The sequence below is a fragment of the Pimephales promelas genome, chromosome 18, assembly GCF_988280905.1.
Source record: "Pimephales promelas chromosome 18, fPimPro1.hap1.1, whole genome shotgun sequence".
Classification (NCBI taxonomy): Eukaryota; Metazoa; Chordata; class Actinopteri; order Cypriniformes; family Leuciscidae; genus Pimephales; species Pimephales promelas.
This window is the reverse complement of record NC_142786.1, coordinates 3982345-4218841: the sequence shown is the minus strand read 5'-3', so window position 1 is coordinate 4218841 and position 236497 is coordinate 3982345. Positions and strand designations below refer to the sequence as shown.

The window sequence follows — 236497 nt, the reverse complement described above, 5'->3', positions numbered from 1 at the left end:
GCTGCACAATACATTTCAAGAGGAAACAGATATAATCACACCGTCAATGGCTTGATCATTCAGGTCTTTCCACATTTTTTGAGTTTTTGGAGGAGCAAAGACAAACATGGTGTCATATCTGATTAAAGTGCGTCAAAATTTGAATTTTTTTGTTTGCATGTAATGGAAAGAGGTGTGGAGCCCCTGAGCAGATCGTTGGTGCAGCAATACAGGTTGGGTTGGTTTAATTTCTGCTAGTGGGAGAGCAGGGCACAACCTAACGCATTTTGGTTTTGGCTCAATTAATTAAAAAATAATTAGGTTAGATAAAAAATTTTTTACCTCAAGCAACATACACATCTCTGCTACAAATGAACACTTAAAGTTTTTTTCTAGGACCTACCATTTTCGTACAGTTGGACTGAAAGTGACAGAAGTGCAAATGTTACAACTTATATGCGGGGTTAATTGTAACAGAGAGAGGGGTTAGTTGTAACACTTGTGTGTAACACACATAATTCAGGACTATTTTATTTGTATAGTTTGATATTGTTTGTGTATCTGTATAGACAGATATCCACACATCCATCCCTCATCCAATCATCCTTCTATTGTGGATCAATTTCATGGATAGAGACATAGAAAAGAGCTGCACAGTTTTGCAATAAATAATAATAAATACAATTATAAAATATTGTAATTGCAATTAAATTAGATTTGTGTGAGGCAGCTGCATGTACAATTATTATTATTATTATTATTAATAATAATAACAGTAATAATAATACAAATGAGCTTAGAATAAAAATTTAAAGGGTTTATTGCATTAAAAACATGCCATATTTTGAATAAATAAACAAGTTATCATTCATAGTACACTAAATTTTAAACTAAATTCCAACATTGTTTGTGAAAGTCCAACAAAGTTAAATGTATAATCAAACCTGAAACGTTGTGTGGCTCCTTTTTCATTTGATTTGATTTTCATTGTACACTTGGCGGCTTTTTTAAGCCTAGCTAACAGTCGTTATGGGAATTGCTGACATGTTTCAAAACGGTGCTATGTTTGAACCAACAAGACGGTGATTAAGGCAATATAAAGTTAGATTTGGAAACGTATACACCCAACTCAGAAACCGGAAAAAATATATGATGAAAAAATGTACTTTTAGGGTGTCAAAACACCCTTTGTCCAGTATCTTCACAAAATATAATCAAAACTTTCCGCAAATTCGCGGGAGACTGGTAATTAATCACTTAAAGCTCTTTATCTAAACCTCTCAACACAGCCGCGGGACTCGCACGTCCTCCATGTCTGTAGTTTAACACTTTTTACTTGTGTTTGTAGTTCTAACCGAATCCTCATCCACAGCGCAATGGTTTGTGGGCAATATCAGCCGTTAGAGTGTGCATCGATCTACACTTCGGATTCTGACCGGATTTAGTAGACCATCCGGGTATCTTTGAAACACTCATTTCAACATACTACGATTTGGGACGTACTAATTCTATTTTCGAATACTGTACTATTTAGGACGGGTAGTATGCGAATTGGGACGCAGCATAGGTCTGTTATTGCCAATCATGGGCCTCTTCCTTGCTCAGGTCAGGGGGCTTCTGCCCCATCTAGCCTTACGTCAATTTGGCCCTGATGTCTATCTATTCTCTGAGGCTCTCCCACTCAGCTGCTTTTATTGTAACTGGATTTTGTTTTGTAAACCTAAAAGTTTTAAGCAAAACAATTTCTACTCTACAGTTCTATCTGACCTTCATTTGATGGTGTTATGACACTTGAGGTTTAGTCTTCAAGGTCAAGGTCAAGGTAAACTTTATTATCCCACAGGGGGAAATTCATGTGGTCATTCATTACGCGCTGTTGTCACAACATATTTTTTACGCATTACTGTTGTCACAACATATTTTCTAAAAAAATTTAAAAAACCCATAAAAAACAACACAAACACAAAAAGGAATGACAATACGGCGGAATTGACATTCACAATCCAACATTTAACGCTAAAAAAAGTATATTATCAAAAGACTAAAACTATAACAACTTGTGATGTACTTGGTCATTATACAATCTGATCGCTGTAGGTACAAATGATTTATTGTACCTTTCTGTTCTAATTCTCTGTTGTATAATTCTACCAGTTGAAGGGGTAAGGGGTAAGTTAAATAAGGGGTGAGTCGTAGCTAAGTGACTCGAAAGTGGCGTGTATGTTTACGCAAAAGTCATGATATCATGTTAGCCTATGAGCGTGTCTGATGCTCAAATGTGCTGGCTGTGCAGCTGCAAATGCGTTTTACAAAAGGCTTCAGTAAATCGAGGAAAAGAAGTTATTCGAGAAAAAGATATAAATATATTTTGTTAGTTCATTTTTGTAAGTTTGTGAGAGCTATTTTTGTTCAATTTGGAGGTATTTCTTTTAGCTATTTATTATTTACATATTTATTTTTATAATACAGTAGAGACATTATTTCTATCATTATTTCATTCATTATTTTTGAAACTGTCATAATAAAACTTGTTGAGAATCCTATCTGAATTTATGTCTTGTAAGTTGTAATATAACAATTTTCTAACCATACAGTACAGAGGAGGCATGGCCTGTTTTAAATGTATTGAAATTAATAAGGTATCATTCAGTAAACTTCTAGTATCATTTGAGTATCTATCTGTTTATCGGGCCAAGTGTCCTGTTTTTTTTTGGTAATCAAAATATGGTCACCCTAATCAATACGTGCTGTGTCATAAAAATGGAGTTTAGATGTTTTCAAGTGCAAGGTTGGACTTTTATACTAACTTACATCAAGTTGTAGTATAAAAATTTTCTGCCAGGTCCTAGTTCTGTCAGTTGAGTTAAATGTGTTATTTACGATGATTGATAAAATGAAGAGTGTGTGTTTGTTAACCTGTGAACTCTGAATCTGTTTATTTCAGACGTCTGAGCAACGTTGATGCACTGTAGGCTACACTTAACAACTTTTGGTCGTGTTTGTCTCAGGTATATGTTTTATTCGGATTTGTCATGTAACATGTTCTTTGTAAAATATATTAGCTGAATTAAGTGTTACCATTAACACAAGCTACATGCTCGCACATGCTGAAATGTACTGCGCGATAGGCCTACGTTCTTCACTTTATGCATTTCAATTTTACAAAAATATGTAAAATGATGTTTCATAGTTTCTCTGTTTTCTTGAAATTTCTTTAATGTAGATTGCACTGACTGTACACTATCAGGTTTTGGTCGTGTTTTTCGTCCCAGTTTTGTCTGTGATAGGCCCGGTAAAGTGCATTCTTGAGTGACCACCATCCACATACTCTCAGTGTGATTCCACCCACACACAGTCACGTGTGTAAATATTGATTTCCGATTGATTGGGGCCTAATCTTTTCCTCTTTTACTGGTTTCTGCCTTTCTCTTATGCCAGTAGCCTAGGCTACTAACTATCAGAAAACATGTCAGTGTAAGTCCACTAGATGTCAGCAGCCGCTTTCTTTTTTTTAATTACAGCATGACACCTAACAGTGTGTTTAGTTAGTGCATAGACTGTTCGTCTCATAAAAAAATAAAAACAACATCTCTTTAGTCTGGCCTTGTTTTTAATTTAATGGTTTTCTTTATTTTAATAAACCTTTACATGTTGTTTTTATTCTTGTATTTTACTTGTACTAGTTGCCTATTTTGTGCTATATAAATAATATTTGCTTGCTGCTTGCTCAGGACTCAGGAAAGGAAAAAGGAAAAAGTTCAATCCTGCTTGCGTTTCCCAAAAGCATCCCAAACAGCTGTTATTAGAAGAACAATCGCCGTTGCCACCACGATCAATTAAGCTTACGATGCGTTTTGGATACGCAGCCCAGAACAGTCGAAGTAGCCAACAAATTCTAGAATAGGTAGGCCTAATGGTCTTCTTCGGTAAAGAATAGTTAAAAATATATATATATTTGCATATTAATTGTAATTCTCCCAAATGACCGAATGCAGCATGTAGTTCTTGAGCGAGTGACAGAAGTCTAAAACTGATTAACATTTTGTATTAACCACCCCAGTGAAGGTTTGCACATGGAGAAAATACCATTCAGTGCCTATAGAGAGCAGCATCAGCCCGTGGACTCGTGTCACCTTCGCTGCGATTTTCTTTCTTATCCGAAACTTTTCCTCAGAAAACTCAAAGCAAACATCAAGTGTATTAATGCTTGTGTAATAACGTATTTTTGTTGTCTAGAATTTAAAATGATTGATCATTTGAAAAACATTGTGGCAGAACAGTCAGTTGGCTCAATTGTCGAATGAGATTTTTTTTCTTCTTCTTAAAAGTTTATATCTTTGAACAGTTTCTTGTTCGCATCATATTTGAATGTCTTATTGTTTTAAACAAATTGCATGCGTACAAAAGAGTCTACAATTTGCACAATAACTAAATGCAAATCAATTGTTGATCAAAACTGATGAGTTGATGATTCTCAGTGAAACGTCAAACTCGTAACGTCAACAAAATAGAAAAGAAAAACATTACATTTGTAGCTATATAACTATGCACGGTGAAAAGACATTTAAACATTTTGACCAGTGTGGATCACACGATGACAAAACATTTTTTATGTCATTGGCCAATTTATTGAACAATAACCAGGTCATGAATGATTTATGTGAGTCACTACATTTTTGAGTTCTGATGTTCATTCAACCAGCTGTGATATAGTTCACAGTTAGAGAATGTTAAGACGGCAAAGTGTGAAATGTGGCAAAGCGATTGAGGAAAAAACCTATAATGTAATCTTACACTCACTTGCATGAATATTAATTATTTGTTGTATTATTAAGCGAAATGCCAAAATTGGCATTTAAAGGTATTTTACCAATCCCAGAATGCATTGGAATGTAAAAAATAAATCCAATATGGCTGATGAGAGGAATATTGATTTTAAATACATATATTTTATTTATGCATTTTCAGCAAAGAAACATTATTGATGTAAAGTGACAATAAAGATGTTTATAATGTTACACAAGCTTTCTATTTTAAACTACACGCTATTATTCTGAGCTTTCTATTCATCAAATAATCCTAGGAAAATGTAGGCTATCATGATTTCCACAAGAATATCAATCAGCTCCACTGTTTTGAACATTGATGATAATATGAAACGTTTCTTGAGCAGCAAATCAGCATATGAGAATGATTTCTGAAGGATCATGTGACACTGAAGACTAGTGCTGAAAATATATTTTAAAAAATAAAATAGAATTAAATAGAAATTAAAATAGAAAACAGGTATTTTGATTTGTAATAATAATTTACAGTGTTGCTGTTTTTACTTTTATTTGACCAAATAAGCATAAGTGACTTCTTAGTTCTTTCCAAACCTTTTATTCAATACTGAAATGTATTGCATAATTATTTGGTGTAAAAATGATTATTGCACATACATCAAACTGTTTTGAAATCATTTTTGAGTATAGAGCACTATTTTTGTTTCACACATGGAGTTTCTTCCTACATATAGAGTGTTCTAAATGGATTACTTACAAGGTTTTATGATGTTTAGGATGCCGACAGATGTAGGCCTACTTTCTACAGCAACCTTGAAGGGACAAATGGACATCACACACATTTACAAGGTAAAGTTTCAGCATGAAATGCACTTTAATTCAGCCTGCAACAACAGTTTATGTTCATGTGTTTGTGCTGCTGTTCTTATTTCGATGAGCTAATGAGAATGTGAGAAAAAATGTGTTTATGACAGTATGTCACTTATTCAGACCGACAGAGCTCTGTAGTGGGCAAGAGTTTTCCAAAAACAGTCAGTATAGGCTTGGCATCCCCAACTAAAATCTGAGTTGGCTAGTGGAATACGCATGGAAGGATTTTTATTGTGATATTTGACTTGAGAATTTTTAACATCACTTAATAAAGATGACATGAAACAACAGCTGTTATCTTTGTCCCACATGGAAATGCAAAGTGAAAATACATGCGTTTTGATTTAATGCTCATGTAGGCCTACACTTATCCATAACTGCCAACAGCTGTATATAATTGCTATGTAAATCGCACTCTTTATCGGTTTGCTGTCTTGTTGTTTGGATGCAGGTGTTCACACTCTTCTTGAGATGATGAGAACATACATTATGGAGATTTGTGTCTTCATCTCAGCAGGGGTCACTCATGTCACTTGGCAGCATCTCACAGAAACTTTAAAGTTGCCCTTCTTGTTCTGGTATCAGTTTAAAGTTAGTAAAATGGTGTTGTGTTTTTCCTCTCTATCTAAGTTAAATTGTCTGTTTGATGCTGATCTGCCTGGATATACTGATTTTCATGGTTTTTAAATTAAAACAAAGTTTTCCCTGGATTTTACATTCATTCTTTGAGAGCCTTTAAAGGGATAGTTTACTTTGAAATTGATTTTTGGTATGTTTCAGCTTACCTCAAGAGCATCCAAGATGTAGGTATCTTTGTTTCCGCAGTAGTTTCAATTTTGATATTTTTAGGTCAAACCGTTCATTTCTATCAGTCATATAATGGAGGTCTATGGTCACCACCTCAAAGAGCATGCACAGAGAAGTCCAGATTAAACATGATTTAATGACTCGTAAATGGAAGTACACATTGATGGCTTAAGACACGAAACAAGCGTTTTTTGTGTGAAATCAAACAGTATTCATATTGTTTTTACCTCTTGTAAACACAGCCACGTCCAAGTGATCTGAGGGCGCCGGCACTTTGGTCTACTCAAGTGGCGGAAAGCGCCGAAAGTGATCTCTTGCGTGGTTGCGAAAAAAAAAATTCAATGTTGTCTTTTGATATATCAAACTCCCTTTTGATACATCAAATTTCCTGTATATCTAAATATGTTTAGATCTTCACAGTGAAAGGTTATACTTCCGAAAACAATGAGTAACATATACAGTACACGTGCAAGAGATCTCTTTCCGGTGCTTTCGTCCGCTCCCTCAGATCACTTGGACGTGGCTGTGTTTACAAGAGGTAAAACAATAAAAATACTGTTTGTTTTCTCACACAAACCACTCATTTCGTGTCTTGGGCCATCAATGTGTACTTACATTTACGAGTCATTAAATCATGTTTATTTTGGACTTCTCTGTGCATGCTCTTTGGGGTGGTGACCATAGACCTCCATTATATGACTGAGGGAGACAAGAGCGGTTTGACCAAAAAATATCAAAATTGAAAATACTGTGGAAACAAAGACACCTACATCTTGGATGTCCTTGAGGTAAGCTAAAACATACCAAAAATTAATTTCAAAGTGAACTATCCCTTTAAGATATGATTCATCTCTGGTTGCTTTGCTTCATGGCTTAGATTTGTTTATTGATTTTATTTATTTATTTATTTTTTTGAAAATGAATGAGAAAAAAAAAAATTGGAACCAAAGAGACCAAGTGGGTGTTCTCTTTATTTGAATTATTTGAACTTGATTTGAATTTCAACTTGATTGTTTAGTTGATAATTTGTATGAGCTCATTATTATTTTGAGCTAAAATTGTGAATTGCAAATGCAGTTACAGCTTAAACAAAGGGTAACAAACAAATGAAGAAGACTGTCTCTTCTTAGCAAAGCACAAGGCAATGTGGTGCCAAAACAAGACATGAATCCTGCGCTCACCAAAACCGCTCACATAATGTTTCTCTTCTTTGATTACTGCAGACAGACGCTATTGGAGGAAGAATACAATGACAGCAAAAAGATGACCCCGATATCTACCAGCGCACAATCCGATGACATCTCTGTGGGGTAACGCGTGCATTATTGAAAAGGAAACGTTCAACATGGATTTGAGTTTCTATCTAGTTGACAGTTTCCGATAATACAATCCATCTGCCTCCACATGTGTAACCGAATAAGTCTCCTTTGATAAAAACACTATAGACATTTTTGTGAAGTCTAAAACTGCCACATAAATTGACGGTTATCACATGCTTTCTAATCTGTGCTCGTTCATATGTCCCGTCCCCTAAATTAAGGGGTGTTATTTTGAAATAACAATAGCTTCCATATGGAAACGTGGCCAATTATGCAGCTCTCCCAGTAACAGGTTTTTCATTTCTATTTTTTTTTTTTTTTTTTTACAAACAGGCATGTGTGAAGCTTGTCAAGGTAAGATAAAAAAAAAAATTAAATGATATTAATATTGAAAACATTAGTACAATATTTATTTAAAAATTAATTACGAAGAGAATAGTGTGAAGAATAGTGTGAAAATAATTGTAAAAATCAATCATTTTTACTTTCCCCTGGTTATTTCTCAATCTGGTATGATATGTCATTATATCCTGTATCACAAGACGTGAAGGAGAAAAAAGAGAGGGAGGGAAGGGAAGGTGAGGAGAGAGAAAATATCTGAAGAGAGATCAATTTGAAATGTAATGGAGTGAAACCTCGAGATTGATTTTATTGCCGTTTTGTGGTGGTCAGTAATTTTCCTGGCCGCTGAGAGCAGTTGTGTGTGTGTGTGTGTGTGTGACGCCCCCTTTATTCTCAGTAAAAGCTGGTCTTGTCACTACAGGTGAGATATGAGCCAATCAACATGGCTTCAGCAAATAATCAGTATGAACACATACAGTATCAGCTTCCTCCTTGTTCAGCAGGATGAAAGACTGGAACAGTAGCTCTAAGCTGAGGCTATTATTATATTTCAGGCTTTTGTAAGAGTTAGTCCAAACGTTGCAATCTGTGTTTTGTAAAAGTATACCAAGAACATACTAGAAGATTATATAATGGAATAACAGATGCGAAAGTGTTTACAGGAACAGATCACTCATAAATGAATTGGTAACACTTTACAATAAGGTTCATTAGTTAACATTAGTTAATGTATTAACTAACATGAACTAACCATGAGCAATACATTTGTTACTGTATTTGTTCATCTTTGTTAACGTTAGTTAATAAAAATACATCTGTTCATTGTTTGTTCATGTTAGTTCACGGTGCATTAACTAATGTTAACAAGATTTAAATAAAATATTAGTAAATGTTGAAATTAACATTAACAAAGATCAATAAATGCTGTATATGTGCAGTTCATATTAACTAATGTAGTTAACTAATGTTAACTAACGGACCTTATTGTAAAGTGTTACCATGAATATTTTAACATTATTTTGTGAATTATAGTGCATGTGTGCATTTTATCAGCACTTATGCAGGGATTTAAACTTGTGACCTTGGCATTATGAATGCCATGCTCTAGCGGTTGAGCTACAGGAACACAAAATCAATTCTTTGTCATATTCTGTTGTCATTCAAGTACACTCAATGGGCCCTCTTATAAACCTGGTGCAATGCAGCGCAAGTGTTTTCACGTCCAGCTCACGTCTTTTTCACGTTGTTTTAATAGCGAATGCATTTGCCTGTTTGTCTTAATGGGTGTGCTGGTATGAAAACGAGGTGTGTTCGGGCACATTGTTGGCACGTTGCTGTTTTGAGGCAAATAGCAATAGTTAAAGGAGTAGTTCACTTTTGAGAAAACTTTTGCTGATAATTTACTCACCCCCATGTCATCCAAGATGTCCATGTCTTTCTTTCTTCAGTCGAAAAGAAATTAAGGTTTTTGATGAAAACATTCCAGGATTTTTCTTCATATAATGCACTTCAATGGGATCCAAATGGTTCAAGGTCAAAGACAGTTTCAGTGCAAACTGTTCAAAGGGCTTTAAGTTTCAGATGGTGAATAAGGGTCTTATCAAGCGAAACGATCGCTCATTTAAAAAAAAATAACCAAGTTTAAGTTTTATAAGCTCAAATGGTCGCCTTGCTCTGTTCTGTGATGCGTGTTCGTGACTCTCCTGTTCGATCTCGTTTATCAAAATGAACAAATCTTTTTTTGTGTCATTTGGTTTATTCAACGAACGAAATGAACGAGTTGACCCTGGAAAAGTTTCGTTTCTTTCCCCTATCAAATTTCATCATGTAAATATCTAATTTGCCATGGTGCGAGCGAAACTAGCTTTTGTCTTTTGACACTCTGATTGGTTTATTGCATGTCCCGCCCAAAAAACACCCCTTTAGACCATAAGCCGAGTATGCCGACCATTTTTCACATCATTAAATCAGCAAAAGTGAGTTCGGACACTCCATAAGTGCACTTGCGCCGTGCGCTTTAGACCATGTGCTAAGACCGTTAAAATAGTGCCCAATGTCTTTGAAAATTTTTATGGGCTTTTTGGCAAGAAAATAAGTCATAAACAAGTGTCCAACCACACAAAGCTCAGCTTTATGTGCAACATTACAACATCATGAGCCTTAAGGCCAATTTATACTTCTGCGTAGGGTGCGCGCAGTAGGTACGGCATGGCATACGCAGAGACGCGTCCCATACCGCATACCCTTCGCCGTACCCTGACGCGCACCTCCTCAAAAATGTAACCACACGTCGCGACGATGCGGACCGCAAGATTTGGTATGGTAGCATCGTATTTCCTCCTACACATTTCCACAAGTACCATCTCGCCTTTCAGTTTTAGTAATTTCACTAAAATTAACTGTTTTTCCACCTCAATAAGCTACAAATCCAACATGATCCGCTCTCTTTCAGGCTTGTAGTAACCTAGCCGCAACTCGAGAAATCGAAACAGTGGAACATTAAAACCCTCCGCCGCCAACTAGCGTTTCGGAGCAGTATTGCAGAGCAACCAAGACCTGAACGCATAAGTATAAATGCTCACAAAGGCATCGCCAACGCCGTACACTCCCGCGTACCCTCGACGCAGGAGTATAAATTGGCCTTTAGAAGTATAATGTTAAAGTATTTTTTGGATCACCTAAAAGAAAGCTGCTACAATCTAGCGATGTTTCCCGAGATATCCCGCCCTCTGTCTGAGCTCCTTGGCACTGTCCTGTCAGATTTATGTTTTGTATTAAGTAAAGGCGAAGCTACTCATGTTGTCTCACTCTATCAATAGCAAATGCATTAGTGATATCTACTACGTGCGAGAACACTATTCATTTACCTCGACCTGTCCCTGCAGGGGCGCATGCAAGCTTGTAGGAGGTAAAGAGCTGTATCCGCTTACTCCTCGATGGGACCCGGGCGTCAGGCCCTGGGTAATCGATGCCCATCGAAAGGAGGGAGGGCATAGAGAGGAGGTACAGAGATGGCAGATGAGGAAGATTTTGTGAAGTCTGGCCAACACATCTGCCTGGGGTGGAGGGGATAGAGTTGTGGGTAGTGTTAATTTCGTTAACGAAAACTAAACGAAAATATTTTCGTCAACGCACATTTTTCACCGAACGAAAACTAGACGAGACGAGACTAAAATCCCCACTAAGAAACAATAACTGGGACTAAATCAGAAATAATTTTCGTAGACTAATAAAGACGAGACGAAAATGCAGTTCGGTAAATAAAGACTGGGCTAAAATCTATGGACATTTTAGTTCACGAACAAAGACGAGACGAAAATTACATATTATTATATGATATGGTTTTGTCAAATCCTGTCTCCTCCTCCGCCTCCTCCTCGTCAGCTCTTCCGCCACACACACCCACGTTCAAACCTGGAGCGGGCGGGCACAGTCAGAGTAGCCTACACAACACGGAGCAGACAGGAGCTGGATTCACGGTGAGGCGGCGGCGACAGGTTAAAAGTAAAACATGCTTTGCACGGGGCTCGGGAGAAAGAAGAGACGTGATATATGGACACATTTTGTTACAATGATAAACTAACTAATGATGGCTAACTTTCATAGCATTTAGTATCCAGGCTGGCTATGTTGCGTTAGCTTCTTAGCACGTAGCGACCGTAGCCACTTGTTGATAGAATTGTATGTGAAGTTAAATTTATGCTAACTTAGATATGTTATACTGGCCGGCAGTGGCGGCTGGTGAAAAATATTGGAGGGGGGGCTGAATAAGAGGGGGGTCTGGGGGTCCCCCCCCAGAAAATTTTGAATTTAGTAGATGTGATTTCCTGCATTCTGGTGCATTTTAGGCCTAAGGCCCACTAGGGGGCCTTAGCAAACTTACATGGGTCAATAAGTCTTAAAATAATTTAGATTTAGTTATATTAACATAATCTTAACTTAACTGTGTTCATTATACCATCAATTACCATTCACTAGTTTTCAACAATATAAATGAAGAAAAAAATACTGTTTTGCCCTTACCTATAGCCTACCAATAAAATAACTTAAACCAGTCAATACCAATGGTCAAATAATAGAATAATAATAATAACAGTTTGACAGTTAATGATAATGAACAAGTTGCATGTTTATTATGCTCTGTGTGCTGACAGAAAAAGTGAAAACGCATAATATTGATAAATTATAATATAGTTAATACAAAAAATAATAGGTAATACAACAATCTAGTTTAATCAATCCCCAGCTGTAGACTACATATTTTTGACAAATTGACAATTGGATAATGGATAACAATGTGTTGATACTAGAGAAAGAGAGAGAGAAAAGGCTCTGAAAGAGAGGGTGGGACAACATTCTTGATTGTAACACCCAAGTATGAGAAGAAAGTTGATTTTAACTAGTATGAAACACAGTAATCTAGCTCAGAACTAAAAAACATAAAAAAACAAAGCAAACACACAGGTATTAATATTCCTATAACTATTTTAATATCAAATGTGTGTGAAACAGTGTTTATGTGTGTGTGAGTGAGTGAGTGACAGAGACAGACAGGTCAATTCCCACGACTTACTTTACATTATTTCCACTCGACGTCACTGGCGCTGCCATTCTGCTCTCATCTGAGGTAAAAAATGTCCCGTGATGCGCGTGCACGGTGCACTCCCCTAATCTGATACTGTGGGCGATATTTTCAGCGCCCCTAAACCATAAAATTTGACGACGCTGATTGGCGAAATATAAACTTTTTTGCATAGCAACCGGGGAACCATTGGCTTAAATTCCAGCACTGTGGGGCTGAGCGAACTGGCGCCCTGAGAAGACAGCCTATTGGCTATACTACTACACCAACATGATAAAAGTAACGAAAGTGAATGCAAATATCATTCTGGTGAGTTCAAAACACTTTTCAAAGTAAAACCATTATTAGCATATAATTAACACAGATTATTTTTCGAAATGATAAATTTTAATATATATTAAAAAAACAGACAGACAGGTCGGAGGGAGGGCGGCGCCCCAGCGCCCTCTATGGGCGAGCCGCCCCTGCTGGCCGGGCAACTATAGTTTCAGTTACATTTGATTAAAGCAGACAGACGCTTTAAAAAGATTAGTTAAAAAGATTTCATACGTTCTAGCAATCTATGCCTTGTTTCACCTTAAATACTGTACCTTTATATACCATGTGAACTAGCTGGCAGGAAAGCACTTTTGTTGTATCAGTTGGAGTTTTTTTTTTTTTTTTCACAACATTGACCTCAAATCTATTTATTTTATTATTCTATGTGAACTAGCTTTAAACAGCCAGCACTTTTGTTAAGTTCATAATACACTTTATTTTATTTATTTGTTTCCTTTGTCAGGTGTATTTTATTTGTTTTAATGCAAGCATTTGTGTTTGTGTCTTTGAACCTTAACAATGTTCAAAATAAATATGCAAATATTGTCAGAACATCTTCCATGTCTGCATGTGTTCCTTAAAATTGTGTTTTTTTATCAAAAAGATGAGAGAAAATGTTGAAATGTGAAATAATTTTAGGAAATGTTAAATATTATCTGCTGACAAAAAAAGTAAAAGGTTAAAATGATGTCCTGACTAAAACTAGACTAAAATGTTGACAGTTTTTTTTTTGACTAAAACTAAACGAATAAAATTATGTTTTCTTGGACTAAAATAAAGACTAAAATGCTCGACTTATAGTCGACTAAAACTAGACTAAATAAAAATGGGATGATGTCGACTAAATGTGATAAAAACTAACAAGCGATGCTGAAACTGGACTAAAACTGAAACTAAATTTAAAAATGGCTGGTAAAATGAACACTAGTTGTGGGTAGGGTTAGGGTGTGCTTGGATATTCTAGCTCCACTCATTAGGCCCAAATTACATTCGATCCTCCACTCTGGATGTCTAGTGAGGAGGAGCTAGACCTAAGCTCCACCCATTAGCTCTGTAGTGAGCGGCCTCTTCGGAAAGTTGCTATGGAGTTTAAGGTTTGGCTACACGAGACTAGGGGGATAGAAAAGACACGGGGGGCAAATGAGCAGGTTAGTGTTCTCTGCCTTTTCACACTCAGTCTTGCACAGCGTGGCCGTGATGAAAGGCCTCAATAATAATGGAGTTTGCAGGTTTCTGGCAGCACCAAAGTGAAGCCACGACCTCTATTAGGGTTGTCGCTAACGTCCAGTAAAGTCTTCAGCGACTGGGAGTGCTGTTCTAACATCCAAACCGCCTCTGTGTATGTGTGTGGTTGTGTATACATGAGGAATAACAGGCTCTGGAGTTGTTGTGTAAGTCTGGCTAAAGGTCATTGTGTGGGATCTGTCAGTGAGGGAAGCCTTGGCATTTATAACCTGCAACTTCAAGCCGCGGCGTGCAGAATACACACACATCATTGCAATGATGAAGTTGATGCTTCCGAAACATATTGCCGTACAATGTCGAAACAGTTTGAAATATGTTCATATAGAATATGAGATGATTGGTTTAGTGATTAGCACACATGCTCCAGATATGTTAAACCATCATACAGGGGGATATGCACGTCAAAAAAATATTGTTGGTTTAACTTAAAAAATTAAGTAACCTGGTTGCCTTAAAATTTTAAGTTGATTGAAATGGAAAAGGTGAGCTAATACAACGAAGGAGATTGATTTAATCATCAGAAACCCCCCAAAAAATAAGTTATCTGAACTAAATAAATGATTTAAGTTGATTTGACAAAAGCAAAAATGTTGTGATAACAAATCTTGAAAATATTTTTTTTTACAGTGAATTTGGTTATTGTTTTTTTTTTAAAACATAAGTTTCCCTCCATTGGATATTCAAGTAAAAAAAAATGTAATTAAGCATAGACCATCGATTCTATTGGATGCTTGGAAAGTAAAATATTGTATGGTAAATACAACACTGTAAAAAAATATTTTCATAATTTGTAATCATAACATTTTTTTCTTTTGTCAAATCAACTTAAATATTTTATGTAGTTCAGATAACATAATATTTTGAGTTTCTGATGATTAAATTAATCTCCTTTATTGTATGAACTCACTTTTTCCATTTCAATGAACTTTAAATTTTAAGGCTAAAGTTAAACCAACATTATTTTTTTACAGTGAAAAAAAAACAAAAAAAAAACAGTCTAATTATGAAATTCAAATTCTGTATTTAAAACGCAGAACATTCCCAGAATGCACTGTGGCAAAATAAGTTTTGATTATAATATAATTTAATATAGCTTTACATTAATTTTACTGAATAAAAAAGTTTTTTTAATAGTATTTTAGTTTATTTTACTCAATATTTGTGTGTGCTGTGTGATTTTATGTTTAATGACTATAATAAGCATACAAATACACAAATTTTGAGTAAGTTCATTTTTAATTGCATTGAATTATTTTAGGACATCATGAAAATTTGTGCCTGACAGGCTTAAGGCACTTTGACGCGATGATGCTCTTGAATTGAAACAATAGATCCCTATAAATGAAGATATTCCCACCCGGCACGATCAATCGCGGTGCGACAAAACAAGAATTTTCTTTTTCGACCAGTGTGTCGAGCATTGTGATCTATTTGAGTTTCTGCAAACATATGAAGACAGAGCATCCAAATCAGATGGTACTTATATAATCTCAAAATAATCGTTCCACACAACGTTGCTTCTAAAGTTGTCTTGTTTTAAGAATGCTTCGATTTTTGTTGTATTGGGTTAATAAAATAATATTTTACTGTGTGCTCGATTCAGGGAGGTCCCGAGCGAAAGGAGGGCTTCTGTTTGAATAACCTCTGCACGCACAGGGAGTCATTGGCTGACAGAAAGCAACATTCTGATGGAGACATTCTGAGTTATGATAGACTGAGTGGTAGAAAGAGAGCAGGAGTCACACAGGAGTGCAGAGAGATGATCCATATCACCAATCAATATCTACTGCACTCCTTCTCAGCAACCTACACTCGCAGTGAGTGTGTGCGTGACAGGAACAGTTGTAGAGATCCCTTTAACCTTGCGTATGGACAGGTTGTTGGAGCCCTGCGGTCTGATTTTAATCACATCCTCTGGTTATTCACCATTACAAGAATGAGATGTCTGCAAGAACCTCTGTCCCATTTTCATGTCTACTTTTTTTGGACACAAACTTCCCGTACAAAGAAACACTATAATTTCTAGCCAAGAATAAGCACGTGTGTGCATTTGAATGTCTTTCAGCTAGATCGTGTGGTTGCACGTGCGGTGTTTATCGCGTTCAGACCATCACAAGTAATGATTTTTCTATTGCTGTCATAACATGACATTGATTTGACAGATTCCATTTCAGATGCACACGTTTAATGAGATATTTTCAGCCTGGAGCCAAACTATGGGATCACCTTTTTCCCGATGGAATTTCACCGCACACTGATGAAATAATCACGCTAAAAGGCAGTTAATTGCAATTTGTATGACGTGTCATATTACCAGTTGTTTGATTTACCAACACTTTAAGTTAATTGGTTTGTCTGCTAAAGGACAACATATCAAGACCTATAAAGATAAACATGTTTTGTTTGTCATATTTCACAAACTTTACTTTTTACTTTGTTTCTTTAGTTTGTCTTTGATCAGTTTAATTTCTTCTAAAAAAGAATTCACTCAAAGGTTCATTACAGGTTCCAAGAAGAACCTTTATCAGCCGTGGAACATTTTCATCGCGCAAAAGACTTACGCCGCCTTCACACTGGCAGTTGAAATCAGCTCCGATGCGGCTGCGAAACGACCGGAAGTCATTCATTTCCTATGGAGATTCGCAGACCGCATGCGAATGGGTCCGAAACGGGTCCGACCGAGTGCGGTGCGAAGAAAATCGTGTCCGTTGGTCATCCGGATGCGTTCAAAAATTTGAACTCGTGCGAAAAGCTACGGACTGTTCCTATCCGACAATTCCAGCGGAAGTTGAGCGTTGCTATGGTACTGATAAACAAACCTGAATTATTAACTTTTAATAAAATAAATAATGATTTTATAACGATACGTTGTCATGTCATTTTATATTTTCATGACTTTCTAACGTTTATAAGGGCAGTTAATACAATTAAATTGAAGGTAGACATTGAACTATTGACCACTAGTGGTCAATAGTTCAATGTCTACCTTCATTTTTATTCGACCTGACATGTCAACGTCCTGAGCAACTTACCTCACGCAGCATAACCCTCATCAGAGAGATCATACAGAATTGACAGAATCAAACTTCAATCTCTCCGCAATTTTTGTTCTACCCAACGCTTTTCACTGTGTAGTACGACGTCCGTTGGGAACGTATTGCGTATTACGGAGCTGATTTCAACTGCCAGTGTGAAGGCAGCGTTACAGTGGAATGTTGGGACCAAGAAGTCAGGAACAAGGAACACAAGTTTTTTATGAAAAATGGGTCTTTATTTTAACAAAAGGAAAGGATGAGCCCATTACAAATTTAGGCCCTGTTTACACGAGAACGCTCGCGGGTGAAAACGTAAAAATATTTTATCGGATGTACCATTCGTTTACACGGCGACCGCATTTTTGAGCCTTAAAAACGCAAAAAAGAGAAACCACCCTCCAGAGTGGAAAGCTTAAAAACGCTCCACCGCCGCGTTCCCGTGTAAACGGTAAAAACGCAAAAGTCTGCTTGACAGTGAAGGTTGTACGCAGGTGCATGGACTTGGTGTTGTTGTAGTATGCACTCCTAGCCGCCTGGAGTGCATACTACATTGAATTTCACACACTTTTGCGTCACCATTGGCACGCGGATTTCCCACACAAAACCCTCGTCTAAACGCAGAATACAAAAGACACTTTTGCGTTTTCTCTTCAGAATCGTTTCCGTGTAAACATAGCCTAAGAGGGAAACCAATTTAACTACACATTCAACATACCAAAAAATCAAGTCAAATAGAGATGTATAGCAAATAAAGATAAGGAAAGAAAAATGTAAATGTACAACTAAAGTGATTTTGCTAGTAGAGCGGGAGAGATTGTCAGCAGTAGTGTTGACTTTACCAGAAACGTGTTGTCTCTTGAATCTGAAGGGCTGCAAGATACCATCTTGTAATCCTTCCATTAGAATCCTTCATTTTCTCCAACCACTGCAACGCTTTGTGATCAGTCTCCATTGTAAACTCATGGCCTAGAAGATAAGCTGTGTCCCAATGTGAATACTGCATCCTCCGAAGGTCGCATTTGAAGGCTAATTGTGTCATCGCGGTGGGATGAAGGCTGTCCCAATTCAGTTATGCATCCTTCGAAAGCCGGTTGCGTCATTGCAGCGTGACAAAGGCTTCCCTGATTCAAAAGCGATGCTTCGTTTCCTCGTGAAAGAGAGGATGCACAAAATGGATCCTAAGCGGCCTATCCTTCCCCATAAGTCATTGCACGGGTGCGTATTCTCTAGTCGTAGACCTCATGGTAGTATGGGATTTTATTTTTGACTGGAATGAAAACTAGGCTGTACATGTGTTCAATGGGTACTGTTGTATAACAGTATCTCAGTTCAGCAGACTTTCCAAATAGCTGAATTCAGTATGGAAACTACCCCGACTATGGTCTAATTGTGTACCTATTATTGCTGTGCATTATGGGATTAAATGAATGCGTTATATATTCTGCTCTATATTTTCGGACACACCTACAAAATGGCTGAAAGTAGAATATATATAGTGTAAGTGGGTGATTTCAGAGATTGCTCCCATTATAATCAATGATGCTGAGGTACACTTGCAGTGTAGACAGTTTCGTTGATTGTAATGGGAAAAATCTAGTTTTGTCACGTTGTGTCGCTCCCTCTCAGTGTATATTAGGGGGCTGTATAGAGAGAATGGGAGAGATAAAAAAAAAACATGTAACATCACACAGAATACAGATAAGCATGTTCCATTTATTAGGTCTTTCAGGATGCGGGTTTAACGTAAACCTGTTTTATCTGCTTTGAAGAGCTGAAGCGCTGTCTCTACAGATAGGACGCTTTAGAAGAACACAAGATTGTGTTATCAGGTGCCACCTCCCGGGACAAGGTGCGTACACAATGTTTCAGGTTTTTAACAGATAAATATGACATCAGGTTTAAGAAAAGTTTGACAAAGTAAAGGTGGCTCTGAATGAAAACTGAGAGAGATAGGAGAGGATGTAATGATTGGGAATAGCCTGATAATTTGTGGTCAATGAATGTTGTCAGCATTGCTTTGTTTCGCATTGCATCTCTCCCTCAAACTCTTTGCCCCCCTCATCTTTAAATGTACTTTTTTACTTGACTTTGAGAGATGAATAACCTTTTGTTTGTTTGAATATGTACACTCTAAAAAATGCTGGGTTGTTTTAACCCAACTTTGGGTCAAATATGGACTAACCCAGCCGTTGGGTTAAATTTTAACATTACATTTTTAACCCAACATTTCGGGTTTGTCCATATTTGACCCAAAATTGGGTTAAAACAACCCAGCATTTTTTAGAGTGTAGTCAATTCTAAAGTTACAACAGCAAGTATGTCAGACTCTATTTGAAGGGATGGTTTGTTGGCCCATTCCAATATCTCCATCATGTCTTAATTTTCTTTTAATCCTATATGTAGAGAGTATTGGTTTAAAGTCCCCCCATGTAACATCAATGGGTGGATGAAGAAGATGAAGGTAGGCATAGATACAAAATAGCAAAGGTTTTATTCCAATAAGTAAATACCCAAACAAATAGAACATTGTGCTAGTGCACAAACAATAACCATCCTGGAGTCCGTGACGGGCAGTGGGACCGGGTGCAGCTGGATGAACTCCAGGATGGTTCAGGCGGAAATGGTGGTGAGGACCCTTCGGGTGGCCCAGGTGGCGAGGACTTATTGCTTATTATTTTCTTGCCATTGTGTAATAAAGATGTAGGCCTATACTTTTATAGAAATACATAATTTGCTTGATTTAATAAAGCACTGCCCTCAGAGAGAGGCAAAAACAGAAGCCAGATTAAAAACGCATGCATTTTTTTCTTACTCTCTGCATCTACAGTATCAATACACCCCCATACTCAAGCTGGAAGACTCCTTGGAGAGAAGAAGCAGCGAGAGATAGAAAGAGGAAGGAGCTGAGGCAGAGGAGCAGGTCCTCCCTCCTACCTGCTTCCCACACAGTGAGCGGTTCCTGAAGATCTGGAGGAGGAAGCACTCCAACCTGAATTCTCCTTCTTTCTAAAGTCTGCTAATAACCCTCTCAAGCAGACCATCATGACTATTTTAAGTTTGTATACATCCCACTCCTGGCCACCTCATACAGTTATTCAATATGCTTCTTGAGAAATTGTAGAATGTAAAGAAAAAATCCACGAGCTGATGTTTTCTTAAGGAAAACTTCTTGTGCTTTTGTACGAAAAGCATCTTTGACTATATGTTCGGTGTATGTATAATTGCTTCAAGCTTTATAGCAGAGTTTTCAACAAATTTTGAACCACTCTGATCCAATCAATGATTTTGAAGTTGAATTATTTCAGTCATTTTCTGCTATTTTTGTTTCTTTGCTGAAACTGATGTGATCTATTAGTGTAGATTCGAGTCAAAATGCTGAGACGGATTCTCATTTCTGACGGCAAAAAAGATAATTGCTTGCATCGCAAGTGGTCCGTAATCACTAATATTAGTTCAGTCAAATTTGGCTGGAGTTTGTAACCAGTTGTCACACCGCTGACAACCTAAAATCACGGCTGAAATGCCTCGAAATTAAGCCACCAAAAGTTCCTAACGTCATGTCTGCAAGTAGCTTACTACAAACATTAATTCCGTGAGGTATTTTTACATGCGTGCATTACAGCAGCCACGTTCAGTCGTTACCAGTGGCTGCATGTTCCTCACAGATTTCTTTCCATAATCACAGGAATTTATGGGAAAGAGCCATCTCACCTTCTGCTGCCTGACAGGGATTTTTGACAGCCACCATTCGCTCTCGAAATCTCACTCTCCTTCCACTTTTTCTCAATCTCCACTTCTCTCTTCACACTCTTCTCTCACTTTTCTTTCCCTTATGCCCCCCGCCTGGGGTTTGATGGACGTGTGGATTTCACAGACTTTATTCCATTGCGCTAAAATCCTGACAGGCCAAGACATGCAGGTGTCCCCTCTAGCTTCCTTTCAATGCTTACAATGAAAAAAATATGTTAATTGCGTTTTGAGTCAGCTCTAGTTAGGCTGACTTATGAAAGGTTGAGTTTTTGACATTTATGCTCCAGGAAGAGACCTCAGTTTGTGTAATTTAATTAAAGAGTCGAATGTTTCTCAGCTCATCTGAATCTATGAGGAGAGTTTTTTTTCTTTCTTTCTTTCTTTTTCGCACTTAATTACACAGCACAAGTTGTTAAAAATGTCATGTCCTCTTTTTAAATAGGCTGGTATTATGGTATTAAATTTTTATAGCGAGAGAGCCAAAGCCTGATCTGATTTTGATCTTGTGGCATCTAAAAAAAAGTGCATTTGCCATCTAAAAAAAAAAGTGCATCAAAATGTTTGCCTTCATTATCATTTATAAAATAGTAGTAACTTGGTCAGTCTGTGAAACAATACTCTTTTTGGTTGAAATCTCCAGGCCCTCCATACTTTCTAACCAATTCAGAGCTCAAGAACAATTCAGAAGCCGATAAAAAATATTGAATAAAATAAAAACCCATGCAGAGGATCATTTTTCTTGTGACGCCCTGACATCTAAAGTTTTTTGTCCAGTCCATCTAAATAATATTAAATTATGTAGAGTTTCGATATGGGCCTTCAAGGCAAAATGGTCATTTCAAATGCATATGAAGTTATCAAATGCAATGGCAAATGGAGACGTTATTTAACAAACAACTGACAGGTCTGAGATGCAGAGAAGAGGAGAGGTCAGGTTAAGTCCCTGATGTGCAACCACAAACTCAGTCAGGGCTATGAAAGGGGAAAAGGAAAGGTAGAGAGAACGTGTGAAAAGAAATAGATCATAAACACAGAAGAAGGGTGAGAGACAGTTGACCTTGTGAGCGCTTCCAGTCTAGGTGCCATTGATTTGTTTACCTGGATTGAGCTGACAGCTCCTCATTACGATTTCCTTTAGAGAATGAGAGAGAGAAAGAGAGTAAAAGGGGGAATGAGAGGAAGGGAGATCAATTCCTGTGAAGGATCAGGGCTTGCAAGATCACTCTGAATGGTCATTTAACGGATGGGTTGTGTGTGTGTCACGAGTGGGTCACACAGGTCTACTAGAGCTTTGAGTTTGTGAAATTAGTCAGTTTGGTCACTGGTAACTAACAGTGTACTTAAACAGGCAAAAGGGTATAGCAATCGTTATTAATAAGACATTTTAAGAATTCACTTTATAGGCTACTAATTATTATTTACTCGCTGACTTTTATATTCAACTAACTATACCCAAGTAGCCTACTTTGCATGTCAACTTTGCATGACTCTCATTAGAGTAGACTGACTAGTAGACTGTTATACTGTAGGTTGTTATGATTTGGTTTAGAGGAATAAGTTGACATGTAGTTGCATGTTAGCCTATAGCCAGATAGAATGTCAAAAGTGTACCATCGAAACGTGTATTACTTAAATCATCAATAAATAACCATATCTGACTCAATCTGTTTCGCTTTTGGGATTGTTTCTCTGTCAGAAAATGATCAAATCTATTCAACATATCTTGTTTTCCTCACAGAAAATAATAGCATATAGGCCTATGGAACCCGGACAGCAGAAAACGATGTGAACTCCTACACAAGTCAGAGTTGCATCATAAATTAGCATTTTCTTGAAGGTTATTCTTCATTAACAGTACAACGAATTCACAATTCAAACCGTCAGAAGTCAACATTCACACTAATCAACACGTTTATATTTTTTTTCTGTCATGACTGACACGTCCTCAAAAACGGAAATTATTTTTTTTTGTGGCTTGTATTGCTCAAAGGCAGCTTGGATAACAAATAGTTACCCAATGTGGTTACGATTAGGTTTAATCTAAGCTTTAACTGAGCTTCATTCCAAAACAAGCGGAACTACTTGTTATGGCCACACGGAGCCAGTGTTGCCACTTCAAATTCATGCGCGCGCTTCTCTCATCAGAACTCGCGCCTTTTTCATGCACTGTACAACAATACGTGCTCGACGCGCGTGTTATATTTTAGCAAGCGTTGTGTGATTTCTTCTCGAAAGCGACAGGATGCTTGTGAAAGTCACGCTGGCTATAAGATCCTCCCAGTGACAGGCGTGAAACTTACAAATGAACCGCTAAATGCCTATATGTCAGCACTCTTCATTCCTGAGGTGAGACGGAAGGTTGTCATGAGAGGAATTCATTTAAGTTAGTCGTTAAGGCATGTATAGGTTATAATAACTTTTTTATTCATTAAATGTACATGTATTTCTTAACATCATTACTAAAAACATAGGCTTAAAATGTGAGAAAGTTGAAATGACTACACCACAAAATTGTGCTCTAATGGTTTTATAGTGAAAACAAATGCCTGCAGATGTTTAGCTTCTTGTGAGGACAAAAAGAATCACAACACCCAAAGGAGTCAGACATTTCCCCTTGGCCGTGTAATTAAAGTGGTATTTATGAGACAAATATTAAATGGAGAGTCTCCCGGCTGCGCTGTCAAGCAGGTAACCTCCCTTCGCTATGATTAAAACCACTCTCTGTCACAATAACGACCACTGGGATGCAATTGTTTGGCTGCGCGTCGAGAAACAACCAGCGTATCATAACCAACAAAACCACTCAGCAAAGTTTATTTATCATTTTATGGTGTGATATATTGCAATTAGGAACAGGATGCTAAGACAAGAGCCCATTAATGGAGCAGATTTATCTTGTGCTGAAACGTTGGAGAAGAACAGCACCAGATGGCAACCATATCTATAAATAAGTCATGTTTCAGAAAAGGAGATTAGTGCTTTTGAGCTTGTTTTTAATGGTTTCTTGCAGAGATTAAAACATTGACTCCTAACTAAGCTTTGCAATAACCCTTTTTATTTTTAGAGGCAAGCATGTGTAAACAGGTTCCATAACTCAAGATTGCCATGATCATGTATGCTGGGGGAAAGTCGTACATGTTACTGTTTTTTCTATCTTAAAGGTGCAGGCACACTATACTTTCACTCCAACACATGTGAGCACTAGACCAGAAACACAAGCACAGGTGAATAAGTTTTGTCTTTGAAAGCAGTCCAAAGTGTAAGTCGTGTGACTTGTTTATTTGACCAGTAGGGGATGTACATACAACTGGCTGTCATATATAAAAGCTGCATGGTTTGTAGTGTTATGGCGTTTGAAGTGATTTTGTAAAACTTTGATCGCAGCCTAAGGTCTATTTAAGGTAAGGATGCCTAACCTTCTTGCATCCCTGAGTTTGCATTGTGTATACAGTAGCAGCTAACTGTCTCCTATCTCTAACTTTAGCTGTTCTCAGAGCTAACCTCTCCATATTCTCAACCCACTAGTACCTATAAATAAACATTTCATCGATTGCTTGAAGCTTCCCGTCCACACAGTAAACATACAGAGTGTCACCTCAAAGTTTAATGTGGACGAACATAAAAGTGCTGATATACATAGAAGTTTTTTTCTTCCGGTTTCAGAACCATGGATCAGGGTTTGCGAAGATAGAGTGGGTTTGGCTTATCAGAACTCTGACATTCTGAGTTATGCAACTTGTTTCCGCTGCCTACAGTCCAATACGCCCACCTAAGCCTCCACCTCTTTTTATTTTTCAATATCTGACAACTGAAGAGTTGAGAACTAACCTTGACTGGTATAATGAGACAGCCCGCTTCACCACTGGACGATTTTGTCTCATTTGGCTCATCAGCCTCTCATTGGGGGGGTGTCCGATGACAAACGTATATTGCGTATAAATCATCACAGATGGAAACAGACCATAGCCTTAAACAAAACTGTGACCTGAATTCTCTTCCGTGGGTTTCCTTTGTGGTGACTCTTGAGTTCGGTCATTAGCAGTGAGGTGAAAGAACCTGCTGACACTGTGAGCCATTAACGGAGAATGAGATCTGATTAATCACACACACACACCACATGGTGCAAGAAGATCGGACACTTTCATTTGCATAAGGAGTCTAGCGGAGACCCGGCTCAAACATCATATGCCCAGTGATTTGTTATTCCGTTTTTTTTTGTAATGAAAGTGAGGTGTATTTATTTTCTCTAGATAGATAGAATGTGCTTAATCTAATGTAATCTAATGCAATGCAAATCAGTCAAGACAGCATAACATTACTGCATTACTTAAGAAACATGTCCAGATGTGCCGTAATACATTTCTACAAAAATATTCAGGACTGCTGATGGGATGAGATGCAGGATTTGAAAAAAGGTACGAAAATTTTCTACTTAATTAAGTGTGGATTTTTTTATTAATTGTGTATGCCAATGCTATGACAGTGACCTTTAACCTCTTCTCTTCTCCTCCAAAGGAAAAAAGGTACAGCGGGAAATGGATTTTTGCTCTTCATTTGGCTGTGTCTCTATAGAGAAAGTTATCTGAGAGCGCTTTTGCCAAAATAATCAATTTTTCAATGACAATGAACGGAGCAAACATGGTTAACTACCACATACATGGTGCTACCAAACACAATAACTCAATAAGCGGGCCGATAGCTCCCCTGTGAATCACTGGCAGCTTCTCTTTCCTGTGTTCAATCTCTAGTATTACACATGCATGACCTCATCAGGAAGATCTGAGCTGGTATTTTACAGACACATGACTCACTCTCGAGTTAAGTTTAGCCTTCCCCAGGCTATCTGTAGAGTTTTACAGTAAAACAGCTCACATTCCTAGTTTTGACATTTTAGCTATTCATTTGAAAAATCTTAATTTGGCCATGTCTCTTGCAGCTACTGACCACGCATGTGTCATGTCCCTCCTGGCATCACACATGAGTTTTGACTGGCATCTAATGCTGCTGTATATTGACATGGAGGCAGAGCAACACTGCGGTTGGTAAGCCTGCAGCCTTGAGACCACTTTGACCTTACTTGGGTGTGAATGTTGTGGGTTACACAAATGTATGGGTTTTTTCTGAATATATGGATTCTGTTATATTTTATAAGGTGTATATTTGTTGCCTTTTGGCTTATGAGTTCTCTCCGACTGTTTATCCGCAGGGACGGATACGCAAATCCTGTTTTGCACTTATAGTTCCAGAGTAAAGTCTGCCTTGAACAGCTCTGATTCAACAACTCTTTTCTGAACTGTCTCACAATTTAAGGGCTTAGGGTAAGTAAAAAACAATACAAACTCATGATACACATCATGTTAAAATCTGCCAAATCAGCCCAAGGTCTTTTATAAAGGTCTATTCGCCCCACTTTGCAAAGATCACCACTTATTCAGAATATTAGTTATTTATTTTTTTATATACATTTTTATTCAGAACCAATTACATTTAAAAGATAATAAAATGATTTAAGAATGTTCAATTGCTTCAGAACACTGTGCTAAAATGACTCTTGTGGTTCAGTTATTTTAGTGAAGCAAACCCATACAGTGCTAGAGTCCGATTTCCTGAATCCATCACTGATTAGCCGGTTGAGTGAATTAAAACCACACAGCATGGCCATCTATTGTCCGAATTTTGAACATGACACGAAAGAATAGTGATGAAACGGTGCTTTTTAGTCCATTGAAAATTGAGCCTTTAAAAGTTAAAAACCCAGAACTTATGTTGCTCTTAAAGCAACACTAAGTAAGATTTTTTACCTTAAAATAATGTTTCCAAAATCGTTTCAGTGGTTCATCAAGTCCTAACAGGCACTTATGCCTCCGCTTTGTGGTCCTATATCTGCTATAACCACGCTATGTGAGACTGCCAGATCGGGTCGAGTTTCTGTAGTTCTAATGAGACATAAGAAAACTACAAATTTGACTTGCTTTACGTCAAGCGTTACAATAGTCATTTTGGTTTTCTTCATTTCTGATGTCGCAATACATCATACTTTCATGAAATCATGCAACATATACTCTACCTTGTCTGTGGACATCGTTCATTCCAAAGCCGGTGCTCGACAGACAACGAGTGTGTGTGCAACATAGGCTAAATTATTTACCACAGCGGTAATGGACAATTCCGCTTCCGACCTGTAGGAAAAGTTACTTGATGTTGCTTTAAGGACCATGAAGCTATTGTATCTTGTTGTGTTGACTGTGATTATCATATAGAAGTTATGGTTAAAGATTGAATGGACACATTAGTGGTTTGTGGGAATCTCTAGTATACCTATTCTATAAAATAAATCAAATAAGCTATTCATTTTAGAAAATGTATAGGCTACTGAAGAAGACCAATCATTAGATTGTGTTTACCTCTAAAATGGTTATATATAGCCTAATGTAAACACACCTTTTGGAAGAATTCTGTTAAATGTATTTACTGGCAGCAGACTGGGGAGATTAAATGCAACAACACCTTTTTTCCCCCCGTCAAATTTTTCAAAACAAATAGCAAATGAAACCGTTAAGTAAGTCCATGCAATGTTAAAGATGATTGATCCACCCAAAGTCACAAACGTCCTTTCGATTCCCATCTCTCAACACATTTCGCGAGGAACTGCAGCACCTCGGACAATTCCTCACCCGCCCCGCCCTCAGGGAATGATTGACATTTGGGCATCCGATATCTACCGAGCGGCACCAGCTACATCCAATCAACGGAAGATCTGGGACTTGCAGTCGTTGCCCGTGGATACAACAGGGGGAGCTTCAAAGCGGTTGTTTACAGTTGCGAGCGGCAGTCTGACCGGACGGAGGCATCGGCACATTCCCGCAGATGGGCTAAAGACGAACCATCTGGGAAGCGCATGGACAGTTGTCTTCAGCACAACTAAAGGAAAAAAATCCAACTCCAGGTTATGTTGCAGATGCTTACCGACAGCTAATTTAATCACTGGGTTCTTTTGCTGGTACGACTGGTGCGCATTTTGCCTGGGTTGCTTTAGGACAACAGCAGGATCTAACGTTCTCTTACAACAAGCTTTTTTTGTCGGACCAAACTCACTGGACAAGATGGATAACGAAAAGTACTTGCCAGAACTGATGGCGGAGAAGGATTCTCTGGACCCATCCTTCCAGCACTCATTGCGTCTTCTTGATCAAGGTAAGTCCCGCTGTCTCCTGTCAAACTATTCGTGTCACACCTCTTAAATTCCTCTCACGTTACGCGATGTTCTGTGCGTTTTGCGCGATCACTGATTGAAGTACTAAAGAGATGACGATTATGATGAACCCTTTATTTGCTTGTCCTATATTCGCTTATTGTGACATATTCAAACATAGCCAATATGCATTTGTACATTGTGGCAAGCCGTTTTAACGCGACTCATTTTAATTCATTTAAATTAGGATAATTGCGGCTTTTACTAGGCTATCAATTCCTATACGCACTAGTTATTCTGGCTATCAATCTGTTGAATTTGTCATTGTTGAACCACTACTTTTCCATTGCATACTTGTGCTTGTCTCTTTGTTTTAGTCACAAATAGTGACAAACAACTTGCTCATTTGTTGGTGGTAATAATTTGCATTTTTTTCCAAATATTTGCTAGTAGTAGCCTACTAATCTCATAGAAATGAATACCCTTTAGGTAAAAGTGTGTTCACATTGTCACTATAGTAATATATTTAATCTTCCTTTACATTTTTTTTATTAAAATTGAACTGCAAAGTATCCATTCTGACTAGCCATTATATGACAAGTGAAATCAAATGTAAATAGAAAAGTTACTAGTGACATTTGGGTTTGAGTCTCTAATGAGTCAATGTACAGTATGCAGTAACCTAAAGAGGCAGCATACTGGTTTTAATTTTTTCATGTGTATTTTTCTATTCTCTGTAAAGAATTAAGCATGTTCATTCCTCAAGAGCATGAGCTCATTTGCGCTTCAAGGAAGCAGAGCATATTCGAGTCTAGACTCTAGAGAGAGCGCAGACTCATTAATTAATCAGTTTTAAGAGCACTGCACAGAACCAATATCATTGATAACGAATGTAGCATGTGTTCTTATTCACGTTTCTGGATTGGATGCAAGACTTTTGGGGCTCTCAGGCAAATAATGAAATGGGAAATTCAAATGGAAAAACATAAAAATCCGTTCAACTTATCTTTATGAGCAGATTAAAGAAAATGTTTAAAGGGATGGTTTGCCAGTTGTTGGGAACATTCACTCGCACGACCGTGAACATGTTCAGAATGTTGGTGTTGCATGGAGGCTGTTTCATGAAAGTAAGTCTGGCAATATCGGCAAAATGTCATTGTTTTATTCCTATACCTTTCTTTAGTTTGGCATAGCATAGCGCGCTCCCTTGCAATGCACACAGCTGTCATAGATGCGCGCTCCATCTCTTTCTCACATCCCAGCAGTGTTGCACAAGTAATATGTCAAAGTTATTTACTCATGAAAACATTTTATGCTGTTGCTTGAGATGTGTTCCTCGTCGTGCGATCCAATGAAAAATTCCGCTCGATTCACCGAAGTGTCTCCAACTAAAACCATAGAGCTTTAAATCTGGTGAACCAGTGCGTAAGAGAGTCCGTTTGCAGCTTTAAGCATGATGCAGCCATTCTTCTATTAAAGCTGCACTAATGTCATAGAATGTGTTCCCTGGCTGTTACTCTTGGTTGCACTTTCCCCAAGGGGGTGACTGAAGGTTTCGGAGCTCTAACACTAAGGCATATGAGGTTTGAAAAGCTGCAGAATCAGCATAATGTGGAACATGTGCTTTCCATGCAACTGTCATGGTATGGCATTGAGACTCTTGTTTGAGTAAAAGTAATACACTCTTAGAAGAAATGGTTCTATTTAGAACCAGAAATGGTTCCATCCCCTGCTTCATATATGGAACTCCAAAATGGTTCTATATGGAACCCCAAAATGGTTTTATATGGAACCCCAAAATGGTTCTATATGGAACCATTTTTTTTTTGGTAAAAGGTTCTATTGGCCAAGTATGTAACCCCAGGGTTCTATATGGAACCCTTTTTTTTAAGAGTGTATAGAACCTTTTAGGGCTTCCAAATACGTAGCGCTGATAGAACCTTTTAAGGTTCTATATAGAACCTTTTCTTCTAAGAGTGTAGTACAACCAAAATAAGTCATTATTTACTCACCTCCATGTTGTTCCAAACCTGCATGGTATTTTTTAAACCAGAAATATAGAAGTTTTTATTTTATTTGTATGCTGTTTCCTTCAACACGTATTGCGAACACGTCAAGCGGCAAAAACAATAAATAAGTATAGATCACTATAACTCGTCCGCTTTGTTGCACAGAAAAAAGAATTGTGTAACTGAGTGGTAAATTTTGGGGGAGCAATTTCTTTAAGAGCACAGGTTTGAGGAGTATATGTGCAGGGAATAGTGTAAAATCAAATAAAAATTTTTTCCTGTATTCAGTATCCCAAAAATATCTCTAACAAGGGTCATTCTAGTCTAGCTTTGTCATTAGACATCAAACCTGTCTCATTTTTCAGCAAAAACGGTGTGGTCTCTCTATCTCTTTCTCAAAGCCACATCAATATGCCAGGCCAGGGTGGAAGATATTCATATGAGTTCTGTCGACAGTATCTAAGGTTTCTGCAGAGACCGCTTGGGTTTGCCGTGAGAAGGACGGTGCTTCTGTCAGAGCGATAACATTTTTCACACTTTCGCACTCAGCACTTTTCTTACTTATCACTCCATCTTGCTTCCTTTCACTTTAAATTGCAAGGCCTTTTTGCAGGATATTTTGAAGTGAGAGGCATGATGACAGAAGGACAGAGCTTTAACCTCTTTTCAGTTCTTGAAATGTTGCGCTTACAGAAATGAAAACGAGAGAGGGAGAGAAATTGTCAAGCCAGGGAGAAAGAGACTGCTTCATAAGTGTATTTGCTCGTTTATTAAGAAAGATGCAATTTGCAAGTAATTAGCTAACATCTCTCAATGTTTTATTGGCAGAAATCAGCATAGGCGTCCTGGGGTTTGGAGATGTTTGCGTGGCTGCCAAATCTTGAGAAAAACTTGCGCTCTTATCTCCAGTATAGTACAGATGGCTCATGATGTCATGTCGAGTAGCTCTTAGAATCCTTAACTTAATTATGTAATTGGCAGGAGAAAAGGAACACAAAGAGAAGCAACTTACAAAATACACATTCGCACATGCATTTACACTGTTCACAGGCCGCTAAACAATTCTTGACTGGCGAGAAACAGATGCAGTGGGAGTTTTATTAAACCAGCGCAAACCAACAGTCACCAAACCCCCAAATCCCACTCAATCTTTTGACTTAATTGCTTTAGAAAGGCCTTTCTTAAGAGAATGTGAGTCGGTAATTAGGTATTTAGTGTAATTACACTCCATTAAATTAACAACGGATCCATAATTGGGTTTCAGAAAAGTAAAATTTAATGTACCAGTAAAGACTTACATTTAGTGGCAATGTGTATTTGAATTTAGTACGCATTTGTATTTCTGAGTGAAGATGGTTGTGTACAGTATTGCAAGTCAGGGTGTCTTGATATACATCATGATTAAATGTATAGTAATTTATAAATTGCAAAAGACATCACCAAATGCATGAGGAAGATCAATGTTGCACGCTTTCTTCGCTTTTGTACTTTACACTACTTGAGTGCAACACTTTCTAGTGGCAGTTTAAAAAAGGTTAGCTTTCTATGGAAGCTTGTTTCCGCCACTGAATAAAAAATAAATAAATTAATAAATAATTGTGACTTTTTATCTCACAATTGCGAGATATGAAGTCAGAATTGTGAGAAATAAAGTTGCAATTGCGAGATATAAAGTCACAATTGCGAGATATAAAGTCAGAATTGCGTGATATAAAGTCAGAATTGCGTGATAGGAAGTCGCAATTGCGCGTTATAAAGTCAGAATTGTGAGATATAAAGTCAGAATTGCGTGATAGGAAGTCGCAATTGCGTGATATAAAGTCAGAATTGCGTGATAGGAAGTCGCAATTGCGTGTTATAAAGTCAGAATTGCGTGATAGGAAGTCGCAATTGCGTGATATAAAGTCAGAATTGCGTGATAGGAAGTCGCAATTGCGTGTTATAAAGTCAGAATTGCGTGATAGGAAGTCGCAATTGCGTGTTATAAAGTCAGAATTGCGAGATATAAAGTCAGAATTGCGTGATATAAAGTCGCAATTCTGAGAAAAAAAAATTATGATAAACTTTTTATCTCACAATTCTGACTTTTTTCTCACAATTACATATTACATATCAATTACAGAAAAAATTACATAACACACAATTGCGACTTTATATCTCGCAATTCTGACTTTATAACATCTGCGACTTTATAACATGGAACTTTGACTTTATATCTCGCAATTCTGACTTTATATCTCGCAATTCTGACTTTATATCTTGCAATTCTGATTTTATCACGCAATTCTGACTTTATATCTCGCAATTTTGACTTTATAACACGCAATTGCGACTTCCTATCACCCAATTCTGACTTCATATCTCGCAATTCTGAGAAATAAAGTCAGAATTGTGAGATGTAAAGTCGCAATTACCTTTTTTATTTTCCATTCTGTGGCGGAAACGAGCTTCCATAGTTTTCAGAGCTTCTACATTATTGAATTCAACGTATCAATGCGACGATTAATGCATGTTTGTGAGAAAAACAATCAATGGTAATTTGGCATGGGCAGATGTTTAGCTTTGCCACATCTTTAGCTGTTCAGTTCAATATTTAGCTGGTTAGCATAAATACACTTCTGGTTGATTCTGCAAGCATATAAATTGAAAGTATTTCATTATAAGATATAGTAGATGTCAGCTCAATGTACCAGCTGACATCATTGGCAATGGATCACTTTCTCCAGGTATTGTAGACCACCTTGATTTTGCCATGTTTAGATCATATCCAATCCACTATATACCCTAAGGAAGGAGAAGTGAGTGAGTAATGTGAAAAAGAGGAAATCCTTTAGCTCATGCATGCTGCATCCCTGGTTGTCGAATAAACAAATGCTTGTGCAAAATCCACAAAACTCCCAAAGCACAACATGTGCTGTTTAAGATGATCTATAAGATACATTTAAGATTCAGGAAGGGACATTGATGCCTGCTATGATAGAGAGATCTATAAAAAATGTGTTTTTCTCTCTCTCTTCTTTGCCCTCTGGTCTGTGGCTATATGCCGGCTTACAAAACCACCCACGAGCAAACAGAAACAGCGCCTGGCAGTGCATCAAAGGCCTTGTGAACGGAGATAGATGGAGACAGTTAGAGAGATAAATTGCAAGTAGAATGGCACTTGATTGAGATAATCATCACTGTCTCTCAGACACCCTTAACGCAATAATATCGTATCATGTGTGTATGTGGATTGCTGTCGATGTGAGTTTATGACCTGAGATCAGGTCGGTTTTTGCTAATATCACAGTATTGGAGAGAATATGGTTAGGATAACTGATCTAGGGTCTGTTCTCATGAGTGTAGACGCAGAGAACAGATCTTTACAAGCTGTTTTTTTCTCTTTTCCATTATTCGATATGAGCTATATCATTGATTTAAAAAAAATTAATAACAACATAACTTTAATATGGATGATGTATCTCTTGGATATGTACTGCTCTCCTTTATTGCAGTGACAGATGTGATGCTATCTTGAAATTAATGTTTTTTTTTTGTTTTGTTTTTTAGATTGGGAGTGATTTTTTATTTTTGAAGTAAAAAAAAAAAGTTTTATCTGCGTTTGCATGCATCAGAGGAATACAACAATAGTGTTTGCTCTTCAAATGAATGTAAACCAAATGCAGTGCTGTGGTGTTTTCTGTGCATGACTGTTTTTTTAAAATGATTAATATCCTTGTAATGAATTGCCCTTGAAGTTGGCATTAAAAATATCATCTTCTTTTTTATAATCTCATGCTTTGCTCTGTCACTTCTTGATCCTGCTTAGTAAGCTAATGGCAAGTTATTATTGCAGGATGTCTTTTACCGAGAGGATTTTAGACACGCAGAAATGCACTCTGTGTGAAGTGAGAACTGTTTCCTGAGAGACTTGAATTGTTACACATAAAATCTAATGACTGCTCGTTAACTGCAGTCAACACATATTGATTTTACCCTTAACATCTGATTAAAGTTCCAAGTTATGTCAAATAAATGACTAGCCAGTGTAATTTACTGGTTTATGTCTCCACGTTGTGCTGGGTGATCATCTCCAAGGGTAGAATAATATTTAAAGGTGAAGTATGACATTTCTTATTAGCACCAAACAGGTTTACACAAATATTGACAAGCTTGTTTTCTTTTGTTTAGTCGCATCTTTAAACTCTTTAAGCCGATGTTACTATTTCCTCAAACAAACAGATTGCAGGTGCTGCTAGTCACGCGGAAACGGCGGGGTTTCACCTTTAACGATCAAATAAATCAATTCAAGTATCACGAATCAGGTTTACAGGACTTTTATGAGAGGGAGTAGTCCGTGCGTGTCAGGTGTGACATTGTTTTCAGAATCTATTTTTACGTTCGTATTTACTAAAATGCAATAGATGTTTGTGCGTCACCTCGGATTACTCCTTCCCGGTCTCAAGCCGCAGTCGTTTCGCGGCTCGTCTACAGGTATAATCATCTTCAGCGGCCCTTGCGTGATGGGACGGGTGATTTTAAAGCATTCTCATCCCCCATAAAACGCAGCCATGTGGAAAACGTGCCGCGCATCTCATTTTCTGTTCGACGGTACAGAAAAAAGCGGCGGTTTTGTGTCTGCGTTTGTCAGTCTCAGCAGTTTCTGTGTGGGGTGCTTTCTCAGGTCAGCTTGAAAAACAAATGAGCCTGGATTCTCAGACGCCGAGCTCTGATTCGACACGACGGGTCAGGGATAATGAGCCGGAGCATGTAGCTGTGAAATACTGTCTCTGTGAGTTTGAGGAGGAGAAGCACTCTGTTCCCCCTCCCTTCCCCATCCACCTTGCCCTTGAGAACTGGAAATTTGTAATGTGATATGTAGCGGTCTTACCGAACAACCTGTGGTGACCAATAACCCCCCCCACTGCAATATTTCCATAGGCTGCTGAGAGAGTCATTGTACAATTCACCCAAAAATGACATTTTTGTCGTCATTTACAAACTCTCAGATTCGTCAATGTTTTGTCTATATATACGTCACTGTTAAAAAGGGGGTCAGTAAGATTTTTTAAGGCAGTAAAGACTTTTAGATGTGTCGAAACGATACATATCACGATACTGAACTCGCAATACGATATTATTGCGATACTCCAATGGTAAAAGGTTAACAAAAAATGTACTGTTGGTTAAAATGCTAAATTTGGTATTACATTGGTTTGTTTAAATTAATAGGCTTGGACTTGGTTTCGAAATCCCAATGCACAGGACAATGGTGACACCAGAATAACAATATTCGTGATTCTGAAGCTGAAAATACAGAAATAATTTAGACGAATATGCTTGCACTCGGTCACTTACTAGATATATTTAAAACAATATAGGCAACTTTTTACTGGTAACATAACACCGTGTCCGAACTACACGCGGCGCGATAAAATCAGAGTTAATCAGAGTTTTTGTCCTAACTAGACGCGACGGCGAAACGCAAAGTTTCTAATTTAGAAACGGTTCCTATTTCTGCGACGTTGCGGCTGACAGATCCGCCCACACAGAGATATTACACTGGTAATGAGTCCACATGATTTATTTTTAGTTAAAAAATAGGTCACTGGGCGGGCCACAAGCAATAATGGATAATTTACCTCAGATTACCAGAATTATTGTTTCGATACCGATACCAAGTCAAGTATTGCGATTTCGATACTTTTTCGATACCTTTTCTGAAAAGGAAAGTATTTCTTACAAGGCGTTTCACATGCACCTCCTTTAGCACCTCCTATTAGCACCAAACAGGTTTACACAAATATTGACAAGCTTGTTTTCTTTTGTTTAGTCACACCTTTAAACTCATGGCGTTGATTGAGCCGATGTTACTATTTCCTCAAATAAACAGATTGCAGGTGCTGCTTGTCGCGCAGAAATGGCGGCATTTCAACTTTTATGATCAAATAAATCAATTCAAGTATCACGAATCAGGTTTACAGGACTTTGCTTTCTCAGAATAAATTTTAAAATAGGCGTTATTACTTTAGAAAATAGTGATTTTAAATTGTAATTATATATTTCACAATATTAGTGTTTTTACTGTAAAAAAATCATACTGACCCCTATTGTTTTCTAGTAGAAGTATATCAGCATAATCGTTTTTTATTATATTACATTTAATTTATTGAACTCAATATTCATTAAAATGCTTTATTTCTCAAATTACATATCCAAGAGAGGAATTTAGCATGTCAATGTCAATTCTGAAATATGAGAAACAGTGACATTTGGTGATGTTGTACTTTCAGCTCTAATTTTACCAGGTTTAAATCCATTTTGCATATTTAACCAGTCTGTAGACTCCGTCTGGGTTGATTTACTGATCCAGAAGTCTTAATTCTGTCAAGTGATGATACAAATGTCTTTTTTTTTTTTTTTGGTGAACTGTTCCTTTAAATCACGTATGCTCAGTGGTGGAATGTAACGAAGTACAAATACTTTGCTACTTTACTTAAGTACATTTTTCACGTATCTTTACTTAAGTAGAATAAATAGTGCATACTTTTTACTTTTACTTCGTTACATTTTGCAGCAATTATTCTACTTTCTACTCCACTACATTTCTACAACTTCTGTTACATTTTCATTACATTTTCTGATGAGTTTTTCCCCTGCCAAAACGTAATCTGACCGTTGCACGTTTGTCTCACCGGTGACGTTTGGTTGCCATCATAGACTGTAAAGGTTGCCATAGATACAGTATATATCAACCCGGTCACACTAAATGCGTCTGGCACACAGTGCGTTTATCGTGCGATTTAGTTTGTACCGTGTGTAAAGTTTCAGAAATAGTGACAACAATTTTTTTTTCCCCATAATTATTGAACATCGTTATGTTGATCATGTTAATCATTAGAAAATAGACATTAAGAGAATAGCAGCAAGTACTTTTACTTTTAATACTTAAAGTACATTTAAAATCAGGTACTTTTTACTTTTTTACTTAAGTACGGTTGTCATTGTGTTACTTCTACTTTTACTAAAGTAAATATTTATCTGGTTATTTGTACTTTTACTTAAGTACTGAGATTCAGTACTTCCTCCACCACTGCGTATGCTTGCTTTGTCTCAGGATGAACATGACATGGGTTCGACGGAGCTAAACGATCCCAATCTGTGGTCGGGAGTGTTCGGTACTTACATTAGGGAGCTCGCGGTGAGACTGTCTGGCAAACCACGGCACTCTAATGTTAATCTAGGCCACCAATCCACCCCTGTGGTGCTCCCCTCCTCATTTATACAGTATTAATCTTTTACTGCTGCAGGATGTTAATGCATCGCTCAGAAGAGCAAGGGACAGTGCAACAGCAGCCCTGGATAACAGAGGATTAGCGAGAGAGCGAGAGACTCCGTTAATCAGTATGTCTTTGTGCTCCGGGCTACAGTTTGAATAAGGCCGCACTTCTCCGTAGGGACGAAGTTATTTATGAAGGACTGCCACCAAATTAAATTTCAAAAGGCAGGGAGAAGGCAATAGGAGAACGAAATGCAGGATGAATTTGGGTGAAAGAAATAGGAGGAGGGAAAACAAGCAGGAAACGAAATAAAGCTATATGAAAGTAAGATGAGAAATAGAATATGATAGAATGTAAATTAGAAGGCTCTTCTTGGTGCTTGTGATTGCTGTGTGACGGGAGATGGCTCTCGGAGACAGACAATGTGGCAGAGCTGGCAGACGGGTCCACATTCGTCGGACTCGCTGGGTATCACCGGAAGGCGGGACGCGCTTGAGTGTGATTTCAGAGAGTTCTGTGATCTTCACACATCCAAAAGGTGTTTTTGTCTCTTTTCACAACGCAGGGTGTTTCTCAAATGCACATCCACTAGGAAGCTAAAATCTCCGACAGTACTCAGTATGAGTGTGATTTGTTAGTGGATTTGTGTGTTGACACAAATAGTGTGTGCGTTACATTGACACCGGGGCTGACGTTGATTCCTGTTAAGAAGTTTTGTTTGTGTAGCTTTATTGTGAAGAAGAACAACAGAAGGAAGATCTTGAACCACGTCTGGAAGTTTGAGTTGTGATCAAAAATGCATTGGAAGTCTACTGAATGTGACAGGAATAGTTCACCTTTAAAATGTTTGAGTTGAGTTTGAATCTGGATCAGAACAAATGTCAAATTGCCATTTCCTTGCTCTTGTTTCCCATTATTTCCTGTCCTTCCTCCACTGTAGCTATTAATAAAAGTGGCAAAAGGGATCATAGAATAGATTTGCTGTATGTTTAATCTTTTGTAGCTGTAGTTTTTACAACAGTTAAACATGTCTACAAAATGCAGTCCAACAGCATTGGAATTTTTACTGGTTTTTAGTGGTTATATTGTTACATTAATAGGTTACTGTCTTTAGTGAGTCACTGAATCATTCAATCATTCGAAATTATTTGTTTAAATGCTGATTCATTCAAGAACAGTGACTTAAAAGACATTGATTCATTCATTCAATCAATCAATCAATCAATCAATCAATCAATCAATCAATCAATCATTCAATCAATCAATCAACTGATTTGTTCAAATGCAATTCATTCAAGGATGAATCATCACTAATGCAACCGCACACATCTTTATATAGCAAAAAATGTGAAAATCAGTGGTTGCATTAATAATGATTTAACCCTGAATATAGAGAATGTCTCCTCATGATACATATTAATTTAGAATTTAAAAGTAATTTGAACTAAAAGTGATAAAGTACAGATATAAAGTATATATATATATATATATATATATATTGAGTTTTTTTATTTTAATGCACAAATTTAACTAAATTCAAAGGTTGGATTTAATACAGAAAGGACAAACATTGATTTATAACTTAATCATGATATATTAAAGTAGATTGGCTTTTTAAAAGAAAATGTTTTATGTTTTTTTGTTTAAATTTTTTTTACAAACAAGTTTTACTGCTAAACAAGGCAAATACTGATGAATACCATTTTTTCTTCTGTCAGTGAAAGTGCAATATGATTTTTCTGCTCAAGGAATCTAATATATTTTAATAGCGAACTGTTTTTAAATAGTGTATGTGTAATCAGATGAAGACGGAGCATATGAGGATGAGATAATGCTTGTAGTGGTCAAGGAAGGGCCTTGAAAAGTCAAACCTCTCTCTCTGTCTATTTCCTACGCTACTCTCAGCACATTACCGTATAACTTCTTTCTACAAAAGCCTGAAAATCCACTTAAGTTTCATTTACTGATATCCTGTTTCTTCGCCTCTGCGCTATTAAAGATTTATGCCCCTCCATAACCCAGCGAGATCCTCACTTTTTCCCATTATACCCTATAACGGTGTGTGTGTGTGATTTCGTTCCTCTTGTGGATGAGAGTCTAAAAGCTCTGCAAGAGAAGCTTTATGCTGTTATTTATTTATTTATTTTTTATACAGGCTTGCAAAGAGAAGAGGAGTTTCCTCTGTCAATTTCAAATGGCTCCTGGGGGTCTGGTTTGCTCTGCTGTAAAAACATGATTACAGGGCATTTTTCCTCTTTATAACATGGTCAATAAAATCCAGAATAATTATTGCAACAATTATACACTTGAATTGTTGGGCTTGGTGCTGATACAACACTTTTGAATGCTAATGAATCATGGGTAATCCGGATACAGACCATCTTGTGTGTATGCATTTTCTCACAGTCCTTAACGGGGGCCATTATTCGGCTCCTGTTTTCCCCAGAAGTCCACATATAATGCTTTTTTTGCACCAAATTTTCTCATTTTAGTTTTTTTGTCACCATTCTCCACCAGCTTTCTGACCCTGTATATTAAACAAGCTATTTCTGATACTGTCCCTTTAAGAGTTTTGTTTTTATGCATAAACTCTGTGTATTTCACAAGGTTGTTCATCAAGACAGGTTAAATGGGTATACTGCAGGTATACATGTAGGCCTATACTGATATGAAACTGTCTTAATGAGCTCATGGTTGTGATTTCATAAATAGAAAGATTTTTGAACGAGTCAGTTTTGCAATTTAGCTTCCATGGTTTCAGTAGATCAGAAAGGGTGCTTTACATTGTGCAAACGGCTTTTTTTCGGGAAAGGGATGCCATTTGCCATTGGCAACTTGAGTTCAAGTCTCAGCTTGAGGTACAGGCTTATCTGTTCGTTAATAACATCGTAAACGACTAGTCGACGTCGACTTTAGTCACTTAAGCCGGGGTCACACTTGTAATGTAATGTAACTTGAAACTTACGACTGATCATGCCCAAACACGGCGAGTCAGAGACGTTCAGTCGGTGTTCACAGTCAGTGTTTACAATCTTGTCCAGTCGTTGGAAACAGTCTGTAAGTGTGTTCAGTTCAGTTAGTCGTTAAGTGTCCCAGGCATTAAATGTCGACTTATAAATATCTGTTCAACCTCTAGTCTCAATACATAGTATTAAAAAAAACAGTTGGCGAAGAGTCCCCAGATGACCGAATACTTCTGCCGAGATTATGAAATGTGCTTCCGATGGACCCTTTACCATCCCATGAGGCCACGGGAGAGGGTTTATGAAGGGAAGTGACGCGACGCAACTGACTTTGGCAGGTCACATGACAGTAACAACATGGCGAATGTGGTGTATCCGAATTGTATTCAAACTACCCTTTCCTACTGTATAGACTAGGGACGGAGAACGTTGGTCCACTCTCCTGCAGAGATTAGCTCCAACCCTGATAAAAACTCACCTGACTGTAGCCTAATGCCGAGTTCAGACTGCACGATTTTCAAAGTAGTCGGGTCGCTGTTCTTTTCACACTGCATGACTATCTTGGCCAGCATTCAGTCGCTGCTGTGTTCAAACTGCACGATGGATCGCCGTCAGAAGGTTTCACACTGCATGACTTTACAATAGTAAGAATCGCCGACAACTCTGTCTAGCACGCTGCGCGCAAACTACGTACGTTTCACAAAAAAACAAACAAAAAAAAAACACACGCGAGATGTGACAAGGAAACAACTTGACATCACACGTGCCAGACCGGAGTTCTCACGTGAGACTTGTGGTACAGCTCAGATGAAACGTCAAACAGACACTGGTGCTCCTGCCAAATTTCTACTAATTTTTCATCCATTTCTTGGGTCCAAATAGACCGAGAAGAAGCCTTATTCTGAGACAATGCCATGCTTGTTGATATGTGTTCTATAACTCCTCCCCGATGCTCTGAATCTTGCTCTCTCATTGGCTGGCGGTAATCGCCGATATAGTTTTCAGTCAGAACATTTTTCTCACAGCATGATTTTGAATCGCCGACAAGTCCAGATTAGCCTGGTTAAAACCAGACCATTCTCAGTTGTAACTGAGATATGGTCTGGCAAAGCGTCATAGACAAATCATTTCCAGAGGGGCGTCACCAGTGGACATCGCGGGTAAACCTAAAACCAATTAGAGCAATGAAGGGGATGAAGTATGCAGAGCGGCGGCCAGCGTAGAAACATCTCAGGCCCTGTCCACACTACTGCGTTTTCGTTAAAAAACGGAGAATTAAAACGAATACGATCTCCGTCCACACCAGTGTTTTATCTGCGTATTACAAATTATCTCCGTCCACATTAAAACGACTGAAAATGCGGATCACGTGACCATTCACCAACACTGGGCATGCGTGTGCCGGTGTAAACAGTGATTGACAAATCAGGGAAGGATACGTCATGACTGATAACACGCAATCATGGAGCCAAGCGTCAGCGTTTCTGAAGTCCTACGTTTTGTCTCGTCCACACTAAAACGCCCTCCGGAGTTTCAAAACGCAAAACGGAGCTGCAGCGTTTCTAAACTTCTCCGTTTTAGGTCTCCGTTTTTAAACGAAAACGCAGTAGTGTGGACGGGGCCTCAGAGTGTTGTTCCTTGCTCGTTTTTTAACAAAAAGGAAACGTTCAAAACGCTTAAAACAGACGCAATTGCTGATTCGAGCGAGCAGCATGTATCTTGGTAATGTAGGCTACAAAATCTGCTTCAAAATCCCAGCGCTGTCGCCATCGTGTAAAGCCCGCCCCAACGTTTCTGATTGGTGCCGCGATTTCTGCAGACTGGAAATGGGTTTGAATGAGCGCTTTGCCAGACGAACTTTCAAAGCAAATCTAAATTTACCGGAAGTTGTTTGGGTTTTCCCAGGCTAGGTCCAGATATTTAGCATGTGAAATATCTCACGGGCGTTGGCGATTCTCTCAGATCGCATCTTTGCCCATTCACACTGCGTGATTGTCACTCAAGCATCGATTTGCCTGTGATTTCGGGCATTTGTCGGCGATTTCTCCAAACCTGTCGGCAAGCCAAAATCGTGGCTAAAATCGTGCAGTCGGCATTAGTGATCCCAAATACATTGATTAGCTTGTTCAGGTGTGTTTGATTAGGGTTGGAACTAAACTCTGCAGGACAGAAGCCCTCTACGACCAAAGTTCCCCACCCCCTGGTAATAGAGCGTACTTTTTAAAGGTCACCAAGTAAATTCAAATTCAAATGTAGTAGCAACTCAGATTTCGGAGGCAGTGATTGTCTTTAATTGCTCCCTTTGTCAAGTGCGTTCCAAACGGCTACATTACGACACACAAGTGCTCCCTCTAAAGTCCACACTTCAAGGGCTCTGCCCTTCGTATTGAGTAGGGCAAAGGGATGCTCACTTCCGATTGGAATTCACACTATTTCTACATAATACATCAGACTCTTAGTCTTATTTCAGAAGAGTAAGAGAAATCCTGTTCTTTTTCCCCATAATTTTTTCAGGTTTTCCAACACTTTTTTCAATGAGTAGGTTTGTGTTGCAATATGTTTTTTTTTTTGTCACCTTTGTATTGTACACGATTGTATCGCACTATTGAATTACACACTAGTTTTAAAAAAATAAATACATTCACTGTTTTTAACACGGTTATACATATTAAGATGTTTCTAGAATGAAACGCCTCATTTATTCTGTTCATTCATGCTGGAATAGCTGGAAAGTGGAGCAGGCATAATGCTAAGCAGTTATATGAGATTTCATTCTTTTTATGAAATTGACAGTGTGTCTTTTTACCCACCCATTATTAGATTAATGTTAGATATATAAGCCTGCAAAAAAACCTTTTCAATTCAGATTTCCAGCATAAATATTGTTTTAAAGCAGCTGCCTCACAACCCCCCAGAGCAAGCTAAAGGCGACAGTGGTGAGGAAAACGATCACAAATAAAGGTATGGAAGGACATGAAAGTAAGTTTCGAGGAAGATAACTTAGAAATAGATAAGTTATTAATCCCCCCCCACCCCACCCCCCTCCACACACATTTGATATAATTTCTAGCTAGCAAAAATTGTCAATAGAATAAAATAATACCAATTATTTTTTAGGAACCAGCATACAATAGTGTCAATACCAAGGTATAGCAGAGGCTTGTATATCATACAGAATTTTTGCTATTGATCCAATCCTACTACTGTATTCGTCTGTACTCTTTGTCTGTAATACCACGTACAACTTGGCAGTGAAAGCTCACCAGTGTTTTTCGCAGTGGGAGAGACCGAGAGAAAGGTCTCTTATATCAGTTGACATGACCAGCAGACAGATGATCATTCTGTCTTAAAGGTCACAGAACATACTAAACAGCAGCTCCAGTATTATCGGAGCAGCCGATTGTATTTTATTCGTATTCGCCCACTGGGTCTTCAGCTGTATTTTATGGCGTTTATAGCCATCTTCCATTTCGTGAGGTTGACTCTCCAGGTTCATTTTCCCTTCCTTTCTCTCTTTTTAATGAAACTCTTCTTGTTCCTCATGCTGTTTACTATTGTTCTCCATTCAAGCCATTTGAGTCCTGACCTGCTGTTGGACTTGGTTCTCGTTAAGGTTGGCACACGCATAGGGTCTTTTGACTCGTTACATCTCTGACCCCTTAGCAGGTTTGGTCGGTGTAGCTCATTAAAGACAGCAGTAGGCGCTCACCCCTCTTCTCCTCGTCGGTTTGCTTTCCTTGTCTGGAAACTATTAACGGCAGGCAGTCTGTTCTTTTGCTCGCTCTTTCTCTCTTGCTTTTGTTTGAAAGCCCATTAGCTAAGATGTCTTGGTGGTGCTGAAGCCAGCGAGGGTTTCCGGACCAGTTGCTGAGTAAAGGGGAATTAGAACTACCTGAAAAATTGGCAGACATGCAATTATATTCAATGTGTCGGAAAAATATATATATCAAAATATGCCAGTTGATCACCATTTAGGGTTTTTCTGTTGGCGATACCAGATAGTTTACCAGATAGGGCTGTGAAACGATTAATCGCGATTAATCTCATCCAAAATAAAAGTTTGTGATTACATAGTATATGTTTGTGTAGTGTGTATAATTATTTTCTATATATAAATACACACACATGCATGTATAGATTTAAGAAAAATTTGCATGCATATACTTTATATATATTTATGCAAAATTAATATTATGCATAAATATAAATATTTGACATATTAATAACACATTTTTCTTAAATATATACATGCATATGTGTGTATTTATATATACAAAATAATTATACACACTACACACACATATATTATGTAAACAAACTTTTATTTTGGATGCGATTAATCACGATTAATCGTTTCACAGATGAAGTTTCTGACGTTTAATAGACCCGAGTACTAACAAAATGAATAAATACTGCATTTATGCATTAATTAATAAGTTAATAACTAATGGGACCTCACTGTAAAGAGTTATTGTTTTGTTTTTACTTTTATTTTTAGCTTTGTTTTTTTTTTAATTTCAGATTTAGCTTTACTAATTGTAGCTTCATCTTTTTTTTAACTTTTTATTTACACTTTTCACATTTTAAGTTTTACATCTATCATTTATTTTATTTCAGCTTAATTTGAATTAATAAAACCGATTTTTAACAAGTTTTAGTTAAAAACCGTCTCAAACTGTCATTTACTCAAGTAAATGAAGACATCATAGCTCAGCTGCAATGATCATTTTTTATGACATCCGTTGTGTTCGCACCAAGCTTTTGAAGCTTTGATTAGAAAAGAACTAACGATTTCCATTGATTTTGGCTTGAAGTGTCGCATCTCTTTCTCTGGAGACGTGATTATGATTATCCTGCAGACGCTGCAGTACATGCACGCAGCCCAAAGCTCCTGTGAGAGCGATGTAAGTGAGAGCTTGCTGAGATAAGGCAGATAAGATGCCGTCCTGGTTATAGATCTGCGGTTAAGAGGTGTTGAGACACTGGTTCTAATTGCAGCCGATGTGTGATTTTACTTTGCTGAGGTAGAGGAGAGAAGAGGATGTCTTTGAACAGTAGAAAAAAAGATGTTACGCTATTGTACTAACACATAAAAATGCAGGAAAAGTAAGTGACCATCATCCCACCCATTGTGAGGGCTACGTGTAAAATTAAGCATGAACATTGACGATTTTTGTTTCCTTGGAGCATTTCATTAGAGTAATTTCATGGTCCTTTTTTATCTCACAACTTGCAAATAATATGAGAATTTTTAGACATGTTTCAGCGTGTTGCTAGAATTAAAGTCCACCTGCAGTGATCACCAAAATGACATATTTAAACATTTTTTTTTCCCTGTAAAAAGAATTTGCCATGGCTTAACATATCTTGAATGTAACTCTACACCTTTGCTTAATTTAGTATACGCAGATTTATGAATATGCAAATTAGCCCCACCCAGATTTCACTCTGCCAATTTTACTTAAGTTACTGTAGTAAACGCTTGTAGCAAATTAGCTCTAATGAATTTTACTAATCAATAATAACTTGTTTATATTAGGGTTACACTCAATTAACCTATTTGTCCTGTGAACACTCATGGCCAGTATCAAGTAACTTTGTGGGCGGGTCTTGGGCGCTGTTGCTATTTTACCGGCAAGATAAATGATTATTGCGTCCGACGCAAGTTTAAAAAGGGTTGGTCTGAAGTAGCTTCATTATTCAGGTGTGGTTTTGGCGTAACGGGAACAAACCAATAAGAGCGTCATATCACATTCTCTTTAAGAGCGTGATGAACGAGGTGCGCTTATCCATGGCGTAATACTATTATAACGGCACTTTACCAGGCGCGCTTCACAATCGGTTCACAGCCGAGGAGATCGATGTTCTCGTCAGGGCCCTAAAAGAAAGAGAAGTGACATTGGGGATGGGACAAATCCACCCAAATTAGATTCAGTTAAACATGCTTATAATAACTTTGGTAAATGTGTTACCAAAGGTTTATGCCAATTTTTCCCATCGTCATGGACAGTGGACACAACAATGATTTCCGTCATGTTTAAATAGTTTTTTCTTATAGTTGGGGGCCTTAAGCACATTTTCGCGCAAATTCATCTAAAAGCGCCAAATTTGGCACAGTTGTAGCTCAGGTCATACTGAAATGATTTAGCTAGGGCGCCGGAGCCAGCGACCCTCGGGGCCAAGATGGCGGCCAAATCCAATATGGCCGCTGCCCAAAAAGGGTTCCGGCTATAACTTTTGAACCACATGAGTTACAAATACAAACTTGAAATGTTTTTCAGCTTAATTGATCATGGGAAACACATAGAAATGTTTATATTTATGACCCAGTATATCTGGACCCCTTGATCCTCCAATTCCAATATGGCCGCTGTCCAAAAAAGCAGTTTGGGCTGTAGAATGGGGCCTTACATCCCATTGTTCGCGCAAATTCATATACAAGCACCAAATTTGGCACAGATGTAGCTGAGGGCATACTGAAATAATTTAGCCAGGGCGCCCAAACCAATGGTCCCTGAGACCAAGATGGCGGCCAAATCCAATATGGCCGCCACCTGAAAGGGATTCGATTATAGCTTTAGAGCCAGATGAGATACAAATACAAACTTGATGTCTATTTTACCTTATCTGGCTATGGGAAACCCATATGAATACTTACATTTATGATTGGGTATATCAGGACAAAATTTTTTTTTTTCAAAAAAAAAATATCGCTATCAGGACCCCCCAAATTCCCTAAATCCAATATGGCCGCCACCTAAAATGAATTCGACTATAGCTTTTGAGCCAGATGAGATATAAATACAAACTTGATGTCTATTTTACCTTTTCTGGATATGGGAAACCCATATGAATACTTACATTTATGATTGGGTATATCAGGACTCCCCAATATGCCTGCTGTCCGAAAAAGGGTTTTGGCAACAAATTTTGAACCAAATGCGCTACAAATGAGGATGTGATGTCTATTTTATGTTTATTGATCACAGGAAGTCCACTGGCATATTTATATTTATGCTTGTGTAAGTCTGTAACCTGTATTCTTTTCAAGACTGTGGTTAAAAATCCTTTTTTTATCACAACTTTGAAGGTTATTCTCAATGTTGATTAATTTTCTTATAAGTGTACTACATGTGAATACATTTCAAAGTGTAATCATTTAAGAAAGAATAATACACATTATTATTGCAAGTAAATATTTATATTATCAAATTGTTAAAAGAATAATATAGTAAATTTCTCCTAAACTCTTAATGGTTTGCTTAGCATAACAAAAAAATAGCAATAACATGAAAAAACAACAGTGAATTCTCATGGTCTCACGCATTTTCAATTATTATCATTTATTATCATTATAATTATCATTATAATCACCGGATCTCTCATCGTCTCCACCATCATTGTTTGTACAACACCCTCACATGCACATATAGAAGTGCAACAAACTCCGGCTTTACAGCACTTGCAGTGCCCTCTACATGTTGCCTTGCAGCCACAGTGGAGGAGATATGGTGCAGGCTTTGACTCCAAGATTAGTCCAGTAAGGTTCCCAAGTCTTGCTCGTAGAGTCCAGATACCATCCCCATGCATTGAAATCTTGGATATCTTGCTAGACAGCGGCACTGCTGCAAGCCAGCTTCCAGCCACTTCTCATCCCAAGGCAGCATCTAACTGACAATTTTGACCATGCTTCAATATCTGACGCTTTAGGCACCCTTTAGGCGATCCTAGGGCGTCATGTAACTGACGCTAAAGGTAAAGCGTGAGGTAAATGACGCGGTTAGGTTTAGGTCTGGGGTAGGGTAAGGGTTAGACGAGATCCTAGGGCATCATCTAACTGACGCTAAAGGGTGCCTAAAGCGTCAGATATTGAATATATTGAAGCATGGTCAAAATGCTTCCCAAGGCGTCAGTTAGATGATGCCTTGGGATGAGAATGTGCTGGAAGCTGGCTTGTAGCAGTGCTCTTTTGATGTTCAGCTTGGGTGGGAGGCAGGTTCTCGAGAGACTTGGTACCATTCGAGAAAAGGTGATGTCTAGCTTCATCTACACGGCTGGAACCACAGCTCTTGCTGATGATGACCATACGCTCCAGTCTTTGGACATGGACGTCATTGTTGATCTCTTCAGGCTCTAAGGTAAGGGTAACCAGGGATTCTGTGAGATCTGGTGTTTCCTCCCAAGCCTAATGGCCATAAAAAGGCATTTGTCCGGACTGTCGACAGCGATGTTGTCATCCTTCCCATCCGCTTCTTCCACACACTCGGCATCACAGAGCTCTGGATTGGCTTTGCAAGTGTAAAAAACTATAGGGACATTCCTGCTCATGAAATCAGCAAGGATCTTGGTCCCCAGAAGTCACTGGCCTAACCACTCTTCCACGCTTTAACAGGCTGTGACACAACCTCAGCCTGGGCCATGGGAAAAAGAGTGCATGGGCAGCTTGGGAGGCAACACCAGATCTCACAGAATCCCTGGTTACCCTTACCTTAGAGCCTGAAGAGATCAACAATGATGTCCATGTCCAAAGACTGGAGCGAATGGTCATCATCATGTACAGCAAGAGCTGTGGTTCCAGCCGTGTAGATGAAGCTAGACATCACCTTTTCTCGAATGGTACTAAGACTCTCGAGAACCTGCCTCCCACCCAAGCTGCACTGATTCAGCACATCAAAAGAGCACTGCTGCAGGCCAGCTTCTACAGGAATCAGGCAACCGCTGTCCAGCAAGATATCCCAGATTTCAATGCATGGGGATGGTATCGGGACTCTACGAGCAAGACTTGGGAACCTTACTGGACTAATCTTGAAGTCAAAGCCTGCACCATATCTCCTCCACTGTGACTGCAAGACAGCATGTAGAGGGCACTGCAAGTGCTGTAAAGCCGGAGTTTGTTGCACTTCTCAGGCATGTGATTGGCTAAGGACAAAAAAGCAGGAATTCCGGATTAATCCGGAAAAATCACATCCCTGACTTCTATATGTGCATGTGAGGGTGTTGTAGCAATGATGGTGGAGACGATGAGAGATCCGGTGATTATAATGATAATTCATGTGAGAGACCATGAGAATTCACTGTTGTTTTTTCTTGTTATTGCTGTTTTTTTTGTTATGCTAAGTAAACTTTTAAGAGTTTTGGACAAATTGACTATATTATTCTTTTAACAATCTGACAATATACATTTTTCCTTCCAATAATAATGTGTATTATTCTTTATTATATGATTACACTTTGAAATGTATTCACCTGTGGTACACTGAAAAGCATTTCGCTTTTAAAAGGAAATTAATCAACATTGAGAATAACCTTCAAAGTTGTGATAAAAAAAGGATTTTCAACCATAGTCTTGAAAAGAATACAGGTTCCAGACTTACACAAGCATAAATATAAATATGCCAATGGACTTCCTGTGATCAATAAACATAAAATAGACACCACATCCTCATTTGTAGCGCATTTGGTTCAAAATTTGTTGCCAAAACCCTTTTTCGGACAGCGGCCATATTGTATTTAGGGAATTTTGGGGGTCCTGATATACCCAATCATAAATGTAAGTATTCATATGGGTTTCCCATAGCCAGGAAAGGTAAAATAGACATCAAGTTTGTATTTGTATCTCATCTGGCTCAAAAGCTATAGTCGAATCCATTTTAGGTGGCGGCCATATTGTATTTAGGGAATTTGGGGGGTCCTGGTATACCCAATCATAAATGTAAGTATTCATATGGGTTTCCCATAGCCAGAAAAGGTAAAATAGACATCAAGTTTGTATTTATATCTCATTTGGCTCAAAAGCTATAGTCGAATCCATTTTAGGTGGCGGCCATATTGGATTTAGGGAATTTGGGGGGTCCTGATAGCGATATTTTTTTTTGAAAAAAAAAATATTTTGTCCTGATATACCCAATCATAAATGTAAGTATTCATATGGGTTTCCCATAGCCAGAAAAGGTAAGATAGACATCAAGTTTGTATTTGTATCTCATCTGGCTCTAAAGCTATAATCGAATCCCTTTCAGGTGGCGGCCATATTGGATTTGGCCGCCATTTTGGTCTCAGGGACCATTGGCTTGGGCGCCCTAGCTAAATCATTTCAGTATGCCCTCAGCTACATCTGTGCCAAATTTGGTGCTTGTATATGAATTTGCGCGAACAATGGGATGTAAGGCCCCATTCTACAGCCCAAACTGCTTTTTTGGACAGCGGCCATATTGGAATTGGAGGATCAAGGGGTCCAGATATACTGGGTCATAAATATAAACATTTCTATGTGTTTCCCATGATAAATTAAGCTGAAAAACATTTCAAGTTTGTATTTGTAACTCATGTGGTTCAAAAGTTATAGCCGGAACCCTTTTCGGGCAGCGGCCATATTGGATTTGGCCGCCATCTTGGCCCCGAGGGTCGCTGGCTCCGGCGCCCTAGCTAAATCATTTCAGTATGACCTGAGCTACATCTGTGCCAAATTTGGCGCTTTTAGATGAATTTGCGTGAAATTACCTATTTATGTGCTTAAGGCCCCCAACTATTATAATAATGTATCATTTGCAAAAAGTAAAATGCTTCTGTGTAGATGAGAGAATCATGCGCGTTGTTCACACTCTGTATTATGGCCAAGTATGCGCTCTTAAAATAGCATCTCAATGTTCGCGCAACGCGCCACTGACTTTAGACTAGTTTTTTTCTGGTCATAATTGTTTTCTGGAACTGCAAAATAGCACCAGGGAATGTGATCTGATTCAAAGCACTGATTCAACGATTCAATTGATTCCCAGAAAAGTTCACAAACTCTCAGTCTGGCATTTTTCATGTGTTTAAGGTCTAAAATTATATAACTGCTGTCTATTTTTAGTTTTATTGTCATATTTATTTAAAGGGGTAGTTCACTTTAAAAAAAAACTTTTGCTGATAATTTACTCACCCCCTTGTCATCCAAGACATCCACGTCTTTCTTTCTTCAGTCGAAAATAAATTAAGGTTTTTGATGAAAACATTACAGCATTTTCTCCATATAATTGACTTCAATGGGAACCAAACGGTTCAAGGTCCAAATGAGAGTTTCAGTGCAGCTTCAAAGGACTTTAAACGACACCAGACGATGAATAAGGGTCTTATCTAGGACCCTTCGAGTCATGACTCGAAAAAAGGTTTGTTCATTTTGATGAACGAGCATCACAAACGCTCATCTCAGAACAGAGCAAGGCGAGCATTTGTGCTTATAAAACTTAAAATTGTTTATTTATTTTTTAAATGACTGATCGTTTCGCTAGATAAGACCCTTATTCAATCGTCTGGTGTCGTTTAAAGCCCTTTGAAGCGGCACTGAAACTCTCATTTGGACCTTGAACCGTTTGGTTCCCATTGAAGTCCATTATATGGAGAAAATCCTGGAATGTTTTCATCAAAAACCTTAATTTCTTTTCGACTGAAGAAAGAAAGACATGGACATCTTGGATGACATGGGGGTGAGTAAATTATCAGCAAAAGTTTTTTTTAAAAGTGAACTACTCCTTAAATATCGTAGGCGCAAACAGTGTGGAAAACGTGCCTTATTTTTAAATTCATTTTTTTTTTCATGGGTGTGTCTGATTCTAATTGGCATTGATATTGATGTGGCCAGAAAACGTATACATATTTCAATGTAACGCCAAGCGCTCTACAGCGACCCTGCTGTGGTGGGGAAAATATTGAGTGTTGGTTGAGTGTATAGTTACTTGTTTAGTTTGCAAGATGGTAGTTGTATCAAATGTTCTCTGTGTTAGTTGCTGATAGAAACAGGAGATGGCTGTGATAGGAAACGGAGAAAGTGTGTGTGTGTGTTGTCTTTGTTCTCCCTTCAGTAGAATCAGATAAGGGTTTCGGAGAGGCGATACAAAAGCCATTCGAGCTCATTTTACACATCCAGACACATGAGCCCAATCCGCAGCGAGACACAAACACTCAGGAAGATTGAGTGTCCAGCCTCAGCCGAAGAACGCATCAAAGAATCAGTCCCGCATCTCAGACAGAAGGAAAGAAACAAGGGCCAGACGGATGAGCATGAACGTTGTTTTGTAGCTGTGAGAGAATGAAGGAAAAGCAAGGACAAAAATGGGGGGGGAAATGACAAATCAGCTCCACGGGTGAACTCATTACGAGAAATCAACGAGGCACAGAAATGCACTTTCATCAAACTCTGATGCCTATAAACAGGACAACAACCCACTGGGATAATGCTGTAATGAGAGGTGTGTGCAAGTGAGAGAGTGTTTATGTTGCACCCTAATAGTCTGTTCTTTGAAAAATAACACTCAGAGTCCACCAAAGGTTGCCACAGTGCCTTCAAAACACAATGTAGGCTAATGCTTTAAAGAATGAATGCGGCTTGCGTGTTTTTAGTTGTATGGATTATTAGTCACTGTTTTCAATGCACAGCGTTGATGAAAAGCTCTTTTGAGACGGGGTCAGTCACTGATTCACTTCGGTTGTAAAGGCATTTCTGAGAAAAGTAATCTGTCTAATTGATTTAGCTTTATACAGACATGAATCCAAGCATATCGCGTAAAATTAGATTGCTAATTTGCTCTTAAAATTTGAATACTTGTGTAATGTAATGCATCAGGTCTGAAAACACATCATTGAGTGAATTTGTTGTATTGAAAGCTGTTTTACGTCATCAAGGAAACATTCCCGAGAATGCTTGAAATAAAGGGTCTGGTGTACAGTTTTTATGTATATGATTTGTCTTATTTGTTGTATTGCTAATATACACTACAATTCAAAAATGTGGGGTCAGTGAGACTATTATTATTTTAAACAGATTAAAGGTCCCGTTCTTCAAGATCCCATGTTTCAAACTTTAGTTTGTGTGTATTGTTGTTGTAAGAGTATAAATAATATCTGTAAAATTATAAAGCTCAAAGTTCAATGCCAAGTGAGATATTTTATTTAACAGAAGTAGCCTACATCGAACGGCCCGTTTGGACTACATCCCTCTACTTCCTTCTTTAATGACGTCAGTCGAACAGTTTTTTGACTAACGTCCGCCCACAGGAACGCTCCCTCAACTTGCGCACTTCTTATAACCTACTGTGTTTTCTCAGCTCTTACGGTGATTTTCTGAAGTAAAACTGCTTCATCTTTTGTGTGATACAATTAAACTCATCAGGATATGTTTTATCATCATTCGGACCTGGTTCGAAACAGCAGACTTGTAGGCTATTAATAATTAATGGATACATACAAGCAGATGACAAATATGTTATAATAAGCGTAATCAAACTACTAAACTATACCTGTTCCATCTCTATACAGCACTCTGACTCTGTAGGCATTATTGTCCGACTCGAAATGAACACCGTTACTGAGAGTTTCTGATATTATCATCATTCTGTGAGATGAAATTGTCCTGAGAGACTGAGCGCGAGCTCATGAAGCTCCGCCCCCTGTGCCGGCAGCAGCAGCTCATTTGCATTTAAAGGGCACACACTAAAACAGCGCGTTTTTCTAAACCCCAAAAAATGACAATTTAAACATGCTGTAAAAAATGATCTGTTGGGTATTTTGAGCTGAAACTTCACATACATATTCTGGGGACATCAGAGACTTATTTTACATCTTCTGAAAAGGGGCATAATATGGGACCTTTAAAGAGTTAGTGCACCCCAAAAAAATGATCCCATAATTTTCTCAAGCCATCCTGGTTGGATATGACTTTCTTCTTTCAGCCAAACACAATCTGAGTTATATTAAAAAAATATCCTGGCTCTTCTTATAATGGAAGTGAATGGTGCCATTTTTTTTGAAGACCGAAAAAGACAGAGTCGAGCTCCGGCGTATGGCGTAGGTGTGGTGTAAGGTCCATCCATACAAGTATGGATATTTTTTCTTACAAAAACACAATGCTTCACTTCACCTCAGAAGGCCTTTATTAACCCACTGGAGCCGTATGGATTGCTTTTATGGATGGATATGCTTTTTTTGGGCATCAAAAAAAAATAAATATGGCACCATTCACTCCCATTATAAAGCTGGGAAGAGCCAGGATATTTTTTTAATATAACTCTGATTGTGTTTGGCTGAAAGAAGAAAGTCATATAATCCTAGGATGGCTTGAGGGTGAGTAAATTATGGCATGATTTTCATTTCATTTAATACTTTTATTCAGCAAGGATGCATTGTTCAAAAATGATAGTATAGACATGTATAACGTTAGAAAACAATGAAAGAATTTTTAATAACCATTATTAATAATTGATCACCAAAACAGCATGTCAGAATGATTTCTGAAGGATCGTTTGATGATGTGGTTTAGACATTCTTTGTGGTTATATCAGTGGTTCAAAAGTACTGGGTTTTAAAGCACATTTTTTGGAATTCAAATCTGGTTGGGACCATGCAATCAAACTCAGTGTGAAATGTTTTCTTGATCTGCCGCACTGACTAAATATAGACTGACCGCATCCCAAATTCTAGATCGTCCGCAAAGCGTTTTCAGGCTGTTGACTTTCTTAAGATTTCCCACATTCATTTGTGCATTCGCAGCAGGGGAGTTCAGCCACCTCCAGAACGCACACAGCTGCAGCTCTAGCAGGAATCGCATATCCTCGCGTGTAGCAAGACGACGTTCAACCGGAATCCCAGCGGCGTCCATCAAACAAACCTCGCTGTCGTTCGGCAAATATTACCCAAGCTGTTTATCCAGGCTTTCCCCGCCTAGAATAAACAAGCACTGATTAATTAATGACAAACACACACTGAGATGAGATGCAAACAAACACAAACGCATATCCACAGAATGAACAGACGTGCACAGCCTCTTGCTCTTGTGTAGTTTAGATCATCGTGCTGCACTCCTGTCTCGGTCTAATTTAAATTGGCATACTTTGAAACAGCTGGGTACAGCTCTGTCAACCACACACAAATAACAAACAGCCATCCCCGTAGACGGATGAATTATCATATTTATGGTGTCTTGTGACCCCGTGAGCTCTCTAATAAAGAGCCCTGATTCTGATCGGATGGGTATTTGATGCACAGATGATGCGAGTCTAAGTGTGTGGAGATTTGAGAAGAAAAGAAAACACACGGGGGTTGTGAATTTGCATGCGTGTATGTGTTTGTATGCATTGCGCCGCTCAGAGAAAGAAGCATGCTGATGTTTATCTTGCACTTGTCTCTCTGATAGATTTGGGAAAGGTTCAGTGATCAGCTAGCTAACAGGGAATATTCTCAAAAATTTGGCTTATGTTCTGGCAAGGTCCTCCCATTTATGTGTATATAACAAACATCATTTATAATACACCATCGACAATTTTTCCGTAAATCCATGTTTTCACTGTTATACGGTAGGGGCGCTATTACACATGCAGCCCCTAAAGGGACATGTGGTGGGGGAAAAAAGAGATGGGAGGAAAAATAATAAGTCAATGCTTTTGCGCTTTCTCACAAATGTTTTCCGTTTTCTCGCTCAAAAAACATTTTGCTTTCCCCCGAGAAGCTGTCTTGCAAAACCTTTTGAGCTCTTTGCGAGCGAATGCCAAGTTTCTCAAGGGAAAGCAAAACATTTGCGAGAGAACGCAAAAGCATTGAAAAAAACTTTTTTCTTCCATCTCATATTTTTTTATGTCCCTTTAGGGGCTCCATACTATTACGCATCGTCTGAATGAGTACAGAATCTCTGGATCAAAACACAGATGAAAAAGAATCAGCTTGGATGAGCTTTTTTTTAATGAAGCTCTGTTATTTCTTTTGATATACTGCATGTTCAGATTCATACAAAAATTCTGGGGTCCATGAAAGTTTTGTGAAAAGGATCAAAAATGCTGGTGGTGGTTGTAAAAAGAAAGAAAGAAAAAAAAAATGGTGGGGAAAGTTAAAAATATTTAGCTTAAACACATACAGTAGGCTGCGTCCGAAATCGCGTACTTATGTGAGTAGGTACTATATTTAAATAAGAACGTACTTCACGACCATTAAAAAAGTACGTTCTATATAGTATGAATACAGGTAGTATGAATGAGTCCGGAAGTACTACATGTCGCGTGACATTTAAAAATTTAAAGAGCCCATTCCAGCGACTGTGAAACCATAGACATATACACTAGACCTCACCTGGGGGTTCTAAGCATGCGTCAAAACCGCCGCCATCTTGGAACAGGGGTCTTGTCATAGGAAGTAGCTAGGTAACGCTGCTATCTCTGCCTTTACTTCGAATTCATTGATGGTGGCGGACTTTTGTGCACCGTATGAAGTTCACGGATGAAATCTGAACTAGGAAGAAAAAAAAAAAAATTTCTTTCTGGAATCAATGATAAATACATGTCTGACCGTTGGAACAAACCAAAAAAAAACAAGAAAAATCGCATTCATGATGATTTATGGTGATTTTATTTGCGTTAGACCTGTGTCTACTACATTGACGCTGATGCATTAAAGTGGAGGGGCTCCCCTGTTTCAAGATGGCGGCTCTATTGACGCATTCGTTCCAATGAACTGCCGTAGCCAAGGTGAGGTCTAGTGTATATGTCAATGCTGTGTAACAAGGTTAAAACGGTTTTATTTCACAAAATTTTTCTGTTATTATATAGTTAAGGTTGTTCTATAATTGTTTACATTTCCTGGGCTAAAACTGTTCTAAATTGTTAAAAATTGTTGTTAAAAAGTAGGTGATGGTTCATTTATTTGCTTGTGATATAACTATCGATAAATAAACATGAATGAATCAATAGAGATACGCATGTGTGTCTGTGTTTATCTCCTAACGGTACAGCCGCGTCTCTGATTTCCGCCATTTTCAAATATAACAACAACAGCTCCTCTCCCGTGGCATCATGGGATAGTAAAGTGTCCATCGTATGCGCACTTCCGAATCTCGCCGGAAGTAGTAGGTCATCCGAGTACTTTTCGCCTACTCTTTTTCGAATTCTATGATTTCGTACATACTACTCTGCTCGCATACTTTTTTTTCGCATACTATATAGTAGTGAAGTATTCGATTTCGAACGCAGCTATACGTTATCGTTCATGGAACGTTTTTCTGAAACTGTTTCGGTTAAATTCATTTTGTTACTACTTGTTTTAGAATTCAGAGAACATTCAAAAGTAACATTCCCATGTTTGCAAAATGAAAAAATGGAATATTCGCATAACCAAGAAAGAATGTTTTGAAAACATTTAAATAATTAACGTAATGAACGTTTGGGAAATGTTCTTAAGGTCCTTGCACACTGTGTCCAAAATTCTCTTTCGAAATTTTTGCACGTTAGAAAATAAATATGGAGCTCATTCTCATTCCGTCATCTAACTGACGCTTTTGACCATACGTCAACATCCAACGTTTTAGGGTACCCTTTAATATCAGTTAGATGGCGCTATCTAATCCTAACCCTACCTAAACCTACCCGCGTCATCTAACTGACACTAAAGCTAAAGCGTCAGTTAGATGACGCCCTAGGATAGCGCCATCTAACTGACGTTAAAGGGTACCCTAAAACGTTGGATGTTGACTTATGGTCAAAAGCGTCAGTTAGATGACGTCTTGGGATGAGAATGTGTAGGAATATGATGTCACAATCATGTTTAAACACTGCCTCCGTAACTTTCGTCCATCATTAAAAAAAAGTTTTCCGTTTTTCGCATCCGTAGCAAGCATTTTGAGAGGTGTTTTGACAATTACGAAAAATATGAAAAACGCATACATTTCGGACTCAGTGTGGAAGGACCTCGTGACCATATTTTTTTTAGTTGGGTAGCATTAAAACATACTAGGACAGCCATAATCTCTCCAGTATTATTGTCATTAATACGTTAACCTGTAATGCTGATTGTTTTCCCAGTAGCAGGAAAGTAGCGCCGGGCTTTGAGCAAGACACATGCTATTAAACAGTGACATTTCCAACACAACTGACTGTGTGTCACTGTCCCATATGGCTGCCACCCAGCTGTGATAGGAAGGACGATCCATCAGCGCAAAAGCGTTCTGTCTTTGTGAGGCAGTATTGAGTGAAAGCACAGTTGGATGGGATTCTCTCCTTCCGCATCTGAGCTATTGATTCGCCTCAGGTGAATTTATGGTGACATTCCTGTAGTTTGCACAAAGGGAAAAGCATTGTTGTCTTTGTGGAAATCAATCACCAAAGTGAACAGCTTGTCAATAGGCAAGAGTGACCTGTTTGGCTTAGATTAAAGGATGTCAAAAGTTTGAAAGTGTACATGCTTTATAAAGAACCATACTCGGATCACTTTCAGTCGAAGTGAGTGAAAGGGAAAAAAGAAGTGAGTGAAAAAGTGTCTAAGTGGCCCTGTCCCAACGGTCTTGTGGACTTACAATGGGCACAGTGTGCGCATGATTGCACAGTCCATGAGACCGTGGGATGTCCCATTTGTCATTTTAGGTTTCAGAAGGGAGCTTGTGAGCACCCCCTTTATGACCTAGGAATGCACACTTTTGCTGAGCCTTCACGAGGGCGAGACTTCTACCTGACAGTCAAAGGGCCGTAATTTCACGAAAGTGTGGACTAAGAGGAAGACACTGAGGGGTTAGGGTTCTATTTGGGACAGGGCCCGTCTTTACGCTGGTACTGTCCCCGGCCTTGCAAGTAGGTAATATATATATATATATATATATATATATATATATATATATATATATATATATACTGTATATATATATATATATATATATATATATATATATTTATTGTAATTTATATTATTGTATTGTTACTATTTAAATGTAATTTTCATTGATTTATTTATATTTCTGTTTGTATTTATTTCCATGTAGGCCTATTCAGTTTTAAGTATTTAATCTATTTGCATGTATTAATTAATTAATTACTATTGTTTTTGTTTTTACTATTATTTATATTTAATTTACATTATGTCTTGTATTATTTGTTTTTAATCTTGTCTATTTCTCCATAGATATAAATGTCTAATCTCTTTCTGTGCATGTCATCATTACCTTTGATTTAACATTTGCCTTTATAGGGTAAAGTATAAAGTGAACTTGGAACGCTTTGTTGTAAGCGAACCCTGCGCAGATTTAAAATGAACTTTAGTGAAAGCATACCAAAGCGGTTTTAATCTGAATCACTTTTCATTTCAGTTCACTTCTAGTGTTCATGCATGTCATACTTGTCAAAATTCATTCAAACTGCTTTCAGACTCTCACACAACCGTTGTAGTCACTAGAACCAACATCTGTCGCAGGATTTTAAAGTGGATCAGACGCTGCAGCTTTGCTCATGTGCTGTATTCCACTAAAAGCATGATATTGATGAGTGGCTTGTATTACCCTCGTGTTTGAGCTTTTAGGTTAAAACTAATACATTGCTTCCAACAGTCTCTGGTACACATGTAATGAATAAAAGAGGATTTTTTTTTGTCTCCCCAGAACAATAAGAACATTCCGGGATTCAGTAAAAAAAAAAAAAGTACACAATGCAGAGATTGGCCAATCAGAGTAAAGTATTCCATACTAACCATATTAATTGACAGTAAAGTTATTGTTTAATGAAAGTAGTGCGACATGTGAATAGATGCATATTTTGATGCATCATTATTCAACCCCTAATCATGTTAATTCTCTTGAACAGATTTTGTCAGATGGTGTGTGGTTTGAGTTGTTGACGTCCCTGGGATGGGATGGTTTACTTTTGTAGAAGAGAGTGTGCCGTGTTTGGCATGACACATTTGTGCCGTCTGTAGTCGAGAAATTCCACTTCTTTTATTAGAACAGCAGCTATTATCAACTCTTGAGTTTCCATCGCCACCTGAACCTTTTGACATTCCTTTATCAGAGAAACGCTCTATTTTGATTTACAAGAATGCCAAGGCTTGTTTACCAAGGCTTCATTTGTTGCAAAAAACAATATTATCCGGAAGCATTATTATTATTTAAATGGGTCGTAACATGAAAAATAAAATTTGCCTCGATCTTTTGACATATGGCGCAAATAACTTTGTACACTGACGCGTTTATCATTCCTATTTTGCACCCGCGCAAAGCGGGCTATTTTTTTAAAGTCAGTTTCATGATTACTTCTGTCATTGTGTGATTGGTAGTCTGATGGTAATAACTGGTGGTTATTTATTTATTTATTTATTTAAATCAGTGTTTCCATCATTGGTACTGGGATTGTAAAACAAATATTCGGGAATCATTTTTATATGATTGTTCGAAGCACAAAAGATGTTTTTCCAATTTCATATCCCTAGAGTTTGGTGATTCTCAACTGGTTTTGCTTCAGGGTCCAGTTTTTACATTAAAAAAAAAAGTAATCTGACAAGGCACCAAAATTTCTTGCTCAAAAAGGATAAAACAAATCCTTAAAACCAGGCGAGGAAGTGTTGTTTTATAATAATAAGCCATGAGCATGAGAAACAAAATAGAAATTTTTGTTTCTAAAAGTTAATTGGCCCATATGCTTTTTCTGACCTTACTTTGCATGCTTATATTTAATTTTTTGCGGTTAGCATCCCTTTCCACCGTTGTCAACGCCCCTATCAGAACCCGGGAACTACTTTTGGGCCACAACCCAACAGTTGTGAACCACATGGCTTATGTTTTACAGATACTGTGTGTTAAAATAAGAGGATATAAAACAGAGGGCCAGAGAGATAAATGGGACATAAAACCTGCGATGTTCCAGTGCTGTTCTTTAAACACATTACTCACTAGGCAGGAGCTTTGCCTCACAGTTAGAAAGCTGAGGCCTGTGGGTTTAACTCCCAAGATTGGCAGAAAAAATGACGAGAGGGATTTGCCATCCTACTATGATTGAGCCATGTGTACTGTTACTTAAAACCTGACCATTCACACCTCAAAAGTATGATTTATGTGTCTAAACATGCAATATGAAAGGATAAAAGATATGAATGGGATTGTTCTGCTGCTATATAAGGATTTTCTCTCATCATGACTGCACAACATTCCAATCGACCAATCAGATTTGAGGGACACCTTTATGTTGATGTCAAATTTAGGCTTACAAGCAGGGTTAGGTGCTTCTACGTCAGTGTTACTCACCATAATTTACCTGTGATAGTTGGAAAAAGTTATGGGTTGAGTTAGGTTTAGGCGTAGGGATATGGTTACACTCTAAAAAATGCTGGGTTGTTTTAACTCAATTTTGCAAAGATACTAACTCGTGGCCTCAAGATAGTAACTCGTGGCCGAGTTACTATCTTGAGGCCACGAGTTACTATCTTGAGGCCACGAGTTAGTATCTTGAGGCCACGAGTTAGTATCTTGAGGCCACGAGTTACTATCTTGAGGCCACGAGTTAGTATCTTGAGGCCACGAGTTACTATCTTGAGGCCACGAGTTAGTATCTTGAGGCCACGAGTTACTATCTTGAGGCCACGAGTTAGTATCTTGAGGCCACGAGTTACTATCTTGAGGCCACAAGTTAGTATCTTGAGGCCACGAGTTAGTATCTTGAGGCCACGAGTTACTATCTTGAGGCCACAAGTTAGTATCTTGAGGCCACGAGTTAGTATCTTGAGGCCACGAGTTACTATCTTGAGGCCACGAGTTAGTATCTTGAGGCCACGAGTTAGTATCTTGAGGCCACGAGTTAGTATCTTGAGGCCACGAGTTACTATCTTGAGGCCACGAGTTAGTATCTTGAGGCCACGAGTTAGTATCTTGAGGCCACAAGTTACTATCTTGAGGCCACGAGTTACTATCTTGAGGCCACGAGTTACTATCTTGAGGCCACGAGTTACTATCTTGAGGCCACGAGTTACTATCTTGAGGCCACGAGTTACTATCTTGAGGCCACAAGTTACTATCTTGAGGCCACGAGTTAGTATCTTGAGGCCACGAGTTACTATCTTGAGGCCTCGAGTTACTATCTTGAGGCCACGAGTTACTATCTTGAGGCCACGAGTTAGTATCTTGAGGCCACGAGTTACTATCTTGAGGCCACGAGTTAGTATCTTGAGGCCACGAGTTACTATCTTGAGGCCTCGAGTTACTATCTTGAGGCCACGAGTTACTATCTTGAGGCCACGAGTTAGTATCTTGAGGCCACGAGTTACTATCTTGAGGCCACGAGTTAGTATCTTGAGGCCACGAGTTACTATCTTGAGGCCTCGAGTTACTATCTTGAGGCCACGAGTTACTATCTTGAGGCCACGAGTTAGTATCTTGAGGCCACGAGTTACTATCTTGAGGCCACGAGTTAGTATCTTGAGGCCACGAGTTACTATCTTGAGGCCTCGAGTTACTATCTTGAGGCCACGAGTTAGTATCTTGAGGCCACGAGTTAGTATCTTGAGGCCACGAGTTAGTATCTTGAGGCCACGAGTTACTATCTTGAGGCCACGAGTTAGTATCTTGAGGCCACGAGTTAGTATCTTGAGGCCACAAGTTACTATCTTGAGGCCACGAGTTACTATCTTGAGGCCACGAGTTACTATCTTGAGGCCACGAGTTACTATCTTGAGGCCACGAGTTACTATCTTGAGGCCACAAGTTACTATCTTGAGGCCACGAGTTAGTATCTTGAGGCCACGAGTTACTATCTTGAGGCCTCGAGTTACTATCTTGAGGCCACGAGTTAGTATCTTGAGGCCACGAGTTACTATCTTGAGGCCACGAGTTACTATCTTGAGGCCACAAGATAGTTATAATTAATTTTTTGCCAAAGTGGGACTAGGGGGGCTCTGTAGGTACATGTCCAAAGACACATTGGTTTACTATGGTAACATCTAAAATAAAAATAGTCTAAAATATAGTAATGAAATATACAGTTAATTTGTTGTTGTGCTAGTTAAAGTATTAGGCAACTGGCTAATGCAATGTGCATGTGTGTATCGTATTAGCCACACACTCTCTTTTCAAATAAATCAGTGACTGTAGAGCTTTCATCATGACTCATTCACAAATATGTTTAGACAGATTGACTAAATGAATGCAGCGATTGAAGGCTTTATTGCGTTGTGTCCAAAGTGAGAGACTTGTATCAACAGTGTTAACATGGCTTAGCTTGACAACTTCCCCTCATTGATCTAATTCATGTCAACGCTACTATAGACCTGTGTAATGAAATTGAAAGATTGAGAATCTCTTTTTGTGTGTGTTCTTTGTCAGAATTAAATCCAGCCGATTTCACTGGAAGATTAGTGCCAGTTTGATGGTTCAGATTAGCAGTGACAGCTTGTGTCGGCTAGTTTCTTCAACAGACTCCGGTAATAACAGGATCGGGGCACATCTGAGCCAAATAAAACACTTACCTCAAGGTTTGGAGACTGAGTGAGTCTACAGTTTTCTGTCGGTAATACAAATAAAGATTTTTAGCATTCATTTTATACTAGCTTTTGGGTAGAATAGAGATGTTAAGAGAACTTTCTAAAACACTTTACTTGAAGGGGTGTGCATAAGACTGACATGACACCTTCATAATCATGACATGACACACGTTATGAATATGAAGTAAATTTTATTCATGTTTGTGACAACTGTCATTAAGTGTCATTTTTTATGCAAATATGACATTGTTTGACATGTCTTTGTTATGACACCTTGACATAAACCAATACATCATAACCTGTCAGTGTTTTTGTCATGACAACTTGACATTACTAAGACAACACAACCTGTCATAAACATGACACAGCAGATTAATGATCAAACTTAAGAAAGCTCCTAGCTTTATTGGTTAACATTACATTAAACTGTCAGGAGGTTGGTTTTGACATTGGCTGTCATGAAGCCATTATATCTTTTTAATGTCAAATTCAATTATTACCACTGTAGTTGAGGTCACGAAAAATATTCATGACAGTTATAATGGCCTCATGACAGCCAATGTCAAAGCCAACCACATGACAGTTTAACTTCATTTTGTCATGAAAAAGACACTGACAGGTTATCATGTATTTGTTTATGTCAATCAATATGTCATAACAACATTTTAAACAATGTCATTATTGAGTGAAAGACACTTAATGACAGTTGTCATAAACATGCATAAACCCTATTTCATATTCAAGACATGTCATGGTTATGAAGGTGTCATGCCAGTCTTATGAACACCCCTTCAAGTAAAGTGTTACCGAACTTTCTTGTGTTTTCTCAGGCTGTCACTGTTTTTGGTACCTTGAATTTGGCTTTTCGCAGATTACGCAGTGTATTGTTTTCAGTGGGTATTAACCACACGTCTGTTTATAGCAGTTTTGGGTGATTTTCTCTTTGATTGCCAGTTTCTCACAGGAGACATGTCCGGAAACCCAGCAGGAGAAATAACTGTCAGCTCATGGATATTGACTGTGGATCTGATGATAAAAGATATTAAAAAGTCTTATTTTGGATCCAATCTCCTGAAGACATAATCTCAGTGGGCTTCCTAATATCATGCAGAATAAATATTTCAGTTTGTTTGTTTGAGAATATTGTTAGAGTACAATTGTTTTGCTCTTTTCTGAAACCTAGGTGCTACAGTACCTTGCTGGCTATACTTCACAACATTTGGGTCAAATAGGCCATTCTATATCATTCTAATGCTGATTTGCTGCTTATTTAAAACAGTTGTGCTTTTATTCTTTTATAAATACAAAGTTGAAAAGAACAACATTTGTTTTAAGTCTTGACTGTCACTTTTTACCGGTTATGCATATCATTTACCAAGTATTTAGGTTGCTCAGAAGTATACGTTTTAGAACAGCAGCAGGAGCAAATTTGTTGCCACAAAACGTTACCTTTGTCACAAGGATTTGGAACAATGCGCCCTAGGCTCATAGACAGCTTAAAACATCCCGCTGTGCATAAGCGACTGAGTTAAAGAGCAAACACTCCTAAATGACAGTGCAATGTCAAGATGGGATTACACCCTTATTATGACACTTCAATTTAATATCTGCCAGTCTGTGTGTATCATGACAATGACACAAACAAGCAATCACAGACTGGCTTTGAATTTCAAAGGTTATTTAACACTGCAGATGAAAACAGTTGGTGAGTGAAATAGGATATTAAAACGAGGAATAAAGTAGGAACGACTTTTTAGTAAGCATTAAATGAATGTAAGTTTGCCACAAACTACATCGGGCCCTCTCACACACCCGGTGGAATGTAGCGCCAAGTGTGACCGCGACGCAAGCTTGTTTCAGCCTGACACGATTATGATTTTCATGTCCTGCGTTACGTTGTTTAAATAGCAAATGAACTCGCGCTCATGAGTGTGCTGGACTGAAAACAAGATGTGTTCAGGCACATTGTTGGAGCGTTGCTATTTTGAGACTACCATTGATCAGTCAATGGCGCAATAATGTTTTTGTTATTTAAAAATTGTATTAATAATGTGTGCCAATAGGTGGGTGCACAGTGCGTGTACACTCTGTTTATTACACACACAGGGATGCTCAACCACACAAACATGACAAATATATAAAAAAGTATTACAATGTAAAAGATTGACATTGTTTACATAAAGATATAGCGGAATCCGGCTTGTCCCGTAGATGCTTTAACCTCGCGCACGAGCATGTTTCCCCTATCAAATTCCGTCATGTAAATATCAATCTGCCAGGACGCGAGTGCAACTGGCCTTTAACGGTAATGGGAGATGAGAGTCTGGTTGGTTTATTTCACGTTACGCCCAAAACATACCCATTACTCATTAAAAGAATAGGGACAACCCTTTAATGATGCGTTCTGACCGGACGCGAATAGCGTGTCAAGCCGCCTTTCCACTGCACACGACATTCGCATACGATTGACGCATTTCGCCCCCTAGTGTCATTCGCACAGAACTTTGAAATTGGTCGTGAAGCAATCGTTACCCTAGGATATTCACAATGGTAAAATTAATGATTTTAATAAATGTAATGCATGCATGAATATATCTACACAAAACAAATGACCCTCAATTCATCTCAAATAAAAATATAGTAGTATAAATATTGGTTTAATAATTATAAAATATATTTTCTGCTATAGTTAATTATAACCAACATTTTACAGAGCGAGCGTTTACAGAAAAACATTAAAAAAGTTAAAATATTGGTAATTCTAGCCTCGCGCTCATAGTTTTTATTAGAATACATCACTTCCGGTTGGCCGGTCGCATACGGTCTAGCCGCAGACGTTCAGATATTTCAACGGATCCAAAGCTCAAAACGGATCCGAATTTTCCGCATACGCATATGATCGGAACTCCCCGCAGCTCCCGTACGACTCTCCATTGGAAATGAATGACTTCCGGTCCGACGGCGGTCGTTTGTCGTGTGCAGTGGAAAGGCGGCTTCAGGCGCGAATGATTTCAATGTTAAGTCAATGCAAAGACGCGTTATGCGCGTAAAAAATTCCTGCGGCGCGAAAGACGCGAATACGCCTCATTCGTGCGTCAAGTTCGCGCGAATTGAGCGTCTGGCGCGTTAAGCGCAAATGATTTAGTTAGTGGCATTTTCACGCGTTTGACACGAATTCGCATCTGCCGCCCGAGTTGAAAAATCTGAACTTTGGCATGAATTCGCGCCGCGTTAACCAATCAGGAGCCTAGCTGCTTGCTCACGTGGTGAAGTGTCTGGATGCTTCAATAAATTATTTTGTAATATGCCTAAATGCATGGTGGGATTATGCACAACAAAGCAAATATTTTATCACTTAAAACATTATTTCTATATACGAGAGATGTTTATTTTGTATTGAATGTTATTCATTCCATATCTAGATTATATAAAATAGTATTATGATGTAAAGACAATCAACATATGTGCATAAGTTCGTGTCTGGACGTGAGAGAGAAAAAAAATCACAGGACAAGTTAATAACTTTTGGAAGCTGGCTCTATTTATCATCAAAACAAAAATAAATGACAGCTAGATTAGGTGGATGAGGGCGAGGGTGATCCTCGCTCCGATGCGGGACAACAGGTCATCAGACTGGAAGCGCGACAGGCGGAAGTATCCAGCGCAGCTCCTGGAGCGAGCAAATGGTGAAACTCGCCAAACGCTTCACCTCAGAAGGGTCCGGAGGACACAAATATACGGGGACGATGATCCCCACGCCACTCTCTCCAGAGTAAATACAGAGCGGTGACTCTCTCGATAAATGCTCGGTCAACATAAAAACAATGGCCGCCAACGGATTTCGATTCTGACGTAAATTTCGCTTCAAACTTTTGTTTTTACGCGCGTCAGTTTCACTCTTAACACGCGAATTAACACAAAGTGGTCAAGCGTCAAACTAGACGCGTCAGGCGCGAATTTGACGCGCTATTCACGTCCGGTGTGAACACAGCATAAGGCCATGCGCCGCGCACACCTACCATTTTTCCTGTCATTAAACTAGTAAAAGTGGATTCGGACACTCCCTAAGTGCACTTTACACCATGCGCTTAGATCGTTAAAATATTGTGTCTAAATAGCTATTTGATTGTGATTTAATGTAACGATAATCATTTACTGTAAGATCAGGAACATGCATTCAAGTAAATACGGTCAGTTTTGATTCAATGTTGGCTTTGTCTCCAGACTTAGGGGTTGTTGAGTACATCCGTGAGTGTTTGTGTGTGTGTGTGTTTCTGAACCTCTTCAGTCACCAGCATGTGGTCAATAAGGACGTCTCTACATCAGCCCAGCTGGCTGGATGATCCAGCTTTCATCTCAATATCCTGCTCTCCTCTGGCTCCTCTAGGGATCTCTGCACAATGCCTCATTATCCGGAGAGAGATCATCCGCTGCCTGGGTACATGTCGCCTCTCACCAGCTCCAGTCAGGGTTAGGAAAGGAGATCTCCCTCTCAAAATTAAACATGGCTCCCGTAATGTAAGATCTCCAATAAAAGATGCAGAGCTAAGCAGCTTGCACAGGATTTGGGCTGAAATCAGTTAATTACTATGTGATATGGCGAATCTTAAGCCTGTGTAATTGGAGGCCCCCGCAGCAGACAGAAAGAGAGACCGATAGAGCCTCAGGTTAGGCTTTTTACAGCGTGGCACAATGCCGGCACACAGAGGCATATTGTCCACGTCCGTCTTTGTTCCAGACAAACACACACACAGGCGCTGTTCCAAACTTTATATGGCTGTATAGAGGGCAGCTGTCTTCAAAGGCAGCATCCTAACTGAAATGCAACCTCATAAAACTAACTAATTTGGAATGCTCTAAATGGGCAGTAACTTCATCCTCAAGCAACGCCAGAGACAGTATAAAACACTCAATGATTTCAAGCTAAAGAACCCCAATTTATGATACAATGTTTTGCCTGATTTTGTTGTTAGAAAGCGAATTATTGACGGAAAATTGAGATTTTGGTATTTCACTTCTCAAGTAATTATCTGCTGTACGACATGCCTGTATCCTAGATAGAAAATCTGTCCTGATTGGGTTGTTATCGTGATGCCCGCCGAGTGAACTGACTTGCCTTAAAGGGATAGTTCACCCAAAAAAATTGAATTCTGTCAGTAATTACTCACCCTCATCCAAATCTGTAAGACTCTGGTTCATTTTCAGAACACAAATGAAGATCTTTTTGATGAAATCCGAGAGCTTTCTGTCCCTCCATTGATACTTTTGACGCTTCAATAAGTTCATAAAGAGTTCATAAAACTAATCCAAATGAATTTACAGTGTTGTAGTACTCAAGACTCGGACTCGTCTCGGACTCGGTCTCGAGACCATATTTTAATGGTTTTGGTCTTGTCATGGACTCGTGTCCATTTGGACTCGGAATTGACTCGTACTCGAACATTTTTTTTTTTAGGACTCGGAATTATTCCCGAGTCCACTCGAGTTCAATTAAAAATATTTTTCATGATTATTAATGTATGTTAATAAAATATTTCTTTAAATTGATTGACACGGCCAGTGAATGCTGATTTTCTAGTGCGCAACTGCGCATGGCAAATTGTAATAAAATTACTTTTAACACCACCTACTATGTGGCCTTTTTACCCTAAACTGATTTATTAAACTCTAAGTAAATTCAGTAAAAAAAAAAAAAAAAAAAAAGGATTTCTCTAAGTAAATAAAAGTAAATTAGGTAATCAACCCTCACTGGTCTCGGTCTCGACTCGGACTCGGCCGTCTCTGGTCTCGGACTCGACTCGGACTCGACTCTCTCTGGTCTCGGTGTCGACTCGGACTCGAGTGAGGTGGTCTCGACTACAACACCGTGAATTTAGAAGTTTTGTCCAAATATTCAAAAGAGGCATGATCTCTGAAAGTTTTATTCACATATCAACTATCAATTATTCATCAACTCACACATCAGTTGTGGTAAACGGAAGCTCAAGCATATTCGCTTGAGTGCAAAAACCAATGAGGTTCATTCTCGTGTCACGCAGCACGTTTGAGCTTTAGCAAGAACCAATGAGGTCCATTCTCGTGTTACACAGTACGTTTGAGCTTCAGCAAGAACCAATGAGGTTCATTCTCGCACATCAAGCAGGTTCGGTTGAGCTTCTGTTTGTTTATACTTGCTGATCAATGTTTAAATGTGAATAAAAGTCTAAATTCAATCTGTTCATCATAGAAAGTGATAGAGTCTCTTCAGAAAATTTGGACTAAACCGCTCAATTTTGTATGGATTTGTTTTATGATCTCTTTATGAACTTTTTGAAGCGTCAAAAGTGTCAGTTGCATAGCTTTCAATCGAGGGACAGAAATCTCTCAGATTTCATCAAAAAGATCTTCATTTGTGTTCCGAATATGAATAAAATGCTTATGGGTTTGAAACAAAATGAGGGTGAGTAATTTTTAGGTGAACTAAACCTTTGAAAGTACACGATGAAGACTTTGACTCATAACGGATATCAGCAGATTTTGGTGCCTAGATACAGTGCTGTGAAATTATATTAGATTATTTTATACTTTTCAGTATTGAATGAATTATAGTCCTATAGTCAAATCAACAGTTTTTTTTTTGCCAAATTATTTGACAAAAAATTATTATAATTTACTTTCCCATGTGCAAAAGGGAGCAGAAAGAAGATAAAATCTTATTTTACATGTTTATATTTATTTTTAATTGCAACTGAATATTAAAACAATCGATTGACAAAATAATTGCATTGTTGTATTTTTTTTTAATTTAGAGAATAAATGAGAGATGAGTCAATTTTACAGACATTTGATGCATCTTTTCATGCTACACTAATTTAATCCCAGATAATAACATACTTACTGTAAATGTTTTTTAAACAAAAATCATGCAATTTGTGTCTGTAATGCTGTAGAAACAAGTAATAAGACACTGAAGTGTACCATTTTCATGTAACAGGCCAGGCTTCTCACTAGGGTTTGGAACAGAGCTACAGTCGCTTTCCTTTTATCCCCGTTGATTTTGTCATTGGCAGGGTTCCTGCTCGTGTCTCACTGGTGTCCCTGGTTAGTGGTGGCTTCCAGGGAATTGAATGCACACTGTGTGTGTGTGTGTGTGTGTGTTCATGTTCCAATGCAGCAGTTTTGACAGTCTCCATGTCTCAGCACCTCTGTGCTAATTTAACCACTCACAGATGCAGAGCGGGGGAACAGTGACCCACATGTGAGCCCTGTTCATTTAAAAAAAAAAAAAAAAATCTGTAGTTTCTTTTCTCCCTCTAGATTAGACAAGATGAACCCAAGAGGAATTTGAGCGTTCTTGGAAAGGCACTGTGACTCTGGCTCGCTTTGGCGTATCGGATGTCCTTGCCTTTTCAAACCTTGTTTTTATGGGTAGTGCATTTTTACTAAAGATAAGCTATACACTAAAAGCCCTGTATACGGTCAGACGACTGTACGATTGGAAAGGATCCAATTTCTAAAACATTCTCTTTTGTTAATTTGTTTTTTGGCAGTGGCTTTCTGAACTAAACTCTTCGCTTTTCCAATGGCGCGGTTCACTTCTCTACCTTGTTTTATAGGCGGAGTGTCAGAATTCAAATGATTGTTGTAACTTTGTGTGTTCAAATGCATTGTATTTTATCATTAAAAGCTTTTTGTAAACCTAGTAAAGTCTGCAGCCAACATCCACAACTACTTTCTAAGGCAACATCCTAACCGGATGAAATCACTGACTTATCTAAAACGCCCTATTTAGGCTGCAAATCTGTGGCACACACATTTCTCATTGATGTTAACATGTTGTTAAGTTAATGAAATTATACTCTAATCGCACAAAAATACTGAGTAATATAGATATAATATAATAATATAGTACATTAGTTCAAACTGGTTTTGTCAATGTGCTCCAGTACTGAGTTAAATTGAAGAATAAATTGAAGACGTGGTCTGACACTGAGTTTTGGCAATACAAACACCATCCATCCTCACTGTGAGTGTGTAAACAGGACACACACCACCTGTACTTGTGAATCTCATTATTTGGTAAAGCATAGAAGGCCTAAAGATCTTTTCAGGTGCCAAGAGAAATCTAGAGTATATGGATGTACGCAGTTAGTTTGAGGTCTTCAGCCAAAACGATTCAGTGATTCGGCTTATTGATTATATAGATGTCACGACACCATGTCACGGACTAGTATTAGTTTGATACCCTCATTGATTTGATCCCCTGATCTCTAGCCACCCTTGCGTTGACCAGATGTCGAATCCCATCTTGACGAACGTCCCGTCCCCCTCGCTGCGGTTTCGCAGAGTAATGGCCCGTGTAGACGGGCCTGCAGAGGAGGAAACGAAAATAAAAATATATGAAAACAATACGGCCATCGCTCCTCATAATTAGTGTGCAGCCGATCAATGGCTGACGGGATGGTCTGGCCTACAAAATGATTTCTGCTCAATTTGTTAGTGAGATGCAGTAGAGATGGCCATCGTTGAGCTGGAAGATGCTTCTTTTCAAAAATATTCACTGCAAAACAGGATTTCGTACTTATGTACTGTTTTCTTTTTAAAATCTGATTTTTTTTATATATTGTAACATTATGTAACAAATACATAATATAAATAACAATATAACAAATCATTTTCGCCCCATTAGCAGATGACTTTTTTCTAGTTTTAAGCATGAATCGGACAGAAGTTTGTAATGTTTATGTGATGATGTGATAAGATGAAATACCTTCTTAACACGATTATAAGGCGTTTTGTGTATGTGTGTTTTCAGTTGTTCTTATTATTATTTTCTCTTAATTTTGGAATACATTTTAGTATGACATTTTTTGGTGAATCATTTGTGAATCAAAAATGTTTGTATGCAGATTTCATGCACTAAAGCTTGTTTCTGCTACGAATTTTCTTTTAAAAAGATATCTTGCGACTTTTTATCGCAAGTTTTTTTTTAACTCACATTTGCGAGATGTAAACTTGCAATTGCAAATTAAAATGTCATAATTGCGAGATATAAATGATTTTCTCTGAAATGTGAGATATAAACTCGCGAAGTCCAATTCTGAGGGGAAAAAACCCACAATTCTGACATTTTCTTAATATTTCAAGTTTATATCTCACAATTATAACTTTATATCTTGCAATTGCTTGTTATAAAGTCAGAATTGTGTGATATAAACTTGCTATTACGTTATATTTCGCAATTATGACATTTATATCACACAATTCGAATTGCAAGAAATACAAGTTGTGAGATAAATTAAATTAATTTATTAATTTATTTTTTAAAGTCAGTGGCAGAAACAAGCTTAAACTACCAATACAACCACACATATGTGTACGCAATTATTAGTGAATGAGTGCCATTGATTTTTTTAGAGCTGCTTTACAGCTTAAACTGTTAATTTCATTATTGGAGAAATTTGCGGTGTCAATACTTCTATTACTTTATCTTATTACTGTGAAGCTGCTTTGAAACAATCTGTATTTTGATCAAAGCACTATATGAATAAATATGAAATGACTTGACTATGAGACTGTAGGGCGTTCCATTTGTCATTTTAGGTTTAGGCTTATAGTGTGCGATTTAGGACACATCCTCTGTAGGCAGACAGCAAGGGATCTCAATAGGATTGGAGCAGAGCTCATATGATAAAAAAAAAAAAAAGATATCGCCATCCGTGGCTGCTACACGTATAAGAACATTTCATTAAGCCTTCTCTCAGATTTCACCTTCACTCTTTAACTCTCATCTTTCTGTCTCACATTTCCTCATTCTTCATCCATATCCATTCATTAGTCCTCTTTCTAATCCTCCCCGCTGGTGTCAGTAACCTTCATGTTTAGCTATTCATCAAAACCCCAGCAGAAGCAAAGGTGAGCTGAGACACTGGAGTGTCAGGTTCACTTTTATAACAGCTTGCATCCCTTATCTTTTCCTTTCCTTTGCTATGAACACTGCATTTAACAAGCTTTATGCTTTTTAAGTGCAATTGCATTCTTGGCTGAGTGGAAATGAAGCCTGCTCACATACTCGAGTCTAGTTGGTAAAACATGAGCAAAGAGAGTCCCTGAGATAAAATGATATAAATGAGTAATCACTGATGACTTCATTATTTCTTTTAATATGTCTATTAGGATTATCTGAAAAACTTTCTTACTAGTACAGCAAATCAGGCAGGATCTGGAATATCACTTGAACTATTTTCATTCTTTACTTTTCTTCTTGCAATATTTGCAATTTTACTGTCTTTTAGTTGATTTTTCACCAATGTGATTGTACTCTCGTCATCGAGTGTTCAGTTGAAGGATCAGCTTTGTGACAAAGTAAGATACAAAAAAGAGATATGACTTTTCTGTTCTTTTTTGCAGATGTTGGTGTCTCAATATGGATTGCGATCTGATGTAGAAAATACTGAGAAGTCTCAATTTAATCTCATTGTTCTTCTGGAGTAAGTTCAGATATAAACGAGATCCCATACGTATTTTTTCTTTTGTTTTATTTGGATGAGGCCAGAACTACATATGAGGGGTGGATCTGAGCGTAACTTAGATATTTTGGTCTTGAAAATAATTGTTGTGAAATATTTGAGTACAGACCACTTTCACACTGCAGCAGAATACGTTTTAGATCCAGTCTGTTCTCCACCAGAGCCTCTCCCATCAGTTTTGTGACTCGAATGCTCCGTTCTCCACCCGGATATAAAAGCTGCTGTCAGTTAATGAAGATTTGAATGGATCGGACTCTTGCGTCGTATCAAAAGTGATGACGTCGCCATCCTGGATATTACTTCGGTCACTGTCGCTATGTTAATGTTAAAGTCCCCCTGTGGTGAAAATCAAGCTTTTGATGTTGTCTATGTGGTGTATTTAATATGATTTAAGACAAACTAATTCATAAATTAACACCATTCCTGAGTAGGGCTGGGTATTGAGGTCAAATTTCACAATTCGATTCGATTTCGATTCACAAGCTTGCAATTCGATTCGATTTCGATTCAATATCGATTATTTTGGATATCAGTTACAATAAATGGCAATTTTTCTCAAGGGAATCAAATCTCTTAAATGCTGTAAACTATGGTCTATATATATAGTCTAGTTGTAGCCTACTAGGCTTCATTAGCCTAATATGAAGGTAATGATGAACTGTTTTGTAGCTACAAACACTTAAATTACACTTTTATTTATTTTTATAATAAGAAGATTATATGAAATATAAACATTTAAATGGTGGCTGTCATAAAAAAACTTGCCAGATTTATTCAAATATGCATTAAATATTGAAGAACACTAACGAGTGTGGACTAACGAGTTTATGTGCGTTTTCTGAGGTAAATATGACGATACATGACATTGATTACAAGCTGTTTAACTGACGTCTTTCCACGGTTGAAACGCAGATTGAGCGAATCAATGTGACATGATACGGATTTCGATAAGTTGTACTCGATCTTTTAACACACTTTCAGAAGCTCATTCATGTTTATTTCGCGCTGTGACCGGTATTATTAACCCGGAAGAGAGATCAGCGCTGCTGCTTCTCTGGAGCTGCGTCAGAGCGATCTCACGCCACAGCGCAAAAACGGCAAAACGCTATTTATGTTTTTGAATTTCTAAAGAAAATGGACGTAATTTGAAAATTGAGACTTTGTTTCATATCAATAGTAACAAAGGACAAAGATTATTGCGATTTGTTGGATGCGCGCAGCCGCGATACAATCCCAGATAGCAAACTGACATTGAATCAACGTGGAAACGACGTCTCTCATGACATTGAAACAACGTTGATTTTGCTCATCGAATTAACGTTGAACCAACGTCAGACGCGGCATTCTTCAAAGCTAAATGAAAATCGAAAATTGGTTTGCTTTCATAACGTTGAAACAACGCGTTGATTTCAAGTTGATTTTCCGTTAGTTTTGAAAGAATGACGCGTCTGACGTTGGTTCAACGTTAATTCGATGAGCAAAACAATGTCAGATCAACGTTGTTTCGATGTCATATTTCCACGTTGATTCAATGTCAGTTTGCTATCTGGGATGTCTCGTTCATTCAAATGAAACAGGATGACTAATCGATTCTTGAGATTTAAGAATCGATATCGGTTTGTAAAAATGAGAATCGATTAATATCGAGAAATCGATATTTATTACCCAGCCCTATTCCTGAGTATTTTCACCTTAAAACTTGACAAAATCGCTGGTGTTTCTGACATCACAAACTGCCTTGTAACCAATCACGTCAACTTGTGATCGTCAACGAGTGGATCTCTGAGCTGCTGTGAGTGAGTGGAGACGGGGCTAATTTGCATATTCATAGAACCACGTTTACTAAATGAGGCAAGAGTGTAGAGTTACATTCAAGCTATTTTAAGGCATGAAGACATTTTTTTTTCCGAGGAAAAAACATTTAAATATGTCATTTTGACAGTTTTATGGGATGAAATTATTGACTACAGGGGGACTTTAAGAGAATAAGGGCTTGACTCTTGTTGTATGCTCATACGGGACGCTAAGTTGATGACAGTTTGACACATTGTTGAGATTCTGAAACTCTATGTGAGATTAGCCCTCAATTATACTTTTGGTTGCACTTTATGTGCACAGTGTACTTATGTAAGGATGTACTGGGTATTTTAATGTAAGGTAACTAAATGGATTATGGTTAGATTTAGGTGAAGGTATTCAGACCTAGTTATTACCCAGTTACTATAATAAGTACATACAGTAGTATGTGGGGAATAGGACTATAAAGCAAAGTGCTAACAAACATTTTGCAGTTAATTTGTTCCTTCTCCTACAGGGTAACTTGTAGACTGAAAATACCAAATAAAGAAAAATCCTTGTAGATTGACGCTAGAATTATGTGGGAGAAAATGTTTTTGTGTTTCACCTGACAAACGGTTATTCAGGAGATAAATGAGCCACGTCCCGTGCTTGTGAATGCGTAATCAGCGTGAGTCAGTTTGGTAAATGTCTATATTGGATCAGTTTCCTGGACACGAGGGCATTTACAGTCTGTGCCTCATTAAACATGAGCTGTGTCCTGTTCCTCTATGCATTCGGCTCTATATTTAGAGTCATTTGTTCCGTTTCTCATTAGAGAGTGAAAAGAAAGAGAGAGTGAGTCAGATCGCTATTAGTGGATCTGATTCCTGAGACTGATCGGTTTTTGTAAGAGGATCTGCGGTTCGTGGCCCCTGAGCCGGCTTATCAGTGCCAGATCGGAACGGGGATCGAGGCGGATGAAATGTTCACCTCGTCAGTCTATTATTCATCATTCTGTTGGAGAACACCCACATCAGTCAAACGTTCAGCTGTAATGACATGAGTGAGGAATCCAGCTCTGTCTGAAGGGAAAAAAAACATGTTTGCTGAAACATTTCCGTCGGTTTAGATTTGTAAGTCTTTTCTGAGTTTCACTACATATGCTCTTTTGTATTTGTTCCTGTCACTGTCTTATGCTTATAGACTTTCATCCAAATCTGTTTGCAGTCATCTACAGTATTGTTCAAAAGTGTTTGTTTTTTTTTTATCTGCATTTATTTGATCAAAAAAACACCAAACACCATATTAACTGGTTTCAAATATATATAAAAATGCAATTTATTCATTTAATGTCAAAGCTGAATTTTCAGCATCAGTACTCCAGTCTTCACAAGATCCTTTAGAAATCATTCTAATATGCAAGAAATATTAGAAACATTTAAACTCAAGAAAAATGTCTTGCTATTATCAATGTTGATAATGGATTCTTTGATGAATGGAGCATTCAAGAGAGCATGCATTTACTTAAAATACAAAATTCTTCAATTCTTCAACTTTTGAACGGTAGTTTATTTAACCCTCCAACGTGATCTCATGAGAATACATATGCATTTGTATGTAAAGTGTCATTCTATCATACGTATATATAATTACGTTTTATATGCGAAGAATTGGGATTAGGGTTACGGGATCTTACATTTATCTATAAAATGGTAAAAATGGAAATTATACGGATATCTTTATGATATAGAATATACGTAAATAGATAAAGTTTTGTAGCTGTAAAAACGTAATAATGTTACGTTTAAATGTTGCAGATACGTCTATATTATACGTTTCAGCATTTATCCAAACGTACTTAAAAGTATATTTTCTATCTTTGCAAAAACGTAAAATACCTAAGTATTAACAATGAGAACAGTGGGCGGTACCGCCTAAAATAACATACTTTTAAAATATGTACTTATCTTAAAAACTATTCATGATAGAAAGGTGCGGTCTTTTTTGCCATCTTCCTCAGATTCCACTGAAAACAGTAATTACTTACCCTGCTTGTACACCGAAGTTGTGCTGGATTAAACTTTTTTTTTAAACAAGGACTTTTATTTTGATACTTATTTTTGAGTTTTCCTTAGTTTTCCTATGGTTTCCCGTTTAAAAGAGGAAGTAGGCCATATTTCTTCTATGCTTGAGTTGTGCAAGGTGCTCCATGTGGTCGCAGGCATTCAGCTTCATTTTGCCTACCAAAGCCCTTTGCAATGCAATATATGTAAGTGACTGTTTGAATTTGTTTATTAAGCGTTATGTGTACTTTATTGTTGTGCTGTAATGTAGCATTTAATTTAATTAATGTTTGTTACTTTTCTATTCAAGTTTACAAAGTATTAATTCTGTTGATATACAACTGTATTGTTGTTGGTTGTTTGCTTTGTGTGTTTGAGCGGGATTTATGTATTTTGTGAAATTCATGTTTGTGTATTTTCTCTTCCTTGTAGTTTCACACTTTTCATGATTTAACTTCATAAATTGCATCTTCGTGGAGTTGGAAGTGTTTAGCGACTGGATAGCTGGATTGATTAAAACAGTGAGGCCAGTGACAGAAATCGATGTTGTTTGGCAGATTCACGAGCAACAACCAATGGAAATATTGCAGATGGAGAAATATTTTTCTTACCCAATCAGGGGAAGGTTACCATGACGTATTCTAGCAAATCGGAGGACTCTGTACCCTTGCAAGGGCTGGTACTATAGTAAGGGATATGACGGAAACAGCGTTGAGTGGTGGAGGAGACGACAGAAACCGAACGGACGCGTCGAGTATAAACAACGCTATATATATATATATATATGCAATTGTAGCATTATTTATTATTTTAGCACTTTTATGATGGCAAGCAGTAAACAATTTACGGTGGAACAGGCTCTGGAACAATTACTGGAGAGTGACGAGGAGAAAGCATTGCTTAGAAAATTCTCCAGAAAAATGCCTGGGACTATTTGTAAATAAAGTTAGATTTTTTCATTGTTCTTTACACATTTTATTTAACAATTACACATGTCTGTCAAGCAAAGGCTTTGACAAATATATTGTTTGTTCAAAAACTGTTCACTATTGTTGTGTGATGTGTGATTTTCATAAACAAATGACAAAAATCAAATTTCCGTTTTTGAAATTCTCTAGTATATTGGACATTTTTCACTCATACTTCCTTTATAAACACATTGTATGCATGCTTATGTTAGCTTAGGGTCTTCTGAATCCATAGACACCAAACACATAGTGTAGTGTTCCATCTCCATTACATGTATTTTATAAGCCCAAATGTAAAAATAGACAAAAAAAAAACGCGCCAAAAAGGGCTTTGTCCCCAGAGGGTACATAGTTTTCTCTTTAAAAAGTTTTTCAGTAGATATACATATTTAAAAATTGCAGTATTAATACTGTTGACTTCCATAGTATGGGAAAAAAATCTATTGAAGTCAATGGGGACGAGAAACCTTTTGGTTACACACATTCTTCAAAACATCTCCTTTTGTGTTCAACAGTCGAAAGAAACTCATACAGGTTCGGAACAACTTTGAGGGTGAGTAAATGATGACATTATTTGTATTGTTGGCTCAACTACCCCTTTAAACTCAATTAAGCTTCTAAAAGATGAGTTGCTATTAGCGTTGCCATTGCCTACAAATGTTGTTGCCTATGAATGACTTAAGTCGATGTCTTATGTTATTGTCATCAAATAACATTTTTGCCAATACAATTAAACATTCTGAAGGGAAACTATGGTAGATAAATTGAATCAGTGCATAATATCAGAGAAACAACACGTGCTTTTTGTTATTCCGGCTCTATATACCCCTGAGCTATCCGGGTTCATGAGACCAATCAGACTTGTAGCGAGTATGGCAAGGGACACCGACTGGGATGAGGTCCGGTTCCAGCGGTACTTAATGCTCAAGAGAAAGGAGAATACAAACACAGAGCCGTATCTCTTTACAAACGGCTGACGGGTAGCCTTGATTTAATATAAAAGGCATATTTTTTACCGTTACCTGATTAATTTCCCCAACATGCCGACACCGCACTGCAATATCACACAGAGCATGTGCACTCATATCCAGTAGTCAATCCCCAAAGTTACTGCTCATTTGCATAAAGTTCAACTTTTCTCGACTTTCTCTTGTCGCTGTCATTTGTGTCACTGGATGTCACCAGCTCTCATTAAAAATGAATGAGACCGTGTCGCTGGCAGTGCGAAAAGAGCTTTAGTGATCTCTGACTTTAGATAGCAGCGAGACTTCATCGAGATGAAACCCTAGAGGAGACCTGCGAGATTACAAGCGTCGTAAACGTGGGCTCATAACTCTCAATCTCATTGGTGTTTTATTTGTGAAATATAATTGTCTCTTTGGGAAGATTGTATGCATTTCAAGTCTCATGTAGTTTTGGATGCCGGTACAGAATATCTTCAGGATATATGTGGCTTGTTCCTCGCTAGAATTGATCAAGGCTGCTGTCGAGAATGAAATTTATGATATTTTATATAATCCTAGACTTGATTTAATCACGAAAACAAATCTCTGACAGTGAACATATGAGCTCAATGCAGCTGCTCTCACTGAATAAGAGGATTCTTGGAGATTTCACAGTCTGTTCCACGCCGACCCCCCTCGTACATAGAAGAAATTCCTTTACCAAACCAAATGCTGCAGATATGATTGTTCTGCCTCTGCTGTTTTTGAAGAGCACTTGTTATTCTATCTCAACACAGACAGTATATCTTATAGAGAACATGGCGTCACGCACCCTCGATCTGATTTTGACCACTAATGAAAAGTGCTGCACTGGCAGCGAAACTGGATTTTAAAGGGGTCAAGTGTCTTTAGACGGGAGGAACCTGGGATGAATCTCCATGACAACCAAACTTTCAGAGAGACATGAAGCCTCTGAGATCTTCATCCTCCCATAAATATTTGATCATATTCATCTCGTATACTAATTACATTTCGGACAGATCATTAGAGACACCCTAGAATAGAAATCTGAAGATAGTCCATAGGTACTTTTAGCAAGTCTTTGGTTTTTCTGATTAACTTTTATTTTAATATAATCAGCGTCATACCGTTAGGTATATGCATTAGCTGTCCTGAATAATTTTCTGTACGATGAAAAGATGTCTTGTATAGAATCTGGGTTCTTGAAGTGGTTATTGATTCCTTTGAAACGTTTTGAAGTTGCTTGTCGAAAGTTTTTTGTTTTGAAAATATTGCAGCCGCTGTAAGTTGCACTACAGAATAAATTCAAAGTATGCACAAAACCCCATGGAGAATATGTTGTTTGTATTTTCTGAATTTTATGTTTAAAAAGTAAAGTGGAAGTCAGTACCGTATGACCTAGTTATATCAGAAAATCAGCACTCAGACTTTATAAAAAATTGATTTAAAACAGAATGTGCATTAACCAAACTTTAGAATAGACATTTCCATTAATCAGCCAATCTAAAACAGCCATATTAATTGGCCTGATTATTTTTAGGTCTATCATTACACATTGTTATGCATCAATTGACATTTAATTATATTTTGTGACTTATGTTTGGAAATTCCGCTTTCCTCATTTTACTCTTCTACCCAGATTGATAAAGATCCATTGAGTTTTTCTTGTCTATTTTGAATGTATTCCATAGTGCACTTCTAGTGGCTTTTATCTGTCAGACGAAGAACTTTTAAGAAGCCTCCAGGAAAAGCTTTTTGTTTTCTTTACCCTCCTATTATCTTTGGGGTCAATTTGACCCCATTCAATGTTTAATGTCTGTAAATACGTAATTATTATTTTTTTTTTTTTTGCTTCAGATTTAATGAATTTTCCTAATTTAATGGGGACAACAGTGTAAACATAAAATTAACCTGCTGATATTTTTTCAAAGTCCTGTACACATTTTGTAGCATCGGTATTCCTTGGGGTCAATTTGACCACAGGCTCTTTTAGTTGTATAATAAAACTAAATTTATAGTTTAATAGTTTATAAATAAATTTTAATTTAATTGTAATTTTACATATTTAATAATATATTCCCTCTGTTTTAGGGCTCTAACCAAACATAACCATGTCTGTAGTATTGTGAGAACCACTAGTAGTTCACATGACATGTGACATAATTCTCGAGAGAACTAATAATTCTTTCCCGTGCCATGGGGGAGGGGAAAACATCATTTTTGCAAGATTGACCCCAAACATAACTCGTGTTACTATCCTTGCTAAAATAAATAGTTTTTCTTTCCAAATGTTATAGATTACAAAAATATATACTTAGAAATATTATAAAACAAAAAAACCACCAAATATATTTATACTTTTCCAATTTTAGGTCAATCAGTAAGATTTTATGGTGATTTGTGATTTTGTCCATAAATTTGTCGTGCAATGGGTATTCTGGATGTATAAGGGGAGGGAGGGTGGTGGGTGCGTGGATTTCAACTTAAAAGGTTACTTAAGTAGTCACCAAAGACAAAATTGAGACAAACCTTTGTAAAAAAAAAAATATCATATTGTGGAGGTTAAAATTACTGGGGTCAAATTTACCCCTAGGTAAAAAATGTTATCAGATTTGAGGGTAACAGGAGGGTTAAATGAATAGTTATCCCCAAAAATGAAAATTTAGGAGGCTGAAACTGAAGAAAATTCATGTTGATCACTTTTATTCGATGGAAGTGAATGGTGACTTCCGGCTGCAAAGACCCAAAATATGACAAAAGACACTAAGTCGTAAGCTATATAAATAAAGTCAGAGAGTAGGTTTGTGTGAGGAACAGTGAATTTGCCAAAATCTCATTACAAGTAACGCGAGTTATGTAATCAGATTACTTTTTTGTAATCTGAGTATTACTTAAAATGTACAACAAAATGTCTTAGTTACTTTTTCAAACTAGTAACGCAAGTTACTTTGACTGACAGCCCTCCTGTCTTCATGTTGAGAGAAATCGTGAAAGGCGTTGTGTGTGAACATGATGGATATTGCAGATCTAAATGTGAGCATGCATTTACTCATCTCACTTGCACAAAAACAGATCCAGTATTCCTCAAAATAAATAAAAACACTGAAACAAAAACTTCCTATAGTAATAACAGTAAATTATGCATAATTAAAAGCAACTAACCCTAAACCAAACTCTAACCGTAACTCTAGTAAGTACATGTCGTTAATTCATATTACTCAGTACTGTGTAACTACGTCACCTGAAAATAAAGTCAAACCGAGAAATGTAATGTACTGTAGTAAAACATTACTTTTAAAAGTAACTTTGCCCAAGACTGATCCCCATTTACATTCAATCTATGGAAAAAGATAATTACACTAGACAAAAGAAAGTAAGTCATACAGAAATCACACGGGGGTTTGTAAATGCTGACAGTATTCATTTCGGATGAACTATTCCTTTAATTGGTGTTTTGAAGAAACCATTGTGACATTCAAGAGGTCTCATTTGTGATGTGTTCTAGCCTTTGATGCTGTATTACAAATCATATTTTTCATCTCTTGAATAAAAGCTGTGGGTTGAAGCAGCATCTGTTGAGCTAATTGCATTAGTGAGACTGTAGGAACAGAAGAAGAGCTCTCTTGCCTCTCGCTTCTATTTCTAACGCTGCACACGTCGTGTCGGTCGTGCTCCGCTCCCCAAGCAAAACGCCTGGATGTCTCTGGCTACATTTCACATGTCTGACCCCCACTTAATCAAGATGTCTTGTTGTAGCTCCCAATCAGTTCTCGTTTTCATTTCTCTCGTTCTCTTTTTGCTCTATTTGAACTTTCAGACAAGTCCTTGGTTTTTCCCAACACTTTTCTATATTCATTTCGTTAGATTATTTCAGATTAGGAGGAGTTTAACCAAAACCAACCCAAAGTTGATCTTCTGAATGCATCAGCATAGTGAGAATAATGTCAGTAGTTCATAATGGTCCAAGAAATATACTTTGTAGAGCCAGACCGATATATCGGCAGGCCGATATTTTCGGCCGATATTAGGCATTTTCCTAAACTATCGGTATCGGCAGTTATAATGGCCGATATAAATGAATAGTTCAAAAATAAAATAAAAACGGACGAAACACGCTTGAACCATGTCATGAGTGTTGGAGTTGCATAGTTGGTCCACCAGAGGGCACTCTACACCGTTCCTGTTGGCAACACTCGTTGAGTTGGTCTCGAGACATACATTGCTTGAATAACAATTAAAATCCCTATCCCTATCGCAAAATTTGTGACTATCATGTCCAGTTTTGTTGCTGTTAAATAAGCCGAGAGTGAAGCGGAATTAGCTAGTTATAGTTACGTTGTTACCGTGTAGTTGACTGACTGTCCTTTTAACTTAAGTATTTCTTTAATAGCGTTATATCAATGAGACGTATCATCTCTCCTTGGCCTGTTATATTGAAAATATATGTTTTACAATTTGCAGTATGACGTTATCCATTGCTAAATTATGGCTCATAATAGACTAGCTAACCACAAAGCTAGCTAATGCCACTATCAGTCTGTTCTGTTGTGACAATAAAAGAAACAAGTTTCTTTTTAAAATGCATTATCATATTATTTGAGTTAAAACTCATAAATAACTACAAACAACTAATGTAGGGAAATCTGTTAATGTTTTGTTGCGCGTTTCTGAAATAAAAAAATAAAATAAAATAAATATCGGCCGATATATCGGATTTTAAAACCAACAAATATTTGTATCGGTATCGGCCTTCAAAATCCTTTATCGGGCGGGCTCTAATACTTTGTTTTATTTATGTCTGCTTTTCTTTTTTTAAAGGTGCATTGTGCAACATTTCATGTTAAAATACCTGTTTTTCAAACCCATACATGCTTAAACAATTGCTCGATTACCTGTATAATCCTGTCCAGTAAAAATAAATAAGAGGGATTAGGGTTGATTGTACTTCAACATTTAAGGCAGCAACTTTGTTTCCAGTGTATTTGAAACAAAAAATTTTGTTTTTTGAGTTAAATGTTTTGAACCCTGTTTTCGCCCTAGAGTTAAACATTAAAAAAGGTAATTGTGACTTACAGTATAGTCGGCTAATTGTGACTTTATATTGCACAAAGGTAACTTTGTTTCTCATAATTGTGACTTTCTATCTCACAGTGTGACTCTTATTTCTTATTTGAGACTTTTTAATGTTTTGCTCCTTGTGAACATCATTTCTTTCAGCCTTCTAATTGTGGAATCAGTCGAGGCAGGAAATGATTACTCATAAATATAATACGCACATCCAGAAACAAAGAGCCAAGCTATAAATAAAACACATTTGCAGCAGCTTTACTTAGAGTTCAGTTCTTTCAAATGGAAACCACAGGCCGTAAAGGCACCGTACAGCTGTATCATCATTAACTTTTGATAATGACTCCTGTCGATATGGAGGACGTGCTGTCCTTAACAGCGATTCCTTTTGTTCATTAGCCTGGTTCAAGCCGGAAAGACCTAATGAGCTTTTCCTCATCAAAACTTCATCTGTTCGGCGTAGCAATCATCCGTATTGTAATATTTTCCCTGCCATCTCTCCTGCAATTGTCACATGGAGTCTCATTTAGGAAGATGGAAAAACCTTGCAGCGTTAGTTCAGTCCAGTCGCTCTAAATCAAATAACCCGCTACAGTATTTTACCGTTTTTCTCCGCAAGCCTTTACGATGGAAATCGACTAGAAGCCAATTGCTATGCTGGACCTTTATGTAGGCATGAGGGTATTTGAGAGAGAAAATGCTCTGAGAGTGCATATACACGAGGTATTTTCTGCCTCGCATCCCTGATCTGTGTCAGCATATAGTCAACAGAGCATCTTTACCGTAGTTTCACCTGAGACCAGCACATCTGAAGATCAAGACTGAGATGTCCGCTGTGAAAATCAGATTCCTCGTTTTACTTGTGTCTTTTAAAACCAGTCGTATGTGCTTCGGTAATTATGGGCAAATGCGCTTTAAAGTCAGTGTTGGATATTTATTTTGTTCTCTATTCCATGTGCGAGGCCTGTCGAAGGTGTAGTGTTCATTTTGAGTCGAGTTGTTTTCAGTGTAGAGAGAGATGAAAAAGATTAACCTTCACATACAGTATGTGGTTTTCGTTTACAGTTATGAGAGATACACATTGCCTGTTCATATACTCAAGGTCAAGCTGTTATTTTGCAGAATGATGCTCAGAAACGCTGCTGTTTTCAAAGGGGCCTTTTCATGAAAACAGGATTTTCCTTGCTCTTATGAAAAGAAAAGTAAAACCAACTAGGGGTTCAACGGGTTGTATTACATCTGTATTCACGGATTATATAAAGAAAATTTATATTGACACAAAGTTAGCATCAGCAATTCATTGTTAATTTAACTTTAACACACACATTCAAAGGTTTGGAGTCAGTAGGATTTAAAAACAATAAATTAATCTTTTTATTCAGTAAGGATGCATTAAATTGATTTAAAGGTACAATATGCAAGATTGTTTCGCCACCAGGGGTCGCTAACCTCTTACAATAACAAAGGTGTATATTAATGACGTATATTCCAACACTATCTCACGACCAATTCGTACGAATTCGACGCATGATTAAAAAGTGGCTAATTCGTACTAATTCGTACGATCTCACTCGTACTAATTCGTACGATTTGTCTAAACCCACGTGATGGTTAGGTTTAGGGGCGGGGTAAGGGGTAGGTCATTCGTACGAATTTTAGCAAAATCGTATTAATTCGTACGAGTGAGGTCGTATGAATTGTTACGAATTAGCCACTTTTTAATCATTCGTCGAATTCGTACAACTTGGTCGTGAGATCGGGTTGCGCATTAAGCGGAATTATGGATTTTGTCGTCAAGCTGATGTATCTTTTATGGATGAGTGAATACATTGATGTTTTTAACATGACTGTGGAATGAAGCAGGGCGCGATTGCTAGACGTATACCAACGCCACACGCAACGCGAGTCCCGCGGATATAAAGAAATAAGGACATTTAATTCTACCGAACTACACGCTGAATTACTCACACAGGTCAGTTTATTAGAGGAATTAAACTTGAGGTAAAGCAGCGCTGCTTCACTTGCTCTTACAGTTTCACTATCACACTAAACTGCATTTGAGTGTGTTGAATGTTAGTTGTTGGCTGTATGAGACTAAGCTAGATTAACATACAGATTGTATTCTAACTTTTCATCATGTTGAACTAACATTGATTAGTTTTATATACATTAATTTGCTCACCTGTTTGCTCAAGTAACATGCAACACTCGCGTCTCGAAGTCGAAGTTAGTCGCGGGACGTGGAGCTCTCGGCATCTGGAAAGATGTTGATCTTCGTTTTAGTCCTCTTTTTTCCATAATGTTTGAACCAAACCCTGCTAGGGACGCTCACACTGTTGAGCTCGCGTAACGGGCATAACCGACCCAGTTGTCCACGACTGTCGCCATGGTTACTATTGCAGTACGAGGTCAAACCTGGCGGAAACCGGGGGTAACGCGGATATGACGTCATTGACTGGCGACTGCTCACACGCCCCGTTTCCTCGGTTAAAAATCGCAATTTTCTCACGATTTACAAATAGTTGGAAACATTTGGGATATTGTAAGTAATCAACTAAACAAAATATATAACATTGGCCTAACAGTTTTGGGATATTTTACTGCAAAAATCCTGCATAGTGTACCTTTAAAGTCACAGTAAGGACATTTGTAATGGTACAAAAGATTTACATTTCAAATAAATGTTCTATGATCAAAGAGTCCTGAAAATAATTATAAAACATGTTTCTTGAGCAGTAAATCAGCATATTAGAATGATTTCTGAAGGATCATGTGACGCTGAAGACTGGAGTAATGATCCTGAAAGTTCAGTTTTGCATCAAAAATACATGTATTTACTATAGAAAAGAGTTATTTTAAATGGTATCGATTATATATTTCAAATACTGTAAATCAGCCTTGGTGAGCATAAGAGACTTTGTTCAAAGCTTTATGATATACATGTATACATCTAAAAGCTTGAATTCGGCCTACAGTACATTATAAAGCAGGGTTTTTTTTTGCATGACTCTTCATCATTTCTTCTCTTAAATGCATTTCTTTTTGAAGACCAGCAATAGTGATTTTGACCCACGGCGTTTCACAAACTTTTGGAGGGACTCAAAAAGGTGCCCGTTTTGTTGAAAGACCCCCTTTGAGATCCTCTGTCTCTCGCTCAAGTGTATCATCACCCAGCCAGCCACCACTCTTCCCTTCATTTAGACTATCGATCCTAGTTTTTTTTTCTCATTCTCAGCGCTTTGTGTAATGGAATGGATCCAACACCAGCTTACAGGACCAGCGTCGAGCAGTCGCAGTCTATTAGCCAATATGAATAATTAATCAGGTATAGCTAGATAGGAAAAGGATACGCGCTTACAGAATCCATATTAATTATGATGTATTGTGTCAGCGTATCGCAGCGGAGACGGCTAGGACGGCATTCCTATAATAAGTGCACTTTGAAGTTTAGCTGTCTATCCTCAGGTGAAATGCATCGATGGAATGATTTCTTGACACAAAGGGACAGGAGGAGTGAACCTCGGGGATTTCAACGGCAATGCAGCTGATTAAATACTTGTCATGAATGGGGTTCAAAATAGGGTCGATGTGCTAATGTTAATTATCAACCTTTTATTTTTTATAGAATAATACGATTGTCAAGTAAAATTGAATTGGCATTTGAAAATTTACAGTTCACATGTTTTTTGGAGCTGTTTAGCAATTATTGTGAATGAACAATGTATGCGATTAATGTGAACGGTTAAATCAATCTCCAGTTAGCAATTTATGCTATGCGTACTTACACAAATTTTGAGCAACATAAGACTCATTTGATGTTAAATCAAATATAACGACTTTAAGGGCTTTTAACACGAATCAATTCGATATGCATATGACGCAGTAAGCGTATGACACACTGTTTACGGCTATAGCATTGGGAATTTCATTCGCTGTGGGAATTTAACTATATGCCTGACTACACTTTTGAGTGTTCAGTCTAGACTTAAACAACAAGACTGAGTCTTAGGTGCCATGGATAAACATGTAGATGTTCTTGGCACTCAGATGAGATGTTTTAAAAGAACCTGAACTGGCATCAGAGATCTGCAGACCATTAAGTGCTTTATAAGTAGAAGCATTTTATAATTCATACGGACAGATAACCGGCAGAGTGATGATAATAGCCTAGGACTGGACAATCATATAGCATAATAGGATAGGATTGATACAATCATGTTTTCCGGTTGCTCTGATGGCTGTGTTTTGAACAAGTAGCAGCTTAATTATTGAGACATTGGGGAATCCACCGAGTGCATTGTTATAATGAAATCTTGACGTTATGAATGCATGTCTTGTTTGTTCTGACAATCATTTGCCATTAAAGGGATAGTTCACTTTTAAATTAGTTTTTGGTGTGTTTTAGCTTACCTCAAGGGCATCCAAGATGTAGGTGTCATTGTTTCCGCAGTATTTTCAATTTTGATATTTTTAGGTCAAACCGTTCTTGTCTATCAGTCATATAATGGAGGTCTATGGTCACCACCTCAGACACGAAACGAGCGGTTTGTGTGAGAAAACGAACAGTAGGTATTTATATCGTTTTTATCTCTTGTAACCACAGTCACGTCCAAGTGATCTGAGAGCTCCTGCGCTTTCGGTCTGCACAAGCGCCAGGAAGCGCCGGAAGTGATCTCTCGCGCGGTTGCGTAAAAAATTCAACGTTGTCTGTTGATGTTTTGAAATCTTCCATTTTTATTTCCTGTATATCTAAATATGTTTAGATCTTCACAGTGAAAGATAACACTTCAGAAAGCTCTGTGTAACGAGTGACGTACACACGCAAGAGATCGCTTCCGGCGCTTTCCGAAGACCGAAACGCCCACTTGGCTGTGGTTACAAGAATATAAAAACGATATACTGTTCGTTTTCTTACAAAAAACGCTCGTTTCATGTCTTAGGCCATCAATGTGTACTTACATTTATGAGTCATTAAATCATGTTTAATTTGGACTTCTCTGTGCATGCTCTTTGAGGTGGTGACCATAGACCTCCATTATATGACTGATAGACAAGAACGGTTTGACCTTAAAATATCAAAATTGAAACTACTGCGGAAACAAAGACACCTACATCTTGGATGCCCTTGAGGTAAACTAAAACATATCAAAAAACAATTTCAAAGTGAACTATCCTTTTAACTTTGACATAGTCGTGCTATTATTCCATGTATACTGAAATATGCTAATTCATTAAACTGTTAAAAATGTTTGTGTGAAATCCAGTAAATTCCAGGTTAATAATTACATGACTTTCACAATAATTCCACAGTAGGGCTCTTGTATCTAACTGCACTCTTGGAATATCATACTGTATTGCTACAGTATACTATAAAGGTACCCAGCATGCAGTGCTGCATGCATAGATTATGCTGTGGAGTTTCTTGATTCTTGTTGATTTTATGTGTGCTGCTTCACTTTTAGCAGTTTGTGATGTTTGATTATTTTGTAATGTTCGGAATTTATCTTTTCTATTATTATGATCTGTTTTGTGTTGCTGCTTGAATATCCATCTGCAAACAATTGCTTTTTTGTGTGTGTGTTCTTACAAAAACGGTTAAATGTCCATAGATTTTTTGTATTTATATACAGTATTATATATGTATCGCATGTATACATGTAGTAGACAGTTAAATGTTAATGGGCAAGGTTTTATTTGAAAAGAGCAAGAAAAATACAGAGATTTTTTTTTTTATAGCTAAGCTACTTTACACTTATAGATAATTCTTTAATTAATAAAGGGAAAGGAATTTCGGCACACATTTTGTGCATAAACACTTGTGCACAAAGACAGTGAATAAAAGGGCTCTGTGTTTGTGTGATTTAGTTTACACATGCCTCACTTCACCCTACAGCAGACCTTAAAATTGCCTCCTGTAATCACGACAACTGGCAGGCCATTACAGCATGTCAACAGCAAAGGCTTTTAATGAATAACAATGCTGTCGTATCCTTCATGTTGTCTCCAAACACAAGGTGATTTTGGAAGCTCTGATGCCAGTGCCTCAGCGATTCAGGATCCCAGAGGAAATTTTTATTGGCTTCACTTTCATCTTCACTCAGGAGACTTAGATTATGTTTTTATTGAAATATCAACTTTGTCATAAAAATAGGCATTGCAACATTCGATTTTCAAATATAGTCAAAGTCAGTTATTTAAATAGTGCTTTATACAATACAGCTTCTTCACAGTAATAAACAGGGAAACGATTGAAGCCATCATGCAAAGTTCATCAATTAAGACAATTCAGCTACATAAAACAATAGTGTATTTATTCAGCTCAAGTCAGTTTAGTGTTGTTTTAGTCCTGTTCAATAACTGTCGATGTTGCGAATTCAATCAATTGTAAAACAAAAGCGATTCATATTTCATCATCCTGCTGAATTCAGTTCAAGTTTTGTTCTTATCCGATCAAATTAATCATATTTTATATGGTGTGATATCGATAACATTCAGGGCCAGATTTACGAATAGCGTGCACCACCGCAAACCCTCTTTTTTGGGTTGAATAAAGACCTTATTGCATATGCATTTATAAGAGTTTCCCTTTCCGAGCCAACATTTACGGGAGGAGAGTGTTTAAATTAATTTACGCTAGGTTTACGCTAATCAATTTGATGCAAAGTTCTGGCATGAACTTCTCTCCCTCCTCTTTTTTTGGAATTGTTTGGCTAACCTATTTAGTAAATCTGGCCTTCAGTGTCTTTTTAACCCCAACTAAAGCCGCCTTTCCACTGCACACGACATTCGCACACGATTTTCGCATTTCGCCCCCTAGTGTCAGTCGCACGGAACTTTGAAATTGGTCGTGAAGTAACCGTTACCCTCGGATATTCACAACGGTAAAATTTACGATTTTATTGAATGTAATGCATGCATGAATATATCTACACAAAACAAATGACCGTAAATACATCTCAAATAAAAACATAGTAGATTTTATAGAGCTAATCAATATAAATATTGATTTGATAATTGCCATAGTTAATAATTAGCGACATTTTACAGAAAGAGTGTTTAAAGAAAAAACATTAAAGAGTTATAAAATGTTGGTAATTCTAGCCTCACGCTCATAGATTTGATTAGAAGAGTACATCACATCCGGTCGGCCCGTCGCATACGGTCTAGCCGCAGAAGTTCAGATATTTCAACGGATCCAAAGCTCAAATCGGATCCGAATTTTCCGCGCACGCATATGATCAGAACTCTCCGCAGCTCCCGTACGACTCTCCATTGGAAATGAATGACTTCCGGTTCGACGGCTGTCGTTTGTCGCGTGCAGTGGAAAGGCGGCTTAAGCAAGCCAATAGTAAGAGTATAGGGCGGTAAAATGTTTAACGTAAATGTAAAAAATTACATTTTCAACTTTTCTTCGGGTGTAATGTTGCTGTTTGACCATGAAAAAGGTCTGCAAAGTTACAAAGCACTAAGTCACTCCAAAGGGTGTTATTCTCTATATCTAGTAAGAACTGTTTCTGAACTCTCTAAAAAATGCCTCGATTGAAGTCTTGAATTTTCTTCCAGGAACGAACACGTCACAAAATTCATAATTTGAAGGATTCCAGCCCAAATGCGCATTCAAAAAAAAGGGACGAGGCCTGATTGAGTTGTGTTATAGTGTGTTGAAACACACGGTTATGGGAAGGGACGTGACATTTTCCGAAATGCGCTCAAAGCGGTCGACCAATCACAACACACTGGTCCAGCCGACCAATCAGAGCACATTGCACTTTTAGGAAGGAGGGGCTTCATAGAGACAGGAACTTAACAGAGCATTGGGAAAAAGTATGAAAACCCCAAAACCCCCTTTGAAAAAGGGCATAATATGGCCTCTTCAACATCAGATCGTTTAGGGCTCGTCCAAACGAAGACGCGTTTCGCTGTATACGTATACATTTTTTTATCGTTTTGTTATCGATCGTTTTTTTTATCGTTAACTTACAGTATATCTGTTTCCCGGGCTGTCTCAGCGCTTAGCGTTTTGTCCACACGGATCAGGCGTTTTGGGAGAGTGAAACCGCTATTTTTTGAAACCAGGTCCCAAAGTGGATAAATCTGAAATCTGTTTCGTGTGTACAGCCAATCTTTATATTTTGTGAAATGATGATGTCATCACATCACGTGTCGGCTGCGTCACATGCCATCTTCGTCCTCTTCTTGGTTCGTATACAGCGTGCAAGGTTATGCATGGTCAAAGTCTTCTTTTCCGTGTATAGTGTATCTCTGTGGCAGAATTACAGCGCCCCCTACTGGTCTGGCATATATACTACACCGTTTTCAGTCGGTTTCAGTGGTTTCGTGTGTACGCAGATATTTCTTGAGACGACGCCGTGTTTACGGATTTTTTTTTTTAGAACGAGAAAAAAAAATCGGATAGGGATTAGGTAACGCACCGGCTTCGTGTGGACGTGGCCTTAGTCTCAGAGGGAACGTTCGAGTGCTTATTGAGATCTCTGTGCTTAGTTTTTGGTTTCTTAGAAAGGTTTATAATGTTGTTGATTGCTTCTGAAACTAAAGGAGATGTTTGAGGTTGCTAAAGTCTTGTTCCCAGGAGAAACATCTCAGACTTTAGACAAATTGTGTTTGATTTTCATTTAAATTGGTTGTAAAGAAGGAATAGCTGAGCTATTAAAGAGATCCCCTTTGTAAATGGTATTTCTTATGGGCTTTACCTTTAATTATTCGTGAGGAGCCTGCTACAGCATTTCTCCATTGAGATCTGACCTTGAGGTGACAAGCCTCTTTCGTTGTGTCTGTCTCTCTGTCTAGAATGGCAGCTGTGCCCTGACAGGACGACACTACCTTGCTCACTTGACACGTACCTAGGAAGGGTACAGCACCTCTGTCCTCGTGTTTTCTCTCTTTCTCTCCGTGGTTTTCTCCCCTCAAAGGTCCCGTAGCACTAAATAATGGAGAGGTATAGGGGCAGGACGGTGTCCCTGAGAAACTCAACCCTACATAGTGAGCCTGGCTCCTCCATCCCGTTTAAAAAAAAAAACACAATCTCGGAGCATCGCTTTTAACTTTCATTCCAGTGCCCAAAAGATGAAGCGTGCACAAGCACTGAGATGTTTTAGATAGTCTTTATTGCTCAGGGTGTTTTCTGTGCCACGTTAGTTGACAGATTTCTGTCTTCACTCAGAACAGTAAGTGGGGAAGATCGGCTGTAGTGCTCGGAGTAAAGCGAGAAACACAGAGACGGCGAGAGGATGACAGATGTTTGGAGAACACAGCATCGTTTGACTGCGAGCTTCGGCCCACACAAACCATTAAGTCCTGAAAAACGAGTAAAAGGAATAGTGCATTCAAAAAGTAAAACTCTTTTAATCTCCCTCAACAACAGGTTGTTCCAAACCCATGTGAATTTATAATTAATGTATTAATATTTTAAAATTAGCTGTTAGTTTTATATTTTCCTTTTAATTTTAAAAACAAAATAATATTTTTATTTCAGTTTAACTTTAGTAGTACTTCAATTTTGATTATTTCAGTTAGTTGCCTTTTTTTCAGCTAATATTAAATATTTTTTTTCAGCCTTTCAGTCGCAATTAACAGTAACAACACTGGGAAATAACTAGTTTTATTTTTTGTACTTTTTTTTACCCCCCATTTGCTTTATAATTTTTTTTACTTTCACTTTTAAAAAAAATTCTAAATTTTTTTTCTGTTAATTTATTTATTTTTGGAGGAAATGTTTCCTTCCAATGCTTACAAAAATTACAATGATAACCTTTATTTTTGCCAAAATTCGATAGTTGTTGCAATAAAAGTTACTCCGATTAAACTGATAATTTGGTAGGCTATTAACCCCCACTTTAAATCAATCAATCAATCAATCAATCAAATATATTTTAAATGAATAAATAAATATCTCCTTACATCTGAGGAGAATGTTTTCATATTCATTTCAAATTAATTTATTATAACAACAACTGCATTAAGTGAGCATTTTGGGGTTAATATGCACATTTTTCGTATAATTAATTGGTATTAAATATTTGTTTCTCAGCATATTTCAGATTTTTAAAATATTGCAGATTTTCGTCTCACATAATTTCAAATTTCACATTTCCTTCTCCTTGCGCTTCTTCTTGTATTGTGAGTCAGAGCTCCAGGCTGGAGAGCTCAGTCCTGATGAAGTGGAGAGTATGAAATTTCATTCATAACAGATGATGATGAACATTCGGACTGCTGCCGCTCAGCCAGTGTTTTCTGCTGTTTCATTCTCCTCCTTCATTTCTCCTTCACACATCCTCACCGGATTAAAAGGGTTTTAAAAAGACACCCGCCATTTTGTAAACACACAGTTTACTACTCCTAAAATATGGAAAACAGCGATAGAAAGCATTTACCTGTTGCCTTTTTCTGTGGCATTGTGTTCGTTTCTCAGCCTCAATGACGTAGCACTGCTAGTCGTAGGATAATTAGTCTCTTAGCCCTCCTTTTTGATCTTTCAATCGCATAACTTATAGATCTACGTTCCATATCCGTCAGATATCCAACTGGCTGTGTGAATGCAACCAGGAAGATGGCCCTATGGGAACATTTCGTTCTCAGGGGCCGGCCCTGGTGGCGGGTTCCTATAACTACTCGGAGCGAAAGCTCTTTTATAAGCAGATTTTCGAGCCCGATCTCATGAAAGTTCTTATCTATAGCATGGATGTCATTTCTCGTGCCATTTATACGGCAAAAATAGTTTTTGCGTGTGTATACGCGTTTTTCGCGTGCACTTTATGTTTGAAAATGTGTTTGAAGATGCAATTTGGTTAAACATTTTCATTTCCAAATACTTTTAGGGGTCACTTGAGGCGATGAACTTTATATTCATGTAAAGACTTCCACGAGTTTGCAACACTTCGATTAGCATGAAATGGTGTTGGAAATTTTGTGCGCTCCAAAACCAGATAAACGATTTGAAAAGTAGGTAGATGCTTTCTCATAAGCTTCTCTTAACCATGACATGGTTTTCAATGCCTAATTGCCACTGACAATCTCATATGACAGACTTTTTGTAAGCTTACAAACGCAACTTTCAGAAACGGCGACCATAAATGTTTAATAATTGGCCCTGAAAAATTGTTGACAACTATATGAATATAAAAGGCACAATCTATGTCTAAGATGACTTCTCTTTTCACTGTTTTTCTCGTCTCTCCTCAGGATGTTTACTTTCTGTCAACTCAAACTGGGCCAGGCGCGCTGTAGGTCATGAATATTAATTGCGTAATGCGAGTTTTGCTCTAACTGATTTGCTGAAAGGCTGACGTTGGTTGGTGACAGGGGGTCAAGGTTTGACTGGTTAGATCTTGCTGACATACACAATAACTGTATCATAATCGGGTGGGGAAAAAGGATTTTTTCCCTCCCCCCCCCTTTGACGGTCATTCAGTGACATTCAAACTACATTATACAAAAGTCTTTCAATTTGATTGGGCCGTTTATTTGCTCAGATCTGTTATACACAATCCACCTCTAAAGATAATTAGAAAAAGAGACAGAGATGCTGATGCAAAATGTGTTTTTTTTTGCAAGCCTCCCAAAAGATAAGAGTTATGAAATATGATATGACAGACAGAAGAGGCCGACGTCTGGTGGAGAGCAGAACAGATGCCCCATCTCATCTGGATCTGTCTCTCTCTCTCTCTCTCAATCTCTCCGTCTGTCTCTCCACCTGCATTTTTAACAAGCGCGCACATAGACGGAGCAGGTCAATTGGAAATGAGAAGTAACCAGGATAGATGTTAAACCCCAGTTTAACATTTAAACACACATACTGTATATACAGTACATAAAGCCCAGATCAGTAATGAAGTACTAAAGTGTGCATACAGTGTGTACGCCTGTGGGATTGTGTGTCTGGCTTTGCTCATGTTATGTTTTGTTGCAGAAAAGGGAATATTTGACAAAGAGAAAGACTTTAATAATACATAGGGAATTCTCTTTTGCTTATATAACGTCTCATGTGTGTACACACACACACACTTGTGATAGGGATACCTTATTAAAGGCAATTTTAAATATGCAAATAATTCTTTGAAGATATTTTTATAAACTGCTGATTAAAAAGCACAGTAACATGTCTGTATTGTCTGTACAATTGTGTCTGTAAAGCTTGATTGGTGAACATCATGATGAAATGTGCAGCTTTTATTGCAGCCTAGGAACTTTAAGGTGTTTTTTTTTTTGTATTATGACGTGACTTTCATGATAATTATTGTAATGCAAACCAATGTCATTCTTTCAGCTCTTTTTTTTAAAGAAATGTAATGCTATTTAATTTCCTAGATTTTTAAAAAAAAGGAATAGTTATCCTAAAATGAAAACAAAGTCATCATTTACTCACCCTGGTGTTGTTCTAATGCCGTATGCCCGTCTTTCTTTATCGGAGAAAACTTGCTTGTGCTCATCCATATAATAGGGCTTGGGCCTTGTGACGTCATTACTTGCTGTGGCGGCCATCTTGACAGCTTATAGCGCATGTAAACAAACAGCAAGTCGAACGAGTAGAGACAACAGAGTTGGGATAAAGAAAAGAAAAAAGATGTTAAAATCCCTAAAACCATGTGGAATTTTATGTTGAATAGGGAAACCAGGGACCGGTATGTTGACAAACCGGCACTTTTAATGGTTTTGGATCCATTTGAAATTTCCAACAAAGAGTCGGCAAACAGTGGGAACACTGTAATCCGGACAATGGTAACTTTAAGATGCGCTCCACCTATCTGCTAGTTTGGGAACTGTTAGTGCTAACAATCATTCACACATTTACTGTTAACTAAGTTTCAAAAGTGTAGTTAGTAACGTTAGCTGTCAACCCTCCCGTTTTTTTTTTCGGGGTTTCTCACATATTTGAGCTCTTTTCCCGCTGTCTTCCCGTTTTCCTGTAAAATATCCCGTAATTTTAATATTCTCATAACATTAACATTAGCCCTTCCATCGGACCTGTCAGTCCTGTTGCTACCCTCTTGCTTTAATCATCGTTTTGCTTACTAACTTAAGTTTTGCTTAAAACAGCTACTAACTACACTTTTGAAATACATAGCTAAAAGTACGCTACATGTGTGAATAGTTGTCAGCACTGTAACTGTTACTTAAATAGCAGCTTGACCTTTGTCCGGATTAAGTTACTGTGCTCCCACTGTTTGTTGGAAATTTCAAATGGATCCAAACCGTTAAAAGTGCCGGTTTTGTCCACATACCGGTCCCTGTTTTCCCAACGCACTGTGTAAAAGGGGCTCAGTTGACCAGGGTGGTTTAGTATGGCTATTTTTAATTGTATGGCCACTGGTTTTCTTCTACTTCTTTAAAAATACATTTGTACAAAAATGTAGTGAGATTTAAAACAAGATTAAAAATGTGCAGTGGTGCATGACAAATAAAATGAATTCAACATATATTCTCTGAAAATTGTAAGTCTAGTAAACAAATGCAACTTGTTTTAGTTTAACGTGGGGTTAGGGTATTTTTTTTGGGCTAAATATATATTTATATACATATATTTACTGAAAAATAAGACAATATTTTTTGCAGTGTGTTTCTGTATTACACCGAATGCAATTACTGTGATTAAATGTGACTTTTCGCACATTCTTTTTGATTAACATTTCATGAATCACTTCAAAGAAGGGATAAAAGAATATTATTAGCCATAAAAGTTGGGGTCCCTTGTTGTTTTGTTGAGATTCATATTATATATTTCACCAGCCTTTGAAAGAACTTAAGCCCTTAATGATAAACCAGAAAGCATCACATAATAAGAGCTTTTTTTCCCCCACAGCATAAAGAAGCGAATGCTTCCCTTCTGAAAATCTATTATAATGCCGGATAATTTTTTTTTTTTGCAACTGAATGCCTATGGCATTATGATATTCATGAGCGAATGGCGTGTTAATGTTTGTGTTCCAAATAATTAGCATTTCTCATATTCCTACAGAGGACATTGTCTCACATTCAATCTTATTAGCACGTCAGATTCCTGTCATCTCTTAAGAGTCACGGGTGGAATTGTTTCGCAGATTCTTCTGTGGCGTAAATAACCTTCATAGAACAGACAAGCTTTTGGCCGACTGAGTTCTGTTCTGATCCGGGAAGCGGTGGGAAGGCGAGATTACGGCCCTTTTTTCGGGCTCTGAATGGGACGTCTGTCAGACGCTAAAGACGCGGGGCTTAATCTTTCCAAGGCTGAAGATCACACTAATGCAAGTTGCACAAGGTCAAAGCAAATATGTTGCACTCTAATCGTTCATGGAGAGAAGCTGGACAGGACGGCTCGATGAGAAATTAGATCTAAATAACTGGTTTAAAATGTACATGTTGTAAAATTTGTGTTTGTTGACAGGGACATACACCATTAGGAGTTCACATAGGTCAATCACGATGTCAAATGGGAAGATTTTCAATGGATAAAACTTTGGCTTTTTCAAATACATTTTTTCTTGGTTCTTTTGGTTAATGTGGCATACTCTCAACCTTTTGACACCTCAATGATTAGGATTATTAAATTGTAAAAATTAATACACTGGTGTATGGGTCATTGACAAGTAGGCTAAAGCGTCAAAAAATGATTTTTGTAAAATCTTTTCAAAACTAATGTATATTTTTACTTGTGAACAATGTGTTTAAACACGTTTATTTATTTATTTATTTATTTATTTATTTTACTCTTTTAATGTCAGGTGGGTACCACAACCAAAAAAAAAAAAAATCTAGCATTTCAAGATTAAAGTCTAAAAATTTTGAGATTAAAGTCGAAACAGTTCGACTTCACAAGTGCATTTCTTTACACACACGCCCACGCGCTCTGAGCCAGTGGACGCACACTGGTATGAATGCACACACTTCTATGGAAGACTGTCGTAATGTTTTGACTTTATTCTCGAAATGTTTCGACTTCTCGAAATATTTCGACTTTAATCTCGAAACGTTTCGACTTTAATCTTGAAATATTTCGACTTTAATCACGAAACATTTCAACTTTAATCACGAAACATTTCAACTTTAATCTCGAAACATTTTGACTTTAATCGCGAAACATTTCGACTTTAATCGCGAAACATTTCGACTTTACTCGCGAAAAATTTCGACTTTAATCTCGAAACATTTCGACTTTAATCGCGAAACATTTTGACTTTAATCGCGAAAGATTTCGACTTTAATCGCGAAACATTTCGACTTTAATCGCGAAACATTTCGACTTTAATCGCGAAACATTTCGACTTTAATCGCGAAACATTTCGACTTTAATCGCGAAACATTTCGACTTTAATCTCGAAACATTTCGACTTTAATCGCGAAACATTTCGACTTTAATCGCGAAACATTTTGACTTTAATCGCGAAAGATTTCGACTTTAATCGCGAAACATTTCGACTTTAATCGCGAAACATTTCGACTTTACTCACGAAACATTTCGACTTTAATCTCGAAACATTTCGACTTTAATCGCGAAACATTTCGACTTTAATCGCGAAACATTTCGACTTTAATCGCGAAACATTTCGACTTTAATCTCGAAACATTTCGACTTTAATCTCGAAACATTTCGACTTTAATCTCGAAACATTTCGACTTTAATCGCGAAACATTTCGACTTTAATCGCGAAACATTTTGACTTTAATCGCGAAAGATTTCGACTTTAATCGCGAAACATTTCGACTTTAATCGCGAAACATTTCGACTTTACTCACGAAACATTTCGACTTTAATCTCGAAACATTTCGACTTTAATCGCGAAACATTTCGACTTTAATCGCGAAACATTTCGACTTTAATCGCGAAACATTTCGACTTTAATCTCGAAACATTTCGACTTTAATCTCGAAACATTTCGACTTTAATCTCGAAACATTTCGACTTATCTCGAAATGCTAAATTTTTCATGTTGCGGTTCAGGGCTTCCCAGGTGAAAAAGACGTACAATTAAGTGCATTAAAAATGCATTACATTATATTTGTATTGTACTAAAAACATATTTAAGTACATTTTTAATACACTTAATTGTACGTCTTTTGCAGGTGGTGCAACCAAAGAGTTGTATGTGTATATATAGTGTAGTTTTACCACCTGACATGGAAAGTGTACCAACCTACCCATACATGAAAGGATCAGTTGGGCTCTTCTGGATGATGCATTATCATGTTTACGGTTAATAACTTTTCAATTCATAATAAAATAATCTTTTAAAAGCTTTTATTTATGTCATTTCGGTGATCAAAGATGAGTTTTAAGGAATACAATTTTTGAGAAAAAAGTGTTACTGAATATTATAATATTTACATATTGATTTATTAATATTACTAATATTGATTCTGCATGTGGTTTTTCGAAAACACAAGGCCTGTGTGAACAGATCCTAATTCTACATCGGACAGTTCGGTAGTCTGAATAAGTATGGAATGTGGGTCAGTGATGAGCATATGTTTAGTGAACATAAAGTCTACTCAGTGATTTTCTTGTCTGGTACGCTAATGATGTAATTAATTAACCCCCTGGGCATATAAGACAGTTCATTTAAAAAAATGAACAATTTTCGACATCCACATTTAATGTTAATGATGAAGAATTGTTGAACTCTTTGTCATTAAGATGCTAATGCTAAATAATTCTACAGTAGAAGCGTAAACATACAGAACAGCTGTTCACAGCTCCAGGATTTCCCTCATCATTCCTCAGTAATCTTTACAGCTGAGTTCATTTATCATGTAGAGTACACTACTGTACCAACCCATTAAGTGGTTAGTATAAAAGGGCAGCCTGACCCCACTTAATGACATCCCAGTGGTCCGCACGAGCTGGGAATTTTAATGTGGTTGCACAGCAAGCTAAAGGATTTTTGATTCCTGAAGAACTTTCACTAAGCAGAGATCTCAGGTTATTGAAGTTTCTTTCAATGCCTTTAAAGGGATAGTTCACTTTGAAATTATTTTTTGGTATGTTTTAGCTTACCTCAAGGGCATCCAAGATGTAGGTGTCTTTGTTTCCGCAGTAGTTTAAATTTAGCTATTTTTAGGCCAAACCTTTCAGTCATATAATGGAGGTCTATGGTCACCACCTCAAAGAGCATGCACAGGGAAGTCCAAATTAAACGTTTTAATGACTCGTAAATGTAAGTACACATTTATGAAACATATTTGGATACACAGGAAATTGCAACGGAAGAACTTTTGAATTGATTTTTTTTTTGCAACCGCGCTAGAGATTACTTCCGGTGCTTTCCGGCGCTTGCACAGACCGAAACGCCCTCAGATCACTTGGACGTGACTGTGATTACAAGAGGTAAAAACAATAAAAATACTGTTCGTTTTCTCACACGAACCGCTCGTTTCATGTCTTAGGCCATCAATGTGTACTTACTGTACATTTACGAGTCATTTATTTGCAGTGGTGGAATGTAACGAAGTACAAATACTTCGTTACTTTACTTAAGTACATTTTTCACGTATCTTTACTTTACTTAAGTACAATAAATAGTGCCTACTTTTTACTTTTACTTCGTTACATTTTGCAGCAATTATTATACTTTCTACTCCACTACATTTCTACAACTTCTGTTACATTTTCGTTACATTTTCTGATCAGTTTTTCCCCTGCCAAAACGTAATCTGACCGTCCGTTCGTTGCACGTTTGTCTCACCAGTGACGTTTGGTTGCCATAGATACAGTATATCAACCCGGTCACACTAAACGCGTCTCACACGCAGTGTGTTTATCGTGCAACTCATACGCGAAAATTTGTTTTTACGTGCATAGGAAACACACCGTGTGTAATATATGTTTGGTTTGGTTAGGATTATGGCAAGCCAAGAGGTTCAGAATTACACCATAAATGAATCGCGTTTACTGCCAAACATATTAACATATAGTAAGGATAAGCATGATATTGCCTAATTGCAAGCTTGTTTCAGAAATGGTGACATTTTTTTCCATCATTATTGAACCATCATTATAGGAGTAGGCTATTAGGTTGAATGAGTTAGAATTAAATGTTTTATTAATCATTAGAAAATAGACATTAAGATAATAAATTGTTATGCAAGTACTTTTACTTTTAATACTTAAAGTACATTTAAAATAAAGTACTTTTTACTTTTTACTTAAGTATGATTGTCATTGTGTTACTTCTACTTTTACTAAAGTAAATATTTATCTGGGTATTTGTACTTTTACTTAAGTACTGAGATTCAGTACTTCCTCCACCACTGTTTATTTGCCATTGTACTGATTTGCGTATGCATATATTTGATGGTACTGGTCTTATAGGGGCCATGTCTTTTTTTTTTTTTAAATATATTATCTTTCTTGAAGCCCAGTTATACACTGTAAAAAATATTTCAAGATTTGTTATCACAACATATTTTCTTTTGTCAAATCAACTTTATAATAATTTATTTAGTTGAGATAACTTATTATTTTGAGTTTCTGATGATTAAATGAATCTCCTTCATTGTATTAACTCACTTTTTCCAGTTCAATCAACTTAAAATTTTAAGGCAACCCGGTTACTTACTTTTTTAAGTTAAACCAACAATATTTTTTTACAGTGTAGTAATCACAACATTTTTTCTTTTGTCAAATCAACTTAAATAATTTATTTAGTTCAGATAACATATAATTTTGAGTTTTTGATGGTTAAATTAATCTACTTCATTATATTAACTCACTTTTTCCAGTTCAATCAACTTAAAATTTTAAGGCAACCCGGTTACTTACTTTTTTACGTTAAACAACAATGTTTTTTTTACAGTGTAATGTTAAACCCAAAACAGTTTCTTTAGTTTCTTGTGAGCATTAAAATATTTTTGTATTCCTACCCCTCAAAACATGTACTGTATGTTTAATGTAAAAGCTATTTCTTGGATTGATTTTCCAGCAAAAATAACCACGTTGTTATGTGCATTTAATGCAGTATCGCTGTAATAAAAGAATATGGTTGTGCCCATCCATCCATTGTCTTATTATTTAGGATGGATTGTTTTTGTGCAAAATGATTCATGATTTATTAGAAAGCAGAGCAGAAATATCTAAATTCATGTTAAGTTGATCAGGGTATATGCGCTGGCGAGTGAGACCCCCCGCCGCGCCGCCATCACCATCTCCCTGTGCCTTATCTGCTTTTCATTACAGCTTTGCCTGTAGACAGAATTGTTTCATAATGAAGAAATACATTTTCCCTCTGCCTCATGTTCATTTGCTTTACAATCCGAGCGCGTTGTGGGAATGCGATGCGGTGCGAGAGAGACACCAGAGATTGTGACACAAAAAAAAAAACGCCCTGAAGATTGCTCCGAGTTAGTTAAAAATGCAGACAGATAGATATTCATGTTCGTCGGGCCCCGCTGAAATAGTGGCACAGGAAAACCGCACTGAGAAAGCGTGTGTACGTGAGCCTCGGAGGGCACACTCTCTGTCACTCCAGTCTGCAGCTTTAACACATCACATCTCAACATGCTTTTCCCGTGGGGGGAAAAAAAAGAAATGTGTTGGTTGTCATGGAAATCTATAGCCATTTTTCTTTCTCTCTCAGCATTGAGCGGGTCTGAGTCCAGAGGGAGGGTTGCAGGAATGAGATGTGGGCAGGGTGACACGGGGCGATGACAGCGGGCAGCCGCTGGTATTGATCTGTGATCTGTCACGGCAGCCCACTCTTGAAAAAGCGCACTAAAGTGTTTCACAACACGTGTCTTATTTTTCATTTTCAGCTACTATTCTGTTACGCGGGCGCTCCGCGGGAATTTGAAGAATTTGACTGCATGCGACCGTAAAAACAGAGGAACTGAAGGCTCAGGTTCAGAATATGGAAATCAATAACGACACCAAACATTCTTTCAGCCGATAGATATCAACACGGTAGCTTTGTCTCTTTGATTTAGAGGTACATTTTGCCCTTTTAAAGGTGCCTTCCGCTCCTCTCAGAGCTGAGTTGTGGCTTGAATATGTTATCTTTTAGATAATGGTCACCGGCATTACTGGCATTCTCGCAAAATGCGCATAAAAAATGGATGGCGTTACTCGGCAGTTGGTTTTGACTCTTTCCCGGCCATTGCCGGAAATTTCTGTCATTTATGAGACAATGCTTTCCTTCCATTTACAGAAATGTATGGCTTTCCGCTTCTTCACTGTTATATATATATGGGGGCCGCTATTAGGCATCTTCTGAATCTCCTGATCAAAAGACAGATGAAGTAGAAGCAGAGACAAGTGATATGTAAGCATGCATGTGTAAAATAACTCGAACATCAACTTTAAACTGCATATAAATTGAAACTGCTTAATGTCACTGAATGAAATGTCGACTGTGCAAGCTTTTGCGTGTTGATCGATTCGATCTACTCCATCTGTGTTTTAATCATTGTTCTGAATGCGGTCTGGATGTAGTCTTTGACAAAAATGTGATTTTACTCAACTTCTTACTCAAAATGTTTGTTTTTATTTTATTTAATATTTTTATGAAACTTACCCACATTGAAGTGTTGATAAAAAAAGAATGCATGAAGCTGTTCTTTATTTTGATATACAGTAGTGCATGTTCAGAAACTCAAACTCAAAGTACAACAAAATACTCTGGGGGAAATTATTTGTATTTATTTTTTTAATTATCAAAAATGTTGGTGGTGGCTGGCAAATTGAAAAAAAAAGCTAAATATGAGTTAATAATTGCAACATAATACATGGCTAAATTTGTATTCTACCAATTTTCACCTCAGGGAACCTACCGTTTATCTTGGATGACTATGAGAACTCCATGTGGTGGCACCATGTACAATATTCTTGCCACCAAAATGAAGCAAATGTAAGCAAATTGTGTCCGTCTTTCTCTGTTTGACTGACTCATCTTGTACATGGTGCAGTTGATGTCAAAATTACTTCAACGTTTTACAAAAAAAAAAAAAAATAGTTGGTCCCACTTTATATTAAGTGGTTTTAAGTACAATGTATTTACACTGTAAAAAATATTGTTGGTTTAACTTTAAAAAAAAAAGTAACCTGGTTGCCTTAAAATTTTAAGTTCATTGAAATGGAAAAGTTGAGTTAATACAATGAAGGAGATTAATTTAAACTCAAGAAACTCAAAAGATTATGTTATCTGAACTACATAAATTATTTAAGTAGATTTGCCAAAAGAAAAAAATGTTGTGATTACAAATCATGAAAATATTTTTTTTACAGTCTACAGTGTAGCTACTTATTGTGCTCATTTTGTATTATAAAACAATTTTGCTGCTATTGAGATGTTGTACGGGTAAGGTTCAGGTGTGTATGGGTATAAGGGTGGGTTAAGGTGTAAGGGAAAGGTCAACAGTGTAATTATACATGTAATTACATAAATTAATTAAATCTGTAATTACATGCAGGTATTTACACAATAAGTTCATTGTATCAAATTAGTCATTTCAATGTAACATTGTACTTAAAGCCATGCACTTAATATAAAGTGGGACCAAACTTTTTACTTACATTGATCATATAAAAATATAGTAGGTTTTTTTTTTTTAATTAGATTTTTGCATATTTGACATTATTCTCATTTGTATATGTCTTTGAATAAAAACTTCTAAATTAATTAATATAATGATGTGAGTCTATAGCTTGCACCTTGCAGGGTTTTAATCTAAAGTTTTTTTTATTACAAGCCAAGCTCTTTAACCACCACTCTGTGCCAATTTTTAGATATGGGATTTGAGCTTACATCTCTATTTAGAAACCAGAATAGTCCCTCACCAGAGTAGGTGGAAGCACCTAATGGCTTATAATTCTTAAAGAAGCAGCCTTTTCTGGTTAAATCCAAAAGCACTCTGTGGTTGGTTTCAATTTCAAGAAGCACAAGACTTTGTTTGTGAGCTTTAATGCAACACGGGCTGAATTCACCAGCTGAATGCCACAGTTTGACACCAAATTCTATGCACTTTGACATTGTTTGCCATCACAAAGGTTCACATTTGGTTCGTGCTCGGTTTGGTTTTCTTCAGGGCAAGACTACAAAACCCCTAAATGAATGGAAAAGAAAACACAGAGAAGAGAGAAGGGTGGAGAAATGTCTGTACTTGAGCGTGTAATGTTCAACATTTGTCAGCTGTTCTGTCAAGTATGACCAGTATTAGTTTGGATGTTTGACACATCTTTCGTCATGAGAAGTATAGCTTTGCACTCCAAACCTCTGAGAATGTTTGTTCAAGCTTTTTTTCACAGTAACCATCAGTCCTTTTTTTAAAAGAAGCCTTTGTTTCAATAAGCAAAAGAACAGCAAATTAAAGGTACACTATGCAGGATTTTTTGCAGTAAAATATCTAAAAACCACTCGGCCAATGTTATATATTTTATTTAATTGATTACCTACAATATCCAAATTTTTTCCAACTATTTGTGAATCGTGAGAAAATTGTGATTTTTAACCAAGGAAACGGGGCAGTCGCCAGTCAATGAGGTCATATCCGCGTTACCCCCGGTTTCCACCAGGTTTGACCTCGTACTGCAATAGTAACCATGGCATCAGACATTTACAACTGGGTCGTTTATTCCTGTTATGCGAGCTCAACAGTGTGAGCGTCCCTATTAGGGTTTGGTTCAAACACTATGGAAAAAAGAGGACTAAAACGAAGATCAACATCTTTCCAGATGCAGAGAGCTCCACGTCCACGACTAACTTCGACTTCGAGACGCGAGTGTTGCATGTTACTTGAGCAAAAAGGTGAGCAAATGAATGTATATAAAACTAATCAATGTTAGTTCAACATGATGAAAAGTTAGAATACGATCTGTATGTTAATCTAGCTTAGTCTCATACAGCCAACAACTAACATTCAACACACTCAAATGCAGTTTAGTGTGATAGTGAAACTGTTAGAGCAAGTGAAGCAGCGCTGCGTTACCTCAAGTTTAATTCCTCTAATAAACTGACCTGTGTGAGTAATTCAGCATGTAGTTCGGTAGAATTAAATGTCCTTATTTCTTTATATCCGCGGGACTCGCGTTGCGTGTGGCGCTGGTATACGTCTAGCAATCGCGCCCTGCTTCATTCCACAGTCAAGTTAAAAACATCAATGTATTCACTCATCCATAAAAGATCCATCAGCTTGACGACAAGATCCATAATTCCGCTTAATGCGGAATATACGTCATTAATATACACCTTTGTTACTGTAAGAGGTTAGCGACCCCTGGTGGCGAAACAATCTTGCATATTGTACCTTTAATTTCCGCATGCTATATATTATGTGTAAAAAAAAACGTTTAACATATACATTTTTGTAATTTATATGCAACACATGCTACCTTTAGAAGAGTTTAATCATTGTCTGTATGTTCTTAATTCATCTTGCTTAGATTCATGGATAACTGAGCTTTTTCAAATCTCCAAGAGCTTCTCTTTGAAATCTTTTTGCCAGTCTCCTCTTTCTGCCCCTTCTTGTGTAATTTGAGGAGTTAATGGAGCGTTTTCTGGCTGTCCTCTGTTGGAGTCTTAAGAGGGAGTCCTCCATAATCCTACAAATCATACCAGTTTCTGAATTTTATATTGAAATGCCCAAATTTCTTTTCTTTGTACTATTGATTTTGCCCCACCTGAGCTCGGATTGACACTGCCCTACATGTATTTCAAAAGACTGGAAGCTTTGGATAGAAATTAGATTACGGTATCCTGACATGCTAAAGACAAAAGGTCTTCTCAAAACAATAAAAGTTTTGCCACTTCATAACTCTGGATTTCATCGCAATCCCCAGAATCTTATTCACCAACCACCCACAATCTAGTTTAAACAGGTGCACTAAACTTTTTTATTTATATATGAGTTCAATAATTTTCCAATATACTAATTTAAAGTGCTACAGTATGGTCTATGATCCTATGTTATTGTTCCAGAGCTTAGATTGGTTAGTAGGTCACACTCTTCTGAATGGAGATGATTCTGCTGTAAAGGCTGCTGGTTGTTTAAGGAGGGAAATTTATATTTTTCAAGTATTCTCTCGGGTGTGTTTTGTGCCCCACGACTACAGGAATAATGACATGAAACAATGAGATGAACCACAGATTCACTGAATCCTCTGTCTCTGTGGACCTGACTGAAGAAGGCAACATTTGTTCTCTTACCAGCTCTGGGCATAGCTATACTGTACATATACACTAATTTGATGTGTATAACAAGTTAAACATGTTATTAACAGCGTTAACGCAAACCCATTTTAACGGCGTCATTTTTTTTTATCGTGCGATTAACGCTTTTTGGCCTAGCAAATTTTGTATTTTTTTTTTCACATGCTTTTGTAACAGGACGTCAAAACATTGTCTGGTGTCCTTTAAATCCCTTTGAAGCTGCACTGAAACTCTCATTTGGACCTTGAACCGTTTGGTTCCCAATGAAGTCCAATATTATGGAGAAAATCCTGGAATGTTTTCATCAAAAACCTTAATTTCTTTCCAACTGAAGAAAGAAAGATGTAGACATCTTGGATGATATGGGAGTGAGTAAATTATCAGCAAAAGTTTTTTTTTTTTAAAGTAAAAAGTGATGACTCTCCATAACAGTTTGAATAGAAATCCTTTCCTGATTAGTCGAGGGATTGGAGGTTGTCTTAATTTTGCATAAACTATCCACACCAAAGCACAAATAATGGAAAAGAGGGTTGAATATTAAAGCGCAATAACCGTCACAAGATGACAGATTTTAGAAAAGAACATTAAAAATGCTTTTCATAATTTAAATGTTTTAAAGTGCTCTAAATATCATTAAGAGTTAATGGTCAGGGTTTACTGGATACATTTTGGGAAGAAACTAAATTTGACTCGATTCGGCAAGTCAATAAAAGTGACATAATAGACTACCTATATTTTTACTTGGAGTGTCTTTTTTTATCTTACACCCTTTTATCTAAATCAAAAAAAAAAATCAGGTAGGAAAAGGATAGCAAAATCTAGCCTAAAGAATACAATACTCACCCGGTAATATGGCGCCCAACGTGGGGTACCATATTCTTGGTGTGCCTCCTGTGAGACTTGACTTAAGACTTCTATACTAGATTTACTAACAGCTTGCGCCAGTGCAAACCCTCTTTTGGTGTTAATAAAAATACTGTCAGAATTTGCGCTGAAAATGTGTGGAGAGATATTTTTTGAAGCGGACCTTATTGCATATGCATTTATGCTAAATTTATGGGACAGTATTTAAATGAATTTACTAAGGTTTGCGCTAGAAAATTTACTGTATTTGCGGCATTATCTACCCCGTTATTTAAAAAAAAGCATGTCTTAAACAAGACGCAAATTTGGGCTGCTCTTGCTCATTATGGAAATGATCCAGCTGTTTCTGTGTTCTTTTATTTGTGTGTCGTCAGTAAATCACGTGCAGAACCTTCCACACCCATCCAAGTTTTTTTGGAATTGCACTCACGCACTATTTTGCTCTGTTTAGTAAATATGGTAAAAAAAGAATAACCACAAATCTTATACGTCATGCCTACGGGTATTACTTTTTGGTTTAGACTACATTTTCTGTAAATCAATAGTTTTGAAATTCTCCACTGTGTTTAATTTGATTATGTAATTCTGTAATGCTAATTCCGTTGAAATACTTCATTGTTTGTACACATGTCTTGTACCTTTGACTTTTGTAAAGTTTTCAAATACTTTTTTTGCTTCAAATCAAAGTTTATAACATACTGTAACAATTCACCATTTGGTTTAGTTAAAGGGATAGTTCACTTTGAAATTAATTGTTGATACGTTTTAGCTTACCTCAAGAGCTTCCAAGATGTAGGTGTCTTTGTTTCCACAGTTAGTTTCAATTTTGATGTTATTAGGTCAAACCGTTCTTGTCTGTCAGTCATATAATGGAGGTCTATGGTCACCACATCAAAGAGCATGCACAGAGAAGTCCAAATTAAACATGATTTAATGACTCGTAAATGTAAGTACACATTGATGGCCTAAGACACGAAACGAGTGGTTTGTGTGAGAAAACGAACAGTATTTATATTGTTTTCATCTCTTGTAACCACAGCCACGGCCAAGTGATCTGAAGGCACAGTCACTTTGGTCCGTTATTTCCAAGTAACTATCCCCTTTAATGGTTTATTTCCATGGAAAAGAAAAAAGAAAAAAAAACTTCCTGAACCAAGGCCGATGATACAGTGGATGGGCACTGTTGAATTCTTTTGATGACTTATCTAATTATTAATTAGTAATTGTTACAGAAACGTATTAATATTCATAAGCCAAGCTTTTGATATAGAAACATTGTTATATTGCAATGGGATGAGAATTGAGTTGTATTGTGCCAACTTGAGAGGACCTTTTTAAGGTTTGCTTAATTATTTTTTTTACTTTTTTGATTAATATTTGTGAACAATATGTTCTGATCCATAAATCAGGTCAGCCATAGAGTATTTCCACTTAAACATTAAAACTGTTCTGAGAATCATGGTTAAAAATAGGATGAGCAAGATTGTTTCTGGCTGTTTGTTTGCACAAGATAAATCTTGCAGTTGATTGAGCAATTTAATCATTGTGCTGTCCTGATCAAGTGAACTCAAATTTAAAGTTTGATGTTTTATGTTTGATGGACGTTTTGATTTTCCAATCTGCTTGTCTCAATGTCTCTATGCAATGTATTATGAGTACCCACAGTGATACAATGACCCACTGTCACGGGGTGTGGTGGCGGGAGTGCAGGAGTGCAGGTAGAAGGAGTGGAAGAAGTCCATTTTAACACAAAGATGACGTTTATTTACCAACAAATACCGGCAGGAAGACAGGGAAACCGGAGCAAATACAGGGTAACATTAAACATCGACCGACAACCATAGAGTAACACAGAGGGAACTAAATACACAAAATAATCAAACATAATGGGGTGAAAACAGGTGAAACAGATGATGATGACGAGGAACAGGTGGCTGATGAGGGAGTGAGTCCGGGAGTGGAAACAAAAGGATCCGGGGAGGTGTAGTGCAGATGACGAGACAAACAGGTGAAGACGAAGACTGTGACATCACTCCCCCCTCCCGGTAGGCGTGACCTCAAGCCGAAACATCAGCGGGGAGGGGGGGTGGGCGCCCTGGAGGCTGTGGAGGACGTGGTCAGGAGCAGGGAGTCCCCCAGGGCGGAGCAGGATGAGGGTGTGGCCAGGGCGGAGCAGGGTGAGGGCGTGGCCAGGGCGGGGCAGGATGAGGGCGTGGCCAGGGCGGAGCAGGATGAGGGCGTGGCCAGGGCGGAGCAGGGTGAGGGCGTGGCCAGGGCGGAGCAGGGTGAGGGCGTGGCCAGGGCGGAGCAGGGTGTGAGGACCTCTCGGGCGACCATGGCGGTGAGGTCTCTTCAGGCGGCCACGGCGGAGAAAGCCCTTCGGGCGGCCGTGGCTGGGACACTGGCCCCCCCCCCAAAAAATATTTGGGTTGAGTCCCCGGGAGAAGGGCAGATGGGAACTGGACGGTCTCGGGCTGGACGGTCTGGACGGTCTCGGGCTGGACGGTCTGGGCGGTCTCTGGCTGGACGGTCTGGACGGTCTCTGGCTGGACGGTCTGGACGGTCTCTGGCTGGACGGTCTGGACGGTCTCTCGCTGGACGGTCTGGACGGTCTCTCGCTGGACGGTCTGGACGGTCTCTGGCTGGACGGTCTGGACGGTCTCTGGCTGGATGGTCTGGACGGTCTCTGGCTGGACGGTCTGGACGGTCTCTGGCTGGACGGTCTGGACGGTCTCGGGCGATGGCTGGACGGGGCTGGTTGGAACCAGTGGTGAGGGGAGCTCAGGTTCGGGATGGCTGGACGGAACCAGCGGGGCTGAGAGTTCACGCTCGGGAAAGCTGGACGGAACCAGCGGGGCTGAGAGCTCGAGCTCGGGTAAGCTGGAAGGAACCAGCAGGGAGGAGCGTTCAGTTTCTGGAGAGCTGGACGGAACCAGCAGCGAAGAGCATTCAGTCTCTGGAGAGCTGGACGGAGCCAGCAGTGAAGAGCATTCAGTCTCTGGAGAGCTGGACGGAACCAGCAGTGAAGAGCATTCAGATTCTGGAGAGCTGGACGGAACCAGCGGTGAAGAGCATTCAGTCTCTGGAGAGCTGGACGGAACCAGCGGTGAAGAGCATTCAGTCTCTGGAGAGCTGGACGGAACCAGCGGTGAAGAGCATTCAGTCTCTGGAGAGCTGGACGGAACCAGCAGTGAAGAGCATTCAGTCTCTGGAGAGCTGGACGGAACCAGCAGTGAAGAGCATTCAGTCTCTGGAGAGCTGGACGGAACCAGCGGTGAAGAGCATTCAGTCTCTGGAGAGCTGGACGGAACCAGCAGTGAAGAGCATTCAGTCTCTGGAGAGCTGGACGGAACCAGCAGTGAAGAGCATTCAGTCTCTGGAGAGCTGGACGGAACCAGCAGTGAAGAGCATTCAGTCTCTGGAGAGCTGGACGGAACCAGCAGTGAAGAGCATTCAGTCTCTGGAGAGCTGGACGGAACCAGCAGTGAAGAGCATTCAGTCTCTGGAGAGCTGGACGGAACCAGCGGTGAAGAGCATTCAGTCTCTGGAGAGCTGGACGGAACCAGCAGTGAAGAGCATTCAGTCTCTGGAGAGCTGGACGGAACCAGCAGTGAAGAGCATTCAGTCTCTGGAGAGCTGGACGGAACCAGCAGTGAAGAGCATTCAGTCTCTGGAGAGCTGGACGGAACCAGCGGTGAAGAGCATTCAGTCTCTGGAGAGCTGGACGGAACCAGCGGTGAAGAGCATTCAGTCTCTGGAGAGCTGGACGGAACCAGCGGTGAAGAGCATTCAGTCTCTGGAGAGCTGGACGGAACCAGCGGTGAAGAGCATTCAGTCTCTGGAGAGCTGGACGGAACCAGCGGTGAAGAGCATTCAGTCTCTGGAGAGCTGGACGGAACCAGCGGTGAAGAGCATTCAGTCTCTGGAGAGCTGGACGGAACCAGCAGTGAAGAGCATTCAGTCTCTGAAGAACTGGACGGAACCAGCAGTGAAGAGCATTCAGACTCGGGAGAGCTGGACGGGACCAGCAGTGAAGGGCATTCAATCTCTGAAGAACTGGACGGAACCAGCAGTGAAGAGCATTCAGACTCTGGAGAGCTGGACGGGACCAGCAGTGAAGGGCATTCAATCTCTGAAGAACTGGACGGAACCAGCGGTGAAGAGCATTCAGTCTCTGGAGAGCTGGATGGGACCAGCGGTGAAGAGCATTCAGTCTCTGGAGAGCTGGACGGAACCAGCGGTGAAGAGCATTCAGTCTCTGGAGAGCTGGACGGAACCAGCGGTGAAGAGCATTCAGTCTCTGAAGAACTGGACGGAACCAGCAGTGAAGAGCATTCAGACTCGGGAGAGCTGGACGGGACCAGCAGTGAAGGGCATTCAATCTCTGAAGAACTGGACGGACCCAGCAGTGAAGAGCATTCAGACTCTGGAGAGCTGGACGGGACCAGCGGTGAAGAGCATTCAGACTCTGGAGAGCTGGACGGGACCAGCAGTGAAGGGCATTCAATCTCTGAAGAACTGGACGGAACCAGCAGTGAAGAGCATTCAGTCTCTGGAGAGCTGGACGGAACCAGCAGTGAAGAGCATTCAGACTCTGGAGAGCTGGACGGGACCAGCGGTGAAGGGCATTCAGTCTCTGAAGAACTGGACGGAACCAGCAGTGAAGAGCATTCAGACTCTGGAGAGCTGGCCGGACCCAGCGGTGAAGGGAGTTCCGGCTTGGGGGGGCTGACGGTGAGCGAGGGCTCGGCAGGGCTGACGGTGTGCGCGGGCTCGGCAGGGCTGACGGTGTGCGCGGGCTCGGCAGGGCTGACGGTGAGCGCGGGCTCGGCAGGGCTGACGGAGACCAGTGAAGGTGAGGGTTCAGATGTTGGAGTGGTGCGGGTGACTTCTTCCACGGAGAATGGGGGTTCACAGCACACCCGCACCCACTCCACACAAGCGAGGAAATCCTCTTCGGGACCGCTCCCTGGGAGGCGTGCCCGGGACCGCTCGCTGAGGCTGGCGATGTAGAAAACACACAGCGAGCGGTCCGGATAGTGAGTGAGGCACGCCAACTCCAGAAAGTCCCTGGTATGGGACTCCAGGGAGCGGTCTTCCTGGTCCAAACAGAGGAGGCTTACCGCTGGAAGGTCCATAATACTCCGTTTATTGCGGTCGGTCGATCTGTCACGGGGTGTGGTGGCGGGAGTGCAGGAGTGCAGGTAGAAGGAGTGGAAGAAGTCCATTTTAACACAAAGATGACGTTTATTTACCAACAAATACCGGCAGGAAGACAGGGAAACCGGAGCAAATACAGGGTAACATTAAACATCGACCGACAACCATAGAGTAACACAGAGGGAACTAAATACACAAAATAATCAAACATAATGGGGTGAAAACAGGTGAAACAGATGATGATGACGAGGAACAGGTGGCTGATGAGGGAGTGAGTCCGGGAGTGGAAACAAAAGGATCCGGGGAGGTGTAGTGCAGATGACGAGACAAACAGGTGAAGACGAAGACTGTGACACCCACACACACAATAACTCATTAATGTGACTAATATATTAGCACCCCACTGTGTCCCACAACAAAGACTTCTGTGCGTCCTCGAAGAGCTCATTTACACACTTTAATGTCTAATCAGATGTCACTTGCCACAAAGACAGAAATATCCTCCAATCACAGAGAAATTTCTATCAGATTATAAGCATATCCAATCGAATTACAGCATGGCCAATGGAAGCTATTTCACAGTCCACTGATCAGTCAAAATACGCTTGGTACAAATGACATCGGGCAAATGGCAAGACTTTTATCTGGGCTTATCTCTGAACCTGAGATTCACTCTGATAAACATTCATTTTACCTATATAACGATTTGACTAACTCTCCCTGTCTTTCTCTCTCAACAGAAATTGAAAAGATTCAGAAAGATGAAGACAAAGAGGATGAGAAGTTCATCGATGTGGTCATCAACAAGAACATGAAACTGGGACAGAAGATTTTGATTCCTGTAAAACAGTTTCCCAAAGTGAGTACAACTAAAAGTTTTTATTTTTTTAATTGTGTCGTATCATATAAGAGGTTACACCCAACACAAAAACTGGTCACAGATTTTTTGAAAGAAGTCTCTTCTGCTCACCGAGGCTGCATTTATGTGATAAAAAAATACTGTAAAAACAGTAATATTGTGAAAAAGTATTACAATTTAAAATAACTGGTTTGAATGTTATTATATTTTAAATGTAATTTATTTCCATGACGCAAAGCTGAATTTTCAGCATCATTACTCCAGTCTTCAGTGTCACGTGATCCTTCAGAAATCATTCTAATATGATGATTTGATGCTAAAGAAATATTTCTGATTATTATCAGTGTATAAAACAGTTTTGCTGTTTAAAGGAGTAGTTCACTTTTAAAAAAAACCTTTGCTGATAATTTACTCACCCCCATGTCATCCATGATGTCCATGTCTTTCTTTCTTCAGTCGAAAAAAAAAAATTAAGGTTTTTGATGAAAACATTCCAGGATTTTTCTCCATATAATGAACTTCAATGGGAACCAAACGGTTCAAGGTCCAAATGAGAGTTTCAGTGCCGCTTCAAAGGGCTTTAAACGACACCAGACCATGAATAAGGGTCTTATCAAGTCATTTAAAAAAAACAAAAACAAAAAAAAAAACAAAGTTTAAGTTTTATGAGCACAAATGCTCGCCTTGCTCTGTTCTGTGATGAGCGTCCGTGACTCTCCTGTTCAAACTCGTTTATCAAAATGAACAAATCTTTTCCCAAGTCAACTCATTCATTTCGTTCGTTGAATGAAACAAATGATGATGATTTTGATGAACGAGTTCGAATAGGATTGTCACAAACGTGCATCACAGAACAGAGCAAGGCGAGCATTTGAGCTTATAAAACTTAAACTTTGTTATTTTTTTTTTTTAAATGAGCGATCGTTTCGCTTGATAAAACCCTTATTCATCGTCTGGTGTCGTTTAAAGCCCTTTGAAGCTGCACTGAAACTCTCACTTGGACCTTAACCGTTTGGTTCCCATTGAAGTCCATTATATGGAGAAAAATCTTGGAATCTTCAACTTAGCCGCAAGATAAGTTTAGAGTCATTTTTGACTCATGTTTAATTTTCGAACCCTATGTACAGTGTTGTTAAGACATCCTACTTTCATCTCAGATCAGAAATATTACACGTTTATGTCCAGTATTGTTCTTTACTACCTATGAAAGATTAATTAACTTCCGTTGTTGACTTTTGTAATGCGCTACTAGTTGGTGTTTAGAAATCAGCTCTCAATAAATGACAGTATACGGTATGCAAAACTCGGCAGCTTGTTTCCTAAGTGGGGCTAAGGTACTGTAGGTGATCACATGGTCAGGTACCGAGTCGATTTTTAAAATCCTCATGTTAACCTATGAAGGACTGTACGATTTAGCTCCCTAGTATTTAGCGGACCTTTTAATTCCTTACATGCAGGCGTAATTTGCGTTCTTCACAAAATCCCATTTTTAAATCCCATCTTAACTTCACTTTTTCTTTCAGGATGGCTTTATGGACGCTTTATTTTATTTGTGGTTATTTTTAATGTTTTTCTGCACTTTGTAAATGCACTTTATAAAATAATGTTATAATTATATGCAGTGTTGTGGTGTAGAATAATTAGATGTGTTTAAATTCATTGGTTCGGCATGCGTTTTTTGCTGATAACCTTTCATTTGTTTAACATCTTATCTATCACACGGCATGGCAGCACTTCTATACAGACCACAGTCATTTCAAAGAATGAAAAGCACTTGTTAATATGAACATGAGTTTGATAATGAAGCATGGGGCGATTCCAGCAAATGCTCCCAATTTCCAGCAAACGTTGTTGCTGTTGAGTGTGTTATTTGAAGATTTTTTCCCTCCTTCGCAGAGATAGAGGTGAGCTTGACCTTGACTATCACATTATCATACTACTCAACGTGTGTGTGTGTTCATGTGATGTGTGCATATATTCCCGCTGTATTCCCAAAAGACTCTCACACGAGGACCAATCCTTTCTGTACGTCATTTAGTATGTGCTTTCGTAGTTCTCCAAACATAATTTAATGGGCTTCTTTGTTTGCCTGGTTTTTAATTCACACCGCTCCATCTTGAGAGGGTGAAAAGGTGACACACAGAAAGAGAGAGAACTAGAGAGATTGAAGCAGCAGGTGTAGATGTCTGACTGTCTCTTTTAGGGCATTGAAAGGGTTTTAAACAGATGATAATGAGAACAGCATGTTTATGTGAGGGTTTGAGGAGGCGTTTTAGGGAAGAAAGAGTCGAATCAATGAACAGGACATGTGGAAGGAGAATAGCATGTGCTCACATTTCTTTGACTATTATAGTCACCACTTTCCATTCACTTTTATTTTTAGACTGAGCTACTGATATTTTCTGAATAAGCAATACATATATTAGTTTGGAATAATTTTTTTTTTTTATAAAAGTACAGTATAAACAGTAATTATGTGAAATATTATTACAATTATAAAGATTTTTTTCTTGTGTGTGTATATATATATATATATATATATATATATATATATATATATACAGTATATATATATATATGAAGAGTTCAGATGCAAAAGCCTCTAAACGCCATTTGAAATTTTCCTCTTTAATGATGATTTTTATCAAGCTTGTATATTTAAAGTTCAGTAATTTCACTTAAATGGCAATGATGATTACCTATTAATTGTTATTTAAGTGAAATTACTGAACTTAAATATACAAGTTTGATAAAAATCATCATTCAAGAAGAAAATTTCAAATGGCATTTAGAGGCTTTTGCATCTGAACTCTTCATATATATATATATATATATATATAAAATGGTTTGAAATTAACTTTTTCACTCACCGGCCAATTTGGCTACTAAATTTTTAAGTTACCCTTTTTTTTTAAGTTCTACTAGACAAAAAAAGATAGAAACTGTGTGCATTGTGCTGTGTGATAAAACTGCACGTTTTAGAGTGGCCTTTTATTGTGGCCAGTAAAAGGCCACTCTAAATATCATGCTGTCTAGTCACTAATAATCATGCTGTCTAGTCAGCATCTTGATATGCCACACCTGTGAGGTAAATGGATTATCTCGGCAAAGGAGAAGTGCTCACTAACACAGATTTAGACAGATTTGTTAACAATATTTGAGAGAAATAGGCATTTTTGTGTATATATTAAAAGTCTTAGGTCTTTGAGTTCAGCTCATGAAAAATGGGGACAAAAAAAAGTGTTGCGTTTATAATATTGTTCAGTGTATATATATATATATATATATATATATATATATATATTACAATATAAATTATTCCTTTTATCAAAGCTTTTCAGCATAGTTACTCCAGTCTTCATTGTCACATGATCCTTCATCAGTCATTCTAATATGCTGATTTGCTGCTCAAGAAACATTTCTGATTATTATTAATGTTGAAAACAGTTGTGCTTAGTGTAATACATTTGTTATTCCTTTTGATGAATAGAAAGTTCAAACGAACAGCATTCAAATCTTTTGTAACACTATAATAAATGTCTTATTTACTGTCACTTTTGATCAACTAAATGCATCCTTGCAAAAAAAGAAAAAAGAAAAGCATTTTTAGAATGATTGGACTGGACTAGGATATGTGCTGGTTTTAAATGCAAGCAATCAAAACCTACTTCAACAAGTGAATTGGCATGACAAAATGACGAATTGGCCTCTTTTCATGACAAATGGACCCTGGACAGATGAACAACTCATGCTTCTTACATGAGAGCAGAGGGACTTTTGGCAGCTACATACATTTGTGCACATATTTAAACACATGGTACTCGAGCAGCCATGTGTGTGCACACACATTCAGAGAGTGATAATGTGTGTGTGTGAGCTATTTTTTGAAGAGGGTTTGTAAATGGGCTCTGGGATCCCAGAGGGAGTGTGCTGTGAAGGGTAACACATCACACACACACACACACACACACACACACACACACACACACACACACACACACACACACACACACACACACACACACACACACACACACACACACACACACACACACACACAGTAATAAAGTCTGCTAAAGGCAATTTGAAGATCCCAAGTGCAGTTTATTTAAATCCAAAAGTGAATTTAAACAAAAAACATGAAACAAACATGATTTGAAACATAACATGAACAAAAACATAAACTTGACTCATAGACAGCGGTCAGAACGTGACACTTAAAAAGGGAGAGCCCATGGCAAGAGCAAAACATGGAAACAGAAACCAAACTACAAAATAAAAGACATGAAAACACGAACACAAAACCACAAACACACACACATACTACTGTCTTTCTTTTTATTTATTTATTTATTTTTCTTCGTCTGGTGCCTAACCTTGAGCCAAAAAGATGTTACAATCATGACTGGATTTGTAATGGAAAAAAAAAATGTATTGGTTCATATTTTATATTTAAATTTCTGGAACTCATTTTGCTCATTAATGCACTAACAGACTTCTTTATATCTGAGACAGAGCTCAGTTTGTGTCTAAGCTTACTTTGTTTTTATATTTGTTTGAAGAAAATGGAATCAAAACTTATCGTGTGGTTGCTAGGGTGTTGCTAGTAGGGTTGGGTATCGTTTGAATTTGAACGATTCTAATTCCGATTGCGATTCCTTGTTTCGATTCCGGTTCCTAACGATTCTCGATTCCGATTCTTTTAAGAGTCAGGGTCAAAAAAGTTTAGCTAACCTTGCTAACCAACGGCCTTTCTGAAGGAAATAATCCTTCTGTAAAAATACTCCTTTTGTCACGAATTTTGCATTTTGCCAAGATTTCGTTATTTTTAGAAAAGTGAAGCCACACTTTGGATCACCGACGTGAGCTACTCATGTTCGACTCGCGTGGTTATGCCAACACTTCTGGTAGACGCTTCTTCTTTGGTGTTGTTCAGGTTTCTTCTTCCGCTCAGCGGACTGTGAATATCGAAACTAGGAATCGAAATTTTAACTTTTGAACGATTCCGGGAAAAACGAAAAGTTAGTCTTGGTTCCAATCGATACTCGATTCTCGATACCTAACCCTAGTTGCTAGGTGGTCTAATTGGTCCGAGGCAACAGACCTTCAAGTGTCAATTTACCTTGAAGTCTTGTTCAAATCACTTATCCTAAGCCTATTTTTTTAACTACATTTTTTATTATTATTTTAACGCACAAATTACGCACACTGTCATTTACAAGCCTGTATTAATTTTATTATTTTATTAAAAACTTTTTTTGTTTTTGTCAGGTCACAGGGTTTTATTTCCTGCAGCATTGTGCTTCAATTGAGTTCCCATCCAGACTTCCACACTGTCTAAATGTTAATCAAACACAAATGTCAGCTTGTGTTATTAAACACCACTCCAGCTTTTCTTGTGACTCCTCCACCCATCGGAGTCCCCAGTCGCCCAGAGATGTTTGTGGATCATGGAGCATGTTGTCTCTGTGGTTCCTTTAGAGCTGGACCTTATAATGAGATTATTATCTATTCAGTATGAAATTTGTCACAGTGCAGTGAGTCGAATGATCTAGTTGTATGATGCGTTTCCACGATGCAGTGTCATGAATATAATTGTCGTCGCTTTCACTGGATGATCAGCCGATTACTTTAATCACAGTCTATGAGTGTGAGTGCCTACCAAACTCAAACAAACTCTTCCCACTGTCCATCATGTCCACAGAAGCGGTTTGCTGCTTTAGATCGTGAGGGATTCGTTGGTATCTTTACTTCTAGTGTCTTGGTATCTTTATGTGCTCACATGGATGAGGCCGGTTTGAGTCCAGAACTCAACATTTCCATCCTGATCCCATTTAACACTTCATCTATTAGGGGAAAGAAGGGATAATTATGTTTGCATTCGTGCTAACAAGAACATTTACATTTGCATGCACCATGGTAAAATCATGTTATTCAAATATCCATAGCTCATAAATACAGTGGTATGTGAATGTGATTATCCGTAAAAAAAAAAAACCCATAACAACATGGAATCAGGTGGTAGGACCGTGGTACTTTGAATTATGCTATATACATGGTTTTATGTGGTACTACCATGATATATGTCCAAAATATCATGGTACCATCTCCGAAAAACTGTGGTAGTACCATACTCTTTGTTATTACCAAATGGTTTTTAGACATGTACCATGGTTTCTTAGGGTACCATATAAATACCATTTGAATATAATTATCCTTAAAAAAGTACTGTGGTAGTAGCATATTACTTACCATAGTATCAGATGGTATAACTGTGGTGCTTTGAAATATATTATGTGCCATAGTTTTGTATAGTGGTATGTCCAAAATACCTAATTTCAGTGTATTTCTGAAATTCATCTACCATGGTTTTTATATGCTACTACAATGGCACATGTCCAAACTACTGGTTGTTTTAACCCAATTTTGGGTGAAATATGTACAAACTCAAACATTGGGTTAACCCAATGGCTGGGTTTGTCCATATTTGACCCAAAATTGGGTTAAAGCAACCCAGCATTGTTTAGAGTGTATGGTACCCTCCCAAAATATCGTGGTACAATGTCCAAGAAACATGGTTGTTGTACCATACTTTTTGTAAGTGTAGTCGTTCAGTATATTTGCCGTGGTGTTTAGACGTGTGCCATATTAATACCATACTGAATGTGAATATGATTACCTTTTCAAAAAGTACACTGGCAGTAATACCGTGGTATCATATGTTAATATGTAGTCATTTTAGATACACTGTGGTACTGAAATTCACATGTCCAAAATATCATGGAAGTACCATACATTTTAAAACTAATTTAGTACATTTATCAAAAATTACTACTGTATACCACCATGGTTTTCAGACATTTAAAACTATGGTATTCTTGAAGTAACTTGGAGTAAAACCATAGTACATGGGCCAAACTTAATATTGAACTCCAGTTACTGCACTCTCAGAAAAAAGGTACAAAAGCTGTCACTGGCGCTGTACCTTTTCAAAAGGTAAACTTTTGTCCATTGTAGGTAAATAATAGTTACATTTTAGGTGCTAATATTTACCTTTTAAGTGTTAATATGTACATTTTAGGTGCTAATATGTCAATTTCTAAGTCCTAATATGTACATTTTAGGTGCTAATATGTCCATTTCATGATCTAATATGTACATTTTAGGTGTTAATATGTACATTTTAGGTGCTAATATGTCCATTTCAGGAGCTAATATGTCAATTTTAGGTCCTAATATGTACATTTTAGGTGCGAATATGTCCATTTCATGAGCTAATATGTACCACTAAGGTACCAAAATGCAGCCTTTGGGTACAAAAGTGTACCTTTTGAAAAGGTACAGCCCCAGTGACAGCTTTTGTACCTTTTTTTCTGAGAGTGTGTGGACTTCAGCTTTGTCATAGCGATGCATTATTGGACGACTGGTTGGGAAGAAAAAAAGATCTGGACGTCAGGTCCTGTAAATGAAACTTCATCTCACAGCTAAAAGGAATGTCTGGGGTACGTGAGCCCTCAGCGTTACAGCGGTAATGATCGGCCTCTTCAAATAAAGCAATTATCAGCGACGGAGCGAGAGCGCCAGTGTAATGTCACACGGCGCGGCTATTCACGTCGCCCGCGTCACACTAAACAGATTGCCTTTGACAGCTCTGATGACTGCAGACACTAATGCGCTGTTTAGAGCTTCAGAGAGCTACTGGAGGAAGACAAATTCAATTTGTCCAGTCTGACAGGTGGATGTAGAGAAAGAGAGAGCGCTTGAAGGGTGAGTGTGATGAATCTGATTGGAACGGTTTTCCTCCAGACGTCACCTCTAGCCTCGTTTATGCGGCACGTGTTTACAAGACGGGGACACTTTCTCGGCTAATTTCATCTCGTGAGGTCAGAGGAGCTGCTTATTGGGATTCAAGAAGAATCTTATATTAGAGAGCAAGAAATATGCATGTTAAGTGTTTGTTAAAGTGAAGCATGTCACCATTTTTCTCAAACTCTGCCATTGATGAGTCAAACAAATAGTCCCACCTATATAGTCTGAGCTGCAATGTATGTCTGGTTGGGATGTTTAAAGGGATAGTCACATATCTTCAGAACACAAATGAATCTGAAAGATTTCTGTCCCTCAATTGACATCTAAGCAACTACCAATTTGACGCTTCAAAACATTCATATAGAGATTGTAAAAGTAATCCATATGAATCGAAAGGTTTAGTACAAATATTCGGAAGAGGGATCCGGATCGCTTTATATGACAAACAGATTTAATTGAGTCTTTTCTTCACATATTCCAAGTCGTCTATTGCTATTTTTGTGAACAGCAGGTTAATTACTGACAATGCCATCTCTTTTGAGTCAGGATTGAGAGCTACAGCAAAAGGGAAGATTTTCAGTGGAAAAACACGCTAAATGTTGATTTATTTCTCACACAAATCTATGACTTTAGAAGACTTTATCATTTTAGTCATTTTATGTAGCTTTGTATAAAAAGACCTGCATGTTTTCTTCAGAAATCCTTTGAATATGGATAAAATAACACCGTACGGGTTCAGAAGGAAATGATTGTGAGTAAACAAGGATTTAGGTTAATTATTCCTTTAAATTAAAGTGTCAAATGGAACCTTGTTTTGCCTTTTCATGTCTCTGCTGCTTGTCTGTGAAGTCAGTCTCGTGTGTCGTCCAAACCCAAAGAAACAGAGAATGCAGCTTTCTTCTCAGCCACAAACATTGTGTTTTCCACACACACTGAGCAGAAATTTTCATAAAAAGTAAACCAAGCTTAATAAGTGACACATGGATCTCTGTATATGTGATTTAGCATCTGCGTCAGGACACTATCAGCTGAACGATCTGTAAATTGCCCTCATTACCTGATGTAATCTGCAATTAAAATGAGTTCATAATGAATGTCATGGTGGGATATCAAAATTTTGCCTGTGAGCTATTACCCCAATTTGCCTGTGACTTTCCTATAAGCCAACACACATTTTCCTATAAAGCCGCACACATTTTGTCCATCAGATAACAGTTATTATGCTCCCCTATTTTTTATTTTTTTTTTAAGGAAAAAAAACTTGTACTTTTTGCCTACTCTTTTATGAGTACTGTGAATTCTGACGTAATTATTTTGTCACGTACTGTTTTTCGCCTAGAGGGAAAACTAATAAAAAACCCTTGCATTTTGCTGCCAGGCCTCTAGATGGCGATGAAACACGATAGACGTATAGGTGATGAACACGTAATACACATGTGCGTTACGTCATAGTTTTCAGAGATTCAAAATTTTGCACTTTGAAACCCGTTTTCAAAACTTTGCGTTTTTTAGGCACCCAAAACGCAGTTGGCATGTAAACGAACGTCCAAAACGCATACAATTTTTTTACGTTTCTATTTGAAAACGGTGTCGAGTAAACATGCCCTCGTATGTCAGCAAATTTATAACCACTTGTTAAGTAATTGTCATATTCCCTATATTCTAAGCTTCTACGTTTTAAAACGACACTTATTTTATGTTGGTTAAGCAAGTGGTCATCGTAACTAGGGTTGGGTATCGTTTGAATTTGAACGATTCTGATTCCGATTGCGATTCCTTGTTTCGATTCCGGTTCCTAACGATTCTCGATTCCGATTCTTTTAAGAGGCAGGGTCAAAAAAGTTTAGCTAACCTTGCTAACCAACGGCCTTTCTGAAGGAAATACTCCTTCTGTAAAAATACTCCTTTTGTCACAAATTTTGCATTTTGCCAAGATTTCGTTATTTTTAGAAAAGTGAAGCCACACTTTGGATCGCCGACGTAAGGTACTCATGTTCGACTCGCGCGGTTATGCCAACACTTCTGGTAGACGCTTCTTCATTAGTGTTGTTCAGTGGTTTCTTCTTCCGCTCGGCGGACTGTGAATATCGAAACTAGGAATCGAAATTTTAACTTTTAAACGATTCCGGGAAAAACGAAAAGTTAGTATCGGTTCCAATCGATACTCGATTCTCGATACCCAACCCTAATCGTAACGTGATAACTTAATAACGACCCGTTTAGGATTTAAGAGGTTAAGGTCATATCGATCAATTGATCATTTAAACGATCGATTGAGGGAATTTATGGTACATTCGAGCCCGTTCTCATCTTTTGGTGTCATATAGGTGACGCCATATGACATTTCGTCGAAATATTACGCACATGGCACCCTTTAGCATCACTATAACACGCAGAACCCAAGGCGTCATACACTGTAGGTGACTGGCATCCTTTAGCGTCAATATGAGACGCAGACCTAAACATACCCATAACAGTGCGTGTTATATTGACGCTAAAGGGCGCCACGTGCGTAGTATTTCGACGAAATGTCATATGGCGTCACCTATATGATGAGAATGTGTTGTACATTCTCAGGGGCAAACACACACGACATGCCAATTTGAGCATTTCTATATTTGTGAATTTTGAAGAAAGGTGTGTGTGTGTGTGTTGGGGTGCGTTTAGGAGATTTAGAGCTTTCCGTAAATCCTCACGCAGCTCAGTGTTGTGTTTAATGTCCAGATTAAGGCCCACGCTGTCATTTACAAGCCTTAATATCATCAGATTACACCATTAAAGAGCTGCTAAACAAAAGCCTCAGTAAATAACAGGCATCTAATGAAAGCATCGACGCAGCAGAACAAACCGCGCTCTTAAAATCCCACACCCACTTACTGACACTAAATGGGAGCATAAAGCAGTAATATACGGTATATTTGATATACTGCTGGTTCCATTTAATGTTTCTTATAAAGTACATGGAAATGTGGCATATGCAAAAGATCGTGCTGTCATCATAGATTCAGTAGTGGTTTGAATCAAAGGTCATGACCTCTTTACAGTGTCCCTAGTGATATCGTCATCAGCTCTATCCTAATTTGCATACATACTATCAGAACTACAAAGTGTGTGAGATTATTATGTCCCAAAGTATGAGGATTAGTGCATCTCAAATCAAAGTGTGTTCCCAATGCAATGGAAAAAAGTCTTTTTAACAGAGAGAAATGTTATTATGTTTATAGAAAATGGATGCAAAGACTTATGTAAAGACTTGGCAAAATACCAAAGTCTACATTTATAGGACAGTGATAAACTCAAACATTTCTCATTAACAAAATGTTAATGTTATCTCATTGGACAAAAACGTACTGACTTTGACTCAAACTGGGTTATAACTATTTCCCAAAATTACGTTTTATCAGTTTAAAAAAATAAATACAAAACGTGTCCCAACTGTAAGAAAACAAGTTGACCAAAAGATTGAACCCAATATTAGGTGATAATATAGCATAATGAGAGATTTATAAGCTATTTTTTTTGTATAGGCTGTTCATTTTTGAGCATTTCGGGAACACCACAAGTGCGATATTTTGTACAAAATAGAAGCATTTAACATAACCACTTCCTAGTTAAACTTTAAAGGAGTAGTTCACTTTTTTTTAAAAAAAACTTTGCTGATAATTTACTGTCATCCAAGATATCCATGTCTTTCTTTCTTCAGTCGAAAAGAAATTAAGGTTTTTGATGAAAACATTCCAGGATTTTTCTCCATATAATGGACTTCAATGGGGACCAAACAGTTCAAGGTCCAAAAGACAGTTTCAGTGCAAACTGTAAACTGTTCAAATGACTTTAAATGATTTCAGACGATGAATAAGGGTCTTATCAAGGGAAACGATCGCACATTTAAAAAAAACAACACATTTTTATACGTTTTTATACGTTTTATAACTTCTGTGATGTGCGTTTGTGACTCTCCTGTTCGAACTCGTTCATCAAAATGGAATCTTTTTTCGTGTCATTTGGTTAATTCAACGAACGAAATGAATCGAAATGAGTCGACTCGTGAAAAGATTCGTTCATTTTGATGAGTCACGAATTCGCATCGCAGAACAGAGCAAGGCGACCATTTGAGCTTATAAAACTGAAACGTTTTTTTTTTTTTTAAATGAGCTATCGTTTCGCTTGATAAGACCCTTATTCATCGTCTGGAATCATTTAAAGCCCTTTGAACAGTTTGCAGTTTGCACTGAAACTGTCTTTTGGACCTTGAACCGTTTGGTTCCCACTGAAGTCCATTATATGGAGAAAAATCCTGGAATGTTTTCATCAAAAACCTTAATTTCTTTTCGACTGAAGAAAGAATGACATGGGAGTGAGTAAATTATCAGCAAAAGTTTTTTTCAAAAGTGAACTACTCCTTTAGATTTCTGTATATATTTATTGTATAGTTCTGTACTGCACAGTATGTCAACAATATCTCTTTAGATAAACTCTTCAAAGCAGTAAAAGCTGAATGTCGTATGCCAGAGATGCTCGGATACAAATAGTTTGTCTGTTGGAAATGTCAAAGTATGCATTCCATTCATTAATGCATGCTTACGTTCACATGCGTATGAACTCATAAGTGTTTAGTGAAGTGCATGCTTTTAGTATGTAGTCGAGTGCAGCCTCTCCGCTCTTTCTGCTAATTCTGGGAATCGCATTTAACCAGCAGATTCAGTCAAGCCTTTGTGTTGCTGTGGGTTGTCACTAGACTTTGTCTGAGGTCTTCATGGGTGGCAGGATTTGATCTCCCGCTCCAGGTTCAGCGCTGAGATCGCTAACAAGCCTAGACAGCAGGCGCAGATGAAGTGGTTTAACAAGAACATCCGCGAAACCGTCTCGCCTCCCCGGCCTATACGCTTCCTCTTTCTTTTGTCATCCTTTGGTCTCTCTGGGATGTTTCTTCTTCCTTTCTTTCTCTTTATTCTCTCGCTTGTTTCTTTGATCCTCGCCACCGGTATCCATCTGAAAGTGACACAACACTGGTGTGTGTTTTAGATCTCGAGTCTCTTTTGATTCAGTAGAGCATCTTTTACAGATGCAGTTCTGTCAAGAGAAACTTTGTGGTTTTGTCCCCTCACGGTAATTTAAAACTATTAATTATAAAAAAGAAATGTCAAAATCGATTATAACTTCTTAATTATTGCCCTGATGGTCAAAATGGGAATTTTTCAATTCTTTAGCTATTTTCTTACATCCACTTTCAATATTGTGAAGCTCAACAATCTTTTGATGCACATCACACTCTTAGAAGGAAATGTTCTATATAGAACCTTAAAAGGTTCTATCAGCATTACATATTTGGAACACTCTTAAAAAAAGGGTTCCTCTGGGTTCTATATAGAACCCTGGGGTTCCATACTTGGCCAATAGAACCTGTTACCAAAAAAATGGTTCTGTATAGAACCATTTTGGAGTTCCATATATGAAGCGGGGGGTGGAACCATTTCTGGTTCTAAATAGAACCATTTCTTCTAAGAGTGATGTTCTTTGGTTTTACTCATTGTGATGGATGATTCAGGAAATTTGGCCTTTGTGCTTCCTCGTATTTAAACTCATGTGAAACAAGAAGTCATAGCTGGACAATTTCATGTTCATAGTCACCCTGGTGTGCTAAAAAGGTAAATATTAATGGGAATATACTTCATATACATTTTATTCATAAAAAATTATAGGGGTATGAATAATTGTGGCCAACGTGTTTTGGAGAAAAACATTTAATTTATAATTTGATTTCTCACCCATTTTCAATTCTTTTACTTCACAGGAAGGTTAGATTTTTGCCAATTTTTTGAATGAAAGATCAAAAGGATAAACAACGCAGATTTATTTTTACAGCCATTTTTTATTGTATTTACCAGGGGTATGATTAATTCTGGGCACAACTGTATGTAATATATATATATATATATATATATTATGTATGTATATATATGTGTGTATATATGTGTGTATATATTGTATATATATATATATATATATATATATGAAGAGTTCAGATGCAAAAGCCTCTAAGTGCCATTTGAAATTTTCTTCCAGAATTATAATTTTTATCAAGCTTGTATATTTAAGTTTAAGTGATTTCACTTAAATGGCAATGATAATTACCTATTAATTGTTATTTAAGTGAAATTACTGAACTCAAATATACAAGTTTGATAAAAAATCATCATTAAAGAAGAAAATTTCAAATGGCATTTAGAGGCTTTTGCATCTGAACTCTTCATATATATATATATATATATATTTAGCAACTAGCTAATTATATATATAAAAAAAACATAATTTGTAAAATATTAATACGAATTTTGAACAAAGACATAAATATTTGATCATTGAAGCATACATAACCAGTAAAAAAAGGGGGGATCAATGGTAACGGAAAGGAAAGTGCTGCAGTTTAATTGGTTGATGTGGGCAAAAAAAAAAAAAATGCCAGTGTGTGGGTTTGATAAACATTTAACTACTTTTGCAGCGGAAATATTTATCATGTATTTCTGCATAACTGATATATATATAGTAATATTAGAAGACAGTACAAAGCAGTGTTAGTAAAACTCTCTGTTTTTTCCCTCTTTATTAGTTTAATTTTGTGGGTAAACTCCTGGGCCCTCGAGGGAACTCATTAAAGAGACTACAAGAGGACACGCTGACCAAGATGTCCATCCTCGGCAAGGGATCCATGAGAGACAAAGAAAAGGTATTCTCTTCTCCCTTATTATCAGTGTTTTTTCCCTTTTGGCCGTTAATCAGAGTGTACGAGGCAGAGTGTCCCGTCTTTCACCGCATCGTCTCATTGTCTCCGCTGTCACGGGTGAGGAGCGCTCTGAACGATCTCGACTACGCCTGTCGTTTTTCTACGTGCTGCGACGCTGATTGAATGGATCGATAGTTGCTGATGCCCCCCCACACACACACACACACCTCACCTGGAAAAAGGGATACAATGTCATAAAGAAATGCTGAGCTCAGCATCCTGTCCGAGAGAGAAAGAACACAAGAGACAAAGGGACAGAGATATATTGTCTGACAGGTTCGGGGTTATTGGCAAACAACAGATTAGTTCTTCAAGCGTTTCATTCAACTGACTTCGGCTGTTCAAGCAATTCAGAGGCATTTTTCTATTTAAAGTGGTCGTTTTGTTCGATTTAGTGGTTTTCCCCTGATCTCTTTTTATGCAAGCCAAGGTTTCTTGCACCAAAATCAGCCCAGTTCAGGTCTATAATTGTTTTCAAGCTCAATCTACCTGCGTAGATACAATTGGAAAATAGTATATATTTTAACCCTGTGGGGTTTGAGGTGTTTTCTGGGCACTGGTGGTGTTTTGACGTGGCCTAATATTTGTGCTTATTTCATTTACTTGTTACATTTGTATGGCTTAAAACACTTTAGGGTGTACAGTGCATTTGAAATCTGAATTAAATGAAATAATAATGATTTCAGTCCCAGAAACTGTTGGCCGATAATGAAAATCACTGCTTTCGCCCCACAGTGATTGGCTGCCGTACAGCATTTTTGCACTTCTCGTTTGCATGAAGGTTTTGCTGTAGTTTTGCTGATAAAACTTTTGCTGATAATTTACTCACCCCCATGTCATCCAAGATGTCCATGTCTTTCTTTCTTCAGTCGAAAAGAAATTAAGGTTTTTGATGAAAACATTCCAGGATTTTTCTCTCAATATAATGGACTTCAATGGGAACCAAACGGTTCAAGGTCCAAAAGACGCTTTCAGTACAAACTGAAAACTGTTCAAAGGGCTTTAAACGATTCCAGACGATGAATAAGGGTCTTATCAAGCGAAATGATCCCCCCCCCCCAAAGTTTAAGTTTTATAAGCTCAAATGGTCACCTTGCTCTGTTCTGTGTGACTCTCCTGTTCGAACTCGTTTATCAATGAACAAATCTTTTTTCATGTCATTTGGTTCATTTTAACGAACAAAATGAACGAGTTGACTCGGAAAGAGATTCGTTCATTTTGATGAACGATTTCGAACAGGAGTCACAAACGCGCATCACAGAACAGAGCAAGGTGAGCATTTGAGCTTATACAACTTAATTGTTATTTATTTATTAAATGAGCGATCGTTTCGCTTGATAAGACCCTTAATCATCGTCTGGAATCGTTTAAAGCCCTTTGAACAGTTTGCAGTTTACACTGAAACTGTCTTTTGGACCTTGAACCGTTTGGTTCCCATTGAAGTCCATTATATGGAGGAAAATCCTGGAATGTTTTCATCAAAAACCTTAATTTTTTTTCGACTGAAGAAAGAAAGAGATGGACATCTTGGATGACATGGGGGTGAGTAAATTATCAGCAAAAGTTTTTTTTAAAGTGAACTACTCCTTTAAAACATGGATGGTAAGATGTTTTTTTTAATGTCGTCATAAGTATAAGCACAAGACTTTTATGCTCACCACGGCTGCATTTATTAAAACAAAAATGCAATAAAACATTCATAACTATTTTCTATATTAATACACAAATGTGATTTAAAGCTGCATTTTCAGCATCATAACTCCAGTCTTCAGAGAAGAAAGTGTTATTTTTTGTAAGTCTTTCACTCCATAAACTTTTAGAACAGGCTGTACTTTGAAGACGGTTCTAAATGACCTACGCTATAATTGGTAAACTTTTTTTTTTGTGCAAAATGTATTCAAACGAGTCAGGAAATTCCATGATACGTATCCTCTAAGTGATTGACACTTCCCTCCAGCATATTTCTCACCGATTCGTGTGCGTGATGTTGATTTTGGGCCATTTCCGAATAGCTCGACTGCAGGTGATTTTGATGTGTGCATGTATAAGCGTGCTCGCAATTATATCCCCAGTTCACACAAGCAATCTTCTCCCTTCAGACAGCTGTTACAGAGCTCAGGGTGTTCTGGAAGGTTTTATCTACTAATTGGGCGTGTTGTTATTGACTGCTGCTCTCCTCCGGTCCTGTCAGATTTTGGTGAACAAGCTCTCCACGGAGAAAAGCGAGAGAGGGAGAATTGTAACGGCGCAAATTGGACGGTGTGGATCTGGAACGCTCACCTGCGCGGTTTTAAGCCGTTTGGAGATTCTCCTGCAGTGCCGTCCCACATTTGCTTGAAGCTCATAATTCTCTTTGATGTTCTAGAATTCGCAGAAACGAATTTCACAGAATTTACCAAACGATGTTGATAGTAAACATACATGCCCCAAACCCTGCAAGAGGTTGTTTTTTGGAAGCAGTTTAGAAAACTTGCTGTGTATGTGCGTGTTCACCGATAAATATGAAAAATATGCTCTTGCGAGCACTTTTCTCAGCGCTGTAGACCATACAAATATAACATAATTATTTTAACGTCCTTAAAGGTGCAGTAAGCGATTTCTGGAAAACCAACCCACACGAACACCCCCTCCCTTCGTTGCTCAGCCCACAAAATGCAAGAGTGGATGTCTCTTTTTAAAGTTTTTATCGTATTGCGGTTTTACACCCTTGCGGTTTTGTGTGTTCAGCCAATCCGTATATTTTGTGAAACGATGACGTCATCTGCGTCACACGCCATCTTCGTCTTCTTCTGCTTGGTTCGTATACAGCGCGCAAGGTCTTCTTCTGCACGTATAGTGTATCTCTGTGGCAGAATTACAGCGCCCCATACTGGTCTGGCATATATACTACACCGTTTTCACTCGTTTCAGTGGTTTCGTGTGTACGCAGATATTTCTTGAGACGACGCCGTCGGATTTTTGTTTAGAACGAGAAACTAAAGCGAAGATGTTGAATGAACCACAAGGAAGAACAAAAAAAGAGCATTTAGTACAGCAAGAGTTTGTTTTAGTCGTCGGAAACTCAAGACAAACAATGACACTCAAAATTGACCTGTTACTCTAGCTAACATTACAATAACAATACAATCTTGGTTCTGTGAAACAGAAAAAACAGTGTTCCATTCCTACTGCCATTGCACGCACACACACACACACACACTCTGTTACCTCACCATATCTGCACTAAACTCTTTCAGTAAACAGCAGATGAAATTAGCATCTCATTTGCATAAAAGCGACTGTCTTAAGATCAGATTAACTGCATTACATCAGAGGAAGCACAGGACACACACACACACACTTAACAGCACGTTTTTGCTCTCCATTGGAAAAAAAACCATTTTGGATGAAGGAATCTCACCTTGCTTCATCTGTGCATCTGACGGGTGGGCTGATGTAATTCTTTGCTTAGTTTTGTGTCCCTGTTAAATTGCTCTTTTACTTTGCAAAGTTCTGGATACACCCCCCCACCACCACGCACACACATACACACACACACACACACACACTCTCTTCCCAGTGTTAATGGATTTGCATATGGAATTTCCATTTTAATTGAATTTAATATGCATGGCATAATTACTGCAGTTTATTAATTTTGCTCGTTTATTTATTTGCATCCCTTAGTATCCAGAACGTGGAAATTCAAAGGCGGAAAAAGAGTCTTTCCTTCCTTTATCTTCTATTTAAAAAAATAAATGACATTTTTTGAAGGATTTTTGATTCATTTATTTGAAATATAAATATTTTGTAACATATTAAATCTACTTACTGTCACTTTTGATCAATTTAATACGTCCTTGCTGAAAAATATATATTTCTTTAAATACAAAAATGATACAAATTTTTATACAAAAACACAAAAAATTAAATAATTTCGAACATAAACTGTTTGAACAGGCTGTTTTTGCTACTGTACTTTAAAAATATATACATTTAATTTTTTTATTGAGTAAAAAATCAACAGGTAATTGACACAATTTTTAGCTCCCGAAGCAGAGCAAAAGTGGCAAAAGTGTACAAATGCAGAAATGTTTCTTTTTTTTCCGTACGCTTGCGTTAACAGGAAGAAGAACTGCGAAAGAGCGGAGAGGCAAAGTATAATCACCTTAACGAAGATCTCCACGTGCTAATCGAGGTGTTCGCTCCCCCAGCCGAAGCGTATGCGAGAATGGGTCACGCTCTGGAGGAGATCAAAAAATTCCTAATCCCGGTACGTTTGCACACAGATGAAAAGATAATTCACACTGCTAATTGCAGTGTGTATTATCTTGAGACCAAAAATACATATTCACTGGTTTCAAAATGTTTCATTTTTACACGGTACATTCTGTCTAAGGAGGCCTGGTGTCCACAGGACCATTTGTTTTTTGCTGAAAATCCTATTTTAGTATGCATACTATATGTACTAGGGATGGGCAACGATTAATCGCGATTAATCCCGATTAATCGCATCCAAAATAAAAGTTTGTGTTTACATGATATATGTGTGTGTGGTGTGTATAATTATTTTCTATATATAAATACTAACACATAAATGTGTTCTTAATATATCAAATATTTATATTTATACATAATATTAATTACGTATAAATATATATAAAGTATATACATGCAAATATTTCTTAAATATATACATGCATGTGTGTGTATTTATATATACAAAATCATCATACACACCACACACACATATATCACATAAACACAAACTTTTATTTTGGATGCGATTAATCACGATTAATCGTTGCCCATCCCTAGTGTGTGCGCAGTATTGACTTTATGTACATAACATCCCACAGTAGCATCTGTTATGCTAATGAAAAGCTATATTAAATGTTACTATTTATATGCAGAATTCTTCCTCTTGGGCAAAAACACATGTTGGTGCATGTTTGAGGTCGCAGGGGGCGTATATTTCCCCTTGAAAATCAAGTGGACCATTATTGCACGTTCCAGCTCATTAACTAGTGCCCATATGTGTGTGTGTCGTACAGGACTATAATGATGAGATCAGACAGGCTCAGCTACAGGAGCTGACATATCTGAACGGCGGCTCAGAGGACGCCAAAGTCCCGGCTGCGAGAGGCAAAACCAGCACACGAGCCAGAGGAACACCAGCGCCGGGGCCGCACAGGTACGATCAGATTTGATTATACGTGCTGTGATTGTGATTTTGGGTAAATGCATAAAAACACTGGATGGAATTGACCTATGGCTAAGCCACGCCCTCAAACGTGATGAGCCAACCAATCGCGGACGAGATATCTAGCCTTTATATAGATATCTATAGCCTGGACACCATGAACCAAATTTTCCCCTGAGATAGGGAACCAATCACAGAACGGGGAGGGGCAGCAAGACGGTGACGACGTATATGCGACACAGCGAAGCAGTTTGTTTATATCTATGGACTCATCATGGCAGCAGACGCGAAGTTACCTTTTGATACAGCCTAACGTTTGACATTAAAATATCGGCTTAGCTGATTTGCAGAGGGGGGATTTAAAGCTGTTCCCTTTTACTGGTTTAAATTTTTAGTTTATATAACGTTAGCCTTTTGTGTTGATCACATATTTTACCATTTTATGTGTTTTAACAGCTAGATCGTGTTGCTATGGACGCAGTTGTTCACTCTGGTAATATAATCGTTTTTTTTTTAATGAATAAACTTCTTTTTAAATACATATTTTGTGTAAAATTATTGATTTATTTGGTAAGTAGCCATGTTATAAGTGGGAAATGTATAGCGAGGCGGTTGTTACAGCAAATAAAACCCCTTCGGCTGATTCAAGACCGTGTTAAAGTTCGCAGGGTTGTATTCGCTATAACAACCGTCTCGCTATTTATTTATTTCTATGAGAGCTGATAAGACAAAATAAGGACTGTTTACTACCATTTTTGCTGTGCCGAAACGAAAGCAGACCTAGATATTTTGCGCCAATTTCCCATTCTGTTCTCTTGAACACATTGGATGGAAATGGTGCTTTATTTGAAAAAAATTTGATGCAATATTCCAATTCTGCACATAAGTTTGGATGAAAACATGGCCGCTGAGGACATTTACGCCATACACAACTGTGAAACGCCAGAAAAACATGTAAATAAGGCGAATTAACTCCTTAATATCACCTTCTCTGTTCATTCGAATTTTCTCTGCTGTTTATTGAGCAAATAATTTAAAACTCCACTGAGAGTTTAATGCGGCATAACTGGCAGATTTATTCTCACACGGACTGACACTAATGTCATTACCTCAAATCATTCTCATTTTCATCATAGTTGGAGAGGAAAATTCAATAAAACCATTAAAGCAATCTTCCATTAGAGCAGTGGTTTCCAAACTTTCCAAACCTCCTGAGGCGTTTAACAACCTTCTGCGCACCTCCTCTTTTCCTCTTACACTGCACTCACACCTTTTCATTAAGGGACCATATTTTCCCCTTTAAATTGATTTTCAGGTGTGTGTGTGTTTTTTTTTTTTTTTTTTTTTTTTTTTTTTACTATTTCTCCTCCAGTGTCTTTAAAAAAAGTTGCCAGCTGATGCCAGCATTTTTGATCCTTTTCACAAAAGTTTCATGGCCCACACAATATTTTGTTGCATGAATATCTGAACATGCTATACATCAATAGAAAGAACCGAGACACTGCTTTTAAACAAAAAAACCTGTTTTATTCTAGCTTCTTGCATTCTTTTATTTTATTAACACTTGAGTGTGGGTAAGTTTCATAAAAAAGCAACATTTTGAGCAAAACACATTTTTGACTACAACTGGATCAAACAAACAAAACACAGATGGAGTAGATCGAGTTCATCAACACCCCAGTCCTACAGCTCGTTCTGACATCATTCAGTAACGTTAAGCAGATTTGATTTGTTGTTCACGTTATTTTACATATGCATCTCTTTACATATGCTATCACTTGTTTCTGCTTCTTCTTCTTCGCCTGTGTTTTAATTCTGTGCTCTTTCAGAATATGCATAACAGCGCCCCCTACATTTTAACAGTGAAAACACGGAAAGCCAGAAATTTTCGTTCATGGCGGTCTCATAAACGAGTAAAATGTCCGTCAGTGGCGGGGAAAGAGTTAATAACTGTTCAATGCTGCTCAGAGGTGGTGTGAATGCAATTATAATGGCATAAATGATGTTATGAGATAATGTTTTAAATAAAAAAAAATGTTCAATAGAGACATTATGGGATGATCAAAACGCAGTGATACTTTTAAATATTAAACTAAAGCTGCAAGTGATTGGTGATAAGTCTTAATGTAATTCATTCAGTGATGAAGCAAGTGGCTGTATTTATGAATGGATCATTGAATCATTAACTCCTGATTAATTCAATTTATGTTAATGTGTTATTTGGAGATGCACAACAGTTCAGCTGTGGCTTTCGTTGGGATTATTACTTTATTGCAAAATAGAGCAAACATGAAATAAATACCTCATTCATTCATTTATTCCTTCATTCAATATTGACAAGACTGTGTTTAAATTGCACATCATTTAATATGATTTTTTTTGCTTGTTGAACTGCAAAGAATTTCATTCTTGCGCGTATAATATATTATCAACATTAAAAACAAAAACTTACACAAGGTATGTTTTATACCAAAGTCTAAAATCGATCTCTATGCACTAAATGTGTTCTTCATGCAAGTGCTAAATCCCCACAAATGTACATTGTCGAGAACAGAAATGTAGCAAAAAAGATATATTTTTTATTGTTTTATGCTCACCAAAGCTGCATTTATTTGATCAAAAATAAATATTTGATTAGTAAAAACAGCAATATTGGGAAATATTAATGCCATTTTAAAATAATTTTATATTATTTTAAATAAAATATTCTATATAATATTTTAATATTATTTTTAATTGTAATTTATTCCTTTAAATGTAATTTATTCCTGTGATGGTAAAGCTCTATTCTTCAGAGTCACAGAAAGATCAACTCAGCATTTATTTGAAATGTAATTTATTTTTTATTTTTGTAACACTGCCAAAGGCTTAACTGTCACATTTGATCAATTTAACACCTCCTTGCTGAATAAAAGTGTTAATTCCTTTTTAAAAACTTCAACAACTTTAAGTCCCCAAACTATTGAACGGTAGCGTGCACTATAGTCAAAAATTTAAACAGTCGTCAAAACTGTGGAATTATGGGAACTACAAATGGCTTGTACTTTAGCTTGTACTTAGGTTTGTCTATAAAACTAATTCAAACATTTAAGTACATATTGTTGTTTGATTAAGTCCATTTTTGTAAAAAATGTCAAATTTATGTGGCTTTTTTTTACACTATTTTGTTCATTATTGTTCCTGTTGTAACCTAATGTTGCACATAGACAAATGATTCTTGCAAAAAATTTGAATTGATTGAAATTTCATTGATGTATATTGAGCCGAGGTGTTTGTCCTGCAGGAGTAGAGGGGGTGTTCCTCCGCCTCAGGCTGCAGTTCCCCGGGGGGTGGCGCCCAGAGGAGCTCCGCCCAGCAGGGTCCCGTCCAGCAGAGGGAGGGGGGTTCCCTCACCGAGAGCACGAGGAGCTCCGCCCCCACCTGGGTACAGACCTCCTCCTCCAACCGTGCAGGAGACCTACGGTGAATACGTAAGTAACTGTACCATCCACGTCACTCTCCTCAGGGACTCTAACAAAGGGTATATAGTACGCACGAAATATTGGACTTTTGAAATATGCATTGATGTATGCTTATTTTAAAGCTACACGTTTTACCATGCAATTGAATTTCTGCACTGTAAAAAAAATATATATATTTTCATGATTTGTAACTTAGATCATTTATGTAGTTCATATAACATAATATTTGGAGTTTCTGATGATTAAATCAATCTCCTTTATTGTATTAACTCTATTTTTCCATTTCAATGAACTTAAAATTTTAAGGCAACCAGGTTACTTATTTTTTTAAGTTAAACCAACAATATTTTTTTACAGTGTGATTTTCATTACACTGTAAAAAAGTACAATCGACTTGGTTCTTTAAGTCATTTCAACTTAAATTAAATTAAACTGACTTAAACTTATAGTTGAACACTCTTGTACACTGTAAAAAAATATTGTTGGTTTAACTTAAAAAATGAAGTAACCTGGTTGCCTTAAAATTTTAAGTTCATTGAAATGGAAAAATTGAGTTAATACAATGAAGGAGATTGGTTTAATCATCAGAAACTTAAAATATTGTGTTATCTGAACTACATAAAGTATTTAAGTTGATTTGACAAAAGAAAAATGTTGTGATTACAAATCATGAAAATATTTTTTTTTACAGTGTATAACTTATGAAAAAGTAAAAACTTATTTTGATGAGTTTTGATAAGCAATATATATATATATATATATATATATATATATACACAGTATATAAAAGAAATGTAGCCTATATATAAGTTTAATTTATTTTTATTTCAGTTTACTTTTTGTAATTTTAGTACTTTTTATTTAACATTTTATTTAGGGTTAGTTGCCAATGTAACATTTACAGTTTTTAATTTTTAACTTTGTCATCTGGTATTTTATATTTTATTTTAATTCTGATTTATTCAAATCAAAAGTGATTTGTAATTGTTTTAGTTTTTATGAACAATAACTGCAATTTTTATATACTGGTATGTAAACTTGTACATGGAATTGTGTTTGTGAAAACAATTCTTACTCTATTTGTGCCTTCACAGTCATTTTAGTCCTCTGTCTAGACAAAAAGTGTTATCTATATGCCTACAACAGTGTGTGTTTTATTGTTGACATTTCTCATATGGATAAATTATATAGAACAAACTCAATAGCTCGCCAAAGCTCTCCGAGAAATGAATGTTTTCCGACACTGATCTAATTTGTCAGTCGTAATAGAACAGTTCATGATGCGGTCGTCTACCGGAGACATCCTAAATCATTTCATCTGCTTGATTTACTTGTTTTTGTTTGCGATTATGTGGGAAAAAATATGGTCATACGGTATTTGCCCGCCTGCTCCTGACACCATTGTAGATTTCCTCTGCTTCGAGTTTTAATTTATCAGAGAGATTTGCAAAATAACCAGTCCAAATACATCGGGGCTTTCACCAGCCTCTCTTGATGTTGCACGTCTCAGAGGTCTCCTGGCTCGCGTGTGGCATATTTAACAGATGGTGGGCCCGGAGAGGTGGGTGGATTTGGCACGCCGCCCCGCAGTGCCCGTATCTAACCGCATCTGACAGGTTTATTTAGGGGGCGCCGTTCGAATGCGCTGGGGTCAGAGGAAACGACTCAGTCGCCAGCTGTTCTCCATCGAAACGCGCGCCTGTGCAGGAGTCGGAAACACTGGGAACGATTCAAACATCTGTGGGATGATGAATCTGAAGCTGTCTCTCTGAATCAGTGTTTAGATGTTCCTTGTCAAGAGCGAACTGGAAAAAAAAGACCTTTTGACTGTCCTGAGAGTTTTGACGAGTCATGAGAATTTAACAAGACATCTTTGTAGAGGAATAGTGATGGATAAATGAAGAGGCTGTCATTGTTCTTTCACCTTCATGCCATTTCAAACAATTATGGTCCTAGATTTTTAGTGGAATAGAAAAGGAGACGTTGAAGGCGAGTATATTTTTACAAGTTGTATAGACTATTTTTATAGTGCGTGTTTGTCCTTTTTGTTGCTTGATAGACATGTTCAGGATGAACTGTCATTGTATGTAAAATAAATGCAAAGTGTGTTCCATGGGAATGGGGTTTGGATCAAAATAACTGTATTGAGAAGCCTCCATGTTTTTACGTAAGCCTAAGCTTTGGCTGTGTTGATCACATTGTGCTCATGGTGTTGTCATTGGTTTTCATGTATCTATTGTGACAGCTTTAGACTCAAAAGTGTCTTTTTGCACCCATATTGTTGGATATTACATCAGTGTTTCGGGGGTTGAACAGAAAAGCGTGTCTTGAAGATTTACAATATGATACGATTTTTGTTGGCTTTCAAAATGCCACTTTATACTATTTACTCTTCAGCATTCATTCTTCATCTCTTGCATTTCCAAATTCAGGCCTATTAATGCCAGTTAATAATAATTTGAGTTGGAAATTTATTAAGTTTTATATATTTAGCCACTGTTTGGATTTAAATAGGCAAATGCTTAAAGAGCCCCTATCATAGCATTTGAAATGCTCATATTTTTGTTTTGGGAGTTCCCAAAAACAGTTTAACGTGCATGCAAGGATAAAAAACACTTTATTTGTCTTATAATATGCATTTATTTTTACCCGATTTGCTCAACGACTCCCAAATGATTCGTTCGACGATTCATTTTCCCAAACACCTCCTTTGAGTGACGCGAATCTGCGGCGATTGGTCAAATGACCCAGTCAGCTGTTATTGGTAAACCGTAGGCAGAGATTGTCGGCAACGTAACGCCCATAACCAGGATTATAGCTTGTCAAGTGTTGAAAATTGTATATAGTGTTTGAACAAACGTGTCAGAAAAAGTGCACTTTCCACACGGCCCCTTACTCGCGTATCCATCAAGAGCAAGCTTTTCCGCGGCGGCTTTTGAAGGCCAGTGCTTATTATATAGAGCGAAGTCATATTTGGCTAAGTCGTTTAGGAGGTAATTGCCATTTTTTAATGAATGTCTGGTGAATATCAAAAACAAAACTAACTTTACTCGTTTAGAAGCTGCGCTATATTGTGCATGCTACAGAAAACATAGCAGCAAACATTATTAATAATACTTACAGATTGTGATTCGAAGGAGGACGAACCTGATCCATATACACTGGACACTGAGCCCTCCTTCGGGAACAACCGGCTTGCGAATCCACATTTGAATTCATTTATGTTCATTTATCTGTGTGAGTCATTAATATGAAGTAATTTCATCGGCCGGTTGTTTCCTCGCAAGGGCCGCTCTGATACCCGAGTCACTCTCTGCGGAGGGTTGCAATCATACCATTATGCAGTCTGTATCTCCGAACCTCTGTTTCCACAATCAAAACCGCTTGTCACTTTGGTTTAGCCTCATAATTACTGAGCCGGTTGCGATACCATCTCTGCTTTGGTCGAGTGCTGAAATTACTTCCATTGTCACCAGTGTTGTGTTATGAATGCCTGTGTCCAGCATGATGTTTCTCGAACCAACACAAATCATGGGTTTGCTTCATAACAACATGGCGGGACATATGCGTTCGCCTCTGGGCTCCTCGGATTTGAGCCGTTTAATTCTGTCCACGCCGTTTTTTTATCACGCTGTCGTACTTTAGTGACATGCAGACCGATGTGAGGGTTGCTACTGAGTAAGTGACGACACTTCCAAATCATATTCAACTTCAACTTTAAAAAGTCTCTGTTTTTAGTAGGTGTTTGACACTTTTTGTTGAAAGTGTGAAGAGAAAGTCAAAGGAAGTCAAGATTCGATTAGGTTTTGATTCAGAGTGACAATCTGATTCTTGATGCATCTATATTTTTTAAGCTGCAGTAAAAACACAAATCTTCTTTGACAAGGTGCTAGAGGAGAACTTGGGGTTAGAATTGTTGCGTTATTCCAAATAAATAGATTAAGATCCACAAATAAATGTGAGGAGTTTCAATAAAATTACGAAATTCGCAAATAAATTAAAATTAGATTTTCAAATAAAAAATATGCATACAAATTTGTTTTATGCCTGGTTTAGATTACACGTTGTTTTTTTGTCTGTTACGACGGTCAGATCTGTATCGAGACTCATTGACTAGAAAGTATATATATTTTTCCTACTATGGAAGTCAATGAGACCAGAAACGGTCTGATATTCTTCTAAATATCAGAAAATCGGCTGAATTGATTCAAAAACGGTAAAACTCAACTGTTTGACTCTGAGGGAGTTGTAAAATGAGCCTATTTCCAAAAAAAAAAAAAAAGTGGAGTATTCCTTTAAGGCTTCTTTATATGATATTTCCATCAGAAACTGTGAATTAGGAGAGTTGTGAATCACACAAGTCATTTTGTATCTTTTAACTGAGTGAGGAAAATAAATTCCAAATGGTTTGCTTTGAAATGATGTAAATTGTAAATGCCATGTTGCATGTCGATACTTTTGAGATGTGTAAATGGCTCACATTTATTTGTGAACTATTGTTCAGTTTAGTGTGATTGGCACTTTTACAAAAAAACTTCATAGTGAGTATTATATCTAATGAGAGCAACATTTCTTATCATATAACAAGCGCGAGACAGAGCATGAAATTCCATTAAACGGATAATGTCATGCATACTTCCACCTCATAGTTTCAGTCTGACTACCCGAATACCCATAAATCAGTTCTGTTTATGCAAATATGACCAGAGCCCCATGATAGCTCGCCGTTTATGGCTTCCATCCTCTCTCGGTTTGATCACCATGGCAGAAGCCTTGAGGTAATTGCAGTTGACAGTAGTGTAGTTTAGTTCTGTGTGACCAAAGCAAGTGTATTAGTCCAGCAGAAGATGTTCTTCATGAGCTGCTTTAAACCACCTGAATAGTTTGGGTTTTATGAATGGTTTTAAAAGTGAGACGGATAGAGTGAAAATCGCTCATCAATCTTTGAGTTCAGTAGTGCTGTTGTTGTTCCAATGTTGGTTTGGCCTGAATTCTCAGACGGGAATGTTGTTCCAGGATCAACAAAATATGTTGACCTTCAAACATGTCTTACTTTCTCATGTAGGCTGTGTAAGTTGAAATTCGGCTCATGTCACTTCCCTTTTTTTCTTCTCCCTGTGATTTACTTCTCTCTGTCAATACTATGGATAAAAATGGCAAGAATGCAAAAAAATATCCCTTCATAATGTTGATGCGCTGTAAATTGCATGCTCATATTTGTTAGGTGTTCATTATTCCGAGAGAGTGAAGCCGCTCTTGGCAGACGCGAAGCTCTTTTTCTGATCTGTGAAACTATGAAATATTCCAGAAAACCCAGCAACTGGAGCAGAGATGAGCAAGTGTGATGGAGTTAGCCAGATAAGCCGTCCGTGAGTGTCAAATTTTAGATCTTTATCAGGTAATGTGTGTTGTGTTATCATTTCGTCAATTTATTTTGTTAGTTTAGCTGTGTTTTAAGCAGTAAAGGTCTATAGTAGGTCCTCAAGTAGTTAACTTGTTAAAGTATGTGCTGAGGTCTTGTGGCCTCTAAGGGCAGGTCTTATCTTCTAACAACCTGTCTCTCAGCCGATTGTGTCTGTTCTACCAGAACACTCACCTAGGGAGCTTCCTGTCTCTCATTCAGGCTGGAGTGCATGTGTGTGTCGATGTTCTCGTTATGTCTGATGTAACGTGTGTGTTCTCGTGACCCACAAACACTGCTGCTGTTCTGTATGTTTGCCTACTGGACCAAGTCAAATGAGTCCATCCTGAAGTCTGTACTATATTCTGGCCTTTGGATATTTATTTTGTGTATATAGCCACTGCAGCTAGTGGTTTTCCAAAGTTACTAGCCACTCAGAATTTTGACATTGATACCATGGGGAAAACTGTCATTGAGATATTTTTAATATTATCGCATTTGGCAGTAGATATTTTAGGCTGCTGTCACTTTAAGACCCAAAGCACGGATACATTACTGCTACACATTCGTTTTCTTTCTCAACTGTTTACGTTCACCTAAAACATAAGTGTTACGTGAATTCTTACTGTGTGTTTGACTGTTTAAGTTCAATAATCAGCGAAAAAGACTGAGAGGCGGCTTTATGTACGCGCACTTTGGGTGTGAGCACACAATCTGAGAGAATGAGTCCTGTCCTTGAGCGAAATTCAATCCATGTAACACCAACAATATTCATCCGGAGCAAATGAAACCAGTGAGTGAGTGGAGCCGGGTTTGTGTCAACTCGCTGTCCGGAATGATCTCATGAAATGGCGTATGTATGACACGCCGATTCGTATTTCCATTTTTGGCATGCTATCAACACGCATAATCGCTTGTTTATAAACGCCGTCGACTTAACGTTACATTACTGTATATATAAATATATGACCAACCCCAACCCCGTCCCTAAATATCGCTCCCGAGATGTAGATCTACATTTTGCTTTGTTTCGCTCGGACATTTAACGGCATGTACATAAACGCGGAATCACTCGGACATTTAACGGTGTAAACATACACGCAAAATATGCGTGGACATGCGGATTGCTAAAAATGCGTATAGATAACACGCCACTTGACTTGAAAGTGACGTGTATGTTTACGCAAAGTCATGATGTTTCGAAACATCTCTACATTGCACTTAGTTTATTATTTCAGATGCCTTTTAAAAAGACTACAATTGAAAAATTGTTATTATATATAAAATTCAACCCGCCACAGTGGCTAACGGGAATGACTGCGTTAAATACTGAAATGTATGTATGCAAGTAAAAGTCACGCACAACTAACGATGTGATTTTTTTTCAACCCGATCTCACGGGAATTCATACGAATTTTACGAGGTGGCTAATTCGTAACAATTCGTACGACCTCACTCGTACGAATTAGTACGAATTTTGCTAAATTGTACATATTTTACGAATTGGCCAATACTTATGAATTCGTACGAATGACCTACCCCTGACCCCGCCCTTAAACCTACCCATCACGTGGGTTTAGACAAATCGTACGAATTCGTACAGGTGAGGTCGTATGAAGTAGTACGAATTAGCCACTTTTTAATCGAATTCGTACAAATTGGTCGTGAGATAGCGTTGTTTTTTTTATGTGTGGCGTCTCACAGTCGCGTCGCGTCTAATGTGGACAGACACACTTGCTGTCGCTGGAATTTTATCGCGTCGCGTGTAGTTTGGACACGGTGTTAGTCTATAGTTATAATAATTATCTTTAATATCTAAAAAAAAATAGAAGTCTTTACCCTCATTGAGATAAGTACAATCATGTCTGTGTGTGCGCAAGAGAGAGGCTAAACATGATTGAGTTTGTCTGGGTCTCTCCGTGTCTCTAATGTGGCTTTGCGTTTCTGGCACCGGGCTGAAGGAGGCAAATGTAATGTGATTACATGGCTTTACTCTGCTCTAATAGAGCTCTCTCCAGAACACCGCTTACCTGAGCTCCGGCCAACAGCGCTCTGATAGACTCACCACTGAGACCCCAGCTGGCAGCTTGAATAAAGATCCATACTCTCACGGGCCACGGATCGCGGCCGCAATGTCAATCGCGTACTCAAAATTAGAGCGTGCGCAGGTGAGATTGAAAACAGGTCATCCGCTGCCGTTACAGAAACCTTTGAAACCTCTTCTGCTGATGCAACAATGGGGTAAACGTATATCAACCAACTCAAGAGCTTCACTTTGTTCACAACTTTTCTGGGGTGGACAGGTATGGAGAGTTGTGATGCCACAGAAAAGCTTGTGAATATTAATGTACATCGGTATGCAGATGTTATAAGTCTGATTTTAAATGTCCTCTTGTTGTATGATGTTTGGTGTCCCCCGTTGACATTGCTATCCTTTTGATTTGATTATTATGTTTGATTATGATTCATTTAAATACGTTAGTCTTTGGATTGACCCTGAACTTAGTTTTAAGCCTTATATTGATTATATTATTAATAGAACATGTTGTTTGGGTTTAATTTATCGCTTAATGAATTGTCTTACATTTCAAGTCATGAAAATAATTGTTTCTCAGTTAATATTGCCAGTATTGTTTATCAGAATACCCTTGACATTTGTTTTAAGCCTCCTAATGTTGTTTACATTTAGTTGTGCAGATTTGTGTCCATAGCGTACTCATCGTTATCATAAATTGAAGTAAATATAGAAGACAATTTAATTAGTTTCTGTTTATTTTGATTGTCCTTTTTATTTGAAAAAGCTTTTGATTCCATATAGATCTTTTTATTCACTTAGACATATGCAGTATACTTTTTTCATTTGCTCATTTGCTTATATTTGCTAAATGACGTCACTTAAAGGAGTAGTTCCCTTTTGAAAAAACTTTTGCTGATAATTTACTCACCCCCATGTCATCCAAGATGTCCGTGTCTTTCTTTCCTCAGTCGAAAAGAAATTAAGGTTTTTGATGAAAACATTTCAGGATTTTTCTCCATATAATGGACTTCAATGGGAACCAGACGGTCCGAGGTCCAAACGACAGTTAATAACAGTTTCAGATGCAGCTTCAAATGTCTTTAAACGACACCAGACGATGAATAAGGGTCTTATCATGCGAAACGATCGGTTATTTCAAAGCTTATTCCAAAAATTTAACTTTTCTAAGGACAAATGCTAGCCTTGTAATATATTGTGAGGCGCGTTTGCAACGTCACGTAATACGTAATTACGTTCAAAAGGTTACGGGCGACGTAGCCGGAAGTACAGAATCAAAATCGTCCGACATCGTTGTTTTACCTTTTAATTCCTTTTTTGTAAACGGCGTTTGAGTTATTTTGCACGTTCAACCTATGCGTTCAACTTGTAAACACTGACTCTGTACTTCCGGCTACGTCACCCGTGACCTTTTGAACGTAATTACGTATTACGTGACGTTACAAACGCGCCTCACAGAATAGAGCAATGCTAGCATTTGTCCTTAGAAAAGTTACATTTTTGGAATGAGTTTTGAAATAACCGATCGTTTCGCATGATAAGATCGTCTGGTGTCGTTTAAAGACATTTGAAGCTGCATCTGAAACTGTTATTAACTGTCGTTTGGACCTCGGACCGTCTGGTTCCCATGTAAGTCCATTATATGGAGAAAAATCCTGGAATGTTTTCATCAAAAACCTTAATTTCTTTTCGACTGAGGAAAGAAAGACATGGACATCTTGGATGACATGGGGGTGAGTAAATTATCAGCAAAAGTTTTTTCAAAAGTGAACTAATCTTTTAAGTCACGTTAGTTAAGTTAAATGCATTGAAATTGTTGAATTGGTTACAATGTATAAATCAGCCATTCTTCACTGTCAATGACATTGTAAGGAGATTTTATTTTCTAATAAACCCCAAACCTGAAAGAATGCTCGCTTCACATGCGGCGTGAGCTTGATCCATCGTGAAAGAGATGCCACGCACGTCATCAAATGCTCGCGACTCTTTAACGACGGCTTCATCTTAGCGAGTTTACCAAACAATCTGCCATCAGTCTCCCGTCGCAAATGCAACAGAGATCTGCTCTCCTCTTTCATACAATTTGAGACATTGTAAGAACAACCCAATTTGAAAAGATCTGACATGCCGTGCGTCGTGCGAACAGAGTTTTCAGTTTCTCCCTGCTTGGCGTGTGATGTGTACACGTCTAATTCCAGCGGCTCGTGCGACGTAGACAGATTTGATCAAACGTGAGCCGATCAAAATGGCACAGGGACTGTCAGCAGCTTTCAACTTCTTTACAGCGACTTGGAAATGAGATTTTTCCGTTCTTCAAGGAAAGTCTAATGTCTCTCTTTCTCTCTCACACACATGACCTGGTTTTGTTTTCACGTTCAACGAGACTAATTTATTTGATCAGTGCGCAAAGCCATGCATAACTAATCTGCCAAGGTAACAAAGTTTCGCTCTCCAGAATATGATTTTTTTTTACCTTATGATATATTCATAGTACTGCAGATAGAGATCACTGTCAGCCGAGATGGCACAATGGAAATATCTTCAGTTATAAATAGCTGAGGGAGTCTAGTCTTGTTTCAGCTTGGAAGGAAGATGAGTTGCTCACCGTTGAGCGTTTTTATTTAAAGGTCCTAATGCTGAATAGCGCCGTTTTGCATTGATTTCGACCCTTTTCCTTTTGGATAAAGAAGGGAATTAAAGTGTTTGGCTTCTCATCAAATATCTGAGCTGCTGTTATTTGCCAGTAAGCGAGTAGTAGGTCTCTAGACATCAGCCTGGCAGAGGTGACCTATGGAGAGGCACTGAAATCCCTGTGAAACATCGTGGAGCTCCAGGTTTTCCAGGGGGATCAATTCTCATATCCTTTCATCAAATTCATTTTAAGAAGAGGCCGGTTGAGGCCGTTTTTATTGATGGACATGAAATGATTAGTGGAAGGGGAAGGGTGTGTCCGGGTTGTGTTTAGGCCCCGTTTACACGAGAACGATTCCGGGTGTAAACGTAAAAATATTTTATCGGATGTGCCTTTCGTTTACACGGCGACGGCGTTTTTGAGGCTTAAAGGGTTAGTTCACCCAAAAATTTAAATTCTGTCAGTATTTACTCACCCTCATGTTGTTCCAACCCCGTAAGACCTTTGTTCATCTTCGCAACACAAATTAAGATATTAAGATCACTCCTGCATACTAGTCCATAGGCTTCTTGAGGGAATGACACTTGCTGGCATCGAAAAGTCATTAAAGGACATCGTTCAACGCAGACTCTGATCAGTAACGTCTGCTCTGCCCTCCACTCAATTTTTTATTGTGCTCCCTTACTGAAACCGTATATGTCCTGGTTGCTCTTATTTATCAGTTGATCCCTTTTTATTAGTTTTTTTATTTATTTTTATTTTATTTTAATTTTTTTCTATTTTAATTCTATATTATTGTTATTAACGGTGGATGATATTAATAACTATTCATTCTGTTGTTTCTGCTGATATTATCATTCACTGAGTTGTATACATCTAAATGTATTTTTTTTTCTTTTGCTTTTTTGTAAAATTTAAAATAATATAAAAAAAAATAAAAATACTTATTAAAAAAAAAAAAAAATAGTCCAAGTGACTACAGTGGCTCAATCTTAAGTTTATCAAACGACGAGAACACTTTTGTGCGCAAAAAACCAAAAATAGCGACTTTATTTCAACTATTCGTTTATTTCTCCCTCTGTTTCGAGTCAGATTACTAGTTTAATAGCGTAAGCTTCTGTTATTGTACGTCACACGCATCACACACATGACCAGCGTCAGCCAATAGTGAGCCTTCGTGTGACGTAGCTTTACGCAATCACACTACGTTAACTGACTACAGGCCCATGGAGAAGGAAGTGAATATTTGAAATAAAGTCGTTATTTTTGTTTGTTTTTGCGCACAAAAAGTATTCTCGTCATTTGATAAAGTTAAAATTGAGCCACTGAAGTCACTTGGACTATTTTAACGATGTCTTTAATGACTTTTAGATGCCAGCAAGAGTCATTCCCTCAAGAAGCCTATAGACTAGTATGCAGGAGCGATCTTAATACCTTAAATATCTTAATTTGTGTTGCGAAGATGAACGAAGGTCTTACGGGGTTGGAACAACATGAGGGTGAGTAAATACTGACAGAATTTTCATTTTTGGGTGAACTAACCCTTTAAAAACGCAAAAAAGTGAAACCACCCTCCAGAGTGGAAATCAAACGCAAAAGTCTGCTTGGCAGTGAAGTTTGTACGCAGGCACATGGACTTGGTGTCGTTGTAGTATGCACTCCTAGTGTTAAAATGTGATTCCCGGTCAAACCAGTTGAGAACCCCCTTCTTAAATGTACTCTGCGTTAAATTAAAAAGTGTCTCCCTAAATAATAAATCTAAATTATTATGATAATGGAGTCTGTTTGCCAATGCTAATGCCATCAAAAGCAAAACTTCTCTCTTTATTTTGTGCAAGTAAACTTCATTATAAAAGTCTGTTTAAATGTCACTTTGCTTGTGGATTAAAGATGAAACTGTGAATAGTGTGCTTTGGCAGCGGCGGGCCTCTGATCGGACAGTAATGCCTCTCTAAGACTGCGGGGTGTGTGATGAGAGCGGTTTTGTCTTTGTTTTCGGAGTTGAGGAGGATTTTGCGAATGTGAATTGAGGGCAGATGGATTTGGAACTGAGCTGGGACCGGATGTGTTGGAGCAGTCACAAAGGGTCGGAGCCTTTTTGCCGAGGACGTTTATCCTAAATTAGCAGGAGAAGAGCAGGACTAGGCTTTGATGTTTAACTTCTGTGAGAATATTTTAGAGAATTTGACAATGTAGGTGCACTGAGTTGTGCTTGAAATCAACATTCGTAATCTGCCATGTGGCATATTTCTGAACGAAACGTAACACTCAAACGAAATTTAACGCGGATTTGATTTTAAACATCAGGAAGTTGATTGGATGGTGAAAACTGCAGGTAGTTAGAGGGGAGGGGCTTGATGACATCATCTGCAAAGCTAATAGGGCTGGGTATTGAGACACATTTCACAATTCGATTCGATTTCGATTCACAAGCTTGCAATTCGATTCGATTTCGATTCGATTCAATATCGATTATTTTGGATATCAGTTACAATAAATGGCCATTTTTCTCAAGGGAATCAAATCTCTAAAATGCTGTAAACTATGGTCTATATATATAGTCTAGTTGTAGCCTACTAGGCTTCATTAGCCTAATATGAAGGTAATTATGAACTGTTTTGTAGCTATACAAACACTTAAATTACACTTTTATTTATTTTTATAATAAGAAGATTATATGAAATATAAACATTTAAATGGTGGCTGTCATAAAAAAACTTGCCAGATTTATTCAAATATGCATTAAATATTGAAGAACACTAACGAGTGTGGACTAACGAGTTTATGTGCGTTTTCTGAGGTAAATATGACGATACATGACATTGATTACAAGCTGTTTCATTGACGTCTTTCCACGGTTGAAACGCAGATTGAGTGAATCAATGTGACAGGATACGAATTTCGATAAGTTATACTCGATCTTTTAACACACTTTCAGAAGCTCATTCATGTTTATTTCGCGCTGTGACCGGTATTATTAACCCGGAAGAGAGATCTCTGGAGCTGCGCCAGAGCGATCTCACACCACAGTGCCAAAACGGCAAAACGCTATTTATGTTTTTGAATTTCTAAAGAAAATGGACGTAATTTGAAAATTGAGACTTTGTTTCATATCAATAGTAACAAAGGACAAAGATTATTGCGATTTGTTGGATGCGCGCAGCCGCGATACAATCCCAGATAGCAAACTGACATTGAATCAACGTGGAAACGACGTCTCTCATGACATTGAAACAACGTTGATTTTGCTCATCGAATTAACGTTGAACCAACGTCAGACGCGGCATTCTTCAAAGCTAAATGAAAATCGAAAATTGGTTTGCTTTCATAACGTTGAAACAACGCGTTGATTTTCCGTTAGTTTTGAAAGAATGACGTTGGTTCAACATTAATTCGATGAGCAAAACAATGTCAGATCAACGTTGTTTCGATGTCATATTTCCACGTTGATTCAATGTCAGTTTGCTATCTGGGATGTCTCGTTCATTCAAATGAAACAGGATGACTAATCGATTCTTGAGATTTAAGAATCGATATCGGTTTGTAAAAATGAGAATCGATTAATATCGAGAAATCGATATGTATTACCCAGCCCTAAAAGCTAACTAGTTTCAGAGGCGGAAGTTAATCATGAAAAATTACGGAAAAATGCAAAATATTGTTTACAATTAGTTACATGTACACTACAATTCAGAAGTTTTTTAAAGAAATTAATACATTGAAATGTTTCCTGAGCAGCAAATCATCAAATTAGAATGATTTCCGAAGGATCATGTGACACTGAAGAGTGAAGACTGGAGTAATGATGCTGAAAATTCAGCTTTACCATCACAAAAAATTAATTACATTTTAAAATATAGTTAAACAGAAAACGGTTATTTTAAATTGTAATTATATTTCAGATTATTACTGCTTTTTAGAGAGACTAAAATCTAATTTCATGTTGATTTATCTGATCATTTTTGCATGCATTTACATGACTTTAAGCTTAATTGTGTATGATCGTCGACTGTATGTTAACATAATGGGGTTCTCTCAGCTCTCTTTAACATATTTTACGATATTTCAATCTATTTAGCAAGTTTTCCCCCACAATCGGCAATGGCAAAAAAGGTGCAAAGTCTGTGACACAACTCCATTTCCAGCTTGTTCGTATGACCTCTCCTGACACTTCATTCGTCTTCATAAACATTTCAAACAGGGCTTTGCCACATCTGACAACAGGCCACAAAGCAATCTGCGATATGTCACAATAATAGCTACATTAGATATTAACCCCCATGAAGTTTCATTATCAACTCTTAAATGGTTATTATGCGATGTTAATTACAGTGTCAAAACCATATCAGCCCCTCGACTTAATGAAGCACTTTCACAACCTTTCATTTTAAGTGAAGAGCTGCTTTTCAGTTTTCATGCGTGGCTCTCTGCTATTTCTGCTCTAGATATGGAGTATTAATGTCGACTGGGGTTCAGCAGAGTAGATTAACCTCTAAGCAGAGTTTGGGAGTGTGTGAGTGAGTGTGTGTGGATTCAGGACGGCTCGAAAGGCTTCATCATTAGAGCAGATCTCTTGACCCTCATGAAATGCAGCATGTCCTGTGGAGACTGTTCGCCGCTCCAGACTCGGGCCTGCAGTGCTGCATTATACATGCGTTTATCTCTTCAAGTGTTCATATCAAGCAAATCAGGATTTTCTTGCTCTTTTAAACACCATTTCTGAACTGAAACTCCACGGAAATTAAGTCTTAAAATTTGTTGAGAAATACTGACTGAAAACTATTGTGAAAAAGTCATTGAATCATTAATTCAACCAATTCGTTCAAAGCATAGAAACTATTTGCTGTCTTTATGAGTGAGTCATAAAATCTTTCAGTCAACCAATTTGTTCAAAACACTGATTCATTCACGAACTAAACAAGTGACTCTCTTTATGAGTGAGTCTTTGAATCTATCAGTTAAGTGATTGATTCAAAACACTGATTCGTTCAGAAAATGAACACATTTCTTTGTATTTTATGCAATTGTAACAAAAAGGAATGAAGCTATTTACTGTCTTAATGAGTGAGTCATGGAGTCTCTTAGTCAACCAGTTGCTTCGAAACATATTTATTCATCTTCAAAAAAGGTGACACTCTACATATAGATTATGAGTGAGACTTTGAATCTCACAGTCAACTGATTCATTCATGAACAAAACCAGTGACTCTCTTTATGGGTGAGTCATGTAATATTTTAATCGACCAATTAGTTCAAAACTCTGATTAATTAATAAACAAAGTCTTTGAATAATTCAGTCAACCATTTGACTCATTTAAAAAATCTGATTGATTCAAGATCAAAACAAGTTACTGTGTTTCTGAATGAATCGTTGAATAACTTATTCAACGAAAACAGAATTATTCACAACAAATGTTGTTGTTTTTTTCTAGAACAAAACACCTCAAATTTTCTTCTGTTGTTTTAAAAAAGCTTTATATTGCAAAAAAAAAAAATGATCTGGATATTTACAACATATATTTTCTTTCCGGTAGGAATACGATGATGGATATGGAACGGCCTACGATGACCAGGGATATGACTCGTATGACAACAACTACAGCAATCAGGCGCTGAAGTAAGTTTGTGTGTGTTTTGTCTTCAGAGTAAAGGGCATCTCAGAGTGCCTTTGTGTGTGTATCTGAACGCGAGAGCTTATTCACAATGTAGGTCAGTGCTCACCTCTCTGTATCGAACCAAAGAGTTTGTGTAGGTCCGCATGAGCTGGACTTGGAGATTTGCTGCATTGGAAATCGTTCAGGCTAATGTAGGGGGCAGCTTTGAAAGCCCAAAAGAGAGAAGCGGGCCTTCTCGCTAATGAATCACTCCTTGATCTCACAATATTCTCTGCAAGGAAACATTTAATGTAGTATGGCAGGGTCAGTTGTCACTGTGTAGCAGAGAAGGTCTTAAAAACACCGCAGTCTTGTGAAAGACATTTTAACTTAATGGGTGTTAACATACAACATGTTCATGTTTTTTGAAGCAGACAATTTAGAATGCAGTATAAGTATATACAATATAACTACAGTTGTTAATTTTAAAGGGATAGTTCACTTTGAAATTAATTTTTGATATGTTTTAGTGTTTTAGTTTCAATTTTGAAATTTTTAGGTCAAACCGTTCTTGTCTGCCAATCATATAATGGAGGTCTATGGTCACCACCTCAAAGAGCATGCACAGAGAAGTCCAAATAAAACATGATTTAATGACTCGTAAATGTAAGTACATGATGATGGCCTAAGACATGAAACGAGCGGTTTGTGTGAGAAAAAAAACAGTATTTATATATTTTTTTTACCTCATGTAAACACTGCCACGTCCAAGTGTGGGGGCTTCTGTATGCACGAGCATGCCGGAAGTGATCTCTTGCCGGAAGTGAACTTATTGTTTACACATAGATTTCGGAAGTATTACCTTTCACTGTGAAGATCTAAACATATTTAGATATGCAGGAAATCGCAATGGAAGACGATTTCGATATATTAACAGACAACGCTGCATTTTTTCCGCAACCACGCGAGAGATCACTTCCGGCGCTTGTGCAGACCGAAGCGCCCGTCACGCTTATTTGGTGTCTTAGGCCATCAATGTGTACTTACATTTACGAGTCATTAAATCATGTTTAATTTGGACTTCTCTGTGCGCGCTCTTTGAGGTGGTGACCATAGACCTCCATTATATGACTGACAGACAAGAACGGTTTGACCTAAAAATATCAAAATTGAAACTACTGCGGAAACAAAGACACCTGCATCTTAGGTAAGCTAAAACATATCAAAAATACATTTCAAAGTGAATTGTCTTTTTAAATTGTTTCATTTTTAAATAATTATAAATAATATAATCAGGAAGAACGAATTATACAATAATGAATAAAATTTTGAGTACTAAGTTTAATTTAATGGCAACATAATACATTTCAATACAATTTTTGGTTTATTTTTCATTGATTTTAGCATATATTGAGCTATATGATTTAAAGTACATATTTCTAGTGTCTTTAGTTTTGATCACTGTTTTTGACATGGGTCACATTTTAAAAACCACACGAACAACCTCACGAAAACAATTGAATAGAATTTGAGCAGAAAATGAGCATTGGCACTTGACTTGAGGTGTGAACAGGGCAAAAAGACATGATGCTGGATTTATGGCAGTGATGACATGTCACAGTAATCTTCAGGTGGACTTCATCACACTCTGTCTTGTCTCCAGAGGTTGACCCATGTGTATACTTAAAACTATATCAAAGACACACAGGCCAGGTCTCAGATCAGTATTTGGAACATACTCATTTAAGATTAATGTCAGTTGAGGCTTCTTCCTGCGCTCAAGTGCTTTAAGAGCTCAAACGACATTGACTAATTAATGAGGAGTCTTTCGACAAGCCTACATGTACTTCATTACACGGCAGGTTTCTGTGTTCTTTGATTCATAAAACATCGTCTGAGCGTTTCTGAGCTATGGTGGATTTCCTCATACCTCATCCTGGTGCGTCTTTGATCTTGTAATATGTAATCCAGGGATATGTAAACTAGCATTTCTTTTAATCATAAGAATATACTGTGATCCAGAGGTGATTTACCATGTGTATACTACTGTATGTATATAACTATCAAATATAATATAATGTCAAAGCAACAACAGGCCTAGTATTTATTCATATTTTGAATTTGCTTTTATTTATATGGTTACGGTTTTTAAGAGTCATAAAATCTTTCAATCATCCAATTTGTTCAAAACACTGATTCATTGAAGAACAAAACAAGTGACTCTCTTTATGAGTGAGTCTTTGAATCTATCAGTTAAGTGATTGATTCAAAACACTGATTCAGTCAGAAAATGAACCAATTTCATTGTATTTTATGCAAAAGAATTGTATTTTTATGGTTACGGTTTTTATTTTTTAGTAATTTTGTTTTGTTCTGTTGTTTTTAAGTAGTTCATAGGCTTTGGTTACACTTTGTGACTTACAGTAGTTAGTTATTGTACGGAAGCGTATTGCATTCACTTGAAGAATTTTTCTGAATTAATGAGTTAATTATCTCAGAATTATGAGATCATATTTCATGGAAAAAGGTTTTTGCTCTCTTTTTCTGAATTAACGAATTAATTATCTCAGAATTACGAGAATTTTTCATGGAAAAAAGTTTTTGCTCTGTTTTTCTGAATTAATGACTTGATTATCTCAAAAATAAGGAGTAACTCATTAATTCATAAAAACAGAGTGATTTTTTTTTCAAGAAAAATATATTTCATAATTCTAATTATAATTCTAGAGATAATTAACATGTTAACAGAGTAGATTTTGTTTCCACAAGTGAATGTAATACGCTTCCGTATTATTGTACTTACCAAGGTAAGTGACATTTCTAATTTACATTTTTAAGTTTGAGTTTTCCGTTTATAATTTATTCCAGCTTATGTTTTTAAAACTTTTGCGAACTTTTAACAGACTTCCGTGTGTACATGAGACACATTTTGCGTGCTTGCGAGAAACTATAGCCTCTTTAGTAAAAGAAAAATTGTCGATAAACAAAAAGTAAAGTGGTTCGATTGTAACGGATGAGCACGCAAAAAAAAAATAAAAAATAAAAATAAAAAATCCCATGCATGGGATTTCCTTTGTGTGTCACTACCATTTTACTATGAAGAAAAATAGTATGGAATTATGAAAGGGATGGTTCACTTTTAGGTCAAAGTGTCTTTGTCTGTCAGTCATAGAATGGAGGTCTATGGTCACCACCTCAAAGAGCATGCACAGAGCAGTCCAAATTAAACATGATTTAATGACTCGTAAATGTAAGTACACATTGATGGCCTAAGACACGAAATGCAGGTCGTGTGACCTGCATTATATGACTGACAGACAAGAACGGTTTGACCTAAAAATATCAAAATTGAAAATTCTGTGGAAACAAAGACAACTACATCTTGGATACCCTTGAGGTAAGCTAAAACATACCAAAAATTAATTTCAATGTGAACTATCCCTTTAAAGATGGCTTTCGTTAGGGTAGTATATCTCAAATATGACAGGCAAGAAACTGAGCCATAAAATAGGCTAATTTTATTTTATTTATTTTTTTGCGAAAGTGTCATGACTTGAAATTTGTCGGATGTGTCTTCACCGTGGCATTCCGATGCTATATTAGGCCGGCGTTACGCGTGTTAGAGGAAGAGGAGAGCTCAGAGATTAAATGTTGGCAGAGGTGGCGGGTTTATCTCACAGGAGCATTAAAAGGGTCAGAGGTCAAATGTTACGACTTTGATGAAAAAGCCTTCGCTGTGTGATTCTCCCAGGCGTGTCACCTTCTTGTGTAGCGGTCCGGATACTCCACACGTGGGAAGTGCTCAGGGGTGCGTGAGTGTGTCTGACAGCATTTAAACAGCTCGTCCCCTTCTTCAGAGTGCTATAGAGCGCCATATGGCCCACATAACACACACACACACACACACACACTGAATGTCAGAGCGGCTATAGGCCTCCGCAGAGCAGTTTGTTGTGGGAAATGTCAGTGCAGTGAGTTCAGAGACTGCTGCTTTTCAAAGGTTAGCACTGCTTCAGGAGACACGACTCTGAGAGTTGAGATTTAGAGGGGAAAAGAGCAATTATAGCGGGAACTGATTAGAAATTCCCTCTTAGGAGATTGATTGATTGATTTCCTCGCCACTGTCGCCTCTGGCTTGATCTCGGAGGGGTTTATAAGGCCACTGTTCTTAGTAAGATATGTTGGAATGGTTTTCGCTCTACAAACGAATTCAATAATTGATGTTTGCAAACATTTAATTTCATTTCATTCTAGTGATAGCAGCTAGGCAAGAATTGGACCACTTTAAGAGGATTAGCATCGTGCGTTAATCGTGTTTTTAGTCACACTTTTGCAAGTTTGAAAATCTACCAAATGTTTTTTTTTCTGTTATTGATAAATGCAGTTTTTATTTTCAACTGAGGACATTATATTGGCAACTCATTCATTCGACTTAGAGTTTTTACCCTAAAACCGTATTCTGAAAAATGTGGGCAAAATAGTTTTGATTTATTTTTAAAAAATACTTCCCTTGATCTGAGCGGTTCACGACTTGGCTACTTTTCCTAAGTTTGCCTCCTGAACACACACATTTTTTTTTAACTTAATTCTATAATGTTAAATGGATAAAAAAACAAACAAACATCTTAATCTTGTATTTGGGTCAAAAATGGGCACCCATAGACATGAATGGGGAAACTTTAATTTAGAGCATTCTAAAATAAGCCAAAATAAGACACCAGGTGACGGCAAAGTCAATTAAGCTCTAATAACTTATTGGAATGATATTTTAATGTAGTTAAAAAAAAATAAAAAAAATAAAACATAAAAATAAGCATAATTTACATAGAAAATATGGTATTTTTTGAAGTAAATAAAATCAAAAATACCCCCAAAATAAAAAAAAAACACCATAAATGGATAAACAAAACTTTATCGAAGACAGTGATATAACATTTATAATAAATAAAAATTGCCCACATTTTTCCAGAATTAAAGGATTCAGGGCTATAAAGTGAATATGGTTTGAGGGCTACTGGAAAACTGCAGGCTTCTAGTTTGTATTCATACAAATAATAATTAATAAAATAAAATAAAATGTTACTTTCAAAAAGACCAAAGAATCATCGATCTTCTAAAGGTCAGTTCTTCACACTGCACAGACAGATGCTGAGCAACACGGACAATCCCCAGATCACAGCTAGTGGTTGAACGACATTTATGTGATTAAAGTTGAGTCGATTTTGACTAGTCGCTGAAGATGTCATTAATGTACAAAAAAGCCTGAACCTCGATCTGAGACTGGAGCGCGGGTCGCCTTGTGCGCAGTAATGGCAAACGACACAGCGCTCCTGCATTATCAGTGGATCGCTGTATTTCTCACAGATTTCTGCTTGTTCTGAATCAGATACAGTTAAATAGCACAATAAAGGTTATGAATGCATTATAGACAGCGATTGCGTGTGAATTAATTAGTCTCTAATAGTGAAGACATATATGCTAGAACGTTTCAGTTTCTAAGCTGTTTTATTGATAAATCACAGAACAGTGTTGACAATACACTTATACCGTCTGTTTGTTTTCGTTAGTCACATGTGTTCTAGTCACCATGGACACCTTCATAATCACCACAGCTGTTCATCATTGTCTCATCATCACTGTGCGTTTAAGTTCCTCTTGTGTTCTCATTCATTGTAGGGTGTTGTTCATGTCTGCAGGCTGTTCTGCCTGCTTGGATTATGCTAATGAGTCTTGGGTGCTATATTCCTCATCTTCATCTTCATCTTCAAGTACAGTTTTTGGATACTCTACCCACCTGCCTATTAGGCATGTTGTTTACTCTCAAAAAAATCCTGGGTTGTTTCACATCAATTTTGGGTCAAATATGGACAAACCCAGCCATTGGGTTAAATTTTAAATTTTAATTAAATTTTTAACCCAACATTTGGGTTTGTCCATATTTGACCCAAAATTGGGTTAAAACAACCCAGCATTTTTATTACACATGTTAAAATACACGAACACCTTAAAAAAGTGTAATTTTACCAAAAAATATAACTTTTTTTAAAATATGTTTTGATTTTCTATTTGCAAAAAGTTTAATTTGAGAGTTAATCAGATGGGAGCAACCAATGAACTTTCAGCCTATTAGACGGAATATTTTGATGCGAGTATGTGAATCATTTTATGGGACTATCCCGGTAAAATAAATGACAAAATATCTAATAGTCTTTTTCAATTAATTGAAATATCACTGTTTTTTTTTTTTTTTTCAAAAGATTTTTTTTTGTAAATATTTTTTTAAATATTTAATTTTAAAAATATTTTAATAAATACATTTATTAATTTTTATCAACTGTTTATTTACATATTTTTTGCTCTTACCACAACAAGAAAAAACAAATAAATAATTATTACAGGTCAGTTTCTTCATGCTGGGTTGTTTGAACCCAAAATTGGGTAAAATATGGACAAACCCAAATGTTGGGTTAAAAATGTCATCTTTCAACATTCACTTTCAACTGTACAGTTTTTAATTTCATTTTTAACCCAACATTTGGGTTTGTCCATATTTGACCCAAATTTGTGTTGAAATAACCCAGCATTTTTTCGAGTGCATGTATCGCACATAAATATCGCTTTTTTTTTAAATGAATACACTTATCATTTGATTCATTTTGTAATTTGAATTATTATTCTACACTCTATAAAATGTTGTTTTAACCCAATATTGGGTCAAATATGGACAAACCCATACACTGGGTTAAAAAGTTATTTTAAAATTTAACCCAACGGCTGGGTTTGTCCATGTTGGGTTGAAACAACCGAGCATTTTTTAGAGTGTTATAGATTTTTTAATGGATCAATTGATAATTTAATACTTAATTCTCCATAATGGCAGGCTCTTTTATCAGTGGAAAACTCTTACTAGTTACTTTGTTGTTTTTTTTCCGGTTCTTTTGATCCTGTAAATATGTAGGAGAAAAAAATCTGTTCCCCACCTGATGAAGAGGATCACGATTGATTACTCCTCCGTTCAAAGCATCAGACTCGGCAGGTTTCTCTCTCTTCTGCACCTGTCTTCCTCTCACACTTTCTGTCCTCTGTCCCACTTTCTCCGAGACAGACGTGCTGATATTTTTATCTTATTTCAGCTCTATTTTAGAGGTTTGGTGTCTTCGCTCTCGTCTCTGTTTCCGTCTCTGTGGACCTTTGGTTCTGTTCTGTTAGCAAGACAAGAAAACTGTCACAATCTAAAAATAGATTAATTTACAGAGTAAAGAGCTTTCGTTTCTGTCGCAAATTCCACAAGCATATGCAAACCATGATTTTGCCTGTAGCTTGTTTGAATAGACAGATTTTTTCATTTGTATGAGGAGACCATAAAATGGGACTCGCGCATACATATTTGCACATGGCTTATGGTGTGTACACAACATGCTAACTATAATAAATGCACATTGAATGCTCTAGTTCAGCGTTGAATTGGTGCAGGAGACTCACTAGAGGACAAAGACCTGTGGTTTTCCGTTGTATGTTTTTAGACTCTATAAATAGGTTTCATTTTAGTCTTATCTTGACTGAACAACCTTAATGAATGAGCATTTAAAGCATGCTCTAAGTAGCATTCTATTTCCATTTTTGGCTGAACTTTGTGACCTATGTATGGAAAACATAATTATCGCTGTGTGATGTTTATTCACCTCTCTGCCCTCCAAACCTCTTCCAAACTCTTTCTGTTTGAGTGTGAGACACTGAAGCAGTAATTAGTGATTAGTGATAAGCCTCTCTCAGTAGATTAGACCAGCGAGACTCGTCACAGACGCCCCACTGCTGATTTACCAGCTGTGAAAACAAGACGAGAGAACGAGGAAACGCAGAGATCACCTGGGACATGTAGTACATCATTCAGATTTAACCCTGCCATCTGTTTAACCACACGAGAGAGAGAGAGAGAGAGAGAGAGAGAGAGAGAGAGAGAGAGAGAGAGAGAGAGAGAGAGAGAGAGAGAGAGAGAGAGAGAGAGAGAGAGAGAGAGAGAGAGAGAGAGAGAGCGAGCGAGCAAGGCCTTTATGAATGTCAAGTCAGTGAGCGCCCGTCCCGAGGAAACGCAATCACTTTGTGATCATGCTTTTGGGAACATCTGGGATCTTCTTTTTATTTTATTTTATTTTATTTTTTTATTTTATTTTTTACCTGCACATAAACTTATGTTTTAAAATACCCCCCAATTATTAATTTAATTTTAATTTAATTTTATTTAATTTAATTTTATTTTATTTTTACCTGCACATATACTTATGTTTTAAAATACCCCCCCCCCCCAATTATTAATTTAATTTAATTTTATTTTATTTTTCCTGCACATATACTTATGTTTTAAAATAACCCTCAATTTTTTATTCTGATTTAATTTAATTAGTTTTTTCATTTGATTTATTTTTATTCTGATTTAATTTAATTTATTACTTATGTTTTGAAATACCCCCAATTTTTAATTTAATTTAATTTAATTTAATTTTTCCTGTACATATACTTATGTTTTAAAATAACCCTCAATTTTTTATTCTGATTTAATTTAATTAGTTTTTTTATTTGATTTATTTTTATTCTGATTTAATTTAATTTATTACTTATGTTTTGAAATACCCCCCAATTTTTTTAATTTAATTTAATTTAATTTAATTTAATTTAATTTAATTTAATTTAATTTAATTTAATTTAATTTAATTTAATTTAATTTAATTTAATTTAATTTAATTTAATTTAATTTAATTTACCTGCACGTATACTTATGTTTTAAAATACCCCCCCCAATTTTTAAATTAATTTATTCAATTAATTTAATTTATTTATATTTACCTGCACATAGACTAGCACATTTTAAAATACCCCCCAATTTTTATTCATTTAATTGTATGTATGCATTTATTTTTTAATTGACATACTAATTCATATTCAATCAATTGACATACATTTTTTAAAACGATGATTGAAATAATATATTTATAACTCTGCTCTAAAAATTCAACTAGTAAGTACTCCAAAGCATGTTTGATACAGGTAACACAAAAATGCAGCGTACCTGATAACTCCATTAAATCTCCTCAGAGGAGTGAAATGTTCCTCTGGGTGATTGTAGTTCATTCGACAGCGTGTTTGCAGTGTTTACACGTGTGTGTTGCTAATTGGAGGAATTGGACTGTGTGTGACTTTAATGCATAATCATTTCTGTTAACACTCTACCTCGACTGGGGCAAGCTGAACAGGGTAATTGAGTAGAACAGAACAAACTCGGCTCTGGAGGAGAGGGAGAGAGACGAATTAAGGAAGGAAAGAATATTGACGATGTGTCAGAGACGAAATTAAAGGTGTCTAACTAGGTTTGAACTCCAAGCTGGTGTTCAGATTGGTGAGAAGAGGTTCTTTGTGGTGTGAAACAGCAGAGAGAGATGCATCTGGCAGCAGGTTGTGAAGTTGACTGATGCATTACTGAACACAAAAGCTTTAGGTCTCTTCAATTTCACCTTCATGCGCGGTGGAGATGGGTAATTTCATCACACATGTGATATAAAGCCAGTCCTCCCAGCCCTCACGAGGTTCCTGAGCTTGTGTGTTGGAATCTGAGGAGAATAGTGACCCTAGTTGTGCTCCATGCATGCAATCCCAGCAGAAGCCTCTCTCTCATCCTCATATCTTCTTGTCCCTGGTGTGCAGACACATTTTGAGCGTGAAACTAACAGTAACAGCAGGCTAGCGATAGGCGCCTCTGTGTGAGCTTTGACGCAGGATTTCCTCTCTGCATAACAGTTTAGGAAAACCAAAAACACTCTTTTCTCAGCCACTGAAGGTTGATTGTCGTATGTGTGAGTATCTCTTGAGGGAATGAAAATCTCAGAGATTTTCATTGCTAATAATATTTTAAAAACATTTAAATTGTCTTACAAATATGTGATTGTGGGCTATTATATCCAGGATCACTCCTTAAAGGATGTCGGTTTTATTATACATTTTATTTTATTTTAATGTAAATTTCACATTCATAAATGCAAGTTTCTCTTTTTATGGTACTTGAAAAAGAGATCAAAATGTATGTAGATGTGATGTCAAAATCTAAAAATAGTAAAGCAATTAAAGTGATTAATATATGCTCATCATTTTCACATAATATAATATAATTTCACATATATAATAGTTTCACAAATATAATTAATGATGCTGATATATAAAGTATACTCTATGTATTTATATTGCATTAGAATACGCTTTGGAATTGATAAATGTATAATGTATATCCGTTGGTAAACTGATATTTATGTACCCTCTCATTCTTTTTATTTTTTATTTTAATTATTATTTATTTATTTTTTTCTGTTCTTGTTGAGGCATGTGAAATATGTTGTATGAGAAATTACAATGTACATGCTACTTGATGTTCACAATAAAGCATTAAAAAAAATCTCTTGAGGGGAGGAGTCAATAATATTATGATTGGAATAAGGGGAGGGGTTTTGACAGTATGATTGGAATAGGTTCCCCGTGTTTCCCACAGGATTTTGAGAGACGACCCAGAGGAAACATGTATTGCTCAGTATGCGCTTCCTAAAACTTAGGAGAAATAAGAGTAGACACAACTGAGATATGAGAAAGGTCTAATCATGAGAACATTTTTATTGTCTTGCTTTGATCTCTTTTAAAACATATTTTCAGAGATAGCTTTTTTCATGATATTGTTTTTTTTTGGTCTCGAATGAGAAGCTAAAGGGACCCAAACTCACGCTGTCCTCGATGTCCATGTGCCATCCACAAGACTAATGGCCCTATCATACACTCGGCGCAATGTGGTGCTGTTTTTTTGCTAGTTTCAGCCTGAAGCAGTTATCATTTTCACGTCCACGTTGCTTAAATAACAAATGTATTTGCGCCCATGGGCTGCCAAAATAAAGTGTTAGCAGATGTTAAGCTGACAGTCTACTAATTATGGTTGGGTATCGAGAATCGAGTATCGATTGGAATCGGGACTAACTTTTCGTTTTTCCCGGAATCGTTCAAAAGTTAAAATTTTGATTCCTAGTTTCGATATTCACAGTCCGCCGAGCGGAAGAAGAAACCGCTGAACAACACCAACGAAGAAGCGTCTACCGGAAGTGTTGGCATAACCGCGCGAGTCGAACATGAGTACCTTACGTCGGCGGTCCAAAGTGTGGCTTCACTTTTCTAAAAATAACGAAATCTCGGCAAAATGCAAAATTCGTGACAAGTATTTGTGACAGAAGGAGTATTTCCTTCAGAAAGGCCGTTGGTTAGCAAGGTTAGCTAAACTTTTTTGACCCTGACTCTTAAAAGAATCGAAATCGAGAATCGTTAGGAACCGGAATCGAAACAAGGAATCGGAATCAGAATCAGAATCGTTCAAATTCAAACGATACCCAACCCTACTACTAATACTCTAATGAGAGTTAGTTGAAAAGTTACTTATAGTCAGTAGAATGTCTAAAGTGGACTATCGAAATAAAGTGTTACCAAAGATTTAAAAGGAGTTACTATAGAAATGATATGAGGAGTAGGGTTGGGTATCGAGAATCGAGTATCGATTGGAATCGGGACTAACTTTTAGTTTTTCCCGGAATCGTTCAAAAGTTAAAATTTCGATTCCTAGTTTCGATATTCACAGTCCGCCGAGCGGAAGAAGAAACCGCTGAACAACACCAACGAAGAAGCGTCTACCGGAAGTGTTGGCATAACCACGCGAGTCGAACATGAGTAGCTTACGTTGGCGGTCCAAAATGTGGCTTCACTTTTCTAAAAATAACGAAATCTCGGCAAAATACAAAATTCGTGACAAGTATTTGTGACAGAAGGAGTATTTCCTTCAGAAAGGCCGTTGGTTAGCAAGGTTAGCTAAACTTTTTTGACCCTGCCTCTTATAAGAATCGAAATCGAGAATCGTTAGGAACCGGAATCGAAACAAGGAATCAGAATCGGAATCAGAATCGTTCAAATTCAAACGATACCCAACCCTAATGAGGAGTTATTGAAATTAAGGAAGTTTCTATAGAAATAATGGGAGGAATAATACGTAATTATTATACGACACAAGGTCTAAATCTGAAGAATACTCCCTGGTGGAAGGTGAGATCATTTTTTTTTTTTTTTTTTTTTCAGTAATGCTTCTATTTCTTGTAGCACCATCCATACTGATGGGAGGCCAGTGGAATTATGGGAGCATGAACGTTAGCAGTCAGCTGTGATTGGCACTGGACAGCTCAGCTGAGGGGCCTATGGGAGAAAAACTCAATTTGGAGGCAGAAAGGGAACAGAGACCCAGGAGCAAAACTTCTAAAATGCAGCAATAAAAGGCAGGCGCACCGCAAATCTGTTCGGAAAATAGCTTCTCCGATGGGTTATTCTGCTTCATGTGCCTGCTGAGATGTTGCTTTGTCAATTTAAATAGGGAGCAACTAGTGTCATAAAAGCAGACACATACCTTGAACTTTCACCATCTTTCTCTCACTTTGGTCCTGTCTGTCTTTAGTTTGTTGGATATTGCAGCACACAAAAATACAACAGTTACTTTAGCAGACCAACCTGAAATGAGTCAAACATGACACATTATCAAACATCATATGTAGGTACAATTATCTACGCACACACATACCTTGAACGTTCACCACCTTTCACTTTCGTTCAAATAAATGCACGTACAAACACACAGTGTCAATAGAAATATCTTTAGTTTTTTCTTGACAATGGATCGATAAAATGGATCAGCCAGTCAGCGAGCGTTCATTTTATTTTGCTCAATAATTGTCTCTCGTTTCTTTCCACAGCTCAGAAGATTATTACGAATACAGCCATGGTATCAGTGCAGAATCATATGACTCTTACGGTAAGTGTCTTTTATTTCTTCTCAATGCAGTTTTATAATCACATGATTTCTGATTTCCACTCTAATGCAATGAAACAATGCTGTCTATTTTAAAATAAGAGGAACCATGAGTCTTCTTTTGCCTATAGCACGCTCGGCTCCTGCTGTACTGTTGTTATAAATGCTGCTGGCATTGGCAGTATCTATACAACGACATAGAATTTATTTGAACAGACAGTTACAATGAATGTAAACAGGAGATGGGTTTGGATGCAGCGAAAGAATCAAAATAAGTTTGCGGTTATGAACAATGTCGGTACAGAAAAGCATGAATATGGCAGAGATATCTAGAAAAGAATTGCAATGCTCTGGAATTGCTGATGTTGCTGTTGTAAGCTCATTGTCCCCGCCAAAAAAGATTAGATGTGCCATTATGTTTCTCAGCAGCTAGAATATTAATGTGTGTGTGCTTTTTGTGCAGACTGAAGCGTTTGTGTGAATTTTTGTAGAATTTATAAATGATATTGTAACAGAATCAACTTACCATATAGTTCCCAAACTTCATTTTGTGTTTTTTTATTGTTTTATTTTGGGCACTAGTATTTTCCTTTAAACGATTAGTGTGTGCGCGTACGTGCGTGATATGAAGAAGGTCAAAGTGGAAACCTTTACCATATCGCATATCATAATTGTTTTTGCTACTTTCCAAATTTCTTAAAGGGCAATTCCACCGGTGGAGACATGAATATATTGAAAGTGGGTCATATATGTTGTAGAATAATATCATACATTTCTAATTTGGGTTCTTCTTGGCCGATAAAAGGCCGAAAATGACTTTTTAGTGCTTGTGGATAGTAGACAACAATTCCCATAGTGCATTGCAATGCTCAGCTCCACAGGCCACTCCCACTCTTTCGCCTATCAATGTAGACTAGAGTTGAGCTATTGCCTGGAAATCATTTCATACGATGAAATCAGATAATACGCGCTAATATGCGTCAAGGCGGTGCCCGCGCCATCAGCCAATGAATTGGCGTGATTCTATATGGGCTTCAGACAATCGCCACGCTTACTCTGACGTGTAATTTTACACATGAAATGCAGCCAAACCTTGGAGCGTTTTGTCTTCGGCATCTTAATTAATCCCCTCGCTATCAGACGTCTCGCAGATTGATAACGGCTCCCTGATGCCGCAAATTAGTTAAAATTTTCCGGAATCTAGAGCGAGCGAGCAAGAGCGAGACAGATCAGACTGCTCCAAACCGTATAGTACACGTATGAGGGAGAGAGCGAGAGACTTTGCGTGCGGACACAGAAGCTGCGGCCGAAATCGAATACTTCCCTACTATATAGTATGCAAAAAACAGTACGCGAGCAGAGTAGTATGTCCGAAATCATAGAATTCGAAAAACAGTAGGCAAAAAATTCCCGGTTGACCAACTACTTCCGGCGAGATTCTGAAGTGCGCATACGATGGACACTTTACTATCCCATGATGTCACGGGAGAGGAGTTGTTGTCGTTATATTTGAAAATGGCGGAAATCGGCTGTAACGTTAGGAGATAAACACAGACACACATGCGTAGCTTGATTCATTCAAGTTTATTTATCGATGGTAATATCACAAGCAAATGTTCATCATAGGGGTTGTGTGTGTTTTTTTTTAGGTAAAATTTATTAGGTAAATAAACGTTATTTGAGAAATTCCGCAAAAGGCGTGATCTATGAGCAGCTGACCGACACCTCCTCTTGATTGTCGGCTCGGACGACGTAAAAACGTAAAAACATGAAAACAGAAAGCAGAACTAAAAAAAGCGCGAAGTTGGTGCAGTCAGTGGAATGGGCTCTTTAAATTTTCGCACTGTTGTTACACAACGTACGTCACGCGACAACAACATAAGTCAATAGCGTACGACAATACGACAATAGCGTACGTCACGCGACAACAACATTGCGCATGTAGTACGTCCGGGCTCATTCATACTACCCGTATTCATACTATATAGAACGTACTTTTTTAACGGTCACAAAGTACGTTCTTATTTAAAACAGTACCTACTCGCATAGTACGTGATTTCGGACGCAGGCACCGAAATTTTAATTCTTATTCGGTCTGGTTATTACTGTCTACGTCGGAACCGGTTCCCTATTGCCACCGCGTTTCGCTATCCATAATGTGTCTGTCTGCGTATTCAGTAGCTTCGTTCATATTTTCAAAAAGCTTCTGCCGGTGAAATCAAACGCACTGGCACTGATCTGTGATTGGTCTGTTAGCACATTAGGCCCAGCCCCCTATGGGCGGGTTTGAAAGGGTGGGATCTAGTGCTTGTAGACTTTACAGAAATCTTCCTCCTACAATGACGTAAAGTGACGATTTTTGCGTCATTGTAGGAGGAAATAAAAAAATGTAAATAGCAGATTTCTCTCGTCTCAGGGGAAAATGAGAGAGTGTTGCACGACCATTCGATAGTATGACTGGGTTTCTAACAATGGAAATCTTCATGCAAATGTGTGGAGTGTCCCTTTAAATAATAGATTTTCTTTTTATTTCATGTTATGTTAAGCCAGAACTTTATGTTGGTTTGAGAAAGACTGACCAAAATGTTTGAAGAAGATTTAATAGCTTCAATAGTCAGAATGTTTAAAGTTTAAAGTAGTTATAAGTTTGCATAAGTAGATTTAGACTTATTAGAGTTCCAACACAGCAAACACAATGTTGCCCACTTACCCCTATATAGTTAGTTATTTGTCATTTTCCAGTCAGTTTTCACTTTGCAACCACATTTGAAACACAATTCTACACACATACACAATCCATAACACTCAAGTTAACACTCTCCATGTGGTACAAAACACAGGCAGCTTGACAGTTCAAAGAAGAACTTCCTATTATCTGGCTGATACACATCCTTATTCTTTCTAAACGCAAGGACAGTGCGCGTGAACCCTTTTCTTGAAGCTAGCGCGGGCTAACCTGAGATTGACAGCTCTCTAATTAAAGATTATTGGCTATGGCTCCCATTCTGAAAAACGAGTGATTTAAGAGAAACGGCCTTTGTGCCTTTCTGTCCCTAAAAAGAACTGAAAACGAGCAAGATCACACAAAAGCTGCCGTCGATAGCGCTCTCGATCATCGACGCGGACGCTGGTGAATGAGCTGTGCTGTTACGCTAATGGCGGCGGTAACCTCTCGCCTGAGGGCACTCCGCTAAACCCCTTTCAAGTGGCTATTTGATCCTCTGGTGCAATTAAAGTTGTTTTGTTCTTTCTGAGGTGAAGGACAAAAGGAGGATGGTTTGGGGACGTTTGTCTTTGATTGTCAGTGTTAGTTGGGCTAAATGATCAGAGATCCCATGAGCACAGAGAGGAAGACAGCGGATGGTGTCGTGACTCTGGGGATTTGTTACTTTAAAGATTGGTGTTGTTCTGTAAAAGTCGCATTTGAAGGTGGTTTGGATTGCTGCATGTTCCACAATTACAAATCACTGCCAGGGTCCCAGTCGGTTCCTGTTTAACACAAACTTACAAGGAAATTACACTTTACTGGTGTCGAAGCATGCCCAAGGTCACATCTAACCCTAAAAATGCATTTTATTTTTTTTTAATTTATGTATAAGATATGCTCCTTAGAGAAATTTAAGCTTATTTTTAGGGAAAAAAAGTATTATATTTTATAATTTTTATTAAATATTGACAATTTAACCACATTTCCCCCGTTCACATGTCAATGAATCCATAAATTATTATTTTTTTATATTTATAACTATAATTTCAAAATCATACAGTATATATATATACTACAATAAGTCAAGTAAAATATTGTAATTTAATATTACAATAAAATTAAATATAATTATAAATATAATTCTTATATGTTGTAAAATATGCTTAATTTTCCTAATGCTTTCTTTTCATTTTTATTTTGGGGTGAAATATGATCCAGCTTTAAATGTATATTTTTATTATTTCAACAAAACAATCACAACAAAACAGCAGTGTTCATAAGTTCTGATGGGAGAGTTGAAAAAGTAATAAAACTGAGTAAACATTAACATATAAAAATAAATCCGGGGCGTGTTCTTGACACGTTGCCCCTTTTTCATAACACTGGTAATATTTTCACCTCATTTAAAACTCTTGTTTTTTCTTTAAAGCTTATTTTCACGTCAGTAGTTGGAAATTCAAAGTAGTCCATTAAGATGCAAATCATTGTTGTTTTAAATGTGACTTTTGATGTGCGTTATCACGTCTTCTTTCTGCACACGTTTCATTGTACGTTTACGTAGACAATCATCGCACAAACTTATTTAATTCACCAAAATACATTTGTGCAAGCTCTCAAACTGTGACGCAGAAAGAAACTTATCTTTCAAATGTTGTTCAGTGTTTTATGAGCATGTTTCACAACAGAATGCTCGAATTTCTAACAAGAGCTAAAGGACTTTCACTAATAAACCTCCTGACCTCTGCTCTTTGTCTCCCTCTTCAGGCCCGGAGGAATGGGCAAACAACCGCAACAAGGCGCCACCAGCAAGGACAAGCAAAGGAGCGTACAGAGAGAAGCCGTATTCCCGGTTCTGACCAGCTACAGTCCTTCGTGTGCCCTCCCAAGTAATGGATTTTCTATGGACTCTATTTCCTTTTTTTGCAAATAAAATCAACCAAAACGACAAAAATAGAAAATTGAAGAAGTTGATGGGTAAAACTGACATGGAAGAGACCCCCACAAACGGAATATTACGGGATCACCGGATTATGTAGTTTAAATCAGAGAACCAATCAGAATTCAAATAGACTCACTTATGTCGGAGGGAGGCGGGCACTAGCAGTTGGGGGCGGAGTTATATGAGGTGTACGATGTTTAGAATTAGCAGGTCAGTTTTTTGTAGATACTTTTTTTTTCTTTTTTTTTTATTGATGGGTAATCAGCTTCAATGTGTCCCTTGTAAATTTGACCTTTCATGAAAATTAAGTAGGAAAAAAGTCAAAGAAAATCTCAGTGCACCTGTTGTTTTTCTTCTTTTCTCTTTTCTAAATGGAAGGTTCTTCAGCGTTAAAGGGCTTATAGGAGCATGTCGTAAGAAAAAAACAAAAAAAAACTGTGTGCAGTTTCATTTGCGATGAGAAAAGCCTGCATAGTTTGTCTGGTTTTTGTGTTGAGCGTTAAAACCCTTTAATGAGCTCTGTGGTAATAGGTGTTTTCTCCTAGCGAGCGATCTACTTTTAGACCTTCTCAGGAGCGTCTAAATCAACATTTCTTGACTATTACACGGCAACATGAATGTGGCTAAAACCCCCAATTCAATTTCCCAATTTGAGTTGATATATGATAGATTCCTTCAAGAAATACATCAAGGTAATGACGTTTCGGCACACTTTCCTGTGCAATTCTAATCCATTATAGCACATATAATCCTTTATACACTAAAGTTGGTTTGTCCATTAGTATGTCGTATAGCGTGGATGGGTTAAGAGCATTTAAAAACAAACGAAACGAGCATCGCTTGCGATAGTCGAAGAAATTTCAAGGGAATCCAGCAGTTTTGGGCACATTGTGTATCCTTTAAAGCTTGTTGTAATGCATTTTAAGTGCACAGCAAAGTGTTACTGGTCATTTCTAAACCAAATACTGTTGACTAAAGTTTAACTAGTACTCTTTTATAAAACTATTAAAAGTCTAATCAAATGTATGCTGAAGTTTAAAAGGTGATAGTAATGACAATTATTGTGGTACTGGTGGTGGCAGTTTAATACATTTCTGTTAAGAGCTATAATATTTGTAAGCTTGTGTAAGCCCTTTAATTCTCGTCTCAGTTGATTATAAAATAAACTTTTTGAAAGCAAAATTATCATTGTGTTTGAGAGCACATTTTGTCCTTGTTGACTTGGTTAAAACTGCATAATCTAAACTAATATCTGATGTGTGTTATCATTAAAACAAGTGTAACGTACGTTGGGGGAAAATCCTTTAAGCCCACATAAATGTGAAAATAAACCAAAAAGTCCTCCCTTAACTTTGTTGCAACCCCCCCCCCCCCCCCATAAAAAAAACCCCGAATCTGATGCATGTAACTATTTTGACAAGAATTCCCTTTGTAGAATTAAATTCAATTGCATCCAGCACAATTAAATTCATCTGTAATATACCATACCCAGCAGCTTGAAATAAATTTCCAATTATAAACCTACCTTATTATCTGTTATAATTCTTTCTACTTGAAAACACACGAGTCTCTTCTGTGGTAAAGCATTTGAAGTTAATTATCTACTAATATATCTTTAATCACACTCCTTTTACATAATTTATTACAAGACTATATAGATACGGTACTATTGCATCAGTAAGATGTTGCGCATGGAAAGTAATTCCACATTTATTGTCTTTCATATTCTAAGATTCAATAATGTAAGCAGTGGCTTTTTGAAACTTGGTTCTTTTTTGGGGATTTCTGCTTGCTGTTTTTGCTCTTTCTTCCCCCTTCCGGTCACATGACCGTCTCTATAGTCCACTAAACAGCCCGCCCCCACATGACCTCTAAATGACCCCAGCTGACCTCAGAGCTGATGAGGATGGCGGTAGCTGTATTTACAGGCCTTCGTTCCACAAGGTAAACAACCCGTCACAATCTAATCTCATCTAAACTAGCCCTTAAACTGGATAAAACAAAAACAAACCTGTTCATTTAAAGTTTTTCTTGGCTTACGTTTTTGCTGAGGAACTTAAATTAGAAGTAAAATTGTAAAAAGATTAATAAATAGCTGTAATATTGCTTTAACCAATCATTATTATCACCAATTATGTTTAAGAAGGAGCTAAACTTATATATTTGTATGTGTGCTATAGCTTTAAATAAATGAATGTTTAATATTATCATACTACTGTAAACCATTGCACATTAATGGTAACCTTCAGTTTGTTTGTGTCTTTTTGTTGTTGTTGGTTTTTATCAGTACAGCTTCAGGTTTTTATGTCTCTCTTTTCTTTTTCAGGTCACGATAGCCGAGCCTGAAGCCGTGAAACGCCACCGATGCTCTTCTCAGATTGTTTGGGGTGAGCTTGATATTTTGAAAAACTTCTTTTTGAACTGTTAATTGTGTGTGCGTGTGTGTTTGTGTGTGATATATACTGTATATACTATTCAAACTGTTAAAAATAGAAGTTTATTTGTTTAATTATTCAATTGAATGATTTTATTGATTGATATTGATTGATTGATTGACATGTGAAATTAAGGCAGTTCTGAAAGCGAAAGGGGGTCAAACACAGTATTAGTATGGTGTTCCTAATAATCCTTTAGGTGAGTGTGTGTGTGTGTGTGTGTGTATTATTCAGTTTGAATAGAGTATGTTTGTGTTTATGCATTATTTAAACTGTTGAAAATATTATTTGTTTATTTATTTATTCATTGATCAATTAATTGACTGAACTTTATCCACAAATTTTCCTTTGGCTTCTCATAAAAAAACAATTAAAACACAAACAATAATCATAATCATACAACATTTTAAAAACAACCACCCAAGACTCTAACAATTGATTACTTTCATTAAATAGTCTAATTGCTGCTAGTATAAAATAGTTTTACACTTTCTCAATTAAAAAAGTTAACAAAAAAATGCAATGCAAAAACAAAAAAAGACAGAAATGCATTTCAGTTCAGTCCCTTGTGAGGCAGCATTTCAGTTACTGGTTGAAAACAGATCTATGTAAACACCCTTACAACAAATAATGACACTCTTTTGCAGGACTATCTTGAGTAAACTGCCTTTCAGGGAACACAAGCACTTATTGCTTCCCTTAAAATACTCTCTAGGTGGTCTCTAGCGTTATTGTACACACAAATGATGGGTTTAATGTGTAAACTAACCGAAGTCGTCTGACAGTGATGATGAAAGCAAGAGTTCTATTAAGTGCGTCTGCTGTTAAATCCCCGCCTCGAGAGAGCAGACATGCTTTCCTCCGGCAACTGTCAAACAAGAGCTTCCCTGGCATGAGAGGATAAAGAGCTGAGCCGTCGGGAGAGCAGAGACGGGTAGAGATCTCATAGAGTAATCCTATCAGTGCGACTGCTCTCCGTGTCTGATGACTGCACTGAGTGCCACCCTCTGCCTCGACTCCCTGCCTCTCGTGATTTAGTGATGGTTTCGTCCGCAGGTTTCACTGGCCAAGGACCGCCCCAGAGGACGTCTGAGCGTCATGTTTAAGGGTTGTGAAAATCTAAAGTCCATATCCCTACGATAACAGAACGGCGTGCATCCACTAAGTGAATCATTCAAGAACGTTGTTGGAAGGCTTTCGTTTTTTCCATGAGGGGGTTCGGCTCCACGACTGCTTTGTTTCCTGACGGACCTTTAATGAACACGACACACACGGCTTTCAGATGACGTCATATAGGTGACGCCATATGACATTTCGTCGAAATATTACGCACATGGCACCCCGTTATGGGTATGTTTAGGTCTAGCGTCTCATATTGACGCTGAAGGATGCCAGTCACCTACAGTATATGACGCCTTGGGTTCTGCGTGTTATATTGACGCTAAAGGGTGCCATGTGCGTAGTATTTCGACGAAATGTCATATGGCGTGACCTATATGACGCCAAGGATAAGAACGGGCTCAAACTCCAGAAGTCTGTATATTTCCCATTTTTGTGTGCATTAGGGTCTGTTTACATATCACGTCTATTGCGCGCTCAAGTTCGTTATTTCAAATGTAGGCGCGGTATGCGCGTTCATAATGGAAGCGGCGGTTGCGGTGCGACACGCTCATTTTTTCCAAGCGCGCCTGCGCCGCATCAAGATAAAAACATCTCTACTTTTCAGAATGCCGCAAGCTCACCTTAAGCGCACAGTAGGTCACGTGACAAGAACCAACCGGAGCGCAACCGCCCTAGCATTTTGGAAAAAGGGAGAATGTGGCGCGGCCAGCGTTTTCTATGCGGTTTTAGGCGCTATATGTAAATTATACTTTAAAACCCAATGCATTTCTCCATAAATAAATGTTTGTAATTCATTTGAAATATTTAAATACGTTTTTTTTTGTGTGTGTCGGAGAACGGTTGAGTTTGCCGAAAAACAGAAGATAATTTGCTCTGGAATTTTTACTCAGGTTTTGTGAGAAAAACAGAGAGTTGGCAGATTTGGATGAAAAACTAGTCCCATCCGAATAGGCCTAAAAAGTGTGTTTCCCATTTGTTTTTATTCAACTTTTTCCTGTTTTTCTCTTGTTTTAGGGAGGTTTGGCTGCATCATCTGATCGTGAAAACTAAAACTGCACAGGCGCTACCGTAGAGAGCTTGTACTCGGCAAGAAAAGCACAATGAGCAGACTTAAAAAGTCCCTCGCGGCCCACAGAAGAAGCAAGACACTCCTCAGGGAAGACTTCGTTTCCACTGGAACTTTCCCGAAAAAGGCTTCTGAACGTCTACGAGGTCACAAAGCGCCACACTAAGAGCGTTAATGTGCCAATAACCGGCAGACGAGCGGTCCAGCCTCCTCTCGCTCAGGAAATGGTGCTCTCTGGTCCTCGGGGGAGGCCGTGCTGGGGAAATGGTGCTCTCACAGCTGTACGCTCCACATGCACTGAGGGTGAACCCACTTCTGTCTACAGACAGTCTTAGGGGTTATTGGGCCATGTGTCATGTGCTAACACATTAATACGGGAATTTACTCTTCTGACAGGAGCCGGAGAGAGAGAGAGAGTGAATATGTAAGCTAGATTTATCACACAAAAATGGGAAATGAGATATAATGCAATTTCTGTGTTAAGTTCATTATGAGGATGTCAAATGAATTCATCCTAATAAAGGGACCTTAATCTCAGCATCTGGCTTCCCATTAGCTCGTGTAATATTTTCAGTCAGGCCAGTATTATGATTTTTACTGTCCCCACCAAATTATCTATCTATCTATCTATCTATCTATCTATCTATCTATCTATCTATCTATCTATCTATCTATCTATCTATCTATCTATCTATCTATCTATCTATCTATCTATCTATCTATCTATCTATCCATCTATCCATCTATCCATCTATCCATCCATCTATCCATCCATCCATCCATCCAAACCTACCAATCCATCCATCCATCCATCCAAACCTATCCATCCATCCATCCATCCATCCAAACCTACCAATCCATCCATCCATCCAAACCTACCAATCCATCCATCCATCCATCCATCTATAAATGTAGTGTCACTTTCTTGCCACAGTTGCTTCAAGTATGAATTGTTATACAGTCATGCTTTCTAGGGTTGTAGGTGACAAGTCGAATTTGTCTTGTTTCATTTGACTGTCCCAATTATTATGTGTCCAAATTGTGTTTGATAATATCTTGGGGTGCTCACATTTGTTATTTGTGCATCCTCGCGCCTTACCTCCACTCTCTTATGCCGGTCCTGCCACAGACTGAGGCTTCTGCAATCCCATAAGATCATTACAAATCACACTGGGGTGCCTTTCTCGTACAACGATGTAACTCGCCGCTTCACTACCATAGTACTGCATCGTTGGAGAAATCAACTAGCTAGTCACGAGTCACGACTGTTTACCGAAACCCATTGTCGCAAAGTATCGTTCAACCACGTTGGTTTCACACGTGGTGCAGTAATAACTACTTTTAATGAAACTGTTTGAGATCCAATTAACGCTAGATTGTTATATATATAAATTACAGACATGTCATCTGAGGACTATTTCTAATTGTTCTCAGTTATTTTGCTTTATTACCAGACTCAATATTTGGCTCGTTCTTACATAGTAGAGCACGTTCGCACATGCGCACTCTTCAAAATCGGTACTTTCGGTACAATCGGTACAAAATCGGTATGGTAAATCTTTTGAAAAAGACTTTGTATGTATTCTAAATAAAAGGCACCGGTTATTCTGAATTTCAGCTTGCTTATTTTGCTCAAGATAAGGATTTATTACCTCCAAATGTGTTGCAATATAGAAACTATGCCTCTATGAGAGCTGTCGTTCAAACCTGTCGTTGCGAATGTTCGTTGGAACTATTGTTTCGGGAAACACCGACTATCCTGATAACAACGGAAATTGCGAGCATACTGTAGTTAGCTAACAATCTTTCGGGAAACGGACCCCAGTACGACTTGGATGTAATAAACTTGGGTTCGACATATATGTAGACTGTACAATGTCACCGATGTCACCTATGACGCAAGTTAGTTGAAGAATAAATGTCATCAGCATGCGCTAGTGGTAAACAAATGCAAGATGAATCACACTTTGCCAATCATGGTTTTGATGTGCGCTGAAAAAAGAGAAGGAATCGAAAGAGAAGAATATGGATGCAGTCGTGGCTAGGGAAAAGAGGCATGCAAAGGAAAACAATTTTGCCTTTTTGAGTTTTAGCACCATGTCGCGTTGATCAATACGCCATTTCATGTTGCATTTTTATTGACAAGTCAGTAGACGTAGGTCGTAGAATTAAACACACTTGAGGTGATCCTGCTAAATGTCACTTTCAGAAAATTATCACAGGCTATTTTTGGCCATAACAGCCATCTTTGAACCTCTCTCACTGTATGACGTTGGACACCATTTAGGATCCACAACCATATCGCCATGATAACACCTTTCGTCTGGGATACCCCGTGACGTTAGGATATGAGGGAACACTCTAAAAAATGCTGGGTTGTTTTAACCCAATTTTGGGTCAAATATGGACAAACTCAAACATTGGGTTAAATATGTCATTTAAAAATGTAACCCAATGCCTGGGTTTGTCCATATTTGACCCAAAATTGGGTTAAAACAACCCAGCATTTTTTAGAGTAAAGGATACACCTGTGTATGCTCGATCATGACTCCTCAGATGCCCTTAAAGATGGCTGAGTTTGATTGGAGGATTGGGGAGTGAAAAAACAATGAGCATCTTAGTATTGACAGGCACCCTTGGTGATTAAATATATATATATATATATATATATATATATACATGGCAACAGCTCACATATCTATAACATCCTGCAGTTTATGTCAAAACTGACCCTATTAACATTTACCATCCAATCAGTTCCTGCTGGATAAAAACAAGTCCTGCCCAAATTATATTCAAGTTGAGTGTTGTCTTGCTGTCGTTCAGAACCATGGACAGCGACCATCTCTCCACTGAGGACGACAATCTAAATGTAACCCATGCTAGTCTGATTATTTTTCATTCACTGGTTTGTTTGTTTTTTTCTCACTGTAAATAAAATCTGATTTTTTTAGTGATTACTACAACACATTTATATTTATTTAAAGTATTTATTTATTTAGGCCATTTGAGTTTTTTTTTTTTCTTTTCCCTGAGCTCCATCTATTGAATCATTCAGAAATCTGTGTGTTTTTAGTTGACCTGGAGCTGGATGCCCATATGAAACATATATTGTACATATTGATCAGATTCACTTAAGTGTTGTTGGCGACGATCACATAAGGGAGACTATAGTATGTTTTACTGCATGTTCACGTATCACCATAAACACGGGCTCGTTTTACTCTTCCTCTGGTTTCCATTGATCAGTGTGGATGTTCTTCACTTCTTCTGAAACAGATACAGTGGATGTGTACACCTTTCAACCTGTTAATGGTTTTATGTGGTCTCATAAAACATTGAAAAGTGAATTTGAGAATCATTGGGTGCACAGAGCACACATCCACATTGCAACAGCCCACATACAGTATCTATAACATCCCGCTGATAAAGTCAACATGAAATCAAAAGTGACTCTTTTTACATACATCCAATCAATTCCTTGATGAAATCAAGTCACATTATGCACATAAAATTGGTTATAAATGCCATTTCATGCTGACTTTGAGTCGATAAGATTGTTCTGGGTTTATTCCTATATACTACTCAAATAAAATCAAAATTTTTATCACGAACTAACTCATCTCATTCTTGTCTAGTCTAGTCTACTCTAGTTACACACTGTTCTTGAACTTTTATAAAGAGTTAATCTGTTGTCTGAGGAGTTGAGTGTAATTTAAAGGGGCCATGGTGTAGAATTCAGAAACTCTTATTAGCGACACCGGTGGCCGTTTAGTGAACTGCAGCCAGCAACTTATCGTTCGTCTCGCAGCCATGCAAATAACGTACAGCAATTTGTTTGTGGATAGTAGCCTAAAACATATCTGCAACATTTATCAAGCTCACAGATAATTGTGCGTGCATTTCTTAATCAATATGATTCTAAACTCATAGTAAAGTATACTACAAAAACCAGGTAAGTCCAGAATATGAATGCAAAGCGTTTCATTTGATGTTAAGCATTTTCCTCCCGAAACTCATTATAAGAATGCTAAATGTAGCTTAATGCATATTAGAATGCACCCCTTATTATGTCGAAATAATGAGATATTTATGCAAAAATAACGGCTTATGTCGAAATAACAAGATATTATGTCGAAATAACGAGATATGCCGAGATATTATATCGAAAGAACGACTTAAGTCAAAATAATGAGATATTTCGAAATAATGACTTATTAGGTCGAAATAACAGGATATGGTGAAATAACGACTTAAGTCGAAATAACAATATATGTTGAAATAACGACTTATTAAGTCGAAATAACAAGATATTATGTCGATATAACGACTTATTAAGTCAAAATAACGAGAACGTTTTCCGTACATTTCAACTTAAATGACAATAAACTGACTTAAAAAAATTTGTTCCTTTTTATTTTCCTGGCAAAAACGTCCAGGTTTTCATAGACAACCGAGGAAGTCTGGGAAGGTCTTGTTTTTAAATTTTTGTTACATTAATTTTAATTAGTACATGAAAATTCTTACATGCCCCTTTAACTCTTGAAGGAGTGCAACAAGTTCTTTGGTATATTTCATGTTTTACTGTTTTTTTTTTTCTTACGTACAGGACATTTTGTACATGTATGGCACTAATTTACCACTGGATTTATTTTCTTTTAAATTACACTATAAAAAATCAACTTCAATTATGTTAAACTGACTTGAAAAATTAGTTAAATCTTTATTTTATTTAAAATATATATATATTTTTATATATTTTTGTTGTCATAACATATTGATCATTTTTTTTTTACAGTGTATTTTTTATGGTGGCTGAAACTAAATTAATTTTCTGAAATTAATAGTGTGCGCAGCTTTTTAAAATGACCTAGCCACCTTTTTTTTTTCATTATGTCTATGTATCACACACTTACATTTATTTGCTTAATTAACTCAAAGTGTCTGTTGCTTTTCTCCTTTATTGAACCTCTGTGATCCACCTTAAAAGTTTCTTTATGTTCCTAAAAAGCTGCAATCTGCAAAGATCAATAAACCTTTGGTGGAGTGTTTGAAGCTGTTTTTCACAGGGTTTTAGGGCAGGCGCAGTGGTGCATGCGCACATTTAGCCAGCGGCCCGTCCTCTGTTTCAGTCCGAGGTCAGGATCAGGGCTGAGTCATGGCCTCGTCATCTGATACCACTAGGTTTAGTCATTGCATAATTAGTCTTGTGTTTGGGAAGGACTAAACACACAGCTTTTAAAAGGTGTTGCAAAGCTTGCGACAATTATGGAGATGGGACCGGTTTCATAAGAATAATTATGAACATTTGCATAATTCTGTTAAACCATGTTAGAGACCTTTCCCCACTAGCCTATATAATTGTCTTTTTTTCTTCTTTTTTTTAAATACATGTCCTGATGAGGGGTTGACATTTGTTAAAGCCAAATATATACATAGATCATAAACACAGAAAAACAAATAGTGGTTTGTAATGGCTTGCTCTATCCATCCATCCATCCACCCATCCATCCATCCCTCCATCCCTCCCTCCATCCACCCATCCATCCATACCAACCCACCCACCACACCAACCACCCACCCATCCATCCACCACCCATCCATCCAAACATCCACCCATCCATCCATCCATCCATCCATCCACCCACCCATCCATCCATTCATCAATCCATCCATCCATCCATCCATCCACCCACCTATACCACCACTCCAACCACCCATCCATCCATCTATCCATCCAGTCACTGTGGGTTGACAGTGTAGTTTAGGAATTCACATGAGATCACATTTTCCATCATGTTTAATATTGTATATTTTCTTGGCTGCTTCTGTAAGAGCTAATATTTATATCAGCCTTTGAAATTTGTATGTTTTCATGGGACGTTTCTCCCAGTGTTTTCGATTCTTAGACTAAAGTAAAAGAGGCCATCTGGTGGTCTCTCTCTTTGTTCAACTTCATCACAGTGTATCGAGAATTCATAATTTTGAAGCATATGTGCTGACAGTCCCTCATGAGTTTCTGCTCCTCATTCGCTCATCAAGAATGAAAGTGTAAGTTACTTTTTGCATAAGCAATGAAATAAAGAGAATGCCTTCAAAACTTTCTATCTTTGATCATTTGTGTTCCCTGATCTTCCATAAATATGAAATAATAATAATAGTATTAATTCATAATAAACGTGTGGTGTTTAAAACTTTTGACATGATTTAGTCTACAATCATAGAAAAAACATAATAATATTTATAAAAAATAATGAAATATTTTAAACTGTCTCATCAAGTCTTTATAAAATTCCTTCTCCGCCCCCGTGCTTGAACATAGACAAACTGTAAGTTACTGGTTGATTTCTCCAAAAGTGTTAACGCTGTTTCTGTTTTGCTATCAAAACATTTGAATAATTTATTGATGAGCTCAGTTTTGCTGTTCAGTATGCAGCCCTATGTCACAATACACAATTTAAGGTGAACCAGTAAATTGCCGGGAGCGAGTGCTAGATAATCTGGCGGTCTCTCTCTTCTATTATTTGACATTTGGTACATTTCAGTTCCCACACTTCTACTCCATTCTGTGTTCCTTGTCTTAAAGAAGAGAGGTGAAAGGTAAACATGATGAGAGGTCAAAGTTTGTTTCTGCAGTTTGCCAGGATTTAAATCATCCATAAATTTATCAGGAAATGACATGAACTTTCTGTCTTAAATATTCACACGTCCCAGTCTTTTCATCTAAAGCTCTTGCTTGGTGATGACCCAGATCATTTGTAAAGAGGTTACATTTAAAAGGAGATTAATGGCCTCACATTAAGCCACGTTGCATGATTCAAATAGACCTCAGAGAAATAAGGGATTCAAAGCAGAGAATAAGACATGTATGGTACAGATACTTTGGGATCTTGTAAACAAGAGTTTTGTCACTACAATAAAATAAATGTGTGATTATATTTCTGTTTATTCATTTTTAGTGTAGCATATGTCTTCTTCTTCTTATTTTTTTAAAATTAATTCAAATAATTAACTGCGATTTCATAGAAACAACATGGCTAGATATCTTATAGTAACAATAACTGAACAAGCAATATAAATATCATACAGAGTATATGGTTAATGGGCTATATGCACGCATAAGTTCCGCATTTGACGTATAGTCAGGGAGCCAAAGTCTCAAAAATGGGTTGAACCTGACATGGTCTGCCATACTTTTTATTTGTGTTTTTTCTTTTAACTTTGACCCTAAGAACAAATAATTGTAGGGTCTGCTCTGCCGGAAATATCGCGAAAAAAAATTGTGGCCATTTTAGTGTACGCACCCTTTATTTTTTATCAGAAAAATGTGAAAAATCATTTTTTTCATCAAATTCTTAGTGGGTTGGGTAGGTTCTCAATAAATGCATTCCAGATACACAGAACACATGTCCGGACAACATCCACTGAAAAAATAATTCTTAAAACACATTTCTACATGATTTCGCATCAATTTAATGCAAAAAAACAGGCGTTTTTTCACTTTTTTTCCACTATTTTCATCTTTACTTCATTGGCAATCAACTATTCCCTTAAGTTATGACATCAGGCAATATGCCATTCTTTTCACCAAACACTATACTCATTACACAGAAAAAATGATAAAAATCCAAACAAAATCAATGGATCTGTGATGATTTAACTACTAGTTGGCGATCAACAGGCTCAGAATATCAATAGAATTTTAGACTACTCTCAAAATTCTTAAAAACATGCTGGATATTTAGCATCATGGCTCACTTACAAACACACACACACACACACACACACACACACACGTGATCTTAGTAATTTTTATGAGTTTGGAACAACCAACCAACGGTTACCAACGGTTACCAACGGTTACCAACGGACTTCGAAGCTGCTCATCATTGTCTGTGGTAGCCTAAGTGATAGTGACTAATATACCGGTATAGGTCTGCCCCAGAGTTTTGGGAAAAGAATGGTAATATGGATATTGTAATGGTAATTAACTGAAAGGACCACACCAGTCTTCAAATATTTCTGAAGATTCCTCATCCCAAACATATCCCTGTAGAAGCAGCATTCATTCTCTACTAGTTTACTTAGCTAGCTTTAGCCGTTTTAGCTCATTTCTGTGGTTTCTTTAAACGGAATTACTCCTCTCACGTATGGGGTAGAGAGTAGAGACTTACTTTTTTTAAATGCTCAGAATATTATGCTCTAAGAGAGGTATGTGTCCTATATGTTCAATAAGTTTCGACCAGAAGTTGAGAAATTGCCAAAATTTCAACGGGACTTGTTAGGTAAAGAAATAGATATGAGAATAAATGCTGCTACAGGGATACGTTTGGAGCAAGGAATCATTGGAAATAAACTTGTATGAAGCCTGGTGTGGTCCTTGAAGTGTTTTTCATGTCAGACAAATAGTAGGCTAGTAAGGATAACTAAAGGCTACACTAAACGTTAGCTGCCATTAGCAATTAGCTACATGGCTAGTTGTTACATTCAGGTTTAGAAAGTTTACCTAGTTAGCTTGTGGCATGAATGGCCACACAGACACAAAAAAAACAATATATAGCTATATTGGATATCAGACTGTATACAAATGTTCAGTAAAATGTAAACATACTATATAGTATGCATAGTTTGTTTTTGTATATAGTACTGTACAGTATATAGAGTGAGTGATTTGTCAAAAGCTAGTTACCTAGTAGTGTCAAACATCTATATTTCTTTCACCCGAATGCACAATATTTTCCATTGGCAGATTTGGTTCTGATCTTATTGGGTTTGCTGTGGAGGAAAAGGTAACGAGAAGAGAAGGCATCAGACGATTGGAAAGGACTGTAAAGAGGAGTGGAGGATTGAACAGAAGGGAAGAGAAGAATGAGGAGAGTAGAGGGGACTGAACAAGAGAGAAGAATAGTAGATGAAAAAAGAGGAGTGAATTGATCATTTACATTTATTAATTTAGCTGATGCTTTTATCCAAAGCGACTTACAATTGCTATATATGTCAGAGGTCACACACCTCTGGAGCAACTAAGGGTTAAGTGTCTTGCTCAGGGACACATTGGTTTCTCACAGTGGATTCAAACCCCGGTTTCTCACACCAAAGGCATGTGTCTTATCCACTGCGCCATAACCACCCCGCTCAGTGATGATCAGATGTGGTTTGTTGGTGCCTTGGGGAAGAAGGGACCACAGTTGATCACAGTTGCAGGCATGGTATCTGGGATGAGAAATGCTTGAAATGATTTCCATGTAGGAGCAGTGCAATTTGGTTCCAGGTCCTCCAATAGTTTGTTGGCGACTTGGGGAAGATGGGACCATAGCTGATCACAGTTGCGGGGATGGTATCTGGAATGGTAAATGCTTGGAATGAACTGCCATGCAGTGTTCGTCCATCCTTTGTGTACTCTGGGAAGTCAAGGTTATCGAACTGTGTGAATTGTCCAACCTTCAGGTTCGTTGGTATGAAGGCACCATCCCTAGTTGTCTGCTCTTCAACTGCCATTGCCATTGTTGTAAAATATATGTACTTCTTTGTAGCTGATGCTGTTCCTAAATCTATTTAGGAGTGACACAGTTGACTTCTGGTTTCCTTAACGGCTATCCCAACGTGTTTCGGTGTTGGGATCTTGGCAACTGCTTGGCAGACATCCTGGGCAAGGTTGAGAACTTGTTCTTGCTGCTTAGGACTAACTTTCACCCGGCCGTCTTCACCTAACTCTGGAGTTGCATCTGTTATCATCCATGCCAGGTGGTATAACAGCTCAATCTTTGGGATGCCTCCAGGTATGATATCTTGCTGCAGTGTCGGGTCTTCAGTCATACTGCCAGCGATCTGGTGACTTCATCTGGCTTGAGCTGTTCTGGCTTGTCTTGCTTCCTTCAGGGCCTGCTTACGTTGGTCCTGGAGTTCCTTCTGTATTCTAGTTGCAGTGTTGTAGGAAGAGACTATGGTGTCAACTCACTTTCTTCTTCATATTCTGCAAGTATGCAGAGTATTAGGGTGGTGATGGCGCAGTGGATAAGAGACATGCCTTTGGGTTGAGAGACCCTGGTTTGAATCCACTGCGAGACACCAATGTGTCCCTGAGCAAGACACTTAACCCCTAGTTGCTCCAGAGGCGTGTGACCTCTGACATGTACAATTGTAGGTCACTTTGGATAAAAGCGTCAGATAACTGTAAATTAGTATTTCTTCTTCATACTCTGCCTCTTCCGTTTTCTCCTTAAGTTCCTTCAACTTTGAGAGCATGCAGCCAACATTCATTTATGCTGAGCAAATAGAACATACTTTCTGTGGCACAACCATTATTTTAAAAATACCACCTACTTCATAGTGCCTTCTAAGGTGGGTAATCAAGGACTGATATCTGTATGAGGTAACATTGTGAACTCCATGGCTTTCCAAGTATTTATGGAATTCATTCCTCAAAGCTGTAACGAAGAATATGGCATTCAGGTCTGGATGCTGGTGCCATAGGGTGGCCCGTCTCTGAGAGAGCAGATCCTGGGCCAGGGAGGGGCTGTCGCGAGGACCACCAGTTCCGGGAACCAGATCCGGTTGGGCCAATACAGCGCAACTAACAAGACCTGCTCCTCGTCCTTCCTGACCTTGCACAATGTCTGTGCAAGAAGGCTCACTGGGGGAAACGCATACTTGCGTAGATCCGGGGACCAGAGAATAGAACGAGTGGTAGTGAGAATTGTCCGGGGTGGTAAAAAGATAAACCTGTGGGGTCCACATTGAGGCCTGGATGGTGGCTGCTGCTGGGGCTTAACAGGAGTGGAGGATGCCCCAGGAGGTCGATCTCAGTGACGAGCAGATGGAGGGTCTGCGACCAGTGAACGGGTGGGGCAAAGCTCTCAACCACGTTGCTGAATAACCCAACCTGGGACAGAGGGGCATCCAGGAACCGATTTTTAATGGTGTCCCTCATATCGGCCAGGTTGAGCCAAAGGTGGTGCTCCTGGACCACCAAGGTGGATATCGACTGTCCAATGGAACGTGCGATTTCCTTTGAAGGGGGCAAGACAGCCGAATCCTCATCTCCAGAGGACTGAAGTTCCCCCTACGTTGCTGTGATCGACATCTGATCATCAAGCAGAGCCCCAAAGGACATGGCTGGTTGTTGCAGCGCTTGTAAGGTGTGAGGGACCCAAGGAGATTGCCTCAGCGGGGAAGTCCTCACGTCTATCCTCAGATCACCCTCAGATCACCCTGACCATGCACAGAAGTAGGTTTATTTTGAGGTCCAAAATAAAAGCTATATCGGGACATAGGCGAGGGGACTGCACCTCCCTTGAGGTAAGCAAGTCTCAATCTCAGCACAGTCATAGTCATATTCCCGCAATGAAAACTTGAACTATTCACAAAAGTTGCCTCAGCGTGCTGAATGCCCAACATGAAAAGGAACTATTGTGACCATCTGCTGGCGCCAGGGAATAACCGCATCCATAAACGTACGAGCGGAAAGACATCCCTAACGTCCTGCTCTTTTAGTGAAAAAAATAATAATTCAGTGTCAAAGTACCCAAGGATAGCCGCGGTGTAATCGGGGTACACTCTCAAAGAGGAATGCCCACCAAGACCGCCACACACACACACACACACACACAAGCAATGCTGTGAAAATCCTTGAGGCCACCACTGATCGCACAGTCACACCAGCACTGGATACAGAGTCTTGCTTTTCTGGAATCTTAAACATTGCAGCAGTCTGCAGAACTCAGTCAGACGAAAGCTCGGCTCCTAAGTGAAAGACAATGTGTGCGTGCGCCCGCTTCCTGTTTATACCCACGCTGCGGAGCGGGGCACGTGATGCGATTACATCGTCACGTCGATGTTACGCCGCACGTGATCGACTGAAAGGGAACTATTTATAACTAAATTTTAATTGTAGTTACTAAATCAAAACTGCGGAATTGTGGAAGTTTTACACGTACTGTCGCCTACTCTGTTATCTTTCTTTCTTCTCAGTTTAAGAGTCTGAGTGTCATCCTGTATTCATAAACTTCAGATGGTTCAGAATTCAGCAGCTCGGATCATTACACAAACACTGTTGAATGAGCATATTACCCCAGTTTTAGGGAACCTTCATTGGTTTCCAATCAGATATCATATTCAATTCAAAATTTTACTTTTTACTTTGTAAGGTGTCCTTGAGTGTCTTGAAAGACGCCCACAAATAAAATAAATTATTATTATGACTACTAGCTAACTAGCTTTTGACAAATCACTCACTCTATATACTGTAAACAAAAACAAACTATGCATACTATATAGTATGTTTACATTTTACTGAACATTTGTATTGTTCAGTATTGTGTACAGTCTGATATCCAATATAGCTATATATTGTTTTTTTTGTCTGTGTGGCCATTCATGCCACAAGCTAACTAGCTAAACTTTCTAAACCTTAATGTAACAACTAGCCATGTAGCTAATTGCTAATGGCAGCTAACGGTTAGTGTAGCCTTTAGTTATCCTTACTAGCCTACTATTGGCGCTTTTCCACTGCATAGTACGGTACGGTTCGGCTCAGTACGCTTCGACTCGGCGCGGAACAGTTCGGATCGCTTTGCGTTTCCACTGCAGTAGTACCCCTTCAAAGTGTGTGGGACTGATCGTTATTTGCGCGCGCCTCTACTGCCATGACATCATCTTAAAGGCGCCACATTTTCAAACCCACAACACAGGAACAATGGAGACTATCGAGGGGATGGTGTTCCTGATTCTCGGTATGTGGTTGTTTTTAACTGCTAGACGGAAAAATGTGTTTAAAATGAGGCTGATGGCAGCAAAACAAAAATACTGATAAAAAAGTGTCTTGTGTCGCAAATCCAATGACGCTAGTAGTGACACTGGTAGTGACGATTCTGTCTGACCAATCAGTGATCTGCAGTGTTTCACGTCACATTTTAGTACCGGTACGGTACGCTTGGAACCTCAACAGACCAGGTACCATATAAAGCGACCTGAAGTGAACCGTACTGTACCGTACCATGCAGTGGAAAAGCACCATACCTGTCTGACATGAAAAACACTTCAAGGACCACACCAGGCTTCATACAAGTTTATTTCCAATGATTCCTCGCTCCAAACGAATCCCTGTAGCAGCATTTATTCTCATATCTATTTCTTTACCTAACAAGTCCCGTTGAAATTTTGGCAATTTCTTAACTTCCGGTCGAAGCTTATTGAACATATAGGACACATACCTCTCTTAGAGCATAATATTCTGAGCATTTAAAAAAAGTAAGTCTCTACTCTCTACCCCATACGTGAGAGGAGTAATGCCGTTTAAAGAAACCACCGAAATTAGCTAAAATTGCTAAAGCTAGCTAAGTAAACTAGTAGAGAATGAATGCTGCTGCTAAAGGGATATGTTTGGGATGAGGAATCATCAGAAATATTTGAAGACTGGTGTGGTCCTTTCAGTTAATTACCATTACAATATCCATATTACCATTCTTTTCCCAAAACTCTGGGGCAGACCTACTGGTATATTAGTCACTATCACTTAGGCTACCACAGACAATGATGAGCAGCTTCGAAGTCCGTTGGTAACCGTTGGTAACCGTTGGTTGGTTGTTCCAAACTCATAAAAATTACTAAGATCTCATGTGTGTGTGTGTGTGTGTGTGTGTTTGTAAGTGAGCCATGATGCTAAATATCCAGCATGTTTTTAAGAATTTTGAGAGTAGTCTAAAATTCTATTGATATTCTGAGCCTGTTGATCGCCAACTAGTAGTTAAATCATCACAGATCCATTGATTTTGTTTGGATTTTTATCATTTTTTCTGTGTAATGAGTATAGTGTTTGGTGAAAAGAATGGCATATTGCCTGATGTCATAACTTAAGGGAATAGTTGATTGCCAATGAAGTAAAGATGAAAATAGTGGAAAAAAAGTGAAAAAACGCCTGTTTTTTTGCATTAAATTGATGCGAAATCATGTAGAAATGTGTTTTAAGAATTATTTTTTCAGTGGATGTTGTCCGGACATGTGTTCTGTGTATCTGGAATGCATTTATTGAGAACCTACCCAACCCACTGAGGATTTGATGAAAAAAATGATTTTTCACATTTTTCTGATAAAAAATAAAGGGTGCGTACACTAAAATGGCCACAATTTTTTTTCGCGATATTTCCGGCAGAGCAGACCCTCCAATTATTTGTTCTTAGGGTCAAAGTTAAAAGAAAAAACACAAATAAAAAGTATGGCAGACCATGTCAGGTTCAACCCATTTTATAGAGCTTTTGAGACTTTGGCTCCCCGACTAGTAAGGATGCTCGTCCATTTCCGGTTGTGTAGATTAAAGCGGAGGAAAACCGGAGAAAACGGGATTATGGCAGAGTCTTCAATATTTACTGTCCTCCCGTCTTTGAAACGAAACGTACATACGTTTAGATGTAATTTTATATATAGTTATGTTTATTTAATATAATTTTAAAAAGAAGCATAAACACAACGAGGAGTGTCTGTTTTATCTGTTTTTGTGACTAACGTTTCATTAGTATAACCATGGAGTATAAAATTCAATATAAATTCTCGGTATTGCATTGGACTCTATGATCGGCGGAAGTTATCGAGCATCCCTAATGCTTCACCGGAAATAACGCCGTGCATAGAGCCCATTTGCGTCAACAAAAGTTACCGTTACGTTTCCTCATTCTTGTCCTTATATGGTAACGCAGGCCGCAACACTTCCGCTGAGAACAAACAAAACAGTTCAGCTTCCTAAACGCGCCAGATTTAAGATTTTCACAGAATGGTTTATTAAATTTATTTTATTCATCACAATATAGCGCATAGAGGCGTAATTATTACCTTCACGACGCTGTTATTGAAATGTTGTTCGTCAGCGCCAGCTCCCACCTGCGTCGTGTGGAAACAATGAAACTGTAAACATTTCCAGCTCGATGGATAAAGTCACACGATACGAGTAAGTAAACTTAAAACATTTTTTTGGGTCAACTAACTTAACCCTTTAGTATATCCTTGGATAAAAGAATAACGTTACATCCAAGTTTTACTTTTTAAGCCTCCTGACCTGACATTGACACCACCATAAAGTTGTTTTGATATGCAGTCAACCTGACAGGAATATGACAAGTGTCACACTGTGAAGAGTTTATCTGCTCAGAGAAAATATATAATAATATGACGAAAGTTTAGTACAGAATGATGGATTATACAGCAGAAATAAAATAGCGAGTCAGCTTGTCTTAGAAGAAATAAATGAAAGGTTTTACTCTCATGATCTTTTGAATATTGAGCTGTTTTCCATCCTCTATCCTTGACTCTAACAAGTCTTTCCGTGAGTTTTAGACCACTAAGACCTAAACACTTTTACTTATGAGGACCTGTAGCTAGTTATTGATGTTGATTTGTGTGTGTAAATAGCCTAGTTGTATTGTCTACTAAAAAAAAAAAAAAAAAACACTCAGGACTTCTGTAATTTTGAGTAATTGTCTGCTGGATATACAGTATTTAAGTATTAAGTGACAATATCAGTTTTCTTCAAACGCAAGAATGTTAATGCTTGGCAGATATGCCGATTTCTCAAAAGAATGGCATTAATGACTTGTTATGACTGAAAAATGTGAAATGGCGTCAGCTGCATAAACACACATTTTGTAATGCTTCACATTACCATGTCCAAGATACATGTGACATGTAAATTTATTGTGAAATGGCATCAACCCTTGATGTGAATGTAGCATTGACGAAAATGTGCAGGTATTTGCAACGCATCATGATCATCATTGTGATATTGGATAGAATCGTTGACATGATAATCTTAATTAAATTGAATCGTCAGACCAGTGATGATTCACACTCCTAGTTGTATTAATTTTCCCTTGTTTTAGTTCAATCCAAACAGGGGAATGAATTAATACAACGTAACCATGATTTACTAAAACAAGGGAACAAATTTTTATATCGTGCACACAATTTAAGGACTCCGTACTTGGATATTACATTCTGGGAAAGGTTTTATGATATTCTTGTGTCTAGATATGTCTTGAGTAACTTTTTTGCCTGTTTTTATTGTCCATTAAAACAAGGAAAGTAAGTGGGTGGAAGGGGGCGGGGTAAGGAAAAAAAAAAGATAGAAAAGTGACTTATTAAACTAGCAGTTTGATTTGACCAGTTCACTTTGCCAGAAGCTGTGAGCTGTTGCAGCAATGGCGCACAACAAAAAACTAAAAAAACAAAATGCGCGTGGCATTTATTCTCAAAAAAATAGCTGGCAAGGCCTCAGAGGCTGCAGCTCTAACTGCCCTCCCCTTCAGCCACTGTTCCCCCTCATCAGCATCAGAGACTGCCAGTTCGCTTCAATCCTGAGGGGGAGACGCCGTCTCAGGGGAGACCGGCCTGGATGGCACGGCCTAATTGGGGCCCGAGGATGAGGGGCCTGCTGCAGCTGCCCTGTCAGATGAACGAGGGTCCCGCTACAGCCACCGCACGCAGTTACAGGTCAATGAAGAGGAGAACCACCGCGAGACATGGCTAGCAGAGAGTTGCAACATCTGAAGGCTGTTCACGGTTTTTTAATTTCATAACAAAATTTCATCTTTGAAGATTATGCATAAGTGCTTTCAATTCTGCACTCTCAGAAAAAAGGTACAAAAGCTGTCACTGGGGCTGTACCTTTTCAAAAGGTACACTTTTGTATATTTTGGCACCTAAAATGTACATATTAGCACCTGGAATGTACATATTAGCACCTGAAATGTAAATATTAGCACCTAAAATGTACATATTAATACCTGAAATGTACATATTAGCACCTAAAATGTACATATTAGCACCTGAAATGTAAATATTAGCACCTAAAATGTACATATTAATACCTAAAATGTAGATATTAGCACCTGAAAATGTACATATTTGCACCTGGAATGTACAGATTAGCACCTGAAATGTAAATATTAGCACCTGAAATGTAAATATTAGCACCTAAAATGTTCATATTAGCACCTGAAATGTAAACATTAGCACCTAAAATGTAAATATTAGCACCTAAAATGTACATATTAGCACCTGAAATGTACATATTAGCACCTGAAATGTACATATTAACAACTGAAATGTACATATTAGGACCTAAAATGTAGCCTACAGATTAGCACCTGAAATGTACTTATTAATAACTAAACTGTACATATTAGCACCTGGAATGTACAGATTAGCCCCTGAAATGTAAATATTAGCACCTGAAATGTACATGTTAGCACCTGAAATGTAAATTTTAGCACCTGAAATATTAGCACCTGAAATGTACAGATTAGCACCTGAAATGTAAATATTAGCACCTGAAATGTACATTTTAGCACCTGAAATATTAGCACCTGAAATGTACATGTTAGCACCTGAAATGTACATATTAGCACCTAAAATGTACATATTAGCACCTAAAATGTACATATTAGCACCTGAAATCTTCATATTAGCACCTGAAATCTTCATATTAGCACCTGAAATGGACAAAAGTTTACCTTTTGAAAAGGTACAGCCCCAGTGACAGCTTTTGTACCTTTTTACTGAGAGTGTGTAAAAGCGAGAGACAGACAGAAAGAAAAAACTATTAAAAAAAACAAAACAATGAAAAGATAACAGAAAAACAATCAGCCATTTTCCTTATCTTGGTGCTCGTAGGTCACAAAATAGCCAGTCAAACGGGAGGGTTTATAAATTAGAAATATGTAAATTGAAAGGCTTTGTTTGTGTTCCTCTGAGACTTGTCCCTCATATATGACCATTATACTGTTTTAAAAGGATTATGGCTATCACAAACCATACTCAATTGAGGCAGTAGTTATGAAAACGGCTCCTTCAAATGAAAGTAATTTGAATTCGAAAGCAAGAGGGAGTGATTTTTAAAATGAAGGCACCCGAGTTAATGAAGAAATGTGGAGGCAGCATTCGGCTGCTGAATTAGGAAGAAAGAAAAACAAGATGGGATTTGAGAATACAAGGTTGATTTTCAAATACAGCAATTTTGTGCCGTGCACAGGAATCAAATTATAAGGCTGCTTTGATTTTATATTTGCAGCGTGGTGTTTGGTCTATTTCAGGGGTCACCAAACTTTTTTCTCTGGGGGCCACATTATCGTTCCTGACTGTGATGGGGGGCCGGGGCTATATAAAATAGAATTGTGTGACCAAGACCAAACTGACCACCAGCAGGCCTCATAGTAGAGATTACTAGCCTGGCACAGCCATATTTGTTTATCATTAATAGTTGTTTGCAAAAGTAGTAATCGAGTCTTCACACTTTGTTTTAATTTGAAATACCACAGATTTTCCATTTATTTATTTTCGAATACAAATAACATCAAACCTGTCAAGGTAAGAAACATCTGCCTAGTTGAGGTGAGTGGCACTGGTAAGGATGAATGAAAAATTATAAATTATAGGTAGGCCTGTTACTATTTATAATAATTGTGTACAGCACTTAATAAAGGTCAAATAAATAGGCCTATAAAATAAATAAATAAACATTGAAATTATAACAACAACATGAGTAATAGAACTAGTCAGCTCTTATGCCCATCCAGGTGAGCATGCTCAGTAAACAACAAAATACCAAATGCAGACATGTTATTATTTTCCAAAAAGCAATTTAAAAAAATAGGCCATGACGACTTTTGGGGATTGCCGGTTCAAGTAGTGGGGGGCAGAGGGGTTGGGGGGCCAGTCAAAGGGGTGTGGCGGGCCTGATTCGGCCCGCGGGCCTTAGTTTGGTGACCCATGGTCTATTTGGTCATGCATTCATGTATTTGTATGGATCGTCTGTGTTTATTTTAGCTGCAGATTTGTTCTGAATTTGTTTTGTTCTATAGGCACTAAGATCTGTGAGGAACAGAGAGGCTTTCTTTCCACCCTGTGGGTTTTGGCACCGTACCAATCCTGATTCCTGCCTCAGCATTTCAGCGTGTTGAACACCGTTGCTTACACGGCCTTTGCTGTCCATGATAGAGAGTCAACAGTGACAAACAGGTACGTTTGACATTACCCTTGACCAAGGACTTGAAAATCCCAGGAAAACATCTACACACACATACACCAAAGTGCTCCCTCAAACCTATTCAATGTGCTGATTTCCCTATGCTCTCATCTTCTCTCTCCTATTTCTGGTTTTAAATATCACTGACCAACATTTATGCAGACAGGAAGAAGGGAGGCAGCCTTGTTAGACTGCAAGATGCAGTGTAAAACAATTGTTTTGTCACGATGAAATGGGAGTAGCAAATTTTTTTCTTCTGTATTCTGATGTATCCAAGTGTGTAATGGATTATCAAAAAGTAAAAACAGTTGGAGGTGGGATTATTCTGTGCTTGGGTTGTTGATTGGATGTTTAGATGTGGCCATTAACAGATAAACGTGAGCTTGCAGACTAAATGATTAAGAAGTCCTGCGTGTACTGTACGTCAGTGAAGTCCAGTTTCAGTGTAAAGTGTAGTTATGACATTGGTCATTTGTTTTTTGCCTGGCTACGTTTCTAAGTGCGCTATTTGAGCGACGTAAGCACAAATTATTAATAAAATCAAAAGAAATATCTGATCATCCTCCAACACGGTCCCTATTTACATCTGATATTGTCCGGGAACTCTTGTTTTACCAAGGCAATGACTGACGGCTGTATTCACTTCCTAAGAGCTCTGTTATCAGCCTTGCAGTGGAAAATGAAACCATATCCATTTCGGCTGAGCCAGATTGTCACAAAATGGCACGGTTAAGCAAAGAAAATGGTTTGGGCCGACAGTGGAAAAGTGGCTTTTTGATAAAGAATTAGATTGGAAAAAACATGTAAAAAAATTAAATGGATGTAAGGGTGAATTCTCAATAAGATCTATAACATGCATTTAGAAAATGAATTACATTTAATGGTGTTGTGACTAGGGGTGCAATGGATTGCATTTAAATTTTTCTTGACAATTTACAATTCATGCAATTTAAACCATTCAAGTGAGAGAAGTGGTGAAAGAGAACTCGATTACGTGCACACACAGAGAGAGGCACATTTCAGATAGTGTGCAAACTCTGAATCGATTCCTCTTTCGCTTCTTGCGCTTCAATGAACACATACACACAAAATTATGTAAAAATACGCACCTCTGCAAGTATTCTCGTAAACAGTCAGTTAGTTATGTCTTAAGTGAACTTAAACTGTTGAGAAAGAAATCGGATGTGTATCATGATATTGGATCTGTTCATTAGGTCTAAAGCAGCCTATACAAATCTGAAAAACACATCTTTAACAAAGATTAATCTATACTTAATTTATACAGTGAACACTATAGTGTTATTTTACATTTAATGAATACGTTTCTGTACCTTAATATTTATTTGTAAATTTATTTTGTATTTATCTATGCTTGGAATTTGTGTATTTAATTGTAATTCATGTAAAATGCTAGAATTTTTATGTGGTATCTTTCAAATTACTTAAAGTGGGTTGTAAGTGATTAAAGAAAAATAAGTTACATTATATATATTTGCACGTTTATATGTTTTGTCGTTGTGAACTGAGCTATCATCATCGCGATCGCAGCACATCCAGTCTGAAATACCACTTGATGATGGCGCGCACACACACACACACACACACACACAGATGATGCTAATTCTCCGCCCGCTCTTCAATATCAGGACCTCGTCAGTATTTCTTTCACCCTTTTATTGATGGACAGTATTTTATTGTGTGATGGATTATTTGCTCCAAGTGAGAATGTTAGTGTGAAATTGAACACAGTATATGACAATATTGTTTTCAATAAAAAACATTTGCACAAAGCAAGCTGATCCACTTTTCCATGTTGATAAGAGCATTAAAATGAGAAAAAAATAATGTGAGAAAAAGAAATCAAGAGCCATTTAAAATAGATAAAAATGTGCAATTAATCGCGAGTTAACTACGACATTAATGCGATTAATCACGATTAAACATTTTAATAGTTTGACAGCACTAATATATGAAGAGTTCAGATGCAAAAGCCTCTAAATGCCATTTGAAATTTTCTTCTTTAATGATGATTTTTTATCAAACTTGTATATTTAAGTTCAGTAATTTCACTTAAATAACAATTAATATGTAATTATCATTGCCATTTAAGTGAAATTACTGAACTTAAATATACAAGCTTGATAAAAATCATCATTAAAGAAGAAAATTTCAAATGGCATTTAGAGGCTTTTGCATCTGAACTCTTCATATATAAAAATAAAATAAATAAACAAATAAAATAAAATTATATATATATATATATATATATATATATATATAATTTTATTTATTTATTTATTTTTTGCTGATCCGAAAAATCAGATCCGACACTCAAAAACCGTAAAAAATATGATCAATACATTTTCACCTGACTAGATTTCCCACGATCTTGAATGTTCTAGTGGATTGTTCTGTTGTTTTCATTGTTTTAATTAATGTTAATTATTTACAGTCCTTAGTCCTTAAGTATTAGATCACAAGGCCATTTAAGTGGCTTTTAGCAAGATGGTGTATTAGCATAAAATTCAAATAACTTTTATTTACTGGTGCGTATGGGATTTAGAACATGAATATGGCATAATTGTATTTATTTGGTGGAATAGCTTGTAAATAACTAAATGTACATGTCACATATATCTCGGGCACTGTAATGTGAAGCATAACAAAATGTCCGTTTATGCTGAAGGCTAAGTTAACGAGAGTTAGCCACATCACACTAATTACCTACAACAACAAAACCTCATTATTATTCCCTGCGTGTACTGTTTTGCAAAGCGATGAACCGCCGTGCCTGACATCTCCATCATTACGTTTGACTGAATCTCATTTCATCACCTTTGGTGCTCATGTGGTCGAGAAATTGTGCTAGCATGTCTTGCCGTCAGCAGTCCCTGCTCTTTTGAGAGCCTCTCTTTAGCTCTGAAGGGTGTCTGGGATAATAGTGTACGCCAAGACTGGCTCCGAGCAAACGCAGTGTGTGCTGCGCGCAGAGACAAACGGCCACATCGGCATCTCAAAATGAGTTCACACCCTCAATTTCATACCTGCTATTCATTTCTTCACGAGAAGCATTCTTACACGCAGCTCAATTTGTACGTATTGTTGTGTTGTGTCTTGTCGCTGTGGCCAGAATGTGGGAGTTTTATGGGAATGTTATCTTTGCTAATATTCATAAGTACAGTGCAGATGGGTCTAAATGGACAAAAAAGCTTTCACCAACTTTAAAATGGCATCAGATTTAGTTTACCTGAGCTGGCATATTGGGCACATTACCATGTCGTACTGTCATTGTTGGGACTGATAGGGGAAAACAATCGTGAGGTGCTTACAACTTTGAGAGTTTGATTTATCATAAGAGTGAATATAACAGAGATGGGCTATTTTCTTCCATGAACATAAAGTTGTTTTGTAACTTTAGGAGGTGCCATTATCTGTGCATGGTGTTTTCTGTCAGTTGCTGTATCCTAATTGACTCTTACCGGGATAGAGCAAATTTTTAACTTTTGTTTTTAGCCCCTTACAGCAATAATAATATACTTATTGCACATTTTATTTAATCATAATTTTCAAGAAAATAATAATTTACAGTTTGAGGAAGTTGTAGATTTCAAAGCTACAAACTCTCAAAAGCAAAAAAAAAATAAAAATAAAATAAAATAAATATTAATAATAATACATTGCATGAAGAAAATGTAGTATTTTTTTGCGTTGTGACATTAGGCTAATATTTTATTATATTATTATACAGTATTGTATTATATTATATGATATGATATGATATTATATTATATCATACAGTGTTTTCCACAGGATTTTTGTGAAACTGTGATGGATGGTCCTCTAGAGGGGTGCGGGATCAATGTTGACATTGTGGCTGACTGCCACAAAAAAAGAAAAGAAATAAAAAAAAAAAATAATAATTTAATGATGATTTATGGGAAACACTGTTATATTATATTGTATTAAATTATATTATTGTATTATATTGTTTATATTATATTACATTATTCCATCTATATTTTTAATCTTTTATTTTAAATTACAGTAATGCTACAATTATTTATGCTTCAAAGTTCATCAAAGTTGTCCTAAGAAAAGAACAGGTATTGTTCAAAATTCATCTATAACTTTGATGAATTTTTCTTTGTCAACTTTGAATGTTGACCACTGTAGATTTTGCATTACAGTAATGAGAATATTCTTATATATAATAATAATAATAATATATATATATATATATATATATATTTCTTATATAGAATATATTTCTTTCTTTATATCTTTTTATTATTTATTTATGTATTAAGGGGATGGGATGAGATGAGAGAGGGGGAATGAGATATGCCCAAATATAGGAATTTATTTTTCAAAGTTTGAGACGCACAGCACAGAAAAACCTCAGAGAGTAACAGAAGAACAAAACTCTCCCCAGTCTCCAGTATAACATCACTCTTGTTGTGTTTCTTGCCTGAAGGCGTGCATGAGACGGAGAGCGAGAGAGAGAGAGATGCCTTCCAGCAGAGCATGAAAATGACTCCCTTCCCTCCAGGGCCATTCTCTCTGGGAGCCAACCCTCAGATCATCTTTAAAGAGGTCAGAGGTCAGTGTCAAATTCACCCAGAGGCTTCATGTAATGTCTTCACATGATCTGACATCTTTTGCTGTCTGATATGTGTCCTGTCATAGCAGCCTGTACAGTATAAATGCTTACAGATGTATAGATTTGAGTAATGCCTGATAGAAGCTTTTTCAACTTGACAGTTGCAAGAATTCCAGAGGCTATGGTTAAAAAGTAGCAAAATAATTTGGCATCCAAGCATAACAAAATTGTATTTTAAGTTATGCGAACAGTATCCGAAACTATACACTGTCACAAGGAATTTTTTCTCTGTGGCTGTTGTAAGTCTCTGTTATCTTTTTGGACTTATATTCGGTGCAAATCATAAAGCATTGGCTCTCTCGTGACGTTGTTTAGGAGGATTGCGTGGCTGTTTTTTTGTTGTTGTTGTTGACTGACTGGATAGCAAAGCCCAATGCATATTTAAATTCTACCTGTTTAATAATAATAATAATATATATCTATTGGGCAAGATTTAAGATACCAAACAATGTATAAGCTACACTGTGTAAAGGATCTCAGATGGAAGAGGAAAAGAAGAGATTTATGATACACAACAATCTATTATGGGGCTGAACATAACGGCACAATCAAAGGGAGGAAATGGTCTGGAAATTCTGTTCTTCATGCTGCAGTGATTCATCCTTCTGAGGGAAAGACCTCCACATCTTCAGCCTACACTGATTTGGAATCAGAAAGATAAATGGTGATATTGTGGCTCCTTCATTGTAAACTGGACTCTTGAATCTCTGAAGCTGGTCAAGTAAAGGAAATGACATAACCTATAAAGCCTAACATACTGAGATGGGACCAAGATCTTGACTGAGCACAGATATTAAAAATAACCAAGGCAGACATGTTGTCATGTAATATATCAATACAAAATTAAATTAAGACCCATTTGCTAATTTGACTAATTTTGTAAATGTTCTGTTTCATTTTTCCCACAGCCATAGCCTGGGCATTTTTTACTTTAATTAAAACGCTTAAATAACATAAGACAAGCTATTCAGGCATGTTTCATCGAACCATTATTTCCTGAAATGGCCTTTTGGGTTTTTTGTGTTCCTTCATTTTCCCCCCTTTTCCCTCCTGTGTCTCATTTTCCATTTTGCCACTGGCAGTCTCTCTCTCTTTTTCTGTCCATTTTCCCTGAAGAGAGCTGTGCATTGACACAGTCCAGCCCAAGGGGTGTAGTGTGGTCTGCAACACTCCTCTATACAGTAGCTCACCCTGGTCAAGGTTGCACTGAAAAGCTTGTCTGTATTCCCCGAATCCTTAGCGAGCAGGTTGCCAGGACTCGTTTTCATTGCTCTTTTTAAACTCTACTGCAGGTATTTCTTAGCAAAACACTAGCCTCTTTGTAGTTGGGATGGTTTAAGGTTGCTGGTGTGAACCTGAAAGTTTGATCCTTGAGCAAGACGCTTAAAGTTAGTTGGGTTAGTTTACCCAAAAAAAGAAAATTAAGTCATCATAGATCATATCTAATCCATATGAATGGAACAAAGGCAAAATTGCTTTATATGATGAACAGGTTCATCAAATGTGCTGTTTAACAGAAGAGCCAATCTCATTGGTTGTTGCTGAAGCTCAAACGTGCTGCGTAACACGAGAATGAACCTCATTGGTTCTTCTGAAGCTCAGACGTGCTGCGTAACACGAGAATGAACCTCATTGGTTCTTCTGAAGCTCAGACGTGCTGCGTAACACGAGAATGAACCTCATTGGTTCTTGGTTGTGGTTAGCTGGTACCCTTTTACGTCACAGGGCACCACAATTTCCAATAGGAAAGTTCAACCACACATTGAATTAAGACACTTTATACTCAAATGTCAAAAAATTACTTGAATCAATGAACAGCATTAATAAAGCCCCATTCTTCCAGATCATTAATTTATAAAAAAGTTGTTTTAGGGACTCACAACTCACACTGTTGTGTTGAGACAGTCGCTGAGAACAGCACCATTTCCATCAGACTGTGACCCAGTAAGAAGAAGTATAAAAAAAGTAAAGAATAGGCTAGTTCAGGCAAAAGTGAAAAAAAAAAAATGTTCATCGGTTGCTGCTGAGCTCCATAAATGCTGTTTTGCTCTGTCGTAGCTCTAAAATAGTTTTTCTTCATATTCATATAAATACGGCTGGTCAGGTTTGACATCAGCAACATCAGAAGTCATCAGTTCTCACTTCTCGACCGATTGTCATTGACGTCAAACCTTATGTGACGTGTCGTGACATTTAAAACGATGCAAACATGAATTTGGTTTGAAAGCTGCGATGGAGGGCAAGATGTTATGGTGCTTTTTGTCATTATTGGAGCTCCTGTTTTACTATGGATTATTTATTCCTTTAAATTGTAATAGTAATATAATAGCATTTAATAAGATTTTAAAAGCTTAAATATTTTTCATGTTTTTGAGTCTCTTTCAACAATGCTGCATATATTTAAAAATACAGTAATATTTTGAAATATTAACATTTAAAATAATTCTTGATATTTGAATGTTTTTATTTATTGATGGAAAGCTGATTTTTCAGCATCATTACTCCAGACTTTAGTCAAAAATCCTTCAGAAATCATTCTAATATGCTGATTTGCTGCTCAAGAAACTGTTCTTAGTAGTATCAATGTTGAAAACAGCTTAATGTTTTTGATTTATATAAAAAACAAATCTTTAATGAATACAAAATTGATTTTAAATATATTTTTTAAACAATACTAAAGCATATTTTCTCAAAAACGTTATTTATTTCTTAAAAAAAATCTTACTGACCCCAAACTTTTGAAATGTATACATTATCAGTATATTATTTTTCAATTACAGACCAATTACTTTATTATGTATCTATAATATTTAGGTGTAAACCTGCTTACCATGGTAAATGTTTGTAAGAGGTTTATAGTGGATCTCTTATCAAACAATTCTCAGAACAGCCATAAAATGTATTTTATATATATATATATATATATATATATATATATATATAAATACATTTTATGGCTGTTCTGAGAATTTTTAATATATCTTATTGTTTCCTTTGAAATGTGTTTATATTTTGAAGCAGTTCACTTTATAGAACCGTAGTTCCATATAATTAAACCCATATCTCACTGTAGGAGTCAAGAAACACCCATTTATTTTCTGTTTTTATGTTTTAGATATTTTGACTTTCTTGTTTCCTCCTATAGATACCTCACGTCTTAATTTCTAAAGTGTCTCTCCCACAAGCTTTGGCATAGTCTCTTAAGAAGGTCTTGTGCCAAATTCAACTTTTTGTGGATGCTCCTCACATCAGAGCGGTTCACACCTCCTCTCTCCTCTCTGGGGATTTTACAGCTGCTGTTTCTTCTGTCTCTGCTCTTGATCGCACGAGGATCGAGGTGGTGAGGTCTTCATCACTAAACCCAGTGGATGGCATGAAAAGAAATGTTGAAAGGCTGGATTCAGTCCAAACCAGCTTTCAGGAGGCAGTTGAGGTCACATCCGGCGAGACTCACTCCACTGAGCTGAGGTAAAACAGTTCAAGAGAATATTACAGCTATATTAATGTTATTCTTTATGTGTCTAAACACAAGCTATAAAATCACAGTATGAGTGTAACTATGAGTTTTACAATGCTTAAGGGTTATTGTAAGGCTTATTGCTACTATAAAACAACAGCAACAATCCTCTAATGAAAGACACCAGCGTTCAATAAAAATATTTGTTCAACAATTGTTAAAAAGTCATATGAGATATATGAAGTTGGGCCATTGATCTAGAATTTATGTATTGCATTTTATAATGACTTTAAAATGTGGATCATCCAGGAATTAGGAAAGGTTTGGTTCAAGACTTTGTGATATGGTCATTTGTGGTATATTTGTTAAAGAAATGGGTAAAAGGTTCTAGAAATATGCAGTTTCTGTGAGTCTGTTATTAAATATATCTTTACTTGGTCTTAAAAAGGTCTTAAAGTCTTCAATTTACCTTTCGGAAACCCTGGTCAAAGTCAACATAAAATTAAAATTGACCCTATTTAATTAATTTAATACATTTATCAGTGCACGTTATCTAAATGTAACATTCTCATCCTCTTTTCGTGAAGACGTTGTTACCAAGCGCTCATTACATTACGCTAGGAAAATGGGCTGTGAATATCGTTTTACGTTGACAAAGTCTTTAAGACACAGAGATTGAAGCGGAGAGTTCAAATCTCAGAAATGGAGAAACAGAGCTTGTGAACAACAAAGAGGTAAACGGATTTGTTGACTTATTTTGAAGGATTATTCCTGATCATTCTACTGTAAATGTTTTCTGACTCTTAGAGGACTGATCATCCCCAATTCTTAATTTATAATCAGGGCAGACTCTCAATCTAGTTTATATAAGATATTAATTTAGATTAAACCGAGAAGTGAAACTCATTAACATGACTTCATAACTGTCAACTCTTGAAAAAATGAGTGTGTCTGTGTGTGTGTTGTGGCATGTGGTGTATTGATTTGTGTGCATGTAGTGTATAGGCTGTAATATGTGTGTGTGTATCTGTCCATTGTCTAATAACATATTTACATGTGAATAACGTTAGAGACTGTGGTTTCCTCAGTCAAATAGATTTTTTTAGAAAATCTAACATATCTTTCAAACAATGATTCAGGCAATATGCACTCTATTCTTTTAGAATGACTCATTTGATTTAATTCCATTTCATTTCATTCTATTCTATTTAATTTCATTCCAATTCATTCCATTATATTTTATCCCAGTTGATTTCATTTCATTTATCATTTTATTCCAGTTAATCTTGTTTAATTCTGTTTAATTTCATTCCATTTTATTTTATTCTGTTTTATTCCAATTAATTTAATTTAATTTTTTTTTGTTCCATTTCTATTGTTTATTTTTTTAAATTCTATTCCATTGAACTTTTATATAATTTTATTTAATTCTATTTAATTTCATTTCACTCTGTTCTATTATTTTACTCTGGAAGCAGTTACTGTAGTCATTTGAGCTCTTGAGCTTAAGTTACATTGATTGGAACTATATATTGAATAGTGGAAACATTGTGAAAATACATTTTGAAGACATGTAAAAAATAACAGCTCCAAGTAAGATTAGTTTAATATCGAAAAACATCGAAAGGCACAGAGTTTCTGAATTTAGTTTAATCAACCACAACTCTCAGTGTTCAATATCTCCATTGAGGTGGAAACACTTGCTGCCAGTCACCACATTAACACGCATTGTTGCTGTCAGTTTGCTGTGTTGAGCATATAGCAGCTGGAAAGACATTAATGTATCCTATGCAGCGTAAAGACGGTGACGGCCGTTCCATGACCCCGCTAACCCTGTGGAACCGCTCGACTCTTCATTTACAGGCGCCGCTATGATAACCTCTCGGTACGATACACCGAGGGCTCCTTTTTTTCTCTTGTAGATTGGTTATTGATTTCTATTTTTTTCTCTGCCTGTTCTGCTCACTGACCAATTTTATTCACCCCTCCTTCCAATCCAGCCATCTCTCGTACTGACCGTACACGTCTGGTTTCCACTGCTATCCCGTTGCATGAAATATACTAAAAATAATTCTCCGTGTCATCTGGCCGGCCCTTTGCTCATAAATAACGATCATTTCAGAAGTCAGCCCATTGAGCTCTGTAAAGCAATATTTTCTGAAGCATTTATTTCCCGTTTTCTCTGGACTGCTCTCATTTATCATGGGCCATGAAGGTAGCGGCTCCTTTCTCCATAGAAGCAGACGGGCGATATTCCACTCTCAGAAATTGTTGTCCCCTCAACATTGGCCTTATTTCAAGCACAAGTCCAACATGAAATAGAAAACCACTTTTTTTCTCTCATGCCAGCCAGGTGTGGAGTGAGTGAAACTAATGGCCGATGCTTTGTTTCGGGGACCTGCATTTTGAAGGTACGGTCCCGAGGGGGACGGTTCCTCTCACTGGTGTCTGGGGACAGAGCCCATCTGTGACCGCACTTGTGGGAATTACACTGACACTTCATGTGCCTCTGTGCTTGAATAAATAAGAGGTACTTCTTTTACACTTTAGTCATTTTTTTTTCCCTTTCATTTCTCTTTCTTGATTTTTTTTTCTCCTTCTGCAGTTTCTTGCTTTTGCTTTTTCTTGTTATTTTATGTAGTTCTTTGTCTTGCACTTAGCCTGACTTCATCATACTCATATTCTAGTCAGAATATGAGTCTGAAACTCCTCCGTAGGGCTTTGATTATGAGGCGTGTCTTAACCGAACCAGGAAAAAAAACAACTCTGCACTCAAGGATAGTCTGTAAACCTACAACCAATCAGAGCAACACAGTAAGTCAGCTACTTTGCATACAGTTGTCAACTAAAGAACGTAGCCTAACTTTACTTATTTTAGAAGTTAAATAAAGAGTGTTGCTTCTTTTACTTACTTCTCCATGAGTGCGACCAAAGGAGAAACCACAACGACCACAGGCTTTTCATTACGTCCCATCTTCTTAACGACCGTCAGAACCAGCTGATAAGTTACACTTTTGCCGAATCATGTAGGAAGGACGGCAAAAATATCTTTCCGATCGACAAATGCCTTGATTGCAGTTCAGAGTCATCAGACCAGGCAACATTTTTCCAGTCTTCAACTGTCCAATTTTGGTGAGCTCTTGCAAATTGTAGCCTCTTTGTCCTATTTGTAGTGTAGATGAGTGGTACCCGGTGGGGTCTTCTGCTGTCGTAGCCCATCCGCCTCAAGGTTGTGTGTGTTGTGGCTTCACAAATGCTTTGCTGCATACCTCGGTTGTAACGAGTGGTTATTTCAGTCAAAGTTGCTCTTCTACAGCCTGATCTCATGAAGTAGCGTGTGTATGACACGCCAATTCGTATTTCCATTTTTGGCGTGCTATCAAGACGCATAATCGCCTTTCAGCGTGTTTATGAACGCCATTGACTTAACGTTATATAAATATATGACTTACCTCAACCCCGTCCCTAAACTTAACCATCACTGGGGTTAATGGCATTTATGACTGGAGATTTGACTGCGTGTACAGACACGCGGAATGACGCGGACGTTAATGGCGTAGACAGATACGTATACGCGCGGATACACGCGGATAGCTCAAAATGCGTAGAGATGACACGCCACCTGACTCGAAAGTGGCGTATATGTTTACGCAAAAGTCATGATGTCATGTTGTCTTCTATCAGCTTGAATCAGTCGGCCCATTCTCCTCTGACCTCTAGCATCAACAAGGCATTTTCATCCACAGCATCCTGCTCGCCTCAGTATTCTGTTCACATGTGTTTATTTTGCTTTTTCTTGACTTTTGCACTTTCTTGATTTTTTTTTTTGCTCTTTCTTTAGTCTTTTGCCCTTTATTTTTATTTTTTTTTTTCAATTGTTTTTTTTTTCTTTCTTTTTTTCTTTTGGTCTTTCATGCTTTTTGACATCTTTTAAGATTTACTCTTTCTTTTGGTTGTTGTTTCAGTTTTTTCAGCACCCTTTCTTTTATGCATTCTTTTGCATTTTTGCTTATTTTTCTATCCCCCTTTCTTTCCTAGCCTTTGTGCTTTCTGATGCCTCTCCATTTTTTTGTTGTTGTGAAAAACAACAATGCAAAAGGGAACTGAAGGAAAATTCAATTTCATCATGTTGTGTTTTATCTTGTGGGACAAGCCTTGACCTTTTTCCACCCATAATATGAGCTTAAAATAATAAGTTCTGTTTGCATGGATATGAAAAGAGACACATTATTGTATGATCATATTATGTCTCTAATCCTCAGTCACTGACCAGACATCAGGTCATCTGTGAGATGACCTCCAATTGACATGATTCATTTCTGACATGAAAAACAACATCTAAAACATCTGTACAGTCAGTAAAAAAAAAATCCATTGAATCTGAAACATGACAGCTTCCACCTATTATATATATTTTTTTGTCATTGTATGATTAGATTTTTGGCAGGTGCTGCTATCCATGAGCAACTTGGACAAGGATGAGAAAGCAATTTGCGAGACAAGACTGTTAACATAATTGACATAAAATGATCATAAAACTATATTTTTTTTAATATTGTCAGTAATCATGTTATAAAAAATAGCTATATGTGGAAAAGTTTTTAACGCATATATGAGCACAACGGTTATGTAAATAACTAGGGAAAGTTATAAACAGAGCTGGGATATATGTACCAGTGGAATTATTGTAAAGACTGTGTTGAGCCTCACAATAAGCTTAATGTGGTTTTGTGATAGCACAGATGTTGATGTTGAAGTAGGGCATTCAAATACAGTACTGCGGGTTAGAAGCGTCCCCTGGTAAATCCTTTCACATCTCTGTTTGACACGCAGTGGGAGCCCACAACAACAACATGAGCCTTGGCATGCTAATTAACCACCGAATGCTCCGTCTAATTGGATGTTCAATAAAACATGAGGAAGGCCCTTAACGAGACGGAACGATCATTAGTAAAGAGTTGATTACATTGTGTTGATTAATACAATTACTAATGACCAGGAGTGTATGGAGAGCTTCAGATAGAATACAGTGGGAATAAACATTCACTAGACTGTGTGTATATTATTCAGTGATTTTTTGGGGGGTGAATATTTTAAAGGTAGGTCATTTCTGCTGCAAAATTTGTTGATGTTCAGCACTGTCATGTTGGCATCACAATAAGCTTACTCTCTTTAAGTAAACTCCAATACCAAATTTTAATATGGAAGTTTTTATTGTAATGTGTTCAAATGTATGTTTTGTTTTTAAGTGCAGTTTAGATACTGTAATGTTTAGCATTTTTAATCATTATTCAGCCGACAAAGTTTAAATCCCATCTGGCAAGCGCTTTGAATGCATTTGACCACATGAGCGTTTACATTTCGAAAGCAATCTGATCAAGTGTGTTTTCCACTACCTCTGGAAGTGGTCGAAAGTAGACAAGCTCAAAATATTTTAGATCCCGTCTACACCTGCATTCAGTATCGTCCACTAAAACGCATCTTAAAGGGTTAGTTCACCCAAAAATGAAAATTCTGTCAGTATTTACTCACCCTCATGTTGTTCCAACCCCGTAAGACCTTCGTTCATCTTCGGAACACAAATTAAGATATTTAAGATATTAAGATCGCTCCTGCATACTAGTCTATAGGCTTCTTGAGGGAATGACACTTGCTGGCCTCGAAAAGTCATTAAAGACATCGTTAAAATAGTCCAAGTGACTACAGTGGCTCAATTTTAACTATCAAACGACGAGAATACTTTTTGTGCGCAAAAACAAACAAAAATAACGACTTTATTTCAACTTTTCACTTTCTTCTCCATGGGCCTGTAGTCAGTTAACGTAGTGTGATTGCGTAGAGCTACGTCACACGTAGGCTCACTATTGGCCGACACTGGTCATGTGTGTGATGCGTGTGACGTACAATAACAGAAGCTTACGCTATTAAACTAGTAATCTGACTCGAGGCAGAGGGAGAAATAAACGAATAGTTGAAATAAAGTCGTTATTTTTGTTTTTTTTTTGCGCACAAAAGTGTTCTCGTCGTTTGATAAAGTTAAGATTGAGCCCCTGTAGTCAATTGGACTATTTTAACGACGTCTTTAATGACTTTTCGATGCCAGCAAGAGTCATTCCCTCAAGAAGCCTATGGACTGTATGCAGGAGCGATCTTAATATCTTAAATATCTTAATTTGTGTTCCGAAGATGAACAAAGGTCTTACGGGGTTGGAACAACATGAGGGTGAGTAAATACTGACAGATTTTTCATTTTTGGGTGAACTAACCCTTTAATACCAGGTGTGAACAGGGCCATACATTCTCTCTGCTTTCAGTGCGTCAGTCGTGCTCATCGTGAGAACACACACAAACGCACATTTTTAATCAAATCAAACTTCGTCAATAGTGTTCACTTCCATGATCTAACTGTTAGATCATGGAAGTGAACACTATTGACGAAGTTTGATTTCTAACATGATTGCATTCATATCAGCCTTATGTTTGGTATCTTACTAAGTTCACATGAACCATACCCCAGACCACCCTTTTCATGCAGACTCTGGTTTGGAAGTTTGGAAACCAGTGTTCACATCATCCATACAAACCTAACTCTAACATCAATCGACACCAAACGTTTGACAAGTGTGAAAGCATGTTAAAGCTAACTTTTGTTGGTCAAACATTGTTCATTTTGACATCTTTTGGGAGGATTTGAGTGTGAATGTGATTATCTTGTAGAGTGCCTGTGAGGTCAAAACTTTTGTTATAGATCTCAATGAGACACATTCAGGTGTCAGTAAGTTCTCTCAATACACACAACGATCTTGTTGGGCAATGACTGACAGATTTGCTTCGTTGTGCTGCTAAACTGCACTTTGCCAAACGGCTGGCTGTGTGCCTTCACCTTTCTTTTCTCAGGCTTCTTAAAATGGGAAAATAAAGTCTGGGCTCATTATGCCCGTGTCCTTGAAAATGAGATGGCACCTTGAAGAGCATGTCACGCTGAAGCAGTTTTAATGGAGCTTAATCTATCGAAAGATGCCGCGTTTAGCCTGCTAGCGCTAAACCATTCATAGCAAAGACGCTAGTCTCCTCATAATGAGGCCGTAGCTCTCAGCGGCAGCGTAGACAGAGGAAATATGGATATACGTATCAATAATTCATGTTGTTGTCTGGTAGTATTGATTGCACTCTGTGGAGAGAAGATTCCTCAAACATGAAAGTCAACGAAGTTTCATTTAAAATTGAAGAGGAGAGTCAGTGGATAAATGAATTATTATTCCATCTGTGGCTTTTTTTATGGCGGAGAGCTAATTTTGAGTTGTTTCCATATTTTTTGACAGAACAAACTTTCTCACGAGTCCCCCGATTGTCCTTCTGAGTCTAAACCGAATCCCTTACGGACTTTGACAAATCATATGATATTGTGCTCCGCAAAGGACAAGTCGATTGGAAAGCGATCCTTAAACCAAGAGTGTTAGGGTTTCTTTTAACTCATCGAATATTTATAACCCACTCATCAATACTAAAAGTTGCATGGTGCATTTTGAAACCCTTTATGAAGTCTTCAGTTTAGTGTAAACACACTTATGAGTTGGTTTGAAATCATCGTGTATACTTTGCCCATAAAAGATTCATAACTGCTTGCTTGTGATGTATTGATAATTTGTATTTGCATCTATATTTAACAACCCCATCTCCTGCACTCACCTTGATCGAACTATATTGAACGACTGACCTTCTTCTCTGACCGTTCTGACTCACAGAACTTCCACAGAACTCACCATGTGTTTTAACCCTCTGGATGTAATGCTTGACTCAGCTTTGCTATTTATTTATTTATTTTTTGTGTCATTTTGGACTTTTTGCTTGAGAAGATGTGATGGAAAACGTTAGTGTTGAATTTGAACTTACAGTACATCACCCATATTGATAAGACAATTGACAATCACCCAAGTTGATAAGACAATTTTCCTGTGCAGCAAATCAGCATATTATTTAGAATAATCTCCGAAGGATCATGTGACTCTGAAGACTAATGATGCTGAAAATTCAGCTTTGCCGTCAATGCAATTCAAAATAATGAATACATATCAATTACATTTTAAAATATCTCCAAATAGAAAAACGTTATATTTCAAAATATCACTGTTTTTACTGTATTTTGATAAAATGCATGCAGCCTTGGAGAGCATAAAGACTTCTTTAAAACTTTTGAATGAAAGTTGTTGAGGAATTTGTATTATTTATTACATTTGTTACATTTTTATAGCGCTTTTTTTGGGTACTCAAAGCTCATCATATGGAAGGAGGGATCTCCTCAACCACCACCAATGTGCAGAATCCATCTGGATGATGCGACGGCAGCCATATTGTGCCAGAACGCCCACCACACACCAGTTTACTGGTGGAGAGGACACCGAGTAATGAAGCCAATCAGTATATATGTGAGGCCAATGGGCAAACTTGGACCCCTACTCTTTTTCCCAAGAACATCCTGGGATTTTTAATGACCATAGAGAGTCAGGACCTCAGTTTAACATCTCATCCGAAGGACGGATTGGTGTATTGGCCACTGTTGGATGTGATGAACCCAGTTGTTTCAGTCCCAGTGCATCACTGTCTTCAAGACTCCAAGCTAAACCTGTTGAATTTGAGGGTGGTATCCATCCATTGAGCAAATCACTCTTCACCGCTGCAGGGCCCAAGTTTCAGCTTGGATATTGATCGTGGTCTCCTGTGAGATTAGCCGTATTACCCTCTGCCTAATTGGGACTTGCTCTTTAAGTGGATCCCTGCAGAGGAGATTTAAAATTCCATTAACGTCGTTGACAGCGCCGCAGCTAGAGAAAGACGGCCAGGATCTGATCATTGTCCAGGCTCTTTCTATGTAATTGATGATAAAAAATGAGCCTGTCGCAACACTGGGATTGATAACACTGATGGGCTAATTACACAAAGGTTTTTTTTTTTTCATTCCTTGTCATTCTTATGAGAGAGACCAGTCAAGACTTCTTCCACATCAAAAGCTGCAGATGAAAAGGGATCATAACTTTCCTCTCAGGTCACTAGACAAGAACATAAATGGTCTGGATTGAGTTTATTGACTCATGCATGGCAACCTGATGGATGAACTAATCACGGCTGCTGTAGAATTCAAATCCGTAAAATAACACGGACAAGACCACGTCTGAGGTGACTTTCACGGTTATTCAGGCTGTAGGCTCATCATCTGTCAGAAAAGTCAAGTTTAGTCCAATTATTAGGATTGAAAACCAAGAAATTAAGAAACTAAAAACCAACACTGGAACTGAGTAATTTTCTAAATGTTTAGTGAAATTTTGTAAATTGTGTAGTTTCGTTGTTATATAATATAGCCAATTCATGTTCATTCATAATACATTAAAGGAGACCTATAATGCCCCTTTTTACAAAATGTAAAATAAGTCTCTGATGTCCCCAGAGTGTGTATGGGCAGTTTTAGCTCAAAATTAATTAATATCGCTACTTTTTGAGGGTGAGCAAAAACGTGCCATTTTTGTGTGCCCCTTTAAATGCAAATGAGCTTTCAAGAAGAGGGCGGAGCTTCAAGGGCATACCGGCAACAACAAAACAGGACAATCTCATGCACTGAAAATGTCAGTCAGAAATTTTTGTATGCTTTTTTTTTTTCAACATTGTATTTATTGATTTTAGAAACATTTACATTAAAACAAGCACAGAAAGAAAAATAAAATACAAAAATACAAAATAAAAATTAAATAAATAAATAATAAAAAAAAAGAAATAATAATAAAAACAACAACGACAACAACTATACTATACAAATGTCAAGACAATGGTACATTAATAACATAATTTGTTATTCCTGGTTACACCGAAAATAAACTATTTGGTTCAGCTTCCTTTAAAAATTCTATAAAGGGGTTCCAAACTTTGAAAAACTTTCCAGATTTTCCTTTAACAATATATGTGAGTTTCTCCAAAGCCAAACAACCTGACAATTTTTTGTATGCTTTTTTTCTAAAAATCCATCACGCACAGAAACGTTGCAGGCTTAGTCTGATGCGTATTAATTAATCTCTTGCTAAAAAAACAATACAAAATGGAGTCTTTAATCACTGAGGAAGATTTTGTTGTCCTCTCTCTTCTTAAAAAGAGAAAAAGAAAGTGTAAATATTGGGTCCATCTAATCCTGAGATTGCATAGAGAGGAAGGAGAGTTCCACCTCCTTATCAAGAAGTTACGGGATTATCCAGACAGAGCGATTCAAAGTTTACTTCTGGATGTCAGTGATCAGTTTGATGCTTTGCTAGCGATGCTGGAGCCATATATTAAAGACAAGACCACCAATTTCAGTTCTGGATTTTGGCGTTCGCTTGTACGGTGACTCTGAATCGGAATTTCGATGAAAGTATATAGGCTATAGACATTAAATTCAACCAAGATTAATGAATAACACTTTTAGCATTAACTTTTGTTATTAAATCAAACATTTATTTTGGATTTTATTAAATCTGTTCTGCTGAAATCTAAACTCTCATCACCATTTGCCAACAGACTGATGTAAAATAAAGAAAAACCATTCTTTTATCAAAAGTACTAAATGATGTATTAAGGAATGGGAATTAGTTAAACCCTGTTAAAGAATCATTAAATTAATTGCATTTGTCATCCTTATAAATTATTTAATGGAGAATTGCCTTTTATACTGGTATCATCATGCTTTCCTAAGGCATTTTTCATTTTCATTACTATTTCGCCCAAACAAGCAATGATCTGTAAAAAAGATTTTGATTTATTCATTGGCACTTGGCAGTGCTGAAATAGCCATTTTAGTAAATGCAGTTTGAGAACATGTTAATTGATTTTTGAAATTACTGCAAATTACTAACTTACTTATTATTATCTTTGTTTAAAAGAAGAAACTGTGCAAGTGGTGCTTGCTTACCCAGGAAAGTTACAGTTTATGATTGGGCCTAAAATAAAAATAGTATTTCTTGCTACGAATACGTTGCATAATTAAAGTCTGCTCAAGTTCAGGAAAGGATATAAACTACAGGGATATCTTAACATAACATAAGCAGATATCAGGCAAAATATCTCTAAATGTGCCGAAAGAATCAAAAGGCAGCTGACACAGATTTTGAGTCTCTCTAACATGTTCAGTGCTGGAAGATCTACAGCTGTCTCTCGTAACCCTCCAGCTATACTAACTTTCTGTTCTATGCCTCCAGTATGCAAGCTCTTGATTTGTTTTGTCGGTCGCTGTCTGTGGTCCTGACTGGTCTTTTCAGCTGAGCTGTGTGTGTACAGAGACCTTGCCAACACAAATTCCTCTCCTCAATGTAAAACATGTGAATCATACTTTATTTTGTATGCACTGTTTATATTTTCATACACTGTTTCCTAATCATCTACTGGAGTTCTAAAATAATCTTTAATGGAACCCAAATTGTATATGGAATTCCTTACCATTCTCATTTGCATGTATAATTGATTTCCTCGGGGTCTAGTACCATTGGTTAACATTAACTAACAAATACAGTTACGCTTAAACCCTAAAACCGTATTCTGGACAAATATGGGTAAAATAGTTTAGATTTATTTAAAAAAAAAAAATACTTCCCCTGATATGAGCGGTACAAGACTTGGCTACTTTTCCTAAGTTTGCCTACTTTTAAAAAGGTTTTTTTTTGACTCAATTCTACAATGTTAAGTGGGGAGACATTAAATGGCGAGACATTTCTCGAACACGTGCTAAGTGCAGCCAATCACAACACCCTGGGTCAGCTAACCAATCACAGCACATATGCGTTCGGGACAGACTGGGGGAGAGGAGCTGTAAAAAAAATAATGTTTTTGAACAATCAAGCATGAAAGCATATTCTAGTACACCCCCAAAAATTAAATTAAGACTTTTTAAACGGGCACAATGACACCTTTACTAGCATACACTAACAATGACCAATACATTTCTTATATTTAATATTCTGTTAATGTTAGTTAATAAAAAATACAGCTGTCCATTGTTTGTTAATCACATAGAGAATATAGTCACGATTATGGACTTCTATTTTGCTGTTCTGCTCTATTAGTTCCTGTTTTGCCTACTCCGTTTAGTTTTGGTTTTGTTGGTTAATGATAATCTCCTTGTTATTGTCTGATTACTAATGTTTTACACCTGCTTTTTTATTTATTTTTTCCCTTTTTAACCTTTTTTTAATTTGATTTCTCTAGCCTGGTCAAATGAGATCTTATTGTAAAAGTGATATTTCTAATCATAAAACAAAAATCATTTTGGCTTACTCTTGAAATCCCATATTAGGGTCCTATATAATCCTATATAATCATATAACACGGTTATCTTATTTATGATACATTGCTTGTTTTTTTTTTGTTGGTTTTTTTTTCAGTTGAATTGAATTGATTTAGATATAATCATATGATAAATTCATAGGTTGAAGTTCCTAATTCTGTTTAAACTAGCTTAATTTAGAACGATGAGCTGTGTACTGTATGTGTGTGTGTGTGTGTGTGTGAGAGAGAGAGATGGCAAGAGATTGAGTGCTGGGGAGTGTCATTTCATCAATAATAATGTGTTTCAGTTCAAGGTAAATGCACATCTCTCGTCCGTCTACCATTGGACTCCTCCCTCGGGATCCTATCTAATCATAAAGGCTATATTACCATTCCTCTATATCATTTCTGCATAGCCGGGCCCTTCATATTACTACTGAAAGCTAAATCTGTCTAACGTCTTCGCCGGCAGAAAGCCAGGCTTTATTTAGAGCAGTGTTTTACTTTCTGTTACATCCCAGTGTCTCCATGTGCTCTTCAAAACACACAGATTGATTGGAGATAGACTATACAAATGAGATCTTGGAGAAGGAGTCTGGGTACAAAATGTCAGGCACAATATCATGCATCAACAAAGTTAGTACATCTTGCAAAGTTTAAAGTGCTGTTGCTTATGAAAATTGTATTATCTTCTATGCTTATTTTTGGTTTTCTGAAGTTGACACCATGATGCTGATTGCTGAAGTGTTTTAACTTTTTAAGTGTTCTAAAGTGTTTTTAAGAGTGTTTTTAGAATATTGTAATATATAATTCCTATTGGTAAACCTACCTAAAAAATAGTTTACTGGTCTTTTGGCTTGCTCTAGAAAGATTCCGAGACAGCTTAAGAGTAAACAATCACGGTATAAAATCATCAGTGTTATAACATTTTAATAACCAAAAGAACCCCATTCCACAAAAAATAAAATAAAAATAAAAACATTTTGTCCAATGAAAATGTTCTGTGGATGTTAAAGGCTTTTCGTGGAACTCTCACGTTCCGGATTAATTAAAATAAGTTATTACGCCATGTGCATGACATCATTAACCATAATGGTTGAACGTCAAATTTATGACTTACTCAAAAAAAAAAAAATGAACTAGGTTGTGCACTTTACATAATATATTTATATTTAGCTTACTTATACTGTAATAATTGTGTTTTTTGACTTGAAATGTTTTTTTTCTAGTAAGGTGTATGTAATTACTGTATGTCTCAACTTAACAGTACAAACGTGTTGTCTAAACACAAACCATTTATGTTAAGTAAAAACATTGTACATCCAGACGGTGGCATAGTGCTAGTCAACTGCCTTTTTGCCCGAACTTAATTTGATTGTGTTCAATCTGCTAAAATATATGTCCAATTTAAGTTGACTTAATCCGCTTGTGTTTGCTTACATGATTGATTTGTGTTGCATTAATTGAAACTGGGTGGTGCCCAATGGTTGAATTAAGAGAGAATACATGGTAAAATTAAGTGTTATTTTATGTTTTTAAGAAAATAAGAAAAGAGGAAGACTTGATAGTGCGTAATTGCGTTTAATGTTAAACATTGCAATTATTAAACCATTTAAATTACAGTGGGTTACCATTGTGGAGAAGAGTAAACCATTTGGTTTGGGTGAAGACTGATTGAGCAGTATTTACATCATCAAGTAAATCTTATTATTTAAGATGCTTAAAAGCGCTATTGGTAGCTAATAAATGACTGTAGTCTAGAAATTGATTGTGTGTGACACTAAAATAAATTATATAGCATTGGATGTATGAATTTGAATACCTGAATCATATAAGGGAGCCTTTTTAAATTCACTGACACTATTTAATGAAGCTGTGCCCAACCATAGTAAATAAGTTGAATCAACCTTAATGAATTAAGTTGACACAACGTAAGTAAAGTTAAATTGGAATAACATAATTGCATAATGCTGAAATAAAGCAAGTTAATCATGTGGAAATCCTTTCTATGATTTTTTTTTTAATGTTCATTCAAAGAGTTATTTTTTTGAGTGTGGTTTCGCAAACCTAGTTGGTTTCTTTAACGATCCATCATACTATGGTAGTTCAATAGCAAGTTACATCATTTTATGGGAAGCTCACCGCTGGATCAAAGTAAAAAAAAAAAGTCTCTACAATGTTCTGGTCTCTAGATATGACTCCAGCCCCTTCTAAATGTTAGTGAGTTGTTGTTTTTTTCACCCAATTTTGCATCCGCCAAAGAAAAAATGTGCATTTTGGCTTTGAAAAGTCATAGCGTGACACGCTTAAGGGTGAGTGGTTTCTTCAAAAACCAAACGCCTTTTAAATCTCGCAAATCTACAGGCGGCACTTCAAGCGAAATTCCCGCTGACAAAAAAAGACAAAGGGAATCCAGCATCACCCATTTCATTTAATTAAAGATTTATCTATTTATTGAATACTGAAACGCATCATGCAGGTGCAGAATGCAGAACGGTGCGTTTTCCGGGTGATGACCCCTGGCTTACCTCAATCACAGGTGTCTGAGAGGAACATGTCTCTGCCACACGTTGCCATGAATAAAACAGCCACGAGCTGAAAAATTCATATGCCAGGCGAGTAGCGTTAACAGTCTTAGCACCATGACATGTCACAGCCTAATGAGTCTGAATGGGATTTTTGCACTTGTCTCTCTGCATTTGGATAGTGGCTGTCCTCTGTTGTCAGGGTCTCATGGGTCCCTGAAAGCTTTCTTGTGTCCTTCTTCCTTTCCTGTCACACGGTTGTGGCAATCATACCGTTTTTAAAAGGAATGCGTCTTGCGGGGAGACAACGGTGAAGACGTTGTTTTGTGATGATCTTAATTAAAGGTGATTTTTAAACTCAAGCCCCATCTGAGCTGAACGTAAATTGAGATGTTAGCCTTTGCACCTACAGTAAATGTGTGTTAATGGCTCTGTTTTTTTTTTTCTCTGGGAACATATTACAGGCAGCAACATGCAGTTTAGTGTCTAGCCTAAAGGGCACCATGGTACATGGATCACCTCTGAACCTGTGGAAACTGAACCTCTATATGTGTGAACACTGGAATTAGAATTACAATTAAATAATTATTGTATTTGCTCCATTTATTTATTTATATATCTAGAGTTCTCGGGGGGTCGTCACGTATTTTTGTAGGTCAAAGTTTTCCGGAAATGCGTTTTAGCACTTCTGGTTCCATTTTCCTAAATAAAATAGTTTTTTTTGCCTGAACTAAGGGCTCAAGATATTTCCATGTTTTATTCTATGACATAACACCAAGTTTTAAGCCAATGTGCTTGGTAACAAGAGGCTAAATGGGACTATAGAGGTTATAGGGGAAATTAAACAGCTACTTGTATAATCACGCTCTTGCAAACTATTCAAACTTTTAAGAAATTTTTTTTTTTTAAATAAAAACTGAAAGAGTTGTTGGACGCTTAGTGATGGTGACGTAGATCATTTACAGCGTACTGGTGATTTGTATTTATAGGCTTGAAAATTCTTAAAGTTGTGTTCATTAGTGAATCATAAAATTTTGTTGGTCACAGAGCTTTTTTTATGGAATAATCCAAATTTTTTATTACTGCTGTCAAATCGATTAATGATTAATCAATTTGACAGCGCTAGTTTTTGATGGATCAGGCTTCGTGTGGAATTCAGAAACTCTTGTTATTAGTGACACCGGTGGTCGTTAAGTGAACTGCAGCCAGCAACTTATTGCTCATTCTCATTTGTGCACATGTAACATACTGGAGACTGATGGTGGTTCAAGGCCCTCATATATACAATTCGAGGCGATTCGTTCTTTGTTTTGAAATAAAATTAATTTGGAAATGCCTTTGTAGGATTATGAACATACAGTCGCCGTCCACACTGCTAAGAGCGACGTTTAGCTTTAGATAGTTCTTCTCAATATCAAAATAAACATGCAACAAAAATAAGTGGGAGTTATGATAGTTTAATTTATACATATAAGACTATAGACTATATAGATTGGGCTATATGAGACTATAGTTTGAATTAATCAGTTGTCCTTGCATGACATATTGACGTTACAGAACATAATAGATCTGAACAGATGTTCTCCAGAGCATGTGTGTGAACTTCACATCATTTGGATTTTCTTGGCAAAAACTTCCAGAGTCCTTCACATACAAATCAGTCTTCAGGTAGGAAGTGGGTGAAGGTTTTTTCGTTACTAGTTGTTCACACATCGATAAAAAAGCAAATAATAGATCAAAATTCTTACATATACCCCATTTAAATGAAAAAATTATTCCTGCTGTTGTAAAGCCAGGGATTATTACTTTTTCTTTCTTAACTGTTTTTTTCCCTTTCTTTCTGAAATTTGGGAATTGTGTATATATATATATATAAACTTTTATATATATAGAATTACGATTTTTTTCGTCTTCTATATTCAGTTTCTTTCAGTGATAAATGATTAAAGAGACTCTCCCAATCCTCCAATAAAAACATGACTTTATTTCATAACTGTGTAAGCATGTGAAGAGCCTTGGGGGATGAGTGCTGTATAAAGTGTCTAATCTCTCTGACCGATCGCTCTAACCTCTTACTGACAATAAGCTCTTTAAAATGCATTATTATCCGAGTGATAGCGGTTAATACCTTTTTTTTTGACTTGGCTATGCCCTCTTTATGTCCACACAAACAATCCTAAATTGAATTTGTTCTCTGATTGACAGGTGCATTAGAGACCAGAGGGGGGGAGGATCTCTCTTACCTGTCAGGAAAAGGAAATGGTGCACCAATGAGATGTCAATTCTCTCAATGCATTATAGAAGAGCATTACATCTGCAGGAAACCACACATGGCTCAAGGTACAGCTACTCAAAATATCAGCATGAAAGATCACAGAAGGAACCTTTAAATCATGACTGTTTGCTTTGTACTTCTGTCACTTGATGTCATGTTTCTATGATTTCATGTTTCTGCATTTTGGTAATTTAATAGTTTGTGGTTGGTAATGCTTTTGAAAGAAATCTCTGCAGGCTGCAGTAATAACAAGTATTCTGAAATATTATTTACATTTAAAATAGCTATATTTTATGCACAGTATTAGTATGATGTTCCTTTAGGTGATTGACATTGCAAGTGGAAGTAGAATAGAATAGAATGAAACATAAATAGTATATAAATTTATACCTTTAATACAACTTGAATGTACCAATTGGTTCAAATGTTTTGTTTCTTTATCATGACCGGTTGTGATCACATATATTACATGCAACTTTGATGCACTATATGTCGGTTGCTAACTTGCGTCCGTCTCGAGACAAACAGCTGAGACATGCTGAAACATTAAAGGTCAGTTATTAATTGCCATGTGCCGCAGGAGAGATCTGCCAAATGGAGATTTCACCTCCAGTAGTAATGCTTCCACACTGCCAGGTCACATCAGCCCGTGCCTGTTAAACTTCTCCAGGAATATCCACTCTCCTGCCAGAGTCAATCAGAACACACACCATTTACACTCATTACTGCCCATAAGACGACATGTCAACCAGTCTATACATGCGTGGAATAAATAGTCACAGCCCAAGGAGAGGTTGTGTATGTGTGTGTGTGTGCGTGTTTCTATACGACCCATGCATGTAATAGAGTCTGAGGGTTGTGTAAGTAATGGACTAATGAAACGAGCACCTTTGAATTCAACACCACACATGCACATTAGACACAGATGCATGGGAAAATGCCCCAGGATGTGCGAACGCATGTGTTTGCCCTCTGAGCCCTCATTTAAAACAGCATATCAGATGATATCCCATTAACCCTTATGCTGCATTAGGGACATTTTTGGTCTTTTGCAGTTTAATTTCTTTGACCATTTTGGCTGTTTTAATGCAAATGGTATGAAATTTGGCAAAATTGTGACTTTTTGGATACATGTAAAAAATGTGATCCCATTTTGCAAAATATGTATAACACACACTGTGTAGATCAAATAGTAACACTCAGCACCATAAAGACCTATTGAAACCCATTAAAACGTTGTTTAAATCTGAGGCTGTCAGTAATACATGAAACATGATTTTTGCACAAACATCCTTTCATTTTGAAGCAAAAGCATTATATTTGCATTATATAGTGTATTCCACCAGATGACGTCACTACATATTTATTCCCTATGGGTGGAAATGCACCTTATTTTTAGGCAATAGGCAATGTTTAATAGGTGGCCATTTTTGGTCTCTAACGCGCTAAGTGGGATTTTTTGCAAAGTGGGACTGTGATAATCCAAATCTAAAGTTTTCTCTTTGCATTTAGTTTATTGAAAATAATTGAATTTTTGTGTTTTTTCCTCTTATACAAATCGATGGTTTCGCAAACAAAACTGGTAATTAAAGGGTTAAAATCCTGAAATTGAATACATTTTTGGTAGTTATGATGAGGACTGATGCTGGTTAAAAGATTTAACTTGGTAAAAGTGGAAAATAATAATAATGTATAATATTTTAGGCAATGTTTAATATGTGGCCATTTTTGGTCCTTAATGCACTCAACGGTGTTAAAAATCTAATGCAGCACAAGGGTTAAAGCGATATAATCACAATTTACAGCATATATATTTCTATATAAATGTATATAGCCTACAGGTGAAAAGGTTGCAGATTAAGATGGTCAGAGAAAATCGGAGGAGGTAAAGTCAAGACTTTTAATGACCACACATGGAACTGCATTAATGAGGTTTGGAAGCACAGACCCACAGCTGTAATCTCTCCCCCATCATAACCTCAGCTGTCTAAGAGAAAATCACCATTAGCTTCAACACTGCCTGCGTATGAGAACTGTAAACTTCACTATTACTGGGTTTGTTCATTACTCGTTAAGTTGTAAGGGATACCATCTTCACCAAGCGCCAGCCCGAGACAACATATTGCACACGATAATAAGCACTATCTCAAAATTTAAAAAGCTTTAATCTGATTGGCTTGTTTTATACACGTTCCAGACGTCATTGTGTTCAAGGTTTTGCACTGCAAATTGAATTTGATTTTTTTTTTGTCCAATTTAAACAAGATTTCTTGTGGCATAAAATATTAACATACATCTGTTTTAAAATATAGGTTGTTTGAAACAAAAACAAAAATAACTGTATTTTATATAGTCCATGTTTCTAAGTAGAAATGACTTGTTAGAGCCATGTGTGAGCTCCACCCTCTCCCACCTTGACATTGCAACAGGGGGCTATGTCATACTGTTGTTTATAGACTACAGTTCAGCTTTCAATACTGTAGTCCCCAGCTAGCCTGACTTCGTCATACTCATATTCAAGAAAGAATATGAGTCTGAAACCGCTCTATTAGGCTTATGAGGCGTGTCGTAACCGAACCAGGACAAAAAAAAAAAACCTCTGCACTCAATTGGATAGTCGGTAGACCTACCAACCAATCAGAGCAACGCATAAGTCAACTCCTTTGCATAGCGCAGTTTTCAAATACAGAACGTAGCCTAACTTTATTTATTTTAGAAGTTAAATAACGAGTGTTACTTCTTTTACTTACTTCTCCATGAGTGCCATAGACATATACACTAGACCTCACCTTGGCTACGGCAGTTCATTGGAACGAATGAAAAATATGGTCTCGAGACCGAGTCCGAGACGAGTCCGAGTCTCGAGTACTACAACACTGGTTCAGGAAAAATAAATAATATATAAATATATATATTACTGGAAAAATGTGAAAAATACTGTTCTACTAAATAAAAACAGACAAAGATTTAGATGGCAAATGAATGAGAATGCTTCTGGTTAGCTTGCAGGTGTCATAGTCACTTGAAACCCCCATATACTGTAATCCGCATGCAATGCATTAATAACAACCATTTAGATCACTTAAGTAATAGCATAGAAACTTCTAGTAAGCGTTCAGAATAACCTTTCATCATGGTGTTGAGTTGTCACACTTTCTTCATCTTTAAAGTTTTCCACAGAACCACCTGCACAGACAGAGTTTTCACTTTGTTGCATGCTGAGTATAAAAGCAAATGTACTAGACCGGTAGGTCAGGTGGCTTCTTCCTGTCTGCAGCTTATTCTGACAAGGAATCGCCCACTCAGACTAATTGGCGAGACTGATCTTTATCTCACAGGTCACCATTTTGTAAAATGGATGATGTTGTAGTGTATAAAGAATCTAGAGACTGTATATAAGCTGTTTTTATAGCAGTAATCCTCTATATTTGTGCTGTCTCTCGCTTTCTCTTCCCTCAGCACATGTGCTTCCCCCCTTCAGGCTGGAAAACCCTTCGGCTGCTAATTATACCAGTCAGCTGTCAAACATATGATGGAATTGTAGACAAATCTCGGATGCTTTGATTATATTCACGCCTATCCTCCTTCACACTGGGATTATCAGGTTCCTGACCATAAACCCGCTTGAAAGAGAAGTCGAGAAAGCGAGAAATTAAACAAGGGGGAAGACGAGCGAGAGAACAAGAGCGGAGAGCACATCATATTTCCAACGGCTGCTAAATATGACCACATTAATTATAGATTTCTCAGCCTCACACATTTTTCTCCCGGAGGTATTTTTAGAAAAGAGCACGAGATGTATTATTTCTTTAAGCGAGGTGACAGGGTGTCGGGGGAATATGGACATGTTCGTAGAGTTGTCAGCCAGCCGTGCCGCGTCTGTTCGCAGGTTAGGTCGGACAAGTATCTAATTAAATCAATCTAAGTCTTTGTAATCACAGGTTTTTCATTTCAGCAGGCATCAGTCATCCCAGATAAGTACATGGTGAAATATAGGCCTACCTGGAGAAGGAGGTGATGAGGAATGGCGAGATAAGGAGAGAGAGAAAGAGAGATAGGCCTGTCCCAAATGCCACATTCAGTCCTTGATGTCCTCTACTGAGTCCACATTTTTGGTGACGTAATTCCACATAGACTTGTGGCCTATACTCAAATAATAGTACTAAACAAAAAAAAATGTATTTCATACATTTTTCTATCATTGAAAAAATCCATATGTATCCTCACTGCAAAAAAATATATATATATATATTTTCATGATTTGTAATCACAACATTTTTTTCTTTTGTTAAATCATAAATAATTTATGTAGTTCAGATAACATAATATTTTGAGTTTCTGATGATTAAATCAGTCTCCTTCATTGTTTTAACTCAATTTTTCCATTTCAATGAACTTAAAATTTTAAGGCAACCAGGTTACTTGATTTTTTTTAAGTTAAACCAACAATATTTTTTACAGTGTACACATTGTCATTTTAACAACCGGTCTCACAGATAGGACTATAGTTGTGCTACTGAATAAGCTTTTGATTCACTAAAAAGGACAGGCTGATTAGAATCGTTTATTTGGGAATCGGACAAAACTGGTTGCACTGTTTTTGATTCACTAAAAAGAACCAACTTTAACTTTTAATAATTTGTTGCGAATTCGGACTATACTAATTGAGCTGTTTGTTTTAGATTCATTTAAAACGAAGCAACTCATTTGAATCTTGTGTTAGGGAACCGGCTATACGCGCTATATGGTTTTGATTCATGTCAAATAATCTACTCATTAAAAGTAAATTAAATTCACATTTATTTGTTTAGCGCTTTACACAATTCATATCGTTTCAAAGCATCATTACAGAAAATGCATGTCTACATTACCATTTAGAGGAATTGGCTCATTAAAATGATTTGTTCTGGAATCAAACTATACTAGATTGTTTTGTATATTTGTGATTCACTAAACAGAATTGACTCATTAAAACAGAACAGAATTGACTCATTAAAGATATTAGTAGGGAATCAGACTATACCAGTTGGGCTGTATGTCTTTGATTTACTAAAAAAAAAAAAAACAACTCATTAAAATAATTTGTTCCAGGAACAGTACTATAGCTACTAGTTTTTGAATCACTCATTAGAGTAATTGATTTGCGACTCGGGTAGCGCTGTATGTTTTACAGAACCGACTCATGATGTGAGACCAAACAGTATGAGACTACATATACATTTCAGCTTCCGTCATTGTTATGTTTACATTACCGCCGCAATGCTTATCAGAATGATGGGTCCCTTTCAGGTGCTCCTCTCATCCGATATTTTTATGATTACAATTATCTGGTTGTAATCTGCTGTCTCTTCTACTATAAACCATCGTGTTGTTGTCCAAAGCCTCAAGCAGAATGACCATTTTGAGCACCATTCTGAATCTAAACGAGCAACGGGAGTCTTGTGGACTCGCAAATCCACATCAAGTGTGCCGTTAGGGCCCAAGAGTGGGAAAATGAGACCACCATTTCAGCTCAGACCTTCCAGCGCATGTTCAAACTTCTCTCTCATGTTCGCATTATTCTTAATTCCCAATGACGGATCACTTTCCTGTGACCTCAAATGCAATAATAGGCTCTTCCGATAGACTTCCCAAGTAAACAAAGCAGAGACCTACACATCTGTTGCACATAATTACACATTAGGGGTATTACGCTGAACAGAGCTAATAACAGAGATTTCATTATCCGCATCTACCAGGGCTTTCCTGTACGCAGGGGCTCTCTCTCTTTCCCAACTCTGACAGATGCTATCATGTCATTAGAGACCCTTCAGGAATCAAAGCAGCTCCAGAGTCATTTTCTTAATGCCTGAATGAAATTAAAATACGTCTTGCGTGGTAATTTAGGATTGTGGGGAAAAAAAAGTAGAGATGAACGTCCTCCGTTACTCAGTTTCACCTTGAGCGGTTTTCCGTGCGGATAAAGAGTTCTTTTTTTTTTGTCTACATCTCCGACGCAGTGTGATCAATATCCTGACATGCAGGAAAGAAAAACAGGGGTGACATCCTCTCAAAGGAGAGATACGATAACGACGCTTGTTTCCAGCTCGCTCTATCCAATCCAACATGATTCCCTGCGTTCTTTGAAGCCTGATCTCTCTGTCGCTCTCTAACTTCCTTCGTCTTATTTATTCCCTCTTCTTTAGTTTCCCCTGAAGCCTGATCCCGGCAGATCATATCCAGTGATCATCCAAGGTGACATTGATTTGATTGGACTCTCACAAGCGCTCTGCTTCTGTTACGGGGCGATGGGCCTCCATCCCAGAAGTTGTTTCCCTCGCTGACAGACACATGCTGATGAACGTGAACGGCTGTATCAGACAGATCCAGCATGTCGTCGTGAGATAAAAAGATAACCAGCTTGTAGGGGAATCTGTCTTTCCACCCACAGGTCCAGACAGAGACATCCGTCACAGCCAGAGACTGAACCGAGGACGATTCTTAAGATCCTCGCTGACCTTTGACCTTATAGAAAGGTGAACAAAGACTTTTCTTTTTGCCTTTTCTCTCAGATTCTGTTATTATTATTGATTTAAAGATAGCCAAATTCCCTCAGATTCTTGAGGAAAGTTATTGTTTGGGTAAGTTTTTGAGATGGGGATATGGTTTGGACTACATTTTCTAACAGGAATGTTGTTTCGGGATCAACAAAACATGTTGAATGGCATGTGTTGCTTGGCAAGATCCCGATGACCATGAACTTAAAAAATACACACTTACAGGCCACTTTATAAGCTTCACCTGTTTAACTGCTTGTTATTGCAAACATCCATTTAAGCATATAGACATGGTCAAGACGAATGGCCAGACTGGTTCAAACATCTCTGAACGCATATATCAATCCTTGAATCAGATGCGCTTCAGCTTCAGCCAATCCTCTCAGCTAAGAACAGGAGACTACAATTCACACAGGCTCACCAAAATTTAACAATAGAAGATTGAAAAACTTGGCTGGTCTAAGGAGTCTCAATTTTTCAGATGGTAGGGTCAGAATTTAGTAAACAACATGAAAATATGGATCCATCCTGCTTTGTATCAATGGTTCAGGCTGGTGATGGTGGTGTAATGGTGTTGGGGATTTTCTTGGCAGACTTGGTACCAATTGAGCATCATTTTAACGCCACAGCTTACCTGAGTATTTTTGCTGACCATGTCCATCTTTTTATGACAACAGTGTCTTTTAAAGCTACTTCCAGCAGGATAACTCCCCATGTCACAAAGCTCAAATCCTCTCAAACTAGTTCTTGAACATGACAATGAGTTCACTAAACTCAAATGCCTCCACAGTCACCAGATCTCAATCCAATAGAGCAGCTTTGGGTTGTGCTGGACAGAAGATTGACATCATGTACAAATCTGATGAATCTGCAGACTGTGGTCCAACATCTCAGGAATATTTCCAGCACCTTGTTGAATCTCTGCCATGAAGAATTAATGCAGTTCTGAAGGCAAAAGGGGTCTAAGATGGTACTAGCTTAGATGGTACTAGCAAGATGTACCTAATAAAGTGGCTAAATCTGTTAGTCAGTCGAAAAAGATGCCTTTTGATTCTTACCAGCCAAACCACTTGCTGGTTGCTGCATCTGAATAGCAATAACAAAAGCCAATCTTGATTCACTGCAGTAACATAAACTAAAGGCTATTGGCCATTTCAAAAAAAACAAAGGCATTTAATTTTACCTCAACTTCCTATTTTAATAGGAAATACAGGACAGAAAACCATGCTTGCCAGGCCATTTAATATTGTTTTTAACTATATGTGGCAAAGAAGACTGGAAAAAAAGTAATTTATCTCTCTCCCCAGCCATCTTACTTGTTTGTGCCTATATTGCCTCAGTAATTCATCCATTTTGAATGAAATCCTGTTACAAATGCTCCAAACATTGTGTTCAGTTATTACCCCCATAAATAAAACCAATGTGCATTTTTGGGGGGTGCATAGTGAGGAACATTTGGAGAGAAATACATATTATCCATCTGTGTTATTGTGCGACAGTCTGGAAATGCAGGCGTAAAAAAGTGGCTGTATGTCTGTGTGCATGAGAGAGAGATTTTTTCCACTTTCTGACGACGAGAAAGTCTTGTTTTTTTGAGTCTTTGTTGATAGTTATCTATAATATTATCTACGCTGGTTGAGTTTCATCAAATTACAGAATCTCTTAGTTCAACTCTCATTTCACTCTTTAACCACTAGTTATTCCAAAGCCCTGTCCTTGCGGTGTTTATGGGAACTCTGGTAGCGTTAGCGTAATGGCAGGTTTACAATTCATCGAATCCAGGTTTGTTGGGCCCACACATTGTGCTTTCACAAAGGGGGAAATCCCTAAGAATAACGTGTGCCCAATGAGTTTTGCATGTGTTTATTGGAGTTTTATGCAAAGTGGGTCATTGCTCTAATGCCGTCTGTGTCTGATTTGCACAGCACAGGTTCAGATATTGCTTCGTTATATACTGTATTTAGGGCCTGGTTATACTAGATTGTGGTCTGTTAGTAAATTAGCAGGTTTTTTGACTGAAATATCAACGGAAAAAAAGTCTAAATTCTCTAAATGTCTTTGTGAGAAGCATTAAGCAGTGTTTTCTTTGGCGTTAATTGTATGTTAGGAGTGATTGTAGCACCTTTTGTTTATGTATTTTTAAGACACAGACACACTGGTACGTATATTTGGCATTCAAAGGATCCATTTCATCAGTTTTATGCGTTCCCTGGGAATAAAACCCATGACCTTGGTGTTGTAAGCACCATGTGTTTCTGTTTGGTGATGCAATGCACTTTAACTATAAATGTATTTATGAATGCTAATAAGATCATGGTCCCTAAAACCGAGGAAACGGGTTTCCCATGATGCTCGTTCCATACATGTGACCTCACAATGACATATCCACTGTAAGTGTGTATATACTAGATTACATACCCACAGTGAAAGAACATTGAATTTAAATAATGACATCTTAAAGCCATAGAGTACATGCATCACCGGCTGAGAAGTGTTTCAGATTGTTATTCACTCCCATGATCTGAATTACTCTTTACAGCTTCCTGTAAACACTTTGCAGATTTAATTTCATGCTCACAAAAGGGGGGATATTGTTAAACGTGCTACTGAATTTTTTCTTTCTTTTTTTTTCAGAATAAAGACTGCTGTTAGTAATAAAACGTTTATCTACATAAAAAAGTCCAGATAGAAAAACTTCCTTTGCTAGCTGAGAAACAACCAGTTTAAAGAGAATCTAGCACACAAAACATCTGTCAGCTTTCCACGATAAGTGTTGTTTTTAAAAGCTTGAAATGTGCATTTTAGGACACAAACTGTGCCGAATATTTACTTTCCATAGAATCTGTCCGCTCTTCAATTGAACACAGACCCCTAGTGTGTGAAAGTGTGTATGAATGTCTTTGACCCTGACTGCTGACAGCACTGCTATTCTGCTTTCAGACATTGTTTTAATGCCAAACCATTCCACTAAATGCACACAGAGGAACACTGACCAGCTTTTATAAAGATAGTGATTGGATCCCAGTGGCAGGCTGTCAGAAGCAAGGATACAAAGCCTCCTCATAAATGTATTCAAAACATAACTAAAACAATATTTAATGCTACTACTGCAATCTGATTGATTGAGAAGTTTCAAGTATAAGAAAGATTTTTATATTTTTATAAGGTTAAATTTTAAATAAGTCAGTAAATAATAACATTACAGACACTGTTTCCCTGCTAGAATTATCATAGAACTGCTAGGTTTTAGATCATAACTTTCAGTTCAGACTGTTACCATTTTGTCGGGAAAAATCTAAGATAGTGTCAGTAAATTATGGAGTGCTGCAAGGATCTGTGTTAGGCCCTCTGATATTTTCTATATATATATATATATATATATATATATATATATATATATATATATATATATATATATGCTGCCACTTGGTAATATTATTTAAAAAACCTTTAATTAGTTTCCACTGTTAGGCCGTGTGTCCACCAAAGTGTTTTTAGCCAGCTGAAAACGCTAGACGCTCTGCTTGAGAGCGTTTTTTCAGCGCAGCGTTTTATCCGTTGAGACGTTTTGTTGCTATGATACAGAATATCCGCAGAAGTTTGAATGTTGACAGTTGGTCGGTGTGGTTTAGTCCCGCCCCTCCTCCACTGTGATTGGACGGCTGGGTAAAAAGTGACAGTGATGAGCGCTGCGTTTTATCCAAAGTTGAACATTTTTCAACTCCCAGCGACCAGTAAAAACGCCGGGCGCTTCAGCGTGAAAAAAACCGTTCAGCGCCTCGGTACGCTCATGGCGTTTTAAAAAACGCTGTGCTCCCATTGAAAGCAATTGAAAACATACGCCAGGCGCATAGAAAAACGCTTTGGTGGACACACGGCCTTAAGCCAAGATACTCAAGATAAGATACTCAGCTACATATTTCATCACGACCAGATCTCTAAATTATCCAAGCTAATAGAGTGTGTTGTAGATCTAAAATATTGGATGACCAATTTTCATCTATTCAATTCTGATAAGACATTGCTTATTGGAACAAAAACCTGTACACAGAATCTCTTAGAAGGCAATTCTTCGTACTTCACAGTCTACTGTTAAAGACCATAGTGCTATATTAGACAGCAAATCATCGTTCGAAAGTCATATTTCATAAGTTACAAAAACAGCCTAAAATAGCTAAGCTATGGAACATGCTAATTGTTTCTAATGCAGAAAAAATAGTTTATGCATTCATGACCTCTAGACTACAGTAATGCATTACTAGCTGTTTGTCCTGCATTTGCAATAAACAAGCGATAATTAGTCCAAAATGCAGCTGCTAGAATTCTTACTGGGTCAAGAAAATATGAGCATATAACACCAATTTTACCATCTCTACACTGGTTGCCTATTAGGTTCCATGTCAATTATAAAGTATTGCTACTGACCTACAAGACCCGATACGGTTTAGCTGCTGTGTATTTATCGGATCTTCTATCGCCCTACAATCCATCACGCGCTCGGTCACAAAACTCTGGGCTTCTAATAGTACCGATATCTAAGTCCACTAAAAGAGGGGGAGCGTTTTTACTTTGCCTCCTAAACTCTGGAATAGCCTTTATGATAATGAATCACTCTCCCAGTTTAAATCTAGATTAAAGATGCATCTCTTTAGCCAAGCATTTGCATAATGCATCTCATAATCTTGTACTCCAGTTAAGATCAAATGCACATGCTTATATCTGCTTAATGTTATGAACAGCAGCTACGCTAATTATATTCCATTTGCTTTTCTGTTTTATCTTGGGAAGCCCAACCAGAGGTAGTGGTTAGTACTGTACTTTTAACCACTAACTAGATAGTATGTCAGCTCCAGTTTGGGTCCAGCCTCTTATGACATAAATAAATGTAAAAAAATATTGATGGTTTAACTTAAAGTAAGTAACCTGGTTGCCTTAAAATTTTAAGGTCATTGAACTGGAAAAAGTGAGTTAATACAATGAAGGAGAATCATTTATTCATCAGAAACCCGAAATGTTATGTTGTCTGAACTAAATAAATCATTTAAGTTGATTTGACAAAAGAAAAAATGTTGTGATTACTACATTGTAAAAAAATATTGTTGGTTTAACTTAAAAAAGTAAGTAACCTGGGTTGCCTTAAAATTTTAAGTTGATTGAACTGGAAAAAGTGAGTTAAAACAATGAAGGCGATTAATTTAATCATCAGAAACTCAAAATAATAAGTTATCTCAACTAAATACTCAACTGACCCTTCGGTCAGTATTTATGTGTTATTTTTTATTTTTATTTTATTTTTTTTTCTTTCTCTCTTTTGTGTTACATGATTTATGACATGATTTCTAAATGACTGACCGAAGAAATAAATAAATACAAAATACAAATACAATACAAATAAATTATTATAAAGTTGATTTGACAAAAGAAAATATTTTGTGATAACAAATCTTGAAAATATTTTTTACAGTGTACATTTCTGAAATGCATAACTTCGACACTTCAAATTGTAATGTAGATGCATTTTCTGAAATGCTGCTTTGAAACAATATTGTGAAAAGCGCTATACAAATAATTGTGAATCGAATTATGCCAAAGTTGTTCTGTTTCTGGTCAAAACTAGGCTGAGCTCTTAGATTAAACAGATTTGCATGCTGCTTTTTCCGAGGATAACCTTGTTATCATTAATGCGTCATCAGAAAAAAAAGATGATTTCTTTCAGTCCCTATTTGGAGTGGTTTTAAAGTACATTACCGGGCATTTTGTGTTCTGTTTAAACTCCCCCAGAGGATAAATTGTCTGAACATATTGTGCTTTGGATGGATTTCTTTTTTAATACTAAAACATTTTGAGCGTCTGGATGGCGTCCCATGAATTGTTGTCTGAATTGAGTCTCATTTTACATGCTGCGGGACAGACAGTGGATATTTTTTTTCTTTTTTTTAACATCCATTTCCCTCAGAGTCTGAGCGATTATCAACAACTTCCTCTCTAACTGACCACAATTTTCCCTGGAGGACAGAAGGAAGACTTTAAAAGCGGCCTGTTTTCCCTCATACACACGGCCAAGACTCAAAGCTCTCATTACAGATCAGCTGCATTATGACATCATAAACAGATGATTCATTATGATTCATCCCCAGCCTAACATAATTTAACAGCTCATCTGAGACATGTTTTGCTTTGAGTTCTCCTGTACTTGAGCACTAGTTTGATAGCATTAGCTCTTCATGACATATTGCAAACAGCTGCAAATAAAACCGTGACATCATATAAAACGAACAGGTCTCTCTTTTAATGATAACTGAGACTCCAGTGTAAAGCAGCTGGACAAGTGAATGAATTAATAATGGCATATCTCATATCTCATAAATAAAATGTTTCTACAAATATCTGATCTCTTAAATACAGGCAATCGGCAGCACTCAGTTTGCTTTTGGGGTAGTGCTTTCTAAAAGGAACATAAACCTTTAACGTCATCTCGCTTGATTAGGATATATAATAGCACAGCATAGTGAGAACCAAAATAAAATATGGATGCTTTACTTTCATTTATGATTTCACCAGATGTCTAAAGCCATTTTCTTTGTACTGTAGATGTTTTGTAATGAGATGTTTTTGTTGGTCAGTCACATTGTGTACAAATGTTTTATTTGTTTTTGCATGTCATATGGATGAGCTCATTTTTACTGTTCATAGGTGTGAAGTGTTTTTTAGCACATGCTTGTTTGTATTGAGTGTATTGACCACACATAAACTCATTAACAACTGTAGAGATGGTAATTTTATGTTGAGTTTATTGTATTTCTAACATATGACTACATAGGCCTGCTTAAGTCTAGTTAGCAGTTATTAGATAGTTCTCTTTCATCATCTCGTGTTCTAGGTCCACCTATGGGAAGGGCAGCCGTAATTTACCTCTGCAGAAGCATTCGATTCCACCAAGTCTGGCTAGACGGACAGAAGCATTCTTTCACACCAGAGGCACTCCCAATGCCAGGTAAGCCCAATTGACAATTGACATTCACTTTTCGCAATCTCCGCACTGACACAGTTCAGTTGGATTTTACACTGCTCACTTTACGTGTCTTCAGGAGGACATTTAGCCAGATCAGCCACTGCCAGACGTGACAGTCATAATTCAGCCTAGGATTGCTGTGTTTTGCCGCCCACTGCTTCCCTTTCTATGGCTGCCCGTAACGGATTTTACTGAGTTTATCGCCGATATGTCGCTCTCTAAAACTGCCGCTTCTCTTGGGAATAGATTATCATGGGCCTGCCCGGTAACATGTGTTGTGTTGATCATCGCGGGACCGTTTGACCGATGGTTGACCGTATCAACGGTAATGGGCTCCAATACAATAGTCCAATACAATACCGAGAATTTATATTGAATTTTATACTCTATGGCTATAATAAAGAAACGTTAGTCACAAAAACAGACACCCCTCGTTGTGTTTATGCTTCTTTTAAAAATTATATTAAATAAACATAACTATATATAAAATTACATCCAAACGAATGAAAGTTTCATTTCAAAGATGGGAGGACAGTAAATTTTGTAGACTCTGCCATAATACGGTTTTCCCCGGTTTTCCGACGAGCATCCTTGCGTCAAATGCGGAATTTATGCATGCATATAGCCCATTGATCAATGTTGTCGGTAGATGGTTAAAAAAAGTGATTTCTAAATTAGGCTATTATAGACAGTGGACTAAACGCTACTACATTTAGCCATCTCATTCCAAGATATTTTTAACAAATCTCTCACTCAATTTTTCATAACTCGCCTGTTTGTACTTTATAAACCAATAAAAACATTTGGCGCGAGGTTACGGCGTTTGGGTATGCGCACTCACAAGGTTTGGTTAAAGTAAAGGCTACAGGCTAAAACACTCAAGGCTAGAGCCAGGGCAGACGATACTAATACTGAAAAAGGTAGCCAAAGCCAAAGGAAAATAGCGCTCAGAGACTATTATAGTGTGTGTGTGAGCGGGAGGCAGAGCGGCAGAGAGATGCGACAGAGTTGCGAAATTCAAAGCAAACAGTATTCTTTGGATGGGAAACTGAATATGACGAATAAAGCAAGAGAACTCTAAGGCACTGTCAAGTGGAAAAGTTAAAAAGCGTTTATTATCATGGCTTGGTCAAATTAACCATCTAAAAAACTCCAACGCGTTTCGGCTACATGTCTTCTTCTCGGAGTTAACCAGAGTTGCGAAATTGTTTGAAATGGCCGTTATTTCACATGAAGACTGTTCAGACCCATTAAACCAGTGTCTGTTTCATGGATCACTTCTATTTCATAATTTGTAGAGCACATTGTAGTCAATTATCTTTTTATTTCCCCTGTTTGTTCTCTGAAACATCAATCTGCTCGCTCTGAGACTTTACAGGGGCTTCACTGTCCATTTAATATGGATACAACCCTGAATTTGACATGTCACAAGAAATGGAAAGACAAAGAGTAATGTGGTTGCAGTGTTTGTGCTGACTTTGTTCTTGCTGGTATGACTTTAAATAATGATGTCTGCGGTATGAAGACATTCATCCTTTAGGAGTGAATCTCACTAAACCTGCCAAGAACATGCCTGGGTCATATTTCAACCGTGAATCAAAAGAAATAGATGGAAACTAGATTTTGCTATATTTGCTATTATAAATTTGCATCGTGACA

General features: G+C 37.5%; 1 protein-coding gene across 2 annotated transcripts; it reads left to right on the top strand.

Annotated features, from left to right (window-relative positions):
* Window positions 1–26737: 26737 nt before the first annotated feature.
* Window positions 26738–177785, top strand: khdrbs3 (KH domain containing, RNA binding, signal transduction associated 3). Of its 2 annotated transcripts, XR_016147298.1 has the most exons (11): window positions 26738–28225; window positions 115935–116053; window positions 130473–130589; window positions 134752–134898; window positions 135680–135819; window positions 139112–139298; window positions 154892–154974; window positions 167761–167819; window positions 172288–172409; window positions 174789–174849; window positions 177034–177785. XR_016147298.1 is itself a non-coding variant. In XM_089122786.1 (9 exons), exons 1-9 carry the CDS (start codon window positions 27604–27606, stop codon window positions 172377–172379), a joined length of 1566 nt encoding a protein of 521 aa, XP_088978912.1. In that variant the 5' UTR covers window positions 26739–27603; the 3' UTR covers window positions 172380–173830. The 2 variants fall into 2 exon arrangements, 1 of the variants encoding a protein (XP_088978912.1); XM_089122786.1 differs by lacking the exons at window positions 174789–174849; window positions 177034–177785 and having other exon boundaries at window positions 26739–28225; window positions 172288–173830.
* The last annotated feature ends 58712 nt before the right edge of the window (window positions 177786–236497 follow it).

Excerpts from the sequence above, each read along its gene's own strand:
- khdrbs3 (XM_089122786.1), top strand. The coding sequence starts at position 27,604 with ATGTTAAAGATGATTGATCCACCCAAAGTCACAAACGTCCTTTCGATT. Across the intron at positions 134,899-135,679 it reads TCAAAAAATTCCTAATCCCG|GACTATAATGATGAGATCAG; the intron begins GTACGTTTGCAC and ends TGTGTCGTACAG. Across the intron at positions 139,299-154,891 it reads AGGAGACCTACGGTGAATAC|GAATACGATGATGGATATGG; the intron begins GTAAGTAACTGT and ends TCTTTCCGGTAG.